We start from the raw sequence: 269,940 nt of genomic DNA, 5'->3' as shown, positions 1-269,940 counted from the left end.
ATCTATGTCCCATCCTGTCCCATGTCCCATTCCCACATTCCACTGGTGTTTCCCAGCCTGCCCCATGTCCCATCCTCATGTCCCCATCCCCATATACCGCTGGTGTTTCCCATCCTGTCCCGCATTCCACCCTCTTGTCCCCATTCCTCTCCCATCCCCATGTCCCCATTCCTGTATCCCACTGGTGTTTCCCATCTGTGTCCCATGTCCCACCCCTGTGTTTCCATCCCTGTCCCACCCCCGTGTCCCTGTCCCCGTATCCCACTGGTGTTTTCCATCTGTGTCCCATCCTGTCCCACCCCCATGTCCCCATACCCCACTGGTGTGTGCCATCTGTGCCCCATCTTGTCCCACCCCCGTCTTTCCATCCCTGTCCCATTCCCATGTCCCCATTCCCACATCCCGCTGGTGTTTTCCATCTGTGTCCCATGTCCCACCCCCGTGCCCCCATCCCTGTCCCATCCCTGTCCCATCCCCATGTCCCCATACCTGTCCCGTCCCCATGTCCCCATCCCCATATCCCACTGGTATTTCTGTGTCCCATCCTCTCCCATGTCCCATTCCCATGTCCCCTTCCCTGTCCCATCCCCGTGTCCCCATCCCCATATCCCACTGGTATTTCTGTGTCCCATCCGTGTCCCATGTCCCATTCCCATGTCCCCATCCCTGTCCCATCCCTGTGTCCTCACCCCAGTATCCCACTAGTGTTTCCCATTCTGTCCCATCCGTGTCCCATGTCCCTGTCCCCATATCCTGCTGGTGTTTCCCATCTGTGTCCCATGTCCCACCCTCGTGTTCCCATCCCTGTATCCCACTGGCATTTCCTATCTGTGTCCCATCCATGTCTAGTGTCCCATCCCCGTGTCCCCCATCCCTACATCCCACTGGTGTTTCCCATCCTCTCCCATGTCCCATTCCCGTGTCCCTGTCCCCACATCCCACTGGTGTTTCCCATCCTGTCACATGTCCCATTCCCACATCCCACTGGTGTTTCCCATCTGTGTCCCATCCTGTCCCATGTCCCACCCCCGTGTCCCACCCCGTGTCCCCATCCCCATATCCCACTGTTTCCCATCCTGTCCCGTGTCCCACCCCCATGCGCCCCCTGTGTCCCACTCGTATCCCACCCCCCTGTCCCCCTCCATGTCTCACCCGATGTCCCACCCCCGTGTCCCACTCCGTGTCCCCCCCGTGTCCCCTCGGTGACGCCCCGGTGCGGCCCCCAGGCAGGAGCAGGCGCGGCTGGACGCGGAGGAGCGCAGGAAGGAGCAGGAGCGATGGGTGAGCGGGAAGGGGGCGGGAATGGGGGGCTCGGGGGATCGGGGGGATCGGGGGGGTCTCAGGGGGATCGGGAGGGTCTCGGGGGGATCGGGGGGGTCTGTCCGGGGGTTCCATCCCAGCAGGATCCAGGGCGTTCATCCCGGGCAGTCTGGGCTTCATCCCGGGGGGTTTCAGGGGGTGCATCCCGGGGGGGCAATCCCGGGGGGTTCAGGGAGTTCTGGACGTCTGTCCTGGGGGATCAGGGGGGTCCATCCCGGGGGATCAGGGGGGTCCATCCCGGGGGATCCGGGGTATCCATCCCGGGGGATCAGGGGGGTCCATCCCAGGGGATCTGAAGGGGTTCATCCAAGGGGTCTGGGGGCTTCATCCTGGGGAAACCGGGGGGTTCATCCTGGGGGGTCCGGAGTGCCCATCCTGTGGGATCTGAAGGGGTTCATCCCAGGGGATCCTGGGCGACCATCCTGGAAGATCTGGGGGGTCCATCCTGGGGGATCGGGGGGGTCCATCCTGGAGGATCTGGGGGGTCCATCCTGGGGGATCCGGGGGGTCCATCTTGGGGGATCTGAAGAGGTTCATGCTGGTGGATCCAGGGGGCTCATCCCAGGGGTCCGAGAGGTCCATCCTGGAGGATCTGGGGGCTCCATCCTGGATGATCTGAACATGGAGGATCTCGGGGGTTCATCCCAGGGGATCAGGGGGGTCCATCCTGTGGGATCTGAAGGGGTTCATCCCAGGGGATCAGGATCATCCTGGGGGATCTGAAGGGATTCATCCCAGGAGATCCGGGGTGTCCATCCCGGGGGATCTGAAGAGGTTCATGCTGGGGGGCTCATCCTGGGGGATCCCTCACCCCAGGGAATCTGGGGTTCATCCCAGGGGATCTGAGGGGTCCATCCCGGTGGATCTGAAGGGGTTCATCCGGCGGGATCCAGGGTTTATCCCGGAAGGTTCGGGGGCTCCATCCTGCGGGATCGGGCGGGTCCATCCCAAGGGATTCGGGAGATTTTTTGCACGGGGATGCAGGGTGGGGCTCTGACCTGGGGAGGTGTGAGGGCTCTGACCTGGGGAGGTGTGAGGGCTCTGCCCAGGGCACCCAGGGCTCCATCCCGAGGGATCCGGGCTCCATCCCGAGGGATCCGGGCTCCATCCCGGGGGATCCGGGCTCCATCCCGAGGGATCCGGGCTCCATCCCGGGGGATCCGGGCTCCATCCCGAGGGATCCCTCAGCGTCCCCATCGCCCCCGCAGGAGCAGCAGCAGCGGGAGCAGGAGGCGGCCGAGCGGGAGCGCGGGGGTCGCACCGGGCTCAGCGGGACGGCGGCCGTGAGTGCCGGGACCGGGTCCCTCCCATCCCCGGGGGTCACGGGGGCTCTGGCAGTGCCGTGGTGCCCCACGGTGCCCCGTGGCCGCCCCGCTGAGCCCCGGTCCCGCAGGAAGCCGCCATCCTGGTGTCCCAGCGCACCCAGAACCCCCGGGAATTCTTCCGCCAGCGGGAGCGCTCGGGGTCCACATCCACATCGCCGTCCCCGCTGGCCGGCAGCGGCCCCGGTAGGTGCCGCGGGGGGCACGGGGGGCACGGGGGGCTCCGGGGGTCCCCGCTGAGCCCTCGCCCCCGCCAGGTGCCCGCCGGCCGTTCCTGCGGTACCAGCGCAGCCTGACGGAATCCGCCTTCATCTTCCGCCGGCCGGAGCCCCCCCAGAGCCCCCCTGGCCGGGGGGCACCGCCCGCCAGCCCCCGCCGGCCGCCGCCGCCTCTGCCCCCCGCCAGCCCCGCGGGGACAGCGACAGCCCAGGGTGCCACCGGCGGGACCCCCGCCAGCCCCATGGGGACAGCGACAGCCCAGAGTGCCACCGGCGGGACCCCCGCCAGCCCCATGGGGAGGGGCACTCTGGGGACGCCCCCCAGCCCAGCCCGAGCAGGGTCCCCCCATGCCACCAGTCCTGTGGGGACAGGGACTCCCCAATGTGGCACCCTGGGGACCCCCGTCAGCCCCGTGGGGACAGGGACCCCCCAATGTGCCACCAGTGCCACCCCCGTCAGCCCTGTGGGGACAGGGACCCCCCATGCCACCAGTCCTGTGGGGACAGGGACCCCCCAATGTGGCACCCTGGGGACGCCCCCCAGCCCAGCCCGAGCAGGGTCCCCCCATGCCACCAGCCCCTTGGGGACAGGGACCCCCCAAAGTGCCACCACCGGGACCCTCCACACCCCCCTGGGCACAGGGACCCCTCCCTCTGCCCCCCCAGGGAGCCCCCCCAGCCCTGTGGTGACGGCCACCCCCCAAAGCGCCACCCCAGGGACCCCCTCCAGCCCCATGGGGACGGGGACCCCTCCCTCCGACACCCTGGGGACCCCCGATTTTGTCACCACCAGCTCAGGGTCCCCCCAGGCCATGTCTGGGTCCCCTCCCAGCCCCCCCCGCTCGGGGGTCCCCCCTGGGCCGGGGTCTCCTGACAGCGCTTGTGGGGTGCAGCCCCTCCCTCCTTGCAGCACTCCGGGTTTGGGGTGTTCCCCCAGCCCCCCCCGGGGTGTGCAGGGCCCCCCCCCGGACAGCCCCCCCCTGCCCAGCCCCCCAGCATGGGAATCCCTGGGGCCGCTGCTCGAGGGGGTCCCCAGCCCGCGGGAGGGGTCCCCAAAACCCCCAGAACCCCCGGCCGGGCCCCCCCGCCCGCTGCAGGACCCGCAGGATTTGGGGCGCAATGGAACCGGGGGGCACGAGTGGGGGGGGCGCTGGGAAGCCCCCTGGGAGCCGGGACCCCCCCCGGGACAGGTACGGGGAGAGGCTGGGGGAGATGGGGGGCTCAGATGGGGGCTGGGGGTGATGGGGGGCTGGGGAAAAGTGGGGGACCGAGATGGGGGTCTGGGGGTGATGGAGGGCTGGGGGTGAAGGGGAGCTGGGGAAATGTGGGGGCCGAGATGGGGGTCTTGGTTCTGTGGGGCTGGGGGTGATGGGGGGCCGAGATGGGTGTCTGGGTGGGGATGTGGGGCTGGAGGAAATGGGGGGGCTCAGATGGGGGTCTGAGGGAAAAGTGCGGGGCTGAGATGGGGGGCTGGGGGTCCTGTGGGGCTGGGGAAATGTGGGGGGCTGGGAGTGATGTGGGGCTGGGGAAATGTGGGGGGCTGAGATGGAGGTGCTGAGGTTCTGTGGGACTGGGGGTGAAGGGAGTCTGGGGGAAATGTGGGGGCAGAGAGGGGGGGCTGGGGGTGATGAGGGGCTGGGGGCAATGTGTGGGGCTGGGGGAATGTGGGGGGGCCGAGATGTGGGGCTGGGGTTCTGTGGGGCTGAGGCTGATGGGGATTTGGGTTTCTGGGAGGTTGGGGGTGATGGGGTGGCTGAAATGGAGGCTGGAGTTCTGTGGGTCTGGGGGTGATGGGGGTCTGGGGGAAATGTGGGGGGCTGAGATAGGGGACTAGAGTATTGTGGGGATGGGGGTGATGGGGGTTTGGGGTTCTGTGGGGCTGGGGGTGTTGGGGGGCTGGGGAAATGTGTGGGAGCCGAGACGGAGTCTTGGTTTCTGTGGGGCTGGGGGCGATGGGGGGCGCGAGGGTGCAGGTTTTGGGGTTGGGGGAGCTCTGGCTGGGGGTCGGGGGGGGAACCCCGGATCCTGGGGGATGTTCTGGGGGCTGGGATGGGACAGGAGCGGGAATGGGGTGGGGGGGGCAGGATGGGGTGCAGGGTGGGGGGGGGGGCAGGATGGGGGGTGGGGGGGCAGGTTGGGGGGCAGGGTGGGGTCTCCTGGTGTGGGGGGCAGGGTGGGGTGCAGGGTGTGGGGGGCAGGTTGGGGTGCAGGAGGGGGTCCCTGGTGTGGGGGGCAGGATGGGGGATGGGGTGGGGTCCCTGGTGTGGGGGGCAGGGTGGGGTGCAGGGTGTGGGGGGCAGGTTGGGGTGCAGGAGGGGGTCCCTGGTGTGGGGGGCGGGCCCATGGGGGGGTGCAGAGCCCCCTCAGCCCCTCCCGCTCCGCGCAGGGGGAGGAGCCCGGCGAGAGCCTCGTCCTGCACAAAGCCACGCCAGGTACCCCGAAACCCCCCCGGACACCCCCCAAATTTACCCCAAACCCCCCAAATCCATCTCACCGCCACCCTCCCCGCAGGCTTCGCGCTGCTGCTGGCCCGGGACGCCCCCCACCCACCGCTTTTGGGGGGCTCCAACCCCCCCAACGAGGATGAGGACCTCTCCCCCCACGCTGTGTAATTGAGGGGGGCTCAGCACCTCCTTTTGGGGTGGGGGGGTCCCCCCTATGGCACCACAGCACACCACCCCCCTCTCACCCCCCAGCACAGCCTCCACCCCCCATTGCACCCCAAAAGAGCAGCTTGGGGAGGGGGCAGCACCCCAAACCCCCTCCCCCCCACATGGGCACAGGGACCCCCACGCCCCCTCCCCACCCAAAATCACACACAGCAGCTGTTAAATAAATTTTAATGCAAATTATTAGTGAATATTATTAATTGTGGGGGGCCCTGCTGGGGGGGCTCTGTGTCCCCCCCACACCCCGAGTTAGAGGTGAGGAAAGCAGAGCTGGGGGGGGCTCTATGTCCCCCACCCCGGGTTAGACCCTGAGCACCCACCCTGCGGTGGGGGGGGTCCCCAGCACCCACCTTTGTGTAGGGGAGGGGGGGAAGGAAACCACCCCCCCCCCGTCCCCTTTTTGGAGTTTAGCCCTGAGCCCCCCCAGCATGGGGAGGGCAGAAATTCCAGTTTCTCCCCAAAAACAGAAGCAGGGAGCCCTCAACACCCCCAACCCAAGTCCATCCCTCTGTGCCCCCCCCAAAAGTGCTTGGGGGGGGGGTCACACCCGGGACTGGAGGGCTCTGGGGGGGTCGCGCTGGGGGGGCCCCGGGCTGCTGCTGCCGCTGCTGGAGGAGCTGGAGTGGGGCGGTTTTGGGGGGCCCCCCTGGCCCTTGAGGGTGCTGAGCCGGGCGTCCAGGGACAGGGTTCGGGGGCGGCCCCTGCGGGGGGGGCTGGGGCTGCGCAGGGGGGGCCCCTCGAACAGCGAGAGCCACGGGGGGGGGCCCGGAGCGCGGGGAGCCCCCCCGTGCCCCGCCAGGATCTCGGTGACGGCCGCGATGTCATCCGAGGGGTCAATAGCTGGGGGGGGACGGGGAAAAGGGGGGGTCACGGGCAGCCCTGGACCCCACACACACACTGAATGACCCCCCCCCAATACCCCCATACTCCCCCGTGGGGCTGTGGGGGGGTTTGGGGGTCCCTTTTTGCCACCCCCTGTCCCCAGGGCTGTGCTGGGGGGGCTGTCAGGTGTCTCCCCGTTGTAGTGTCCCCTTTATCATGGCAGTGTTAATAAACTCCACCCTCTATCCCATTCCTATATCCCATCCTACATCCCATTCCCCTATGTCCCATTTCCCTATGTCCCATTTCTCTATTCCATCCTTATATCCAATTTCTCTATCCCATCCCTATATTCCATTTCCTTATGTCCCATTTCCTTATATCCCATTTCCCTGTATCCCATTTCTCTATCCCATCCCTATATCCCATCCCTATATCCCATTTCTCTATATCCCATTTCTCTATCCCATCCCAATATGCCATTTCCCTGTATCCCATTTCTCTATCCCATCCCTATATCCCATGTCTCTATGTCCCATTTCCCTACATCCCATTTCCCTATATCCCATTCCTCTATTCAATTTCCCTATATCCCATTTCTCGATCTCATCCTTATATCCCATTTCCCTCTATCCCATCCCTATATCCCATCCCTATATCCCATTTCCCTCTATCCCATTTCCCTATATCCCGTTTCCCTATATCCCATTTCCCTCTGTCCCATTTCCCTCTGTCCCATTTCCCTGTCCCATTTCCCTATCCCATCCCTATATCCCATTTCCCTCTATCCCATTTCCCTCTATCCCATTTCCCTATATCCCATTTCCCTCTGTCCCATTTCCCTATATCCCATCCCTATATCCCCTTTCCCTCTGTCCCATTTCCCTCTATCCCATTTCCCTCTATCCCGTTTCCCTATATCCCATTTCCCTCTGTCCCATTTCCCTCTGTCCCATTTCCCTGTCCCATTTCCCTATCCCATCCCTATATCCCATTTCCCTCTATCCCATTTCCCTCTATCCCATTTCCCTATATCCCATTTCCCTCTGTCCCATTTCCCTATATCCCATCCCTATATCCCCTTTCCCTCTGTCCCATTTCCCTCTATCCCATTTCCCTCTATCCCGTTTCCCTATCCTGTTTCCCTCTGTCCCCTCTCTGTGGCATTGCGGGGGGGCTGTCGGGGGTCCCCCCGTGTCCCCCCCCGTCACCTGTCGCTGTAGTAGGAGCTGAGCAGAGCCCGGATCTCGGCTGACACATTCTCCTGCAGCAGCAGCCCCTCGGCCGGGGGGGGCCCGGGGGGGCCCGGCGGGGCTGGGGGCGCCCCAGGGAGGGGGGACAGCGGCAGAAAGGGGGGACAGAAACAAGAGGGGGACAGAAAAGGGGGGACAGCGAGAAGAGCAGCGTTAGGGAGCGAGCAGAGAGCAGAGAGGGGAGACAGAGCAGAGCCCCCGGCCCGGATGGGCCCCACTCACCCGTCTGGTGGTACAGGGAGCCCTGGGGGGGCAGCGGGGCCGGGGGGCGGCGCGGGGGCGGCTCCTCGATCCGCATCAGCTCCTCACAGCACTGCTTCCACTGGGCTGGGGACAGCGGGGACAACGGGACAATGGGCAGGGACAGAGAGCCCCGGGAGCCAGGAGGTTCGGGATGGGGGCTGCAGGGGGGGGGGATTGAAGGGGATGGGGATGGGGTCTGCGGGTCCCATTGGGTGGGGTCAGCCTGGGATGGGGTCTGCAGGGCATGGGGGTCCTGTTGAATGGGGTCTGCAGGGGATGGGGTCAGCCTGGTGTGGGGCCAGCTTGGGATGGGGTCTGTAGGGCATGGGGACTGCAGGGGCATGGGAATTGCAGGGGGATGGGAATTGCAGGGGGATGGGAATTGCAGGGGATGGGTCAGCCTGGTGTGGGGTCTGCAGGGCATGGGGGTCTTGTTGGATGGGGTCTGCAGGGGATGGGAATTGCAGGAGATGGGAATTGCAAGGGATGGGAATTACAGGGGATGGGGTCTGCAGGGGATGGGAATTGCAGGGGATGGGAATTGCAGGAGATGGGAATTGCAAGGGATGGGAATTGCAGGGGATGGGGTCTGCAGGGGATGGGGGTCCCATTGGATTGGGGTTCCATTGGATTAGGGTCCCATTGGATGGGGTCTGCATGGGATAGGGTCCCACTGGGATGGGATCTGCAGGGGATGGGGTCTGCAGGGGATGGGGTCTGCAGGGGATGGGGGTCCCATTGGATTGGGGTTCCATTGGATTAGGGTCCCGTTGGATGGGGTCTGCATGGGATAGGGTCCCACTGGGATGGGGTCTGCAGGGGGATGGGGTCCCACTGGAATGGGGACTGCCTGGGATGGGGGTCCCATTGGATGGGGTCAGCCTGGGATGGGGTCTGCAGGGGGATGGGGATTGAAGGGGTGGGGTCTGCAGAGAAATGGGGGTCCTGTTGAATGGGGTCTGCAGGGGAATGGGGATTGCAGGGGAAGGGGGATTGCAGGGGTGGGGTCTGCAGAGGCATGGGGGTCCTGTTGAATGGGGTCTGCCTGGGATGGGGGTCCCATTGGAAGGGGTCTGCCTGGGATGGGGGCTGCAGGGGAGGGAGATTGCAGGGGAGTGGGGTCTGCAGGGGATAGGGATGGGGTCTGCAGGGTGATGGGGGTCCCATTGGATGGTAGAGGTCCCACTGGATAGGGGTTCCATTGGATGGAGTCTGCCTAGGATGGGGTCTACAGAGAAATGGGGACAGCCTGGGATGGGGGTCTTATGGGAATGGGGATTGCAGGGGGCTGGGGGTCCCATTGGATGGGGGTCCTATTGGATGGGGTCAGCCTGGGATGGGGTCTGCAGGGAAATGGGGGTCCCATTGGATGTTAGGGTCCTGTTGGATGGGGGTCCCACTGTATGGAGTCAGTCTGGGATGGGGTCTCACAGGAATGGGGGTGCTCTCAGGACTGGTGTCCCACTGGGTTGGGGGTTTTGGGGTGATGGGGCTCGCACAGCAATGGTCTGGGAAGGGGGTCCCCAAGGGGATCCTGTTCTTGTCCCTCCCATCTGTGTCCCACCCCATTGTTGTTGCCGTCCCTGTCACTGTCCCCATCCCGTGCCCATCTCTGTCCCTGTCCCTGTCCTGTTCCCAGCCTTGTCCTTGTCCCCATTGCTCTGGGGTCCCACCGAGCTGGGGGTCCTGGGGTGATGGAGCCCTCACAGGGATGGTCTGGGGTCCTGCCAGGGTGGGGGTCCCACAGGGATCAGGGGGTCCCACTATGTTTGGGGTCCTTTAACAACACTGGGACAGGGTCCCACCAGCACAGAGGGTCCCACAAGGGTTTTTAGGGTCCCACAGTGATGTGCGGGGTCCCACATGGATGGGAGGGTCCCAGAGGGAATGTGTGGGGTCCTACAGGGTTGTGTAGGGTCCTACAGGATGTGGAGGGCCCTCAGGGATCTGTAGCATCCCACAGTGATGTGGAGGGTCCTACAGGGGTTTTGTAGGGTCCCACAGTGATGTGGAGGGTCCCACAGGGGTTTTGTAGGGTCCCACAGTGATGTGGAGGGTCCCACAGGGGATGTTTCAGGGTCCCATAGGGATATTTAGGGTCCCACAGGGCTGGGAGGGTCCCACAGAGATTGTGTAGGGTCCCAGAGGGCTGGGAGGGTCCCAGAGGGAATGTGGAGGGTCCCACAGGGCTGTGTAGGGTCCCACTGGGATGTGTGGGGTCCTACAGGGATGTTTAGGGTCCCACAGGGTTGGGAGGGTCCCACAGGGATGTTTAGGGTCTCACAGAGATGTGGAAGGTCCCAGAGGGATGTGGAGGATCTCACAGTGATGTGTGGGGTCCCACAGGGATGTGCAGGATCCCACAGTGATGTGTGGGGTCCCACAGGTCAGGGGTGTCCCAGGGGTGCCGGGGTCTCACCCAGGTCGCAGAGGTGCTGTCCCCAGGCCTGCAGCCAGCGCTGAGCCTCGGCCGTGCTCTCGGCCAGCAGCCCGTGTGTCACCTCCTCCCCGCCCAGGCGGTTGGTGACGGCCACCCCGGGGGGCTGCCCCCGAGCCCCCGCCTGCAGCGCCCGCACCCGCGTGTCCTGGGGCACACACAGGGCTGGGGGGCACGGAGACCAGGGACACCCAGAGACCCCACCCAGAGACACCAGAGACACTCCAGAGAGCCCCAGAGACACCCCAGAGACCCCCAGAACATCCCAGAGAGCCCAGAGATACCCAGAGACACCCCAGAGACCCCTAGAGACACCCAGAGACACCCAGAGACACCCCAGAGACACCCAGAGAGCCCAGAGACACCCAGAGACCCCCCAGAGACACCCAGAGACCCCCAGAGACCCTCAGAGACCCCCAGAGACACCCCAGAGACCCCCAGAGAGCCCCAGAGACCCCCAGAGACACCCAGAGACCCCCAGAGACCCCCAGAGACCCCCAGAGACACCCCAGCCCACAGAGATCCCAGAACATCCCAGAGACCTCCGAGCTCCCCATAAACTCCAAAGCTCCCATAGATCCCAGAACATCCCACAGACCCCACAGCTCCCATAGATCCCACAGCCCCCATAGATCCCACAGCCCCCATAAACCCCAGAGCTCCCCATAGACCCAGAATGCCCCAGAACACCCCATAGACCCTACAGACCCCATAGACCCCACAGTCCCCCACAGCCCCCAGAACACCCCACAGCCCCCATAGACACCACAACACCCCACAGCCCCCACAGACCCCAGAGCTCCCCATAAACCTCAAACCACCCTGACCCCCTCCACTCCCCCTTTCTCCCCGTACCCCCCACCCCTCCATGACCCCTCCATCCCCCCCAACCCCCATAACCCCACACCCCCCACACTCCCCGTGCCCCCCAGACCCCCCAAGTGTCCCCTGTGTTCCCAGAGTGTCCCCTGTGTACCTTGGTGACAGCGATGGTCAGCGTGGGCTCCTGCCCCGCCTCAGCCTCGCTGGCGCTGCCGTAGCAGAGCAGCCCCGGGCCCCGCAGCACACAGAACAGGGGGGTCCCGCCCGGGCCCTCGGCCCCTGGAGCCTGCCCGAGACCCCCGGGGACGTGAGTGCACACGGGGGGCACCACAGCACCAGTGTGACCCCATACAGCAGCCACGGGGGGCACCACAGCTCCAGTGTCCCCCTCATTCAGCACCCATGGGTGGCACATTCCCTATATCCCATTTTTCTATCCCATTTCTCGATTCTATTCCTATATCTCATTTCCCTATATCCCAGTTCTCTGTCCCATCCCTATATCCCATCCCTATATCCCATTCCTCTAATTTCTCTATTTCCTTATGTCCCATTTCCCTATATCCCATTTCTCTATTCCACCCCTATATCCCATTTTTCTATACCATTTCTCTATCCCAATTCCCATCCCCACGTCCCATTTCCCTATATCCCAATTCTCTATCCCATTTCCCTATATCCCATTTCTCTATCCCACCCCTCTATCCCATTTCCCTATATCCCATTTCCCTATATCCCATTTTTCTATCCCATCTCTCTATCCCAATTCTCTATCCCATTTCTCGATCCCATTTCTCAATCCCATCCCTATGTCCTATTTCCCTATATCCCATTTCTCTATCACATCTCTCTATCCAATTTCCCTATATCCCATTTATCCCATTCCCTCCCCTGCAGTTGCAGTGTCCCCTTTATTATGGCTGTGTTAACAAACCCCACCCCTCTATCCCATTCCTATATCACATCCCTATATCTAATTTCTCTATCCCATCCCTATATCCCACTTCTCTACCTCATTTCCCTTTATCCCATTTTTCTATCCCATCCTTATATCCCATTTCCCTCAATCCCATTTCTTGATCCCATCCCTATATCCCACTTCTCTATATCCCATTTCTCTATCCCATTTCCTTCTATCCCATTTCTCCTATATCTCATTTCCTTCTATCCCATTCCTACATCCCATTTTTCTATCCCCTTTCCCTCAATCCCATTTCTCTGTATCCCATTCCCTCCCCTGCAGTGGCAATGTCCCCTTTATCATGGCAGCGTTAATAAACCCCACCCCTCTATCCCATTCCTGATTCCATCCCTCTATCCCATTCCCGGTGCCATTCCCGGTGCATTCCCGGTGCCCCTCCCGGTGCACTCCTGGTGCCACTTCCACTCCCAATGCCCCTCCCGGTGCCATTCCCGGTGCCCCTCCCGGTGCATTCCCGGTGCCATTCCCGGTGCACTCCCGGTGCCATTCCCGGTGGGGCCGCTGTCACTGTCGCTGACCTGCAGCCGCAGTGTCCCTGTCGCCGCGGGGGTGTCCATGCAGCTGGGCCGGGCCGCCAGGCGGCAACACACGCGGCCATAGAGGGGCACCCAGCAGGGGCTCTGCTCTGCGGGGACACGGGGACAGCGGGGACATGGGGGGACATGGAGGGACAGGGGGGACATGGAGGGACCCCCACACCCACCCAGCAGGGGCTTTGCTCTGGGGGGACAGGGGGGACATGGAGGGACCCCCACACTGTCCTCAAACCCCCACAGCAGGGGCTCTGCTCTGAGGGGACGCGGGGGGAACAGGGGGGACATGGAGGGACCCCCACACCGACCCCAAATCCCCCTTGGCAGGGCTCTGCTCTGTGGGGGACACTGAGGGGACATGGAGGGACCCACACACCCACCCAGCAGGGGCTTTACTCTGGGGGGACACGGGGACACAGGGGACACCGACCCCAAACCCTCCAGCAGGACTCTGCTCTGGGGGGACACAGAGGGGACATGAAGGGACCCTCACACTGTCCCCAAACCCCCCAGCAGGGCTCAGCTCTGAGGGGACATGGGGACATGGAGGGACATGGAGGGACCCCACACTGTCCCCAAACCCCCCAGCAGGGCTCTGCTCTGGGGGGACACTGAGGGGACATGGAGGGACCCACACATGCACCCAGCAGGGGCTCTGCTCTGGGGGGACACGGGGACAGCGGGGACATGGGGGGACATGGAGGGGGACACGGGGACAGGAGGGACATGGAGGGACATGGAGAGACCCCCAAACCCACCCAGCAGGGGCTTTGCTCTGGGGGAACACAGTGGGGACATGGAGGGACACAGAGGGACCCCACACTGTCCCCAAACCCCCCAGCAGGGCTCTGCTCTGCTCTGGGGACTCCTGAGGCTCTTGGGGGCTGACAGGGACCCCCAAACCCCAAAAGGATCTCAGACCCCCCCTCCTCGTGCCAGATTCCCCTGTCCCCATGTACTGACACCCCAAATCCACCCTCACCCCTGCAGGACCCCAAAATCCCAGACCCCCCAACTCCTCCCCATCTGCTCCAGCCCCATTGCCCTGGTTTGGGGTTTGGGGCGTGGGGGGAATTTTGGGGTGTTTTGGGGTGTCCCAGGGTATTATGGGGTGCTACAGGGTGCCATGGGGTGTTATGGGGTGTCACGAGGTGCCATGGGGTTTTTAATGGGGTGTTTTGGGGTGCCATGGGGTTTTTAATGGGGTGTCATGAGGTGCCATGGGGTATTATGGGGTGTTTCAGGGTGCCATGGGGTGTTCATGGGGTGTTTATGGGGTGTTTAGCGGTGCCCCGGGGTGTTTTGGGGTGCCATGTGGTGTTTTGGGGTGCCCCAGGGTGTCTAGGGATGTTATGGGGTGTTTATGGGGTGTTACAGGGTATTTAGGGGTGCTCTGGGCTGTTTTGAGGTGTTTATGAGGTGTTTTGGGGTGTTATAGGGTGCCCTGAGCTGTTTGAGGTGTTTAGGGGTGTTTATGGGGTGCCATGGGCTGTTCTGGGGTGTCCTGGGCTGTTTTGGGGTGTTATAGGGTGCTATTGGGTGTTTATGAGGTGTCTAGGAGCGCCCCGGGCTGTTTTGGGATGTTTGGGGGTGATATGGTCTGTTTTGGGGTGCCCTGGGCTGTTTGGGGTGTTTAGGGGTGTTTATGGGATGCCCTGGGCTGTTTTGGGGTGCTCCGGGCTGCTTGGGGGGTGATATGGTCTGTTTTGGGGTGTTTATGGGGTATTTTGGGGTGCCCCAGGCTGTTTGAGGTGCCATGGGATGTTCTGGGGTGCCCCGAGCTGTTTTGGGGTGCCCCGGGCTGTTTTGGGGTGTTTATGGGTTATTTATGGTCTGTTTTGGGGTGTCCTGGGCTGTTTTGGGGTGTTTATGGATTGTTTATGGGGTATTTAGGGGTGCCCTGGGCTGTTTGAGGTGCCATGGGATGTTCTGGGGTGCCCCGAGCTGTTTTGGGGTGCCCTGGGCTGTTCTGGGGTGTTTATGCGGTATTTAGGGGTGCCCTGAGCTGTTTTGGGGTGTTTATGGGTTATTTTTGGTCTGTTTTGGGGTGCCCCGAGCAGTTTCGGGGTGCGCTGACCCCACTGACCGTCAGCAGCGATGACGAGGTCGTGCGTGCGGAAGCCGTCGTGCACCTGGGCCAAGGACAGCGTGGTGTGAGCCAGCAGCTGGAACCGGGGACACCTGGGGACATTGGGGACATTGGGGACACCTGGGGACATTGGGGACATTGGGGACGCCTGGGGACATTGGGAACATTGAGGACACTGGGGACATTGGGGACATTGGGGTCACTGGGGACATTGGGGACGCCTGGGGACATTGGGGACATTGAGGACACTGGGGACATTGGGGACACCTGGGGACATTGGGGACATTGGGGTCACTGGGGACATTGGGGACGCCTGGGGACATTGGGGACATTGAGGACACTGGGGACATTGGGGACACCTGGGGACATTGGGGACATTGGGGTCACTGGGGACATTGGGGACACCTGGGGACATTGGGGACATTGGGGACACTGGGGACATTGGGGACACCTGGGGACATTGGGGACATTGAGGACACTGGGGACATTGGGGACACCTGGGGACATTGGGGACATTGGGGTCACTGGGGACATTGGGGACACCTGGGGACATTGGGGACATTGAGGACACTGGGGACATTGGGGACACCTGGGGACATTGGGGACATTGGGGTCACTGGGGACATTGGGGACACCTGGGGACATTGGGGACATTGGGGACACTGGGGACATTGGGGACACCTGGGGACATTGGGGACATTGGGGTCACTGGGGACATTGGAGACACCTGGGGACATTGGGGACATTGGGGACATTGGGGATACCTGGGGACATTGGGGACACGGGGGTACAAGGGACATTGTGGGGCTAGGGGGATATTGGGGGGCTGGGTGACAGCGGGGGGGCAGGGGACACCAAGGACACCTGGGGACACTGGGGGGGTCAGGGGACATTGGGGACATCTGGGGATAATGGGGGGTCAGGGGGACACTGAGGGACAGGGGACATTGGGGTGTCAGGGGACACTGGGAGGGGCAGAGGGACACCAGGGGGCAGGGGACATTGTGGGGTCAGGGGCACATCAGGGGTCAGGGGACATTGGGGATACCTGGGGACACTGGGGGGTCAGGGGACATTGTGGGGTTAGGGGGACATTAGGGGTCAAGGGACATCAGGGACAGCTGGGGACACCGTGGGGACGTTGAGGGGTTGGGGAGGATCAGGGAGTCTGAGGGCACAGGGGGACACAGGTGGGGACATGAGGGGACATGAAGGGACATGGAGGGACAGGGGACATGTGGCACATGGAGTGGCACACAGAGGGCACACAGGGGGACATGGGCAGGACACAGGGACACAGGGGGGCGTGTGGCACACAGAGGGACATGGGGCACACAGGGAGCACAGAAAGGGGCACAAGGGGCACGGACGTGATGCACAGGGGGCATTTGTTACACGCAGGTGGCACACAGAGGGACATGTGGCACACAGGTGGCACACAGTGACACACAGGTGACACACAGTGACACACAGTGACACACAGTGACACACAGTGGCACACAGAGGGACATGTGGCACACAGAGGGCACAGAAAGGGGCACACACGGGGACATGTGGAACACACGGGGGGCAGAGGAGAACATGTGGCACATAGGGGGGACAGGAGGCACACAGAGGGGACATTGGCACACAGAGGGTGCAGAGGGCACAGGGGGACACAGGGGAGTACATGGGAGGACATGTGACACACAGAGGGACATGTGACACACAGTGACACACAGTGGCACACAGTGACACACAGGTGGCACACAAATGACACACAGTGACACACAGGTGGCACACAGTGACACACAGTGACACACAGTGGCACACAGGTGACACACAGGTGACACACAGTGGCACACAGTGACACACAGTACCACACACAGGTGACACACAGTGACACACAGGTGGCACACAGGTGACACACAGTGACACACAGTGACACAGGTGACACACAGTGACACACAGTGACACACAATGACACAGGTGGCACACAGTGACACACAGTGGCACACAGGTGACACACAGGTGACACACAAATGACACACAGTGACACACAGGTGACACACAGGTGACACACGGGTGACACACAGTGGCACACAGTGACACACAGTACCACACACAGGTGACACACAGTGACACACAGGTGGCACACAGGTGGCACACAGGTGGCACACAGTGGCACACAGGTGGCACACAAATGACACACAGTGACACACAGGTGACACACAGTGGCACACAGTAACACACAGTGACACACAGGTGACACACAGGTGACACACAGTGGCACACAGTGACACACAGTGACACAGGTGGCACACAGTGACACACAGTGGCACACAGGTGACACACAGGTGACACACAAATGACACACAGTGACACACAGGTGACACACAGTGGCACAGGTGACACACAGTGACACACAGTGGCACACAGGTGACACACAGGTGACACACAGTGGCACACAGTGACACACAGTACCACACACAGGTGACACACAGTGACACACAGGTGGCACACAGGTGGCACACAGGTGACACACAGTGACACACAGGTGGCACACAAATGACACACAGTGACACACAGGTGGCACACAGTGACACACAGTGACACACAGTGACACACAGTGGCACACAGGTGACACACAGGTGACACACAGTGGCACACAGTGGCACACAGTACCACACACAGGTGACACACAGTGACACACAGGTGACACACAGTGGCACACAGTGGCACACAGTAACACACAGTGACACACAGGTGGCACACAGTGACACACAGTGGCACACACTGGCACACAGTGACACACAGGTGGCACACAGGTGACACACAGTGACACACAGTGACACACAGGTGGCACACAGGTGGCACACAGTGACACACAGGTGACACAGGTGACACACAGTGGCACACAGTGACACACAGTACCACACACAGGTGACACACAGTGACACACAGGTGGCACACAGGTGACACACAGTGACACACAGTGACACAGGTGGCACACAGTGACACACAGTGGCACACAGGTGACACACAGGTGACACACAAATGACACACAGTGACACACAGGTGACACACAGTGGCACAGGTGACACACAGTGACACACAGTGGCACACAGGTGACACACAGGTGACACACAGTGGCACACAGTGACACACAGTACCACACACAGGTGACACACGGTGACACACAGGTGGCACACAGGTGGCACACAGGTGGCACACAAATGACACACAGTGACACACAGGTGACACACAGTGGCACACAGTAACACACAGTGACACACAGGTGACACACAGGTGACACACAGTGGCACACAGTGACACACAGTGACACAGGTGGCACACAGTGACACACAGTGGCACACAGGTGACACACAGGTGGCACACAAATGACACACAGTGACACACAGGTGGCACACAGTGACACACAGTGACACACAGTGGCACACAGGTGACACACAGTGACACACAGGTGACACACAGTGGCACACAGTGGCACACAGTAACACACAGTGACACACAGGTGACACACAGGTGACACACAGTGGCACACAGTGACACACAGTGGCACACAGTGACACAGTGACACACAGTACCACACCCAGGGTACTCACGGCACGCCGGGTGGCGGCAGCAGCAGTGCCCCGGTGGCGGTGCCCGCGGTGCCCGGGGGGCTGGCAGGGCCCCCGTCCATGGCAGCCCGTGCCCGGCGGCCCGAGGAGCGGCCCAGGGAGGTGCTGAGGCGCGATGCCAGCTTGCGGGGGGCACTGCCCTGCGCCCCTGGCCCGGGCAGCCCCGCGCTGTACAGCTCCAACCGCAGCTCGAAATCCGGGCCCGCCTCGGGGCTGGGGACACGGGGACAGCCCGGGGTCAGGGACAGGGACAGCATGGGGACAGGGACAGCCGGGGGGAGAGTGACAGCCTGGGGACCCCCCCACGGGCAGCCCCGCGCTGTACAGCTCCAACCGCGGCTCAAAATCCGGGCCCGCCTCGGGGCTGGGGACACAGGGGACAGCCCGGGGTCAGGGACAGCATGAGGACACAGGGGACAGGGACAGCATGGGGGCAGTGACAGCATGGATGCAGTGACAGCATGGGGGGCACAGGGGACAGTGACAGCAGGGGGTCAGGGACAGTCCAGGGGGCACAGGGGACAAGGACAGCATGGGGGCAGGGACAGTCCAGGGGGCACAGGGGACAGGGACAGTCTAGAGGACAGGGACAGTCTAGGGGTCAGTGATAGCCCAGAGGGCATAGGGGGACAGTGACAGAATGGGAGGCAGTGCCAGCCCAGGGGGCACAGAGGGGTCAGTGCCAGCATGGGGAGCACAGGGGGGTCAGTGCCACTGAGGGGGAACAGGGGTCAGTGCCAGCCCTGGGGCACAGGGGACAGTGACAGCCCAGGAGGCAGTGCCAGCATGAGGCGGCACAGAGGTCAGTGACAGGGGGGCACAGGGGTCAGTGCCAGCGGGGTCAGTGACAACCCAGGGGGCTCAGGGGGGGCACAGTGAGGTCAGTGACAGCCCAGGGGGCACAGAAGTGTCAGCGCCAGCATGGGGAGACAGAGGGGTCAGTGCCAGCTGGGAGGGCACAGGGGGTCAGTGCCAGCAGGGTCAGTGCCAGGGGGGCACAGGGGTCAGTGCCAGCAGGGTCAGTGTCAGGCGGCACAGAGGGGTCAGTGCCAGCTGGGAGGGCACAGGGGGTCAGTGCCAGCAGGGTCCGTGCCAGGGGGGCACAGGGGTCAGTGCCAGCTGGGAGGGCACAGGGGTCAGTGCCAGCAGGGTCAGTGCCAGGGGGCACAGAGGGGTCAGTGCCAGCTGGGAGGGCACAGGGGCTCAGTGACAGTGGGATCAGAGCCAGGGGGCACGGAGGGGTCAGTGCCAGCAGGGTCAGTGCCAGGGGGGCACAGAGGGGTCAGTGCCAGCCCAAGGGACACAGAGGGGTCAAGGCCAGGACAGGCACTGGGAGGTCAATGTCAGGGAGGGCACAGGGGTCAGTGCTGATCCAAGGGGCACAAAGGGGTCAGTGCCAGCATTGAGGGTACAGAGGAGTCAGTGCCAGCAGGGTCAGTGCCAGCAGGGTCAGTGCCACCAGGGGACACCCCCAGGGCCACCCCACGGACTGTGGGGACACTGCAGGGACAGGGAAAGGGGAGTTTGGGGCAGGGGTCCCTCCCAGGGTGGGCAGAGGAGGGCAGAGGTCACCCCCAGAAGGGATCAAAGGCCCCCAGGTGGGGGTTGGTGGTGGCAGGGGTCCCATGGGGGGTGGCAGTGTCCCATAGAGGGGTCCCATAGGGGGTGGCAGGGTCCCAGGGAGGGGCGTGGGGATGCTCAGGGGTCTCTGAGGGGGATCAAGGGTCCCATGGAGTGGGGGGGGATCTCAGTGTCCCTGGGGATGTATGGGGGTGATCAGGAATCCTATAGGGGGGTGCCAGGGTCCCTGGGGCTGTGTGGGGGTCCCGGGGATCCCTCCCCCCATCCCTTCCCCCCTCACAAGAGCACGGCTCCCTCGAAGCAGATGTCGGTCAGGGTCCTGTCCACCAGCACGGTGGGGGTGTCGTGGATCTCGGCCCCCACCTGCAGCAGCAGGAACACGGCACAGCGGTGCAGCTCTGGGGGGCACGGCGGGTCAGGGGGTCACGGGGGGCACCGCGGGGCCAGGGGGGACCCCCGGCACCCCAACACTCACCCCCCTTGTTCCTGAAGTACTCCGTGTCCTTCCACATCAGCGGGATGCGCAAATCTGGGGAGGGGAGGGGAGGGCAGGAGGGGGGTGAGACCCTCTGAGACACCCCCAAACCCCGCACCCCAAATGCAGGCGGTGCCGCGGGGGGGGCAGGCAGAGGGGAGGGGGTTCCCCCTGCCCAGAACCCCCCCGGGACCCCCCGTACCTGAGATGCAGACGGTGCCCCGGCACGGCACCGGCTCCGCCCCGGGCCCGCCCTCCGAGGGGCTGCAGGGGATGGGAGGGTCAGCAAAGCTCCTCGCACATTTTGGGGGGCTCCCCTCCCCAGGTTTGGGGTGTCCCCTGTCACCACACCCCCACTGTGTGCCCCTCTGCATTGCCCCGTTCCACACAAATTTCGGGGGGTCCCTCATTGCCACAACCCCCCCACAAGGGTCTCCCATCCCATCCCTGGGTTTTGGGGTTTTCCTTCATCGTTGTGTCCCCTCAGGTTCTGGGGTGTCCCTCCCTGCCCTGTCACCCATGTCCCCCCAGGTTCTGGGGTGGCCCTCACTACTGTGTCCCCCATGTCCCCACAGGTTTTGGGGTGTCCCTCATGTTCCCTCAGGTTTTGAAGTGTCCTTCACTGCCGTGTCCCCCATGTTCCCCAAAATTTCGAGGTGTCCCTCACTGCCAAGGGTGTCCCATCCCATAATCCAGATTTTGGGATGTCCCTCACTGCCCTGTCCCCCACGTCCCCCTAGGTTTTGGGGTGTCGCTCACTGCCCTGTCCCCCCAGGATCTGGGGTGTACCTCACTGCCGTGTCCCCAATGTCCCCCCAAATTTCGGGGTGTCCCTCCCAGCCACAACCCCCCCCAAGAGTCTCTCATCCCACTCCCCTGGTTTTGGGGTATCCCTCACTGCCATGTTCCCCATATCCCCCCAGGATTTGGGATGTCCCTCACTGCCCTGTCCCCTATGCCCCCCCCGGTTTTGGGGTGTCTCTCCCTGCCGTGTCCCCCCCAGGCTTTGAGGTTTTCCCTCACTGTCCCCGATGTCCCTCCAGATTTTGGGGTGCCCCCCCCCCCCACCACACCCCCTATGGGATCCCCAAACCCCTCCCTCATTTTTAGGGACCCCCCGCCCAACTTTTAGGATCCCCTGTAGTGTTCCCCATCCCCCCTCCCCTTTGGGGGTCCCATAGGGTGCCCTCCCCACTTGGGGCATCCCTTGGGGTCCCCCGTTCCCTCGGGGCTGATTTTTGGGGTGTCTCACCGGCGGGCCCCCCTCAGCCGGGCCTCCTGGCGCCGCTGGAGCTCCCCCCCGGCCGCGACCACCCTGGCCTCGCACAGCACCAGGGTCTTGGTGGTCTCCAGCGCCTGCTCGGGCCGGCTGCAGGCGGGGAGGAGGCGCCGGGCGCCCTCACGGACCCGCAGGGCTCGCTCCAAGGCCCGCTGCAGCTCCGGCTCCTGGGAATGGGAAAATTTGGGGTTAGGGGACCCCAAAACACATCCCAAACCCCAGAATCCCTCCCAGACCCGCAGGGATCGCTCCAGGGCCCGCTGCAGCTCCGGCTCCTGGGGATAGAGCATTGGGGGTTAGGGGGACCCCAAAACACATCCCAAACCACAAAATCCCTCCCAGACCCGCAGGGCTCGCTCCAGGGCCCGCTGCAGCTCCGGCTCCTGGGCATAGAACATTTGGGGTTAGGGGGACCCCAAAACACATCCCAAACCACAAAATCCCTCCCGGACCCGCAGGGCTCGCTCCAGGGCCTGCTGCAGCTCCGGCTCCTGGGAATGGGAAAATTTGGGGTTAGGGGGACCCCAAAACACATCCCAAACCCCAGAATCCCTCCCAGACCCGCAGGGATCGCTCCAGGGCCCGCTGCAGCTCCGGCTCCTGGGCATAGAACATTTGGGGTTAGGGGGACCCCAAAACACATCCCCAAAACACATCCCAAACGCACAGCACCCGCAGGGCTCACTCCAGGGCCCTGGAGCGTTCACTGAGGGTGAATGCTGCAGCTCTGGCTCCTGGGGATGGGAACAGAACATTGGGGGGTCAGGGGGTCCCCAAAACCCTTCTGAAATCCCAAAATCCCTCCCGGACCCGCAGGACCCGCTCCAGGGCCTGCTGCAGCTCCGGCTCCTGGGAATAGAACATTTGGGGTTAGGGGCGGACCCCAAAACACATCCCAAACCCACAGTGACCGCGGCAGCTCTGCCTCCTGGGAAAGGGAACAGAACATTGGGGGGTCAGGGGGACCCCAAAATCCCTCCCTGACCTGCAGAGCCCACTCCAGGGCCCACTGCAGCTCCGGCTCCTGGGGACAGAACACTGGGGGGTCACGAGCTCCCCAAAACACATCCCAAACCCCAAAACCCTTCCCACACCCATAGAACACACTGCAGGGCCCTCTGCAGCTCCAGCTCCTGAGGACGGAACATTGTGGGGTCAGGGGCTCCCCAAAACATATCCCAAACCCACAGCAACCTCAGTGCCCACTTCAGGGCCCACTGCAGCTCTGGTTCCTGGGAATGGGAACATTTCGGGGGTCAGGGAGTCCCTAAAATCCCTCCCACACCCCAAAATCCCTCCCAAGCTCACAGCACACACTGCAGCTCCAGCTCCTGGGAACGGCACATTTAGGGGGGTCCCCAAAATCCCTCCCTGTCCTGCTCCAGGGCCCTCAGCAGCTCTGGGCCCTGGGAATGGAACATTGAGGCGTCAGGGGCACCCCAAAACCCTTCCCACACCCACAGCACTTTCAGTGCCTGCTCCAGGGCCTGCTGCAGCCCCAGTTCCTGGCAATGGGCACATTTTGGGGGTCAGGGGTTCTCCAAAACCCCTCTACACTCTCAGTGAATGCTCCAGGGCCCGCTGCAGCTCCGGCTCCTGGGAATGGGAACACTGGGGGACAGGGGCACCCCAAATGTGTCATTCCCAGTACCCCAAAACCCCTCTGCACACACTGTACCCCCGGCTCCTGGGAATGGGAATATTTCAGGGGTCAGGGACACTCCAAAACCCTCCCCACACCCCAAAACCCTTCCGTACCCACAGGGCCCGCTCCAGGACCCGCTGCAGCTCTGGCTCCTGGGAATGAGGACAGAACATTGGGGGGTCAGGGGGACCCCAAAACACATCCCAAACCCCAAAATCCCTCCTGGACCTGCAGGGCCCACTCCAGTGCCCACTGCAGCTCCGACTCCTGAGGATGGAAGACTGTGGGGTCAGGGGGACCCCAAAACCCTTCCTACAACACCAGGGCTCATTCCAGGGCCCGCTGCAGCTCTGGCTCCTGGGAATGGGAACATTGGGGGTTAAGGAGGACCCCAAAACTCTTCCCACACACCAAAACCCTTCCCACAACACAAGTACCCGCTCCAGGGCCCGCTGCAGCTCCAGCTCCTGGGAACGGAACATAGGGGGGATCAGGGGGACCCCAAAATCCCTCTCAGACCCTCAGTGAATGCCCCAGGGCCCACTGCAGCTCCGGCTCCTGGGGATGGAAATATTTGGGGGGTCAGGGACACCCCAAAACCCTTCCCAAACCCCAAAATCCCTCCCTGACCCGCAGGGTTCGCTCCAGGGCCCGCTGCAGCTCTGGATGCTGGGGACAGAACATTGGGGGGTCAAGGGGACCCCAAAATCCCTCGCACACCCATAGAACATACTGCAGAGCCCGCTGCAGCTCCGGCTCCTAGAAATGGGAACAGTGGGGGGTCAGGGGTACCCCAAAACCCTTCCCAAAACACCAGGGCCTGCTCCAGGGCCCACTGCAACTCCGGCTCCTGGGAATGGGAATATCTGGGGTTAGGGGGACCCCAAAATCCCTCCCTGACCCGCAGGGCCCGCTCCAGGGCCTGCTGCAGCTCCGGCTCCTGGGGACGGAATATTGAGGGGTGAGGGGTCCCCAAAACACATCCCAAACCCCAAAACCCTTCTCTGACCCACAGGGCCTGCTCCAGGCCCGCTGCAGCTCCAGCTCCTGGATTGAGGGGTCAGGGGATCCCCAAACCCTTCCCACAACACCAATGGGGGATCCATGCACCCCAAAAACACACTGTGCACCCCACAAGGGCACCGTGTGTCCCACAGATCCACCATGCACCCTAAGGGGGGGCTGTGCACCCCAAAGGCAGGGCAAGCACCCCAAAAACTCATCCAGCCCCCTCTAGGGGAACCATGCACCCCATAGATTTACCCTGCACCCCAAAGCCACATCCTGCACCATACAGATCCATCCTGCACCCCAAAAACACATTCAGCACCCCACAGATCCACCGTGCACCCCAAGGAGGGGCTGTGCACCCCAAAGGGAGGACAAGCACCCCAAAAACTCATCCAGCGTCCCCTAGGGGAACCATGCACGCCACAGACCCATCCTGCACCCCAGAAACACATCCTGCACCTCATAGATTTACCCTGCACCCCAAAAACACAACCTACACTCCCCAGATCTATCCTGCACCCCAAAAACACATCCTGCAACCCACAGATTTACCCTGCACCCCAAAATCACATCCTGCACCCCACAGATCCATCCTGCACCCCACACCCGAGCCATGCACCACCCCAAACTCATCCTGCACCCCACAAACCCCCCCAGAATCACCAAACATCCCAAAAACCCCCCAAAACCCCAAGTTTCCCAGCACCCCCCCCACCACCGACCACCCCCAGCCCCCCCAAGTCCTTCCCGGTACCTCCGGTTCCTCCATCCCGATCCCGATCCCGATCCCGCCCCTGTCCCCCCCTCCAGTGACGTCATCACCTATAAATAACCCCCCGCTGCCAACAGGGGGGGAGCGGGACCCCCCCAAAATCGCCCCTCTGGTGATTTGGGGGTGCAGGATGAGTTTGGGGTGGTGCATGGATCCCTTTGGGATGAGGAGCCCGTTCCACCTTCCCGCGACCCCCCCCCAACAGCCCCCCCAGGAAAATCGGGGTCTGGGGGCTCCGGGGGGATCCAAATCTCCCCGGATTTGGATTTGGGGTGAGGGGGGGGGATCCCCAAAATTCGCACCTGGATGCTGGCGGCGATCTGGCGGATGTAGAGCATGTTGAGATCCTCCAGGATCCGCAGCCGGCGGCCCCCCCCCACCTCCATCGGGACCCCCGGGACCCCCCCAGCTATTTTGGGGGGTTCCCCCAAAGCCCCCCAAGGGGGTCCCGCCGCATCCAGCGCTGGGGGTGCAGTGGGGGACACCCCCCCCTCTCTACCGAGATGGCTGCGGGGAGAAAATGGGGTTTGGACGGCGAACCCCTCCACCCCAACGGGAATTTGGGGGGTGCTTGGGGCCCTCTCTGGAATTTGGGGGTGCTTGGGGCCCTCTCTGGAATTTGGGGGGGCTCCAGCGTCGTTTGGCCGCCCCCCGGCAGGGAACAAGGGGGGATCTGTGCGGGAAAGGGCAGCGGGGGCGGCGCGGAGGGGGCGGGGACGGGGGGAGGAATTTGGGGGGCGGGAGGGGCGAGATTTGGGGTGAGGGGAGAGATGGGGGGCAGGGAAGGGTGGAGGAATTTGGGGGGCGGGAGGGGCGAGATTTGGGGTGAGGGGAGAGGGAAATGGGGGGCGGGGGAGGGGAGAGATGGGGGCAGGGTTTGGGGGGCAGGAATGGGGTGTAGGGTTTGGGGTGCAGGAGTGGGGTGCAGGAATGGGTTGTAGGGTTTAGGATGCAGGGTTTGGGGTGCAGGAATGGAGTGCAGGGTTTGGGGTGCAGGGTTTGGGGTGCAGGAATGGGGTGTAGGGTTTGGGGTGCAGGGAGGGGATCAGGGGCAGGGAGAGGATGCAGGGATTGGGGTGCAGGAATGGGGTGCAGGGTTTTGGGGACGTGATGGGGCAGGGTTTGGGGTGCAGGGAGGAAATGCAGGATTTGGGGTGCAGGGTTTGGGGTGCAGGGTTTGGGGTGCAGGAATGGGGTGCAGGGTTTTGAGAATGTGATGGGGCAAGGTTTGGGGTGCAGGGAGGGGATTAAGGGATTGGGGTGCAGGGTTTGGGGTGCAGGGTTTTGGGGACGTGATGGGGCAGGGTTTGGGGTGCAGGGATTGGGGATCGGGGCAGGGAGGGAATGCAGGGATTGGGGTGCAGGGTTTGGGGTGCAGGGATTGGGGTTTGGGGCAGGGAGGGAATGCAGGGTTTGGGGTGCAGGGTTTGGGGATTGGGGCAGGGAGGGAATGCAGGGTTTGGGGTGCAGGGTTTGGGGTGCAGGGCACAAGAAAAGACGAGGAGAAAATGGGGTGAAGGAGACAAGATGGAGTGTGGGGATGGAAAAAGGGGGGGCAGGGTTTTGGGGGCAGGGCAGGGATTTGGGGGCGCAGGAGAGGGTGCAGGGGAACAGATGGGGTGTAGGAATGGGGTGTAGGATTTGGGGTGCAGCGAGGGGATGAGGGGGGCGAGGGAGGGGAAACCAGCTGGGGGGCGGGGAGGGGGTGCAGGGGAAGCAGTTCCAGGGTTTGGGGTGCTGGGGACAGGATGGGGTGCTGGGTTTGGGATGCAGGTTTGGGGTGCTGGGGACAGAACGGGGTGCAGGGTTTGGGGTGCAGGGATTGGGGTGCAGGGGAGTGGGAACAGGGCAAAGGGTGTGGGCACAGGACGGGGTGCAGGGTTTGGGGTGCAGGGTTTGGGGTGCGGGGAGGGAATTAGGGGCAGGGAGGGAATGCAGGATTTGGGGTGCAGGGTTTGGGGTGCGGGCACAGAACAAGGTGGAGGGTTTGGGGTGCGGGGTTTGGGGTGCAGGCACAAGACGAGGTGCAGGGTTTGGGGTGCGGGGTTTGGGGTGCGGGGTTTGGGGTGCAGGCACAAGACGGGGTGCAGGGTTTGGGGTGCAGGGTTTGGGGTGCAGGCACAAGACGGGGTGCGGGGTTTGGGGTGCGGGGTTTGGGGTGCAGGCACAAGACGGGGTGCAGGGTTCGCGGTGCGGGGGCGGAACGAGGGTGCAGAGTTTGGGGGTGCCGGGAACGGGAAAAGGGGCGCGGGGAGGGGGGGACCCCGTGCCCGGGGGTGCCGAACGGAGAACCGGGAACGGCACCGGAGGAGGGGGTGGGGGAGGCGTGGGAGGAGCGGACGGGGCCCCGTGCGGGGGAGGCGCGGAACGGAGCCCCGGTAGGGACGGACACCGGGACCCCCTGTGCCCCCACCCCCCGTTCCCGGTACCTCCGGCCGCTCCCGCTCCGCCGCGATCGCGCACAGGAAGCGGCGGCCGCCCCCGCCCCACGGCCCGCCCCGCGCCCCCGTGCCCGGGTCCCCCCTCCCGCTCCCTCCCTTCTCCCTGGAGCCGCCTCCGTGTCCCCCCCGCCCCCCCCGCGGGGCGCCGGGACACCGGGAACGGGCGGGGGGCGCCCCCTGCTGGGGGAAATCCGCGGTGCGGGGGGGGCGAGAAACCCCCGGGGCACCGGGACCGAACCGACAGAACCGGAGCCCCTGTGAGGAGCCGGTACCGGGGCACCGAGACCGAACGAAGCGAACCGCAGCCCCTGTGAGGAGCCGGTACCGGGGCACCGAGACCGAACGAAGCGAACCGGAGCCCCCGTGAGGAGCCGGTACCGGGGGACTGGGACCGAACCGACAGAACCGCAGCCCCTGTGAGGAGCCGGTACCGGGGGACTGGGACCGAACAGAGAGAACCGGAGCCCCCGAGAAGAGTCGGTACCGGGGCACCGAGACCGAACGGAGCGAACCGGAGCCCCCGTACGGAGCCGGTACCGGGGGATTGGGACCCCCTCCACGGGTACCGAGTGAACCAAGACTCCTCGTGATGCACCGGGAGCTCCCCAAAGGGCACCGGGATGCCCCCGAATGCACCGGGACGGTCCCCAAGTGCACCGAGACCTCTCAGAGTGTGCCCAGACACCCCCGAACGAAGCGGGATTCCCCCGAGCGAACCGGGACCGGCGCTGAAAGGCGGGGACCCCCCCTCCTGTACGCACCGGGATCCCCGCAAGTGAACCAGGAGCCCTTAAAATGCACCGGATCCACCCCAGGGTGCACCGACCCCCCCCTCAAAATCCACCGGGACCCCCGAGTGTGGCTGTACCGGGGTCCCGGGACCCCCCAGACCCACCGGGATTCCCCAAATGTCCCGGTGTGCCCCGGGCCCGGCACCGCCGCGTGCGGGACGCCCCGATCCTCCCGTCCCCTCCCAGTTCCCCCCTCCCCGCCGGGTGCCGGGGGCGCGGGCGATTCCCGTTGTGCCGGATCCCACCGGAATTCCCGGCTGGGCCGGGGCAGCGGGACCGGACCGGCCGGGGGGGGCCCGGGGGGCAGGGAGGGGCTGGGACCGCCCCCGTGGGCTCGTGCCCGGGCTGCTCCCGGTGCTCCTCCCGCTGCTCCCGGGGCTCTCAGTGCTCCCGCTGCTCCCGGGGCTCTCAGTGCTCCCGGTGCTCCCGGTGCTGCTCCCGGTGCTGCTCCCGGTGCTCTCAGTGCTCCCGAGATTCCCGGTGCTCCCGGGGCTCTCAGTGCTCCCGGTACTCCCGGTGCTCCCGGTGCTCCCGGTATTCCCGTACCTGCGGGGCCGGGGCCGGGGGGCAGCAGCAGCCCCGGCGCTGCTCCATGTCCAGCGCTGACCCCTCCGCCACCGCGGCGCGGCTCCGTTCGTCCCTCCGGTACATGCCCGGTGCTCCCGGTGATCCCGGTGATCGCGGTACTGTGGAGCCTTCCCGGTGCCCGGAGCTTTCCAGGGGTTCCCGGTGCCGCGGCAATCCCGGCAGTTTTGGGGCTCCCGGTGCCCGGAGCTTTCCGGTGCCCGGTGGGGGACACCGGGACGGACCCGGTGCAGATGCCGGGGCGGCTCCTCCCGGTCCCGTTCAGCCCCGGGATGGCGCGGGGGGGGCAGCGGGCGGCGATCGGTGCCGGCGGCTCCTGGCACGGGCGGGACAATGGCCCGGGGACACACGGGGGGGACAATGGGTGACATCTGTGCCCGGGTGACATCGCTGTGCCACGCGTGTGCCCGCAGGGAATCCCAAAATCCCCACAGGGAATTCCAAAATCCCACAGAAAATCCCAAAATCCCACAGAGAATTCCAAAATTCTGCAGGGAATCCCAAAATCCCCACAGGGAATTCCAAAATCCCACAGAAAATCCCAAAATCCCACAGAGAATTCCAAAATTCTGCAGAGAATCCCAAAATCCCGCAGGGAATCCCAAAATCCCACAGAGAATTCCAAAATCCTGCAGAGAATCTCAAAATCCCTCAGGGAATACCAAAACCCCCCAGGGAATCCCAAAATCCCCTCAGGAAATCCCAAAATCCCCCAGGGAATCCCAAAATCCCTCAGGGAATCCCAAAATCCCACAGAAAATATTGTGGATATTTGGGATATTTGGGTGGGTATCTGAGGGGTTTATGTCAATATTTGGGGTTTTGGTGGGTATTTGAGAGATTTTTGCGGATATTTGGGATTTTGGGGTGAATATCTGAGGGGTTTGTGTGGATATTTGAGATATTTGGGGGTGTTTAGGAGTTTTTTGTGGATATTTGGGGTATTTGGGTGGGTATTTGAGGGGTTTATGTGGATATTTGGGTGAGAATTTGAGGGGCTTATGTGGATATTATTGATATTTGGGTGAGAATTTGAGGGATTTATGTGGATATTTGAGATATTTGGGGGTATTTAAGAGGTTTTTTTGTGGATATTTGAGACATTTGAGTGGGTATTTGAGGAGTTTATGTGATTATATGAGATATTTGGGTGGGTATCTGAGGGGTTTGTGCGGATATTTGGGTGAGAATTTCAGGGGTTTGTGCGAATATTTGAGATATTTGGGGGTATTTAAGAGTTTTTGGTGGATATTTGGGCTATTTGGGAGGGTATTTGAGGGGTTTGTGTGGATATTTGGGTGAGAATCTGAGGAGTTTGTGTGGATATTTGAGATATTTGGGTGGGTATCTGAGGGGTTTGTGTGGATATTTGGGCGAGTATTTGAGGGGTTTTTGTGGATATTTGGGATATTTGGGTGAGAATCTGAGGGGATTTTGTGGATATTTGAGATATTTGGGTGAGAATCTGGGGGGTTTATGTGGATATCTGAGATATTTGGGGGTACTTGAGAGTTTTTGGTGGATATTTTGGTATTGGCTGAGTATTTGAGGGATTTATGAAGATATTTGTGTGGGTGTTTAAGAGTTTTGTGTGGATATTTGGGATATTTGTGTGGATTGATGAAGTCAAAACTCCTCATCCTGCCCTGGGGACCATCCTGGCACCCTGGGGCGGGATTTTTTGGGGCTGGATGGGGATTTTGTGTGGATACATGGGATCCATGCTCAGATGGGAGATTTGGGTGAATATTTGAGATATTTGGGTGGGTATTTGAGGGGTTTGTGTGGATATTTAGATGGGTATTTGAGAGGTTTATTTGGATATTTTAGATATTGGGTGAGTGTCTGAGGGGTTTCTGTGGATATTTGGGTGAGTATTTGAGGGATTTGTGTGGATATTTGGGATATTTCAGTGGGTATCTGAGGGGTTAGGGTGGATATTTGGCATATTTGTGTGAGTATCTGGGGGGTTTATGTGATTATATGAGATATTTGGGTGGGTATTTGAGGGGTTTGTGTGGAAATTTCTGTGGGTATTTGAGAGTTTTGTGTGGATATTTGGGTGAGTATTTGAGGGGTTTATGTGGGTATTTGAGATATTTCTGTGGGTATTTGAGAGTTTTGTGTGAATATTTGGGATATTTGGGTGGATTGATGAAGCCAAATCTCCTCACCCTGCCCTGACCTCACCTGAACTCACACACCTGCCCGGCCGGCCCAAAAATATCCATGGCACCAGTTTCCCCCCGGACAGCACACACAGTGCCCATTTCAAAGATGGCGGCGGCAGCGCCACCCGCCCCACACAACAGGCGGGAGCCAGACCGGGCGGAAGTGTGTTTAGACCGGAAGTGCGTCCGTCCCGAATTGGGTCCCCCGCGGGCGGATGCGCAGGGCCTGGCGGCGGGGAGCGATGGAGGCCGGCGGGCACGGTGAGAGGCCGCGGGGCTGGGCAGGGCCCGGGGGGGTTGCGGGATCGCTCCCCGGTGCGGCAGAGCCCGCGGGGAGCCCTCGCTGAGCCCGCGTTCCCCCTCACAGGGCAGGAGGCCGAGGCGGGCGGCCATGGCGGCCACAAGAAGAAGCACAAGAAGCACAAGAAAAAGCACAAGAAACGGCACCACCACGAGGCCGGGCCGGCCCCGGGGCCCGAACCGCCTCGGCAGCCACGGCTGCGGCTCCGGATTAAGCTGGGAGGGCAAATCCTGGGCACCAAGAGGTGAGGAGGGAGCGGGGGGCACAGCCTGGGCACCAAAATGGGCGAGGAGGAGGAGGAGGATGAGGGGAGGCAGGGCCGGGCCTGTCCCGTGTGTCCCCCCAAACTCCTCTCTGCTCCCCCGCAGTGTCCCCACGTTCACGGTGGTCCCCGAAGGGACGCACTCGCCGTCCCCGCTGCTGGCGGGGGATGAGGAGGAGCCCAGCGTGCCCATCGAGCAGTACCGGGCATGGCTGGGTGAGCACCGGGGGTACATGGGGGGGGGCACAGCGAGGGCAGGGGGGACGTGGGGGGGAAACGGAGGGCTCAGAGTGAGGAGTGGGTGGGCTGGGGGGAAATGGGGAGGACAGAGGGAGGGGTGGGGGGAAATGGAGGGCTCAGAGTGAGGGGTGGGTGGGCTGGGGGGGTCAGAGTGAGGGCTGGGGGGAAATGGGGGGACTCAGAGTGAGGGCTGGGTGGGCTGGGGATGGTCTGGGGGGGCTCAGAGTGAGGACTGGGTGGGTTTTGGGGGCTCACAGTGAGGGCTGGGTGCTCTGGGGGGCCTCAGGGTGAGGGCTGGGGGAGCCCTGGGTGGACATGGAGGGGCTCATAGTGAGGGCTGGGTGGGCAAGGGGAGTCCTGGGGGGCCTCAGGGTGAGGGCTGGGTGGGCTATGGGGGTTCACAGTGAGGGCTGGGTGGGCAGGGGGGGCTCATAGTGAGGCCTGGGTGCTCTGAGGGGCTCACAGTGGGTTCTGTGGGGGCTCACAGTGAGGGCTGGGTGGGCTGTGGGGGCTCACAGTGAGGGCTGGGTGGGTTTTTGGGGGCTCAGAGTGAGGGTTGGGTGGGCTGTGGGAGCTCTGGGGTGCTCACAGTGAGGACTGGGTGGGTTGTGGGGGCTCACAGTGAGGGCTGGGTGCTCTGGAGGGCTCACAGTGGGTTCTGGGGGGGCTCACAGTGAGGGCTGGGTGAGCAGGGGGAGCTCTGGGGGGCTCACAGTGAGGACTGGGTGGGTTTTGGGGGTTCACAGTGAGGGATGGGTGCTCTGAGGAGCTCACAGTGGGTTCTGGGGGGGCTCACAGTGAGGGCTGGGTGGGCTGTGGGGGCTCACAGTGAGGGTTGGGTGGGCAGGGGGTGCTCAGGACCCCCCCGGGGCAGTGTGACCCCCACTTTGTGGCTGTTCTCCTCAGATGAGGACAGCAACCTGGCCCCTTCCCCACTGCCTGAGCTGGACCCTGAGAGCTGCTTCCCTGCCCGTGAGGAGGGCGAGGAGGAGGAGGAGGAAGAGGAGGAGGAAGAGGAGGAGGAGGAGCGGCGCTGGCTGGCGGCCCTGGAGAGGGGGGAGCTGGATGACAACGGGGGACATCAAGAGGGAGGTGGACGAGTCCCTCCTGACGGCCCGGCAGGTCTGGGGAGCTGGGGAGGCTCAGGGCTGGGCTGAGGGGGTACTGGGACCCTCATAACCCCTGGGGCATGACTGGGAGGATCTTGGGAGGGGACTGGGGGGCTCAGGGAGCTCCAGACCCAGAGGGGAGCTGGGCTCAGGAGGGACTGGGGAACCTCATAACCCCTGGGGCATGACTGGAAGGATCTGGAAGGGCTGCAGGGCAGGGCTGGGGGTGCTCAGGGAGCTCCAGACCCACAAGGGAGCTGGGCTGAGGAGGGGCTGAGGAGCCCCTGGGGCATGACTGAGGGGGCCTGGGGAGCGCTGGGGGTGCTCAGGGAGCTCCAGACCCCCCAGGGGAGCTGAACTGACGGGGACTGGGGACCCTCAAAACCCCTGGGCCATGACTGGGAGGATCTGGAAGGGCTGCAGGAAGCCCAGAACCTCTGTGGGGCTGAGCTGGAACCGGGGGTACCTCCCAGATCCCCCTCTGACCCCCTCCTCACCCCACAGCGCGCGTTGCTGCACAAGCAGCAGAGCCAGCCCCTGCTGCAGCTGCCCATGGGCGCCAAGGCCAAGGAGGTGACGGAGGAGATGCGGGAGAAGCGCGAGGAGCGGGCGCGGCGCCGGCGGCTGCAGGCGGCCCGCAAGGCCGAGGAGAGCAAGAACCAGACCATCGAGCGCCTGACGCGCACGCACAAGGCCAAGGTGCGGGCCCTGCGCGAGCGCCGCGCCCGCCCCGCCCCGTGCCCCGTGGTTCATTACCGCAGCGCCGCCGACGGCGTCACCGTCTCCTTCCCCGCCGGCTTCCCGGCGCCCGCGGCCGCCGCCGCGCCGCCCGCACCGCCCGCCCAGCCCTGCGCCGTGCCGGCTGCGGCAACGCCAAGCGCTACAGCTGCGCCCAAACCGGGCGGCCCTCTGCAGCCTGGGCTGCTACCGGCGCAACCTGCAGCTGCTGCAGAGCGCGGGCTGAGAGAGCTGGGGGGGTACAGGAACTCTCCAGGGGCTACGGGACTTCTCTGGGGGTGTACGGGACCTCTCTGAGGGGGTACAGGAACTCTCCAGGGGCTACGGGACCTCTCTGAGGGGCTATGGGACCTCTGAGGGGGGGTACGGGACCTCTGAGGGGCATATGGGACCTCTGAGGGGGATATGGGACCTCACCAAGGGGCTACGAGCCCTCTGTGGGGGGCTATGGATCCTCGCTGGGGAGCTACGGGTCCTCACCAGGGGCTACAGACACTCTCCAGGAGGTTATGGATCCTCTGAGGGGCCCCTACAGACACTCTGAGGGGAGCTACAGATCCTCTGCATGGGGCTATGGAGCTTCTATGGAGGGCTATGGATCCTCTGAGGGGCATACAGACACTCTGAGGGGAGCTGTGGGTCTTCTCTGTGGGGCTATGGACCCTCTAGGGAGAGCTACAGACTCTTACTAGGGGGCTACAGACACTCTCCAGATCCTCTTGGGGGCTATGGAACCTCAGAGAGGAGCCGCAGGCCTTCTCTGGTGGGTTATGGATCCTCTGAGGGGAGCTATGGGCCCTCACTGGGGGCAACAGACCCTCACCAGGGGGATACGGGACCTCTGTAGGGGCTACAGATCCTCCCTGGGGGGCTACAGGCCCTCACTAGGGGCTACAGGCCCTCACCAAGGGGCTATGGATCCTCTGAGGGGGCTATGGATTCTCTATGGGGGTCCAGACCCTCACCAGGGAGTCAAAGATCCTCTGTGGGAGGCTATGGAACCTCTGTGGGGGGCTACAGACACTCTGAGGAGAGCTCTGGGCCCTCTATGGGGGCTACAGGCCTTCTGTGGTGGGCTACGGGACCTCTGAGGGGGCCACAGGACCTCACCAAGGGGCTACAGACACTCTGTGAGGGCTATGGATCCTCTCTGAGGGGGCTATAGATCCTCTGTGGGGTTACGGACCCTCACCAGGGGCTATGCATCCACTCTGGGGGGCTACAGACCCTCTGTGTGGGCTGCAGACCTTCACCAGGGGGCTATGGACCCTCCCTGGAGGGCTACGAACCATCTGTGGGCTCTACAGACCCTCTGCGGGGGGTACAGAACCTCTTTGGGGGTCTATGGATCCTCTCTGGGGGGCTGTGGATCTTCTCTGGGGCTGTGGATGCTTTGCCATGGATCCAAAGGGCCAGACCACCCGGCCATATGGAGTTCCTGCGTTGTCCACACGGACACAGAGAGCTGGAAGAGGAACCTGTGGGTCTGCACTGTGGGGAGCTCCAGACCTTCCACGTGGGGCCAGAACAAGGAGATTCAGAATGTCCGTCATGGACACAGAGGCTCTGGCCAGGCCACCCAGAGAGCTGCAGTTCCTCATGGACACCTGGAGCTCCTCCAAACGGAGGAGGACACCTGGGATGTGGAGCTCCAGAGGGCTCCGGGCTCTCCACCGTGGACACGGAGGGTTGGGGACCCCGGCAGGGACAGAGGGTGGTCCTGAGGTGGCAGAGCTGATTAAAAGCTGTTGTTGAAGGAGCCGTGTGTGGGTCTGCTGGGATGGGGAAGCAGCCCGACCCCCCGGGAACGCTGTGGTACAGTCTTACGCCCCCCGGGAGCGCTGTGGTACAGTCTGACACCCCTGTGGTACAGTCTGACACCCCCCGGGAGCGCTGTGGTACAGACCCGTCCTCCCCCAGCTATGGAATAGCCCAACTCTTCCCCCCCCTCCCCCGATGCGTTATGGTCCGTCCCGAGTAGGCGGGGCGCTCTCCGGCAGTGCCCCTTGGTTGTGGCCCTGCCCAGCGGAGAGCGGTGACGCTGATTGGTCGGACGCTTTGCCAATCAGACCGACGGAGGGCGGTTTGCTCGCCAATTGGTTGCGCTGTACCGAGTGCCCGCCCCGAGGCGGGCCGGGAGGCCGCGCCCTTCGCCGAGCTTAGAACTGGGTCGCCATTGGCGAGTATCGCTGTCAGTCAGAGCCTGGGGGCGGTGCTCTGTCTTCGGTTGGTCCCCATAGCCGCCAATCATGGAGGGGGCGGGGCTCGGCTTCTTTGTCTCTGTTGTTGGGCGTGAGACTCAGGCAGACGGCGAGCGATTGGCTGCAGCCGGGCGGCGGCGGGGGCGCCGATTGGCTTCCGGCTGCGGAGCGTCCGCTGATTGGCCGACGGTGGCCGCGGGGGCGGGATTTCGGGCCGGGCGTGATGGCGGCGGCGACGGCCCCGGCCCGGGCGGCGGCGGCCGCGGGGGCCGCGATGGCGGCGGCGGCGGCCACGGGGCGGCGGCGGCTGCTGCGGGCGGCGGGGGCCGCGGCCGGGCGGGCGCGGGGCCGCGGCGGGCTTTAGGCGGCGGCGCCATGGAGCGGCCCGGGAGCGCCGAGGGGGCCTGGGCCGCGCTGCTGGGCCGGCAGCACCCGCAGGTACCGGGCGGGTCGGGGCTGGGGGGGCCGCGCGCGGGGCTGCGGTGACGGTGCGGCCGTGCCCGCAGGCCCGGGAGTTCTGCCCGGGGGTGAACAACCGGCCCTACGTGTGCGAGACCGGGCACTGCTGCGGGGAGAGCGGCTGCTGCACCTACTACTACGAGCTGTGGTGTGAGTGCGGGGAGATCCCGGGAGAACCGAGGGGAACGGGGGCTCCGGGCGGGCTGAGGGCTCGGGGAGGAGCCGGGACTCCGGGGAGCTCGGGGGCTGTGTCGGGGCGGAGGGCTCCGGAGGAGCTGGGGGGGACTGAGGGCTGTGGGAGGATCTGCGGGATCCCCCGTGTGAACGGGGGGTCCGGCGGTTCGGTGGGCACGGGGGTTCGGTGGGCATGGCGGCTCCGTGTGAACCGGCTCCGCCGCCCCGTTCCCGCAGGGTTCTGGCTGCTCTGGACCATCCTGATCCTGCTGAGCTGCTGCTGCGCCTTCCGGCACCGGCGGGCCAAGCTGCGCCTGCAGCAGCAGCAGCGGCAGCGTGAGATCAACCTCATCGCCTACCACGGTGCCTGCCACTACCCGCCCTCCTCGGGGGACCTCCGTGAGTGACCGGCTGCTCAATTTACCCCGAACCCCCAAAACCCACGGGGGGCGGAGACCTCAGTGAATCGGGACCCCCAGCCCCTCATACCCCACATCTTCACGGGGGATCTCAGTGAGTCAGGACCCCCTGTGCCACCCCCATTATCCTGGGTCCCCATGTACACCCCCAGCCCCTGTGCCCTCCATCTCCATCCCCTTGGGGCCGTTTCCCGGTGTCCCCCCGGTGTCCCCTGACCCCGCCTCTCCCCCCCCCAGGGCTGCTGGCCTCCTTCAAGCTGCCGGCGTACGAGGAGGTGGCACAGCGCCCCGGGACGCCGCCGCCGCCCTACAGCCCCGGGAGCCCCTCGCTGTCGCCGGGCTCCTCCGGGGGCTGCAGCTCCTGCTCCTGCGGCTGCTCCTGCGCCTCCTCCCCCAGCAGCTCCTCGCTCTCGGCGCCGGGCACCGACGAGACGGACCCGGAGCCGGGCCCGGGCACGGGGGGTGGCAGTACCGGCCGTGATTACGGCTCCAGCAGCACCGGCACCGGTGCCAGCTGGGACCTGCCCCTGCCCGAGGAGCTGCCGGCCCGCGGGGGCCCCCCCAAACAAGCGCCCCCGGACTTGTGTGAGGCCGAGGGACACCGCTGCTCCAACACCGAGGGGGGTGAGGGTGGGGCGGGTAGAGCTGTGCCGGGGGGGTGCCCTGGGCGGCACCGGCGGCTCACGGGGGATTCGGGCATCGAGGTGGGCCGGGGTGCGGAGGAGGAGGAGGGAGAGCCTGAGGGCTGTGGGGGAGCAGGGGGTGGTGGGGGGCCCGACTCACCTGTGCTGCCCGTCTGAGCCTCCCCACAGGACCCCCGAGTGGGGTCTGGACTCATCCCTGGGGGCCCCTCGCCCCGAGTGATGCCCACTTTGCAGTGTGGTAGGGTCCTGCTGGAGCCCCCTCCCCTCCAAACTGCTCCTGGGGCCTCCCCTGTGATCCCGGTGCTGCTGCCCGGGGGGGCCCCATCGCCCGGGGGGTGCCCGAGGCCATGGGGGTGGGTGGGAGGTCCCGGCGCGTTCTCTCACCATTAAAGAGATGTGAAGTACCACTGACATTTGTGGTGAGGGCACTGGGCTGGGTGGTGACCCCTAACTCCACAGGAAGGGGCAGAACATCCCTTCCTGGCACAGGGGGCCAGCAAAGGTGACACTGTGACACCTGACACAAGTGGCGAGAGGCCACAGTCATGGAGGTTTATTGCAGGGGAGGCAGGGGGGCTCTGGCGCTGCCCCCCAACACCTCCCCTGGCCCTGAGCACTCCAGGCAGGCAGGCAGGGGGCACAGGAACCCCCCACATCAATAGTCCTCAGCCATGGCCAGCACCACGAGCGCCGACCAGCCAGCGAAGGGGTGACACCCCTGCCCGGTGCCATCGCTGTCCCGGTAGTGCTCCCACAGGAACCCGGTGGCCTCGTACTGCCGGAACACGTTGGCCACGAGGTTTTGCCGCAGCTCCCGGTAGAGCTTTGCCGCTCGCTCCCGGTGCGGCCCCTCCGCCCGCGCGTACCCGTGCAGCGCCCGCAGCGCCAGGAAGTTGATGTTGACCCAGACCGAGCCGCGCCAGTAGGGGGGGTCGTGCTCGGTGTTGCGTCGCAGGTACAAGGCGCTGTCGCGGGCCAGCGAGCGCAGCCCGAACGGCGTCCACAGCTGCTGCTCGCTGCTCATGGAGCCCAGCAGCGCCGGCAGCCGCGGCGAGTCCGCCCGCAGCAGCTGCAGCAGCAGCGGGAACAGGCTGACGTAGCCCAAAGCTGCCACGAATTGCAGCCGCGGCGCCTCCCGCACCTCCCGCCGCAGCTGCGGGGCCGCCGGGGGCCGGCCGGGCACCGGGGCCGGGCGGTGCCAGCGCAGAGCCACGGCCGAGCTGTGGTTGCCAAAGTCGGCGAAGGCGCCCAGCTCCGGGGCCCAGTGCAGCCGCTCCAGCAGGGCGTTGTCGCTGAGGGCGGCGGCCATGTCGCGATAGGGCGCGTGGGGCTCGCCCAGGCGCTCGGCCAGCGCCGCCAGCACGCGGGCGCCCAGTGCCATCCAGCAGCGCAGGTCCAGGTGCCGCTCCTGGGCGGACGGGTGCGAGGCGCGGGGGTAATCGTCCAGCCCCGACGACAGAGTCTTGGGGTTCAGGAAGCGCTCGGGGTCGGGGTCGCGGCCGCGCCAGCGGAAGGTGAAGGGCTCGGGGCCGGCCTGCGTGCGGTTGAGCCACTCGAACCAGGAGCGGAGGCGCGGGAAGAGGCGGCGCAGGTAGGGCAGGGGCGCGTCAGGCAGCAGCCGCTCCAGCGCCAGCAGCAGCGTCGGGGGGTTCGCCGTCTCGCTGTGCTGCAGCACGAACTCGGGGGGCACACGGGAGCGCGCCTCCTCCCCCAGGATCTGCTCCCGCGGGATCCAGCCGTCGGCGTTGAGCAGGTCGAGCCAGTGGGCCAGGATGTCGCGGGCCAGCGCGGGGTCCCAGCGGGCCAGCAGCAGCAGGTGGAAGCCCTCGTCCCACAGGAAGCCCCGCGGGAAGCAGGAGCGCGAGGGCACGGCCGTGAACAACACGGACTCCATGCCGGGCAGCGGCTCCTCGCGGTGCTCCGAGCGCAGCAGCGAGCGGCCGTGGAAGAAGCCGATGCCGCCCAGCATCTCGCTGAGTGCGGCCTGGGCGAAGCGGCGCTGCGGGAGAGACACCCCGCGCGTCCCCAGCCCAAAAGTGTCCTCGAAGCGTCGCTCGAAGGCGGCTGCGTGCCGGGCCAGCGCCGCGCTCAGCGCCGGCCCCGCCAGCCGGCCCTGCCGCGCCCCCGCCGCGCTGCCCGACTCCAGCGTCACCTCCAGCACCGCCGGCGGCTCCAGCGTCACCTGGTGCAGCAGCAGCTGCCCCCGAGGGGGCTCCCCGGGCAGCCCCCCGGTGCTGGACACCCCGAAAAAGCGGCGGCGGGGTCGGCCCGGCGGGGAGAACACGGAGCTCTCACGGAGGTTGTGCCGGACCAGGTCGGTGAGGCGGTGCAGCCCCGGCACCCCCGCGGCCAGGAAGTTGTAGCTGGGGGGGAGAGGAGAATCAGGGATGGGGGACACGGTGGGGACATGGGGGCAGATGGAGGGGACACAGCCCAGACACTCACCTGGCGTACTTGGGCCCCTTCCCACCCTCGCCGGTGGGCGGCAGGAAGGTGAGGGTGAAGTCCCCGAGCTCATCTGCCGTCCCTGCCACAGCCGCCAGCCGTGTCCCGTTCTCCAGCACCGGCCGCAGCGTCCCTTGCCCGTCTGTGGCCACGTAGAAGAAGAGGGACAGGAGAGGGGCCGGGCCCTTGCCCTGGGGAGGAGGAAGAGGAGGATGATAAAAGCTCCCCAGCATACCAACCCCTCTCCCACTGTCACCCCCTCACCTCCATCTTCGCCGTGACCCGCCAGCTCCAGTCGCCGCCGTGGTCTCCCCCCGGCTGCTTCACGAACTCGGTTCTCAGCAACAGCCCCTCATCGCGGATCTCCTGCACTCCGAAATTCTCCCCGTCGTGCATCAGCCACCCGTATCGCGACACGCCGTCGTTCTGCTCGCTCGTGTGCCGCAAGTTGCCGCCGTGTTGGAGCCACATCAGTCCTGGAGGGGCGGGGAGGTGTCAGGGGCGGCCTCGCGGTGCGAACGGGGCCGGGCGAGCCCCGGGCCGGGGCAGAGCCCCCCGCGCCCCTCACCGGTCACCACAGCGCGCGGGCTCCGCGTCTTCATCCCGAAGTAAACGTGGGGCCGGTACGTGCCCCAGAAATAGGTGGGCGACGCGAGAGGCCCGGTGGAACCGGGGGGGACGGCGGGGGGCGCGGGGTGCGGGGTGACCAGGCGGGAGGCTTCGCTCCACCGCTTCCACCCGGCAGCCGCCGCCGCCAGACACAGCGCCAGCGCTGCCGCTGCCGCTGTGAGCGCCAGCGCCGTCCGGCCCCGCCCGGAGCCTCGCTGCGGCTTTTGCTGTTGCCGCAGTTTCGGGTCCCGGTCCCGTAGCCGCTCCCGGGGCCGTTCCCGGGGTCCATCCCCGCCGCGCCGCCGCCGCTCGCCCGCCATCAGGGCAGTCGCGCTGGTGACGGCAGCGCTGCGCCAGCTGCGGCCAAGCCCGTTCTGCGAGCGCCCCCTGGCGGGCGGGAGGACCAGGAGCAGGCTCAGTCCCCCCTCTGGCACAAAGCGGCCCCGAGGCGACAACGACACCGCACGGTGTCCCCGAGCTGCCCTGCCACCCAGGCCACCTCCTCATGTCCGGTTTGTTATGCCCGTTGATCTCTCCGGGGATACCCAAAGGACCCCCAGCTTTCCCTAGGATCACCATGGAACCCCAGCTATGCACCCGCAGTGCCCCCCAGGACCCCAAGGGAATCCCACTCTGCACCCCCAGTCCCCACCAGTCTCCCCACAAAAGTCCCAGTTAGATCCTGCCCACCCACCAGCAACTGGTCCCAGCTGGAATCCCAGGATCACAGCCCAGGGATACCAGATCCCCAGACCCCACTGTCCCAGCCGCAGACACAGCCACGGTGGTGTTTGCAGGTTTATTGCAGCTCAGCCCTCGGGGCTGTTCCCCACGCACGGCAGCCCTGGCACGCGCCAGCGGCGGGCACGGTGCAGCCGCAGGGACAGCCACTGCTGCTGGCTGCCCGGGAATGGGGACTCGGGCCGGGCCGGGACATCGGCCTCTGGAGACACAGGGGGGGTCCCTGGCACTGGGCCCAGCCCCTCCAGAGGGTCCAGGCCAGGGAGAGGGTCCATGGATGGTTCCAGGGGGTGGGCGCCTTCGTCTGAGCCTGGCAAGGGATGGATGGGTTTGGGAGAGGTTGGATAGATGGATAGGCTGGGTCTTGCTTCTGATGGCGGTTCCTGTCCCCATCCCCATTCCAATCCCATCCAGATCCTTGTCCCTCTTTCTTTCCCCATCCATCCTTGTCCCAGTCTCCCAGTCCTTATCCCACCCTGTCCCATTCCCACCCCATCTCCATCCTTGTCCCTCTCCCTGTCCCCATCCATCCTAGTCCCAATCCTCCCTCCTGTCCCATCCCATCTCCACCCCATTTCATCTGAATCCCACTCCACCTCATCCCATCCGATTCCCATTTTATCACCACCCCAACTCATCTTCATCCCAATCCCACCCCATCCCATCGCGTCCCCATCCCCACCCCATCCCCATTCCAATCCCATCCAGATCCTTGTCCCTCTTCCTGTCCCCATCAGTCCTTGTCCCATCCCACACCCATCCCCGTTCCAATCCCATCCCCATCCTTGTCCCACTCTCCCTATCCCCATTCATCCTTGTCCCAATTCTCCACCTAGTCCCATCCCATCTCCACTCCATTTCATCCCAATCCCACTCCACCTCATCCCATCCGATTCCCATTTTATCACCACCCCATCTCATCTTCATCCCAATCCCACTCCATCCCACACCATCTCATTTCCATCCCCATCCCATCCAGATCCTTGTCCCTCTCCTTGTCCCCATCCATTCTTGTCCCAATCTCCTGATCCCTATCCCACCTGTCCTGTCCCATTCCATCCCCAGCCCATTCCAATCCCATCCCCATCCTTGTCCCTCTCCTTGTCCCCATCCATCCTTGTCCCAGTCCTCCCCGTCCCATCCCCTTTCATCGCAATCCCGCTCCACCTCATCCCATCCAACTCCCATTTTATCACCACGCCATCTCATCTTCATCCCACCCCATTCCCACCCCATCCCCACTCCAATCCCATCCCCATCCTGGTCCCTCTCCCTGTCCCCATCCATTCTTGTCCCAATCTCCCCATCCCCATTCCAATCCCATCCCCATCCTGGTCCCCATCAGTCCTTGTCCCATTCTCCCTATCCCCATCCATCCTAGTCCCTAGTCCTCCACCCTGGGCCATCCCATCTCCCCCCCATTTCATCCCAATCCCACCCCACCCCTACTCCATCCCCATTCCAATCCCATCCAGATCCTGGTCCCTCTCTCTGTTCCCATCCACCCTTGTCCCAATCTCCCGATCCCTATCCCACCCTGTCCCATTCCATCTCCACCCCATCCCATCCCCATCCTACCCCATCCCCGCCTGTCTCATCCCCTCCCACCCCATGCCCCACCCCATTCCCCACCCTTCCCAGCCCATTTCCCACCCCACCTCATCCCAATCCCACCCTCTCTGATCCCCACCCCTCCCATCCCATTCCCCACCCCATGCCCCACCCCATTCCCCATGCCCCACCCCATTCCCCACCCTCCCAGCCCATTTCCCACCCCACCTCATCCCAATCCCACCACATCTCAGCCCCATCTCCTCCCAGCCCATTCCCCATCCCCTCCCACCGCATTCCCCACCCCTCCCACCCCATTCCCCACCCCATTCCCCATTCCCCAGCCCATTCCCGGTCGGTCTGGCTCTCACAGCAGCGCCGGAGGCTGCCCCAGGCGCGGGGGTGCCCCCCGAGCCCCCCGGGCTGCTGCAGGAGGCAGCGCACGGCCGTGTCCGTGTGCCGGAACACGCAGAGGGCCCGCAGCGCCTGCCGCGCCTCGGGGGCCAGCCCGGAGCGCTCCGAGCACACCAGCTCCCGCACGGCCTCGAAGTCCCGCCGCAGCTGCAGGGCACCCTGCAGGCTGGCACGGGGGTCAGCGGGGGGGTGCGACCCCGAACCCCCAGCAGGACCCCACAGAACCCCCCGGCACCGCCACCACACGCTGTGACCAGCACCGAGATCCTGGCACTGCCAGCAGACCCCCATGACCACCAGCGGGACCCCACAGAGCCTCTGGCACTGTCACCAGAGCCCCCAGGAGCCCCCTGGGACCCCCACAGAGCCTCTGGCACTGTCACCAGAGCTCCCAGGACCCCCCTGGGACAGGGGACCCCAGTGGGACCCCAACAGTGGGACCCCAACCTGCCACTGAGCCCCCTGCCCTGGTCTGGCATTGGACATTGGACCCCCAGCACTGCCACTGGGACCCTGGGACTGGCATTGGACACCCAGCACTGCCACTGGGACCCCTGGAACTGCCACTGGGACCCCCAGAACCCCAGTAGGACCCCTGGAACTGCCACTGGGACCTCCAGGACACAACTGGGACCTCTGAAACTGCCACTGGGACCCCCTGAACCCCACTGGGACCCCTGGAACGGGCACTGGGACCCCCAGCACTGCCACTGGGACCTCTGAAACTGCCACTGGGACCCTCAGGATCCCACTGGGACCCCTGGAACTGCCACTGGGACTTCCAAAACTCCTCTGTGACCCATGGAACTGCCACTGGGACCCCTGTATTGCCACTGGGACCCCCAGAACCCCACTGGGACCTCTGAAACTGCCACTGGGACCCCCACAACCTCTGGAACTGCCACTGCGACCCCCAAAACTCCTCTGGGACCCATGGAACTGCCACTGGGATCCCTGTATTGCCACTGGGACCTCCAGGACCCCACTGGGACCTCTGAAGCTGCCACTGGGACCCCCAGCACTGCCCAGAGGCCATGCCCCCCCATTCCCAGTACCTGAACTTGATCCGTCGGGTCAGGATGTGATCCATCCAGGCCTCCAGGAAGGCCGTGGTGACCCGTGCCAGGGTGGGCACCTGGGCATCGTGGGGCAGGGCCTGGGCACCCTGCAGCACCTGCCCCAGCACCGCCTGCACCGCGGCCGCCGCGTAGGCGCTGGGGGAGCTGGGCAGCTCTGGGGGACACAGGGACACAGGGACACTGGTCAGTGAGCCCCCAAATCCCCTCCCAGCCCCCCAGCCCCAGCACCCACCAGCGCGGGGCCCGAGCCGCCAGTGCCGGCCCAGAGGCATCGTCTGGTCAAAGATCTCGGCTGAGAGCCGCTTGCAGCTGGTGGAGAACATCCAGAGCACGTCCCCGGAGAACAGCTGGGATACAGGGTGACACAAGGTGACACAGGGTGACACAGGCATCTTCATGCTCAGACCACCCGCCCGCAGTCCCACCATACCTGGATGCTGTTGGCCACGTCACGGATCTGCCGGCACAGCTGGAGCTCCCACGGGGATCCCAGGCTGGGGGGTGGCTCAGGGGGGCTGTCCCCAGGAATGTCCCCTGGCTCTGGGAAGGTCCTGCTCACGTGCAGCATCAGCTGCTCTGCCTCTGCCTTCAGCACCTGGAGGGGAGCAGGGGGAGTGAGCCCAGCCCTGCCGTGTCCCCCCAGCCCCCTGTACCCCCCATGCCCCCCGTACCTGCAGGTCTCCCTGGGTGAGCAGCAGGAACTGAGGCAGTGCCCAGGCCGCCAGGTACCGCCCGGCCCGGCCCGTCAGCCACGCGTGGGCGGCCGCCACCGCCGCCAGGCACCGGCCCAGCACCTGCAGCCGCAGGCAGAGACCCCCAGGGGGGGCTGCGGGCGGGGGTCAGCACAGGGAGGACCCCCAGAGCCGCTGCCCCCCTTCCCAGACCCCTCTCACCGTGCGGGCGGGCGGGCAGCAGGCGCAGACAGCGCAGGGCCAGCGCCAGGGCTGGGAAGAGGCACCGGAGCTGCTGGGCTGTGCGGCTGCACCCGGGCCCTGGGGACCCCCCTGGGGACTCCAAGCACTTGTCTGAGAGCCCTGAGCCCAGAGCACGGGTAAAATCTGGAGGAGGAACAGTCAGAATGCCCCAACATCCCCCACTTGCACCCCACACCCTACCCCATATCGCATATCTAACCCTTCAGAGCATAACCCACTCCCTCACCCCATATCCACTGAGTGCCCCACATCCTGCCCCACACCTTGTACCCCAGACCCCATGCCCCACCCCACACCCTGCCCCCCTCCCTGTGGCCCCCTAGTCCCCATACCCGTGTCCCAGCTGCAGAGAACACCCCGGCACAGCAGCTGCAGGCAGAGCCGTCCCAGCTCCTCCCGGCACTCAGCGGGCACACGGGCTGTGGGGACACAGCGGGGACACAGCGGGGCTCAGCGTGGCACAGGGACACCCCGAGGGACCCCGCACCCCCCGCACCCCCACACGTACCAACAGCCAGCGCACGGCTCAGCTCCCACGCCGTGGTGACGGTGGCACTGGGGGAGGCAGGAGGGGTGCCCGGGCTGTCCCCCAGCACAGCTCCCACATTCTCCCAGAGCAGCAGGCGGTACCGGGCGCTCAGGGTGGCGGCCACGGGGCCGCGGGCAGCGTCCAGCCACCGCACGGCCTTCCAGCCCCCGGCACTGCCCGGCCGCAGCCCCGCAGGCTCGGGGCTCTCTGACAGCACCGGCTGCCACAGGCTGTCAGCTGAGGCCACCAGCGCCCCAAAAACGTGTCCCATCAGCTCCTCGTCCTCCTGGCACAGTGCCTGCAGCTCAGCCGCCAGCACCGCTGCTGCTCCAGAAGGTTCTGTGTCCATCTCAGCCGTAGGTGGCCACGGCACCCCCACATTCTCCCAGCGGACGTGTCTATCCCTGACGTCCCCACTTTGGGGCCACAGGAGGGGCCGGAGCCTCTGGGCCACGGCCCGGCCGCGCTCGGCCGCCAGCAGCCGCAGCACCGCGCCCACCGTGAAGGCACCGGGCGCCCTCACCTCGGGGCCCAGCTCCTCGGCCAGCCCCGTCACCGCGCGGTTGTAGATCTCCAGCCCCTGGAACAGCTCAGCCAGGCCCTCAGCAGCCAGGGCGGGATTACCGGGGCGGCCCAGCTGCCTCAGCCGTGCCTCGATGTGCCGCCCGGTGAGGCGTGCGGCCGTCACGGCGGGCAGCAGCAGCGCCCAGCGCACGTGCAGCACGGCCTGGCCCCGGCGCTGCGGCAGCGCCCGCAGCCACGCGTCCGCCCGCAGCCGCCGCAGCAGCGCGGCCCAGTGCCCCGCGTGCGCCCGCAGCTCCGCGCACAGCTCCCGCAGCGCCGGCAGCGCCGCCTCACCGGGCTCCGGTAACGCCTGCAGCCGCCGCAGGAAGTCGGAGGAGGCCTTGAGGCGTCGAGTGAAGTCGCGGGCCAGGCGGAGCTGGTGGCGGTGCTGCAGCAGCGCATGCAGGGTCGCTCCCCGCTCCGCCACGCGCCGCCGCACGGCGTCCTCGGAAAAGTCACCGGCACCACCACTGCCACCGGGAGGGGGCCGCACGTAGCCCAGGAAGGTCTCGGTGCGAGGGTCCTCCCAGACGCACAGGCAGCGGCGCAGAGCTGGGAAGGTCTGCTCCAGCGGGACCACGATAGACGCTGCTTCGTCCTCGTCCTCGTCGTCGTCCTCGTCGGTGTCACCGCGCCGGCTCGACCGCGGGGACAGCAGGCGGCGCAGTCCCGGGGTGACGCTGCGCAGCATGGCCTCTGCCCGCTGCAAGGAGCGCGCCAGGGGCCCCCGCGACCCGCCTGGGGGCACGGCACCCTCAGGATGGGGCGGGGACCACGGTGTAGGGTGGGCAACCCCAGTTTGAAAAACCTTGTTGTGGGACAGCACCCGCCCATCACTGTCTCACTGCCATCCTAACCCTGAGACACTCAGGATCCCACTGCCCATTGGGGCCCCCACATGGCATTAATGCCCCCCCCAGGGACCCCGGACCCTCCACATTCCCCCCAGGACCACGCACCCCATCAGGATCCCCGCCCCCTTGTGCTCCCCGCAGTCCCTTGGAGTCTCACCGGGCTCGGGGGGGTCCCCGCGGGCAGCCCCATCGCCCGGTCCCGGCCGGGCCGTCAGCAGCAGCAGGATGAGACCGCCCAGGCCGGCGTCGCCCACCTGGAGGGGAACGGGGGGCTCAGGACCCCCGGGCCCGGGCGAAGGGCGGGGCCACGCATTACCACGCCCATTACCGCACAGACCGCGCCCACGCCACGCCCCCAACCGGCTCCCGCTGTGGCCACGCCCCCTCAGTGCTCGCCACGGTTGGCCACTCCCCCGCCCCGCCCCCTGCGCCGTTGCCATGGAGACGCAGCACCACCTAGGCCCGGTGCCCCCCCGCCCACCGCGGTACCGGCCCGGCCCCGCCGCTGTCCCGGGAGGGGTGTCCGAGCCCCCCCTGCCCCGAGCGGCCTCACCTGCAGGCAAAGCTCTCCGCCGCGCCGCTCAGCGCCGCCGGCGTCCATGCCGGGCCATGCCGGGGGCGGTGGCAGCAAAGAGGCTTAGGCCGCGCCCTCGCTAATCCGGGGGGCTGGGCCAAGGTGGCCGCCAGGAGGGGCCCGGCGTGAGGGGCGGGACGAGCAGCGGAGGGCGGCCGAGCCCAAGGCCTTGCGGCAGGCGGGGACGGCGGGAGAGGATGAGGAGCGCCGGTCCCGCTCCGTGAGGGCCCTGCGGGCCGCCGTCCTGCCCGCACCCAACATGGCGGCGGGGCGGCCTCGACCGGAGCCGTGACGTTGTTCCGGTAGGGCCGTGATGCAATCCCGAGGCGCGGCGGCGGCGGCGGCTCGTGGCGATGCGGGGCTCGGGCGGGCCGCGGGAGCGGGACGGGCCCGGTCTGGGCGGTTTCGGGCCGGCTGCCGCTGCCTGCCCCTGGGGCTGCACGCCGGGCCCCGCTGGCTGGAGCGGCGGTACGGACCGGGCGCGGGGGAGCCCAGAGCGCGGCCCGGTTTCGGTTCTGCCTCCGCCGGCTCACGGCTGTTTGTGCTCCCCACAGCGCCCTTCTGCCCCCGGCACCGCATGTCCAGCCTCGACGACCTGCCGGTGCCGTCCCAGCCGGTGATTAGGTATGAGGAGAGTGAGGTGTGTCTGCTCTGGGATGACGGTGAGTGCGGCGGGGGCTACCGGGGGTCCCCGTGCTCGGGAATTGCCATGGGAGGGGGAACGGCGTGGGGACAGCCGGGATCCGGTGCCCGGGACTGCTCCTCACGCACCCCGCTCTCTTGCCAGGCCCCACGGCGGATTACTATCCCCGGGGTATTGATGATGATGATGAGGACGGCAATTACGATTACGATGAGGACGAGTTCGCCGCGGGTTTGCAGTTCCTGGGCGTTCCGGTGGCGGAGGGAACCGTTCCTTACAGCTACTGCGGCTTCCGCAAGTCCTTCCTGTGCTCGGAGCCGCCCCGGACCCCTCCCACCGCCCTGGACGCGCGGCTGGACCGGCTGCCCACGCCTCAGCGGGCCTGGCCCACGGCTGAGGTGGGCAAAATCCCCTCGGTGTCCCCCAGGGTCACCAGAGGGTCCCCGGAGCTGTCCTGACTCAGGTAACTCCTGCAGGAGGCTGACAAGAATGCTCAGGAGCTGATGGAAGAGGAGGAGAGAGCCAAGAGGAAAGCAGAGAAGAAGAAGCTGAAGAAGAAGGTGAGTGAGCCCTGGGAGGGATCACTGCCAGCTCCTGGGGATTGGGGTCGCTGCCTCTTGTTGGGGTGCTGCCAGCCAGTCCCTGAGCTGAAAGCTGAGGCTGCATTTCTCTGCTCGTGGGTTCATGTTCCTCCTTTTCAGAAACAAAAGGACCGAAAGAAACGGGAGAAACTGGGTCAAGAGCAGAAGAACAAAGAGAACACTGACCCAGTGAGTGACCAGGCCAGCCTGCTCGTGCTGTTCTAGGGGTGCCCAGAGGTGATGGGGCCAGCCAGCACCCCTTAAGCCTGTCACCTCACCCCCTCCCTGTCCTTGCAGAGCCCCCCAAGTGGCCCTGCAGGCGCTGGGCCTCCCTCAGAGGCTGCTGAGGATGAGGGGTGCTGCCCAGAGCCCTCCCCGTGCCCTGGGGACTCCACTGTGCCCTCAGAGGAGTCTGGCCCAGAGGACACAGCCATGGCAGAGGTGAGGGACAGTCTCCCCATGGGGGCTGTGTGGGGCTGGGGGTCCCAGGGGTCTGCCTGCCCATCCCTCATCCCTCCCTGCTTCCCCAGGAGGAGCTGGACCTAAGCTGCACTTTTGTCTGCAAAGCCCGGGAGAAGGCAGGGGTCAGGCTGCCCCCCCCGGGCACTGACCGCTCCCCTGGGCCACAGAACGTGGTGGAACCAAGCAGGAAGGTGCCAGAAAAGGGAAGTGGGGACCCTGTGGGGACACCTGTGTCCCCTCAGCCCCCCCAGGCCAGCCCCCCCAGCCCCAGCACGCTGGCACAGAGCCTGGCGCTTGCAGGTCAGTGCAGGGACCTCCAGCGAGGCCAGGGGAGGGCATTGAGGGCTCTCCCTGCTTCTCCCCAGCTCAGAGGGGCTGTGCTAGGGGCACTGTCCCTCCCTGTGTCCCCTCCCCAGGCCACGGCATCGAGGCAGCCCAGATGGGCCAACACTCTGAGGCCGTGTGGGCTTTCACCATGGCCCTGGAGCTGAACCCCCGGGAGCACCGGTGAGCAGAGGGGCTGGGGGTGACCTGGGGGTGCTGGGCTGGCAGGGCCCGGCCTCAGTGACACCCCCACACCCCCTCAGGCTCCTGGGGAACCGCTCCTACTGCCTGGAGAAGCTGGGGCGCTATGAGGAGGCGCTGGCGGACGCGGAGGCGGCGCTGGAGCTGCAGCCGGGCTGGCCCAAGGGCTCCTTCCGCAAGGGCAAAGCCCTCAGGGGGCTCCAGGTACCTGGGGGGGCTCCAGGGGCTGGGGTCTTGGGGGGGGCATGGCTGGGTGAGGGGCTGTGGGGTTCTGGGAGTGAGTTGTTGGAGACAAACTGGGGGATTTGGGGTGCCAGTGGGTGTGGGGAACTGGAGGGGCTGTAGGGTGCTGGGGATGAGGGATGCAGTAGGTGTGAGTTGGGGCTGGGAGGACTGGGCAGGGCATTGGGTGTTGGCGGGGTGGGGTAGGGCTGCACTGTGGGGGTGTCAGTGAGGCTCTGAGTTGCCATTTGGGGCTGGATGGGGGCTGTAGGGTGCTGTGGATGTGGGGTGGGCTGGTGCAGTAGGTGTGAGTTGGGGCTGGGAGCACTGGGCAGGGCATTGGGTGTGCTGCTGGAGTGTTGGTGGGGTGGGGTAGAGCTGCATTTGGGGGTGTCAGTGACACTTTGAGGTGCCATTTGGGCTGGGTGGGGGCTGTGGATTGGGGGGTGGGCTGGTGCATTTGGTGTGAGTTGGGGCTGGGAGCACGCAGGGCACAGGGTGCTGCTGGGGTGGGGTAGGGCTGCACTGGGGGATGTCAGTGACACTTTGAGGTGCCGTTTAGGCTGGGAGGGGGCTGTGGGGAACTGGAGGAGCTGCAGGGTGTTGTGGATGAGGGGTGGGGCTGGTGCATTAGATGCGGATTTGGGCTGGGAGGACTGGGCAGAGCACGGGGGGATGCTACAAGGTGTTGGTGGGGTAGGGTCGGGCTGTACTGGGGGGTGTCAGTGAGGCTTTGAGGTGCCATTTGGGCTGGGTGGGGGCTGTAGGGTGCTGTGGGTGAGGGGTGGGGCTGGTGCATTAGGTGTGAGTTGGGGCTGCGGGGACTGGGTCAGGCACTGGAGGTGTTGCAGGGTGTTGGTGGGGTGGGTTAGAGCTGCGTTTGGGGGTGTCAGTGAGGCTTTGAGGTGCATTTGGGCTGGGGGGGGCTGTGGGGAACTGTAGGGTGCTGTGGATGAGGGGTGGGCTGGCTGCACTCGGTGTGAGTTGGGGCTCGAGGGACTGGGCAGGGCACAGGATGTGGGCTGCACTGGGAGATGTCAATGAGGCTTTGAGGTGCATTTGGGCTGGGTGGGGGGCGTGGGGTGCCTGTGGGGGCAGGCAGGGGCTGTAGGTTCCCCCTGGCCCCCAGCGCTACGCCGAGGCCGCTCGCGCCTTCGAGGAGCTGCTGCTGCAGGACGGGGCCTACGCTGAGGCAGCCACGCAGCTGGAGGCCTGCAGGGCCCTGCTGCAGGTGAGACCCCCCTTTCCCCACCCCCTGCCCCCGCCCCCTGCCCTGCTGTGCCCCCCACGCCTCACCCCTGTGCCCTCACAGCAGTGCAGCCGCCCCGGCGGTGTGCCCGTGTCCCCCTTCCTGCTCAAGGCCAAGGAGCCGCTGTTCCTCCCTGGTAAGGGACAGGGGTGGGTGGGCTTGGGGGGACCTCCGGGGCTGTCCCTGTGTCCCCAGTGGTGCTGAAGCCCTTTGGCTCCTCGGCAGCAGGATGGACAACCAGGAGCTGCCAGGACACAGGTGACAAAACTGTGACGGGAAGCAGTGGCAAGACCCCAACAAAAGACCCAGAACGGGCACCTGCTGTGGCCAGTGGCTGCCCAACACTGCCACCGAGCCACCCTGCCAGGTATGGGGGTCTGGTGGTGTGGGAAGGGGCTCAGAGTGGGGCAGTGCTGGCTGTGGTGACACCAGGATGGCTCTTGGCAGGGACTGCTTCCCGCTCTGGGTGGGCAATGTCACCTCCTACATCACTGAGAAGGTGCTGCGTCGTGCCTTTGGCCGGTGAGTGACCCCGGGGCTGCTCCTTCTGCAGGACCCCAAACCCCTGGCACCCCCCTGGTGACCCCCACGCTCTGTTCCTGTCCTTGTGCTCTGCTGGTTCTGACATGCAGGGAATCCTTGGGGAGTAGTGTCTGACTTAGACACTGCTCCCAGGTTTGGGGGGTCTGACCCACAGCTTGGGGTGTCTTTAACTGTTCCCCCTCAGCTTTGGGAGTTTCTGTTCCCCCTCAGCTTTGGGAATTTGTTCCCCCATCCTGGAGATTTGGGGGTGTCTCGCTCTCTCCATGCTTGGGAGTCTTTCACCCTTCTTCAGCTTTTGGGGGTTGCTAAAGTTGCTTTACACACTTAAGAGTCTCTGACCCGCCAACCCTGCAGGTTTGGGGGGTCTCTAACCCTCCAGCTCCCCATTTAGGAATCTCTAACTGTTGTCCCTCCCCAAATTTGGGGGTCTGTGTGTGCCCCCCAGGTTTGGGGAGATCCGCTCCGTGCGGCTGCTCCCGGGGCGCCGCTGTGCCTTCATCAACTTCCGTGGCAAAGCAGAGGCCGAGGAGGCCTTCAGGGCCATGCAGGTGAGCTGGGGGGGACTTGTGGGACCCCCCTGCACCCCTCAGGGACACACCTGTGCCAGCTGCCAGCTCCTTGTGTCCCTAGGGTGCCACCGTGGAGGGCAGCAAGCTGCTGCTGCAGCTCAAGCACCCGGCCCACGCCACGCCGGCCCCCGTGCCCCGTGCCAAGGGCAAGGCCACCCCCGGGGGGCTGCTCAGCTGACCCTGCTCTGCTGGGGGCACCCTGGCAGCCCCCCCTCACCTGCCTGTGCCTTGTCCCCCACTGCCAGGGGTGGGGATGTCTCCCCGTCCTGCCTTTGGGGGTGCTGGGGGGGTCGGGGCCCACCCTGCAGCCCCTTGTGCTGGGGGGGTGGGCCTGGGCTGTTCCCAGGGCCCCTCAGGGATTTGTAGCAATTTGGGTTTTTTAATAAAGCTGAGATTTGTTTTTCTCTCCGGCCTTTCTTTGGGCTGGTGTCACTCAGCCTCTCTGCCATCTCTGTGTCCACCCCGTGTCCCCCTCTGTCCCTTGTCGCTCCCCATGTCACTCCAGCCCCAGGGGACAACAAGAGGGGGGGGGGTCTCCACTCCCCTTTATGTCACTGTTTGGTGACAGGCGTGAGATCAAATACAATTTGATTAATATGCAAATTGAGGGGGGCAGGGGCGGCCGCAGCCGGTAATTAATCACCGGTTAAAACAAATTAATGCCCGCGGTGGGAGGTGCTCGCCTGGAAAAAAGTGTGGGGGAGGTGGGTGGGGGGCTCTGGGGTCCATATTAAGGTGTTGCCTTTATTGCAAATATTTACATCGGGGCCGATAGAAAATAAAATTTAAAAAAGAAAAGAAAAAAACAATGGAAAGACAAAAAAAAAAATTTAAAAGCCGCAAAAGGGTGCACGGAGGGGGCGGGGCTGGGCTCGGATTCTTTCGGAACCGATGTGGTGGGGCCGAGTAAGTCGGAACGGAGCCGAGTGCACCCGAACTGAGCCGAAAGGAGCCGAGTGCACCCGAACTGAGCCGAACGAAGCCGAACGGAGCAGTCTCGGCCTGACCCGACCCGAGTGAATCCGAACTCAGCCGAACCGACCCGAGTGAATTCGAACTCAGCCGAACCGACCCGAGTGAATCCGAACTCAGCCGAGCCGGCCCGAGTGAATCCGAACGGAGCCGAGCGCTCTCGGCTCAGTCCGCCACGTCGATCTCCTCCTCCGAGAGCTCGGCGGGCTCTGTGGTCCCGGTGCCGGTGCCGGGAGCCCCCGGGGGCTCGGGCAGCCCCGCCAGCTGCTGCAGGGCGGCGGGCGGCAGCGCTTGCAGCGAGGCCACGTCCGCCCGCAGCTCCTCCAGGTCCCGCTTGAGCTTGGCGCGGCGGTTCTGGAACCAGGTGATGACCTGGGCGGCGGAGAGCGCCAGGCGCGCCGCCAGCGCGTCCCGGTCCACCGGGGAGAGGTAGCGCTGCCGCCGGAATCGCTGCTCCAGCTCCCGCAGCTGCTGCGCCGTGAACGCGGTCCGGGACTTGCGACGCTTCCTGCAGGGAGGGCGCGGGCCCGAGGCGCCCGGCGGGGATGGACCTGCGGAGACAGCGGGGTTAGGGCACGGGAACCGGGGAGCAGCACCGGGGAACGAACCCGGGGGCCCGGCTGGGGAGCGCCTGCGAGGGCAGGGCATCGCACCGGGAACGGCACCGGGATGTCCGGCGGGGAAGGGCTTGTGGGGCAGGGACCGGCACGGGGACCCGAACAGCACCGGCACCGCGGGCCTCGAGCTGCGGGGGCAGCGGCATCGGGTCAAAGACACCGGTACATGCACCGGGCACGGCGGGGCCCGGCCTGAGGGCACGGCAGTGCCGGGACACCGGTAAATGCAGCCGCACCGGCCCCGCCGAGCCCTGCGGGTGCGTCCCGGCCCCGCCGCCTCCCGGTGGAAGGGAGCCGAACCGGCCCACATGGAACCGAAGGCAGACGAGCCAAAACGAGTGGTGCCCAACCGAACCGAGCAAACCGAACCGCGGCCGGTGCCGGCAGCCGGGACTCATCGTTCCACAGCGGCCGCGGCCGTGTCGGAGTCGCCCCCGTTGCGACCGGGGCTGAGACACCCGCGTCCCCTCGGCGGCTGCTCCGGGAGCCCGGAACGAAGCCGGGAGCCTCGGCAGAGAACCGGGATCCTCCTTCTCTGCGATTCCAGGAGAACCGAGGCCGTGCTGGTCCCCGGTTCGATCCCGCCGCCTCTCCCGGCCCCGGTGCTGTCCCTGCTGCCCAAGCCACCTCGAGAACCGCGGCGAGACGCCATCGCCGCCCCGGGCACGGCTGCTCGCCGCCGGCGGATCCCGATCGCTGTCCCGGTCTCTTTCCCGCTGCGGCCCCCGGTCCGTGCCAGCCCCGCCGCTGCCGGTGGCGCCGGTAACGCGGCTCGCTCGGGCCGTGCGTCCCCCAGTACCGGCGGAGGCTCCCGGGGTCTCTCGCAGCGCGGGCTCCGCTCCTCGTTCGTTCGGTAGAGGAGCCCCGGGCGGTCCCGGCCGAGTCCGTGGGTCCGTGCCGGTAGCACGGCTTTACCGCGGTCACGGAACCCCGATCGGTGCCGTGTTCGTCCATCGGTCCAGTAACGGGGCTTCCCCTCCGCTCTCGGAGCCCCGATCAGCCCCGTTTCTGTCTGTCCGTCCATCCCGGTAACGGGGATTTACCGCCGCTCAGGGAGCCCTGATCGCTCCGTTGTCAGTCCGTCCTTCCGTCGTTTTCGTTCATAACGGGAAGCCGGGGTTGTCCCGGTACCGAGCTTTTACCTGAATTACCGGCACCTCCATCTGCCCGCCTCTCCCGGCTAGTTCCGCCGTTACCCGCGGCCGGTTCGCCACCGGGTTTTGTTCATTGCGAGATCCCCGCTCGGCCGTGTCCGTCTGTCCGGCCGGTACCGGAGCTTCACGGCCACTCCGGAGCCCCGATCACTCCCGTGTTTGTCCGGTCCCAGCGAGATTTTTTCGTTTATTTTTATGAGTCCCGTGTCTGTCCTTCCGTCCGGCCGGTAACGGGGATTTACCCCCGCCCGGGAGCCGCTATCGTTCCGGTTTTTATCTGTCTGATCACCCGGTAATGATTTATTTCGTTTTTCTTTTTTTCGATTATTTTTCTGTCGATCTGTCCGTCCGGTAACGAACCTTTTACCTTAATTCCGGGAGCCCCGATCGGCCCCGTTTTTGTCCGTCTGTCCGTCCCGGAAAAAGGAAATTTTCGCCCCCGTTCCTGTCCGTCTGTCCACCCGGTAATATTTTCGGTCAATTATTTCGTTCCTTGCCGTGTCCGTCTGTCAGATAACGAGGGTTTTTACCTTCAAACCGGGAGCCCGAGGCGTCCCCGTTCTGTTCGTCTGTCCGCCCGTTAACGGGTTGGTTTATTTGTTAATCACAGGATCGCTGCTCTGTCTGTCTGTCTGTCCGCTATGGTGGATTCCTTAATTACCGGAGCGCCGTAATTAGGGATTTTTTTCCCCCGTTAATTACCGGAGTCTGGCTCCATCCTCGTCTGTCTGTCCGGCCGGTAACGGAGGTTCGGTTACTCACGGGAGGGCTGATCCAGCGGTCCGTGTCCGTCTGTCCGGAGGTTTTTCGTTACCGGCGTGAGTCCGGTTGTGCCCAACCGTATCCGTTAAATACCGGCATTGCCGTGCTGCTCTGCCGTGACTGTCGGTCTGTCCGTCCCGGTAATTTTTTTTTTCCACGTTAATCACGGAGACTGTCTCGGTAAGGAACGGTAATTATTTTTCAGCGTTAATTATCGGAGCATTTTTCTGTCTGTCCGACCCGGTAACGGTTTTATTCATCCCCGTGCTTTTCCTGTCCATGTGTCCCTCGGTGTGAGGGATTTTCCGTTAATCCCGGAGACACGATCTGTCCGTCCGTGTCTGTCTCTCCAACCTAGGAACGGATTGTTTCGTTCCCGGAGGCGCCGTGCTGTCTGTCTGTCGGTGTCCGCCCGTCCTCCCGGTTCTTCCGAGCCCGTGAGATGTGGGGCCGGCCCATGAGCGGCTGTCGGACCCCGCCGGTACCGGGCGGCTCGGGCAGGCCGAGCCCCGGACGGAGGCTCGGGGCCGGTACCGGTTTCCGTTACCGGCGGCCCCGCGCTCGGTCACGGTCACGGTCACGACTCGGCGGCGCCGATCCGCCGCCCGGTCCCGCGGCTCCCGGTAAAGCTGCCGGTTCTCCCGGAGCTCCTCGGTGCCCGTGGCGGCTCACCGAGGCCGGGGCTCGCTCCGGTTCGCCGTGTCCGGCCCCGGGATTCTCCGTCCCTTCGGGCCGAGGCTGCCGCGTGTCCCCGGTGTCCCGGCCGAGCACCGGAGGCTTCTGAGGCCTCGCAGCCCCGCTGGCCCCTCTGGGACAAGGAGGAAACTTCCCGGAACGGGGGACGAGGGGCGTCCCTGGCCTCGCCACGGACTCCCCGCCGCCCTCCAGCCCCGCCACCTGCCCGGTGCCCGGTTCCCGTTTCCCGGTGCCCGCCCCGCTCCCGGCCGAGCCCCCCGGCCCCGGTACCTCCGGCCGCCTGCAGCATTCCCAGCTCCAGCCCCTGGAAGGTTTTACTGGCGAGTTCCTCCAGCGCCCAGAGCGGCGAGGCCGGGGCGCAGCCGCCGCCGCCGCCGCCGCGGGGCCCTGTCGGGGCGGGGGGGGCGGCGGGACCGGTGCCGGTGCCGGGGGGGCTCCCGCCGCGGGGACGCCCGAGGATGTCCTCGATGCCGAAGGGGGTCAGCGGTTTTGTGGTGTTGGCGGGGGGCGGGAGCCGGTCCAGGGGGCTCCGCCGGTGGCCGCCGACCGCAGCGGGCAGCGGGGGGGAACCGGCCGCCTCCCCCGCCGAGGTCATGCCGGGACCGGGACCCGCGCCGGGAGCGGGACCCGCCGCCGCCGCCCCCCCCCCCCCCCAGCCCCGCGATTCCCGTTCCAGCGCCTTAAAGCCCCGGGATACCGGGAGGAGGAGGAGCCACCGACGCCCCCCCTGTCGGGGGGGGGGGGGGGGGGGGACCGACCCCTCTCCGCCACTACCGGGGCGCTGCCCCGCGCCTCCCCCCTGTTGTCTCCCCCATTTTAACCCACCCCAGCGCGTCCCCCCTCCTCCTCTGCTCCCTCCTCATCCTCACCGCGGCTCTTACCCTCACCCAAAAATTTATTGGCTCTTTTGCTCTAAAATGCCCCATAAAAGCATCGGGGCCGCGGCTGGGAGTGATTAAGCCCTTTTGGGTGGGTTTTGGGTTTCAGAGCCATAAATCCCCCCCCCCCCCCACCCCCCACCTCCGCCCCCCATCCCACCCCGCCACATTCCCGCTGCTCTTTCCCGGTACAAATAGCTCCGGGATTTCGGCCGCTCGTAAAAATCCCGGGATGCCGCACACGCAGGTGAGGCCCGGCTGGCGACGCCGCGTCCGGATTATCCGGCGGCTTTGGGGCTGGGGGATGCGGAATCTCCCCCTCCGGAGGGGTGACTCGGTACCCCTCAGGCCCAATCCCGCCGGGTGTCCCCATGGATGTGTCGCCGGGAGCGGGGACACGGCGGGGTCACGGGGGTCACGGCGGTAATGAACCTGCGGCCGGTGCCGGGGCCGGTGCGAGCTCACGGAGCCGCCTTGGGGGAGCAGGTGCAGGGGGATCGGGCAGCGCCGATCCGGGATTATGGAAGTGGGGAGGGGGCGGGAGGGAATGGAGAGGGTGGTGGTGGGGGGGGGATGGATTTTTCCAATCTTGCTGACAAAGGCAGAACGCGATCTCCCGGCTGGAAATCGGAGTTTGACAAATTCAACCTTGAAATTTCCCAGCAGCCGGAGCAATTAAAGGCCGGCGGGTGCGGGGGGAGTGGGGTGGGGAAGGGGGGGCTCGTTTTGGGAGAGGGACACGGGGCCCCTCGCACGGCGGCGTTTGCACGGATTCCTCGCACGCGGCTTTTGTCCTCTCCGCAGGGCGCGGGGAGATGGCGGAGCTGCCGCGGCCGCGCGTGCCGCCGGTGCTCACCGGGACACGGAGCCCAGGCCGAGCTGGGACCCCCCATTCCCACCCCCACAGCGGGCCCGCACTCGCTGGGATGGACCCGAGTGAGCCCGGTCCCTTCCAGCAGCACCGCTGCAATGAGGCCACCATTGTGGCCTGGGGGCCCGGTGAGCGAGGAATGGGGGTCGCAGCCCTTCCCGGGGGTCCCCAACCCTTCCCGAGGGTCCCCAACCCTTCCCGGGGGTCCCCAACCCTTCCCGGGGGTCCCAGCCCTGTGGGGAGGCCGCGGTCTCAGTGCCGGGGCACACACACAGAGGGAAATCGCAGCTCGGGGTGATTCCATGTTCTGGTGCTGATGGGAATCGCGGCCGCCCGCCCGCTGAGCAAACCCCTCTGGAACGCTCCGGTTCCTGCGGGATCTCGGGAATCCCGGGCTGGGAATGCGGGAGCCGATGTCCCGCTCCTCCACCCCTGGGGGTTTCTGGGGGTCCTGGAGGTCTGGCACCTCGGGATCTGCGGGAACGCCGCAGTGCTGCTCGCCCTGATGGATGGGGTGTCACCCCCCTCACCCCCTTTCATCAGCCCCCCATTATCGCCACCCTGCTCTGCAGCTTTGGGGTGAATCCCTGCCCCCAGGGGCGCGCCCAGCTCATGGTGCCGGCACCTCCTTCCCTCCCCGAGCCCCCCTCGTGCCCCAAAGCGGCCGCTGAGGCGTTTTTGGGGTGTGCTGAGCCCCCCAGCCCTGCCCGACCCCTGCGGCTTCCCCGCGCTGTGGGAAGCGCTGGCTCCGGCTGGCGGGAACACAGGATGGGAAACGCTTTTCACCCCAAACCAGGCCACGGGGTGGGAGCCAAACGAGCCCTCGGGGGTTTCGCAGGAACACGGGAGCTTCCTGCGGAGCCGGGACAGTGCCCGGGGCTGGCCCGAGGCCCGAGGGGACGGGGACGGGCACGTCCACGGCGTGGGGCTGAGGGCACCCCAGGGTGGCACTGACAACCTCTGCCTTTGTCCCGCTCCTCCACCCCGGGGGTGTCCCTGGGGGTCTCTGGGAGGGTCCTGGAGGTCTGGGACCACGTTCCATCCCCGCCATGAGCAGCACCGGGGCACACGCGTGTCTCTGTGTCTGTGTGTCTGTGTGTGTGTGTTCGCGAGTGTGCACACGTGAGGGAGGTTTGGTGCCCCCCACGTTTGAGGGGGCACCGTGGTGATGTTTGTGCTGGAGCTGGAGCTGCTGCCGTGTTCCCCCACCCCTCACGCCCCATCTCGGGGGCTGCCGTGGGTCCGGGCACCGGGAGCTCCCAGTATTCCACCACCCGGGGCCGGGAGCGGGGTGCTGGGGGTGCCAAGGCTCCGGGGTGCCAGGATCAGGGTGCTGGGGGTGCCAGGGCTCCGGGGTCTCAGGAGCTGGGTGTTGAGGTGCCAGGGCTCCGAGGTGTCAGGATCAGGGTGCTGGGGGTGCCAGAGATTCGGGAGTGGGGTGTCAGGGCTCCGGTAGCGGGGTGCTGGGAGTGCCAGGAGCAAGATGTCAGGAGCAGGGTTCTGGGGGTGCCAGGGCTCCGGGAACGGGGTGCCAGGGCTCTGGGGTGTCAGGAGCGGGGTGCTGGGGGTGCCAGGGCTCTGGGGTGTCAGGAGCAGGGTGCTGCGGGTGCCAGCGCAGCACCGGGGGCGACACAATTCGGGGTGCGGCGCCCCCGGAACGCGCCTCCCCCGCTCCGCGCCGCCCTGATCCATTATTTATCGGCTCCATCCCAATATTGCGCCGCAGCGCTCCGTAACGCGATTAGGGCCCCGGCCCCGCGCGGCCCCGGCACATGGAAATCGCTGGCAAATGAATTTTCCTTTAATAAGGGAACAGCTCGGTGCGGAATTAAAGCGTGAGCAGCGGCGGCAGCGGCGGGGGGGTGCCCCGAGCCCCCCCGCGCCGGGGGACGGGACCCCGGCAATTACCGGCAATAAATCCTGACCCTGCGCCGGGCTGGGAGCTCCGAGGAGCCGGGAATAATGGGATTACACCTGGCTCCGGTGAATGGGGGTGGATGTGCCGGGAGTGCCAGGGGAGACGGGGATCCCTCCCTGGGGCTGTTGGCAAATCATCGATTCATTAACGGGAGCGAGCGGCATCGCCCCCGAGCCCCGCGGGTCTGAGCACAAGCGGGGAATGGGGGGAGAGACGGGGAATGGGGTGGGGTGGGATCGATGGGGTGGGGATGGGATCCATGGGATGGGATCCATGGGGTGGGATGGCATCCATGGGGTGGGATGGGATGGGATGGGAATGGGGTTGGGATGGCATGGCATGGGATGGGATGGCATGGGATCCATGGGATGGGATGGGATGGGATGGGGATGGGGAGGGGATGGGGAGGGGATGGGATGGGATCCATGGGATGGGGATGGGATGGGATGGGATCCATGGGATGGCATGGGATCCATGGGATGGGATGGGGATGGGAAGGGGATGGGGAGGGGATGGGATGGGATGGGATAGGATAGGATAGGATAGGATGGAATAGGATAGGATAGGATAGGATAGGATAGGATAGGATGGAATAGGATAGGATGGGATAGGATAGGATGGGATAGGATAGGATGGGATGGGATGGGATGGGATGGGATAGGATAGGATAGGATAGGATAGGATAGGGATGTGGACATGGGGACAGCGCAGGATTAGGGACACACAGGGCCCTGCACACGCCTCCACCCGTGTGTCTGTGTGGCCCCAGCCACTCCAGCGGGCTTCTCGCAGCCGTGTGTGCGGGCACAGCTGTGTGCAGGTGTGTGTACAGATGTGTGCAGCTGTGTCCAGGTGTGCGTGGAGCGCTCACGGACACACCAGAGCCGCCACACGCGTGGGCAGGGCACACACACACACGTGGGGCCATCAGTGCCAGAGCCAGGGACCGGCCCCAGCTGCCGCACCCCCCCGGCATCCCCTGCTCGCTCCGGGGCCTCCGTTTGTGCCTGGGCCAAACTCCGGCCAAATGGGCCGTGGGCGGGGGGGGGGGGGGGGGGGGTTTGCATTTCAAAGCTCCGGCTGCAGCAAACGCCGCTGTCCCCCCGCCGCGCTGCCGCCCCCACGGCCCCTGATCCCCGCACGGCACGGCACGGCACGGCACGGCCCGCATGGGGTGCGCTCCCATCCCTGCCCCGGCACAGGGACCCGCTGCGACCCCCGTGGGGTGGGGTCCGCTCAGGATTGACCTGCGGCTCTGTGGGGGCGCGTGGGATCCCAGAGCTGCTCACCGGTCTCTGTACCGGGGGAGGGGGGGCAGCAACCGGGGAGAGTGAGGGGCTCCTCCGGTCGGTGCCTCCGTGGCACCGGGACCCTCAGAGCCCTGCGGCGGGCAGCGGGACGGTGGCGGGTGCCGCGGCGGGGCCGGGGCGGCGGCGGGGCCATGAGGATTCAATTAGGGCCGAGCGCGGGGGACTCGGCTCGGAAATGGCCCGTCTGGGCGTTGACAGCCCGGCCCCCGCCCAAGATGAACGAGCCCCGGATTAAAGCGCGGAGGGGTGACAGGGGCACCTGAGCTGGGAGGGGGCTGCAGGAGGGGGGGGACCCCGCTTTTGGCACGGCCACGGGGCCAAGAATAACCGGGAGGGGGTCCCCAATTAGGACGTGGCACCGGGGAGCACCCCTAAAGCTGGCTGGGGACACCTGGAGCAATGCGTGGCAGCAGAGCGGGGGCACCCTGCGGGACTCTGCCATGCGTGGCATTGAAGGGGAGGGGGGGACACACGCCCCTGTCATCCCGCAGGACCCCGAGGGGGCCCGAACGTGGCTGCGAGCGGGGCTCGGGGGATCGATGGCCGCGCGGGTCACCGCCGCCATTAACCCCGGCGAGGCAGCGCCCCGAGGTTAATTAAAAAGCGAAGTGCAACGAAACGCGGCGGCGGCGGCGGGGGGGTGACAGCGGTGATGGGGCCTGACAGCGGCGGGGGACGGCGGGGGTGGCACTCGCAGGGGCCGCGGGCACGGTGGGTGCTGCAGGGGACACCGCCAGCACAGGGGCCGTCACACTGGGACAGCGCACGGGGGGGGGCAGGTGGCACTCGGAGTGTCCCCGTGTCACACGTGCCGGGTAGGAGGAAGAAGAGGCGTCGCAGAGGAAGCCCCATCCTTCCTCCTCCTCCCACCCCAGGGCTATTCTTAGCCCCGGTCTGTCGGTCTGTCCTGCATCCTCCCCGCCTGGCGGGTTCGGCCCTGCGCCCCGCGGGACACTCGGGGTGGGACAACAGGGGGACCCCGAGCGAGGACACCCCCGCGGGGACCCTGTCCCCGTCCGGGCCCCGCTCCCCGCCCCCAGCCGCCACCGTAACTTTAGACCCGACAGCTGCTCCGCGCCCGCCGCCTGCAGCCCCCGCATGTCCCGCGACAGCACCGGGTGTCCCCATTCCCGGGAGGCTGGAGAGGGGTCCCTGCTCCCCCGAGGATGGACCGAGAAGAGGGACAAGGAGCCCCTGGTGCCCATCTTGCTGTGGGCAGGGAGGTGGCGTGTGGCATCCTCTGGATGTGGCACATGGCGCCCATCCCGTGATGGCCGTGTCACCCCATCCCAGAGACCTCGGCGCCTGTCCCTGTGTCCCCAGGCCGTGTCTCTGTGTTTGGGGATGCGGGGACAGAGCCCCAGCGGGTTTGGGGACAGCGCGATGTCCCCTGCGCGGTGCCCGCGGTGACCCTCGCAGCGGGGCGGGCACGGCGGGGTCAGCGGCGGCGCATTCCGGCTCCCGCGGGGCGATCCGGTTACCGGCCGGCCCGGCCCCGGCCCCGGCCCCGGCCCCGCCATTAATCTTCCCGGGTGCCCTTTGGAATTTGCCGCCCGAGGCCCCGGGGGGGGTCCGGGGGGTGCGGGAAGAGCGGGAGGATGGATGAGGATGAGGATGGGATGAGGTGGGGATGGGGATGGGGATGGGGACGGGGATGGGGATGGGGATGGAGATGGGGATGGGATGAGATGGGGATGGGGAGGGAGCACAGCCCGCCCGGTTCACCCCTCCAGGGGCACCCCCTTGTCCTGCCGGGCTCCCCCGCTCCTCTCCATCCCGGTGCCGCCGCCGGAGCCGCGGGATGATGGCGGCACGGCCCCTCCCTGCCCGGATCGCATGCCATTATCCGGCAGACGGAGACGCGGCCTTGCAATAACGCGCCCAAATTGTTTTAGGGATCGGGGGACTGCTGGGCGACAGCCGTGGCAGAACACGCCCCGCCAGGCTCTGGGGATAGTCCCCAGCCCCTTCTCCGCTGTGAGACCCCAATATCGACACCGGCACGGCCGTGATGGAGGCTCAGACCTGCGTGGGACCCCCGGTTCCGGGATGTGAGCAGGGTTTGGGGCTCCGGTTGTATCCCGGCCCGTGGGGAGAGGGCCGGGAGCGCCGTCCTGCTGGTAACGGAGTCGCCGGCCCCGTGGGACCAAGGGTTTCCTGCGAGGAAGGTGGGACAGGGAGGGGAAGACAATAAACCCCAGGAAATGCTGGGAATAGCGGAGGGAACGGCCGTGCCGGCAGCGCTGGGCCCGGACGGAAACCTCGGGGCGCTGGGGGCAGCCAGGCAGGAGCGGAGGGACTGTCCCAGACCCTGGCACATGGGCTGGGCTGTCCTGGGCACTTCCAATCTTGCTGTGATTTGCCCCAAATCCTAAACTCGGGGCTGTCCACATCCCGTTATACCATGGGGAGCCAGGGGAGATGGGGACAGAGATGTCCGTGCTGATGGTACCATGAGGCCCCAGTGAGCCCTTGCCTGCCCTGGCAGGTCCCAAGTGAAGGTGGAGCCCCTTGCCAGGCTGTGGCCGTGGGCACACGGGCACCAAACCCCTGTGCTGGGTGATTTAGGGCTGGGAAGCACCGGCACAGACGGGCCGAGACAAACCCGCCAGGAAAGACCGACTTCAAAGGGTGGAACAATGCAGGGATGGTGAGTGCCACCTCACTGGGACACACGGGGCACTGGGGACCCCACGGTGGCACTGGAATGCACACTGTGGCTCTGACACCCACACCGTGGCATTGGCACCAACACCATGGCATTGGAACCCACACTGTGGCACTGGCACCCACACTGTGACACTGACACCCAAACCATGGCTCTGACACCCACACCGTGGCACTGTCACCCACACCGTGACACTGTCACCCAAGCCATGGCTCTGACACCAACACCGTGGCACTGGCACTCATGCCATGGCATTGGAACCCGCACTGTGGCACTGACACCCAAACCATGGCTCTGACACCCACACCATGGCACTGTCACCCACACCGTGACACTGTCACCCAAGCCATGGCTCTGACACCAACACCGTGGCACTGGCACCCACGCCATGGCATTAGAACTCACCATGGTAGCGACGCCCACACTGTGGCACTGGCACCCACTTTGTGGCACCAGGACCCACATCATGGCATTGGGATCCACGGGATGGCACTGACACCCACATGGCATTGGGACACACGTTGTGGCTTCAGGACCCACACCACAGCACTGGGACCCACACCAGGGGGTGGCACTGGCGCCGTGGCACCCTTGCCATGGCACCCACACCACAGCACAGGCACCCACGTCAGGGCAGCAGCATCCAAAGCACGGACCCTTGGGAGCAGGCTGGCACCCCCCGAGGGCACCCACACCTGCCCTCTGTGCCCGCCTGTACCCCATGTGTGCGTCCCCTGTGCGCTCCATGCCACATCCCATGTCCCATGTCCCATATCCCATCCCATGTCCCATCCCATATCCCATCCCATGTCCCGTCCCATATCTCATATCCCATATACTATCCCATGTCCCTTATCCCATATTTCATCCATATCCCATCCCATGTCCCATCCCATGTCCCACATCCCATATCCCATATCCCATATCCCATATCCCATATCCCATATCCCATATCCCATCCCCTATCCCATCCCATATCCCATATCCCATCCTATGCCACATCCCATGTCCCATATCCCATCCAATGTCCCATCCCTTATCTTATCCCATATCCCGTCCCCTATCCCATCCCAGTCCCATATCCCACATCCCATATCCCATATCCCACATCCCACATCCCACATCCCATATCCCGCATCCCATATCCCAACCCATATCCCATATCCCATATCCTGTCCCCTATCCCATCCCATATCCCATCCAATGTCCCATCCCAGTCCCATATACCACATCCCACATCCCATATCCCCTATCCCATCCCACATCCCACATTCCACATCCCACATCCCATCCCTGTCCCACCCAGCCCGTGGCAGACCCCCCGGTACCGGCACTCCCTCCCGCTCTCCCCCGCCGGTCCGGTCCGATCCGGGCCGTGCCGTACCGGGGGTCGCTCCCGCCCGCGCGGGCAGCCCGGGGGGCGCGGGGGGGCTGCGGCCGCCGCACAAAGGCTCGGAGGAAACTGCGGCGGCCAAAACAACCCGGGAGACGCGGAGAGAGGTGCCTTGAAAATAACCCGGTGCCAAAACAACCCGGGAGACGCGGAGAGAGGTGCCTTGAAAACAACCCGGTGCCAAAATAACCCGGGAGACGCGGAGAGAGGTGCCTCGAGCCCGCTCCCACGGCCCCACCCGGTGCCAACCGGGGCTGCCGGTGCCCCTTTCACCGGTGACACTCGCCCTGCCATCCCCGGGACTGCGCCTCCAGGCTCCCGGGGATGCCGGTGCCACGGCTCGGTGCCAGCGGCGCACCATCCCCATGGCGGCTGCCCCGAGCAGTCCCGGGGATGCCCCGGGAGGCTGCGGGGGTGTTGGGGTCCCGGGGGCGGCGCTTTCCCAGGCCCCGCCGTGACCCCTCTGTCCGCAGGAAGGTGCTCCCCCTTCCCAGGCCGGCGGGCATCCCGGTGCCAGTGCCGGTGCCCACATCCTCAGGAAACGGCACCTCAGGAAACGGGGGGGGGGCAGCGGGGGTGGGCTGGGCTTGGGGGGCTCAGCGTGGGCCCCTCAGAGCCCCCCGGCGTCATTTGGAGCCGCTCAGGCAGTGACAGGAATTAAATTGAGTTTGGGTTTTTCTCATCAGCCTCATCCCGGGCGCTTCGTTACGGGGAACGTCCCCGCGCTGGGGCTGCGGCTCATTCCTGTCGTGACAGCTCATTTCTGTCGTGACAGCTCATTCCTATCGTGACAGCCGCGTGCCCGTGCCGCTGGGCACGGAGGGGATGGCATGGGATGGGATGGGCACCACAGGGATGAGTGGCTGTGTGCTGCCCTGCGGTGGGAGGTCAGGATGCGGGACAGCACCGTGTCACACGTGTCCCCACGGTGCCCACCCGGCTCATGGCAGTGCCCACCCCGTTCCAGGGACCGGGCATGGCCCCTCACCCAGCCATGGAGTGTGAGGGTGCCAGGGCTCGTATGTCGCTGTCACGGCTGCGCGGAGCAGGGGCTGGCGGGGCACGGCGGGCACGGTGCAGCCGAGGGGGGCACAGCAGCCCGGGGTCCCCTGTCTGTGCCCATCCCCAGGGCAGGGGGTCAGAGGGACCCCCAGAGTGAGAGCTCATGGGGCTGGTGGGTTTTGGGGGCTTTGGAGGGGGTGGGGGGTGTGGAGTTGGAGGGGGCAATGCTTGGGGACACTGGCACAGGAGGGAGGGATGATGCTCTGCCCCCCTCCCCGGGCTGTGCTGCTCCCCCAGTGCCCCCCACAAAGCACAGGAGGGCTCCCAGATCCCCAGAACTGCTCCTGCAGCCCGCTGGCACACCCCCGCGACATCATGGATGGGTGCCTTCACCCCTCACCCCCATCTGTGTCCTGGGACCCTCCAGGCTGGGGGTGCCACCATCCCCAGAGGGACTCCTGGGGGTCCCGTCCCCCTGGTCACATGAATCCATCCATGCCCAAATCCTGTCTGGCAGAGCTGGGGACCCCCGCCAGCCCCCCAGGTTCAGGACAGGGGGCTGGGGGCTCAGGTTTCCCCTCTCTGCCGGGCTGGAGCCGGGGGCCATTAACCCCCTCGGAGCATGACGGGCGGGGGGGACATCAAAGTGCTGTCAGCTGCACCGCGCCCCGGGGTACGGGAACATCCCCCGGTACCTGCCCCTGCCCCGCCGGCTCCCCCGGCCCCCGTGTGGCCCCCTCCCTCCCCGGGGCAGCCCCCGTGGGCGCTGGGGCCAGGCCGTGGGCGGGGGGCTCATTTACCAACGTCAGCCCCGCAGTTGGTTTGAATTAGGCTCCTCCGGGGCCGCCGCTGATAAGGGAGGGGGTGCAGGGCTGGTGGGGGGCTCCGGGGGGCTCCCTGCTCTGCCGTCTGTAACTCGCTGCTGACAGACACAGGGACAGCCCCCGACATCCGTCCGTCCATCCATCTGTCCCTCCGTCCGTCCATCCACCTACACGCCCACTCCCCCACAGGCAGCCCCCGTTTGGATCCCCGTCCTGCACCCCCAGCCCTGTTTGGGATCCCCATCCTGCTCCTCCACTCCTCCAGCCCTGGCTGGCACTCCCATACTGAACCCCCAGTCCTTTGATGCCGTTTGGGATCTCTGTCCCACACCTCCAGCCCTGCATCCCGGTTTAGGATCTCCCACCCATCCTTCCGATCCTATTTGGGACCCTCATCCTGCACCCCCAGCCCTCCAGCCCTGTTTGGGATCTCCATCCTGCTCCTCCACTCCTCCATACAGCACCCCGAGCCCTCTGGTGCCAGTTGGGATCTCTGTCCCACACCTCCAGCCCTCCATCCCGATTTAGGATCCCCCCCCCATCCTTCTGACCCCATTAGGGACCCCCATCCTGCATCCCCACCCTTCCAGCCTCGGCTGGGACCCCAGTCTTGCACCCCAATCCCTGTGGCCCCGTTCAGAACACCCATCCTGCTGCCCCACACCTCCAGCCTTTTTGGGGACCCTCATCCTGTACCCCAAACCCTTTATCCCTGCTCTGGACTCCCACCTTGTGCCCCAAGCCCTACTGAGCCCCCCATCCCGCTCCTCCAGTCCTATTTGGGACCCCCATTCCAAACTATGCTCCCTTCTCTCCGGGTGGGACCCCAATCCTGCACCCACCGCCTCATTTGGAGTCCCCGTTCCGCCCAGCCCCATTTGGGATCCCCGTGCCCGGATGAACTCGCAGCCCCCGCGTTTCCCCTCGTCCTTGGGGGGCTTTGGGCAGGCGAGCCCGGCCGCCCCCCGCCCGGTGAGCGATGGCCGACAGCTGGGCCGGGCCGGGCCGTAACCGGATCCCCCGGCGGCGGCGGCGGCGGCAGCGCGGGGGTTCCGGCGCGGGGCGGGGATGAAGGACGGGCCACGGCGCACCCGGTGCCACATCCATCCCGGTGGGCCCGGGACCGTGCCCAGCACAGCATGGGACACCCGGTTCAGGGGGAGAGGATGGAGGGGAGATCCCCGAGAGCCGCCCGGCACAGCCCGGCACCGGCACCGCCGTACCGGGGGCAGCACCGGCGGGCTCTGAGCCCTCCGGAGCCGCGTTCCCGGGATTACCGGGATCACCGGGATCCGGCACCTGTTCCGCCCGCGGCCCTGGGTCCCGGCCGCTCCCCAGGGACCCCCCGCCCGCAGCTGCGCCCCCGGTGCCGCGGGAGGATCCAGATGGCGGAATATCGGCCCGGGCTAATTAGGGCGGCGCGGGCTCCCCCGGCAATCAAAGCGCCGATGGCTTTATTAAACTCATTATGTGGGGCCGGACACGCGGCCGGCAGCCGTGACGGGACCGGGATGTGACGGGATCGGTGTCGGGATCCCCGCGCGGGGCTGGGGGGCTGCGAGACCCCCCCGGCACGGCGGGGAATGGGGATGGGGGGGCTGCACAGCCCCACTGCCCTCAGTGCACCCCCAGAACCCCAAGACTCAGCCCCCCATGGGTGCAGCCTATCTGGGGTCACTGAGTCCCCAGTGCAGCCCCCAGAGCTGCTGGAGCAGAGGGGACCCTCCTGAGACCCCCCAGTTCCCCCCAGACAAAGCAGGGACTCAAGGGGGCTTTTCCACAGTTTTATTCCAAAAATAAATTCGAAGAGGGGTATAAGTTATGGGGGTGGGGGCAGGAGCAGGGCTGCACTGGGGGGCAGTGCCCACCCCCTGCCCCTACCTCCTCTTGTCCTTGATGCTGTAGTGCAGCAGGAGGGGTGCAGGCTGTGGGACGAGGGGGGGTCAGGGCTGGGGGATTCCAGCTAAGGACCCCCCGTGGGGCAGAGACCCCAGATCCCAGCCCAGGGACTGCCCACAGGGCAGGGCCCCCCAACCTCAGCCCAGGGAATCCCCCCAGACAGGGCTCCCCCATCCCAGCCCATGACCCCAAACCCCAGCCCAGGACTCCCTCCAAGAGCAGGGATCCCAAATCTCAACCCAGGGACTCCCCAATCCGGGGTCTGGGGTCCCTGACCCCAAATTTGGGGTCCCTGACCCCAAACCCCAGCCCAAGATCCCCTTGAGGCAGAGACCCCAGACCCCAGCCCAGATGTCCCCTGGTACAGGAACCACAATCCCAGCCCAGGGACTCCCCTGGGGCTGCACCCCAAACTTGGCCAACCCTTTTGGGGACCCTCCAGATCACCACTGCAGCCACTGACAGTAAAAATCCTCAATCCCCCAACCCCACACTGCCCCAAAGCACCCCCAGAGGATCACCCCACCACCCTCCCACGGGGTGAACCCCAAAATCAGAGGTTGCCATCCCTTATGAGGGGTGCGCACCTTGCCAAACCAGCGTGAGAGCCAGAGCTGCTTCATTGTCATGTGGTCGGGGAGGGGCTCGTTGTCAAACAGGATCTGCACCTGCACAGGGGGGGCTGCATCAGGGGGGCCAGGACACCCCTGGGGGCTGGGACCCCCCCCAGGACCCCCACTCACGTGCTGCAGGGACAGCCCCAGGCGGTGGCACAGGACCCTCCGCAGGTGTCGGATCTGTGCCCTCACCGAGCACCTCACATATTTCTGCTGTGGGGGGCAGAGAGGGTTGGGGGCTGTGGGGGTCTCCAGGGACCCCACACACCCCTGGCAGTGACAGGGTGACAGGGCTGGGGTCTGCAGGGATCCCCACTCACCTGCAGCATGGCCTTGCTCTTGTCCTTGCTGGAGCTGTGGCAGGGAGAGAAAGGGACACGTGTCCAGGGTCTCACGGGTTGGGGGCCATGCCCAGTGTCCTCTGTGTCCCTTCCCCACCCCACTGAAGGGCTGCAGCCCCCCAGACTCACCTCAGTTTCTCCAGGCAGAGCGAGACGTGCTCGTCGTAGCGGAAATAGTGAGCGCGCGAGTGGTCAAAGGTGCTGTAGGGGAGCCCCATGGGGTCACCCCCCACCGTGTCTGGGGACACAGGTGGCACCGTCAGCCCCCTGTGTCCCTGACACCCCCAGCACTGCAGCTGGCTGCCCCCTGTGCCCCCCCCCGTGCCCCCCTGTCCCACCGTCACCGCTGGGCTGTGTCACTCGGTCGAGGCCTCGGGACTGGTAGAACTCGCGGATCCGCTTCTCCTCACCTGCAGGGGACAAGTGGCTCAGGGACACACCTGGGCCCAGCTGGCCCTGAGGGCACTCCCTGCCTGTCCTCCCTCCCTCCCACCATGTCCCCATCGCTTTTTCTCTCCCTGTCCATACCCCATTCCTGTCCCTGTCCCCATGTCCCCCATACTGCGCTGCATGCCACGACCCCTGAGCCCCCCCGTGTCCCCCATACTGTGCTGCATGCCATGTCCCCTGAGCCCCCCCATGTCCCCTGTGTCCCCTTACTGTGCTGCATGCCATGTCCCCTGAGCCCCCCTGTGTCCCCTTACTGCGCTGCATGCCATGTCCCCTGAGCCCCTCCGTGTCCCCCATACTGCGCTGCATGCCACGACCCCTGAGCCCCCCCGTGTCCCCCATACTGTGCTGCATGCCATGTCCCCTGAGCCCCCCTGTGTCCCCCAGGCCATGTCCCCTGAGCCCCCCCATGTCCCCTGTGTCCGCTTACTGTGCTGCAGGCCTGGCACCAGCTTGTAGACGATGTCCTGCATGACCCTGTCCAGTTTGAGGTTGAGCAGCGGCTGCGTCTCGTGGATCTTGGTGTTGCACATGGGGCAGTACTTGCTGGTCTGCAGGTACTTCACGATGCAGCTCTTGCAGACTGGGGACAAGGACAGGTGTGGGGGGGACGAGGACAGGTGGCACTGCCCCCCCAGAGCCCCCCCAGGCAGGTGGGGACACTCACAGGTGTGCAGGCACTCGGTGATGGTGGTGGCGTCGATGAAGTAGCCAGCGCACAGGAAACACACGATGTGCTCGTTCAGCTCCTTCATCTTCACCTTCACCTCCTCCTGAGGGTGGGGACACAGCATTGTCACCTGGAGCATGCCAAGACCACCCTCATCTGTCACCTGGAGACCCCTGAGACCCCTCTCATTCTTCACCTGGAACCCCTTAGAGAAACAAGCTTCTGCCATTCCCCTAATATGCTAAAAAATCAGATTTTGGGGAATTGCACCTCTTGTTTTGCTTTAATATGCCAGAAAACACATTCTGAAGGGCTGGACACCCTCGTCTTCCTAAAATATATCAGAAAACGGGATTTTGTAGGGATTGCCCCCTGTCTTCCATTATTACACCAGAAAATGTATTTTGAGAGGCTGGCTTCATTATCTTAACTTAATACGCCAAAAAATGGGATCCTGGGGGAGAATGCCTCCTGTTTTCTCTTATTATGCTAGAAAACAGGACCTGGGTGGGGCTGTACCTCCTGTCTTCCATTATTATGGCAAAACACGGGATTTTGGGGTGCTGCACCCCCTGTATTGCCTTAAAATGCCAGAACACAGGACTGACCACTCCATTTCATTATTACGCTAGAAAACGGGATTTGAAGGAGGTTGGATACCCTGCTTTGCCTTATTATATCAGAAAATGAGATTTTGGGGGTCCGGGGACACCCCCAGCTCAGTGCCTGCCCCGATCATTTGACCACGCCCCCTTCTCCAGGCCCCGCCCCTTCCACTAGACCCCGCCTCCCCGCACCGCCCCTCGGTCTCACAGCGCCCCCCAGCGGCGCTAACGCGGCACCTCCCGTCCCTTCCCGAGCTGGCCCCCGGTGTCGCCGCCACCGCCTCCTCCCGATGCCTCCTGCCCTCCCGGCACGGCCGCTCGCCTCATTCCGCAGCGGGTCCATCTTGTAGACGGCCTGGAGCTGGTTCCGCAGCCGCATGGCGATGGCCATCGGGCCCCCCTGAGGAGGCGACGCCATCTTAGAGCCGCCTCCGCCTGTGGCCTCGCGCACTTCCGTGTTCGGGGCGGGGCCGCGGCGAGCGGCGGGACTACAACTCCTAGCGTGCCCCGCGAGTCTCGAGTCGAGGCGAGCAGCGCAAGCTCGGCCCTGTGCTGATCCTTCCCCGAGACCCACGGGGAGAGCCCCGGGATCCCGAGACTCTCCGACCTCGTCCGTGAGGGGGACCCGCCGCGAGCCGCCGCCACCGGACCCGCCGTGTTTAGGGGAGGGCGTTCCCGGCACTGGCCAATAGCGAGAGGGCGCGCTCTTGACGGACAGCAGCGGCCGCCAATCAGAGAGGGCTCTGCGTGCGCGTGGTGCTGCGGAACGCCGCCAGAGGGCAGCAGAGCAACGCGGGGGAACGGGAGGGGCGGGGGGGGGGCAGCGGGAGTGCGGGGGGCACGGGAGGGAACCGGGGCTTGAGGGGATCTGAGAGGGCCTGAGGGGGTTTGAGGGGGTCTGAGGGGATCTGAGGAGGCCTGAGAGGATTTGAGGGGGTCTGAGGGGATCTGAGGGCGTTTGAGGGGATCTGAGGGGGTTTGAGGGGATATGAGGGGGCCTGAGGGGATCTGAGAGGACCTGAGGGGATTTGAGGGGATCTGAGAGGATCTGAGGGGGTCTGAGGGGATCTGAGGGGATCTGTGGGGTCTGGAGGCTGCGAGGGGGCACGAAGGGAACGAGGAGTCCGTGTGGGGCGCGGGGTACACGCGGGGCACTCGGGGTGGGTGGTTTAGGGGGGTCCTTGAGGTGCGGGAGATCTCGGGGCGCTCAGGGGGTCTGGGAGGATTCGGGAGGGACACCGGGGTGTCCTGACGGGAGCACAGCGTGAACGGCGGCGGCGAGGGCAGGGCTGGGCTCAGGGATGCCGCGGCACCGGCAGGGTCGGGGTGTTTGCCCCGGCAGTTCGGGACACCGGGACAATTCGGGGTGCCGGGGTTCAGGAAGGGTTGGGGTGCTGGGGTGTCGCTGGGGTTCCAGCGTGGTACAGTTTGGGGTGTCGTGCTACTGATATTTGGGGTGTCCGGTGCTGGCAGGGTTGAAGTGCTGGCAGTTGGGGGTGTCGGGGTGCTGCAGTCTGGGGTGCTGCAGTTCGGGTTGCCGGGGCGCTGCAGTTTGGGGTGGTGGCAGTTTGGGATGCCGAGGTGTTGACAGTTTGGGGTGCTGGTAGTTTGGGGTGCCGAGCGGCTGGCACTTTGGGGTGCCAGCGGAGCAGCCCGCGGCCCCACCCGGCTCAGCCGGAGCCACGTTAATGCAGGTTTGGCTCAGGGGAAGCAGCGGCCGCGCTAATGCGGAGCCGAGCCGAGTTCCCCACGGCCCCTCAGAGCCCCCCACGGCTCCTCACGGACTGTGCCACCCCCCCGGAGCTCAGACCGGACGGCGGGGAAGGCTGGTCCATGCCAGGGAGTGGGAGCGGGCAGAGGAGCACGGCGGGATCCCCGAGCAGGGGCTGGCACCCACCATGGCAGCATGGAGCTCCTGGCACACAGCCGCGCTGCCAGCCCTGCTCCGGCACAGGCTCCGCACGGGCTGCCACGGCCGGGGCGGGTTTGGGGCTCCTGGATGGGTCCCGGTATTGTCCTGGTCCTGATCATGATCCCGGTCCGGAACAGGGGTCACAGCGCTTACTGCACCCCTCAGCTCCCTCAGTGTTCCCAGCCCAGCCGCGCTGTCCCCGCTGCCCCACCGGAGCGTCTCAGCACCGAGCCCCGGTGACCCCGGTGCCAGCCCCTCGTCCCGGAGTGTGGCCGAGCCCCGGGACCAACACGAGCCCCTCCCGGTGCCGGCGGGCAGAGGCTCCGGGCCGGCCCCCGCCTCTCCGCCCGCCCATTCCCTGCCCGCGCCTCCGGAGAGGCGAGAGCGCGGCGGGGCCGGTGACCCCCGGCTGGGGAGTGTCCGGTCCCACCTGTACCTGCCAGGAGCCATCCGGGGAGGGGCGGGGGTCACAGCGGGGCCAGCGCGGCCCCACGGCGGGGCAGCATCGCTTTCTGAGAACCGGCACCGGACCCGGCAACGGCACCGCGAGTCCCGGCTCTGCGGGTGGCTCTGGCGTGGGCCCCGCGGGACCGAGGGCGGAGAGCCCGTCCCAGGGCTGGGGTCCTGGGCAGCCGGTACTCCCGGAGCCGCCCCCGCCAGGCGAGGCCGCGGATCCATCTCGCCGTTAATAATTGATGGCGGGAGCCGCCGGGGCTGCGCGGGGCTGCGGGGCCGAGGCTTTTAGCTCAGCCCTGCTCAGTTATTCAGCTCCATTTCCGCGGCACGGCCGGGGCGGCTCCTTCTGGGAAGCGCTGCCGCGAGCTTTCCCGGCCGGAGCCCTCGCTGGGGCTGAGGCTGGACACACTCATGGCCGCAGTGGTGCAGGGCAGCAGCGTTAGCTCCCCCTCCATCCCATCAGGTGTATAGGGACCCTCCAGGGAAGCCAGGGGACTCCCAGGGTGGACAGAGGTCCCTGTTAGATCGGGCAGAAGAGATAGGGGTCCCCTATTAATCCCTCTGAGGTGGGCAGGGGTCCCTGTAGGGCAGCGAGGGCTTGGTGCTCATGGACTGAGCTCCTGCCTAATGCACCGAGTGCATCTGCAAAATCCAATTAACCTTTGATAACGAGGCACTGAGCGACGTGGCTGTCAGCGGCCACCAGCCACACGGCACGCTGTGGCCCCCGACGGGCACCAGCCCACCAGGACGGCCCCCAGGCCAGGCAGACCCCCAGAAAAACCCCCGGCTGGTGTTGGACCGTGGGGAGGTGAGGGTGGGCTACCCTGAGGGCACCCGGGGTGCCCAGCCATGTGTCCTGTGGCTCCTGGGCACTGCTCCCGCTGACCATTGGAGCTGTACCTGCCTGTCCTGCAGCCCGATCGGGTGGTGCTGTGTGTGCCCCCCACTCCCCAGCACCCCCTCTGCTCCATCCCTCACCCCCCTCCGAAAGCCCGGGGGGCTCTCAGCTCCCGCTCCGCGTCCATCCCCTCTGCACCCCCAGGCCACACTGTGTCCCCCAGCCCTTCTGCCCCACGGCGCTGGGGTCCCCAGAGGGTTTGAGGGGGTGGCCCGTGCCACACCCCGAGTCCGGACCCGCAGTCCCCCCTGTCCCCCGCCGCAGGGACGGCAGTGCCCGGGGGGAGCAGCGCCCCAGCAGCCGCTGTTGGCGTCACCGTGCAGCCGCCTACGCACCCATGTGGCACCCGGCTCCTCCCCGAGGACACGGCGCAGACGCCGAGGGCCACCACCGTGACGTCCGAGCGGGCGACTCGGCCGTCGGGTCCATCCGCGGCCACGGTGACCCCATCCCAACCCCACAGCGGTCCCATCCCGGCCCCATCCCATCCCCATCCATCCTCATGCCAGCGCTCCCGGCGTGCCAGCCGGGTCGGGGTGGGCACCGCGCCCACCGGCTGCTGCCGCCTCACCCCGCGCACCCCGTCCGGGTGCCGGCGCCCGCGGCGGGCGGGCGGCGGGGGGCACCGGGAGTGTTTCATGCGGTTAAGAAGTGTCTGATTGAGGCAGGAGGCGCCAGCAGCTCCCCCGGGAGCCGCAAGCCAAGGACTGGAGGACCAAATGCAGGCTAAAGTAATCCAATCTGGGCTGGTTCATCTAATTAGCCCAGAATTAACCCAGCAGCCAGAGAGGAGCTGACTGTCCCTCCAGTTTGCCAGCGGGTTTGGGGGGAAGCGGGAGGAAGAAGGGGACGTCCAGCGGTAATGAGATTACGGGGGGGAGCGGGCGGGAGCGGGCGCGCGGCAGCCTCTGGCCGGTGGCAGCGTGGGGCCCCGCCAGGTCCCCGCCGCGCCACCGCCGTGATGGCCGCGGCACCGGGGACAGGCACCGGGGACAGGCACGGACCCGTCCCAGCGACCCTCGCCCCGCAGCAGCTTCCGAGCCCTCGGCGTCCCCGTGAGGGACGGAAGCACCGGCACGGGCGGCACCGGGGATGCGGCACCACGGAGCCGCGCAGCTGCACCGGCAGCCCCGGGGCCACGGCGGGGGACGGGGCGAGGAGCCCCGGCAGCTTCGGGCAGCGCCTCCGTGGTGGGGCGGGCAGGGCCGGACCGCACAGACCCCATGTGTGACCCCCTGCTCCGGGGCACAGGGGCGCGGAGGGCGCGGGGCGGGGAGGTGCTGGTGCAGCCATGGCGGTGGCAGGGCCCGGTGCTGCTGAAGGCTGATTCCCTGCTGGAAACGGGCAAATGCCTTTTTTCTGTCGCATCCCGTTCAGCTGTCCCTGACACCCACCCTGGGTGGTAGATCTGCCAGAACCTTGGGGTGGGAGAGGGGACACAGAGGACACGCAGGTCCCTGCTGTGGCCGAGAAATGAGGAAGGGCCTGCACTGGCCCACTGGGGGTTTCTGGGTGCAGGACCTGCCTGGTCCCCACGGTGGCTCAGGGGACCCTGGAGCAGGGACACGGCCTCCTTCCAGGTGGCCCAAGGGTCACTGGGAAGGCAGAGCCAGCGAGCGGCACAAGGTGGTGACACCTTCGTTAATGGGGTCTCTGGCAGGGAAACACCCGACACCCACAGCCAAGGTCGGAAGGGGCTCAGAACTCCTTGAGCACCCTCAGTTCTTCCCCTCCCTCCCAGGGCAGCCCCGGCCGTGCTGCTGGAGGGTGTCGGGCAGGGGGGGCTGCTCCGGCCGGGGGTGCCGCCTGCAGCCCCCCGTGGGCGTGGGGCGGGCCCTGGCGCCGGGAGAGCCCGCACTGCCCCGGGCCCCGTCCCAGCCCCCCGATCCATCTCCCAGCCCGGCAGATTCCAGCCCCTGGGCACGGCAACATCTGCCTCCTGCTCCGGGTTCAATTAACCTGCTGCCGCCTCCTCCTCCGGCACCGGCCATTTCCTCCCACTGCCACTGTCACCGCTGTCACCGCTGCCACTGCCACTGCCGCCGCCATGGCTGCACCCCACGGGGTCACAGCGGGTCCCTTTGCCGCAGCAGACCCGGAGCCGGTGACTCTTTCCAGGTGGAAAAGCCACACTGGGAACACCGGGATTTGTCCCAGCACCTGCCGGGCCGCGAGCAGGGAACGCCAGAAATCCGCGGCGCCGGCAGGGCAGGGTCCCGGTGCTGTGTCCCCCTCCCCTCCTGGGCACACGAGGCTCCGTCGGTGCCCCTGGTGTGGAGAGGAGCAGCTCGGCCGCTCCCGGTGCCGGGGTGGGCTGTGGGCATGGCCGAGGGTGGCACAGCCGTGTGCCCCTGCAGCCCCACACCCCGGCAGAGCTGCGGCCGCAGGGACGGACACCCCACACTGCAGCGAGTCAGGGACCACCCGGTGCCCCCCGGTGCCCTTGGGATGCCAGGTGCCCCGGGCTGTGCAGTGCCCCCGGTGCGGCAGCTGCAGCCCCCGGTGCCGCCGTGATTTACAGGCGCAGGCCCCGGTAATGTCATTTGCCCCAGACCGGTGGCGCCAGGGTGCCCGGGAAGCCGCCGCCGCCTCCGCCCCGCCAGCCCCTGTCCCGGGGCCGTGACCCTCCCGGGAGCCGCCGGGAACCCACCCGCGGGGCCGCCGCTGTCGCGATAGTCGTCGGAAAACCCGACCGAACCAGTGCCGCTCTCCGCTGCCGTAACCGACGGGCCCGGGCTGGGCTCTGTGACCGGGAAAGGCGGGCGGGGAACGGGGGTTCATCCCAGGGAACGGCGGGTCGGGAACCGGGGTCTATCTCCGGGAATGGCTGGGCCAGGGGTGTCGGACTCCATCCCCGTGGAAAACGGGGTCCGTGATACCGGGAACGGCAGGTCCCGGGAAGGGGGGATTCATGGCCCGGGAACTGACGGTCTGCGTGGGATCGGTGCCCCGGGAAAGGCGGAGCCCTGGGAACTGAGACCCCAGCGACCGGAAACGGCGACTCGAGGAGATTGGGATCCGTGTCCCGGGACGTGTCGGTGTTCTGGGCACGGCGGGTCGGAACAACCCCTGAGTCCCCGCACTGGGGCCGCCAGATCCATTCGCTCCCGTACGGACGGGCTCGGTGCGAAGCCTGCGCACCGCGGGCACCGGTCCGTGCGCCCCGCGGTAACGGCGCTGGGGCAGGGGGGCTTCGTGCACACCGGGAGGTGCAGCTGGAAGCGCCGACGGGGCTGCGAATGGAGCGGGGACGCGAAAAGGCGCCGCGCTGCTGCCCGGTGCGACAGCGGCTCCGGTGCACCGGCTAGGCGGTCCGGCGGACGCCCCGGCGAGGCGACCGGGTACGGAAACCGTCAGTGCATGGGCGGCATTCGGGACCCGACGGGCCCGTCCGCTTGTCCCGGAGCCGGGGCGAGGGCCCGGAGCGGCGGGGGCGGGGGGGTCCCGGGGCGGGGGCGGGGCCCCGAGCTGTCAATCACGGGGCGCGGCCGCCAATCAGGGCGCGGGCGGTGGGAGTTCGGCCGGTCCGGATGGAGCGGGGCAGAAAAGCGCGTCCCGCCAGGGCCCGCAGCCCACCCGCGCTCCCGTCCCGGGGCCGCCAGCGGCTGCGAGCCATGCCCCGCACCCTGCCCCGGGCCCGCACCCGCCACCTGCCCCGCACCTTGCTCCGGGCCCGCGCCTCGCACCGCGTCCTGCCCCGCACCGGCCGCTCCGTGCCCGCCGCCGCCGCCGCCCCCCGCCGCCCCCCGGCCATGCCCGTGCCCCGCCGGCTCTGAGCGCGGCCGGGATGGAGCGGGAGGGCGGCGGCCCGGGGCCCCCCGCGCCCCACGAGCCCATCAGCTTCGGTATCGATCAGATCCTGGGCGGCCCCGAGCCCACGGGGCCGCACCGGGCGGCGGCAGAGCCCGATTACGGGCTCTACGGCAGCGGCTACGGCCCCACCGGTCCGCTCGGCTCCTACAACCTCAACATGAGCATGAACGTGAGCGTGAACGTGACCCCCGCGCCCGCCGCGCCGCCCGCCGGAGTCATCCGCGTCCCGGCGCACCGGCCCGCGCCCGCCGCGCCGCCCGCCGCGCCCGCCGCGCCGCCGCCGGGGCCCGCGCTGCCGGGGCTCACCTTCCCGTGGATGGAGACCACGCGGCGCATCGCCAAGGACCGGCTCTCAGGTGAGCGGGCGGGACGGCAACCGGCGGCTACCGGCGGCTATTGACGGCTCCGGGCACTCCCGCGGCACCGGGCACTCCCGCGGCACCGGCTGCTCCCGTGGTGCCGTCGGGGCAGCGCGGTCCGGCCGGCGCGGCGCGGGTCGGGGCGTACGCGGGGACCGGGCGGGGATGGCGGGCACCGTGCTCTCCACAGGTTCCCGCAGTGCCCGGTGCTCGCCCGCCGCCGTCGGGGCCCGCGGGAGCGGCTCGGGGTAGACGCGGCTACCGGCGGCTCCACCGCGGCACCGGGCAGGGACCGGCGGCTCCAGGTGGAGCTTGGGGGTCCCAGCGGGCTCCGGTCTCGAGCTCTACTCCGTGTCTGGTCTCTTCCCGGTTTGGGGGTGCCGGTGGTGACGCTGTGACACCGTAACGGGGAGGCTGCGGGAGCCGGGGTGTGCGGTGGGCGCTCTGCGGGTATCAGATGTGGTGTGGGGGCTCTGAAGGGACACTGTGCAAGGTGGGGGACCTTCCGTGGGACTGAGGACAAAGCCCATCCACGCACAGAGCAATGTCCCATGCCTTGTGAACTCCGAGAATGGGGGTGCAGGGGTACCTGGGGGTGTCTGGGGATGGGATCCCGGGTCTGAACGTGCCGGGATCGGTGTGGAACTCACAGTGCCAGCGCTGCGGGAGAGCCCAGGGCGGCCATGCGGGGTTGTGGAGGCAGCGAGGGGTTGAGGTGCTGCTGGTGTGGCTGGGGCTGAGCTCCGTGCTGGGGCTGAGCCGCAGTGCTGGGGCGGGGGTGCTGCTTGCTGCACCCCAGGAGCAGGAGGGGTGCTGAGGTTGGGGTCCCGGGCACTGGGACCGTGTGTGGCTGCTGGGGACCCCGGCCTGGCTCGGCTCCGCTCCCGCCCAAGATGGCGGCACTGCCACGTCCACAGCCTGTGGCCGCATGCGGGGACAAGGCTGGAGGCCATGAGGGGCTGGGGGCTGAGTCCCGGCCGTGTGGGCCATGGGGGGGGTCTGGGGCAGCACACTGAGGACTGTGGGGGTCCCACCCGGGCGCCAGCAGAACCGTCTTCACCTCCGGGCCCACCCCGCCATGGCAGCGGTGACGAAGCACGGTCCCCGCGCAGGGGTGGCGGGTGGCGGGTGACGTCCTCGTCTCCTGCCTGGCGCCAGCCTTGGGTGGATGGGGCAGCCCCTCCCCAGCGCGGGGTCTCTCAGCCGCAGCCATCACTCAGCACCTTGGCCTTGGGGTGGGCTGCGGGCAGGAGGCAGCTGGTCCCGCTGAGAGGCCGCCCATGCGGGGAGGGGACTCGGGGGCCTCTGTTCCCCCGGCTCCACCTGCCCCAACCGTGCCCTGCACGGCTCCACCTGCCCCAACCGTGCCCGTCCCCCGGCTCCACGGCTCCACCTGCCTCAACCGTGCCCTGCACGGCTCCACCTGCCCCAACCGTGCCCGTCCCCTGGCTGCACTGCTCCTCCAGCCCAGGCAGCCTCCTGGGCACAGATGGGAGGGAGGATCTGTGGGTGCCAGGGGTCCCTGGGGTGCTGTGGGCTGTGCCCCATGTCCCTGTGCCATGGCCACCCCATGGTCCCGGCCATGTGCAGCCCTGCCCATGCGGTGTGGCCCTGGTGGCGGCTGTGGTGCCGTGGTGCCACGGGGATGTGGTGCTGTAGGGTCATGGCTTGGCCAAGGTTGCTGCCAGAGCAGGAGGGGTGCGGGTGTTAGGGGCTGAGCCTGCCAAACCTTTGCTGTCCTCCCTGCTGCTCTGATGCTCCGTGCTGCTCTGGCAGCTTCTGGGTTTGGGATGTGGCACGTTGGCCTCACCAGGGCTGGCTCACACCTCAGCTGGGCAGGGACATCCCCTTCCCCAGCCCATGGAAAGAGACACTGTCTGCCTCCCAACAGTTTCTGTGGTCCCGTACCCTCACGGGCAGGGCTGGGCAGTCCCTGCAGTGCCCCGGAGGCTCCTCAGGCTCGGTGTGAGGGGAGGGTGGGTTTGTGCAGCCGGGCTCGATGATCCTGCATCAGTGCTGTGACGGAGCCAGCCCATCCACCCCAACATTCCAGTGCCCATCGCAGGGCTGGGGGAGTGGCTGTGCCGTGGGGTAGGAAAGGGGACAGATCCTCCCTCATGCCATGCCTTGAGCTGCCCCTATGTCCCCAAAGTGGGGAAAACTCTGGGCGTCCCCCTCCCATACTCTCCCAGGCAGCACTAGTGGCTCCCCTGGCACTCCCCACCCCCGTGTGCCCCCGAGCTCCCCGCCATCCCCCAGGGTCCTGCCCTGCTGTGCTTTGCTGGGTGACCCCAGCGCCCCCTGACGCCGCTGTCCCCGCAGCCGCGCTGTCGCCCTTCGCGGTGACGCGGCGCATCGGGCACCCGTACCAGAACCGGACGCCGCCCAAGCGCAAGAAGCCGCGCACGTCCTTCTCCCGGGTGCAGATCTGCGAGCTGGAGAAGCGCTTCCACCGCCAGAAGTACCTGGCCTCGGCCGAGCGCGCCACCCTGGCCAAGGCCCTCAAGATGACGGACGCCCAGGTCAAGACCTGGTTCCAGAACCGCCGCACCAAGTGGAGGTAACAGGGACAGCCCTGGGACAGCTGCCACAACTGTAATGCTCACAGCCCTCTGTGAGCACCCAATATCTGACAGCCCAATATCCCTCTAACAGCCACCCCTATGTGTCCCTCTGGCAGACACCCCAATATATTCCTCTGACAGACACCTCAATATCCTTCCGACAGCCACCCCAATATCCCTGACAGCCACCCCAATAAATCCCTCAGGCAGCCACGCCATATCTCTCTGGCCAACACCTCAATATCCCTCTGAAAGTCACCCCAATATCCCCATGACCCCAATATCCCTCTTGCAGACACCTCAATAGATACCCTCTGACAGCCATCCCAATATCCCTCTGACAGCCACCCTAATATCCCTATGACAGACACTCCAATATATCTCTCTGGCAGATACCCCAATATCCCTCTGGCAGCCACCCCAATGTCCCTATGACCCCAATATCCCTCTGGCAGACACCCCAATATCCCTATGACAGCCACCCCTCTGTGTCCCTCTGACAGCCACTTCAAATCCCTATGACAGCCACCCCATATCCCTCTGGCAAACACACCAATATCCCTCTGGCAGCCACCCCAATATCCCTATGACCCAAATATCCCTGTTGCAGACACCTCAATAGACACCCTCTGACAGCCACCCCAATATATCCCTCAGCAGCCACCCAAATATCCCTATGACAGCCACCCCAATATATTCCTCTGACAGCCACCTCAACATCCCTCTGGCAGCCACCCCAATATCCCTCTGGCAGCCACACCAATGTCCCTATGACCCCAATATCCCTCTGGCAGACACCCCAGTATCCCTATGACAGCCACCCCAATATATCCCTCGGCAGCCACCCTAATATCCCCATGACAGCCACCCCAATATAGTCCTATGGCAGCCACTCCAATATCCCTCTGGCAAACACCCCAATATCCCTCTGGCAGACACCCCTATGTGAATCTCTGACAGACATCCCGATATATCCCTCTGGCAGAGACCCCAATACTCCTCTGAAAGCCACCCCAATATCCCTCTGACAACCACACCTGTGTGTCCCTCTGGCAGCAACACCAATATACCCGTGACAGCCACCCTATATCCTTCTGGCAAACACACCAATATATCCCTCTGGCAGCCACTCCAAAATATCCTTATGACAATCATCCCAATAGATCTCTCTGACAGACACCCCAATATCCCTGTTGCAGCCACCACAATATCCCTATGATAGCCGCTCCTGTGTGTCCCTCTGGCAGACACCCCATAATCCCTCTGACAGCCACCCCAATATATCCCTCTGGCATACACCCCTATGTGTCCCTCTGGCAGCCCCATCAATGTCCCCATGATAGCCACCCCAATATCCCTATGACAGCCACCCCAATATCCCTATGACAGCCACACCAATATCCCCATGACAGTCACCCCAATATATCCCTCTGACAGCCACCCCAATATCCCTATGACAGCCACACCAATATCCCCATGACAGCCACCCCAATATCCCTCTGACAGCCACCCCTATGTGTCCCTCTGGCAGCAACCCCAATATCCCTATGACCCCAGAATCCCTCTGGAAGCCACCCCAATATCCCTATGACCCCGGAATCCCTCTGGCAGCCACCCCAATATCCCTATGACCCCAATATTCCTCTGGCAGCCCCAAACCCCACATCCCTCCAGCAGCGAGCCCCACATTCCGGGAGAGGCTGGGACTGGGATGGACTGGGGATGGACGGCACCACCATGGCCTCTCCTGTGCCTTGCTGTGCCCTCTCTGGTGGCGCTGCGGCACGTGTCCCATGGCAGTACCAAGGGGACAAGGGACAGTGCCATCTGCGGCCGGTGCCAGCGCCGTGTGCGTGTGTGCAGGCGGCAGACGGCGGAGGAGCGCGAGGCCGAGCGGCAGCAGGCCAACCGGCTGATGCTGCACCTGCAGCAGGAGGCCTTCCAGAAGAGCCTGGCCCAGCCGCTGCCCCAGGACCCGCTCTGCATGCACAACTCCTCCCTCTACGCCCTGCAGAACCTCCAGCCCTGGGCCGAGGACAACAAGGTGACGTCGGTCTCCGGGGTGGCCTCTGTGGTGTGAGGGCGCTGCCGATGTGCCGGGAGGTGGCACCGGGAGCCCCGTGGGCTCTGAGCCTGGAGCGTGGCAGGGAAGGGGCTGCAGCTTCCTGAGAGAGAGCCCCGCACTGGCAGCCCCCTCCCTGCCATGGGGAGCCCCCCAGGAGTGAGGCCGTGCCCCTGTGGTTGGACTCAAAGCTTCAGCAAACCCCACCTGGAGCACTGCTGTGGGCAGCCCCCTGCCTGCTCCCCAAGAGCCCAGGGATGGGCCCTCATGCCCTATGGACCCCCAGGAGCCCAGGGATGGACCCCCAATGCCCTGTGGACCCCCAGGAGCCCAGGGATGGACCCCCATGTCCTATGGACCCTCAGGAGCCCAGGGATGGTCCCTCATGCCCTATGGAACCCCAGGAGCCCAGGGCTGAACCCCCATGCCCTATGGACCTCTGCAGCCTCTGCCTGGACCCCAGGAGCCCAGGGATGGACCCCCAATGCCCTGTGGACCCCCAGGAGCCCAGGGATGGACCCCCAATGCCCTATGGACCTCTGCAGCCCCTGTCTGCTCCTCAGGAGCTCAGGGATGAACCCCCATGCCCCATGGACCTCTGCAGCCCCTGCCTGGACCCCCAGGAGCCCAGGGATGAACCCCTGCACCCCAAAAATGTCTGTAGCCCTCTGCTCAGCCCCGTGGGAGCCAAGGGCTGGGCCTCTGCCCCCCCTGCACACCTGCTGCTCCCTGCTCGGAGCCCTGGGAGCGCAGGGATGGGCCCCCACACCTGGCAGGGTTCTGCAGCTCCCCCACCAGCAGCTCCATGGGCTCCACAGCCTCCAGCCCACCTGGAGCTCCCATTCCTGGTGCTGGGAGCCCCCCACCCTGGCAGCGGGGTCTGCCCCACCCGCACCATTTGCCTTATCCCGGTCGGAGTTTGCCGCCTCCGCCTTCCATCTGTGCACCAAGGGCTTGGGGCCCCACCCTGTGGTGGGACAGACTGACAGACTGAGCCCCCGGGCCTCCCTCCATGGTCTGTCAGCTCCCAGGGGCTGGACATGCCCGTGCAGCCCCCGCCATGGGCTCGGGGTGCCCCCCATCCCAATCCCTAACTGCCCCCGGGTGTCACCTCCCACACACTGAGCCCGGGTGCGACCCACGGGACACTCGTGGGGTGCAGAGGGGCTGAACCCCCCCTTCTTCTGGCAAATCTCTGCACCCCCTCCCCAGTGACCCCCTCCAGGACCATCCAGCCCGACTCCGGCCTCTGTTGATGATGATGGGGGGATGAAGGGCCTGGGGAGGGGGGATGACAGCGGTGACCTTGACCCTGAACTCGACCTTGCCCGCCACCCGCGATGCTGCAGCCCTTCACCCCACTTTTGGGGGACAGGCTTCTCCCCTCACCCCACTTTCGGGGGACAGCCTTCTGCGGGCTCCCCCTCTCCGCCGCTACCGGGAGGAGCCGTTCCCCCGGTACCGGCGGGATTGGCTGCGGTTCCGTGACGCGGAGGGGTGGGACCGCATTACCACCGGCATGAGCGCGGCCGAGGGCCGGCCCCGGTGCCGCTGGGGCGGCGGCGAGGCTGTGCTCCGTGCCCGTGCCGAGGCCGCCGGTTACCGGAGGCTGCTGCGAGCCCGAGCCGCCGAGGTGGAGGCGTTGCGGGGCGCGGTGGGCGCGTTACACCGGCAGCTGGAGGGGCTGCGGGACCGGCGGAGCGGGGAGCTGGCCAAGTACCAGGTGCGGGGCTGGGGGGGCGCCCGGGGGGCTGGGAGGGAGCGGGGGATGGGAGGAGGAGGAGGAGGAGGAGGAGGGTGGATGTTTTTGGGAGGGTGGATGTTTGGAGCTGGATGCCCGGAGGGATGGGGAGAAGGAGGGTGGGGATGGGGAGGGGCGGGGGTCAGGGGTCCGGATGGAAGTGGGGGGCCCCGGGAGGGAAGGGGGAGTTCAGGTGGGACCGGGAGCGGGGCTTTGTGTGGGTCGGGCCCCCGGGTGTCGGGGCGGGCTTGGGGGTCCCGTGGGTCCGTGTGGGGCGGGGGGCGGTGCGGAGTTCCAGGGGCCGGGAGTCCGTGCGGATCGGGGGTCGGGCCGGGGGTCCTGTGGGGGTCGCTGTGAGCGGGGGATCCCGTGGGTCCGTGTAGGGCGGGGGCCGTGTAGGGGCGCCGCGAGTCCGTGTAGGTGGGATTCGGGCCGGGACTTGGGATACCTGCGGATCGGGGGTCGGGCCGGGGGTCTGGAGGGGGTTCGGGGATCCTCGTGGGGGTCACTGTGAGCGGGGGTCCCTGCGTGGGTCCGTGTAGGGCGGGGGCCGTGTAGGTGAGGTTTGGGCCGGGACTGGGGATCCATCCGTGCGGATCGGGGGTCTGGAGGGGGTTCGGGGGGTCCCTGTGGGGGTCTCTGTGTGCGGGGCATCCCGGGGGTCGCCCCGCGGCCCCGGCGCTGCTGACGGCCCGGCTCAGGAGCGGGTGGCGGAGCTGGAGCGGGAGATCGGGGCAGCGGAGGCGGAGATGGCCCGGTGCCTGCGGGAGTACCCGGCGCTGCTGCGGCTGCGGATGGCGCTGGAGGCGGAGATCGCCGCGTACCGGTACGCGAGGGGGGCGCGGGGGGCACGGGGGGCGAGGGGCTTAGCCCGGCCCTTCTTTTCCAGGGAGATGCTGGAGAGCGAGGAGCTCCGCCTGGGCGGCTCGGTCCCGCCGTGAGCCCCGATGCCACCAACGGAGCCCGGCCCTGCCGTTACCACCGGAGCCACGGTGCCGGGACCGGATCCTCAGCCCCACCACCGGCCCCCGGTTCCTCCGCCGGACCCCAGACCCCCGATTCCTGCACCCCGGTTCCCTGGGACCCTCGGCGTCTCTCTGGACTGACGGAGCCCCGGTCCCTCTGTCCCCCCGTTCCACGGGTGCCCCGGACTGGTGCCCGCCTGGCCCGGGAGCCCAGGGAAGGCGGCACCCGTGGGGTCTCACACTCACCAGCCTCTCCGGGCCGGGGGTCCCGGCCCAGACCCCTGTGGAAGCACCTCAATAAAGCCCCGTGGCATCACCCGGAGGCGGCGCGGCTGGAGGGGGGTGGGCAGCACCCCCGGCTGTGCTCCGGGGGGCTCTGTGGGGTGGGGGGCTCAGGGAGGGGTCTGGGTTCCCTCCTGGTGCAGCCCCTCTCCCCCGAGATGGGCACGGCACGGGGACACTGAGGGGGCGCATTGTGGGGCCACAGCTTCGGGAGGAACTGAGCCCCCCCAGTGGTGATGGGGAGTCCCTGATCCCCCCACAGTCAGCGGTGCTTTGGGGTCAGGATGGGAGATCCTGCTCCCCGGGATGTGGGGATGGACGGGGTCAGGATGGGATCCTGCTCCCCGGGATGTGGGGACGGGGTCGGGATGGGGGATCCTGCTCCCCGGGATATGGAGTCAGGATGGGATCCTGTTCCCCAGGATTTGGGGACGAGGTCAGGATGGGATCCTGCTCCTGGGATGTGGGGACGGGGTCAGGATGGGATCCTGCTCCTCGGGATGTGTGGTCGGGGTCGGGATGGGGGATCCTGCTCCCCGCGATTTGGGACGGGGTCAGGATGGATCCTGCTCCCCGCGATTTGGGACGGGATTGGGATGGGATCTTGCTCCCCAGGATTTCGGGCTGGGAGCTGCTCCTGTGCCTGGGCACGTTGTCCCACCGCAGTCCTCAGAAAGGAGGCAGAGCTGGGAGGGTTTTTGAGGGTTGGGGAAATTCAGGAAAGCCACGTGTAGCTGCACAGGGTGTGGGGACCCTCTACCCCACCTGTCCCCGAGCTGGGCTGGGGCACGGGTGGAGCATGTCCCAGCCATGCAGAGTTCTGTGCAGCACCTCCCTTCCCACACACACAGAGCAGAGTTTGTGGTGGCAAAGCCAATCCCTGAGTTTTATTAGGGGGAAAAATCCTTTTCCGACCTGTAAAGGGATGGGGGTTCTGGGGACAGGAGGTGCCCGGCTGTGGGGTCGGCACCCTCCCAGCCGCAGTTATTGGAGTGCACCGAGGCCCATCCAGGCGCTCCAGGGGCTCCAGGCCGGGGGCGTGTAGGGGTCCCGGCAGCTGATCCGCACCCGCCCCGCTCCCGCCGGCACCGGCGCCTCCTCCGCGCCCTCCACGAACTGCTCAACCTGCAAAGGGACAGGGCATGGTCTGGGGAGACCCTCGGGGAGGGGGCACAGCACCCCCTGAGCCCGGCAGCGCTGGGGAGAGCAGCGGTGACAGCCTGGGTGACAATTCATCACCCCAGGAGGGGAAGCAGCAGAGTGAGGAGGAGCCGTGGCTGAGCATCTCCCCAGGCACAGCGAGGAGTCAGGGCTGGGGCAGGGTGGGCATAGGGAAGAATCAGGGATGGGGCACAGCGCAGGGTGGGCACAGAGCAGGGTGGGCACATGGGGCAGCCTGTGTTGGTCCCCCCCGGGGCAGAGACCCCCCATCCCCGTTACCTGGGTGCCGTTGTGGAGCTCGTACTGCAGATGGTAGAGCAGCGCAAAGTAAGACTTGGGGAGCGGCCAGGAGGCCGGGGGGGCCCAGGCCAGGTGGAGCTGCTCCCCCCGCTGCTGCAGCATCAGCTTCTGGGGCGGCTCAGGACGCACTGCGGACAGAGCGGGCTCAGAGCAGGGGCTGACACCCTCCCCACGGAGCTTCCCGTGCTTCTTGGACGCCCCCACCCCGCTGCTCCCGCCCTGAGCTCACCGATATCGCGGAGGAAGAAGTGCCGGGAGAGGTTGAGGTAGGAGGTGTCCGAGAGCCCCTCCAGGTGGAGCTGGAGCGGGCGCAGCTCCTCGCCGAAGGGGCAGAACAGGGGATCTGCCAGGCTGGCGTTGAAGCGGCCCTGCTCACCGGCCACGGGCACCCAGGGCCCCACGGAGCCGTCGCTGTGGGGAGGGAGGGGTGGGCAGCGCTCAGGGCGGGGTGCCCGTGGTGCTGTCGTGGGTGTGGGGGGTCCCGAGGGGCACCCACCTGCGGATGAGGCGGGCACGGAAGATGGCAGAGGTGGGCCCGGGCCAGGAGCAGTGGAAGGAGCCGTTGTAGGACTCAGCCTGGCAGGACACGTTGATCTCCTCCTCGCCTGAGGGGTTCAGGGGTGGCTGGTCAGGGGTGGTGCCCCCTCCCTGCAAGGGGCTCCCCACAGCCCTCATGCCCACGGGCTGGGCACCAGGATCCCCTGCTCCTCATCCCTCCACCCCATCACCCCAGCCATGCCCTGCTTACGGTTGTTGCTGAGCACCACGTAGGTGCTGTCCAGCAGGACAGGGCCAGCCCAGCAGCTGTAGTTGCCCGTGGCTGGCAGGTCCAAGCCCAGGATGGTGAGCTTCTGGCCCTCAGGCACCAGCTCAGCCATGGGCTCCTCGTCCCCGTTCAGTGTCCAGGAGATGTGCTGCTCTGAGGTGTCGGTGTCACATCGCACCACCACGTCCTGGCTCAGCTTCCCCACCTGGACTGGAGGCGAGAGGCAGATTGTCCATGGTGGGCTGTGGTGAGGGCAGATTGTTCCCCAAACCACCACGGGTGGTGGCCTCACAAGCCTCACCCTGCTCCTGCACTCCACATCCTCCCCCAGCTCCTTCACCGCACATCACCCCAATGCCCACCCTCCAATCTCCCAGCAGAGCTGTCCCAGCCCCTATCAGAGGGTTTGGGATGCCCCCCACTCCCTCTGCAGTCCCTGTCCCAGCCAGGTTCCCTCTCCAAGGCCTCCCTGTGCCCCACAGCAGCACTCACACTTTGGGGGGAAGGCAGTCAGGGCTTGTGCAGGCACCAGGAACAGCAGCAGCCCCAGCAGCGCCAGCATCTGGGAAGGGAAAGGGTGGGAAAGGGCAGCCCCAGCTGGGCATAACCCAGGAGAGGGGCACAGCCAGGGCAGAGCCCCCAGCCCTGAGAGCAGCAGGATCCCCCCCAAGACCCCCCATTCTGTGCTTACCTCTGCGTTGTCTCCGGTGGGCTCAGCAGAGCCGGGGGCTGCGCTCTTATACCGGGCTGGGCTGTGTGGGGCTGCCCCAAGGTGCAGTCACTGCAGCATCACACTTCTGGGAACTGCAGGATGGGACCCACGCTCAGCCCCCTCCCTGCCTCCCACCCACAGCACTGCTGGTGCTTCCCGGGGGGGCAGGGGGCACAGAAACCCCCTGCCCTGCCCTGCCATGCCAGGGGATGGGTCACGCTGGGAACACCCAGAGAAGGGGCAGCACTGGGTATCTGGGGTGGTGTTGGGGTTTTGGGTGGTCCCAGCTCTCTCAGAGGGGTCCTGCAGCACCAGAGGGTCTGCACATCATCACTGTGTGCTGCAGAGTCCCCCCAGTGCTGCACAGAGCCCCCCAGTGCCCTGCTGTGGGGTGGGGGGGCCTGTGGGGTCTCTCAGTACCCATGCTGGGGGTCTGGAGAGGGGCAGCTCAGGGCTGGGCCCCTCTGGGTGGGTTGAGGAGAGGGGAAGGTTGCCACAGGGGCTCAGGGTGATGTCCCCAGCCTGGCACAGGTTGGCACACCCCTTCCATCCCCTCCTCATGCCAGCGTGTCCCATGGGGTGCTGTGCAGAGATGAGGACGTAGGGACAGAGATCATCATGGTCACCAGCTGCCCCTTTGCCACCCCACTGGTGCCAGCCTGTGCTGAGGGCATATAGCAGAGCCCATCCTGGGGAAGGCAGTGCTGTACCCTTTCACGTACTTTCTGCAGTTCCTAGAAAGCAAAGAGGGAACTGGGGCTGTGGGAGGCTGGGGCAGCCCAGCTCTCACCTTTTGAGGCCAGGACAGGCCAGTGGGACCTCCAAGGCCCCTCCCTGAGCTGAGCCAAACCCCAGTGCGTGGGCTGAGGGGTGGGGACGGGGAGCCAGGACCCCCAGGGCCCATGGAGCAGCTCAGCCCTTGGCTGTAGCACTGTAGGGAACCCCAAGAGGAGAGGGAAGGGGTGCCCTGTCCTGGGGTGCCCCCGTGCCCTGCCCTGTCTGGGGGAAGCAGGCACTGGCAGCAGGTTGGGGGCCCCGCTCGCCCCCATCTCACAAACCACAGCTTCCCCTTGGCTTCTGCAGAACAACCACAACCACAGAGGGGAAGTCCTGAGGCAAAGGCCCGGGATGCCCTCAGAGCCTCAGCGTGGCTGGAACCCCAGCCTGGCACCCGAAACACGGGTGGGAGGGAGAGAGGCCTCACGGACAGAAACCATTCCTGCGAGACGGGAGGAGCAGGGACAGAGCCCACCCAGGGTGGATCACTCTCTGGTGATGTCCCTGGGCAGGGACAGAGCCCACCCCAGCCAGACCCCTCTGTCGTGATGTCCCTGGGCAGGATGGAACACACCCCAGCCAGACCCCTCTGTCGTGATGTCCCTCAGTGGGATGGACCCCTCTGTGGTCATGTCCCTTGGCAGGACAGAGCCCACCATGGCAGGACCCCTCTGTGGTGATGTCCCTTGATGAGATGGATCCCACTCTGGCTGGATCACTCTGTGGTGATGTCCTTGGGCAGGATGGACTGCACCCTTGCTGGACCCCGCTGTGGTGATGTCCCTGGGCAGGGACAGAGCCCACCCTGACTGGATCCCTCTGTGGTGATGTCCTTGGGTAGGACAGAGCCCACCATGACTGGATCACTCTCTGGTGATGTCCCTGGGCAGGACAGAGCCCATTCTGGCTGCACCCCTCTGTGGTGATGCCCCTCGGTGGGATGGACCCCACCATGGCTGGACCCCTGTGTGGTGATGTCCCTGGACAGGATGGACCCCACCCTGGCTGGATCACTTGATGGTGATATCCCTTGGCTGGATACACCCTACCCTGTGGTGATGGGTCCCTCTGTGGTAATGTCCCTGGGCAGGATAGACCCCACCCTGGCTGCACCCCTGTGATGTCCCTCAGTGGGATGGATCCCTCTGTGGTCATGTCCTTTGGCAGGACAGAACCCACTCTGGCTGGATCACTCTCTGGCGATGTCCCTGGGCAGGAAGGACCCCACCCTCACTGCAGTCACGGACACGAAGCCAGGAGCAAAGGTCACAAAACTTTATACAGGAGGAGGGACCCGTGCGTGGCCCCTCGGCCCCGGGCGTGGGGGGAGTGGGACAGGCGATGCCTCCAGCCCCGCAGCACCCCCAGGAAACATGGGGTGAAGGAGCCCAGCGGGGAGGGCCCACAACACTCCCCCGGCCGGGGCCAGCGCTCCCCAATCCACGCTCCGAGGTGCCGGGGCGGTCCCACGGCCGCCGGCCCACGACTGACCGCGGCGCAGAGCCGAGGCAGTGCCAGGCCGTGCCCGCGCCTCCCTGCGAGCCGGGACAGCCCCTGCGGGCACGCAGCCCCCCTGGGGCCTCCCCGGGGCTCCCCTGTCCCCAGGGTCACGGCCAAGCCCAGGCAGCCCCACCGCGGGGCTCCGCCGCTCCGGCTCACTGCAGGACGCACACGTCCCCGGGCTCATCCTCCTCGCGTCCGGCACCCTCCGCCAGCTCCGCCTCCGCCGGCGCCGCCTCCTCGGCCGCCACCACCTTCTCCCGCAGCTCCATCAGCAGGTCCCGGCCCTCGCTGGGCGGCAGGTTGCTCAGGTAGTACTGCGGGGCCAACTCCACCAGCCTGCGAGGAGGACAGCGTGGGCTCAGCCAGCTACAGGGACACCCTGTAGGGAAGGGGCTTCCCCTCCCCGTCCCCTCACATTTGGGGCTGGATCTCCGAGACCACTTGCAGGCAGTTGTCCTGAGAGATGGTAAACTCGTGGTACAGCACCCAGGGGGGCAGGCGGCGCGGGGGTGCCCTCAGCAGGTACCCAGAGGTGGGGGCCAGGTGTGCCACGTGCTTGTGTGTCAGCATCACGTAGTTACCGGAGCCGTCGATGTCCCGGGCGACCTGCGAGGGACCAGCAAGTGTCAGAACTCAGTGCATCCCTCTGGGTGTCCAGAGTTGCTGAGGACCCCGTTGGGGGGCTCAGAGACCCTGGCATGCTGCCCAGAACACCTGGGGATTTGATTGTGACCCTCGGAGCAAGTTACCAGATTTGTATGAGGATGTGGAAGTCACACAGGTTTGAACAGTGTAATAAAATGATCACAGGGTGAAAATGTAGATTTTAGGATTTTTGGTATGGGGGTTATGGGGACAAGATGGAGGAATCTGGGCGTGTCTAGCCTTTCTTTCTTCTTCTTGTTCTCCATCTTCTGCAGTGATGTTGGCACTTTGGGATTGGTTTACAGTAGAAGCGCACTGTCTACCATAGGTGATAGGTATTGGCAATTAAGTGTAAGTATGATATACATAGTTTGTAGTATAAAAGGACAACACAGAGTGCCTGTGGCTGCCTTGCTGAGCAAACCTTGGCTGGGCAGAAAGAAAATTTTATAGATAAGAGTTAATAAACAACTTCAAGACTGAAAAGTGAAGAGTCCAGACTCGTTCTTCAGCTGTGTGGGCTGAAGCAGAGACATCCTGCACATCTCGGGCAGCAACAACATCTGGTGCACCCCAACATCTCCCCCACAACTCCCCACAGCCCCTGGGCTCACCTTGAGGAAGTAGCCGGAGATGAGGGCGCGCTGGATGTTGAGGGCGTTGGCGTCGGAGCCGAAGGCGGGCGGGGACACCGGGAGCTCGATGCGGCGCATGGCCTCCAGCAGCTCGGCGCGCACCGTGCCCGCCAGGCGCAGCGCCTCGGCACTCAGCCCCTGCTTCCGGCACCAGCCCTCGTCCCCCGCGTCTGTGGGGGCACAGCGGGGTCACAAATGGGGGACAGGAGTGGGACAGTGGGGGCTGGGATGTGGGGATAGGGGTGGGATAATGGAGGCTGTGATGTGGGGACAGGGGTGGAATAGTGGGGTCAGCAATGTGGGGACAGGGGTGGGACAGTGGGGTCAGAAATGGGGGGACAGGGGTGGCACAGTAGGGGCTGTGGTGTGGAGACAGGGGTGGGACAGTGGGGTCAGCAATGTGGGGACAGGGGTGGGACAGTGGGGTCAGAAATGGGGGGACAGGGGTGGCACAGTAGGGGCTGTGATGTGGAGACAGGGGTGGGACAGTGGGGTCAGCAATGTGGGGACAGGGGTGGGATAATGGGGTCAGCAATGTGGGGACAGAGGTGGGATAGTGGGGGCTGTGACGTGGCAAAGGGGTGGCACAGTGGGGGCTGTGATGTGGGGACAGAGGTGGCACAGTGGGGTTGGCAATGGGGGGACAGGGCTGGCACAGTGGGAGCTGTGATGTGGGGACAGGGGTGGCACAGTGTGGGCTGTGTTGTGGGGACAGGGGTGTGATAGTGGGGTTGGCAATGTGGGGACAGGAGTGGGACAGCGGGGTCAGCAATGTGGGGACAGGGGTGGGACAGTGGGGTTGGCAATGTGGGGACAGGGAGGGCTGTGATGTGGAGACAGGGGTGGCACAGTGGGGGCTGTGATGTGGGGACAGGACAGTGGTGCCATGGGGTGGGGACAGGTGAGCAGGGAGCCCGCTGGGGGCTTGGGGAACACAAAACCACTGCTGTTCCCTTGTCTGTGACCCCTTCATACAGTGGTGACAATGACTGAGCCCCCAGGCTAGAGCCGGGACCCCCAAATCCTTCCCCAGCCAAGCTGGGCACTAGGATGGGGTCAGGAATGTAGCTCCAGGGCAAGGGACACATGAGGGGACACAACAGGGGACACAACGGGTCTGTGGGATGCCCACAGGGGTGAAGCCCCCCAGCCCCTGCCCCACTCACGCTGCTGGAAGGCATTGAAGATGTTGATGAGGGTGAAGTGGTCCCCGCTGGGGTGCAGCAGCGCCCGCCGGCGCAGCGCCACGGCCTCCTCCAGGTGCGTGGACAGGGGCACGAAGCAGGGCGATGCTGGGGGTGGGCAGGGGGTCACTGTGTGCCCCCAGCACCCCCCTGGCACTGCTGGCTGCCCCCCAAGTCCCCACAGGGTACCTGTGAGCATGGCAGCCAGGCTGACCATCTCCTCCACGCAGTCGAACTCGCAGGAGGCGATGAGGGCCTTGGCCAGCTGCGGGTCCAGGGGGAACTCTGACATGATGATCCCAACCTCCGACAGATTCCCGTCATCATCCAGGGCTGCCAGGTAGTCCAGGTCCTCCAGAGCTTGCATCAGCGACTCAGGGGCTGGGGTGGGACATCAGGCAGCTTTGCCCACTCTGTCCAGTCCCTCCCCAGAGACAATCCAGGCCGCAGTGATGGCCACAGCCATGGCTGCCCCTTCGTGTCCCTCTGCTCCCCATGCCATGCCTGGCCCCCCTGGGCTCTACCTGGGCGGTCAAGGAAGTCACACTGGCCCATGTCAGCGATGTCCAGGCGCTTCAGCAGCAGCACCAGGCGGCTCAGGCTGGTCTCACTGACCTGGGGCGCGGGGCTGGGGGGCATGCGCTGCTCAAAGGCCTCCGAGTACAGGCGCAAGCAGGTGCCTGCAGGAGAGAGCACAGGGACAGCGTGGGGACAGGTGCTGCTGGCCCAGGGGCTGCTGGCAGTGCTGAGGAGAGGACACTGGAGCAGGGGCTTACCTGGGGGGCTGCCAGCAGCTCTCTGCATGCGTGACTCCGCCTGGCTCCTGCTGATGGGCCGCAGCACCTGGGACTCGGCACGGATGCGGGGGTTGTACACCTGCAGGGGAGGCTCTGAGTGGGACCCCTGCCATCCCCCAAACCCCTCATCTGCCACTGCAGGGCCACCACTGTCACCTCCCTGGGGCACACACCTCCTCCCAGCCTGGAATATCAAAACCCACTGCACCCAGGGCAGACCTAGACTCCCGTGTGTCCCCTGTCCCACTCACGCTGCGCAGCTCCAGCCCCGAGTCGATGACGAAGCGCACGGTGGCCAGCGAGAAGGACGAGTCACCGAGCCAGTGGGTGACAATGACACGGCGCTCCCGGCCCTCCTCGGGTGTCTCATAGAGTCTCTGTGCAGCCCTGCCCACCCCGGGGTGCAGCGGCAGCACCAGCAGCGGGCCCAGCGCCGGGCTCAGCGCCACGGCCTCCGTCTGGATGGCAGCACAGCACTCCGAGATCTCCTGAGCAAGGACCAGGGGGGACAGGTGACACTTGCTGACACTGCAGTGTCCCCATTCCCATGTTGTGCCATGCCCTGTGCCCACCTCCACCACAGAGGAGCTGCAGCTGCCCCTCCATCCCACTGAGAGGAACCCCCTGCCCTGTTCCCCCACCTGCTCGCTGGCCAGGAAGACGAGGATGTTGCCGGGCTCCTGGCGCCGGTGGATGTCCAGCACGGCCTGGCAGGCGGCGGCCACGCTCCTGTGGGCCGGCGGCTCCCGGTAGAGCAGCTGCGGCGGGGAGCCGTGCCCGGGCACCCTGACCACGGGCGGGTCCCCGCAGAAGGCGCGCAGGCGCGGCTCCAGGGCGGGCGAGGTGACGATGACGAGGCGCAGGGCCGGGCGCTGGCGCAGCACGTCCTTGAGCAGCCCCAGCAGCGCGTCCGTGGGCACCGTGCGCTCCTGCGCCTCGTCCAGCACCACCACCCCGTACTGCCGCAGCAGCGGCTCCGACGTCATCTCCCGCAGCAGCATCTCGTCCGAGCAGAACCTGAGACAGCCCCCACCCATCAGCATGGACCCCTGCCTGGGGGAACACCTCATCCCTCCCCAGAGCAGCCCCCTCCCCACGTCCCAGATTGCCAAGCAATGTGTATCCTATTTTGTCTGAACTCAGTCCATCCCTCCGGGTGTCCAGAGTTGCCCAGGATCCTGCTGGGGGGCTCAGAGACCCTGGCATGCTGCCCAGAGCACCTGCGGGTTTGATTATGACCCTTGGAGCAAGTTGCCAGCTTTGTATGAGGACCTGAAAGTCACACAGGTTTGAATAGTGTAATAACAAAATGATCACAGGGTGAAAATGTAGATTTTAGGATTTTTGGTATGGGGGTTATGGGGACAAGATGGAGGAATCTGGGTGAGTCTAGCCTTTCTTTCTTCTTCTTGTTCTCCATTTTCTACTGTGATGCTGGCACTTTGGGATTGGTTTAGAGTAGAAGTGCACTGTCTACCATAGGTGATAGGTATTAGCAATTAAGTGTAAATACGTTATATGGAGTTTGTAGTATAAAAAGACAACACCGCCCTGGGGACAGTCAGAGTGCCTTTGGCTGCCCTGCTGAGCAGATCTCAGCTGGGCAGAAAGAAAATCTTACAGATAAGAATTAATAAACAACTTCAAGACCGAAAACTGAAGAGCTCTGACTCTTTCTTCAGACGCGCGGGCTGAAACCGAGACCTTTTGCACATCTCGGGGCAGAAATTAACAACCAACAACTCAAGACTATTTGCTCCTCCCGCTGTGGTGTACTGTCACCACACTGTCACCATGCCACACACCTTCCCTGGCATTTCTCCTAGATTGCCAAGCAATGTGTGTATCCTATTTGCTCCTCCTGCTGTGGTCACCAAGTCTCGGTTTGGAGAGCCAGGTGTGTGCTAAGGAAGGCAGGAGCCTCCCCTGAAATGGAGAATTTCTCTGAATTGCTAAGAATTTTAAATTAAGGGGCTCTCAGGCAAAAAGATATGGTAGCAGGAAATAACAGTTCTTTAATAGGGAAGAAAATAAAAGGATAAAATAAACAATGCAGTAAAACCAGAACAACACTGACAGAGTCAGAACCCAACCTGACACCCTGTGGGTCGGGGTGGTGGTAGCAGTCCCATTGGAATTGTGGCTGCAGCCCTCCTGCCGTGTCAGGGGTGGTTCTGTTGGAGCAGGGATCCTGTAGAAGGGATTCAGTGGAAGAGGCAGCTGCTGTTCCTCTGGGTAATCCAGTGGAGAAGCTGTGCTGATGTTGCAGAATCTCCAGATTATACCCAGGTAGGAATGCTTGGCTCCTCCCCCTGGGCTCACATCTCCCAGTGGGATGCTGCAGTTCTTATCAGCCATGCAGTGACATTCAATAGCTGTTATCAGCAGGTGTCCCCTCCTGAGGGAGGAGTGAGTGTGGAAGAGATAAGGAAAACTGCCCACTGTGACAAAAGACAGCTGCCATACAGATGGTGACAGAATTCATCTTGCCTTGCAATCTAGGACACAGCACATTGCCACCATGCCACCCACCTTCCCTGGCATCTATCCTACATTGCAAGGCAATGCGTGTGTTCTACTTGCCATGTGTCAGAGGTGGGGCAGTTGTCTTCTGTTCACTGGGCAGTTTGCTTTATCTCTTCCACAGCCAATCCTCCCTCCAGGACATATCTTCTGCTAATGGGCCATTAATCATTAATTATCTTCTGTTAATGGGCTATTGAATGTCACTGCATGGCTGATAAAATTCCATCATCCCATTGTGAGATGCTCCACCCAGAAGGAGGAGCCAAGCATTCCTACCTGGATAGGATCTGAGATTCTGGGACAACAGAACAACCTTTCCACTGCATTCCCAGCTGCCTCTTCCACCGGATTCCCAGAGGAAAACTCCCTCCTTGTGCAGGATCCCTGCTCCAGCAGAACCACAGCTGGCACTGCAGGAGGGCTGAGCCACCATGGGATGGGGCTGTGCCACCACCCTGACACACAGAGGGGCAGGTTGTGTTCTGACTCTATCAGTGTTATTTTGATTTACTGCATTATTAATTTTATTTTCATTTTCTTCCCTAATAAAAACCTCTTATTCCTACTCCCACATCTTCGCCTGAGAGCCCCTTAATTTCAAATTTATAGCAATTCAGAGGGAAGGGGTTTACATTCCCCATTTTAGGGGACGCTCCTGCCTTCCTTAGCACACCCCTTTGTCTTTCCAAACCGAGACACCCCAGATCAGCCCCTCCCCAGATCAGCCCCTCTCCAGATCAGAGCAGCCCGTGCCTCTCCCCAGCCAGGCCAGCCTGGATTAAGGGATTAGGCAGGGTTTAGTGGGATTAGGGCGCCGTGCTCCCGTTCCCAGCATGGGCCCTGCTGTCCCTGCCCTACCTGAGGATGGTGTCAGCAGTGCAGCAGTCCTCGTGGGGCACACAGTAGCCCACCTCGTGGCCCAGGTTCAGGTCCATCTCGTCGGCCACGCGCAGGGAGAGGCTGAGGGCGGCCAGGCTGTGGGGCTGGGTGCAGGCCACCAGCCCGTGGGCAAACGACATGGACAGGGCGTACTCGGCGCACCACTGAGGGATCTGTGGGGACAGGGCATGGGTAGTGTGGCTTCAGGACTGTCCCCTCCCCGCTGTGCCACTCCAAAGGGCACAAAGACCCTCCCCATGGATTTGGCTGCAGGATCTCCAGGGTCAGGGGCTGTCCAGAGGCACTCAATTTTCATTTTGTGTGAAAAATGCCTATTTTATAATTGGCTTTTTGCAAACATTAAAATGAATATTGTGTGTTATGTTAGAAAGTGATGCTCTATTAGTTTTCTTAAGTGGTGTGTTAAATATAGCTTTAGGTTATAACAAAATGTTAAAATAGAAACTATGCTATGTAAGATACTTTTTTAAAGACAGGACTTGCACTGAGATAGCAGCCACAGGACACCTGAATCTTTCAGAGAAAGAGAATTTATTGCTCCATTATCAGGGGAAATGAACTTCTTCCCACCTCACTCAGCCACGAAGACTCTGGTTAGGATCAATACGAAGAAGTTGACACTGACCAGACAGAATCCTTTGTTTGAATGGAATTGATGCATCATGTATGAGGTGTATGAATATGCAACAGGTTATTGTTTTTAAGGGTTAATCCTCTGTTAATGTGGGTCCTTTTTTGGGCTTATTTTGCCCAGAAAGAGGTACCTGGACTGTCCATAACTCTTTGTTTCTATTGTCTCATATTGTCCTAATCCAAATTGTCCAAAATTTTTATTACTCTAATTAAATTGCTGTATTTATTACCATTTTATTACTATTAAACTTTTAAGATTTTTAAAAACAAGTGATTGGCGTTTTTCACAGGCAAGATCTTCCCTCTGCGCTCCTGTCACCTCTGAGCCCCACAGTCTGTGACAGGAGCCCCTTGGCCCCACACCTGCAGCTTCCTGCCCTGGTGTGGGACACCACGACCCTGCTCTCACATGAGGGACATGGGACAAACCCCACAGAGGGACAGGGAAGGGATCACCAGGGAGCAGCTGCTGGCCAAGTGCCTGGCCTGACAGCGTGGGACAGTGCCAAGGCCACGCAGATGTCCCTTTGGCACCAGGGACCTGAGTCCTGCTCCCTCCTGTCCCCTCTGAGGCCCCCACGAGCACTGCCTGTGCCTCAGTGTCCCCAGGGCCCTGCAGGGACTAACAGCAGGGAGCTGCACCCCAAAACACCGACCCTGGGGCCCACACAGGAGCTTTGATCTCCAAATCCGGCAGTGCCAGCCCAGCCCAGGAACTCAGCAGGTCACACCCAGGGAGCTGATTTGCTTGAGCACCTGGAGCCCAGGGACAACACCCTGATAGCCTGGGGGACCCAGCCCGACAGCCCGGGGGACCCAGGCCATTCCAACACCCCGACAGCCTGGGGGACTCAGCCCGATATTCTGGGGGGACCCAGCCCATTCCAACACCCCGACAGCCCGGGGGACCCAGTCCATTCCAACACCCCAATATCCTGGGAGATCCAGCCCATTCCAACACCTCGATATCCTGGGCGACCCAGCCCGATATCCTGGGGGACCCAGCGCAATAGCCTGGGGGGACCCAGCCCCTTCCAACACCCCAACAGCCTGAGGGATCCAGACCATTCCAACACCCTGATATCCTGGAGGACCCAGCCCGATATCTTAGGGGATCCATCCCATTCCAACACCCTGACAGCCCGGGGGACCCAGCCCACTCCAACACCCTCATATCCTGGGGGACCCAGCCCATTCCAACACCCCAAAATCCTGACCCAGCCCATTCCAACACCCCGACAGCCTCAGGCGACCCAGCCCATTCCAGCCCTGCAGCTCCGCCACCACAATCCCCTCCCCGGTCAAAGTCTGCCCCGTGCTGTCCCCGAGCGTCACCAGCAGCTGGGACCGGTTCCCCGGGGCCACCCCGCGGGGATCTGCAGGCCCAACTCCGGGAGGGGCCGTTCCTCCCTCCGGTGCCAGCGATCCCCGGTTCGTGCCCAGCTTTGCCCATCCCCAGCACATCCCGGTGCCCGCCCACCCCGCCGGGCTCCGTGCAGCGTTCCCGGGCACCCTGTCCGTGTGTCCCTCTCCACCCGCTCTGGGGGGATCAGACACCACAGCCCAGCTGCCCTCGGGCTCACCTGCGTGCTCTTGCCGGTACCGGGGGGCCCGGACACCAGCACGATGCCGCTGCTGCCCTCCAGGTGCTCCATGAAGCTGTACTTGGCCGTCCACACCGGCAGCTCCCGCCGCTGCCGCAGCAGCTCGTAGTACCGGGAGGAGAAGGGCAGCCCGTCGTAGGGATTCACCTCCAGGTCGCCGTCGCAGCCCAGGGACGGCTCTTCATCCTCCTCCTCCTCTTCCTCCAGCGCGGAGCCGGGGCCGCTCGGCCCGGGTAGGGGAGCCGGGGCCCCGGAGCCGGCCATGGCGGGGACACCGGAGCTGCGAGGGCGGGCGGGGGTGGAGCGGCACCGGCGCTGACCCACCCCCGCCTACGTACCGGGAGGGCGCCCGGTGCTGCCCAGTGCCACGTCCCGGCCGGCGGGGAGGGGGGACCCGCGGGCACCGGGGACGGCCGGGGGATGCGGGCACGGGGGTGACACGGCCGCGGAAATCAGGGACAGAACCGGAGTGTGGGGGACCGGGAGAACGGGCGGGGAACCGGGAAAGGGGATGGGGCACCGGGAGAGCCCCGCAGGACCGAGCGGAGTGCGGACACCGGACAGGTGTGCTGTTCCCCGCCGTGCGTGGGGACCGGACCGGAGGCGGGGTACGGGGGTTGCGGGACAGGGCGGACACCTTGAGAGGGTCGGTCCCGAACGGCACGGGCCGGACGGGATCGGCGGAGCACCTGTACGGGACGGTCCGGACCGGGCACCTGAGCACCGGCACCGGGCCGGAGCGGAGCGGGCGGGCGGGTCGGGGGCGGGTTCCCCGCACCCCCTCAGGGCCGCGGCCCCGGTTCCGGCCCCGGTTCCGGTTCCGGTCCCGCCGCTCACCTGCGCGCGCCACCGCGGGCTCTGCCGGGGGACACGGCCACGTGACCCGCGGCAGCCAATCAGCGCCCGCGCCGGGCGGGGCCCGGATGTGGCGGCGGGACCGGAGCGGACGGAGCGCCCCGGGACCCCCCCCTCAGCACCGCTCCCGCCTCCGCTGCCAGCTCCGCCCTGCGCCCCCGAGCCGGGCACGGCTGCGGCCTCAGCCCCCGAGCAGCCCCTGTTCGGACCGGGCTTCCCGGTACCGGCCATCTCGGTGCTGATGTGGGGTATCCCGTACTGGATCTGGGCATCCCGGTGCGGGACCGGGCGTACCACAGCCGGGCATCTTGCACCGGCGTATCTTGTAGCAGTGTTGAGCATTTCCATACAGAACATCTTATAGTGCTGTGGGATGTACCGGAACCGGGTATCCTGTACCGGTGTCGGTCCTTCCGTACCGGAGCATCCCGTAACGGTGCTGCTCATACCGGAGCTGGCATCCCGCTGCTGTACGGGGCATCCCGTACCAACACGGGGTGTATCGGGGCTGGGCATCCCGCTGCAGGACATCCCGTACCGGCTCCTCGCACGCGAAGCGGCTCCCGGTGGGACCGGCAGGTGGAGCTCCGTGACCGGCGAACGGCCCGGCCTGAGCTCCCGCCGGGACCGGGCACGGACCGGGGACCCAGCGGTGCCTGCTGGCCCCGGGACTGCGGAGATCGGGAACCGGGAGGGTTTGGGGACATACACGGGGGGTTCAAAAATAATAATTAAAATAATATAATAATTAATATTATTAGTTAATAATATTTGATTATTAATTGAATAATATTAAATCTTAAAGAATAAATAAAATATTGTATTAAAGGATTCTACAGTAAAGTATACTAAAGAATACAGAAAGCATACTTACACAATGGTAAATGGTAATAATGGTAATAATAATAATAATGATAATAATTAATAATTGTAAAAATAAATAATAATAACAGTAATAATAATTAAATTGTAATAATTAATAATCAATAATGTTAGGAATATTTAATTTAATATTAATTAAATAATATTAAATATTAAATAACGAATAAAATCTTGTATTAAAGAATTCTATAGTAAACTATACTAAAGAATACAGAAAGGATACTTACACAATAGTAAATGGTATTAATGGTAATAATAATGGTAATAATTAATAATGTTAATAAATAATAATAATGCTAATAATAATTAATGATAATAATTAATACTAATTAAGAATAATTAATTGATTATTAATTAAATAATATTAAGTAATAAATAAAATATTGTATTAAAGAATTCTATAGTAAACTATACTAAAGAATACAGAAAGGACACCTACTGAATGCTAAAAAGATAGTAATGAAAACTCGTGACTCTCTCCAGAGTCCCCACACACCTTGGCCTGATTGGCCAAAGAGTGAAAACAACTCACAGCAGAATCCAATGGAACAATCACCTGAGGGTAAACAATCTCCAAACACATTCCACATGAGCACAACACAGGAGAAGCAAATGAGACAAGAATTGTTTTCCTTTTTCTCTGAGGTTTCTCAGCTTCCCAGGAGAACAATCCCGGGTGAGGGGATTTTTTCAGAGAATGTGAGTGCCACAGGGCACGATGGCAGAAACCTTGTGCCAGCAAGGAGCCTCACAGCTCCTCAAGGCTCTTGGTGCTGTGGTGTGGCTGGAGCACTCTGTGCTCCCAGCTCCATCCCCATGTCCTGCTCTTGGTCACTCAAAAGTGTCACCATGCCACCAGAACCCACCCAGTGACCAGACTGAGCCCAGACCCTTGGCCGGTGCCGTGGGGGTCCCGGGGGCTCCATCCCCACCCCGGCAGGGACAGCACAGTGGGGTGGGCCCTGCTGAGGAAGCAGAGGTTTCACAAGCTGGGGGGGTACACGTGACACGGGACGGTGGCAGGAGGAACCACCCGTGGCTCGGCAGCGCCCCGGTCCCCCGGCAGCGCCCCGGTCCCCCGGTAGGGCCCCGGTGCTGCCCCGGTGGCCATGGCGCCCTGGCTGCCCACCAAGGACAAGCTTGGCGTGGGTGAGTGGGGACTCTGGGGCTTTGCGGGGGTCCCCACTGGGCTGGAGGGATGGGGTGCTCAGGGTGAGGTGACATCCGTGGTGACACCCCCGTGGTGGCACAAGCAGGGCTGGTGACAGCAGGCTCAGGGACAGTGGCCAAGCAGGACAGGAGCCAGCAGCACCCACGCACCAGGAGGTGCAGGGCTGGTGCTGCTGGAGGTGGGGAGCACTGGGCTGGGGGCTTGGCTTCCCTCCAGCCTCTGGGGGAGCCTTGAGACACCCCAGGAATTTTCCTCAGGGGGAAATTGCAGCTGCCTTGCAAAGCCTTGGGCACCCCCAGTTTGGGCTCCCCGTGCCTTGCACCAGCTCTGAGCACCCCCACTCCCTGCAGCACCCCCAGCTTCTGCTGGCTCCTGCAGCCCTGTGCTTCTTCCCTTTTCTTGTGGGGCCGTTTCCTGCGCCCTTCCCTTGCACTCTCTGCAATGCCTGAGCTGCTGCAGGGTTCTGGGGAGCATCTGAGCTGCTGCAGGGTCCTGGGGAGCACCTGAGCTGCTGCAGGGTTCTGGGCAGTGCCTGAGTGAGGGCTGAGCTGCTGCTGCTCCCAGCATGGGGAGCTCAGGGTGATGGGAAGGGTCCTGTGGGACCTCGGTGTTCCTGGTGCCAGGTGGGTCTGGGGGTGCTGCAGTATGAGCTGGCCATGCCTGGAGCTCAGGGTGGGCACAGGTGCTGACAGAGACCCCCCGGTGCAGGGGGCTGTCCCCAAATCTGGGGACCAAACCAGGCCTGCTGGCCCTGGTGCCAGAAATAGCGACAGGGACAACCACAGCACAGCCGGGCAGGAAGCTGCTGGTCACCGAGAGCACCGCCCCCTCCCCTGCCGCCGGCTCTGCTGTCCCCAAACAGGCCTGTCCCTGTGTCACCAGACTGTCCCTGCGCCACCAGAGCTGTCATTGGGCCACCAGCCCTGTCCCTGAGCCACCAGACCTGTCTCTGGGTCACCAAACTGTTCCTGTGCCACCAGCCCTGTCCCTGTGCCACTAGCCCTGTCCCTGCACCACCAAACTGTCCCTGTGTCCCGCTGCCACCATCCCCGGGCAGGGGCTCAGCTGGCACTTCCCTCCCCACACTTTTTGTGCCAGGAGCAGGACCACCGGCACCCAGGGTGTGGGTGGAGGCAGAGGGGACCCATAAGGGACCCTGAATGCCAAAAAGGGGCTGGGGGATTCTGTGTGGGGTGTGTGGGCCTGGGGGATTCTGTGTGGGGTCAGGATGCTTGGGGGTCTCATCCCTGAGCTGTTTGTGGGGCCGGGGCTCTGCCCCATCTCTCAGGGCTGGACAGGGCCTGTTTTGGGGGGCACCATGGGGGGCTTGGTGTGGGGTGCAGGTGCCTGGGGGCTGCTGAGGGGCTCCTGGCAGGGATCCCAACCCCCATCCCCTCTTCCCACAGCCGTGTGGAACTTCCCGCGCACCAAGGAGCATCACCTGCCGCTGCAGATTGGGGAGATGGTGCACATCCTGCAGGCCTCCGAGGGTAAGGGGGACCCCCAGTGAGGGTTCCTGCCCCCTCCTTTGTCCCTGAGCCAGGCCCAGGCCCCCCAGCCCGGCTGACAGTGTCCCCTCCCCTGGCAGGCTGGTACTGCGGGTACTCGCTCCGGAACAGGGCTGCCCGGGTAGGTGACAGGCTGCTGGGGTTTGGTGGCAGCAGGGACACTGCTGGTGGCTCTCTGTCCCTGCTGGGTGTCTGGGGGGGCAGGCTGGGCACCCTGTGGCATTGGCAGCCCCCAGCTGTGCCCCCCTGAGGGAGATCTCCATGGCTCTGGCTCCCTCAGGGCATCTTCCCTGCCTCGCTGATCCGGCTGAAGGGCACCACGGTGGAGCAGAGGGGGTAGGTCTGGGGGGCACAGGCAGGGTGTGTGGGGGGCTCCACTTTCTGCTCCCTGTGGTCCTGGGGTGCTCCAGGGCTCCCTGTGCCTCCCCCAGGCTGGAGGAGAGCGCGGTGCCCTCCGACATGCCCATGGTGCAGGAGATCACCACCACGCTGCGCGAGTGGGCCACCATCTGGAAGCAGCTCTACATGGTGAGGGATGAGGCTCTGGGTGTTGGGGACACCTGGGGACAGGCTGGGGGAGCCCCGGTGACCCCGTGGTGGTGCTGCAGGCCGGGCAGACGGAGCGCTATGGGCAGGTGAAGAGGATGATGCAGGAACTGATGGAGCAGCGCTCGCAGCTGCTCTCGGGGACGCTGCCCAAGGACCAGCTCCTGAGGCTCAGGAAGGAGGTCACCGGCAGGATGGACTATGGCAACAAGTGAGGCTGGGGACAGGGACCTCAGATCTGCCTTGGGGACAGGGACCTCAAATCTGCCTCTGGGACAGGGACCTCAGATCTGCCTCTGGGACAGGGACCTCAAATCTGCCTCTGGCAGGGACCCCAAATCTGCCTCTGGGACAGGGACCTCAGATCTGCCTCGGGGACAGGGACCTCAAATCTGCCTCTGGCACAGGCTGTGCAGAGCCCAGGTGTCCTCCTGGTGTCCTGGCTGGCTGTCCCAGTGTCCCCATTGTCCCAGCTGGCTGTCCCGTGCTGGCTGGGGACAGTAATTGTGCCACCAGCTGCTCAAGCCACCTGGCCAAGGGCTATGGCTGGGACAGGAATGCTCCTGGTGCTGTCAGCTCCTGTCCCCTTTCCCAGTGGGATCTGTCCTGTCCTCTCACACCCTGTGCAAGGACAAGTGAGTCCTGGTGGGACACACAGGCCTGTGATGCCAGCTGCTGTCCCCTTTCCCAGTAGGATCTGTGCTGTCCCCTCACACCCTGTGCAAGGACAAGTGAGTCCTGGTGGGACACACAGCCCCAGGCGCCCCCAGTCCTGTCTCACCCCACCCTGACCCCTGCAGGATCCTCGCCCTGGACCTGGTGGTGCGGGATGAGGACGAGAACATCCTGGACCCCGACAGGACCAGCGTCATCAGCCTCTTCCAGGCTCACAGGAGGGCGGCACAGACCCTCAGCCAGCGCCTCCAGGAGGAGACGGTGAGGCTGCTGCCAGCCTGATGGGTGTCCCAGAGCCTGATGTCCCCTGTGCCAGGGGAGGTGACAAGGCTGAGCCACCTCGTGTCCCCCAGAGCTCGCAGCAGAGGGCACCGGGCCACGGCGCCCACGGGGCTGCTTCGCCCTCCCACAACCTCTACCTGTGCGTGCGGAACTTCGTGTGCCACATCGGGGAGGAGGCGCAGCTCTTCATGGCGCTGTATGACCCCGGCGAGCAGCGCATCATCAGGTGGGGGCTCAGGACAGACCCCTGCCCCTGTCCCTGCTGTGCTGGGTGTTTGTCCTGCTGCCCCCTGAGGCGTTCCCCTCATGCTGCCCGTCCTGCCCAGCCCTGAGAACCCAGCGGTGTCGCAGGGGGAAGGGACACATCCCTTTATTGTCATGGCGCCATATCCCATGGGACAGCCCATCCTGTCCTGCCCCAGGCACTGCTGAGGTGACCAGGGGACAGCCAGGCTGGGCCAGTGCCTGTGCCGCGACTGGGGACCCTGGTGGGATGGACGGTCCGTGGGATGGGAGCTGTTGGGGTCTCTGCCACCCCCGTGCCCACCTCAACCCTCCCCCGCCCCGCAGCGAGAACTACGTGATCCGCTGGGCCAGCACCGGCGTCCCGCAGGACATCGAGCTGCTCAACAACCTCAGGGTGGTGTTCACGGTGAGCGCAGAGCCTGGGGGAACCGCGCTGCTGCCCCTCCTGCAGATCTGCCCCCACCCGCAGCTTTTCGGTGCTCCGTGTGCCACCCCTGTACCCCCAGCCCCTTCACAGATCCCTGACCTGCACCCGCCGTGGAGCTGCCCCTCGGGGTCCCCTCCCAGTGCTGAGGGTCCTGGGGTCCCCTCCCGGTGCTGGGGGTCCCCTTGCAGTGCTGGGGGTCTCGGGGTGCTCTCCCGGTGCTGGGGTCCCGGGTTCCCTTCGGTGCTGGGGGTCCGGGGCTCCCCTCCCGGTGCTGGGGGTCCCCTTGCAGTGCTGGGGGTCCCGGGGTCCCCTCTCGGTGCTGAAGATCTCGAAGTCCCCTCCCGGTGCTGGGGGTCCCTCGTCCCCTCTCGGTGCCTGGGGTCCCGGTGTGTCCCGTCCCCGCTCGTCCCACGCCCCCGTTGCTGACTCAGCGCTTTGGCTGCAGCGCAGCGCTGACCCCGGGGACGCCGCGGAGCCATCGATATGCAAATGAGGCGGGAAAATCAATGTTAATTAATGAGCAGCATCAGCACTTGGGCTGCGCTGCCGCCCCCGGTTCTCGCCTATCTCCGCGCTCTGCTCTGCTCTGCTCTGCTCGGCTCTGCTCGCTGCTGATGTCCCTAAGCGCTGTGGCTTGTCCCCATCCCTTGTCCTTAGCGCCGCTGGGAGTTTTTGGCGCAGGGGCAGACCCCGAGGGACCCGGTCCCCTCCCCAGCTGGGGTACAGGGCCCCCCCACATCCTCACACCCTGCCAGGTTCCCCCCGCTGCCAAACTGCCTGGTCTGGGGTGACCCGCTGGGTCCGTCAATCCTGGCATTGTGCCCACCGCGGGCATTTGGGGCTGGCATTTTCCCCACCGCGGGGATTTGGGGCTGGCATTGTCCCCACCGCGGGGACTGGGGACTCCTGGGGTGCACGGGAGCCCCCAGAACAGCAGGGCTGTGTCCCCACTGTCCCCACAGTGCAGGGCAGCAGGGACGCTCTATGCCCACCGCCACCCCCTGGGCACTCGGCACTGTCACTGTCCCATCCTCTGCGGTGCTGCCAGGGTGACACGGCCCCTGTGTGTCCCCCAGGACCTGGGCAGCGCGGACCTGAAGCGGGAGCGGCTGTTCCTGGTGTGCCAGATCATCCGCGTGGGGCGCATGGACCTGCGCGACAGCCACAGCCGCAAGCTCAGCACGGGGCTGCGCCGGCCCTTCGGCATCTCAGGTGGGGCTGGGGACACCGGGGACCCCCAGGGACCCCCGTGCCACCACCCTGGCACTCCCCCAGAGCCACCACACCGGGATCTGTGATGTCCCTGGGCTGTCCCTTTTCCCTGCTGGCTCCAACCCCATGGTTGTCCCCACACTGTCCCTGCCCAAGGGACACAAAGCCCACCCTGTCCTGGCACAGGGGACCCCCTGAGCAGCCCTGGGGAGCTCCCCTGCCTTCACCTCCCTCCATGACCCCATTCTGGGCTGGGAGTGCCACCCCTGGCACGGCGCCACCTGTGTGTCACTGCAGTGATGGACATCACCGACATCGCCAGGGGGACGTGTGACAGCGACGAGGACAAGCAGCACTTCATCCCTGTCCACCTGTGAGCCCCGAGGGGAGGCTGGGAGGGCAGGGAGGAGCACCCCAGGGCCTGGCTGGCATGGGGACAGCACCTGGTGGCATGGGGACACCACCTGGCTGGCATGGGGACATCCCCTGGCTGGCATGGGGACATCCCCTGGCTGCCAGGGGACAAGAGGTGCAAGGACCCAAGAGAAAAGGTTTTTGCCCCAAATGTGGCTTTCCCAGGGTGGCAGCTGATGGCGATTTCCTTCACACCATGATCCGGAAAGCGGTGGAGGGCAAGGACATCAACCACAAGGGACAAGGTAGAGAGCCTGTGTCCCCTGGGCCATCTGCTTGTCACATGAGGGATCGAGGGATTGTGTGTCACCCTGTCACCCCCTGAAAAATCCCTGTGGTCCCTGCAGGGCTCTGGGTGTCCCTGAAGGTGCTCTGGGGTGACCTGAGCCAGGTGAGGAAGGATCACCCGCACCTGGTGGACCGCAGCACGGCCGTGGCTCGCAAGCTGGGCTACCCGGAGGTCATAATGCCAGGCAAGCGTGCTGGGGACAATCCTGGGCGTCCCTGGGGGTGGCAGCGTGGTGGCAGGGCCTGGCTGACGGGGCTGTCCCCACAGGTGATGTCAGGAACGACATCTACCTGACCCTGGTGCAGGGTGAGTTCGACAAGGGCAGCAAGAAGACGCAGAAGAACGTGGAGGTGACAGTGTGTGTGTGTGACGAGGCAGGAAACATGGTGCAGGTATGGCAGGTGTCCCCTGTGTCACACTGAGTATGGCAGGTGTCCCCTGTGTCACCTCGGGTATGGCGGGTGTCCCTTGTGTCACCTTGGGTATGGCAGGTGTCCCCTGTGTCACACTGAGTATGGCAGGTGTCCCCTGTGTCACCTCGGGTATGGCGGGTGTCCCCTGTGTCACACTGAGTATGGCAGGTGTCCCTTGTGTCACCTCACATTGAGTATGGCAGGTGTCCCCCTTGTCACCTTGGGTATGGCAGGTGTTCCCTGTGTCACATTGACTATGGCAGGTGTCCCCTGTGTCATCTCGGGTATGGCAGGTGTCCCTTGTGTAACATTGAGTATGGCAGGTGTCTCTTGTGTAACCTTGGGTATGGCAGGTGTCCCCCTGTGTCACCTCACATTGAGTATAGCAGGTGTCCCCTGTGTCACATTGACTATGGCAGGTGTCCCTTGTGTCACCTCACATTGAGTATAGCAGGTGTCCCCTGTGTCACCTCAGGTATGGCAGGTGTCCCCTGTGTCATCTCGGGTATGGCAGGTGTCCCCTGTGTCACCTTGGGTATGGCAGGTGTCCCCCCTGTCACCTCACCTCGGGTAGAGCCAGCAGCTCCTCCAGGCTGGGGGAGCCTTTCAGGCCACTGGAGCTGCCCAAACCAGAGATCTGGGAATGGAATAAAGAAATGGGAAAGTGACAATAAAGAAATGGGACAGAGAGAAAATTGTCCTGCCTTGGGGACAGCCAGACCCCCTGGCCACCCTCAGTGTCCCCAGGACAGGAAGGAGCTGCGGGCAGGGGGGTCAGACCCAGGTGTCACCTCCCCAGGGTGGCACTTGTCACCCTCCAAGTGTTCTGTCCCCAGTTCTCACCTGGCTCCTGAGGGACGGGCTGCAATTCTCCATCCCCATCCCCAGGGCCATGCCCCGATGTGCCCTGGGAGGGCCGTGTGTCCCCTCGGAGGTGTCACTGGGCAGTTTAGGGGGGTGTGGGCAGGGGGTTTGGGACAGGAATTGTCCCCTCCCTGCGAGGTCATTGAGCTGATCCCCAGGTGTCTCCTCCTGCAGAACGTGATCCACGCGGGAGCAGGGGACAGCCCCAGCAGCCTCTACCGCTCTGTTGTCTACTACCAGCAGCGGCACCAGCGCTGGATGGAGACCCTCAAGGTGTGGGGACACCGGGGCTGGGGTGGGACAGCCCTGCAGCCCCTCCTGGATGTGCCACTCGCTCCTCCTGCTGCTGTGGGGGTCCCTTTCAGGCCAGGCGTTTTGGGGCCAGTCCTTGGTCCCATCTCGGGGACAATGGAGGTGCTGGCAGGGTCACAGTGTGACCCCTGGGTGGTCACCCGGTCCTGGGGATGTGTGACTGTGTTCACAGGGGTCTGAGGATGAGGGAAGAGACGAGGATCTGACTCCATGTTTCAGAAGGCTCGATTTATTATTTTGTGATATATATTATATTAAAACTGTACTAAAAGAATAGAAGAAAGGATTTCATCAGAAGGCCAGCTAAGAATAGAATAGAAGGAATGAATAACAAAGGTTTGTGTCTTGGGCAGAGAGTCCGAGCCAGCTGACTGTGATTGGCCATTAATTAGAAACAACCACATGAAACCAATCACAGATGCACCTGTTGCATTCCACAGCAGCAGATAATCAATGTTTACATTTTGTTCCTGAGGCCTCTCAGCTTCTCAGGAGGAAAAATCCTAAAGAAAAGATTCTTCATAAAACATGTCTGTGACAGGGATGGGCCCTGCAGCCCTGTCCCCATCCCAGTGCTCCCAGTTCAGCCTCACTGGTTCACTGGGGAGGACATGAGGTTGGTTTGCAGCAGTGGAGGGTCTGGCACAGCCCCTGCCTGGGCACAGAGGGACATCATTGGGGGCACAGAGGGACATTGGCCAGGTGGGGCACAGAGGGACATTGGCCAGGTGTGGGCAGTGAGGGACATTGGCCAGATGGGGGACAGAGGGACATCATTGGCCAGGTGGGGGACAGAGGGACATTGGCCAGAGGGACATTGGCCAGGTGTGGGCACAGAGGGACATTGGCTAGGTGGGGGACAGAGGGACAGTGGCCAGGTGAGGCACACAGGGACATTGGCCAGGTGTGGGCAGTGAGGGACATTGGCCAGATGGGGGGACAGAGGGACAGTGGCCAGGTTGGGGACAGAGGGACAGTGGCCAGAGGGACATTGGCCAGGCGTAGGCACACAGGAACATTGGCCAGGTGGGAGCGCAGAGGGACATCATTGGCCAGGTGGGGGACAGAGGGACATTGGCCAGAGGGACAGTGGCCAGGTGAGGCACACAGGGACATTGGCCAGGTGTGGGACAGAGGGACAGTGGCCAGGTGGGGGGACAGAGGGACAGTGGCCAGGTGTGGGACAGAGGGACAGTGGCCAGAGGGACATTGGCCAGGCGTAGGCACACAGGGACATTGGCCAGGTGGGGGACAGAGGGACAGTGGCCAGGTGGGGGACAGAGGGACATTGGCCAGAGGGACATTGGCCAGGTGTGGGCACAGAGGGACATTGGCCAGGTGGGGCACAGAGGGACATTGGCCAGAGGGGCATTACTCAGGTGTGGGCACACAGGGACATTGGCCAGGTGTGGGACAGAGGGACATTGGCCAGGTGGGGGCACACAGGGACATTGCCCAGCTGGTGGCACAGCCCCTGCCCTCACCTTGGCCCCTCTCCCCCCAGATCGCTGTCCCCATCGAGGACGTGCACAGGACCCACCTGAGGTTCACCTTCCGCCACCGCTCCTCCAGCGACTGTGAGTGTCCCCTCTCATGTCCCCTGGTGCCACACTGCCTGTCCCTGCCTGGGGCCGTGTCCCTGGTCCCCTGCAGCTCCCCCTCACGCTGTGTCCCCCCAGCCAAGGACCGGAGCGAGCGGATTTTCTCCATGGCCTTTGTGAGGCTGATGCGCCCCGATGGCACCACGCTGCGGGATGGGGAGCACGACCTGGTGCTCTACAAGGTATGGGGGGCCCCAGAACCCCCTAAAGTGGGGAGAGCTGTGGGGCAGCAGCAACTTCTGGGGCCAGGATCCCAGTCCCTGCCTGAGCCACGGCGCTGGTGGCACGTACCCAAAGTCCCCGAGGGTTTGTGGTGTCCCCGAGGGTTTGTGGTGCCTCCCTGCTGTCCCTGCTGTCCTTGGTGACAGGGTCTCTCTGCACACACATCTCCAATCCCTGTGCTGCTCCTCTGGAACGCCAAGTTTGCTTTTGGAGAAGGTGATTTAAGCCTTTGTGACGGGCAGGGAACGTCCCCGTGCTGTGGCTGCGCTTCACCTGATTTCACCAGCCCTGCACTGCTGGGGTTTGCTCTGAGACAGTGGGGGGGAGGCAAAAATCGCTGCTCATTTGGGAAAAAACGCTGTCAGCTTTAATGTGAAGGTGCTGCTCCCTTACCTGGTGTCCCCTCACCACACTGGGACTGCTGTGACAAGAGGAGTGGGTGGTGCAAGCTGGTCCCCACTGCCAGGGTGAGCTCTGGGCTCTTCCCTGCGTGTTGACACCTTCTGGGTCCCTTTTGGGGTCCCTTTTGAGGTCCCTGTTGTGGTCCCTTCTGGGGTCCCTTTTGAGGTCCCTGTTGTGGTCCCTTCTGGGGTCTCTTTTGGGGTCCCTTTTGGGGTCCCTCCTGGGCTCATGGAGTTCCAGTGTCCCTGGGCTGCTGCACGAGGGTTGTCTCTGATTTTGGCAACGTGACACAGTTTCTCCAGGCAGATCCACGTCCCTCCCTGAGTTCTGCCTTATTTTGGGATGGCTCCTGCCTGCTGTGGCAGCCCAGGACAGGGACAGACCACGCTGTTCCTCCCTGAGGCTCCTGCACATTTGAAATCATTATGTCCCTCCCTCCCTCCCTGCTTTATTTTTGGGTGAAAGACCCAAATTCTTGAACTGCTGCCGTGGCCCTCGGCGCTGGCTCTGCTCCCTGGCTCTTTGGGGACTGTCCCCTCCACAGCAGCAGCATTGGGCACCTTTGGGATGTGGCAGGGAGATCAAACCTCCCACACCTCCTTGCTAGGAGAACAAGCCCTGCACTGTTCCCCTCAGAGAGCTGTCCCTGCCCTGCTGAGCCCCACATCCTGAGCTGCTCCATCCTCTCCCTGCCTGGCTCTGGCTCTTCCTGGCAGGCTGGGAAGTCAGAAAATATTTCTGACTCTGAGAGTCAGAAAATATTTCATCTTTTTGTCTCTGCTTGCCAGAGGAATGTGAATGAAGGGCTTTTAGCTGCTCGGAGCTCTTGATCTCCAGCTGCTCTGAGCTCCAGATAGAGCTCAGAAAATCCCTTCCCTGGTGCTATTCCCACCTGCTGGACCGTAATTCTGATATTTGGGTCTCCAGTGTCCATCACACTGGGACAGAGAGCTGGGGACAGTGAGGGCTCAGTTTGGCCATGCTCAGGATGCTTTTGGGGAGATCAGCAGGATCTGGGGATTTTGGGGGGCTGCCATCCACTGGGGAAGAGCAGCAACAGTGTAGCAGAGTGTAATTCCCACTTGGGTGTGGCTGCTGGAGGCTCCATGACCTTCTCTCCAAATGGAGGTGGGAATTGGAGCTCTGGGGTTTCACCCCCATCCCTGGGTCAGCTCAGGGGAGTTTCCAGTTTCCCTTCCCTGCATGGGCTCAGTCCTGGGAAGGAGCACAAGCTCCAGATGTGTCTTGGAGGGGAAAAGCCACCAGCAAACAGCTCTGTCACCTCCCTGCCACCTTCATCTGTGGGGGTTTCACCCTGCCAGGCTGCAGGCAGGGAGGGATGGGTGTCTGTGAGCTGCAGCATGGCTGGCTCTGGTTATCCCTCACATCCCAGGCTGGCCAAGAGCAGGGAAGGTCACTCAGAGTGACCCCAGTGAGTCCTCCTGGGTGGAACATTGAATTTGACCCTCATTCATGGAGAAAGTTTCCCAGACTTCAAGATAGACTGGAATCCACAAAAGTGTGAAATAGATTATAGAGAGTAGTGCAGGTGTATCACTGGGTGAGAAATTGAGGTTTTGAGATTTTTAGTGTGTTGCGGATGGAAGCAACATGGTGGGCACAGGGTGATGTCCTGAGTTTCTTCTTCATGCTTCTTCTTCCTCCTTCTCCATTGGTTTGGGTGGCATTTTGTAATTGGGCAGAAAAGTCCCCATTGCAGTTCTGTGGGATCAGTTATTGGGTTAAAAGGGAAAATAATCTAGGTGTCAGTTCTTAATTATAGTTTAGTCTTAAAAGACCTTGGAACAAGAGATTGTTGGCCATTTTGTGCCTTGCTGCAGAACTCATAGCAGTGAGGCTGTTTTACTGATAAGAAATAATAAACACCTGAGTCCCAACACAAAATACTGTCTCAAGTGTATTGGGAAGGATGAAAGTTTGACAAGAAAGTCTCACAGATGCTTAGCAGAAAGATTTTTGAATGTAGAATCTGATGAAGGAATAGAGATGGAAGCAAGTTTTGATATAGAAGAAAAGAATTGCTGAGCCAGTCTCACTGGATAACCAAGGAGGCAAAGGGTGTGTTAGTTAGAAGGGTTTTTATGGCTTAGAGCAAAAGATAAACCCACCCCAAACAAGAAGATGTTTTTACCAAGCAGAAAGAGAGCACAGGCAAACAAGTCAGCAAATGTTGCAAGTAGAAAAAAGGTCTCAGAAATTTCCACTGCAAGAAAACTGAAAAACATCTTTGAGCTTAAACTGTAATGCACTGACTTTTAGTGACTGGAGAACAGTAACATGAATATGGTAATTACAGTGGTTATGACAGGCTAGAGATAAAAGTTAAGGTGTAGATTGGTTCTACTGTATGAAGATGCTCAGCAAAGAAAAGTATAGTATGCATTGTGACCAAAAGAAAAGTATATAATATATTGTGACCAAAAGAAAAGAATATTATATATTGTGACCAAAAGAAAAGTATAGAATGCATTGTAACCAAAAGAAAAGTATATAATGCATTTATAACCTAAACTCAGGGTCTCCAGGCCTGCCTGCAGCTGGAGCTGACAGCTGTAGGCACAGCTCTGTCACCCATAACCCTGGATGGAATAAACTGCATTTTGGGGAGCTGCCTGGAGTCCCACATCCCTCATCTCGGCTCTTACACAAGTGCCTTCAATCCAGACCCATAAAACCCCACAGCTGGAGCCCCCACACCCCGGGGATGGCTCAGCTGTCGCTGTGCTGTGCCCTGCAGGGTGACAGCAAGAAGCTGGAGGATGCCAGCGCGTACCTGTCGCTGCCCTGGGAGCGGAACGCGCCCGAGCCGCGGCTCCTCTCGGGCTCCTCCTTGCGAGTGAGCGGGGCCGCGGCCGCCCTGGCCCCGTCCGGCCGGGACAGCTTCCAAATCTCCACGCTGGTCTGCTCCACCAAGCTGACCCAGAACGGTGAGTGCTGGGTCCCCACAGAGCGGGGGGAGCTGCGGCTGTGTCCCCTCACCGGTGGCGCTCCCACCTGCTGGACCATAATTCTGATATTTGGGTCTCCGGTGTCCATCACACTGGGACAGAGAGCCGGGGACAGTGAGGGCTCAGTTTGGCCATGCTCAGGATGTTTTTGGGGAGATCAGCAGGATCTGGGGATTTTTGGGGCTGCCATCCACTGGAGAGGAGCAACAATGAGTGGAATTCCCACTTGAGTGTGGCTGTTGGAGGCTCCATCACCTTCCCTCCAAACTGAGGTTGGAATTGAAGCTCTGTGGTTTCACCCCCATCCCTGGATTAGCTCCTGCTGGACCATAATTCTGATATTTGGGTCTGCAGTGTCCATCATGCTGGGAGAGAGATGGGGACAGTGAGGGCTCAGTTTTTCCATGCTCAGGATGTGGGAATATTCAATTTGGCCATGCTCAGGAGGTTTTTGGAGAGATCAGCAGGATCTGGGGATTTTTGGGGCTGCCATCCAATGGAGAGGAGCAACAACGAGTGTAATTCCCACTTGGATGTGGCTGCTGGAGGCTCCATGACCTTCCCTCCAAACTGAGGTGGGAATTGGAGCTCTGTGGTTTCTCACCCCCATCCCTGGGTTAGCTCAGGGTCCCACCTGCTGGACCATAATTCTGGTATTTGGGTCTCCAGTGTCCATCACGCTGGGACAGAGAGCTGGGGACAGTGAGGGCTCAGTTTGGCCATGCTCAGGATGGTCAAGGCTGTTTTTGGGGGGATCAGCTCCATCTGGGGATTTTGGGGGGCTGCCATCCACTGGAGAGGAGCAACAATGAGTGGAATTCCCATTTGGGTGTAGCTGCTGGAGGCTCCATGACCTTCCTTCCAAATTGGGGTGGGAATTGGAGCTCTGCGGTTTGACCCCCATGCCTGGGTCAGCTCAGGGTCCCACCTGCTGGACCGTAACTCTGGTATTTGGGTCTCCAGTGTCCATCACACTGGGCTGAGATTTGGGGACAGTGAGGGCTCAGTTTGGCCATGCTCAGGCTGGTTTTGGGGATATCAGCAGGATCTGGGGATTTTGGGCGGCTGCCATCCACTGGGGAGGAGCAACAACGAGTGGAATTCCCATTTGGATGTGGCTGTTGGAGGCTCCATGACCTTCCTTCAAATTGGGGTGGGAATTGGAGCTCTGGGGTTTCACCCCCATCCCTGGGTCAGCTCAGGGGAGTTTCCAGCATCCCTGGGCTGCTCTGGTGCCCCCTCAGCCAGGGGAAGGGCCCAGGGGATGGGCTGGGCTCTCCTCCCACCCTGCTGCAAGGCTGGAGGGTGGGAATGGCTGATCCTGCTCTGGCTGAGTGCAGGGGCTCAGGGGACATGGCCTGGTGGCCTGGGGATGTGACACACAGTGACAGCAAGATGCAGAGCACTGTGGTTCAGTGTGGAGGGCTCAGGGATGAGGCTGCTCCATTCATTCCCTTCCTGTAGCACAGTTTTGTCCACCACAACCTATTTAAGGTTTGTGCTTTATGGGCTTGGCTTCAGGGGCTCTCAGTGGTTGTGGGAGGGGTCCTGGCTGCTCCTGATGGGGGAGCAGGGGGTTGGTGACACTGGGGTGTGACAGGGAGTCCTCAGTGCTCTGTTCCTCCTGCCCAGTGAACCTGCTGGGGCTGCTCAAGTGGCGCTCCAAGCCCAGCCTGCTCTGTGGGAACCTCCAGAAGCTGATGAACGTGGATGGAGGAGAGGTCATCAAGGTACAGCCAGCATTTCCTCCCTCCCTGGCTCCTGCCCCCCACTCCCCATGCCCAGAGCTGGGTTTTGGGCAGTGCTGGGGCCATCCCTCGAGCCCTGGTGTCCCTCAGTTCCTGCAGGACACGCTGGACGCCCTGTTCTCCATCATGATGGAGCACTCAGACACCGATGTCTATGACACCCTCGTGTTTGACGCCCTGGTGAGCACAACCTGGATGGGTCTGAGCCCTCCCCAGTGCAGGTGGGCACTGGTGGGACTGGGACAATGGGGTTTGAGTGACCCAGCACAGGGCAGGGCTGTTCTGGGGGACATTGTCCCTTTGGGGGACAATCCCAGCAGCATTTAAAGGTGTTTTACCACAAGAGTGATCCCAGTGATGGCTCAGGGTGGGCTCAGGGTGGCAGAGGTGTCCCTCTGCCCACGCCAAGCCGTGCCCCTGCCTGCTGCCCTCAGGTTTTCATTGTCAGGCTGGTGGCTGACAGAAAGTTCCAGCATTTCAACACAGTCCTGGAGGCCTACATCAGGCAGCACTTCAGTGCCACGCTGGCCTACAAGTGAGGGGCTGGGGCTGGGGCACAGAGGGGACGGGGCTGGGACAGCTGGAGTGGGGTGGGGGACTGGAATGGGACAGCTGGAGTGGGGCTGGGACAGAGGGGACAGGGAGGGACCGGGATGGGACAGCTGGAATGGTGGCAGACAGCTGGAGTGGGATGGGGCTGGTGGGACAGGGCTGGGACAGGGCTGGGACAGGGCTGGAACAGCCAGGATGGGGCTGGGACAGCTGGAGTGGGGCTGGGACAGGGTTGGGACAGGGAGGAACAGGGCTGGGACAGCTGGAATGGGGCTGGGACAGCTGGAATGGGGCTGGAACAGCTGGAGGGGTGGGGGACAAGGCTGGGACAGGCAGGATGGGGCTGGGACAATGGGGACAGGGTGGGATAGGGGTGGGACAGCTGGAATGGGGCTGAGACAGGGATGGGACAGCTGGAAGGGTAGGGGACAGGGATGGGACGTCCAGGATGGGACTATGACAGTGGGAACAGGGAAGGACAGGGCTGGGATAGCTGGAATGGGGCTGGGACAGAGCGGGACAGGGCTGGGACAGCCAGGATGGGGCTGGGACAGGGTTGGGACAGGGAGGGACAGGGCTGGGACAGTTGGAATGGACTGGAACAGCTGGAGGGGTGGGGGACAAGGCTGGGACAGCCAGGATGGGATGGGACAGTGGGGATAGGGAGGGATAGGGCTGGAACAGCTGGAATGAGGCTGGGACAGGGCTGGGACAGCTGGAATGGTGGGAGACAGCTGGAGTGGGACAGGGCTGGGACAGCCAGGATGGGGCTGGGACAGTGGTTACAGGGAGGAACAGGGCCGGGACACCTGGAATGGACTGGAACAGGTGGAATGGGGCTGGGACAGCTGGAATAGGGCTGGGACAGCGGGTACAGGAGGGACAGGGCTGGGATAGCCAGGATGAAGCTGTGACAGTGGGCACAGGGGACGGACAGGGCAGGGGCACCCAGGACACCCCTCCCGCAGGAAGCTGCTGGCGGTGCTCACTCAGTACGTGGAGCAGGCGGGCCGGGGCGAGCCCTGCGAGTCCCTCCCGCGCACCTTCAAAGCCCTGGAGTACATCTTCAAATTCATCGTGCGCTCCCGCCGCCTCTTCGCGCAGTGAGTGCTGCTGGGCTGTGCCTCCCAGTGCTCCCAGTGCTTCCCAGTGCTGCCTGTGCCTCCCAGTGCTACCAGTGTGTCCCAGTGCCTCTCAGTGCTCCCAGTGCCTCCCTGTCCCTCCCCTTGCTCCCAGTGCTGGCAGAGCCTCCCAGTACGTCCCAGTGTCTTCCAGTGTTTCCCAGTGCTGCTGTGCCTCCCAGTGCTCCCAGTGCCTCCCAGTGTGTCCAGTGTTCCCAGAGCCTCTGAATGCCCACCAGTGCTTCCAATGTCTTCCAGTCAGTTCCAGCGCCTCCCAGTACTGGCAATGTCTCCCAGTGTCTCCCAGTGTCTTCCAGTGTCTCCCAGTGCTCCCAGTGCCACCCAGTGCCTCTCAGTACTCCCAGTTCCTCCCAGTCCCTCTGAGTGCTTCCAGTGCTGGCAGTGGCTCCCAGTGCTCCCAGTGCTTCCAGAGCCTCCCAGTGATCCCAGTGGTCCCAGTGCTGCCTGTGCTGTGCCTTCCAGTGCTTCCCAGTGCCACCTATGCTGGCGCCTCCCAGTGCCTCGCAGTGCTGCCTGTGCTGGCGCCTCCCAGTGCTCCCAGTGCCTCCCAGTGCTGCTTGTGCCTCCCAGTGCGTCCCAATGCTTCCAGAGCCTCCTAGTGCCCCCCAGTGCTCCCAGCGCTGACCCTGCCTCACAGTGACCCTGTCCCACAGTGACCCTGACAGGGGCTTTCCAATGAGCTCTCCAAATCCTCCCACGATGGAAATGGCGAAATGCCGTGGGCATTCTGTGCCCCTGCAGGGCTGCTGCTGTGCTGGGAAGGTTTCCTGGAGCCTGGTGGGAGTGAGGTTGGTGGCGCCCCCCAAGCCCAACCCTGCTGTGATGAGCAGAGGAACAGGGTGGGGGCCTCCTCAGCTCAAAGGTCAAGGTGCCCCCCGGGCTGGTGTCACTTTTTCCCCGTGGGCATAGGGCTCACATCCAGCCTGGGTGATGCACAAACACCTTCCTGGCGTGGGAGAGGGGGAAATCAGGAAATCTGGCATCTCCAGATGTTCCTCTTTCGTTCCACGTAGGCAGCACTGAAAGCTGAAGTGTCCTGAGGGGGCAGTGAGGGACCCCCACACCCACACAGGGCACGGGGTGGGCACTGCTGGCACTGAAAGCTGTGGGGTCACCCCATTCCCAGGCACCCTGGTTCAGCAGGAAGCTGTTTTGGGGCTGAATGAGGGCTTTGCCTCCTGCACCCCAAGCTCAGAATGTGCTGGGATCCCTGTGTGTTGTATTTATTTGGAATGCCCTGATGAAGGCAGGAATGATGAATCTGACTCCATGTTCTCAGAAGGCTAATTCATTATATATATATAAAATGAATTATTTATAATTATACACTTATATACACTTATATATAATTGATATTTATATTATTTTTATTATTTTTTATTATCTTATTATCATCACTATTATATTATATTATATTATATTATATTATATCATATCATATCATGTCATGTCATGTCATGTCGTCATATTATGTCATATTATAGTATTATATCATATTATATTATACAATACTCTACTAAAGAATACAGAAAGGACACTTACTGAATGCCAAAAAGATAATAATGAAAACTTGTGACTCTCTCCAGAGTCCCGACACAGCTTGGCCCTGGTTGTCCAAAGAATCGAAACAACCACAGCAGAATCCAATGGAACAATCACCTTTTGGACAAACAATCTCCAAACACATTCCCCATGAGCACAACACAGGAGAAGCAAATGAGATAAGAATTGTTTTTCTTTTCTCTGAGGCTTTTCAGCTTCCCAGGAGAACAATCCCAGGTGAAGGGATTTTTCAGAGAATGTGAATGCCACACCTGCGTCCCCTCCCAGTGGCACTGGGGAGCTGTGCTGGTGTCCCTGTCCCCCTCAGGGACTGTCACACTCACTTTGCCCCACTCTGGATTAACCAGAGTTAATTAACCATGGGGTTTGATCCCTGTCTGTCCTCACCACTTCTATCTCCTCCCAGGTGCTCCAGAACCTCACACCCAGCACCTGCCTCTCCCTCCTGTGTGAGCATATTCTCAGCTCAGAGCGCTCCTGGCAGCAGAAATTAATTACCCAGCTTGTTTGCAAACAGCCCCCTGAATGAGTTTGCCTGGAGCAGAGGCATCCCTGAGGACATTTAGTGATTTTATAGAGCTTCCCTTTATCTCAACATGCACTAACACGGGCTCCTCACATCCTCTAAGTGCTCTGAGCGTGCTGCAATTTGTACAGGCTGTAATCGACAGGAATTGGGTTGTAATTAGAGTCAGTTGCTGCAGATTGCTGCCTGTGGGATTGCCTGTGCTGCTGCTGGAGCTGGACAAGCAGAGCCTGCAGCTCCTCTGAGGAGCCCAGGTAGCTGCAAGGATGATTGAGCCCTGTTCCCCACCTTGGGACACCTCCCTGTGTCCCCTCAGTGCCCCAATGGCACCGTGGTGACGTCTGTCCCTCGCTGCTTCCTCCTTGCTGCTTCCTCTGCCTGCTTCTCTTTTTCAGCCACCACTGAGAGTGGCAAAACTTTCTCTGCCGGTTGCTCATTGTCCCCAGATTTTGAGGTCAAATTTTGGACCAACCCATGTGTCTTGGTTTGGAAAGACAGGAGTCTGCTAAGGAAGGCAGGAGCCTCTCCTGAAATGGAGAATGTAAACCCTCCCCACCCCTCCGAATTGCAATAAATTTTAAATTAAGGGGCTCTCAGGCAAAAATATGGGAGCGGGAATGACAGTTCTCTAATAGGGAAAGGAAAAAAAGGAAAGGATAAAATAAACAATGCAGTACACCAGAACAACACTGACAGAGTCAGAACCCAACCTGACACCCTGTGGGTCAGGGTGTTAGTGGCAGTCCCATTGGAATTGTGGCTCAGCCCTCCTGCAGTGCCAGCTGTGGCTCTGCTGCAGCAGGGATCCTGCACAAGGGGGGAGTTTTCCTCTGCAGCTCCAGGGCTGCTGCAGATGGGCCTGGGCTCCCTCTGGCCATGCAGGGCAGCAGAAAGCTGCTCCTCTGGGAATGCAGGGGGCAAAGGCTGCTGGGGTGTCCCAAACCTCAGATTGGATCCAGATAGGAATGCTTGGCTCCTCCCCTGGGCGGAGCATCTCCCCATGGGATGATGGAATTTGATCAGCCATGCAGGGACACTCACTGGCCATTAACAGAAGATAATTAATGATTAATGGCCGATGAACAGCAGAGATCTCCCCGGAGGGAGGATTGGCTGTCGAAGAGATAAAGAAAACTGCCCAATGAACAGAAGATAACTGCTCCACCTGACAGATAATGATAGAACACACACATTGCCTTGCAATCTAGGATAGATGCCAGGGAAGGTGTGTGGTGAGGCATTCACATTCTCTGAAAAAATCCCTTCACCCAGGATTTCTCTCCTGAGAAGCTAAGAAGCCTCAGAGAAAAGGAAAACATTTCTTATCTCATTTGCTTCTCCTGTGTTGTGCTCATGTAGAATGTGTTTGGAGATTGTTCACCCACAGGTGATTGTTCCATTGGATTCTGCTGTGAGTTGTTTTCACTCTTTGGCCAATCGGGGCCAAGATGTGTCAGGACTCTGGAGAGAGTCACGAGTTTTCATTATTATCGTTTTAGCATTCAGTAAGTGTCGTTTCGGTATTCTTTAGTATAATATAATATAATATAATATAATATAATATAATATAATGTAATATAATATAACTACAAATTATATATACAAATCATACAAATTCTATAAATATATAAATTATATATAAATAATAAATAAGCCTTCTGAGAACATGGAGTCAGATTGATCATTCCTGCCTTCGTGGGGCATTCCCAGCAAGTACAGCAGTGTGGCATGGTGGCAGTGTGGTGACAGCACGGTGACTCTGGCCCTTGCAGGCTCTACGAGGGGAAGGAGGTGGCCGAGTTCCAGCGCTCCCTGCAGCGCTTCTTCCTCGCCCTCAACCAGCTGATGCAGTCCCCGCTGGAGGGTCCCACCCTGCTCTCCCAGGTATGGGGACATGGAGGCCCTGGAGGGCTCAGCTGGGCTCTGGGGTGCCAGGGAGGGTGCCCAGGCCAGGCCTGGAGTCCCCATGCTGGGGTGACACTGTGTCACTGTGTCTGTGTTCATTTTAGGGGTGTCACTGTGTTACTGTGTCTGTGTTTGTTTTTGGGGTGACACTGTGTTACTGTGTCTGTGTTCATTTTGGGGGTGTCACTGTGTTACTGTGTCTGTGTTTGTTTTTGAGGTGTCACTGTGTCTGTGTTTGTTTTGGGGTGTCACTGTGTCTGTGTTTGTTTTTGGGGTGACACTGAGTCACTGTCTCTGTTTTTGGGGTGACACTGTGTCACTCAGTGTTCATTTTTGGGGTGACACTGTGTCTCTGTGTTTGTTTTTGGGGTGACACTGTGTCAGTGTGTCTGTGGTTTCTTTGGGGTGACACTGTGTCAGTGTGTCTGTGTTTGTTTTGGGGTGACACTGTGTCTCTGTGTTTGTTTTTGGGGTGACACTGTGTCACTCAGTGTTTGTTTTGGGGTGTCACTGTGTCTGTGTTTGTTTTTGGGGTGACACTGTGTCTCTGTGTTTGTTTTTGGGGTGACACTGAGTCACTGTGTCTCTTTGTGGGGTGACACTGTGTCGCTGTCTCTGTGTTTGTTTTTGGGGTGACACTGTGTCTCTGTGTTTGTTTTTGGGGTGACACTGTGTCAGTGTGTCTGTGTTGGTTTTGGGGTGACACTGTGTCTGTGTTTGTTTTTGGGGTGACACTGTGTTGTTGTGTTTGTTTTTGGGGTGTCACTGTGTCTGTGTTTGTTTTTGGGGTGACACTGTGTCAGTGTGTCTGTGTTTGTTTTTGGGGTGACACTGTGCCGCTGTGTCTGTGTTAGTTTTTGGGGTGACACTGTGTCTCTGGGATCCTGTCTGAAGGCAGCTCTGTGGTGTCTCTGCAGGGAGCAGCTCTGAAGTACCTGCCCTCCATCCTCGAGGACGTGTTTGGGATCTTTGACTCCTCCACGCTGGGGTAGGGTCCCTGTGTCCCCACCAACCCCCTGTCCTGCTCAGCACCTGCCACAGCCACCTCTGTCCCTGCATCCAGCACAGAGCAGGGGGGTCTGGGATCACCTCCTGATCCCCTTCCCAGTGCAAAAATGGGAGAGTTCTGCTCAGTTTTAGCCTGGGAACTCAGCCCCAGCTGGGTTCACTTTGGGAATTCAGGCAGGGTTTGCCCGCTGGGTGCCGGTGGTGGGCACAGCTGCCCTGTGGGACCATCCTGCCCCATCCAGGGGGTCTCCCCACCCATCAGCCCCATCCTGAGCAGAACCTGGAGCTCCTGCTTTAACCCCTCTCCTGCTGGCAGGGCCGTGCTGAGGGACTTTGTGGGGAACCTGCAGCCCCAGCGCCTGCTGAAGCAGAAGCTGCAGTGCCTGACTGACATTGCCAGCAGCAAAGCCTTCCAGTGCCACGGTGAGAAGGGTCCTGGGGGCACTGCCCTTGCTGAGCCCACCCAGAGGCCATGCACAGGCTGGGGAGGAGTTCCTGAGCAGGGATTCCTCCTCTGCCTCATCCCAGGATGGCTCCATAACTGGGGACAATTCCCTCATGGCTGAGGTGGCTCCATAACTGGGGACAATTCCCTCATGGCTGGGGTGGCTCCATAACTGGGGACAATTCCCTCATGGCTGAGGTGGCTCCATAACTGGGGACAATTCCCTCATGGCTGGGGTGGCTCCATAACTGGGGACAATTCCCTCATGGCTGAGGTGGCTCCGCAGCTGGGGACAATTCCCTCATGCCCGTGTCCCCTTGTCCCCCCAGAGTGCAGGGAGCTGGTGCTGCAGGCAGCCCTGCCCATCCTGCAGGAGCTGATCCAGGCAGGGGAGGAGGAGGACGCCTGCATCGAGCTGCTCAGCAGCATCCTGGAAGTTCTCTACCAGGCCCAGAAGGTAAAGCAGGAATCAGCTGGGCAGTGACCTGGACAAACCCCTCTGAGTGAGGTTAATCACCAGTTCCTGGCCAGGATATTGTTGGAGTTCACTCACTGTGGGTGTCACCATCCCAGTAGGACATGCCCAAGGTGGGACACAAACTTTGTGTTTTCCACCTCAGTGAGCTTCTGCTGGGTTGCCCAACATCCACATGAGTGGGGAAGGGGCTTCCAAGCTCAGGGATGACATTAACCTGAGGGTAGTGGGGACATCAGCAGCTCTGCAGAGCTGGGAGGAAGAAAATGAGGGAAGGGAGTAAAGTGAGATCACATTGATAATGAATCATGAAAGATCTGGAGAGACATTCTGTGGTATTGGCCAACCAGACCAAGCAGGTTGAGAATGGCTTTTCTGAATTTGAATAAGTCAAACAAATGGTATCCAAGCCTGATGCATTGGCCAAGGTCACCCAAACATTGGTTTTTGGTTGACTCACAGGCAGGATCATGTTACTTAAGGCAAACAACAAAGTAATAAGGCATGAGTATGATTTCTGATTTAGTTTCCTATTTTCCTTTGGTTTCCTTTCTGATTCAAGGCACTTTTACTTTTTGTCTTTTCCCAATTCTATTTTGGGACAGGCCAAATATAACTAAAATTTCAATGGGCTTATACCTGGTATGAAATTCTGCTGGTCAGCGATTGCCAGTCACCCCCTGGGCAATATCACACTCCAAAATGAAGAGTGATGGCCCCAAACATGAGGCAGGGACATGGTGGGCACCCACCCACCCAAATGTGGCCTGTCTGGGGTGGACTGGGGCCATTCCTGGGGGGTCTCATCTCTGTTTCTGGTGATTGCAGAGTGCAGAGAAGCTGCGAGCACGGCACAAGGACCGTGGGGATGCGGAGCTGGTGAGTGTCCCTGCAACAGCACAGGGAATGGTTTGGGAATGTACAGGGCTCTGTTCCTGCCCTTCCTGGCTGCTCTGGGGTCTCTTTTGGAGGCCCTTGGGGGAGTTCAGGTGTTCCACCTGCAGTGTAGTGACCGTGGGAGCTGAGTTGGATGCTGTGTCCTGGGAGGGTGAGGTGGTTCATTAATCCCCACAGCACCAGGAAGCCAGGAATGGGATGGAAAGCTCAAAAATTGTGGTGAAAAATCTCATTTTGGGCTTAACTTTTAAACCTGAAATAGCCTTTATGGAGAGTGTGGTGGAACACTCTGAGGGAAGACTCTTCTTTTGCTTCAACCCCATGAGAGTTGACCCCACCTTTACCTGCCCAGCGCCATCCCCATCATCCTCAGCCATCCTTGGCTGTCCCCATTGTCCCCACCAGGTGGCCACAGTGCCAGGAAGGTGGACAGAGCTGTGCACCTCTCTGTGCAGGGCTGAGCTGTACAGAGATCCCAAATCCCATATTTTTGCTGGAGCACATTGCCTCGCTCTGACTCCAGCTCCGGATCAGGCTCCATTCCCGTGTCACCACCCCGATGCCACCAGCCCTTGAAGGAGCCATGCTGGGACACCTCCCACAGCTGGGACGTGCCCTGCCATGGCCCTGCCACCTCTCACCTTGCAGGCACAGGTGAAGAAACACATCCAGGTGATCCTGGAGCGGCTGCTCCACACGGTCAATCGCAGGGTGATCGTCCTGGACCGGGAGAACCCGCTGAGGGTGAGTCCCACTGTGCCACACGGGAGAGGTGACACTACTTTGGGGGCCTGACTGGGTGTGACTGGCTCTGCTCCTCGCTGGCCCTGCTGCCAGCACCCAGCAGGATGGGGGTGGATGGCAGGGATGTGCCCAGTGGGATGCAGGGGGAAGCAGCAGCAGGAGCATCTGGAGAGCTGCTGTGTCCTGGGAGGGTGAGGTGGTTCCTTAATCCCCACAGCACCAGGAAGCCCAGGAATGGGATGGAAAGCTCAGAAACTGTGGCAAAATGTCTCATTAAGTTTGAAACCTGAAATAGCCTTCATGGAGAGCATGGTGGGATGCTCTGGGGGAAGATTCTGCTCTTGCTTCAAGCCCATGAGAGTTGATCCCACCTTTATCTGCCCACGGGGCAGGAAAAGCTGTTTTGGGAGCAGTGAAGGGTTTGGGCTGCATTATCTGGAAATATCAGCTGAACCCGGAGAACCGTCGCGGTTTTACTGCCAAAAACGCGTGAGGAGCACGCTGGACACGCGGGAAGGGAGGCGGGACAGTGGAGCAGCGATGGGAGGGGACAGAGCCGGGGCTAGCGGGACTCGGGATCTTTCTGGGGACAAACCCAGGAATTGCACTGCGTCTTTGGGTGGGCGATGAGCTGTGTTGGTGTGCGTTCTGGAAGCTCGGAGCAGGGAATTGCCGTGCCATGCCGTACCGTGCTGTACCGTGCTGTACCGTGCCCTGCTGTACCGTGCCGTACCGTACCGTGCCGTGCCCGGGGCGCTGCGGGCAGCCGGAGCGGAGGCTCCGCCGTCGGGGCCGTGCGGCGATGCCAGCGCTGGGCTGTGATTCAGCGGTGACTCAGGCAGGAGATGCATGCGGGGTCGCGCTGGGCTCCATCCCTGCTTCTACCCCTCGTTCCCAGGCTCTGTGAGTGAGAGCCCAAAGCGCTGGGCAGCGATGGAGGCGAGGGGGGATGAGGGTGAAATGCAGTGATGGAAACAAGGGGGGATGAGGGATGAGGGTGCAGCACAGCCCAGGGCAGCACAGAGCGATCCTCGGCTGTGACGCGCTCCTGCTGCTCACTCGTGGCTCCACAGGCGCCCTCTGGCAGCTCTCCCTGCACAACCCCTGATGCTGCCATAGCCCCTGCCTCTGTCGGGATTCCCAGACCCTCCAGCTCCAGCTGCTGGGAAGGGCTGAGGGGACCAAAAATCCCTGTGCCTGCAGCAGGACAGTGCCCATCCATCCGTCCATCCATCCATCATCCATCCATCCATCCATCCATCCATCCATCATCCATCCATCCATCATCTATCCATCCATCATCTATCCGTCCATCCATCCATCCGTCCACCCATCCATCCATCCATCATCCATCACTCCATCCATCCATCCATCCATCCATCCATCCATCATCCATCACTCCATCCATCCATCCATCATCCATCACTCCATCCATCCATCCATCCATCCATCCATCCATCCATCCATCATCCATCACTCCATCCATCATCCATCCATCATCCATCCATCCATCATCCATCCATCCATCATCTATCCATCCATCCATCCATCCGTCCATCCATCCATCCATCCATCCATCCATCCTCCATCCGTCCATCCATCCATCCATCCATCCATCCATCATCCATCTATCATCCATCCATCCATCCATCCCTCCATCATCCATCCATCATCCATCCATCCATCATCCATCCATCCATCCATCCATCCATCCATCCATCCATCCATCATCCATCCATCCGTCATCCATCCATCATCCATCCATCCATCATCCATCCATCCATCCATCATCCATCCATCCCGTGGCTGCTGGGATATTTGAGCTCCTCATTCCCGTCACCAGCCAGTGAATCTTCCCCACCCATGAGGTCCCTGCCCACCCCACCCTTCCACCCGGGGATTTTGGCGACAGATCTCCTCTCTCCAGGCCCGAGTCTCACAGAGACCATTCCCCACTGTCCCTGCCCAGTGCAAACCCTCGGTGCTCCCAGTTAACCTGCAGGAAGCAATGGGAGGGATGGCTGAGCAGCCCCTGCTGGGCACTGATTTGAGTCTGGAGCACCTCAGGGAACCCCAAACAGAGGGAAATCCAGGGAAAACAGCCGCTGCCCCCTCCTCATCCTCATCCTCCTCCAGAACAGAAGCGCACAGGCGGGAGAGGATGTAACAAAAATAGCGTCTCCTTGGAATTTATTGAATTCTCCTCAAATACAGCCGCTGCCCCCCTCGCCGTTCCCACACCCCCGAGCTCCCCGCGTTCAACGGAATGGTTAAAAATAGAAAAGCTGGTGCTGCCCAAACCCTACCGAGGGAGGGAGGGAGGGAGGAGAGGTGGGCAGGGGCTCAGTGCTGGGCCGGCGCCCCCACGCTCCGGGCTCACAGGAACCAGAAGCATTTGCGCCGCGATTTCTTCACGTCCAGCTTTGCCGGCAGCCTCGACACGGGCGACGGCTCCTGCCTGGGCGGGGAGGGGGTCCCCGACACCCCCAGCGCCACCCCCGCCGCCCCCAGCGCCGTCGGGGGGGAGCTCGGCCCCGCGTCGCCCTCGATGTGGCTCAGCACCCGCTGGAAGCGACCTTCCTGCTGGCGGAAATCGTGCTCCACGCTGCGACACGTGGGGACCGTGTCAGGGGGCAGCGTGGCATCCCCTTGTCGCAGCCCCCCTCACCTGCCACAGCCCCCCGTTTGTCACAGCCCCTGGAACCCCAAAAACCGTCCCCGGGCAGCTCAGTGTCCCCAACACAGCCTTTGGGTAGCTCAGTGTCCCCAACACAGCCCCCGTGTCCCCAACACAGGCCCCGGGGAGCTCAGTGTCCCCAGAACAGCTTTTGGGCAGCTCAGTGTCCCCAACACAGCCATCAGAGAGCTCAGTGTCCCCCAGCCTCTGGTGTCCCCGCAGCCCCAGTGTCCCTGCAGCCCCCGCAGCCCCCTGTGTCCCCTCAACTCCCGGTGTCCCTGCAGCCTCTGGTGTCCCTGCAGGCCCCGGTGTCCCCTCAAATCCCGGTGTCCCCGCAGCCCCCACAGCCCCCGGTGTCCTCGCACTCCCCGGTGTCCCCGGTGTCCCCGCAGCCCCCGGTGTCCCACAGCCCTCAGTGTCCCCGCACTCCCCGGTGTCCCCGCACTCCCCGGTGTCCCCGGTGTCCCACAGCCCCCGGTGTCCCCGGTGTCGCCGGTGTCCCCGCGCACCCTGCGGTGCGGGCTGGCTGCCGGCAGCCTCGTGCTGCGCTGTCCCCTCTGGCGGAACGCGCGTCAATCCCCTCGGCCCGGCCCCGTCCCATCGCATCAGCGAGGTGACACCGAGTGTGCCGGGAACGGCCACGTGGCGCTGCCACCCCGCACACGGGCAGCACCCCACGAGCCCCCCCGGCGGGCTGGCACCTCGTGTCACTTCCTGTCACCTCGTGTCACCTCCCCTGGCGAGGACAAGGAGTGTCCCCGGCATTTCTAGAGATCGGGGTGAGGGGTGCAGAGCAGGGAGCAGCCTCAGCTCCCTGCAGTGACACAGGGAGAGGATGGCACTGCTGTGGGACCCCAGGGTGGGACACAGGCAGGTCTGATCCCCTCCATGGGCCATCCCTGGGGTGCTGCCCCTGCTCCCTCACCCTGTGTCCCCACAGAGCCTCTCCTCATCTCATGGGTGGCAGTGAAAGCCACAGCGAGTCCCCAAGGGGAGCCTGGCCATTCTGGGGAGCCACCTCCCCCAGCTGTGACATCTGTGCCGCTGCCATGCCGCCTGGGGACAGGCTCGTCAGGCCTAATTAGCCTGAAGTTCCCCAAGAGCTACAGCTCCAAACTCCGCTTGGAGCAAGTGTGGGGAGCAGGAGCGCTGAGGCAGCGCTGCCACTGAGCACAGGGACACGAGGGGACCCCAGCCGGGTGCACCCCCAGCCTGAGGTGCCCCAAGGAGGGGGCACAGTGCTCACAGAGCATGGCAGGGCAGTGGCACAGGTGCACCACAGAGCATGGCTTGGGACCAGCTCACCATGTCCTACACATCCCAGTGCTAACAGCATCAGCATCCCCGAATTAACAGCAAATGGGAACACACCTGGCCAGCCACCTGCACTGGCCAGAGGGACAGAAGGACACCCAGGGGTGCCTGGAAGGGCAGAAAGCTTTAGCAAAACTGCAACCCTGCCAATTCCCCCAAAGACAATGCTGGGGGGGGCATGAGATGCCTTTTCCCACAGCCCAAACGGGATCTGAGGAGAGAGCGCAGCAGAGGGAGGGGAATCCACACCCTGGCCCAGAGCCAGCGCTGGGGAGCAGAGCCCAGGCCCTGTGTTCCCAAACCACAGTGAGGGGCAGGAGCCCATCTGCAGCATCTGTGCAGAGCTGGCACAGGGACAACAGGATGCAGGCTGCATTTGGAGCGAGCCCACGCAGCAGCCGCCAGCGAGGCTTCCCCCATAGATTGCTGCTACAGGAGGGAAATGCTCTGCCACGGTGCCAGAGCAGCCCCTTCCAGGTGCTGCTCCTTCATGGAGATCACCCTGGCTGATCTGATCTTCAGGGACAGCCCAGACACCCAAATTTGTTCTGTGTGTGGTGTCCCCAACACGGGGACAGGAGGTGCGGGCTTGGCTGTCACCCTCCCTGCTGCCTCCCAGCCAGGGGAGAGCTCTGGGAGTGCAGGGGAGCAGAGCCCAGGGGTGCTGGAGCCAGGGCTGGCCCTCACCTGTAGATGATGCAGGCACAGTCCCGGCAGGTCCCGCAGTTGGCGATGTCCTGCCCGGTCCGGTACGAGTGGCGCCTGTGACAGAGATGTGCCGTGAGCCTGGGGACCTGCTCTGGGTCTGCCCGAGTCCTCTGCTGGCCCTGTCCCACCCCAGCAGCCAGGACTCTGCTCCCTGCAGGCCAGCTCCTTTTCTCCCTGGCATTCAGACCCTCTTCTCCCTGTATCTCCTGAATCCCAGCTCCTCTTCCTCTCTAGGATCCATCTCCTGTCCTCCCTGGATCCTAGCTCCTTTTCTCCTTGGGATTCAGACCCTCTTTTCCCTGTATTTCCTCCTGAATCCCAGCTCCTCTTCCTCTCTGGGATCCATCTCCCTGGATGCCACCCCCTTTCCCCTCTAGGATCCATCTCCTTTCCTGCTGAATCCCAGCTCCTCTTCCTCTCTGGGATCCATCTCTCTGGATCCCACCTCCTCTCCTCTCTGGGATTCATCCCCTTTTCTCCCTGGATCCCAGCTCCTTTTCTCCCTGGCATTCAGACCCTCTTTTCCCTGTATTTCCTCCTGAATCCCAGCTCCTCTTCCTCTCTGGGATCCATCTCTTCTCCTCCCATGTGATCCCAATCAATACCAAGCCAGGTGTTTCTCTGATGGGATCACACCAGTGCTGGGCACTGTGGCACCCCCAAACCCTTCCTGCTGTGTCCTCCCCTCCCATCCCCACCCCAATCCTCATCCCAGGGCTCCCCACACCTCTCCCCACACGTGGTGCCACGGAGGGAGCGCAAGGCACGTGGTGCTGCCCTGGCACAGCCGTGCCCTGGCAGATGGGCACAGGGAGACGCTCCAGACTCATCTCCAGCCCACGCCAGGCTCGGAATTTATCTTTTTGATGTTTTTGTACCCAGAGCATCCTTCTCCTCCTCCAGGAAGGTGCACAGGGCTTGGATTAAGCTGATTCCTGCCCAGGCTCAGCTCATGCTGTCCACAGAAGGAGTCATCATCCCACATCTCTCTGCTGCTGCTGCCAGACCCCAAACCTGAGACACCCCAATCCCAAGGGCTGTACTGGGGCCCTCCTGCCCCCCAGCACTGCTGGTCCCTGCTCATTCTGCTCTGCCCAAAAGGAGCCCTGTGAATGCTGTTGGTCCCCTTGGGGCCCCTTTGGGGCTGTGGATTTGGGGGCAGAGCTGACAGAACATGTCCCACATCCACGTCACATTTCCTCATTGAAACCTTCCTCCTGTTACTCGACCTTGACCACAGTTGTTCTCAGCCCTCAGAAACTCGGTCTGCTAATGCACCAAATTACACATTGCAATGGGGATTTATTCTGCCAGCACCTGAATTAGATCATGAGGCCCTTTATACACACACATATATATGTGTGGTACGCAAATGTGTGTGTGCCTGCAGCTCTGGCCTTGTACAACAGCCCCCCTCTGCTGGGAGAGCTCATCCTGGGATACTCTTCCATGTTTTATATGGATAATTTTTTGTGGGATGTTGCTGGTGGTCGGTGCCAGGGTGTCTCAGGGCTGGTGGCCCTGCTCTGGTGTGCAGTGGGCACCTGGGATCTGACCTGTGGCAAACGAGGCTCTGCTGTTCTGCAGCACAAGGACACCAGGATAATGTTTGGTGTGATTTCCTATCCCTGGGTGTCTTGTTTGCTTGTTTGACTCTAACAGTAAATGGAGCTGAGGTCTTAATTAAGGGGTTTGGGACAACCCTGAGGGGTCTCTCCCCACTGCCAGCGCTCCAGGGGTGGCACAGGGGCAATGGGGACAATGTTCCCTGTGCTCCACTTACAGCCAAAACCATCTGATGTAATGGTTAATCATGGCAATACTGGGCATCAGGAAGAAGCCCCAGAGATTTTACAGGAGGATGCCAGGCCTGGCACCTCTTGGAGGTTTGTTGGTCGCTCTTGTGGGAGATGAGTTTGGAGCATTTCAGCTTCAGGCCACGTTGGGCTGACCTAGAACACCTTTCTCACCTTCCTCCATCTGGCAAATCAGCCTGGGAGCCCAAGGAATGCTGGCCTGGGGAACTCCCTGCCCCTGGGAGCAGGCCCTGGGCAGGGCAGGATGGGGGTCCTGGATGCAGCCCAACCCATCACAGGGGCAGCAGCCATGGATTTGTGCCAAAGGTACCTCCAAGGATGGGGCAGGGATGGGGTGCCTGGGATGTGACATTCTAGATCCCTGCTCCCAGTGTCCAAGGGACAAATCAGCTGCAGTAGAGCCAGGCAGGAACCCAGCACCCCCTCATCTCCCATCCCTGGGCACGTGAGACCTCTCACCAAAACGTGGAGCCACACGGACAGCAGCTCTGAGTTTCTCAGTCCTTCAGGAGGCAGCACATCCAAATCTCTGTCAGGGTCCCCCATCCTCCATCCCCAGCCCCCAGGGCATTGTCCCCACAGCCCCCCACACTCTGCCCCCTCCTACTCACCCATCCCTCTGCGCCTCCTTCTTCTCCAGGTCCTGGATGACGTCCAGCAGCACCCGGATGGTTTGCTGGCTGGTCTCCAGCACCCCTTCCAGGGACTGCAGCTGGGAATGCAGGTCCCCCTGCTCCCCGGGCCCCCGGGGGCCCTCTCCCTGAGATGTCCGGGCGTCCTCAGCCCTCGCTGGTGGTCCCACCGGCCCCTTGGCCACCACCACCAGCTGCAGAAGGTCCTGGACGTGGTGCAGCGTGTCGGGCTGCTCGGCGGCAGGGCGGGGCTGCCCGTGCCGGGGGGGCTCCGCTCGTGTCCCCACGCCGGGGCCCTGCGTGGCCGTGGGCGGCGGCGGCTCCCCGGTCCCCTCGGGTCCTGCCCAGCCGTGCCCGGCTTGGGCGGCGCGGAGCCGGCTGCAGGTGCCGGGGGTGGCTGGTGTCGCGTCCGAGCCGTGCCAGCCCGGTACCCGTGGGACGGGGGCTGGCGAGGCGCAGCAGGGTCCCCCCCAGATGGCGGCGCAGAGCTGGTGCTGGGGGCCCGGGGGGTCCCGCGGGGGGGTGCCCTGAGGTGGCTGCCGGAGGGGGCCGTGGGTGTCCGTGGCGGGGACGGGCTGCCGCCGCTGCGGCGAGGGCGGGCACGGGGCGCGCCCGCAGGGCAGGCTCCGCTCCGAGTCGCTGCGGCCGAGCCCCCGGTGCTCGGCGGGCGGCCGGGGCTGGCCGCAGGGCACGGAGGCCGGCCGGGGGGTGACGCCGTGGTTGCCCCGGGGGCTCCCGCGGAGCTGGGCACAGGCTGGGGGCGGCGGGCAGGGCTCGGGGGCGCAGCTTGGCACCGGCGGGGCGCAGCGGGCAGCGCCCTGGTAAGGGGGTGGGGGGTCCCTGGGTGGTGGCGGCGGCGGGGTGCGGCGCGCCTTGGCGTGCTGGGCGAGGGCAGCGCTGCGATCGTGGCCGGGGAGGCCGCCGGGGGCCCGCGGGGGCGCGGCCCAGCCGGGCACTGTGGGCACGGCCGCTCCCGGGCACCGGGCGCTCGCCGCGGCGGGCGGCACCGCGTCCTCCGCCACATCGCAGACGCTTTTACTGCGGGGCTGGGGGGCCGGGAAGGGCTTCTGGAGGCTGGGGGAGGTCTGGATGGCGGTGCTCATGCACGCCTTCCTGGGCATGGGCAGCGTCAGCGAGCCGGGCTGCGCCTGGGGCCAGCTGCGCCGCGAGGCACGGAGAGCCGCCGGCTCAGGGGGGTCCCTGGGGGGCGGCGAGGCACGTGGGGTGTTGTGGCCGGGGCCGGCCGGGGGCCCGGGGCTGTCCGCCCGCCCCGCGCCGGCCTCCACCAGGTCCTTGAAGCGGACCTGCTGCGTGCGGTTGCGCCGGCGCTTGAGGCGGCTCTCGATGTCGGGCGAGTCGCGGTTGAGCAGCACCGAGCGCACCGTCATGGCTTTCTCCTGGCTGCCCTCGCCGGCGGGGGCCGGGCCGGGCACGGGCTCACGGCTGACCATGGCTCAGCGCCGCGAGGCCGGAGCCCTGGGCTGCCGCCGTTCCCCGGAGCTGCTGGGCCGGCGGGCAGCCTCATCCCGCGGATGCTGGGCGGGAGGTGGGCTCGGGGCCGCAGGGCATTGCTGCCCGCCGCCCTGCCCTACAGCCCCCGGAGCGCCGCCCCGACGGCCGAGCCCGGTTCCGCCGCTCCCCGCCGGCGCCCGCAGCCGCTCATGGTCCCGCCGCTCGGGCTCGGGGCCGCCCGGGCTCAGCGCCGCCCGCTCGGGGCCGCCCGGTGCCCGCCGTGCCCGCCCATGGCTCCCGGACCTGCGGGGACAAAGAGAGGTGCGTCAGAGCCGGCCACGCCACCGCGGCCCCCCAGGACACGAGTGTCCCCGTGGAAGTGCCGGCCTCTCCCGGCTCGGCTCGCTCCCAGCCCGGCATCAGCAAACGCGAAGAGACAGGCTTTGATCTGCGGCGCTGCCTCCTCAGCACAAAGGGAGAAGGGAAAAGAAAGCCCTTTAGCATAAACACGTTCCGAGTTCACAGCTCAAATCAAGCAGAAGCGGCTGTTAAAAATAGCTCTGCCTCGCCGGGGCTGGTGCCTCGTGTGTGCGGGGCGCGGGCAGCGGGAGGGCAGGGCCGGGGCCAGGGCAAGGGGCGGCTGTCCGTGAGGGACAGACAGACGGACGGACACGGGGCACCCGCCGGGCACAGCTCCAGCTCTGCGGGCATGGGCAAGGCACGGGGCACCCATCCAGCACGGGATATGGCGGGATGGGCATGGGGCACGGCCAGGGTGACACAGGGGACGTGTCACGTGTGGTTGTGGCCAGACTGGGCATGAGGTCCATCCTGCCAGGGGCACGGCCAGGGTGACACAGGGGACATGTCGCGTGTGGCTGTGGCCGGATTGGGCATCAGAGGTGCTGCAGGCATGGGGGACCAGCTCTGTGAGCAGTGGTGACACAGTGGCTTGGGGACATTTCAGACATATGGGAACGAGCAAGAAGGAAAACCTTCTGTAAGGCCCGGGGGTGTCACTGACACCGGCAGCACTTCCCAGGCGGCACAGGGGCAGGACCCGGGGTCACAGGGGGAATTGCACTGAGAGATTGCATCCCTGTCATTGTCCCCATCCCTGCCATTGTCCCCGCACGGCCCTGCAGGGCTCTCACTCCCCACAGCCGCAAGGGGAACCCCTCCACTGCCCTGTCCCAGACGTACCCCCAGCACCCACCCCTGCCAGCCCATCACTCTGCCCGGGCACCGGGAGCACGGGGCGCACCGGCTGCAGGGGAGGCCGTCAGCTCCTTCTGGGCCGCGGCCAGACCCAGAGATTCCATCCGCAGCGAGCAGCGGTTCAGCTTTGTCGCACCCCACCATGTCCCGTGTCCCCCATCCCCAGAGCACAGCCCGGTGCCCCCGCAGCGTCCCCGCACGCCGAGGCGGGACCCTCAGTGCGGACGGACTCACGGCTCAGACACCCCCGGACCCCTCCCTGCCTTGCCTCGCTCCCGCTGGCACGAAGCGCTGACTCAGCAGAGCAGCCCGGAGTCCCCAGCGCCGGCACAGCCAAACTCGCAGCGCTGCCCCAGCGGAGACGGGGGGCTCTCAGAGCCCTCCCCCGCCCAGCCCGGCCCCGCACGCCCCGCTCCCGGTTCGTCGGGATGCTGCTCCACGCGCCGCTCCCGAGCTTGGAGCCGTGCCCAGACACCCGGAGATGTCTGCGAGGCAGGACGAGACAGACGGGACGGGGCTACTCGTTAGTATGGGCAGCAACAGGCGGAGCAGCGAGCTGAGCTGGCTGGGGCTGGAGCCAGAGCCGCCCGTCCTCGCTTCATCCCTGCTGACCCACGCTGGCCTGGGCACGGCCTGTCGCGATATCCGCGATATATGAGCCACCCTTGATGCCCCGTCACGGACGTGGGGTCACCCACGTGCTTGGCGTGCCCGGCAGCAAGAGGGCAACGAGGGAGGGCACAGGGCCCTGCTGGGCCCATCTGGAGCCCAGAGGAGCCCGAGTGTGCCAGCCTGCTCCGGAGCATCCTCGATGGGTGCTGGAACGGCTCCGAGCGCCGGGCACGGGGCAGGAGCGCGGCTGGCACGGTTTGAAAGCAGAACCGGCCCCGCGATGCTGTACCGGGCCCGGGGCGAGGCGCGGCTGCCGCAGCGTGGGACGGGGCCGCTCCCCTGCCGACGCAGCAAACGCGGCGCTGTCACTCAGCGGGGCCTCGCCGGAGCACCCTCGGCCTTCCCGAGATCAGAGACGAGCCACAAGGACAAAGGGAAGCCTATAAATTATACATGGAGCAACTCCGTTTGGGAACACTTGCGAGGATGTCAAAGAGCCGCGCCAGGACCCTCCCACGCATCCCTGCGTTTTCTCTCTGCTCCGTGCTGTGCTTGGGTTTAGTGCTCGGGCGCTGCTTGCAGCACACCGGCATCTCCGAGCGTGGATAATGAGTGGGGGGGATCGGGATGGTCCAATTTAGGGTCTGATGGGCTCTCCTGGGCTGTCCCTGAACCCGAGGAACTCACTCCAAAGGACATCTCAGATGCACCTGGCACGCAGCACTTCCCAGTCACTCTTCAAGCTCATTTACTGGGCAATGGTGCTCAGCACCTCAATCCTGGGGCTGCTCCAAGGTGCTGAGCCCACCACAGCCCCTTCTGTGGTCTACTCCAACAGGACCCCAGGGCTGTGGTCACTCCTCCCTCCAGAACAGACCTGAAGCCAAAGCTGGAGCGCTGGTGCTCCACTCTGCTGGACACCAGCATCCTCCTTGGAGTGATCACTGCACAGCGACATCAGGAGAGCCCAGAGGGTGGGACAGGGACCCACCGAGCCCTGCACGGTGATCTGGGGGTGCAGGTGGGCTGGAACCACCCCGGGGATGGGTTTGGTGCCTGATTAATCCCCTCTGAAAGAGGGCAGCATGAGGCACCACGCCAGTCAGCGCGGGGCTGGGCAGAGCACGGCTCATCAAACCCATTCGCTGCTGCCGGGCTTGATGAGGTTCCAAGTTTGGTCAGGGGAGGTAAAAGCCTCGGCAGAGCACACTTGGATTTCTGTGAGGCATTTGACATTTCGATGAAGAAAGCAGGATGATCCCAAAAGCAAAGTGGCACGCTTGAAGTGGGTTAAAAGCAGCTAAAGCAGCAACGTCTCTGCTTGTAAGCATCCCACGGCCCTGAGCACGGAGGGAAACTGAGGAAAGGGAGAAAATGAAGAGCAAGGAAGGAAAAAGGCCAGTCCAGAGGCAGGCAGGGGGCATGGAGCAGAGAATGTGCAGGATGGGGCTCTGAGTGGCAGCTCCAAGCTCCGTTCATGGCAGCTGGAAATGCGTGTTGGCATGTCAGAGAAGCAACTTCCTTAAAAAGTGAGGCCAGCTGGCACAGGAACAGCTTGGGAAGGTTTTGCACAATGGTGGACCCTCCATCTCAGTAATTTTTTAAGATCTGAGTGGTTTTCTTCTCTGGTTCTTATGGGAATTCCAGGCACATGTATGAAGTGAGACAGCGAGTCACATGGGGGATGTACAGGTGAAAGCAGGTGATGCCACTGTGACATGCCATGAGTTCTGCTGGATGCTCACACAGCTGGGAATGACCTCTCCTCTGCTGAGTGACCCCAGGAGCTGAGGAAACACCAGGAATCTCATGGACACCCCTCAGAGAGCCCCAGCACTGAGTTTCTCTGGCCACCACGGGTGGTGGATTTTGTGAATCAGAGGCACTAAACCTGCTGGGTTTGCAGAGGACACATCATGGGACACATCTGTGATGGTGCAGGGCTGCCCTCAGAGGTCAGAGCCCTGCTTCTCACTGCTCTGACTGTTACCTGCCAGCTTCAGCCCTTTCTCCACCTATCCTCTCCTTCACCCTTGCTGGTAACGCCGTGGAAGAGGGAAAAACGAGGCAGACACATAAATCTTCTCCTCAGGACACAGGACGCCAGGAGATGAGATTTATGAGGGAGGAAGTCAGGTTCTCCTGGAACCACAGAGGAGAGGAGTGAATGGCCCAGCTCTGCTCGCAGGGTAGTGCCTTTGTGGGGCAACACTTCTGATTTTCCTGATCTGCAGAGGAGAGAGAGGCGCTGCTGGCTGTGGGCTGGGGCAGCACTGGAGCATGAGCTCTGGAGGGGCAGGAACCAGGCTCATGACACATCACAGCAGAGCCTAATCCTGCCTTGGCTCTGGGAGGACTCGAGGCGTTTGTTCTCAGATCAGAGCATGTGTGGGACTCGAGGATGGAGGACTTGGAGCAGCTCCTGGGGCAGCTTGCACACCCCAAATCTGCTTCCTCGCTGAGGAAGCTCCACCACGAAGCCAGCTCATGCCCTGCCCTCACGCTTCTCTTCTTGGAGGCTCTTCCAGAACCCGGCTGCTGGGAGCCTCACAGCCCTCCTCATTTCCTGCAGGCTCTTAATCACACCCGCTTCCATCCCACTGTGCTCGTGCCAACCGAGCGCTTCCGCCCAAGCCGCTCCTCTCCCTCCTGTGCTCAGCCCTCGCAGCCCCCAGCAAGGAGAAACCCCTTCTCCAGCCACATTCCCAGCACTCCCTGAGTCCAGCTCGGCTCCTGTCCCCAAGGCCAGCTCCCCATGTCCCTGAAGGACCTCGCAGTGCTGATCCTGTCGCCCTCAGCAGCGCTCCAGGCTCTGCTTGAGCGCTGCTGTGCCTCCCTCAGGAGCCCTGGGCTGGCCTGGCCGAGGGCACAGGAGCTGTCCCTGCCACCAGGGCCGTGCCAGGGGTGGCTGTGCCCCTCAGCCCCACACTGAGCATCACCCAGGGGTGCTGGGAGCAGCACGGGCACACAGCTCAGAGGAGCGAGGGATCCGCACTCATCCCTATGTAGGTCACTGGCTGGAGTGCTCCGAGGGAACATCAGTCACTCTCCCAGCCACGGGGACCAGGAGGAGGCTCTGGTGACACCCAGCCTGGGCCGGGAGCCCCCAGCACCCACAGCCACCCCACAGGCTCCTCTTGGGGCTCCCGGCTGGCCTGGCCACACGTGCCATGGCTCATGCCCCTGGTGTCATGGAAGGGATCCCGTGGGCTGGGGAAGGAGCAGTGACACCCTCCCGGCACGCTGAGGCCACCAGCCTCGCTGGGATCGCTGCCCTCTGATGTGGAAGTGCTGCTGCTGCAGATGGAGCCGCGCACGGCCGGGGATTCGGGAGTACAAAGGCTCTGCACGAGCCTTCAGAAGCTGCAGAAGCCAAATGATTCCCGTGTCTCCCGTGGATGCTAATAGGGCTGTCATGGCAGTGGTGGCTCTGTTCGCTGTGCTACCTGCTGGCGTCCCCACCTCTCTGCCAGGCACAGCAGCTTTGGGAGCGCTGCTTTGATGAGACGTGAAGAGAGAGAGTGACCTGCCTGAGGGAGCAGCTCAGGAGGAGTTTGTTCTGTGTCCCGAGGCTTCCCTGCGCTCATCCAGGCAAGGAGGAGCATCCCTGGAGCTGCTGTGGTTCAGTGCCACCCCCGGGGCTGCAGGAGAGACCACCCCGGCAGGAAGAACACCCTGCTCGCCTGCTTCCTTCCCGCTCAATGGGGTTTGGGCAGCACCATCCTCCTCCTCCCCCTCACCCTGGGGATGCCCTGTGTGGCTACACAGCTCCTTGTGATGGAGATCCAGCCCAGAGAGCTCGGCTGGTGCCCAGCACCAAACCCCAGGGCTCCTGTGGCATCTCCAGCACAGGCTGATCCTGCAGCAGGGACAGCACGAGGGAAGTGGGACACGGCCCAGAGAGCCTTGGCCACAGGAGACCCAGCTCATCTGCAGACCCTGTGCTCTGCAGGGAGGATGTGTCAGCTCTGGAGAAGGGGTTGGGCACCCATCTCGTGAAAAGCAATCCCTGGGCCAGGGGATCGTGGGTGACAAAGGCTCTGTGGGCTCCCTCACAGGCCAGAAATGGCATCAGAAAGCCACCAACTGTCCCCAGAACTCACTTCTGGAAATAGCTGGAAAGGCTTCACCGCCCAGCAGCTCCTGCACTGCCCCAGGTGCCCCTGCACAGCCCGGTCCAGGCTCGGGGGGGTCGGTCCTGGGTGCAGCAGGGACCCCCTGGGACATCCCCCATGGTGGCAGCAGCCATCAGCACGGCCTCTGCAGCTGCAGCTCCCGGCACCGGGAATGTCCTTCCAGAATACAAATTCCTGCCTTTAAGTGCATTCTCAATGCCATGGAGCAGCCTGCCCCCCTTTATCTCCGTCCGCTTTAGACAACGCTGGCTACCGCGGGAATTTGGGATTTTGCGAGCGTTTTCCTCCGCCTCGTGCCTCAGTTTCCTCACCACCGAACAGTCCGGAGCACACGGAGGCGAGGCTGGGCAGGACCGGAGCAGAGTCGTTAGCAGGGACGGGAATAGACCCGCTCATTATCTGTGGCCTCTGGATGCCACCATGCTATTAAGCAATTACAGTAATTATCATTTGTAAAGAAGACAACCTCAGTCCAAAGGAGCTTCTGCGACCAAACCCACTCCGCTCCGGAAGGACGGACGCTCCCTGCGGGCAGGGGACACGGGGAAGGGCCGGAGGTGCCATCCCCACCTGAGGGTCCCCCTGTCGCCGCGGCTGTGCCAAGGGGTTCATTCCCGAGCCCGGAGATCGCCGCTGGCCCTGGGCACGCCGTGCCCCTCGGAGCGAGCAGCTGACACCGATGTCCTCGTATGTCCCCGTGCTGGCACAGCCGGGCCCGCTGGTTACTCATTCGTGTCCACCTCGTGTTCCCGGCACCGAAGCGGCTCCGCGGGGACCTCGGCCCCGCTCCCGCACCGCCCTCGGCAGCCGCAGCTCCCGCGGGCGGGATCGGGACCGGAGCAGCCCGGGAGGGACCGGAGCACCCCCATTCGCCGGGACTCGCTCCGGCGGACACCAGGCCTTGGGAGCAACGTGGGCTGAATCCCTCCAGCCCCGGCCGGCGTCACGGCGGCGCGCGGTACCGAAAGTGACATCCCTGGATGTGCGTGTGCGTGTGTGTCACCCGGCACAGCCCCGGCTGACGGACGCCTTCCTAACGAGGGGGAGCGGGGATGAGCCCAGAGCGGCTCCAGCAGCAGCGGGGGCACCACGGGCCGGGGCGGACAGGGCGAGGCTGCGGCACCGCGGAGCAACGTGGGGGTCTTCGGCCCCTCTAGCACAGCACCTCCCACCACTGATGCTCCTCCATAGGCTGCGCACCGTGCCACCGTTCCGGCACGGCTGTGCCCCCCAGAGACCCCCGCCACGGCCGCCGGTGGTCGCCTCGGTGCGGGGTGCCCAGCGTAGGGGGCTCGGTGCGGGGTGCTCGGCGCACGGTGCCCGCCGTGGGGATGCTCGGTGCGCGGTGCCTCCCGCAGTTCCCCGGGCAGCTCCTGCTCGCCGGGAGCAAAGAGGGGAGGACAGGGAGGTGCCGCGACCCGCGGGGACACCGAGGATCCCCCTGGCCAGCCCAGCTCGGCCCCCGCGCATCCCGCGGGCCGAGGGTCCCCGCACCGCTCCCGCGCCCCCGGCGTCCCCGCACGGCCGCGCAGTCCCGGTTCCGGGGCTCCCCGCACCGTGTCGCCGCTGCTGGCCCCGGGGTTCGCACGCCCCTGCCGCGGGGCCGCCCGGGGTCCCGGTACCGGCGGGCGCCGCAGGGCCGATGCCCGCAGCCCCCGGTGCGGCCGCCGCCCCGCTCCCGGGCCGAGCCTCCTCCCCATCCCGCCCGGTACCTGGTGCTCCGAGGCGGCGGCGGCAGCGCGGGTCCGGCAGCGGCGGGCGCGGGGCTCGGCGGGGCGGGGCGGGGCGGCGCGCGCTCGCCGGTACCGGGGCGGAGCCGGCGGGGGCGGAGTGGGGCGGGGGGCGGAGCCCCGGCACGGGGTGCGCGCCCGGGAGCCGAGCCCCGGAGCCCGGGAGGAGCCGCGGTCCCGGTACCGGGAGGGCGCTGCCCGTGCGGGGCGGTGCCGGCGCGTCCCGGTCCCGCGGGCCCCCGGTGTGCCGGTGCTGGGGCACCACATGGATTCCCGGAGCAGCGGGAGATTTTGGGGTTTGCTTTGCACGAGAGAATTCCCTGGAATTCCCTCCTAGAGACAGAAAACCCCTCGCAGCCAGGGCTGGCCGTGGGCGCTCGCTGCTCGCCCGCTGCAGCTCTTGGTGGGCTGTGCCCCATCCCGGGATGCTGCCGGGGCTGCCCCCGGGCTGGCGGTGCCAGGCTGGAGCCCTCGGTCACCGGCAGCGGTCACATCCATCCCCGAACAGCCCGCTTGGGTCCGCGTGTGCTTGGCCTGGCGCCGCAATGGGGAAATGGCAGGGCGGGAATGCTCCGCTGGAATCCGAGCGGGAGCTCCGGCTGTGCCCGACCTGCAGGGATGGAAGGAGGGCTGGAAGGGCAGCAGAGGTGCCCAGAGCCCGGTGCTGCCCTTGCAGGGCTCGGGCACGGCAGTCTCTGGGCATGGGCTGGCACCCGAAGCCACCCACAAAGCTCCATCAGTGGCACCGGGGCACGGCAGGGCCGTCACTCCCCCTGAGCAAGCCAGACCATGCTCTTAGCCCAGGAACTGCTGCCCTTTCCCGCAGTTTCCAGCCTTGGAAGTGTCTCTGGGACAGCTTTTGGGCAGCATCCCGCTCATGCACACTCCACTTGTCCTGATACAAACCTGGGAGCCCCCTGGAGTGGAGCCAAGGGCTCGGTTTGGGACCCTGCACTGGAGGCACTCCTGCTTGCCATTTTCAAAATGCCCTGACACCCACAGATGGCCTTAAATGGCCTCAGAAGTGACAGAGGTGCTTCAGCACCACTCTGTAATGACTCCTGCATCCCCCTGGCATCATGGTGGGTGCAGGAGCCATCCCATCCTTGCAGTGGGATGCACATGAAGGGGCCAGGAGAAGGGAGCTGGGGAAGAGGGGACCAGGGAGGGAGGGGGTGAACTGGGGCTCTGGGTTATGAACCGACTGGAGCTGCAGGACCCAGCAGGGCCTGAGCAGCTCCTGTCCCCCAGAGCCACTACGTGGCCTGCATGGCCACCATCCTGAGCCAGATGGACAAGGACCACTACAGCACCTACATCCAGGGGTTCCCCTCCCGGCCCGAGCTGATGGTGAGTGCAACACGGAGCCCTCCGGCACCAGCGCCTCCCTCACAGCCTCCTCCGGAGGGCACTGCAGCCCAGCACGGCCCTGACATCTCTCCCTCCCTTGCAGGACTTCCTCATGGAGACTTTTATCCTCTTCAAGGACCTGATCGGGAAGACGGTGTACCCTGGTGACTGGGTGGTGATGAACATGGTGCAGAACCGGTGAGAGGCTGGGGAGGAGCACAGGGAGGGGCTGGGGTGGCTGTGAGCACCTGGGGTGCTGTGGGGTGTGGTGTTTGTGAGGGCCCCAGGATGAGGTGAGAGATGAGAATTTGGGTCCGTGTTCTAAAAAGGCAATATAATATGATATAATATGATATGATATGATATAATATAATATAATATAATATAATCTATATTATATTATATTATATAACTATTTATAACAGTTATATTGTATTATAACGTCCATATTATATTATATAACTATTTATAACAGTCATATTACATTATAACGTCTATATTATACTATATAACATTTATAACAGTTGTATTGTATTATAACGTCTATATTGTATTATATAACATTTATAACAGTTGTATTATAACGTCTATATTATATTATATAACATTTATAACAGTTATATTATATTATATAACATTTATAACAGTTATATTATATTATATTATATTATATTATATTATATTATATATACCAAAACTATGCTAAAGAAAGAGAAAGGATACATCAAAAGGCTTAACAAGAATGAAGAATAAAAACCTGTGACTTACTCTCGGTGTCAACCCCACACAGCTGGCTGTGATTGGCCATTAATTAAAAACAATTCACACAGAACCAATCAAACATTCACCTGTTGGTGTAAACAATGTCCAAGCCACATTCCAAAGCAGCAAACACGAGAACAGCAATCAGATAATTCTTGTTTTCATTCCTCTCTGAGGCTTCTCAGCCTCCCAGGAGAAAATCCTGGGGAAAAAAAGATTTTTCAGAAAATGTCACGGTAACAGCGGGGCAGGTGGACTCTGGACAGAGGTTGGGGGGCAGAAAGGACCTCACCCCTCTGTGTGATGCTGGTGGGCACACCAGGCTGGGCACTGGGCACGCTGGTGCTGCCCTCACTCCGTGCCCACTGTCCACAGGGAGTTCCTGCGTGCCATCAACCACTTTGCCACCACCTTGACCGAGATGTTCCTGAGCGACAGCGACTTCGAGCTGCAGGTGGGTGGGTGGCACTGCCTCAGCCCTGCTTGGGGTCAGGAGCAGACCCCGCTGTGCCCCCCAGCCTGGCACTCATCCCTCTGCTTCCTTCCACCGCAGCTTTGGAACAATTATTTCCACCTGGCCGTGGCTTTCCTCACGCAGGACTCGCTGCAGCTGGAGAATTTCTCCCCGGGCAAACGCAACAGTATCCTGGCCAAGTGAGTCCCTGCCCCGGGGACAGGGGTTTTGGGATGAGCCAGCTGGGCTGGGCACACCCGGGGCTGCAGAGCGATGCTGTCCCTCTGTCCCCGCAGGTACGGGGACATGAGAGCCACCATCGGAGCATCCATCCGGGACATGTGGTACAGCCTCGGTGAGCCGCGCTGTGCAGGGATGGATTTTGGCTCTCCGCGCCCACAGTGGGTGTGGCGAGCGGCTTTTTGCTGTTTTGGGCGTGGATCCCAGCCCTCTCTGTCCTCCCAGGGCAGCGCAAGATCGAGTTCATCCCGGGCATGGTGGGTCCCATCCTGGAGATGACGCTGGTGCCGGAGCTGGAGCTGCGCAAATCCACCATCCCCATCTTCTTCGACATGATGCTGTGCGAGCACCGCCTCAGGGGCAGCTTCACCAGGGTGAGGCCCGGGATGGGCTGGGAACCACCCACGGCAGGGGAGGGCGTGCCCTGGAACCTTCTCTCTGGGATGGTCACGGGTGAGGGGCTGCTCCAAGGTCAGCCCATCTTTGTCCGCTTTCCAGTTTGAGGATGAGATCCTGCGCAGGCTGGACAGCGAGGTGGAGGGCGGCCGCGGGGACGAGCAGTACATGCAGCTTTTCAAGAGCATGTGAGTGTGCAGTGACATCCCTGCCACCTTCTCCGCTTTGCTGTCACTGTTCCTGCTGCCGTCCCACTGCTCCTCACGCTGTGCCCTGGCCCGGAGTGTGCCAGGGGAAAGGGAGCAGCGAGGAGGGAGCCTGAGCACCACCGTGTGCCCGAGCACCACCGTGTGCCCCCTGCACACCTCTGCTGGCCCAGCCACCCTGCCCCAGGTGTTATCTTTGCCCCAGGTGTTACCCCTGCTGCAGGTGATGCTCCTGTCCCTGGTGACACCCCTGCCCCAGGAATTACCCTATGCCTTAAGTGATGCCCCTGCCCCAGGAATTACCCTCGCCTGAGGTGTTATCTCTGCCCCACATGTTATCTCAGACCAGGAGTCACCCCTGCTTGAGGTGATGCCCCTGCCCCCGGTGTTATCTCAGACCAGGAATTACCCCAGCTCCAGGTGTTATCTCTGCCCCAGGAGTTACTCCTGCTTCAGGTCTTATCTCTGCCCTGAGAGTCACCTCTGCCTGAGGTGATGCCATTTCCCCAGGTGTTATCTTTGCCCCAGGAATTGCCCCTGCCTGATGTGATGCCTCTGCCCCAGGTGTTATCTAAGCCCCAGGTATTATCTCAGACCAGGAGTTACTCCTGCCTCAGGTGTTATCTCTGCCCCAGGTGTTATCTCTGCCCCAGGAATTACCCCTGCCTGAGGTAATGCCCTTGCCCCAGGTGTTATCTCTGCCCCAGGTGATGCCCCTGCCCCAGGAGTCCCCCCTGCCCCAGGTGATGCCCCTGCTCTGCCCAGGCTTTGTCCCTGCCCTTGCTGCCGGGCAGGGCAGTGGTGGGAGCACAGCAGAGCTGGCTGTGCAGTGGGACCCGTGTGCCTCTCTCTGTTCCCCAGCCTGCTGAGCTGCTGCCAGAGCCACCCCGAGCTGGCCAAGCCTGGAGAGGACTTTGTGAGGCTGGTGAGCGAGCTCCTGGAGCGGCTCCTGGACTACAGGGCTGTCATGAATGACGAGAACAAGACCTACAGCATGAGCTGCACCGTCAACCTGCTGGTGAGCACCTTGCCCTGCTCCAGCTCCTCAGGCTGCCAGGGCTCATCCCGTGTCCCAGCTCCCTGGGGCAACCTGGGCTTGTTCCTGTGCTCCCCCAGGTCCCCAGGGCTGGCAGGGCTTGTCCCCAAGTCACCACGGTGCCACTGGCACAGCAGAGAGGGGGTGCCAGAGCTGGCATCGCTTGGGATGTGCAGCTGTGTGGGCCACGGCCATCCCTGTGTGGGGACAGTCCTGGCAGCACCGTGACCCAGAGGGTGGCACTGTGAGGGGCTGTGGCATGTGCCACCCCTAGGGCCACTCAAACAACCTCATCTGCCTTTCCACAGAACTTCTACAAGGAGATTGACCGCCAGGCCATGTACATCAGGTGAGCCCAGCCCTGGGATCCCCAGCAGCGCCTGGGCTGGGGGCTCCTGGGCATTCCCAGAGGGATGGGCTGGGCAGGGCGGCCTGAGGGGCAGGTGATGGTGCTCTCACCCCCCACACGTGACTGTGTCACCCCCAGGTACCTGTACAAGCTGAAGGACCTGCACATCAGCTATGAGAACTACACGGAGGGAGCCTACACGCTGCTGCTGCACGCCCGGCTGCTCACGGTGGGCACGGGGGGCTGGGGGGGCTGTGAGGAGGGGGCAGCTCCATGGCCCAGGGTGTGACAGTCCCCAATCCCTTGTGCAGTGGTCAGAGGAGTCCAATGCAGCCCCTGTGCCAGGCCCACACGGGCTCCAGCTGCACACTCAGCGCCAGCTGAAGGAGGCTCTGTACAACCAGATCATCGAGTACTTCGACCAGGGCAAGGTGAGCGTGGCCCCTACAGGCCCTGCAGCCTCTGAAACCCCAAAACTGGAGGGAGCTGGGCTGGCTCAGGGCAAGCCTGGCCCCTTTGCCACCAACTCCCCCATGTTTCATGCTCCCACATCCCATTCTCAGCACAGCCCCTCACTCCCCACTGCCGCAGAAGGGCTGGAGCTGCCCCAGTGAATCTGGGCTGGATGGGTCACCCCACAGCCACTGTCCCTCATCCCATCCCTGTCCCATCCCAGCCCAGGTCAGAAGCTTGGATAGCTCTGGACAAAGGCTTGATGGGGTCAGCTGGGGGCTTGGTGGGAAGCCAAGTTCCTCTGCTGCCCACCAGTCCCCACAGGAGAGCCCTCTCCCGCTCCTCACAGGGGCAGGGGTGCAGCTGGTCCCTGCTGGAAGCCCCTGGTGCCCCTTCCCCAGTTCACCCTGCCCTGGGGGGCCTTGTCCTGGCCCCTCTCTCTCTCCAGATGTGGGAGGAAGCCATCCACATCTGCAAGGAGCTGGCGGAGCAGTACGAGAGCCACGTGTTCGACTACGAGATGCTGAGTGACATCCTGGTGGGTGCCTGGCTGGGCAGGGGGCATGGGGGGTCTGCAGAGCCCCCTCCTGCCCTCATCCTGCCCCTCTCCTCTGCAGCAGCGAGAGGCAAAGTTCTATGAGAAGATCCTGAAGGTGCTGCGACCCAGCCCGGATTACTTTGCTGTGGGGTACTATGGGCAGGGCTTCCCCACCTTCCTCAGGGTAAGCAGAACCAGGAGCAGCCCCAGAGCTGCCTCCTCCACAGCCAAGGACCCTCCAGAGATGTCACCTCCATAGCCAGGGACCCTCCAGAGCTGCCACCTCCATAGCCAGGGACCCTCCAGAGATGTCACCTCCATAGCCAGGGACCCTCCAGAGCTGCCACCTCCACAGCCAGGGACCCCCACTCCTCACTGGTGTCCACCTGTGCACCACAACTCTCTGAGTGTCACCATCCAGCCTGTTCCTCACCCAGCATCTGTCCCATCCAGGGGACATCCCAGGCTCAGATGGTTTGCACAAGTCCAGTCACTCTCCCCTCATCCCCCCCATGCTGCCACACCCTCATAGAAGCCACCAAATTTGTCACAGAGGATTTGTCCTCAGTGACATTGCTTGGCTGGCACAATCCTGATTCTCCGTGTGCCGCCTTTCATTTTTCTTCTAGTTCCTGGGTTTGGGGAGATATTTTTTCCTAGATAGGGAGATGTCTCCTGTTTGGCAGGAGAGCCTTATCAGCACAGCATCCCAGTGCTCTGGGACCTGCTGGCCCTGCTGTGTGGCACAGGGATGAGCTGTCACCTTCCTGCCCTGCAGAACAAGGTCTTCATCTACCGGGGCAAGGAGTACGAGCGGCGTGAGGACTTTGAGATGCAGCTGCTGAGCCCCTTCCCCAACGCTGAGAAGCTGAAGAGCACATCTCCCCCTGGCCAGGACATCACTGACTCCCCAGGGCAGTGTATCCTCTGTGTGCACGGGGACAGGGATGGGTGTGGGGGTGTTTGAGGGTCCCCAGGGCGAGGGAAGAGATGAGAATTTGACTCCATGTTTCAGAAGGCTGATATAATATAATATAATATAATGTAATATAATGTAATATAATGTAATATAATATAATATAATATAATATAATATAATATAATATATAACATAATACATTAACATAATATAAATGTTATATTTATATATTATGTATATAATATATATATTTAACATATAACATAATATAAAATATATAATATATAATATATATACTATATACTGTATACTATATAATATATAATATAATATATATACTATAATATATATAAATGTTATATGTTGTATAAATGTTATATTATGCTATATTATAAATATAATATAAATTCTATTCTATTCTATTCTATTCTATTCTATTCTATTCTATTCTATTCTATTCTATTCTATTTACTATACTAAAAGAAAGGGAAAGGAGAAATCAGAAATCCAGAAAAGAATGAATAATGAAATCTTGTGGCTGACCAGAGTCCTGACACAGCTAGACCATTATTAGTCATCAAGTAAAAACAATTCACATGAGACCAATCCAAGATTCACCTGTTGGTAAAGCATCTCCAGCACACATCCCACAGCCATCAGATAGTTATTGTTTACATTTCTTTTCTGAGGCTTCTCAGCAGAAAAATCCCAGCAAAGATATTTTTCAGAAAACATGTCAGTGACAGCTGGGAGCGTGGCTTGGTCTCTGTGCATCCCTGTGCATGTGGGAATCCCATAAATGCCTCTGTGTCCCCCTGGGGCTCACCCCTGAGGCTCTGGAGCCCTGTGCCCAGCAGCCCTGCCCTGCAGGGTGTTCCTGTGCTCCTTCACTCCCTCAGACATCCAGTGCTTCACCGTGCAGCCGGCAGAGGAGTCCAAGGTGCGGCTCAGGGGCCGCAGCATCCCGGAGCAAATCACCAAGTGAGTGTCCCCACAGAACCCTGTGGGTGGTGGGACACACTGGGGCTCCTCTCTCATTTCCATCCCTTCCCTCCCCACAGCTTCTACAAAGCCAACCACATCCAGAGGTTCAGCTACTCCCGGCCTTTCAAGAGGGGCCCGAGTGATCCCGACAATGAATTTGCTGTGAGTACCAGGGTCCTCAGCTGGGGGGTCCCTGGTGCTGTGCCCATGGAGGTGGGAGCCCCCCAGGCCATGGGGCAGCCAGGGGTGATGGGAGGAGGGTGGGCAGTGACTGCTGCTCTTGCCACAGAACATGTGGATTGAGAGGACGACCTTCAGGACAGCCTATCCCCTGCCGGGCATCCTGCGCTGGTTCGTTGTCACCTCCACTGACACGGTGAGGAGGGGGCTGGGGGCTCTCCCAGGAGCTTGGGGGATGCTCCAGCCCTGCCAGGAGCTCAGGCTGGGGATGGGGAGCGTGTCCTGCCTGTGCCATGCTCTGTGGGCAGCAGGGACAGTGTGTGGGCTTTGCTCCTCTGTCAGGGATGAGTGCTTGGTCAGCATCCAGGGAGTCTCAGCAGCCACAGCTGTGGAGATGTGATGTGCCCTGGCTGGGCTGTCACAGGATGCCCTGATGGCTGTCACAGGGAGTCCTGGTGGCTGTCACAGGGTGTCCTGGCTGGGCTGTCACACAGTGTCCTGACTGGGCTGTCACAGAGTGTCCTGGTGCATCCCCAAAGTGACACCAGAGGTTACCCAGGTCTCCTGCAGCCTCGCTGCTGCCCCGTGCCCATGGGGGTGATTCTGTGCAGGGACCAGCATGGCCAGCACAGCCCCAGGAGCTCTCACTGAGCCCCAGGCTGTGCCAGGGATCTGAGGGGATTCCTGGGGTGGGATGTGCAGCCCCAGGGGTCTGAGGGGATTCCTGGGGTGGGATGTGCAGCCCCAGGGGTCCCTCTGGGCTGGGGAGAGCCCACCCTGCCAGCACTGACCCCTCCCTGTGCACAGATCATCATCTCCCCCCTGGAAAACGCTATTGAGACCATGATGAAAACCAACGAGAAGATCATGAGTGAGATCAACAGGCACCAGAACGACCCCAGCCTGCCCATCAACCCTCTGTCCATGCTGCTCAACGGCATCGTGGACCCTGCAGTCATGGGGGGCTTCACCAACTATGAGAAGGTGAGGGGTGCACAGGCTGGACTGGCACTGTGGGGAGCCTTGGGATGGGGATTGGGATGGGAATGGGAGGGGAGGACACAGCAGGAAGGGTTTGGAGGTGCCACAGTGCCCAGCACTGGTGTGACCCCATTAGAGAAACACCTGGCTTGGTATTAATTGGGATCCAGGGAGGAGAGGGGATGGGATCCAGAGAGGAGTGGAGATGGATCCCAGAGAGCAAAGGAGGTGGCATTCAGAGAGGAGAGGAGATGGATCTCAGAGAGGAAGAGGAGATGCACCCCAGAGAGGAGAGGGGGTGGCATTCAGGGAGGAGAGGAGATGGATCCCAGAAAGGAAAGGGGCTGGGACCCCAGACAGGAGAAGGGCTGGGATCCAGGGAGGAGAGGAGATGGATCCCAGAGCAAAGGGGGTGCCATCCCCAGCCTGTGTGAGCTGGGCCAGCCTGGCAGTGGCACTCAGGAGGGTTTTTCAGGCTTTTTTCCAGGAGCTGTACATGCAGGAGCACCCTGAGGACGCAGGCAAGATCGAGAAGCTGAAGGACCTGATCGCCTGGCAGGTACCAGGTGCAGCATCCCCCTGGCAGGGCCAGCTGGCGGCGGTGCCAGGGAGCCCCACGAGTCCCCGCTGTCCCACAGATCCCCCTGCTGGCTGAGGGCATCCGGATGCACGGGCAGAAGGTGCCGGAGGACCTGCGGCCGTTCCACGAGCGCATGGAGCAGTGCTTCGAGCAGCTGCGCGCCAAGGTGGAGGCTCAGTACGGGGTGCGAGAGATGGTGAGTGCCACCGTGGGTATGGGCACTGCCCTGGACATGCCAGTGCAGATGTGGGGCAGCAGGGAACAGCTGGCTGAGGGCACAGATTGGGCAGGAACAGGGTGAGGAGCACCGGGCCCTGCACCTCAAGGTGCTTCCTATTGAGAGCCAAGATTACATTTAAAGGGAAGTGGAAACCTAAAGTAAATAACATTTTATTAACCAATAAGTGACCCCAAGGGATGGATATTGGGGGATAGACATTTAGGACAGGGTATGGAGAAACACTTGGGGGGCTGACCCCAGGCCTCTGGCTAATTACTTAATGTCCTGGACTGAAACTTCTAGAAGAAGGGGATGGGATGCTGAGGATTGGGGTGGCGATGGGAGGGGAGGACACAGCAGGAAGGGTTTGGGGGTGCCACAGTGCCCAGCACTGGTGTGATCCCATCAGAGAAACGCCTGGCTTGGTATTAATTGGGATCCAGGGAGGAGAGGGACTGGGATCCCAGAGAGGAGAGGAGATGGATCCCAGAGAGGAGAGGGGGTGGGATCCAGACAGGAGAGGAGATGGATCCCAGAGAGGAGAGGGGGTGGGATCCAGACAGGAGAGCCAGGGTGGGGATTTGGGGATGATCTCAGCAAAGGAAAGGGATTACACAGGTAAAGGGAGGGGGTACAATCTGGGGTAAACAATTTGGGAAAAATACAGTGATACAAACCCAAAACTATTACAAAGTATAAAAACACAACACAACATCTCCACCGGGCATGGGGGATCTCAGGGTCCCTGCCTGCCCAGGAGCAGGGCTGGTCAGAGAGGGCACTGATGGTCCTGGCTGAGCCCAGGGAAGGCTGGGGAGGCTCTGCCCTCTCATCCCTCCTGGCTGTGTCCCTCAGATGTTCTTTGAGGAGCGGCGGAGCGGCCGACCCCGCTCCATAGCCTGGGTGCCTGACTGGGACCGCCTGAGCCACGCTGGAGCCAGGCAAGTGCTGCACTGGGGAGTGTGCTGGTCATCCTCCCTCATCCCCCTCAGCTGAGCCTTCCTCACTCTGGCCCTGGTGCTTTTCTTCCCCCTTCCCTTTATGCCAAGTGCATCTCAGGGGTCTGTCCTGCCAGGTCACCACGGTGGCCTTGTCCCTATGGGCGGCATGGAGGAGAGACACCCCATGTGCTCACCTGGACAATTGTCACCTGAGCCATCCATTCCTGTCCCCCACACCTGCCCTGCTGAGCTCTGCTGTGGCTGGTGCTGATGCCCGAGTGCAGCCGCTCCCAGTGATGCTCCAGCCCCGCTCCTCCCTCCCCGGCTGCCCCTCACCTGTCCCGGTCACCCCACAGCCCGGAGGCACCACCGACCCCAAAGGCTGCCCACCGCCCCTCTGAGAGCGAGGAGCACAGGAGCGAGCGCCGGGAGAGCCGCGCCAGCGCCATCTTCGGGTCCCGGCGGCAGGATGCTCGCCAGTCCATCTCGGAGCTGCCAGAGCACAAGGTGATGCTCAGCTCAGCCCTGGGGCCACCCTGGGGCTCTGCTCGCACCCCTCTGGGTGTTCCTGCTGCACCCAGAGCTCCTGGTTCTGCCCCCAGCCTGGATGGGAGCCCTGGAGGGGCTGGTGGCAGCCCCTGCTGCAGGGAGGGCAGGAAAAGAGAGTCGGGGGCTGCCATCCAGCCTGGCCCTCCGAGGTGCTGATCCTTCCCTCTGTGCCCCAGGACGAGAAAAGGAGACTCTCCTGCACCCTGAGCGAGAGCAGCCTGAGCGCTGATAGGAAACAGCCCCCGCCAAGCCAAGCTGCTGCTGGGGCTCAGCCCAGCCCTGCAGGTACAGCCTGCCAGGCCACCTTCCTGAGAGTCCCCACAGCACCCCAGCACCTTCCTGAGCATCCCCACAGCACCCCAACACCTTCTTGAGTGTCCCCACAGCACCCCAACACCTTCCTGAGAGTCCCTGCAGCCCCACAGCACCCCAACACCTTCCTGAGCATCCCCACAGCACCCCAACACCTTCTTGAGTGTCCCCACAGCACCCCAACACCTTCCTGAGAGTCCCTGCAGCCCCACAGCACCCCAACACCTTCCTGAGTCCCCACAGCACCCCAGCACCTTCCTGAGAGTCCCCACAGCCCCACAGCACCCCAACACCTTCCTGAGAGTCCCCACAGCACCCCAACACCTTCCTGAGAGTCTCCACAGCACCCCAACACCTTCCTGAGCGTCCCTGCAGCCCCACAGCACCCCAACACCTTCCTGAGAGTCCCTGCAGCCCCACGAGCAGGGCTGTGCCCTCCCACACCACGCTCAGCACAGGTCCCCTCACCCCCTTGTGATGGCACAGCGTTGGAGCACAGGCACGTCCCTTGTTGAACACTCCCTGTGGGGCTGCAGCCATTGATCCTGGACCTTGTGCCACTGGGTCTCGGTGCCAAGAGCTGCTCCTGGTGGGAGCCAGCCCTCTGCTCCTGGCTGGGCTCACATCCCCTGGCACCTCTGTCCCCTGTGCCCAGCAGTGCCACACTCCCATAGTGTTGGGGCAGAAGCGCTGGCCCTGACAGCTCTGGAGACACTGATGGGCCCTGTGTCCCCCCAGGCTGGCTGAGCCTCCATGTCTCCTCTCCTGCCTGCACAGGCTCGTCCCTGTCCCCCACTGGCTTTGGTGGCCGTGTGAAGAGTGCCAGCAAGCTGCCCCCGCTGCCCCGCAAGTTCAGCCCCGCGGTGTACGAGACATTCCTGGAGCAGAGCGATGCTGCAGCACCAGGGAAGGTACCGGGGACAGGGACTGCAGGGGAGGCACTCAGGGCTGGCCCTGGCCCTGCTCCCACCACCCTCACGTCCCTCTCTGCTCTCAGGTGTCCCCGACAGTGGATGGGACCAGAAGCCTCAAGTCCCCGCCGCTGCCACCACCCAAATCCAAGCGTCTGTCACAGCTCTGACCTGATGCCACCCCCTGTCTGTCCCCATCCCTGCCCAGAGTGCCCCTGTGCCCAGCCAGCTGCTGGAGCCACAGCCCTGCTTGATTCTCACCTGCTGGAGCAGCTCTGACACCCAGAGCAGAGTCCCTGTGGCACCAGGCACTGCCACCCTGTGTCCCACCAGCTCTGGACACCCCCAGGTGTCCCCTGGGGCTGGGACATCTGGCCCTGGGTGCTTGCTGTGCCTCTGGAGCCACGCTGAGCTCCCACCCTGCAGCCCCTCCCAGCCATGAGGATGTCCCTCCCTCCCTCCCTCCACCCCACAGACTGTGCCAGTGGCAGCAGCAGTGACTTCCCCAGTGCCATTTCTGTGTGATTCCTGCTCCCCACCCGTGGGACAGCTCCCACCTCATCCTGCAGGACACATTCCTGGCCCACAGTGCACAGGTGTGCACACAGCCTCACTCTGCAGTGCCACCTCTCCTGCCCACCCCTGTCACCTGCACCAGGCAGGTGTCACTGCCCTGACTGCCATGCCACGCTCAGCTCCCACCTCTGCACTGCAGCCATGGATAATAAAGGGCAAAGACATCAGCCAGGCACCTGTGTGGGGCTGAACACCCACCCAGGGGCTCACCCCCAGCTGGCAGCACCCCAAAGCACAGGGGTCACCCTCCTGCAGCAGGGAAGGGCTCCGTGGTCACTTCCCAAGCCACACACAGGGAGGGGACTCGCTGCTCAACCCCTGAGCTGGCACAGGGCTCTTTATTGAGGTGGGCTCAGTATTTACAGTCTGTTTCAGGGGTTGGGGAGGGCAGGGGCTGCCTGCAGCTGGGTTCCATTCTACGGGGACAGTGGGATCAGCTCCCAGGCAGGGCTGAGGGACAGACAGACAGACAGAGGGGCCTGGGAGCGGTCAGGCTGTGCTGGTGCCAGGCTCTCCCTGCATTCCCAGCGGAGCAGAAGGTGCTGCCTGCCCAGCTCCTCACAGAGGGTTGGCTGAGGAGGCTGCCAGGCGCTTCCCAATGTAGATCCTGGATTGGAGAGAGTGACTGTGAGGCACTGGAATGGGGTGCTGGGCCCCAGCAGGCCAGGAGCAAGGGGAGATGGCAGCAGAGCACTGCAGCAGCCAAGGATGAGCAGCCCAAATCCAGGAGTGTTCCCTCCTCCCCCAGCCCCATGGTAGGAGCCCCAGACACTCACCCCAGCCCCAGGGTCAGCAGGTGGCTGAGCAGGAGCGAGGGGATGAAGAGCAGCAGCAGCTCTGAACTGAAAAGTCTCTTCTTCCTCCCCACTGCACCTCCCTGCAGGGTCCACAGCACCGGCTGGGGGGAGCACACAAAGGCAAATTCCCTGGGGAAAGCTCATGGTTAACAGGGCCAGCAGGATGGGGGGCAGCAGCAGGATGTGCTGGGGGGGACACAGGACTCACTCTGCAGACAGGTACCGAGGGCAGCGGGCACAGGCCCAGCCCAGGGACGCTCTCAGGCGTCGCTGCCTCCACTTGGCTTCCTGTGGCACATCCCGCTGGAAGGGACACAGGGCAGGTCAGAGAAGGCCTGGGGCACAGCAGGGCGTGCCAGGGTCAAGGAGCAGCTCCCTCACCTGCCAGGGATGGGGGCAGCCGGGCTGGGGCTGGCTGTGGGCAGGCAGTGCCTCACTCTCTGCTGGCTGATCGCTGCCATGGCTGGCTCTGTCCTCATCCCAGGCTGGGGAGCCCAGCACGAGCAGGGCCCTGCAAAGAGAAACCCTCAGTCACTGAGCCCAGCCTGTGACACAGCCCAGCAGGGCTCTGGAGCCCAGCTCCCCCTCAGGACTCACCCCTCACTGCTCTCTGTCTCCAGCTGGGCTTCCAGCAGCATTCGCTCCACGTCGGCGTGGCAGGAGAAGGGCGAGGGCGCCGCCTCGGGCTCGGGGCAGCCTGGGCCACAGCGCAGCTCCACCCAGGAGCCTGGGGGGGCTGTCAGCCCCTGCGCTGCTCCAGGACCACCCCTGCACCCCAGCCCTCCCCAGCACACCCCTGCCCCGGGATGCCCTGTGCACCCCAGGCTGCTCTCCCGGGACCGGCATCTGCCCCCGCCCCGCGGTGCTCATCAGCCCCGTGGTGCCCCCACCGACCCAGCCCTGCCGGGACCCCCGGCGCACCTCAGCCCCCCAGAAACCCGCCTGAGCTCCCCACGGAGCCGCCCCCCATCCACAGCGCGCATCAACCACCCGGGGCTCCCAGTGACCCAGACGCCCACGTGTGCACATCAACCACCCGGGGCTCCCGGTGACCCAGACCCCCACGTGTGCACGTCAACCCCTCCACCCCCGGGGGCTCCCCACTGTCCCGAACCCCCGGTTCCCCGGATGTCCCATTGTCCCGAACCCCTCGGTGCCCCTTCACCGCCGGTTCCCCGGGTGTCCCATTGTCCCGAACCCCTCGGTGCCCCTTCACCGCCGGTTCCCCGGGTGTCCCATTGTCCCGAACCCCTCGGTGCCCCTTCACCGCCGGTTCCCCGTCCCGCCCGGCTCCCCCGTGGCCCCGATCCCACCCCGGTGCCCCGGTTCCCCCCGGACCGTCGTCGCCGGCTCCCGCCATGGCCCCGCGGCTGCTCCGCGCGCAGCCCCCGCCGCTGACAGTCACGTGACGCCCGCGAGCCCCCATGTAAATAAAACCACCGGCACCCGCAGCCGGATTCTTAAAGGGGCTCTGGCTCCTCCCGCTGGGGCCCGCGAGCCGTAGCTCGCCCGGCAGCGGCGGACCCGCCGCGTTGCCTCTTTAAGCGGCGCCTACGTGCGGCGCGCGAGCAGGCGTCGGCTGCGGCGCGTGCAGACCCGCACGGAGCCGGCCCGGGCCCGCCCCCTTTCCCGTTGACCACGCCCCCTTTCCCGATGGCCCCGCCCCGGTGCTCGCACAGCCCGAGCCGCGCCGGACGCTGCCGCCATTTATTTCCGCCGCCAGGGGGCGCCCTCGCCCCGCCCGTCCCGCCCGCGCGGGGCCCGCGCGCTCCCGGTGCCACCGGCCCGGCCCGGAGCTCCGGTCAGGGGTTGCCACCGGCCTGGTCCGGCCCGCTTAGGGGCTGCCACCGGCCCTTGCCGCGCCGTGCTTCTCAGCGAACCGCCTGCGGGAGAGAGCGCCCTCCCTCAGACACCGGAGGGGCCTCCCCCGAACCCACCCGGGGATCCTGGCCAGGAAGCAGCCCCGGGGGACCGGGGACACCGCGGGGACACTGCAGCAGCCCAGGGCCGGGCTGGCTCTGCTTGGACCGTTCAATCCCGGTGGATTGTGAGGGCAGGGAGGAGCTGCCAGGGCTGCCCACAGAGCTCTCGGTACCCCAAGGCCACCCACAGGATCCCAGCCAGGTGTCCCAGTCAGGGATTCCCAACAGGATGGTTCCCTCAGCACCACCCCAGCCATCCAGTACCCAACAAGCCCAGGCACACTCAAATTCCCCCTCAAACACATCCTCAATTTTCTGTGTGTTCCTAAACCACGACCCACACACCAGAACTGGCCTATTGTGCCAGGATTTGCCTCATAAAAAGCCTGCACAGAGATCAAATCACTCCCAGTGCCCTCATACCAAGGAGCATTAATGGAGCTGTCCCTGGTGCCAAACAGGAACGTCCTGCCCACACTGAGGGTGCCAGGGTGGCACCTCGGGTCCTGCTGGGGGCTTGGGCAGGGGGACATTTTGTGTCATGGGGAGCTGTGGGGGGCTCTCACCTCCTGGCATAGTCGTACAAGGCTCGTTTCCTCTCCTGCAGGGACAGGTGACGCTCCACGGGGGACTTTGCAAACTGCTTTGTAGCCGGCTGGAAGGGAAAGCACAGGAGCCATCAGGACACAGGTGAAGCCTCCTTGGTGGCTCTGCAAGGACCTGGCTGGTGCTCCATGCCTCTGGCCAGCAGAGCAGGGAGACACAAGCCCAAAGTACCTTGGAAGAAGGCGCAGGCACAGAGCCCTGGATGCCAGAAGCAGCTGCAGCCTGGGAGGTAGATGGGGCAGGCAGGTCTTCAGACTCTTTACTCTCAGGCAAGAAGGGAACTCTCCCCTCCAGCAAGTTGGCAATGGTGGTGTCCACACAGTTGGTCTGGACTGTGGGGACGAAGGGAACCATTAGAGATCAGGACACTCCAGGCATCATGGCTGCCAGTGTGTACCAGTGCAGCGGGGACGAGATTTCTTCTTTTGGACCCACATCCCTGCTTGGCAGCCCTGCTCACCCAGGTCTGTCCTGATGACCTCCAAGGGCACGTGAGGCAGCACCTCCTTGACCTGCTGTGCCATGGCCACCACCCTCAGGTCCTCAGGAGCACCCCTGGGCAGGCTGGGGGGCACCCTGGGCCGGGCTGCCGGGCGCTGGCTCGAGGCTGCAGGACAAAGCACAGCGGGCACAGGGTGAGTTTGTCACTGAAAACACACAGAGAACCCCCAAAATCAGAGCCCAGGCTGAGGTTCCACAGCCAGGATCCCCACCTGGGGCAAAGGAAAGCCTTTGTGCCGTGTGCCTCAGCCTCTTCATGTGCTCTGTCCTGTCAGCAGCGGTGATCCGTGTGGATACCACACCCAGCTCCATGGCCAAGAGCTGGGAACACAGAGCAGCCACACTAAAATCACACAGCACACTAAAATCACACAGCACACACAGCACAAACAGCCCCTCCAGGCTGGGGAGCATGCCAGGGCCACATGGAACCACGCTGAGGGCAAGAGGGTTGGGAAATGATTTCTCCAGGGCCTCAGGGATGCATTGCAGTGTGGCAGAGGGCATAAAAAGGATCAGGAATTGCAATATCATCCTGCCAAAACAGGCTGACAAGGAGGTATGAGATGTCTGGAGCTGTCAAATACCCAGCATATACGGGCAGGGTGAAGAAACCACTGATTTGTGTGATTTGTGGTGTTATAAAAAGGGGGTGAAAGGTTTGAACTTGATGGGAAAAGCCCTGACAACTGCAGAAAGGCTCAGTGCTGGGGGGCAAACAGGCCATGAAATAACTGAGCTCTTGCAAGGGGCAATAACCATGTTCTGTTGGAGTCCTGGATGCTGAGAATTTTAGATTTTCTGTGCTGACAGACTTCAGCCCCCAAGAGAACACTGCACTTGACCTGAGGCCATAGAGAAAGCTCCTAAAATTAAATAATAGAACTAAGATTATGAGTGTGCAGTTTGATCAGAAGTGTGTAATATCATGTAGTAAAAAAGTAGAGTTTAGAATATAATGTGATATTATATGAAATAATATAATATGAAATAATATGAAATAATATGAAATAATATAATATAATATGAAATAATGTAATGTAATGTAATGTAATGTAATGTAATGTAATGTAATATAATATAATATAATATAATATAATGCTTTAGAATATAATAATATATATAAGAAAATAAAAGTTTTAAAACAAACACTAGTCCTTCTTCATAAGTTTAAGTAGTATTTTATAACTAAACAAAAAATCCACATTACAGAACACAAGTAGTTAATTATTAAGTTAAAAATAATAATTTAAGTATAGTTTCTTAATTAAATAGATTTTAGTTAAAAAACTTATACAAATAAACACATAACCATTTTATGACTTATTAATAAAATACTACAAATCTCACTACTTATAAAAGTATAAATAAACTTAAAAAATTAAACATCTAAGTCTAAACACAAAATACCATCTACAGCTCCCTCAGCACCCTCCATGCACCCCCAAAAGTGCCCACTCAGTCCTGGGGGAAACCCCACAAGCAGCCCTGCCCCTTATCCCCAAGGCCAGAGAAGGAAGCAGCTGCTGGGATCTGCCCAAAATCCCCACTGGAACAGCTCCTGCTGCTCCTCACCCTGATCCACTTTTTCATGCAGAGCCCAAAAGTGACACTGAGTCACAGAAACACCTCAAGATTAACACCCTGAGTTAATAAATCAGATCTACACCCTGAGTTAATAAATCAGATCTGGAGATGAAACTTTGCAGGATCTGAAAGAGCCTTGAGGGAACACCTTCAATCCCAACCTTCACCAAAAAAACCCCAAAAACCAACAATGTGCCAGAGCTCCCATCACACACACACATCCAGAAATGCCCCCTGCACCTCTGCCTGCAGCCTGTGCCCACCCCAAAGTGCAGCAATGCCACAGATCCCTGTCCCAGCCCCCCTCCTACCTCCTGAACTCGGAGCGCAAAGTCCTCACTCCGCTCGTCCGCTCGTCTGGGGACAGACGGCATCCACCTGAGAGGGGACAGACAGACAGACAGCACGTGGAGCCACCCTGCCGGGAGAGCCCCTGGGGACACCCTGCCATGCCATCCCCACCCCCAGGCTCCCTCTCAGCCCACAGCCTTCCCCAGAGGAGCAGCAAAGGCCAGCAGCCACTCTCAAATACAGGATGTGGTAGGAGACAGAAGTGGCTCACTGGCCTTAATGAGAGAAAGGCCTTAATGAGAGAAAAGCCTTAATGAGAGAAAGGCCTTAATGAGGATCTGGGGTCATTTACATGGAAGGAGGAAACAGGTCACCCAGAATTCAGGCAGCTAGAAGCAGGGAAAGGCTTTCCTTTGCTGAAATACACCAAGCCCTACATTTGATTCCCAGTCCTTTCCACTGCCCTCATTACAGCAGAGCTACTCAAGGCCTGGGCAGGGCTCTGGGCCACCCCACTCCCAAGGGACTGTAGGGACAGACAGACACTGGGGGCTCAGCAGCTTCAAAAATACCCCTGGAAACTTGGACTGAACACCTGGAGAGACTGAGACTGTTCTCCTTCCCCAAGAGGAACCAGGAGCCCTCTCCACATCAAGAGCTGGACATGGCCATGCCCAGATGGTGCCATGGGATGGAGCTCTCAGTGCCAGGGTGACACCACAGCCCTGCCCACCCCCAACCCTGCCCCAAACAGAAGAGAGAGACGTAGTACCTTACTTGATAAACTGTGAAGGGAACGAAGAAGGTCCAGAGCAGCTCCGTGATCCAGGAGGAGTCGGCCACGCTCTGGGGAAGAAGAGAGCACAGTGAGATCCCACCCGTGGGACAGCAGCAGTGGGCAGGGAGCTGGGCACAGCACATCTGGCTGGAGGACTGGGAAAGGGGCAACAGCAAACCAGTGCAAGCCCCAGGGCAGCTTCACCCTCATTGTCATCACCAGTTTTCACTTTCCTCCCACTAAGACAGCAGCAAGGCTTTCCCTGAGCATCCCCCCATTCCTTACCAGTCTGTCCCTTCAGAAAGTTACAAAAATGTCAGAAAAACTATGAACAATCCTCAGAACCATGAGCAATCTACCCTCATTCTGGTGGCAACAGCCTCTCTGTGATGTCCCAGCTGCTGTAAGCTCTCCAGGGAACAGCACAAGAGGAAACAGCACAAGAGCTTGGATATTGGGAAAATTCCCCCTTGAAAAGGTTGTCCAACCCTGGCACAGCTGCCCAGGGCAGGGGGAAGTCCCCATCTCTGGGGGATTTAACAGCCCTGTGGATGTGGCACTTGGGGACATGGCCAGTGCTGGCCTTGGCATTGCTGTGGAATGGTGGGATTTGATTTTCCAAACAATTCTGTGATTCTCAGACAGGCTTGTGCCTGGGAAGGGGAGCTGTAAATGAGAAAAGCCCTGAAAGCCCAGGCACAAAATGAACAGAGAAGCCTCACCTGGATAAACAGAACCTCAGAACCCTAAACCCAAATGCCTGGAGTGATGCCCACAGCCAGACTTCAGCGACACTGCCTGTGCCACAGAAAAACACCCACAACACCCTCCTGCAACACTCCAGGCAACTGGAACTGCAGAAAATTCTCTCTTAATTCCAAATCTGGTGTTTGGCCCAACCCAGTGCCTAATACACATTAACAATTCTATAAGAAAACTTTCTATAAAACACCAATCAATCCATTCAAAATATCACATCTCCAACCCTTCCAGTTTCTGATGGTTTAAAATCACCAGGATTTACTCAGCCTATGAAGCACCAAGTCCCGCTCAGACTCTGAAGGTAAAATTTGAGCCAAGAACCAGCACCTCTACACAGACCTGCTGTTCTCCCTGACATGCAGGAGGGAAGGGATGCACAGACAGACACAGAGCTTGTCACATCTCAGAATTTCTCAAAGGAACCAACCCCATCAAAGCATAAGATATTCCTTATAAACTGTCCAGAAGAGAAAAACTCTCCCACTTTTCTAGAGGAGTCATTCAAAATGTAACTTATTGCTGGAAAACTGCATCTTCACCCACCTTGTGACCTGTCTCAACTCTGTCTCAGCTCTGCCAAATATTCCTGCAGTTCCCATCCCTGCACACATCCAGGTGACTCCTCACCCTTGCCAGGGGTTCCTTTGCCACAGGAACACCACACCCATGACTGGCAGCTCTCTGTGGTCACCAGACCATAAATAATAAATATAAAAAATAAGAAATTCAATGAGAGCAGTTTCCCTGCAATGCCTTTGGCAGTGCTGCCATTGTCCCCATGGACTTTATCCCTCGTGTGGGGCTGCTCCTGCTCCATGTCCTGTGTCTGTGCCAGGGGCTCCAGCTCAGGAGCCTCCAGAGCCCTGATGACCTTTGGCATGAGGGCTGCCTGCAGCTGGGTCATTCACACCTGGGAACTCAGCAAAGCAGAGTGGCCATGGAAGCCAGAGGCACAGTGACAGCCAGCTGGGCCACCAAACATCTGTCACACTGGCCAGTGCAACCAGGGCTCCTGGGAAAGGCACTGGAACAGAGCAGCTAGTTCCAGGCTGCCAGGACACGAGGCCAGGCCACAGCATAGGCTCCAAAGCAGAAAGAAAAGCTGTTCCCACCCCAAGCCTGTCCCTGTGCCCAGCACTCACCACAGCCACCAACGGCCTCCGGACCTGCAGGGCAACGGGCTGGACCTCATCCAGGATGGAGAAGGGCCAGGAGCTGGAAGGGAGGAAATTCTGCAGTGAGTGACCCAGGAGCCACCTGAAGCCATTTTGTCACCATACAGCAGAGCCATTCCCAGCCACCCTATTGAATTTGCAGGGGCAGAGAGAATGATGCATCTGACTCCAGCTTATCAGAAGGCTAATTAATTACTTTATGATACTACATTATTCTATAATATATTACACTATATCTAAACTGAATCTGCTAAGCACTCAACCCTGCACACAACTACACTGAATTTTGTGACTGTTAGCTGACAGTCACAACACACACACTTGGCCCTGATAAGCCAAGGAAATAAAACACCATCACTTTGGATAAAAAATCTTTATATTGCATTCTACTTTTGCACAAACACAGGCACAACAAACGCTAAGAATATTCTTGGGAAGAATTGCGCCTTGCTTTTCTCTGTGAAGAGAAACGTAGCTACACATTTGTAGCCATATATTTGTAGCCACATTTCCCACCCTGCTGCAGGAATTGCCATTCCCTGCTGGGGGAAGTCACCTGAAGCGCAGCAGCCCGGCCCTGCCGTTGGTGGCAGCCTCCTCTGGGAACAGCAGCAGGGGGGGATTCCCTTGCTGGGCCGAGTATTCCTTCAGGGAATCCACCAGCTCGGCCCTGCTGCCTGTCACTCCCAGCTCCATGAAGCCCCGGGACCAGCAGATGAACCCTGGGGCACCGCTCAGGGCAGGCTGCAGGGAGAACAGCAATGAGGAAAGAGGAGGAAACCCCGCCCTGCCCACCCTGCCACGCCCTCCCGGGTGACAGAGGTGACAAATTTGCTGCTCGTTAGCAATATCCCCTCTGGGACTGAGTGATCTGTGTTGACAGTGGGTGAGAAGATGTTACAGCCAGGCCTCGGCCCCTGCTCCACGGGAAATGGATTCCAAATCATCAGTTCAGACTGCGCCCTGCACTCCCAGCTGCTGCGTCCCCAGGGCTCTCTGCAGCAGGCCCTGACACACTTGGCAGGACACACTCTGCTCCCAGAGTCCCCCCTGTCCAGGCCAGGGGTAAATCAATGGCTGTGCAGGACACAGGACCCACCCAGAGCCTGCTGACTCAGGAACTCCACACACAAAGGGTTTTACAGGGGAGCAGGGACAGCCCAGAACTACCCAAGCACCACTGGCACACAGCTCCCTCCATGCACCCCCAAAAGTGCCCACCCAGTGCTGGGAGAAGCCCCACAAGCAGCCCTGCCCCTTATCCCCAAGGCCAGAGAAGGAAGCAGCTGCTGGGGTCTGCCCAAAATCCCCACTGGAACAGCTCCTGCTGCTCCTCACCCTGCCCCACTTCTTCATGCAGAGCCCAAGACTGACACTGAGCCACAGAAACATCTCAAGATTAACACCCTGAGTTAATAAATCAGATCTGGAGATGAAACTTTGCAGGATCTCAGAGAGCCTAGAGGGAATCTGTGCCAGAAACTGGAGTGACAGGACAAGGATTAATGAGTACACTGAAAGAGGAGAAATTTAGGTTGGATATTAGGAGGAAATTTATGGGTGTCAGAGTGGTGAGGTTGCCCAGAGAAGCTGTGGATCCCTGGAAGTGTCCAAGGCCAGGCTGGACAGAGCTTGGAGCCACTTGGGCAGGTAAAAGGTGACCCAAAGGGTGGCACTGAATGGGCTTTAAGCTGTTTTCCACTGATCCCACTGCAGCACCAAAAGGGGCAGAGCTGCCCGTGCCCCGCCCTCGGGGAGGAGCCCGGCCGCGCCCTCACCGTGTTGCAGGAGGTGAGCAGGCTGACGACGTTGTGGTCGAAGGGGGTGACATGGTTGGCAATGAAGACCCTGGCGCCCGCCCCGCGCAGCCGGGGGTCGCTCTGACGCACCAGCAGCCCCAGCACGGAGCACATCACACGGACAATGAACCTGCCAGGGGAACACGGATCCTCCTCGAGTCCTGCCCTCCAAAAAACACTGCTAGGTGATGTGTCCAACAGGCAAAGACCCGGGAATTCTGGTGGCTGGACAAAGGACACTGGCACCAGATGGAAATGACACGTCTGGTGCAGGAATTGGTGTGGGGCTGGGACTGGGATGAGGGCAGCAAGTGCCCACAGAGCTCCTGAACATCGCAGCAAGCTGATCCACACCAGCCCCTGAGCACTCCAGAGGTGGCTGCCAGCTCCAGGCTTGGCAGAGGCAGCACCTCCAAGGCTCCCGAAGACACAGACGCTTCCCTGAGCCGAGTCCCCGGGGCAGCCCTGCCACCACCCCACACCCACCCGGGCAGCAGCAGCACCCGGAGCCTCCCGAGGTCACCCACCGGCGCACGAGGCTGTCGGGCAGGGCGCAGCTGACCAGGAACACGTGGACGCCGATGAAGACGCGCAGGACGAGCAGGCAGAGCCCCACGGGGGCGTAGAGCAGCAGGGCCAGGAGCAGGAACCCATCGGTCGGGAGCCTGCAGGGGCACAGAGCGGCCGGGACGGCCTCAGCGCGGCCGGGACGATCCCCAGGACCCGCGCTGCGGCCGCCGCTGCGCGTGATCCCCCCGGCAAATCTCTCAAACCACCCCGGAGCCTCCCCGGTCTCCCCACGGGTCACCCCGACCTTCCTCACGGGGCTTTGCTGAGACACCCCCGCCCTCCGCTGGCCCCGCCACCCCCGCCCAGGGTTCTCGCGGTTCCCGCGCGGCTCCCGCAGGAGTCCCCGCCGCGCTGGCCCCGGGCGGGCGCTCACCGGTGCGAGTCAAAGAGCCGCTCGGGGCCCGGCGCCGCGGGCGGTTCCATCCCCGCCGTGCCGGCGCCTCACGGCCGCCCCGCACCCGCCGCCATCTTGCCCGCGGCCGCGCGCCTGGCCCGCGCGGGGCACGCTGGGAACGCGCCGTCTTCCTGGTCCGCACGGCGCCGCCGCAGCACTCTGATCCCGATCGCGGCCCTCGGCGGCTCCGGTTGACTCGGTGAGCGGCTCTGCCAATGGGGCTGCCCTGCTCCGCTGTTACGCCGGTTGTCGGTGCATCTCGCTGATGGCAAAACAGTAGCTCCCAGCGGGACTACAACTCCCGGCGTGCCCCGCGGCAGAACGCGCTTCCGGCAGGCCCAGTCTCGGAACTACAGCTCCCGGCGCGCTCCGCGACGGAGGACAGCTTCGTGTGGACCCCACCTCAGGACTACAACTCCCGCAGTGCCCCGCGGCTCGGGCCCGCCCCGGCGGGGCGCGGTTTCCGTTCGGCAGCATGGCGGCAGCGGTGCGGAGGGTGCGGATCCGGTGCGTCCCGGTGCCACCGGGTGTACAGCGCTGGTGCCGAGCGCTGACCGGGACCGCTGAGCCACCAGCACCCCCTCCACCCCCTCCTCCTTCCCATCCCCCGCCGCCATCCGCCTGGGGCCGGTCTCTGGCGGCGGCGGTGGGCGCCGGGGCGGCGGCGCTGGTGCTGCTGTGGGCCCGGGAGCGCCGCCGGTCCCCGCTGAGCGCCGCCGTGCCCGCCCCGCCGCCTACCTCACCCCGCGCCGCCTTCAACTTCATCGCTGACGTGGTGGAGAAAACGGCGCCCGCGCTGGTCTACGTGGAGATCGTGGGCAGGTACCGGCACCGGGGGATTCCCGGGAGGGATTTCCCTCCTCCCGGTGCAATGCAGCCCCGGCCGCTCCTGAACCGTCCCGGAGGGATCCCGCCAGTGCGACACGCGGCTGCCACACGCCGCTGCCGCTTCCATGTCCTGCGGGGCCGTGTGGCGGAGCTGCGTTCCAGGCTGCCTCGTTGTTCTGCCTGCGAGCAGCACTTGGTGTTTATTTCCCTTTGTGGTCTCTAATTTTCTCACCATCCAGTGCCTGCGGTCTCTTGGAGCATCTCTGCCCCCCAGCTGGGTGGCTGCTGCTTCCAGCTTGGTGTCACCTGTGTGCAGTGTCACCCTCTCTGTCTCACAGTGCGAGAGACATCAGCTGGTGCTGCTCCTTCTCTGGGTTCCTGACCCGCTGGGCTTTTCTTGCTGCTCCATCCCATTTTCCATTCATTTCAGAAATTTGCATTTTTCCTATGCCCTTTGTACTGTGGCAGAGGTTTCTTAAGTAAAAAGCTTTAAAATTCCACACATAATTCTACAGGCTAAACTTTAAATGCTTAATTCATATTGCTAACTCAAGTGAACTCCAAAAGTCTCTATTTCAACTTCACCTGACTACCAGCAGAGGTTGGGGTGATTAACCAGGGCCCTGAGTTGTGAGTCCATTCCTGCTATCAGGTGTTGCCTCTCAGGTGTTTGTTACCTGTTACAAGGCTCTGTGTGTCCCTGCACAGGTCACAGCCCCTCCTGCTCCCACATTCTTCTATTTCTGGTAGGATTGAACCTTTGTGGCTGTTCATGAGCTCTGCATTCCTGCTACATTCATGCACATTCCCCCGTTTCTGCAGACTGTTGGGACAGGGAAGAATTCCCCATTTTGCTGCTCCCTGCTGCCTCCCAGCCCTGTCCCTGCCACTCCTGACCGCGCCCTCCTTACAGAAACCCCTTCCTGCTGCCTCCCAGCCCTGTCCCTGCCACTTCTGACCGTGCCCTCCTTACAGAAACCCCTTCCTGCTGCCTCCCAGCCCTGTCCCTGCCACTCCTGACCGTGCCCTCCTTGCAGGCACCCCTTCCTGGGCCGGGAGGTGCCCATCTCCAACGGTTCAGGCTTTGTGGTGTCCCCGGACGGGCTGATTGTCACCAATGCGCACGTGGTGGCCAACCGGCGGCGCGTGCGGGTGAAGCTGGCCAGCGGTGACATGTACGACGCCGTGGTGCAGGACGTGGACCAGGTGGCCGACATTGCCACCATCAAGATCAAGCCCAAGGTGTGTGTGGTGTCCTGGTGGCCGTGGGGACACCGGGAAGAGGGGATGTTCCATCTGTCCTGCTTTATTGGTAGTGCCAATATTGTGTCTCAGAATTTGTGTTGGTCAGAGTGACTCTGAAATGGGTACAAGCTTCTTTTCCCAGCCTGGTAGTTGAAGACAGAGTCAGAATTCTTCTGTTTTCATTCTCAAGGTTGTTTATTATTTCTGATCTATAACATTCTTTCTCTGACCTGCTGAGGTCTGTCTGGCAGGTCAGATTGAGGCACACTGGTGTTATCTTTTTATACTAAAAACTACCTGTACATTATTTACCATAACTTCCCAATACCTATCACCTATGTTAGACAATGAGCTTCTACTCTAAGCCAATCCAAAAGTGCCACCATCACAGCAGAAGATGGAGGCCAAGTAGAAGAAGGAGAAAGGCTGGACATGCCCAGATTCCTCCTGAACCCCATGCTAAAAACTCCAAAAATCTGTTTTTCACCCTGTGACAAACTGTTATTCTACTTAGACTTTCTTGATTTGTAATACTTCATATTGAGTTTGGTAATTTGCCCCATGGGTCAAAACCAAAAGCACAGGGGTCTTGGGCTCTGCGCCAAGGTCTCTGAGCCCCCTGGGCAGGGCCTGGAGCCCTCCAAGGATTCAGAGGAATTTTCTTGGTTCCAACAGGGACGTACCTTGGCTCGTCTGGCCCCTGCTGCTGAACCAAATGGTGGCAACTGTGGTGTTTCACGCCAGAGCCACTTTTGGCCGGCTGGATGTGTGGTGTTTCACCCCAGAGATACTTTTGGCTGGCTGGATGTTGCAGCTGAGCACATGGATACAAGTCCAGACATGCCAGGGCTCTGGTGGTGGTGGGATGGAGCTTCCTCTCATAGAGGATCTGCTCCTCAGGTTTCTCTCTGCCAGAGAAGCTTTTAGGTGATAGTGAAGGAAAGGAGTCGGTTCTGATGGAGGGTTTGGATCCAGAGCTTTATTGTGGCCCACAGGCCTCTGAATCCAACAACTCCTCCAACAGAACTCCTGGAGTGCGTGGTTGCCCTTTTACCCGAGGGAGGGGAGGAGGGAAGGGGTAGGGAGCCACCAACCAGGTACACAGAAGGAGGTCTCAAGGGACAAAGGACACTTGCATGGCCCAATGCCCCTCAGGGGTAGAGGGCATCCTTTGAATCTGCCCAATCACTCCATGCCCTTCTGGAATGCCAGGACTGACGGACAGTGCTCGGCAGAGGTCAGGGTGGGAAAAGGAGGGATGATTGACACACCTGGGAGGGAATCTTTGGGGGAGACACCGGGGTTCTGGGCCAAACCATGAAATCACACAACACCGCTCTGTCCTTCTGACCATCTCCCTGCCCACAGCACCCGCTGCCCACGCTGCCCCTGGGCCGCTCGGCCGAGGTGAGGCAGGGCGAGTTCGTGGTGGCCATGGGCAGCCCCTTTGCCCTGCAGAACACCATCACCTCGGGCATCGTCAGCTCGGCGCAGCGCGGCAGCCGTGAGCTGGGCCTGGCCGCCTCCGACATGGAGTACATCCAGACCGACGCTGCCATCGACGTAAGGGACGTGGGGACATCGTGGGGACGTGGGGGGTCTGGCTGGTCACCCTGGGATCGGCCTCAGGATGGGGCTTTCATGGTCTGCTCACACTCTGTCTCTCTCCTCTGCTGCAGTTTGGGAACTCTGGGGGCCCCCTCGTCAACCTGGTGAGTGCTGCTGCTTGTCACCTTGCTGGCTGGGGCAGGGATGTGCTGTGTGCCCCTTGCTCTGTGCTCCTCTGTGGGTGCTGGGAGGCTTACTGGAGGGAGGAGGGAGAGCATGAGAGCCCTGTGCAGTGTCTGAGGCAGCTGGAGCTGATGGGGCTTTGGTGGAGATCCCGTAGATCCTGTAGCCTCGGCCCCTGGGTTGTGCTCAGCCTGGGCAGGGATGGGCACAGAGGCAGGACCCCAGGCTGGTGCAATAGTTCCCCTGCTCCCCACAGTGATCCAGGCTGGGTCACTGCTGGCATCCCTGGGATCCCAAAGCCCTTTCCCTGCAGGATGGCGAGGTGATTGGTGTGAACACCATGAAGGTGACGTCGGGCATCTCCTTTGCCATCCCCTCGGACCGGCTGCGGAAGTTCCTGCAGAAGGAGGAGCAGCGCAAGAGTGAGTGGGGCCCTCCCTGCTCGGGCTCTGGGGGAGGAGGGTGAGAGAGGGAAACTTTGGGCTCTGCACTCTTCTTCCTGAGAAGAGTAGGAGAAGTTTTTGGGGCCTCATCTGGTGCCACAGGAAAGCTGTGCTGCTGTTGCCTTGCCTGGTTCTCCTGTGGCACTGGGGAGGGACATTCTCTGTCAAAAATCTGACAAACCACAGTGCAAAATGCAACACCTGGAATGCTGCTGGTGGTTGGAACTGGACTGAGCTGTTGCAGGGGTTTGGAACAGCTCTGGATGCTGCATGCCCTGAGGGCTCAGCCCAGCACTGTTGTGAGCAGATCTCTGTTTCCAGCCATGCCATTCCACGTCCTTTCCCTCCACAGGCTCTTGGTTTGGCAATGCAGAGTCCAAGCGCCGGTACATCGGGGTGATGATGCTGACCCTCACTCCCAGGTACCTGTCCTGAGCTCAGGGGTCAGTCCTATTGTGGCAGGGATGGGATGGGATCTTCCCAACTAACTGAGGATGCCTGGTTTTGGGAGGATTGTCTCCACAGCTTAAGCTTTCACTCTCAAATCTCTTTGTGCTTGCGTTGTGGTTAGAATGTTGGCTGGCTCGTGGGTAAATTGGAAACTTGCAAGTTTCTTCACTGGTAGCAGACTCTGTGAGCAGATAAAAAATGCTCTCCCTCTCCACAGGAGGGTGGAACCAGGTGGGGGTCAGGCTGTGCTCCCAGGGAACAAGGGACAGGACTAGAGGAAACGGCCTCAGGTTGTGCCAGGGGAGGTTGAGGTTGGATATTTGGAAAATCCCTCCTTGAAAGGGCTGTCCAGCCTTGGAATATCTGCCTAGGGCAATGGTGAATCTCCATCCCTGGGGAGATTTAACAGCTGTGTGGATGTGGCACTTGGGGACACGGCCAGTGCTGGCCTTGGCAGAGCTGGGGGAGTGGTTGGACTTGATCTTAAAAGTCTTTTCCAACCCAAACAATTCTGTGAAGTGCCCATTCCAGCAAGCAGGACCTGTGCTCTCACCTCTGGGAGAAGGTCAACACCTGCTCTGGTTCTTTGGCTCTTACAGCCACATTTAAGAGACCTTTAGCTGCCTCATGGGGCTGGAGCTGTGCCATGCTGGGCATACAAACACCTTTTGGGGCTGTGCTCTGCCTTCAGCTGCCTCATGGGGCTGGAGCTGTGCCATGCTGGGCATACAAACACCTTTTGGGGCTGTGCTCTGCCCTCCGAAAGCTCCGGTGAGTTCCTCGTTGCCCAGCAGAGGGTGCTGGTAGCCGGCAGAACCCGAGGGCTGTGGGAGGCCAGCCCAGCCTCCTCCCGTTCCCTGGCCACGCTTGCAGGGCCGGCTCTGTGAGGAAGCAGCGTGAAATTCCTCGGACACGGCTCCGGGCGCGCGGCTCCAGCTTCCACAGAGCCCCCGAGCCGATCCAGGGAGAGCAGCTGACTGCCAGCCTTGTTTGTGCCCAGCAGGAAGGGCTCCCAACAAGGCACTGCTGGCTTTGGAATCGTGTGACTGCCCTGAACACCCTGAGCCTTTCCATCTGGAAGCCTTTCCCTGGCTCAGGAAGGAGAAGCTCTGTGTTAGGCTCAGACCCTGTTGTTCTGTTTGTGGTGGCCAGGCCAGGTCAGAGGCAGTGGGCACAGAGATGTGTGAGAGTCCACAAAAAAATCTGTTTTTTTACTGTGAGGAGGGTGCTCAGAGCCTGGCACACATTGCCTGAGGGTCCTTGGAGATCCTCAAATCCCAGCTGGACACAGTGCAGAGCAGCCTGCCCTGACTGAGCCTGCTGGGGTTGGGTGAGATGAGCTTGAGAGGCCTCTTCCCACCTTTGCTGTGTGAATTGGGAAGGGATGGCAACTTGCCCTGGGCTGTGGGAAAGCACAGCAGAGTTCAGCACAGACCACAGGCACGTGGGGAGCCCTGAGTGGCTGAGCAGGGAGCTGAGAGGAGCAGAGCTGGGCAGGGACTGAGTGTGTGGGTCTGCAGGGACTGGAGCTGATGCAGTGTTTGAGGGAAGAATGCTGTCACTGGAGACATCCAGCTGGAGTGTTGCATCCACTTCTGGATTTCATTCAAGACGGGTGAGGAGCAGCTGGGGAGAGTCCAAAGAGGAGCTGTGAGAGATTAAGTGTTTAAATTTGGTTTAGAAATCCAAAAATCTGTGGGAAAGTGTGAGAAACTGGGATTGTTTAGTCTCTAGGCTCAGGAGGAGGGCTCTGTTGACATGTCTGGCAGGAAGAGGGGCACAGCTTGTGCTGTGTATCCTGCCCAGCTAGGGCAGAGAAGTGAAACTGCAGCAGAGGAGGGGCAGGTCTGACCCCAGAGAGGGTGATGTGACATGAGGATGTGCATCACCACAGCTCTGATCCAGCTGGCAGCTGCTCCAGGGGTTTCCAGCTCTCCCTGGTGCCATTTGGATCCTCATCCTCTCGTTTGGACAGGAGGATGGTGATGTTTGGGGCTGGCAGCTGTGGCTTAGCAGGCTGCAGGGACACAGGAAGGGAGCTTCTGTGCCTGTCCCTAACCCTGTGCAGCTGCAGGGACACAGGAGGGGAGGTTCTGTGCCTGTCCCTATCCCTGTGCAGCTGCAGGGAGTGGGGTGGGAGCCCTCCTCTCCCTCCAGCTCCATCCCTGATGCTGCTGTTCTCTCTGCAGCATCCTGGCAGAGCTGAAGCTGCGTGACCCCACCTTCCCTGACATCTCCTACGGCGTGCTGATCCACAAGGTGATCATCGGCTCCCCAGCACACCAGTAAGTGCTGCCCTGTGCCTTAGGGCTGCCTGGGGGAGCAGCTGAGGGATGGGTTTTGTTCCAGAGCAGCAGGGCTTGGGCTCTACAGCTGAGAGGGGGACCTTCCCCCAGGCTGGCTGTCTTGATGTAGAACCTCTGCTGCACCTGGAGGATGATGATGCCGAGTGTCTGCCTCACTCTGTGTGTGCTTGTCCCCTCAGGGCAGGGCTGAAGGCCGGGGACGTGGTGCTGGAGATCAATGGGACAGTGTCACGGCGTGCTGAGGACGTGTACGAGGCCGTGAGGACGCAGCAGAGCCTGGCCCTGCTGGTGCGGCGTGGCTATGACACCCTGCTGCTGAGCGTCGTCCCCGAGGTCACCGAGTAGCAGAGACCACCCAGCTGGAGCTGAGGGCAGGACTGAGATGTGGCTGTGCTGGCCAGGCAGAGACAGAGCTCGTGCAAGGCTGGAAGGGGCCAGGAGAGGGGCCTGCGCTTGGGTGACTTGTGGTGCAGTCATTCCTCTCTGTACTCAAATAAAGCACTTTTCTAGCGGCCCCCAGGGCCGTGTCATCTCCTTCCCTGGTGGAGGCTGGGCTGTGTGGGACCTTCATCCTCCTGTCAGTCCCCTCGAGGCAGCTGGGGAGGAGCTTGCTGTGCCTCCAGGGTCCTTATCAGTGTTCAAGGTGTTCTGCCACCTGCTTGGAACCCACCTGGGCTGAGATCTGACTCCTCTGCAGGCAGCTGGATTGTGTGATCCCTCTGTGGGTGAGAGCAGCCCTGCAGCAGGTCTGGGACCAGCATTACCTCCCTGGAGTGCAGCAGTGCTGGTATGCCACAGCCATCTGGTCACATCCCTTCTGCTGGGAGCTCTGCATCTGCTCCAAGCCCTGTGTCCACATCCTCTCACATCTGTGCAGCAGCCTTCCAGGCTGTGGTAAATTGGTATCTGTTGTAGTGTGCTTGTGACGGCTGAGGTGGCATCTCCTGGCCCTGATACCTAGGAGGGCTGAAGATGGCCCTGATGTGCAGGAGGTCTAAGCACGGCCCTCAGGTCCAGGGGGGCTGAGTTTGGGAGCCACAGCCGGGGCCGGGGCTCTGTCTGTCCCGCCCCCAGCTCGCTGTCAGTGCTGGAGCTCTGCTCCCACACACACCCGGCCCCTGGGGACAGCTGGCGGCCATCGGGGAAGGAGCAGCCCCGGCTGTTCCTCGCCTTCCTGGAAGAGCAGCGGCCAGGGCAGCCCGGAGCAGCGGAGGAATGCGGCTGTGGGGCCAGGCCCTGCCCGTGACGGCGCTCCCGAGCCCCGGCTCGCTGCTTTGGGGCCATGAAAGAAGCACAGTTCCTCGGGGTACTGCGGCAAGGGGCGGCTCTGCCCTGAGAACAGCGCTCCTTTCAGCAGCCCCGGCCCCGCCGGAGGAATTCGCTGCCCCGGCCAGCGCCGCCGGCCCGGGGGAAATGGCGGCGTGTCTGGCATAGCTGCTCGGCTGGGCTGACCGCAGCGTTCCGGGGCCGGGCCAAGGCCTGCCCCCTCCTCCTCCCGGCTGAGGGCAGTGGGGCAGGGCCGGTGGGGTCAGAGCAGCCAGCTGAGGGGGGAGAGCTGGGCTGGAGCTCCCTGGCCCTCGTGTCACATCCCAGTGTCTCCAAAGGCCCGGTGGGCTGTGCTCCCACACGAGTCGAGGCAGCCCCGCTCTGCTGTGGGACCTTGTTCTTGTGGCTCACGGTCCTGTGGACCTCAATCCCCAAGGGTCACACCCCCAGGGATTCCCTGTGGACCTCAATCCCCAAGGGTCACAGCCTCAGGGATTTCCTGGGGACCCCAATCTCCATGGGTCACAGCCCCAGGGATTCCCTGTGGACCCCAATCCTCAGGGGTCACAGCCCCAGGATGGGATTTCTGCTCGGTAACATTCACCATGGATCTGGTGAGGTGGAACCAGCTCTTCCCCACATCCCTGCTCCTCAGTTCCTCCCCACACGCTGCTGTGGTGCTGCTGCTGGTCCCTTCCTCTCGCCCACCTGGGCTTCCCTCAGAGGACCAGCCCTGGCTGAGGAGGGTGCTGGGGGCTGCTGTGGGGCCAGGGCTGTGTGGATGAGGCATTACAGGGACCAGGGGACGCTCCCACACTGTGCCAGGGTGACCAGCCCTGCAGAATGAACTGTGCCACCTGCTCCTAATCCCAGCCCAGAGACGTGCCAGCAACCATTGGGAAATAGAACTTACAACTTTATAGAGGAAATAAAATTACAACTGAGGGACGGGGTAGGAGCCACCCCTGGGCAGCACTGTGGGCAGAGACACCTGCACCATCCCCGGGGGGACCAGGGGCTCCTGGGGCCCTGTGTGGATGGTGGGCTCTGAGGCCAGCTGAGGGGATGAGCTGGAGGAATCAGGGCTGAAGGGAGTTGGGGTGCAGCTGGTTTGGGAGGGATGCAGGACCTCCCGGACTGTACCCATGTGCCGCAGCCCAGGGGATGTGGGCACGCTCTTCTGGCCAGTGGTTGGGGTGGCAGCCCCAGGCTGGGAGGTGCAGGTGTTGATGCCTCCAGCACCAGCCCCACCAAGGTGGGCAAGGGCAGCTGGTGGCGAGTCCTGGGCAGTCCCCGGCAGGACACAGTGGCAGCAGCACTGGGCATCAGGCCTCCCTGCCGGTCTTCCAGCAGCTTCCTCCCAGCAGTATGGGGTGAGGGAGGGAGATGCCTGTCTCCCCAGGCCCGGGGCTCTATGAGATCTGGTTGTTGAGCTGACCTGGGTACTGCTCAAACCGCTTGTTGGCCTCCTCGCTGAGTGCATCTCCTGTGGGCAGAGGGTGTCAGCTCTGGTGCAGTGCATCCCCTGCCAGCACCTTCCACTGTAGGTGCCCCCCCCAGCAGCACCATCCTCATGGCTTCCTGCAGCCCTGTCACTGCCCTCCACCCTCACCCCCATGCCATGCTCCAGGCCATTACCAATGTGGCAGCTGTGCACCCAGATGCGGTGCCCGTCGTACTTGCAGTTGCATTTCATGGCATTGTTGGTGAAGTCACTTTCTGCCACCTCGAAGTTGGGGTTGATCACGACCTGTGGGGCAGTGACAGTGAGACCCCAGCCCCACAGGATGTGTCTCCCCAGCTGTGGTGGGTGTGCTGGAGAGCTCCAAGGAGCCAGTGGCTGCTGATGTGGTGGGGTGGCCCTGTCCTTGTGCACCATGAGCAGTGCTGCTCAGAGTTGGAAAACCCATGTGGCAGCGTGTCTGAGTGTGTGGGCACAAGGACAGGCAGTGCCAGCACACCCACTGAGCTCCAGTGGGAGAGAGGGGTGGGTGGCTGGAGCGTGTGAAGGGCTGAGGTGCAGGGAGGGTGGCAGGCAGGGCTGGGCAGGGTCAGGTGCAGCACCTGCAGGATGTAGTTGCCTGGCTTGACGTCAGTGATGTCGATCCACTGGCAGTCGATGTCATGCCGGTACAGGTCCCAGCAGCCCACGGTGATGCCCTGCTCCCCAAAGTTGGCACACTCGTACCTCTTGGCCACGTCTGCAGGCAGGAGGAGACACAGCTGGTCCCTGCTGAGACCCCCAGCCTGGCCCCACCATGGGGACACAGGCAGGGACAGTGCTGCAGGGCCCCATGTCACCCACCTTCCTCGCACTCGGTGTCCTCCAGGCAGAAGCTGGCCTTGTGTCCCTCGGCCACCTTGGTGCCATTGGGGGTCAGGATGTCGTAGTGGGTGAAGATGTCCATGCTGTGGTAGTGCCTGTGGGAGGGAGCCTGCTGCAGACTGCCCTGCCCTGCATCAGCCCCCGGCTGCCAGCAATGTCCCCACAGCCCCTGCTCTGAGGTGGCAGCACTGTGAGGTTGGGCAGAGCTGTGTCCTGCCCTGGAAGGGGACACAGCTGTCCCCAGCCAGCTGGCCCATGCAAGCAGAGGGCTCAGCTGCAGGGCACAGCCTGCATTCCTGTCCCTGCTCTCTGGAGACCCCAGCCCCAACACTGCTCATCCAGGATCAGCCCCTAAGCCAAACCAGACAAAACTGGATGCTGAGCACCAGATTTGGGCGATGCAGCATCACCCTCACCCGGTGTGGAGGGATAGAATGTAAGAGAATAGTGCAGAAGGTAATCTCACGCCTGGGGAGTTGCAGCTGTACTAATCACCAAAGATTAGGAACAGGCCTGCCCTTAAATAGGCCACAGCTGTGTCCAATAAGAAGATGAGTGCTACAAAAGAGTGGGTTAGCTGGGTGAAGAGAGAGATGGAGTTTGTTGGTTTTGCTGTGAGGAGAGTTGGAGTTTTTTAGTTGTGCTGTGAAGAAGAGTTGGAGTTTGCTGGTCGTGCTGTGAGGAAGAAGGAGTGAGTGCTGCAAGGAGATGCCCATGAGAAATCACCAAGAAGGTATGGGACGTTTGAAATAAAATGACAACAACCCAGTGTCACCCTCATCCAGCATCACCCTCTCTCAGTGTCATACTTGCACAGTGTCGCTCTCCTTCAGCGTCACCCCTGCCCAGCACCCTCCTCACCCGGCCCATTGCAGCAGCACCACCCTCTCCCCTCCCTGACCCCCAGCCCTGTCTGTCCCCTCCCTGCCATGCCCCACACGCACCGGTGGCACTCGTGCCAGACCCAGGAGTGGCGGCCGGCCTTGGGGCGGAAGTCGGCGCGGCCGCGGTTGTGGATCTGCGAGGAGAAGCGGAGCAGGCGGCGGTGGCCGTAGGGCCAGTTGGCCAGGCGGGCCGAGCTGGCCAGGCAGTTCTCCTCAGCAGCACAGTACAGCATGTGCAGCGGCCTGTCCTCGATGTACGCCGTCTCCTGCACCAGCGGCGCGTGCAGCAGCAGGTCCGAGGCGGCTGGGGACAGGCGGCTGCTCAGGGACGGGCCCTGCTCTCGGCAGGGATGGGGCAGTGCCCAGGGCTGAGCCAGCCAGGGGGCAAATGTGCCCTCTGCATTGGCTGGGCATTGGCTGACCCCTGACCTTCAGCTGCAAACCCCACTGAGCACAGCTCCTGGCCAGCAACACTGGTGTCTACAGAGCCCACTGCCCACAGAGCCCAGTGCTCAGAGTCTATACCTGCAGACCCTACTGCCTGCAGACCCCAGTGCTCAGAGTCTATACCTGCAGACCCTACTGCCTGCAGACCCCACTGCCTGCAGACCCCAGTGCTCAGAGTCTATACCTGCAGACCCCACTGCCTGCAGACCCCAGTGCTCAGAGTCCATACCTACAGATGCCATTGCCCACAAACCCCACAGCCCACAGAGCCCAGTTCAGAGTCCATGCCTGCAGACTGCACTTCCCGTAGACCCCACTTCCTGCAGACTCCACTGCCCACAGATCCCAGTGCTCAGAGTCTATATCTGCAGACCCCACTGCCCACAGACCCCAGTGATCAGAGTCCATGCCTACAGATCCCACTGCCTGCAGACCCCACCACCCACAGACCCCAGTGCTCAGAGTCCATATCTGCAGACCCCACTGCCCAGACCCCAGTGTTCAGAATCTATACCTGCAGACCCCACTGTCTACAGAGCCCACTGCCCACAGAGCTCGCTGCCCACAAACTCCACCACCCACAGACCCCACTGCCCACAGACCCCAGTGCTCAGAGTCCATGCCCACAGATCCCATTGCCTGCAGACCCCACAGCTCAGAATCCATACCTCCAGATCCCACTGCCCACAGCCCCTCTCTTCAGACCCCCCAGCACAGACAGGCCCCCCTGCAGCCCCCATTCTCTCAGCTCACTCTCAGAGCAGATGACGCCCGCAGCGAAGCGCGTGCCCGTGTTCCTGCAGCTCAGGCTGGCGCTGTGGTGCTGGCAGTGGCTCAGGGACATCTCGTGGCCGGCGCACTTCACCCCGCTCATGACCATCTCTGTCACGTTGCTGGCGTCCCAGTACCACGTCTCCTGGCGAGGGGGTGAGGCAGGGTGGGTGCCAGGGCTGGTGGCTGGATTGCCCAGGATCACTTATACCCGGGCTGCAGCCAAGCCCCCCACCACAGCTGCCCACAGGGGTCCGTGTCCCTCTGTCCCCATCTGTCCCCATGCAGCCCCAAAGTCGTTTGGGAAGTGCTGGCCTCAACAGGGCGTCACCAGGGCCCTCCTCTTTGGCACCTACCGTCACAGCATGCAGGGAATAGCCCAGGCCGAGCTGACGACAGGCCACCATGGCCTCCTTGGTGGTCCAGCCATCGCTGCAGACCGTGCCCCACTTACTGCCTCGCTTCACCTCCACGCGGCCCTCAAACTCTGTCCTCCCGCCGGCCAGGCGGATCTGCAGGGAAACCCTGGGGCCGTGAGCGGGCACCCCACGCTGTGCCACCTCCTGTGTCCCCTCCATCCCCATCCATCCTTGTCCCCAGCCCCGTGAGCAGTGGTGGTGGCTGCTGCTGCCCTGGCCAAGCTGGTGCTGGCACCTACTTGTAAGCCGTGGTTAGCGAATCCCAGCCCCAGCTGGCGACAGGCCACCATCGCCTCGAGGGTGCCCCAGCCTTCTCCGCACACCAGACCCCAGCGGGGCTGGTCCCCGTCGCCAGCCCCCACCGCCACCTCGACCCGCCCCTCGAAGCGGCTCCGGCCCCCGCTCAGCCGAATCTGCGGAGAAAAGCGGTGGCAGCGACATCACCGTCACAGGCGATGCTCCCCCTGCATGCAGGGCTGTCCCCAGCCCCTGTCCCAGGCTGTGCTGCAGTGCCTGCACTCAGGGGACTGAGCAGAGCCAAGCACAGCTTAAGTTGCCAGCTTGGTGGATTTGGGGACAACAAATGGCTTGTGAGTTCGGGAATTGTCTCACCAGCTCAGGGAAAACAGTTCATTTTGAAATGGCACCATTTCAGAAATGACACGTGTGAGAGAATTAAAGATCATTAAAAAAAGCTCAAAGTGGATGAAACAATGGGCCAGGGCAAACAGGAACAAGTGGCTCTATTTGCTTGTTTCATCGCAGGTAAAAAAAAAAAAAATCTCTCTTGGTTATCCCATAGTGATTTTTTTTTTCTGGTGTTTCTGCTGGGGAGTGGGCACAGGCTGGCAGCAGGAAAAGCAGCAGGGAGCAGCACCCACAGAGCACCCATAGCCTCCCCTCCACCCTCTTCCCCACAGGGATTCCCACCCACAAAACCAAAACCCCTGAGCTCCCAGGACAGGGTGAGAAGTGTGGGGTGCAGAGGAGGAGAGATGGGGTTCCCATGGGTCTGTGGGCCTTTCCCAGCCCCCCACTCTGAGACTCCACTGCTGGGAGCCCCCCAGAGCCAGCAGCCCCCCGTGGTGCACACCAGGTTCTCGTAGCCCATGTAGGGGATGTTGCAGCGAACAGCAGCATCCTCCGTGTGCTTGCAGTCCTCCTGGGTGATGTTCCTGAAGGGACAGTTCCACAGGGACTTCTCGGTGCCCCGGCACTGCACCTCATTCAGGTGGATGGGGCCTGTCCCTGCAGGAGGACAGCAGAAATCAGGGCCCTGTCACACAGGGATGCTCAGGGCTGTTGGCACATTTCTCTTCCCAAAGAGTTTTGAGATTCACATTCTCTGAACCTCAGAGAAAGGGAAAACACAATTCTTAGCACTTGCTGTGCTTGTGTTGTGCCAAAGTAGAAGGCAATCTGGAGATTGTTTACCCAAAGTGATGATGTTTTATTTCCTTGGCCTATCAGGGCCAGCTCTGTGTGTGTGTGTGTGTGTGTGTGTGTGTGTGTGTGTGTGTGTTGGGACTGTCGGGTGACAGCCATGAGACTCTGTGCAGTGTGAGCAGGTGTGTTCAGAGTGAGTGCTTGGCAGATTCAGTTTATATGTATATGTATATAATATAGTATAATAAAGTAATTCATTAGCCTTCTTATATCTGTGGAGTCAGATGCCTCATTCTCTCTCCCCTTTGATTTCCAATACAGGGCCACCCATGTCCCCAACACTGCCCTCTCTTTTTGGCAGGTCTGAGGGGGTTGGACACTCCAGCTTGAGGCAGTGTGGTTGAGTGGCTGTGGTCCCACTGGGATGCTCCATATGCATCCCAGTGCTCACAGGACACCCCAGCCAAGCAAAGCCTGGATAAATGCCTCATCCTCAGCTCCAGGAGGAGATGCCTGGTGCTGCAGCAGCCACAGGGCCTGCAAGGCCTCCCTGGCAGTCAGCTGCCTAAGATAAGAAATGCCTAGTCATGGTGACTGGACCAAAAGAAGCCCCTCTTCGACCTTCAGACCCTTGTTATCTCTCTGTAAGACAACAGGTCACTTTCACCTCGACCCTTACTATTGGACTGTTTCCCAAAACCCTACACCCTATAGAAACCCTCATTTCTGCACTGTTCAGCAGAAAAGCTGTCACTGTCACCCTTCACAGAAGCTGCTAATAAAGACACCTCTGTGGAACCCTGTCACATTCACATTTCCTGAAAAATCCCTTCACCCTGGATTGTTCTCCTGGGAAGCCTCAGAGAAAATGAAAACAATTCTTATCTCATTTGCTTCTCCTGTGTTGTGCTCATGTGGAATGTGTTTGGAGATTGTTCACCCACAGGTGATTGTTTCATTGGATTCTGCTGGGAGTTGTTTTCACTCTTTGGCCAATTGGGGCCAAGCTGTGTCAGGGCTGTGGAAAGAGTCAGGAGTTTTCATTATTATCTTTTTAGCCTTCTGTAAGTGTCCTATCTGTATTCTTTAGTGTAGTTTAGTTTAGTATTCTTTAATATAATATAGTATCATAAAATAATAAATTAACCTTTTGAGAACATGGAGTCAGATTCATCATTCCTCCCCGTTACCTTGATTTTTTAAGATTTTCTAAGCCTTCTGATGTTTACATTCTTGTAACGAACTTTCTCACACACTTTCTGTAAATAACTTATTGTTTTGCATTCTTTTATAGAAGAAATTTAATAAACTGTTAGTTTGTCCAGTGCCATTGGAGAGGTGGCACTTTCACCCTCCAATGCACTGTGACTTTTAGAATTTTATAAATGTTAGAGTCAGAAAATAAACTTCCCTTTTTTACCTTAAAAACAAGTGTATGCACATCATGAAATAACACAAGCACTGTCTGTCAATCCTGGAATTCCAGAAGGGCACTGAGTGATTGGCAGAATTCAAAAGATGCCCTCCACCCTGGAGGACATTGGGTCATCCAGGTGTCCTCTGTCCCTTAAGACTACCCCCCTTACCTGGTTGGTGGCTCCCTACCCCTTCCCTCCCCTTCTCCCTGGGGTTCAAAGGAACAGCAGCTACGTGGTTCAGGGAGCTCTGCTGGAGTTGTTGCTGAGTTCAGAGGCCTGTGGGCCAGGAATAAAGTTCTGGATCCAAACCCTCCATCAGAGCCGACTCCTTTCCTTCACCATTGCCTTAAAGCTTCTCCACCAGAGGTAAACCTGAGGACCACCAGAGCTCCTGCATGCCTGGACTTGTCTCCATGCACCCAGCTGCAGCATCCAGCTAGCCAAAAGTGTCTCTGAGGTGAAATCACCACACTTGCTGCCTTTTGGTCAAGCAGCAAGGGCCAGACAAGCTCAGGCACGTCCCATTCTGGCTCTATTGGTAATTATTCCAATAGTGGAGCTTAGCAAGTGTCAGGACCCAGGACATCCCTCTGGTTGTCCTGAGCAGCCAAAACCCCTGCCAGGGTTCTCAGGGACCCTGGCACAGAGCCCAAAACACATATGGTTTTGATTATGACCCCTGGAGCAAATTACCAACCTTGTATGAAGATCAGCAAGCCACAACAGTTTAAGTAGAATATTAGTGAAGTTATCACGGGGTGGAAAAGTAGATTTTAGGGTTTTTGGTATGGGGGTTCAGGAGGGAAGATGGAGGGAAATGGGTGTGTCCAGCCTTTCTCCTTCTTCTTCTTAGCCTCCATCTTCTGCTGTGATGGTGGCACTTACAGATTGGTTTAGAGTAGAAGCTCACTGTCTAACATAGGTGATAGGTATTGGGAAGTAATTGTAAACATTGTATACGTAGTTTTTAGTATTAAAAAACCCCACTGGCTCTGGGGGCAGGCAGAGTGTCTGGAACTGTCTTGCTGAGCTGACCTCGGCAGGGCAGGAGAAAATTTTTTATAAATAAGATAAAATAAACAACCGTGAGACTGAGAAATGAAGAACCCTGACTCCTTCTTCAAGTGCCAGGCTGGGAAAAGAGACTTTCCAACTTTTCTCGTGGTCACTCTGACCAGCTAGAGATCCCAACAAGAAAGACACCTACAGCAGCTGGGGTTGGAGAGACCCCCAAGAACGCCATGCTGTAATAAATCAACCCCTGTACCCTGCCCAGCAGGCTCACCTTGTCCCATGCGTGCCCCGGTGAGGGCCTCCTTGGCGCTGCCGAAGCCCAGCTCGCGGCACACCACGCTGGCCGACTGCAGGTTCCAGCGGTCGTCGCAGATGGTGCCCCACTCGCTGCTCCTGAGCACCTCCACGCGGCCCTCGCCCACCCTGGCGCCGCCCTTCAGCCGGATCCGGGGCTGTGGGAGCAGGGACAGGGCTGGGACAGTGTGGGGTGGCACACACAGCGCTGCGATGTGCAGGGACAGGACACCGTCCCCACCTCCCGCTCCGGAGCTGGTCACCTGTCAGCACCCAGGACATCCCTCTGGCTGTCCTGAGCAGCCAAGACCCCTGCTAAGGATCTCAGAGACTGTGGGTTTGATTATGACCCATGAAGCAAATTACCAACCTTAGATGAAGAGCTGCAAATCATGACAAATTAAGTAGAATGATAGTGAATTTATCACAAGGTGAAAAAGTAGATTTTGGGGGTTTTAGAACGGGGATTCAGGGGAGCAAGATGGAGGGATCTGGGCGTGTCCTGCCTTTCTCCTTCTTCTTGGCCTCCATCTTCTGCTGTGATGTTGGCACTTACAGGTTGGTTTAGAATAGAAGCTCACTGTCTAACATAGGTGATAGGTATTGGGAAGTAATTGTAAACATTATATGTAGTTTTTAGTATAAAGACATAACGCTGCCCTGGGGGCAGAATGCCTTGGACTGTCTTGCTGAGTGGACCTCGGCAGGACAGGAGAAAGAATTTTATAGATAAGAAACAATAAACAACCTTGAGACCGAGAAATTAAGAGCCCTGACTCCTTCTTCAAGAGCCAGGCTGGGAAAAGAGACTTTCTAACTTTTCTTGGGGTCACTCTGACAAGCTAAAGAACCCAACAGTCATCCAGCAATCTGCACACCTGCAGAGCCCAGAGGACAGAACCTGGCCCAGGGTGGGACACTGTCCTGCTGTGGGCCACCACACACAGAACTCATCCCCATCCCTGCAGGGCTCACCTGGCCCTGCTGCTGCTGCTGCTGGCGCTGTTTCTTCTTGTGGGCACTGCCAGTGTTGAAGAGGGGCCCTGGCACGCAGCTGACCACGGCGGGCATGCCCGAGCTGCAGGCTGCTGAGGAGTTGCCCCGGTAGAACTCGAAGGAGCACATGGACAGGTGCACCTCTGTCCCCGTGCAGGACACCGAGTGCAGGCGGTAGTTGAGCTGCTGCCGCTCTGTGAAGAGCCTGTGAGGGGAGAGCAGCCCTGAGGCACGGCCAGAGTGACCAGTGGCAGTGGAGGTGTCACCAGCCACCCTGCCTGCAGCTGTATGCGCTGGCTGTGCCCCTTGCCGTGTCCCCAGGGTGACACACGGTGCCTGCCAGGCAGCCACCCCTGGCCAGGTGCCTGTGCCACACCCCCAGCAGCACGGGGACACACGTGGGGACACTCCTGCCTCTGGCTCTCCATGGAGCCATTTACCTCTTCTTGGGCCCTACGTCCTCCCTGCACTTTTGTTTAGGCTGAGATTTGGAGGCCAGCCTGGAAAATAGAAAACAACCATCACAAAGCCTGGGATCTCAGGCTGTCACCTCTGCCCTCAGCAGTGACACAGGGAGCACAGCCGGCCCTGGCTTCACTGGAGGCTGAACTGGGCACCTAGGCACCCAGGAAAACTCATGTGCATCCCCTTTGTGTCACACAGGGGTGCAACAGCATCATCTGCTGCCAGCAGTGTGACACAGCCACACTCCACAGCAAAGATGCAGTTTCCTGCATGCATCCCACCAGGAAACTGCTGGATGCAGCCACATCCTGCTCTGCCTTGTCACAGACCAAAAGATCAAACACCAGCAGCCACATTTGATCAGTGGTTGTGTCTGTGTCCTCATCCAGACACCATGCCACCACTGTGCCATGTCCCCAAGGTGCAGGACACTCAGCAAGCAGCACAGGCAGCCCCAGGGTGCTTGCCCTGGGCCCATGGGGCATGGTGGGACTTGCTGCAGGCTGGCAAGGACTGCTGCCAGCGAGGGAAGCAGCCCTGGCACAGGCTGAGCCATGAGGGGAAGCTGCTCAGCACACACAAGGTGCAATCCCAACATCCTCAAATGCTTGTTTCCCTCGGGGAGGAAGGTGCTGAGCAGAGCCAAAACCCCAGAGCCCACAAGGAGTGAAGAGCAGAGTGACCCAAAGGAGGGCAGGGGACTGCCAGCCCCAGGGACCAGGCAGAGCCAAGCCTGGCCACTGTCCCTGCAGGCCAGCACAGGTTGGTGTCAGCTGCACAGGACACAGCACAGGGCTGAGATTCAGACAGCCAGAGGGCATCAGTGCCCACTCACACTCAGGAAACCACATCTGGATCCTGCACCTGGATCTGGGCTCCCAGGACAAGAAGATGCCACGTGTGTGGTGTGAGCCCCAGGGAGAGCAGCCAGACAGAGGCCTGGGAGGAGATGGGGGTGTGGGACTGTTCCAGTCCCTGAGCTGGGAGCTGTGAGGATCCTGGCTCCTCCAGCAGGAAGAGGAAAGAGGCATGACTGACAACAAAAGGTTCAGGCTCAGGGTAAGGAAAACCTTTTGCCCATGAGGGCTGTTCCATACTGGAGCAGAGACCGCAGGGCTGCAGAATTTCCATTCTTGGAAGGTTTCAAAAGCCAGCTGGATGAAATCCTGGGTTTAACCCACAGCTGGCTCTGCTCCACACAGGGAGTTGGACCACGACTCCCAGAGGTCCCTTCCAGCCTGGATTAGCCTTGTGCTTTCATATGACTGTGGCTGTGCAGCCCCAAATTGATCAGCCCCTACAAAAGTGTGGCTCTCAGGGGCCAGTTCCTGCTCAGGGCAGAGGGACAGGACTGCAGCCTCATGGAGACACAAAACATTTCTCCCAGAGCTGCAGGGGAAGGGGCAGTCAGCACCAAAGCAGCCAGGAAACAGCACATTGGAGCAACCAGGACCTTTGGGTGACAGTTGAGGAAACCCATGGGATGACCTTGAATTCCCATCAACAGCTGCAGGAGCTGGCAAGGATGACTGCAGGGGACACAGACCTGGGAGTGTCACGGCAGAGCTCACAGTGGGTGTAGGGCACATTCAGCACCAGGGAAGGTGGTGGGACTGGGGCTCAGGAAAGAAGTGCCATGCCCCAGCCCAGAAAGGATGGGCTCTGGCTCACTGTATCCACCAACAGATCCAGCAGCAGGGTTCAGGGATGGAGGGAAAAGGCAGCCAGACCATCCCCTGGGCCTGGCAGGAAGGCAGCAAGGATGAGGAGGCAGAGGATGAGTGGGCAGACCCCAAGCAGATGTGGCACTGAGGGCAGGAGCTGCCACACTGTGCCCATCAGCACTGCTGAGCACAGGCTCTGGTGCCCATCCTGCAGGGAATGGAGGGTGCACAGCCTTTCCAGCATCCCCAGCGCTGCTTTCTGCAGAAAGCAGCCCATTTCCACAGCCCTTCCTTCCCATCCACCAGGAGAGACAGCTCTGCTCCGAGGCCTCCTGCTGCCCTCCCAGGGTGCCAGGACTCCAGCCTGGTGTGCAGGACAGGGCTGCTCTGCCTGGAGCATGACCAGCCTGGAGAGAGATTGTCTTTTGTGGGGAATGGGGGACCCCAGCACGCCCAGGCAGGTGCTCTGGGGTGGGGATTGTTCCACAAACAACCCAAGCCTTCAGTCTGCTCCGTCCGGATCTGTTTGTGCCCAGATCCATTCTGACAGCAGAGACTGGTGGGGCTGGACAGCCCAGCTCTGCCATGGCTCAGCAGATGGGGCCCTGGCCCCTTACCTGCTGCCCAGCCTCGGGCCCTTGGTCCTGGCTGCTCTCCTCAGCCTCCTGTGGAGCAACACCAGCTCAGGGCACACACAGTGCCAGGCACAGCATGTCCCTGCCCCTTGTCAACCCACGGTGTGGCTGGAGCATCCCCTGATGGCTGCAAACCTCCCCTTGGGCTGGGGACAGCACTGCCAGGGAGAAAAAGCACTCCCCTTTGCTGTAGGGTGTGTGGTGGCCACCCCACGGCCCCCCAGCTTGGTTAGCAAGTGCCCAGATGTCCAGATGGGGCTTGGACTGGCGAGCAGCAGGGTGGGAGGGATTTTAGGAGCCACAACACCCAACAGCACAACCTGTGCTGTCCCCCCCGCATTACCCCATGCCCTTGGCACCATCCCCATCCCTGCTTGGACACCCCAGCCCTGTGTGCTCCCTGCCGGCCTCACTCACTCACCTGTAGAAGTTCCTGTTGACTTTTTTCTCTGCCGGGAAGCCCATCATGCCGCAGACCACGCGGCTGTTGTGGCTGTCCCAGCCCTGGTCGCAGATCTGTGCCCAGCCGTCCTTGTAGCGCACCTCCACGATGCCCTCTGTCACCGGCAGCTGCCGCCGCCCCCCGGACACCACCGGCCGCAGCCGCACCTCCTCCAGGTGGCTCTGCTCGGTCTGCAGGGATGCGGTCAGCCCCGGGTCACCTCCCATCCCATCGCTCCTTCTACTGCCAGCCCACTCCCAGCGAATCTCCAAGGATGGAGGAGAGGGGTCCCCAAGCATAGATGGGGCACAGGCACAGCCAGTCCTGCACTCCTGCTGGCCACATCTGATGGCCCTGGGCAGCCAAGGATGGAACCTCATGCAGAGAGGAGCTCATTGCCTCTTGTCCCCTTGGGTCCCCAGGTGCATCTCCAGGGACCACAACCAGGAGAGCCAGTTGTGCTTTCCTGCAGCCCCAGGGAGAGTTCCCAGACTGCCCCACACACACCCAGGGTGCTCTGTGGCATCCCAGAGAGAGTTCTCAGACTGCCCCACAGACACCCAGGGTGCTCTGTGGCATCCCAGAGGGAGATCCCACACTGCCTCAGACCCAGGGTGCTCTGTGGCATCCTGGATGTCACCAGCTGCTCTGGCCAGCTCAGCAGCCCCCTCACCTCGATGACATTGGAGTCCTTGAAGCCTGGGATGCGTTCATCCTTGCAGACCACACCTGCATCCTCCTCGTGGCTGCAGTCGCTGTTCCCCCAGCCCCGGTGTTTGCAGTCCCCGATGCTCTTCTCGTTTCCAACACAGTTCACATTGTCCAGCCAGATCCGCCCTGTCAGACACAGCCTGGGGGTGAGGGGGAGCCAAGCATCCCCTGGGAGCAGGGAATGAGCCCTAGAGAATGGCCAGGGATCACACAGGTTACAGCAGCAGCTGTAGCACAAAGCTGAGGCCAGTGAAATGCCAGGAGTGAAATTCTGTGTGACATTCACATTCCCTGAACGTGATTCCTTCACCCAGGGTTTTTCTCCTGGGAAGCTGAAAGGCAGCGAGAAGCCTCAGAGAAAAAGGAAAACAATTCTTATCACATGTGCTTCTCCTGTGTTGTGTTCATGTGGAGATTTTTGTTTACCCACAGGTGATTGTTTCATTGGATTCTGCTGTGAATTCTTTTGACTCATTGGCCAATTGGGGCCAAGCTGTGTCAGGACTCTGGAAAGAGTCAGGAGTTTTCATTATTATCTTTTTAGCATTTTGTAAGTATCCTTTCTGTATAGTGTAGTACAGTATTCTTTAATATAATATAGTATAATATAGTAATAAATCAGCTTTCTGATAATATGGAGTCAGATGCATCATCTCTCTCTTTGTCAGGCTTGCCTGAATTTGCCCCAAACAATAGTTCTGGGTGGGGGTCTGCAGATGTGGAGCATCCACCTCCCCAAGGAGCTTCTCTGCCACACAGAAATCTCCCACACGTGCACACCTGAGCACACAATCACTGCTGGTCACTCTGCAAACACAGACCCTGCCCCTTGCAGAGATGCCAGGGCTGTGCCAGGAGGGTGCTGTGCCCACCACCCCTCTCTTACCATGCACACCTGAGCACACAAACACTGCCAGGCACTCTGCAAAGACAGAACCTTCCCCTTGCAGAGATGCCAGGGCTGTGCCAGGGGGATGCTGTGCCCACCACCCCTCTCTTACCGTGCACACCTGAGCACACAGTCACTGCTGGGCACTCTGCAAACACAGAACCTGCCCCTTGTAGAGATGCCAGGGGGATGCTGTGCCCACCACCCCTCTCACCATGCACACCTGATCACACAATCACTGCTGAGCGCTCTGCAAACAGAGAACCTGCCCCTTTTAGAGATGCCAGGGTTTCTGTGCCCGCCACCCCTCTCTTACCGACTCCTTTGCCGTACTTGGCGCTGTGTGCCCAGCCGGTGGCAGCCACGAAGCCGAGCTGCCGGCACAGCACGTGCGCGTTGCCCAGCGTGAAGTCGTCGTCGCAGATGGTGCCCCACTCGTCGTTGTAGAAGACCTCCACGCGGCCCTCGTTGTGCTTGCGGGGGTACCCGGCCAGGCGGAACCTCAGCTGGGGCCCGGGGGGGTGTGTGGGGCCCGGGGGGGTGGGCTGGGCACTGCCCACCCACAGCCAGGCACTGCCCAGCAGCACCAGCAGCTCCGGCCATGCCCATCTGCCGCAGCCCCCCATGGCTGTGTGGCCCTGCGGGGACAGACAGGGTCAGGGATGTGCTGTGTGAAAAATGCGTGTATTTTATGATTGGCTTTTCGCAAATATTGAAATGAATATTATATGTGTTGTGTTAGAAAGTTATGCTGTGTTAATTCTCTGAAGTACTGTGTTAAATATAGTTTTAGGTTATAAAAATTGTTAAAATAGAAACTATGCTATGTAGGATACTTTTTTTAAAGAGAGGACTCGCAGCGAGATAGCAGCCACAGGACACCTGAATCTTTCAGAGAAAAAGAATTTATTGCCCTCTTATCAGAAGAAATGAACTTCCCACCTCGAAGGCGCTGTTAAGATTCAGAGGAAGAAGCTGACACTGACCAGATAGAATCCTGTATTTGAGTGGAATTTATGCATCATGTATGAGGTGTATGAATATGCAACAGGCTGTTGATTTTAAGGGTTAATCCTCTGTTAACGTGGGTCCTTTTTCGGGCTTGTGCTGCCCAGAAAAAGGTACCAGGACATCCATAACTCTTTGTATTTGTTGTGTCATATTGTCCTAATTCAAATTGTCCAAATTATTATGACTCTAATTGTATTACTATTTGTATAACCATTTTATTACTATTAAACTTCTAAAATTTTAAAAACAAGTGATTGGCGTTTTTCACAGCTGGAACACCAGCCCCCCCATCCATTCCCCCCATCCATCCCCTCCATCCAGCCCCCCTGCCCAGTTCTGTGCTGGTTAAACCCCCTCCCCACCACCAGCACAGCCACGTGTGTAGGAGGGTCGGGGGTAGGATGGTCAGGATGGATGGAGACGAGAGATCTCTGCAGCCAGGTCAGGAACTTGGGGTTTATTGCAAAGGGCCTGGGAGCAGGGCCCTGCTGGGAGCTGCCAGCCACAGCTCAGAGCAGGCTGAGAGGAGAGAGGGGTAGGGAGGATGAGAGGGTGAGAGAGTAAGGGAGTAAAAAAGGTAATAGCGTAAAAGGGTAAGAGAGCAAAAGCCTAAGAAAGTGACATTCCCATTACAATACAATAAATCTTCTTCTGTGTTGAATATTCTAATTCTAAGTAATTTAGTACAATATACAAATCCTATAGCATTTACATACAGCTTATAAGAATCATTACATTACCATACTGTGTTACATTTTAAACCCTAAAAACTCCTCTTTGGACCCCTTCTGCAAAGCTGGCAGGGTCTGCTCTGCCCCTTGGACCTGTCTGCAAGCAGAGGGTGTTGTTCCATCAATAGGGGATTACCTTCAGTCTGCCACACCATTGTTTTCCAGTTGTTCAGTAACTGAGGGATCTCAAAGCTTGCTTTCATTTCAATCTCACTTATAGTTTCCATATTCTCAAAATCTTTTGCCAGGCAATCATATTTATAAGGCTTTCCTGTTTCATCTTCCTCAACACACGTGCCTGGCCAGAGTGCCCCTGACACACAGCCCCTGCACCCCTGGGCCTGTCAGGGACCTGCCCTGTGCCCTGTCCCCCTCTGCCACCACGCTGTCTGGTCACATCTGAGGGGCAGTGAGGGCAGATGGGCACAGGGGTGTGCCCAGGAGAGGTGAATGGAAGGAGGGGATGAGCTGCCAGAGCTGAGGGAGCTGGAACAGGCTCAGGGCACAGGGAAAGCCCGGCTGGACGGGCCAGGAGCTCGATCCAGCAGGAGCAGGGAATGGCTGCTGGCTGAGGGGATTCCAGCCCACGCTCCTGCCCTCCCTTCCATGACGAGCGAGGCAGCCGGAGCATTCGCATTCCTCTGACAATATTTGTGGCTCCCCAAATACCTGAGGGAGATGTGGTATTCCTGCACCAGTCCCACGGCAAACAATAGTGAAAACCCTTCTCTGTGAGCTGCCCTCCCTTCCCAGCGTGCTATTCCCATGGATCCTGTAGCTCAGGAGCAGCATTTCTGCATGGGGGGTGTTGACAAGCTCTGACCGTGCCACCATCCCTGCCAGTCCCTGCCATGATGGGAAAGCATTCCCCTAAAACACCCCAAGGGAAGCCCCCCAGAAGGATATTTCTGTCTCCAAGTCTCCCTGAGCACAGATCCTGCCTGCTGCACTCACACAGACCGTGCTTGCCATTAGAAAACATTAAAAAAACCAAGTTTGGGCTTTCCTGGGGTGATTTAAAATTCCCGTATTTAGCTGCAGTGTCACAGAGAAAGGGAAACAAATTCAAACCCCACACAGAGCTGGAGGCTGGCACAGCTGCTCCACCTCCCCACCAGGCTCCAGGGCAGGGTTTTCACAGAGCAATCAGCCCCATTCCTGCTTGGTTCACTTTTCCAGGTGATGAGGACCTGCACCACACTCCAGCCTCTTCAGAATGCCTCCTGGGCCAAGGCAGGGATGGACCAGGATGGTGCCCAGTGCCAGCTCCTCTGCCACACCCAAAACACCAACACAAGCCTCCACAGGGCCCAGCCCTGCTGCCTGCTGCCCCTTTGGGCACATGTGACATTGGAGGTGCCACCAGGAGCAGTGAGAACCTCGGGATGAGCCTGCAGAGATGCTCAGGAAGAGTGAGGAGTAACAAGGACCAGCAGTGTTGGTCCAGTCCCACAGCAGACACAGCGGTGGCAATGACTGGATGTGGCACTCAGCACTCTGGTCTGGCTGACAAGGTGGGCATTGGTCACAGGTTGGACTTGGTGACCCTGGAGGCCTTTTCCAACTAATTCTGTGATAAATATGATAAAACACATCACCTCCCTTGGAGTAACCACATCAGCGTGGGTCTGGCTCTCTCCTCTGTCACATCTGGGGGACAGGAGACACCACAGAGCTGCTGGTGACATTGCCCAGACAGCTGGGAGTCAGCTCTGGGCTCCTGGTGCCTCACTGCCTGCTCTGGCACTGCCAGAGCTCAGCAGGACGTGTGTTTGTGGGCAGACAGCAGGGAAATGCTCTGCTGAACCTTTTACCCAGCCATCAGGAAAGGAGGGAGGGTGCAAAGGGCCACCCCAGCCCTGCCAGTGGCTCAGGAAAGGGAATTTCTGGGCTTGGAATGGGAATTGTCCATCCTCATCTCCACACTGCCTGGGAAGCAGAGAAGGGATGAGTTTGCCATTCACAGCAGGAACAAAACTTCTTATTCCAGCCCTGGGTCATTGAGGGGACACTGCCCTGCCCAGAGGAAGGGCTGGAAACCCTCAGAGCTGTCCTGACACACAATGTGGGTCCCTCAGTGCTAACCACAGCACACCTTGGGGTGTGTTTCCTTAGGAATTGGAGCTTCCCCAGCGCTCCTGAGCGAGCAGGATGCTCTGCTGTGGAACTGGGCACTTTCACAACGGGGTCAGTACAACCCTGAAGGACACAATTAATGCCAATCTCCACGGTCTGGCAGAAATAGCCCGTGTCAGGAAGTGGGAATGGCCTTTTATGAGATCACAGGTCCTGGTAATTGGAGTAACTGTGTTGATATAACAGCCTGAGACTGGAAGGCATTCGATTCATCTTGCACCACCTTTTAATGAATAATTAGCACTCAACAAAACCAGTGCACCTTCTGCTAAGTGGATTAAAACTGGTCACCTGCTGGAACTAAAATGTGGTTACATGGGGAACTCACCACTCTGGGGCTTTCTGGTGAGCATCACATGCTTTTCAAAGCAAAACTGAGCCAGGAGGAGGAAAAAAGCACCTTCCTGGTGCAGACTGCAGAGACAGAAATGGGGGAATCAGAGATGGGGATAGGGACAGCCTGGTAAATCAGCGTGGTGCAGCCTACATCCTTGGCTACAAGGAAAATTTTAATCTGTGCATTGAGAAACAAAACACAGAGGATCAGAACATGGCACCTGAAAAGTGCTTGGGCTTTGTGCAGCAAATCAGAGGTAAATACCTCTGAGCCTCAGCAGTGTGACCTCAGGGTCTGTAATCCCTGCTCCAGCATCTCTCATCCCACTGTGCTTCCTCAGCCCTGGCTCCTCAGCTCTGCCACTCACCTCAGAGTTTCCCAGTGGCATTCCAGCTGTGCTCTGTGGCTCCAAATCCTTTTCCATGGCCAGCCCAGCCCTGCCCTGTGAGCTCCCTGCAGCCCAGCACGGCTCCCTGCCCGTTCCTGCAGCACCTCCCTCCCTCTCCGAACACGCTCCGTGCCCGTGTCCATGTCCTGGGCAGCCAGGCTAACAGGGCTCTCATTGTCCACAGCACTTTTTCCACCTCTGAGGCACAAGCTGTGAGTTTGCTCCTCTCCTGCTGCCCTGCTGCTCGTTAGCTTTGCTCTGAATGGGCAGCTCAACCCAGCATCCCAACCAACCACTCTGCTGTCAGCTCCAGCTTGGGACAGTGTCCTCTTGGACCACTCTGGATGTGGTTGTGCCAACCTGGATGTGTTTGTGGCACTCTGGATGGGGTTGTGGCACTCTGGACGTGCTGCCCCAGGCACAGATGCTCAGCAGAACTCCACAGTGAGGGTAAAGGGCCCTGGAGGACGGGCTGGCTGGGCGTGGGAGCTGGGAAGCAGCCCAGGTCCTTGCCACTGCCCAGGAAACCTCAGGAATGTCCCAGCCGGGTGTGCTTGAGGCCCTGAGCCACATCCCAGCCTGCAGCACAGCTGGTGGGGTGTTTGAGAGTGCTGCAGAGTCAAAATCCTGGGGTTCTCTCCAGTCCTCAGCCTCAGCCCTGCTCTGGTGAGGCTGGCATGGGTGAGAGGACCCAGCCAGGGTCCTCTCAGGGCAGGGGACAGCCCCACATGGCAGCAGGAGCTGTGACACTGCTCAAACTGCTCCCATGCCAGCCCACTGGTGCTGCTTGTGCCAGTGGGTGATGGATCAGAGGACAGAGTGACCCTGACAGTGACTTACAGCCAGGCACTGTCCCCATCACTGCCCTGCATCCTGCACAGGGGCTGCCCCTTCCAGGACTGTCCAAATCATGTGTGTCCTTCAGCACTCACTGGGCACACAGCAGGACAATCAGTCTGCCCCACCAAAACCCCAGTGAACAGCCAGCAGAGCTGGGAAGGGGCAGTCCCTGCTGAGGCAGATCCATGGGTTTGATCAGCACAGGGCATCCCTGCACACAGGGATGACATCCCAAGCCACAGCAGCAGGAAAAGGCCAGGCCATGGAGGGATGTGCTCGGCAGCAGCAGCCTTGGACACACCCACGGGGGCCATGGAGCATCCCAGGCACTGACAACTGGGAGGACTCAGAGAAGAGCAGCACTGGGAAAGCCGCCAGCACAAGGCAGAGGAAGCTCGCTCTGTTTATCCTTCCTTGAGAAGGTTAAGGGGTGACACAGCCACTCTCTGTTGATGTCCCATGCCGGGACATCCCTGAGAGCATGGGGTCAGGAGAAGGTCTGGTGAGTCCCATGCCTTCAGGGCTCCATCCCTCCCGTTGTCCCCAGGGCCCCTCACACACACACACGGCCCTTTCGCAATCCCGCTTTTCCCCTTTTCCCGCTTCCCGGCAGCCCTGGAGAGCCCGGAGCAAACATGCACAGAGCAGGGGAGCCCTGACACCCCCACCCTGCTCAGGAGGGGACCTGACATGGGTCAGAGCTCCGGGGTCTGACAGGGCACATGGTGCCACAAACTGGTCACAGAAGCAGCCCAGGGTCACCATAGGAATCTGGATTTCCTGGCAGGATTGGTGTCACTCCCAAAACTACAACCTCCTGTGCCTGGGAGCTCACTGCCCCTCTCTGCCCACCCACCGTGTGTCCTCATCCCAGGCAAGGACAGGGATCCTGCTGCAGAACGGGACAAAACAGCGTGCGGGGCTGGGGCTGCACTTCTCTGACAACCCAGGTCCAGCTCCTTTGGGCTACCTGATGTCCCCATGTCCTGCTGTCACCCCCTATTTCAGGACAGGTCCCAGCACAGCTCGTACCCTCTCCCAGCCCCCCAGGACACAGCAGGGCCCTCAGCAGAGCTCTGCCCGCCCTGCTCTGAGCTGCCCGGGCTCGGGAGAGGCAGCCCGGGGAGGAACCGGCTGCCGGCAGGAGGGAAAGCCCCGGGAGGAATGCGCAAACATCGCCCATCCCCAGGGGCAGAGGGGCGGGCGGGGGGCCGGGGGCAGTGGGATTGGTGTCCCAGATACCCTGGAGCAGGGCACCAACCTTCCCGAACCTGCTGGGGACGGGACCGGCTCAGCTGCGGGCTCCTGAGAGCGGCAGGGAAGGCGAAACGCCAGCCGAGACGAATCATCCCTTCCAGCCTCCCGCCCCACATCCTCCATCCATCCATCCTCTCCTTCCATGAGCTACAGCATGTCCGCTCCTCATGGAAACCCTGACACTCAGGACTTCCATGTGTAACCCGCTGCTCTGCCCGCAGCCCGCACGCTTTGGGGTGCGGTACAGCCCCAAAACCCGCCCGGCACGGACCGGCATCGCCGCCCTCAGCCCCGCACCCGGGACACCCTCAAGGCGCCCCGGCCCCTCGAGGCGCAGCCCCCGCCGCTCCCGGGACAGCCGGGCCCCGCGCGGTACCTCCGGGGTGCCGAGCCGAGCCGAGCCGTGCCGAACCGAGCCGTACGAAGTCCTGCAGTGCCGTACCGAGCTGAGCCGTGCAATGCCGTATCGTGTCCTGCCGTGCCGAGCCGTGCCGAGCAATTTCGGTTGGTGCCGCCGCGCTCCGCCCCGGCCCGCCCCGCGCCGTGCCCGTGTCCGGGGCCGCCCCGGCCCGCTCCGAGCGGCCCCGGCCCCGCCGCCGGCACGGCCCGGACGGGCCCGGCCCGCCGCCCCGCCATGGGGCCGGCTCCAGCCCCCGCCCCGGCCGGGCTCGGCTCCAGGCCCGGCCCCGGCCCCCCAGCACGGAGCTGCCCGGCTGCTCCTGGGGTTTTGGCCGTCCCGTCCCCACCCAGCCCTCTCCTCACACTAGGCTGGAGAGGGAAGCAGCCAGGAATGGTTCGCCCTGGGTGCCCTTTTCCAGAGGCTGCAGTGGGGTGGATGGACAGATCTCCCCCTTTGGTCATCGTGCCTGTCCAGGGCAGGCTGTGGCCCCCAGACCCCCCGAAAAAACCAGGAAAGCCCTGCAGGGTTGGGGCTGTGAGCTCACATTGCCGGTGGCTGGAGGCTGGAGAGCAGCTGGGATGTGTGGGGAGCTACTTTGTTTGAGGGGACACAGCAACAGCCAGTGTGAGATGTGTGAGAGTGTTTGAGGTTTGAGGGTGTGACAGGGATGTGCTGGCACCCCAACACCTTCCCCCAAGAAACGAGCCATGGTGAGAGCCCAGCAAACGCTTTATTGCCAAGGACAGCGCTTCCCTCAGGCCCCAGGGACAAAAATAGAGGCTGCCCCACCACAGCCCATACCAGATCAGTCCATACAGACCAGCAGGTCCTCATCAGTGCTGAGAGCCAGCCCCAGCACCAGCTGCCCAGTCTAAGGCCCACAGGGCATGGAGAGAGCTGGGCAGCCCAGCCTGCATGACAGGGACACTCCTGTGGCACTAAGGCACCGTGCTGTGCCCCAGGACCACAAACCCAAACACTGCTCAGGAGCTCCTGCAGGCCTGAGGATGCCCAGCAAAGGTGCAGGGTACCCAGCAAACAGTTGGGGTGGCACAGAGGTGACCAAATCCCTTGAGCAGCAGAAATAGCTCTCTGCTACCCAGGCACCTCACAGCCCTGCACACACCCCAGTGACATCCTGCTCACCCCCATGTCCCCTCCCATGTGTACCTGGCCTGCTCCAGGTGCCCCTCTGCTCCCGCTTGCTCAGGCCGATGCTATGTGGGATGGGGGGCTCAGCCTGGCCTGGGGCACTGCCTCCCTGTGCCCTGTCATCAGAGGAGTCGTCCCAGGAGCTGAGAGCCAGGAGAGCTGCCCCAGGCCACGGGCAGGGCCACAAAGCCCAGCTTGCTGTAGAAGCTCAGCTGCTGCCTGTCGGAGTCACTGACCTGGCAGAACACTCCCCGCGAGCCTGGAAGGGAGGTGAGAGTCAGGGCACTGGGGCTGGGGACACAGTGACAGGGAATCAGTCTCTCCCCTGCCCCTTTGTCACAGAGTGATGCCCTGAGACACAGCCCTGCATGTCCCCAGTGCAAGGGGAGGGGACAGTGCCCGGGAGCACTGGCAGGGGACAGCTCCCAGCACTCGGATGAAGGGCAGCACTCAGAGGTCATGCTCACCATTGGCCCTGAGTGCACTCAGCAGGCAGAGGGCCAGGCTGCGACTGGCCCCAACATCCAACACACGGGGGGCCGTGCCCAGCTGTACCAGGGAGGGGAAACGCCTCAGCACGGGCTGGGGCACTGCCAGGGGCTCTGTGTGGAAGAAGAGCACTGCTTCCTCCAGGGCATCCTGCGGGAGACAAGCACAATGAGGGAACCCCCTCCACCTCTCCTATCCCCGCTCCAGATGTCCCCTCACCTGTCCCAGAGCTGCCCCCCCTGTGCCCAGCTCTGGGGGGTACTTGTGCCTGATGGCTGGCAGCCAGCTGCTGTCTCGCTGCTGCAGGAAGCCTTCGGCGTGGAGTGCTCCGGCTGCATAGCCACAGGGGCCATCCTCATCCTCCAGCACAAAGGTATACTCAGGGCTCAGGCTGAGGAAACTGCCCAGGAGTCTGCCAGGGAGAGGGGGAGCATGGCTGAGCTGAGCCTGGAGTTCCTGGGAAGCTTCAGAGCAGCCTTCCTCTTCATTTCCCAGCTGGACAGCACACCCAGCACCCACTGACCACCCCTCTGAGACCCCTCAGCCAAGGGGGGCCATTGCAGCCTCCAACACCTCAGAGCAGCCTCCCTCTTCATTCCCCAGCTGGACAGCACACCCAGCACTCACTGACTGAGACCCCTCACCAAGGGGAACCATTGCAGCCTCCAGCATCCAGGACATCCACAGTGGTGGCTGCCATGTCCCTGGTTGACATCAGCATGGGGATGTCCCTCCCTGTCCCTCCCAGTGAGGCCACTGCCAGCCATGGGGCACTGCTGGTTCCCACAGGGACACCAAGAGAGGCCATCCCCTCACTCCCCAGCCCTGCAGCATGTCCAGGAGGGAGCCTCAGAGGGGCCACATCTCACCTGTCACCGAGGAGATCCGGGTGGGCCACGAGGATCTCTGCCACTTTGGGATCGCAGTCCAGGCTCTCGCGGCACATGCGGTAAAGCTCTCCCTGGAAGAGCCAGATCCGTGTCAGCCCTGGCTGTACCTGCCATGCCACAGTGCCACCACCACCTTCTGCTGGCCTTGGGCTCGTGGCCACAGCACAGGCAGCCTTCAAACCAGAAATTGCCATTCCGGTCAGGCAATCCTGAGAGCAGCTGGTGGAGCACCAAAAACAACCCTGAAACTCAGGGCTCCAGAGAGCCTGAGCACAGCAGGACACCCCCAAATGTCCTGGTCACAGTTGAGTTTGCTGCTGCAAACATTCTGATAAAAGCCTTGCTCCTGAAAGGGGAGGCTGCCCTGATCACCTAAAAACAGAGGCAGGGCCGTGCCCTGCTGTGCCTGTTCCTGCCACGGGCTGATGGGCTCAGCTGGCTCTTCCTCTCAACATTGTTGTTGTCAAAGTTCAGCCTGAACAAACAAGCTGCACTCGTGTCTGTGCTGGCTGGATTTGTGGTGCTAGCCTTTCCTTGAGCTGGAGAGGAGCAGGGTGAGGGACAGGGGTGCTCACTGCAGGTACATGGGAAAACTTTGAACATTTTGTCTCTCCATATCCAGCTTCTCCCTTTGCCTCCCTGTCCCATCAAGAGCTGGCACCAAGCAGGTCACAGCTGACAGAAACTGCTGCTCTCCAGCAGGGAATCACCCCATAACCTGGATGGGTGTTTGAAAAACGGATTTGGAGATGGATCCCCACATGCTCTGGCAGTGCCCAGAGCTGCAGACTGGGGAAGGCTGCAGGAAGTTGCCATCCACACTTGTCCTATTCTGGATTTTGCCTGACATCTGCTCACAGCCAGTGCTGGAGATCAGCACTGGGGCTGCTCTGCAGATCATCCACAACCTGGCAACCCTGCCCTGTGCTGGTTTATCCATGGCTGAGGGGGCTCCCTCTCCTGCTCTGCCCAGGCCCCTGTCACAGAGAGGTGGGTTTGCTGAGGCCACAGCACATTCTCCAAGCCAGTCTCTGACATGCTGCTGACCACAGCCCCAAAATCTGCCCCAAAATCTGCCCTGGAGCAGCTGGCTCTGAGCAGAGCTGGACAGAGGGACCCACCCCACACTGGGAGCTCAGCAGCAGATGAGCCTGTAACTCATTATTTTATGGGCAGAACAAGCCACACAAAGGCTCTGGTAGGATCCCCCTCCATGCCACAGCTCCCACCTTGTCCAGGGGCAGCAGCGGGCGCAGCAGGTACAGCTGGCTGGACGGGAACAGTGGGGGTGGATGGTAGAAGAGGTCACAGCTGTTCCCCACGGGCAGCAGTGCCTGGAAGAGATACAGCCCATCAGTTCATCCTGGCTCCAAACCTCATCCTGGATGCAGCAGGAGAACGGCTCTGAGACTCCTGAAACCCCAGGAACCACAGCTGAGGCGCAGAGGCAGCTCTGTTTGCAGCAGCTCAGCAGTAGGGTTGGGATGGTGACTTCCCAAAAGCCCCTCAGCCCCAGAGGGAGGGAGGGAGAGCCCCACTCTCACCTGCAGCTCTCCAAAGAGGGCCCCACTCTCACCTGCAGCTCTCCAAAGAGGCCCCCACGGCGCGCCCAGGGCTCGGCGTCCCTCCCCAGCAGCATCGGGGCGCTGATGCTCTGGCACCCTGGAAGCAGCAGGACACAGACACACCTGAGGTGAGCAAAAAGCTGCTGGGCAGGGGGAGATCAGCCTCTGCTGATCTCCAAGGAGCTGCTCCCCAGCTGTGCAGCCCAGGGTGGTGAGAATGTGCCCTGCGTGCTGCTTCCCTAAGGAAGGGGCTCAAGGTACACAGATTCCTCTCACACTGAACTTGGGGAGCTGCTCAGGTCATCACCTGGTGAAAGTTCTTGCTTTGTAAGAGGTCACAAGGCCCCCAGAGCAACCAGGGAGCCCCAAACTAGAGGAAAATTGTGCAAAGTGATGCACAGGCATTCAAAAAACAGCCCCACCTCTCACCCAGGGCATTGCTGCTCCCAGACCCCTTTTTCCACACAAGCTAAGGGGTCTTTGGGATAAAAGGGCTGAGGAACCATATCCTAGAAATAGCTGTGGGATATGGTGAAGATCTGCTCCCTCCCTGGCAGCATTCCCAGGGCCATTCCTGCAGGCAGAGTGTGGGGAAGGGCAGCCTGATGGCTGTGGCATTCACATTCTCTGAACATGGAGAGAGATAATTCTCTCTCACAGGTTTTTTCCTGGAGAAGCACAGAAAGAAGAGAAAATAATTATTAGCAGAATCCAATTACCAAATCCCTTCAGGTTAATAATCTCCCTAACACATTCCACATGTGCAAAAACAGCAGGAGCAGCAAGTAGAGCTAAGAATTGTTTTCTCTTCATCTCTCTCTCTGTTCAGAGAATGTGAATGCCACAGATGGCGAGTGGGGCTGGGGGTGATGAGGGGCACAGCCAGACCCCCAGGCAGGTGGGTGAGCCAGGGCAGTGCCCATACTTACAGCCAAAGCAGCTCCCCCAGGTGCCCTTGGGGTCAGGGTCGCACAGGAGGTGACCATCTGCAAAGGAGGTGAGCACGGGACAAGGGTCAGCAACAGAAAATACCAAATATCAATATAAGGGGAGGTGAGCTCCAGTGGGGACGCTGGCACTACCAGAACCCCAAATCTCTGTGCTGGGTCCCAGACACCTTCACCTCCTTCTTGGGGAAGAGAGCAAGCACCAGGTGTGCCCTCAGTGCTTCAGGGTACTGGCACTCTGATGGAGCCCCACATTTCTCCTCACAGAGAAAAGCAAGGCACAATTCTTCCCAAGAATATTCTTATCACATTTGCTGTGCCTATGTTTGTACCAAAGTAGAATGCAACATGGAGATTTTTTAGGCAAAGTGATGGTGTTTTGTTTCCTTGGCCTATCACAGCCAGGTGTGTGTGTGTTGGGACTGTTGGGTGACAGTCATGAGATTCTGGACAGGGTTGAGTGCTGGGCAGATTCAGTTTAGATGCAGTATAATATAATATAGAATAATATAGTATAATAATTATGTAGCCTTCTGATAAGATGGAGTCAGATGCATCATTCCACTCCCCTCACTGGGGGTTGCCTGAAAATACTCTACTCAGACAGGGCCAGGTTTGGATAGATGTGATGGGGCTAGCAGGGCTGGCAGGAATGGCAGGGCTGGCATCAGCCGTGTGTAGGGGGATAGAATATAAGAAAATAAAGATAGTGTAGAAAGTAATCTCACTCCTAAGGAGTTGCAGCTGGGCCAATTATCAAAGATTAGGAGCAGGCCTGACTTTAAAAGGCCACAGCTGTAACCAATGAGAAGAAGAGTGCTATAAAAGAGTGGAGTGGCTGGTTGACAAGGGAATTGGAGTCAGTTGGTGATTTTGTGAAGAGTCAGTGCTCTGAGGAACTACCCATGAGAAACACCAAGAAGATATGAAACTTTTTTGGGTGACAGTCATGAGATGCTGGGCAGATTCAGTTTAGATATAATGTAATATACTATAAAATAATATAGTATAATAAAGTAATTAATTAGCCTTCTGATAAGGTGGAGTCCTCCTCATCAATTGTTGGGGATTACCTACAAATACTATACTCCGACACAGCTGGGTTTGGATAGGTGCGATGGGGCTGGCAGGAATGGCAAGGATGGCAGGGAATGGTAGGAATGGCAGGGGCTGGCATCAGGCACGTACCCAGCCAGAGGACGAAGGCACTGGCAGCCAGCAGCAGGTTCCGGATGTCCCACAGGTAGGGGTGCAGGTCGTAGAGCAGCGCCCTGCCGGCCGTGCTGACCAGGCGGCTGTGCAGGCGGCACGTCCGGGCGCAGAGCCGCTGGAAGGAGCGAGCCCGGCCCCGCCACTGCGTGACCTGGGGACACACAGAGCCTGTCAGACACCTGGGGGACACCTGTTTCACACTGCAATGCGAGATGTTTTCTATTACCATCTGTATGGCAGATTATCTTTTGTCAAGTGGGCAGTTTGCCTTATCTCTCTCTTTGAGTGACCACATTCACACCTCCCTTGGGAGGGGACAGCTGCTGATAACAGCTATTGAATATCACTGCATGACTGATAAGAACTACAGCATCCCATTGGGAGACGTGAGCCCAGAGGGAGGAGCCAAGCATTCCTACCCAGATATAGTCCAAAGGTTTTTGAGACACCAGCACGGCTTTCTCAACGGGATTGCCCAGAGCAACAGCAGCTGTCTCTCCTTCCACTGGATCTTCAGAGGAAGAATACATCCTTCTCTACAGGACCCCCTTGCTCCAACAGAACCACCCCTGACACTGCAGGAGGGCTGAGCCACAATTCCAATGGGACTGCCACCAACACCCTGACACACAGGGTGTCAGGTTGGATTCTGACTTTGTCAATGTTGTTCTAGTGTACTGCATTATTTTATCTTTTTTTTTTTCTTCCCTATTAAAGAACTGTTATTTCCTGCTCCCATATTTTTTGCCTGAGAGTCCCTTAGTTTAACATTTATAGCAATTCAGAGGTCTGGAAAGAGTTTACATTCTCCATTTCAGGGGAAGCTCCTGCCTTCCTTAGCAGACTCCTGTCTTTCCAAACCAACACAACACCCCAGCCATGGCAGACACTTCCCAGGAGCAGCCTTACCCCACAGGCATCAGGAGCTGTGTCCGGGACCCCCACGCTGAGGCTGTTGGCTCGCAGCCACCGAAAGTGCTCCAGGAGCTGCTGTGCCAGAGCTCCGTGCTGGTAGGGCAGGTAAAAGAGCTCCACCAGCATCCGCATCTCCTCCAGGGTCAGGGGTGATGTGGGGCTGGGCACGGCCTCCTCTGGGGTCAGTGGTGCTGTAGGGTGGGGTCTGGCCTCCTTTGAGGTCAGTGGTGCTGTAGGGTGGGGTCTGGCCTCCTTTGGGGTCATTGGTGCCATAGGGTCAGGCTCGGCCTCTTCTGGGGTCGTCAGGGCTGTGAGGGTGGTCCTGGGCTCCTCTGGGGTCACCTGGGATGTGGGGCTGGTCCTGGCTTCCTCTGGGGTCCCCTGGGATGTGGGGCTCGTCCTGGCCTTCTCTGGGGTGACCTGGGATGTGGGGCTGGTCCTGGCCTCCTTGGGGGTTGTGGGGCCAGACTCAGCCTTCTTTGGGGTTACCTGTGATGTGGAGCTTGTCCTGGCCTCGTTAGGGGTCATGGGGCCAGATTCAGCCTCCTCTGGGGTCACCTGGGATGTGGAGCTGGTCCTGGCCTCCTTGGCAGTCATGGGGCTGGTCCTGGCCTTCTCTGGGGCCACCTGGGATGTGGGGCTGGTCCTGACCTCCTTGGGAGTCATGGGGCCAGATTCAGCCTCCTCTGGGGTCACCTGGGATGTGGGGCTGGTCCTGACCTCCTTGGAAGTCATGGGGCCAGACCCAGCCTCTTTTGGGGTCACTGATGCCATGGGGCTGGTCCTGGGCTCCTCTGGGGTCATCTTTGCTGTGGGGCTGGTTCTGGCATCTTTGGGGCTCATGGGGCCAGGCCCAGCCTCCTCTGGGGTCACTGGTGCCCTGGGGCCAGGCCCAGCACCAACCTCATCAGCCAGTGGGGCTGTGGCACCAGGGCTGGCACCATCCCCAGGTCCTGGGGGTGTCTGGGGCACATCAGTCCTGATGGCCTCAGGCTGGGTGCTGCTGGGAGAGTGGATGGGGCTGCCATCCCCTGTCCTGGCATCACTGGTGGGCAGGGAGATGTTCTGACTGGTGTTGGCCCCACTGCTGGAGCTTGTGATAGGGCTGGGGAGGGTCTTGGTGGCCTCTGTGGTTCCTGCAGACTGGGCACTCCCATCCATGCTGGGCACAGCAGAGGGGGGCTCACAGCTCCCTGGGGTGGTGAGCTGGTGGCCAGGGGGTGTCCTGGCTGAGGTCACCTCCCTGCACCCCTCCTCTGGTGCCTCTCCGCAGGGCTCAGGGCTGTGCTGGTCTGCCCCACCAGGAGCAGAGCTGTGGGGCTGAGGGTCAGGGGTGCCCTCCTGTCCTCCTGCTGTGCCAGGCTGCAGCTTTGGTCCTCCCTTGAGGCTGACACTGGGCTGTGCTGGGGTCCTTCCTCCTGCCAGAAAGGAACAAGAGGGGGGAAGCTCCTTTGGCACCTGCATGGAAATGGGGCAGGACAGTGTCAGGGACCTCCACCCCTGATCTGCCAGGACCCTGGGCTGGGCTGAGGCTGTGGCTTTGCAGAGGCAAACATTGCAAAACACCAAGCTCACCCCTGGCTGACCTCCTCCTCCAGAGCTGGCCCAGGCTCTGTTTGTGCCAGCCAGGGAAACCCTCTGCAGGCTGTGGCCATGGCAGGAGCACCCATGGGGCAGCACAGCACAGCTGCCCACCATGGCCTGCATGGCCCTGCTGCCACACCAGTCCCAGACCCTCCAGATGGGCAGGGTCGGGCTCCTCACCCCCCTCTCCAGGGGTTGAGGGATGCTGCTCATGCAAATCCATTTACCTGACTCCAAGGCCTGCTGGTTTATCTCAGCCACCCAGTCATGCAGAGCCAGCTCCAAGGCTTCCTGCGGGCTGTAACTTCCATCCTGAGCTCCTTGGCTGTCCCCCAGGGCTCCCTCCATTCCTGAGGAACTGCAGCTCATCAGCCTGGGCAGCCCTGCAGGGCTGGGCATGCACAGAGCTGCCTTAGGCACGGTGCCAGGTACCTGTGTGCTCAGGGTGGGCACAGCTCCCCAGCTCGCTCCCAAACCAGGCGCCCAGCGTGTGGATGGGGATGAAGTTGGCCTGGAGCTCACAGTTGGGGTTGAGGAGCAGCCCTTGGAGCCTGGCCATGAGGCCAGGAGCTCGGCCCATGTAGGGGCCCAGGAAAACTCGTCTGCAGTCGTAGTCGTTGGCGTAGAGGTTGTCCCAGATGACGGGAGGGCGCCTCAGGACGGCCTCCACCTCCTCCAGCAGCTCTGCTGACAGCTCCTGGGACACCACCTTGGGGCCTGGGAAACACAGGGGACACGGGGTCCAGCACAGACACACAGCAGGGACACAGCCACCGAGATGAGGTTGTGGTCACCATAGTGAGGAGAGCAGAGCCCCAGCTCAAAGCCCTGTACACCCCAGTGAGAGGCACCACAGCGGGGTCACTGTCACTGCTGGTGGCTCTCCCAGGACAGCCTGTGGCCACATGGAGCCACATTTCTCCTCACAGAGAAAAGCAAGGCACAGTTCTTCCCAAGAATATTTCTAGGTTTCACATTCTCTGAAGCTCAGAGAAAGGAAAAACAATTCTTATCTCATTTGCTGTACCTGTGTTGGTACAAAAGTAGAATGAAATATGAAGATTATTTACCCAAAGTGATCGGGTTTTGTTTCCTTGGCCTAGCAGGGCCAGGTGTGTGTGTGTTGGGTCTGAAGGCTGAGATTCTGGGCAGTTGAGCGGTTGGCAGATTCAGTTTAGATGTAATGTAACATAGTCTAATATATATCATAATAAAGTAATATATAGTATTATATATTACTATGACTACTACTAATAATTATATTATTATATTATAATTATCATATTATTATTTTTATGTAATTGTATTCATATAATATATAATGTTTATATATTTATAATAATATAATATATATTATATTATATATAATATATTATATATTATATATAATATAATTATATAATTTATAATTTTATGTTTATATTTAAATGAGATTTAAATATCTATAAAATATATTAATATATTTAATCTATATTTAATAGTAATATATTTATATTTATAAGTATATATCATAATAATTATTATAAAAATACATAATACTTATAGAAATATAATATATAAGAATATAAGTTTTCTATATAGTATATAAATATATACTATATAGAAAACTTATATTCTTATATATTATATTTCTATAAGTATTGTGTATTTTTATAATTATTATGATGATAATTATAATAATTATAATATTATTATATTAATTAAATAGTATATATTATATATTACTACTAATAATATACATTACTAATCATATATAGTATTATAGAATATATATATAATAGTGTATAATAAAGTAATTAATTAGCCTTCTAATAAGGTGGAGTCCTCCTCCTCATCACCTGCCATGGGCTCAGCCTGTTTTTATGGCCACACCCCCAGAGCTGGTCCTGGCTCACCTGTCCAGATGACAGCGATCCCTGGGAGCAGCTCCTGCCCAATGGTCTGCAGGTAGCAGGACTGGCTGGGGCTGGGAGAGCACAGTGAGCTGCAATATTCTGGAGAGAGAGCACAGAGCATCCCCTGGGGGCTGGGGAACAGGAGGGGAGGGACTGCCAAGATCCTGGACTAGTCCTGACACCTCAGAGCTCCCCTGGGAGGGTGAGGAGGCTGGGAGGGGCTGCCAGGATCATGGGCTAGCCCTGAGGTGGCCAGAGCTGCCCTGGAAGGCTGAGGAGCCCAGGCAGAGCTGTGGGAGCTGCCAGGATCATGGGCTAGTCCTAGCCTAGTCCTGAGGTGGCCAGAGCTCCACTAGGAGGATGAGGAGGCTGGGATGGGCTGCTGGGATCATGGGTAGTCCCAGTCTAGCCCTGAGGTGGCCAGAGCTCCCCTGGGAGGGTGAGGAGCCCAGGGAGAGCTGTGGGGGCTTCCCGGGCACTCAGCTCTCAGCAGGGTCAGGGGTGCTGCCCAAGGGCACCCCAGTGTGAGGGGGCTCCCCACTTTGGGCACTGGGGCTGCAGGCAGTACCTGTAGGGCAGAAGAGGAAGACTGAGGGCTGGCCCAGCTCCTGGTACACCTGGTTAGCCACAGAGGCCTGAGCCTGTGCCAGGGAGGGGAAGACATCTCTGTCAGCCTGGCACATGCAGGGGTCGATGTCGTCGAAGAGCAGCGCGAAGGAGCGGCACCCCAGGGCGGCCACCTGTGGGCACAGACAGGGGCTGCTGGGACCCCCGGGCAGCAGAGACCGCCAGGGAGCTCCACAGGGGCATCTGGGCATGGCACAGCACGGGGCAGCTCCTGCCAAGGGAGTGGCAGCTGCACATGGAGCAACCCCACCATGCCAGCAGCTCTGTGCCCTCCCTGGGGAGCCAGGGCTCTGTGCCACCCTCAGCACTGCCCAGCAGCTTCTGGGGCTTGGCTGTTCCTTCTCCTGCACCCATGGAGCCCTCAGCTCTCTGTCACAGTGACAGGGACAGCACATTGGCCACTGGGCAGCCCAGAGCAGCAGGAGGGGTTCACACCCCCATAGCAGCCCACGGGGTGGGCACAGGGGGCACACATGGGGACCCATAAACACGTCTGAGTGGGCACAGGGGGTATCACAGACATCTTTTATGAAAAATCCTTTCCTTAGTATTTTTCCTCCTGAGAAGCTGTGAGGCCTCAGGAACAAAATGTAAACATTGATTATCTGCTGCTGTGGAATGCAACAGGGGCATCTCTGATTGGCTCATGTTGGTTGTTTCCAATTAATGGCCAATCACAGTCAGCTGTCTTGGACAAAGAGTCTGAGACAGAAGCCTTTATCACTCTTTCCTGTTCTATTCTTAGCTAGCCTTCTGATGAAATACTTTCTTCTATTCTTTTAGTATAGTTTTAATGTAATATATATCATAAAATAATAAATTAAGCCTTCTGAAACATGGAGTCAGATCCTCGTCTCTTCCCTCATCCTAAGACCCCTGTGAACACCGTCACACAGGGGGCACACATGGGCACACATGGGCACACATAGCACATGTGCCCCTGGCCTGGGAGCAGTGGGATGAAGGAATGGCCCACGGTACCTGCCTGAGTTTTTGCTGCAGCAGGAGGCGATCCCCAGCGCTGGAAAACACCATGTCCTGGCCGGCAGAAATAGCGAAAATAAACTCCACCCCCCGTTCGTGGGCAGCCCCGATGAGAGACCGCATGCGGGCTGGGGACAGAGCACAGGGGAACTGTGAGAGCTGGGAGGGACAGGGGACGGGGATGGGGTGACGAGGGATGGAGGGGGACGAGGGATGGAGGAGAGTAAGGGATGGAAGGGGATGAAGGACAGAGCAGGACAAGGAGTGGAGGGGGACAAGGAATGGAGAGAGAAAAGGGATGGACAAAGGATGGAGGGGGATAAGGGGTGGAGGGGAAAGAATGATGGAGCAGGACCGAGGAATGTAATGGAACAAGAGATGGAGGGGAATAAGGGGTGGAGGAGGACAAAGGATGGAGAAGGACAAGGGATGGAGGGGAGTGAAGGATGGAATGGGACAAGGGATGAAGGGGAATAAGGGATGGAATAGGACAAGGGATGGAGGGGGATAAGGGTTGGAGAGGGAAAAGGGATGGAAGGGAATAAGGGATGGAAGGGGAAAAAGGATGGAGCAGGACCAAGGGATGGAATAGGAAAAGGAATAGGTGGTACAAGGGATGGAGGAGGAAAAGGTATGGAGGGGAAAAAAGGATGGAGCAGGACCAAGGGATGGAATAGGACAAGGAATGAAGGGGAATAAGGGATGGAGGGGGACAAAGGATGGAAGGGGAGAAGGGATGGAGGGGGAAAAGAGATAGAAGGGAAAAAGGATGAAGCAGGACCAGGGGATGGAATGGAACAAGAAATGGAGGGGAATAAGGGGTGGAGGGGGACAAGGGATGGAGGAGGACAAGGGGTAGAGGGAGAAAAAGGATCAAGCAGGAAAGGGATGAAGGGGGACAGGGGATGGAGCGAGACAAAGGATGCAGCAGGACCAAGGGATGAAACTGAACAAGGAATGGAGGAGAATAAGGGGTGGAAAGGGACAAAGGATGAAGGGGAATAAGGGATGGAATAGGACAAGAAATGCAGGGGAATAAGGAATGGAGGGGGAAAAGAGATGGAAGGGAATAGGGGATGGAGAGGGACAAAGGATGGAACAGGAGCAAGGGATGGAATAGGACAAGGGATGGAGGGAAATAAGGGACGGAAAGAGAAAAAGGACTGAGCAGGACAAGGGATGGAAGGGGCAGGGGGTAGGGGGAGAGTGAACCCCAGGATTGTGAAAGGAAGGAGCTGAGGTCACTGGGAGGGGAGAGGCTCCAGGAGGTCCATTCCCACTCTCTTATGACACAGAGGACTTTTGGCAAGGGTCTGTGGGCCTGGCTATACTCAAGCACATTGCCTGAGACCCACATGGGAAGCTGGGTTGTCCCTTAGGCAATTCCCCATGATGGGCACACTCTGGGAATCTTCTTGCCCTTGGCAAGGTCTGGGGGCCTCCCTGCAATGGGCAAGGTCCTGGCAGGATGGAAACAGCTGTGACACAGCCCATGCTTTCCCCTGAGGGGCCCAGCAGAGCCGGTACCTGCCTCATGCTCTGTGTAGGGCTCTCTCCAGAGCAGACGGTGCTTCAGCTCATCCTTGGGTGCGTACATGTAGCAGTTCAGCCCCCGCTGCTGCAGCCTGGGCAGGGAGAGAAAGGAGTCAGCCAGGCTCCCCACGGGCTCTTTGCACAGCCACAGGGAGGCAGAGAGCTCAGGCAGTGCTCCAGCGCTGAGCTCTGATGTTGGAACCCAGGAAATTCCTCTGGCTGCCCTGGAGGGCTCCAGCCCCTGCCCAGGGGGCTCAGAGACCTTGGCACAGAGCCCAGGACCCCTGTGCCTTTGATTTAGCCCTTGGAAAAAACAATTACCAACGTTATATGAAGAATTACAAGCCATGAAAGGTTAAGTAGAATGATAGTGAATTTATCACCGGCTGAAAAATAGATTTTTGGGGTTTTTAGAATGGGGTTCAAGAGGCAAGATGGAGAGATCTGGGCATGTCCAGCCTTTCTCCTTCTTCTTCTTGGCCTCCATCTTCTGCTGTGATGGTGGCACTTTTGGATTGGTTTAGAGTAGAAGCTCACTGTCTAACATGGGTGATAGGTATTGGGAAGTTATGGTAAATAATGTATAGGTAGTTTTTAGTATAAAAAGATAACACTGCCTCTGAGGTGGGGAGAGTGCCTCTGACCTGCTGAACAGACCTCAGCAGGACAAGAAAAATAATTTTATAGATAAGAAACAATAAACAACCTTGAGACCAAGAAATTAAGAGTTTTGACTGCTTCTTTGACCACCAGGCTGGGAAAAGAGACTTTCTAACTCATCTTGGGGTCACTCTGAGCAGCAAAAGTCCTGAGACTAAGGTTGGTGTCAGACACCAGCAGGACGTGCCCCCTGGGAGGGCAGACCCCTCCCTCTTTTGGCACTTCTGCATGGAAGCCATCTGATATATTAATTTGATTTTATTTGTCCTCCTCAGCAAACAATGTTTTACATTTCCCCACAGTGAACAGAGTAGAAAGCATTGGAGGTATCTCATTATAAAAGTTCCTTATTTTGTTTCTTTCTAGATAAGATACCAATGGGCATGTCACCCTCATGTGCCACATGCCAGTGCAGCACCAGGCAGGAACTTTTCATTCCTGAAGTATTTAGAATATCCCAGCTTGTTTTCCTTCCATTTTCTGTATCTCAGGGAGCTGGGGGTGCTCAGGCTGAAGAAAAGGAGACTCAGGGGTGCCCCCATCACTCTGCACAGCTCCTGAAAGCTGCCTGTGCTCAGCTGGGGCTGGGCTCTTTCTCCAGCAGCACTGACACAACCAGAGCACACAGCCTCAAGCTGTGCCAAGGGAAATACAAGTTGGATATCAGGGAAAAGTTTTTCACAGAAAGGTGATAAAGTTCTGGAATGTTCTGCCCAGGGAGGTGGTGGAGTCCCCATCCCTGGGTGTGTTTAACAAAGCCTGGGTGTGGCACTGGGTGCCAGGGGTGAGTTGAGGGGTTGGGGCTGGGTTGGAATCAATGATCTTGGAGGTCCCTTCCAACCTGGTCATTCTGTGAATTCTGTGAATTCTGTCCCTGCACTCTGCTCCTTAATTACATTGTCACTGCCCACACTGTCACCTCCTTTTTATTAATTTCCCAGCCATATTTCCCTCTCCCTTTCCCTATTGGTTGAGGTGTTTGAGAGGTGCAGAGTTCCTGAATCACCTAATACAGACCCCTTGCTTGCAATGTGCATTCCCCCCTCTCCTCTTTTTCTTTGTCTCTGCTCTTTTTCACCAAATCCAGGAATTTAGCACAGCCTTGGGTGAGCAACAGTCTGTGTCAATTAGTGGAATTCCTATGGAATTTTGTTTACTCCTATTGCTTTTTACTGATGGTTTTTTTCAAATATCAGTATCTGGGTTTACCTACCTGCAGGCATTCCCCCCTCCCTTCTTTTTCTTTGTGTCTCTGTTCTTTTTCTCCAAATCCAGTAATTTAGCATGGCCTTGGGTGAGCAACAGTCTGTGTCAATTAGTGGAATTCCTATGGAATTTATGGTTACTCCTATTACTTTTTACTGATATTTTTTTCAAATATCAATATGTGGGTTTATCTACCTGCAGCCCCACAGTTTGTTTGTAAAGCCACCTCTCTCTCATTCCTTTCATTAGTACAGACCAGCTCTGAATCCTAACTGCATCATCAGATGGCAGAATAATTAATAATTTCCACGAAGAAACTGTCTTTTAACCCTGGAGAAATGCGACTCTAGCCTGTGTTTTGTCTATTTCTGGTCTTCTCATCTGCATCATGTCTCATGCACCGGGATGTGCAGAGCCCCAGCACCACCTGCCGGCCCCTTGTCCGTCTGTCCGTCCGAGAGCGCCGGGACAGGGGGACACTGCAATAATGAGGGCCCTTGGCTGCCACGCCACCTTCAGAGAGGAACATTCAGGGTACTTGCCATTGAAAGAGAAGTTTCCTCTGATCCATTGACCAGGGTCTGCCATAGAAACCTGGAAAAGGGAGGGGAAAAAAGGCAAAATACAGTAAGAGCCGAAATGAGAGATGTGGGACTCCAGGCAGCTCTCTAAAATGCAGTTTATTCCATCCGGGGTCATGGGTGACAGAGCTGTGCCTACAGCTGTCAGCTCCAGCTGCAGGCAGGCCTGGAGACCCTGAGTTTAGGTTACAATGCATTCTATACTTTTCTTTTGGTTACAATGCATTCTATACTTTGCTTTGCTGAGCATCTTCATTCAGTAGAACCAATCTATGCCTTAACTTTTATCTCTAGCCTATCATAACTACTGTAATTACCATATTCATGTTACTGTTCTCCAATCACTAAAAGTTAGTGGATTACAGTTTAAGCCAGAAGATGTTTTTCAGTTTTCTTGCAGTGGAAAATTCTGAGACCTTTTTTCTACTTGCAACATTTGCTGACTTGTTTGCCTGTGCTCTCTTTGTGCTTGGTAAAAACATCTTCTTGTTTGGGGTGGGTTTATCCTTTAAGCCATAAAAACCCTTCTAACTAACACAGCCTTTGCCTCCTTGGTTATCCAGTGAGACTGGCTCAGCAATTCTTTTCTTCTATATCAAAACTTGCTTCCATCTCTATTCCTTCATCAGATTCTTCATTCAAAAATCTTTCTGCTAAGCATCTGTGAGACTTTCTTGTCAAACTTTCAACAATGCAGTTTTTGGAAAGTGCCTCAGAAGTTTCTCTGGTCTATCCCTGAATTCCAGACTTGCAGCACCCATTCTGCCTTTGGGATCACTTCCAGGGAAGGCCCCTTCCTGTTCCTGCATGTAGGAAGGTGCAGAGCTGTCTGCAAAGCCAGGGAGAGAGGACATCCAGAGGAACACAAACCCCTTCCCCTGGGACAGGCTGATAAATTTGTTTGGAGAAATGCAGATTTGACAGCTCCTCAAAGTGGAGGTTAAAGGGAACCTGTCAGAGTCCCAGCACAGAGCTGAGATTCAGCAAGAGAAGAACCTTCAGCCACTTAAATTCTCTTCAAGACCTGGCAGATGCAAGGTGAAGTCTCACAGAAAATCCATTATGTCTTGGACAGTGATGAGAATTGGCCATCAAGGTATCTCCCTGCTTTCTCTCTGCATTGTGGGCAACTTCTGAATCAATCACTGCAATTTCCAGCAGTCAGGGCCAAGGGCAGCAGATGCTGGGAAGTGACAGCATTCCCAAAAGTGGGTGGTGCGCAGGGGCAGGCTGCACTGACCCCATCAAGCTGGGAGGAAGGACCAGCTCTCCATGAGGCCAGTGTCACCTGCATTTTCCAAATCAGTGTCCCAGAGCTCACCTGCCCTCGTTCCCTTGGCTGCCTTGGGCAGGAGCCCACCCTGCAGCAGCCCTGGGCAATGCTGAGGGGGTTGGCACCACAGCAACACCCACTCTCCATCTGTCTCCTCTCTGCTGACACATTTCCTACCTGCCTGAACACCTACATGGTTATTCCATATATTTTGAAATAATATAAAATCACTTTGCTATCCATCCCCCACCCTGCATGAGGCCAAATTTGTGGCAACTCAAGAATCCCTGCAAACATTTCACCCAAAAAATGTTATTTCTGTGGTAAATAATTTGCTATTTTGAGATCCCAGCGAGGTCCCCAGAGTCCCTGTATGGCCCCTGCAAGTGACACTTCCACAGCACGTGGGCTGCCAAGGAGGCCACTCAGCAGAGTTCTCCTGGAATGGATTTGCCAGCATCATCCCTGTCCTCCTTCCCAGGTCAGCTCTACTACACCAATGATTCACGTCTGAATCATGCCAGCCTCCCCACGCCTGCATTTCCTGTTTGTTTTCCATCCATTTGCACGGTGCTGCTGCTCCCTCAGGTGGGGCAGAGGGCAGTGCCCGTCCCGGGGGTGCTGCGCTGCCAGCAGGAGGGCAGAGGGATCTGCCAGCTGCACGGGGAGCTGGGCATGTGGGCAGGGAGAACACAGAGCTCTCCCTGGCCAGCTCTGGGCACGGCTGCCCCATGGGCAGGGCGGGCACACAGGGAAGCGCCCCTGGCTCCAGGGCAGCCAAGAGCCCCGTGTGGAGCTCTGGGGCCGAGCAGAGGCTCCCTGAGTCCCTCTGGCTCTGCTGGGGTGGCTGCAGGGTGAGCTGGGGAGTGCTGGTCCAGCCCCCTGGCAGAGATGGGGGTCAGTGCAAGGACCCCACTCCCACCTCCCCCCCAGCCTGGGGCCCTTCCCGACCCCGCTTCCCTTCGGGGGAACGCCCTGGGGGGGCCGGGCAGCGGCCCCGCAGGGACAGACCTACCTTCCACCACGCCGCAGAGGAAACGCGGCCGCTCCGCCATCCCCCGCAGGAGCGGCACCGGCGGCCGGGGATGGGCGCAGGGTGCGGGGACGGATGGAGGGATGGAGGAGGGATGGAGGAGCGAGCAGAGGGATGGAGGAGGGACGGGGGAGGGATGGAGGAGTGAGCAGAGAGACGGAGGAGGGATGGAGGAGTGCGCGAGAGGATGGAGGAGTGAGCGGGGGGACGGAGGAGTGCACGGAGGAGTGCGCGGAGAGTGGAGGGGAGTGCGCCGGGGGATGCTCGGAGAGATGCGCGGAGGAACGGAGGAGTGCTTGGGGGATGGATGGAGGGGGAGCGGGGGTTGAAGGAGTGCGCGGAAGGATGCGCGGGGGGGATGGCAGGTGCGCAGGGGGATGGAAGGATGCCCAGAGGGAAGGAATGTTCGCTGGGGGATGCGGGAGGGATGGAATGTTTGCTGGGGGATGCAGCGCTGACGGGAGGGGACGGAAGGATGCGCGCAGAGCTCCGCGCAGGGGCGGCTCCACCGCCCGCCCCCCCCGGGCCGCGCTCGCCGCAGCGCAGGGGGCGGCTCCGCGGGTGGGGCTGGGGGGCGGAGCCGGGGGGATCCCCAAAATCCCTGCGGAGCGCCTGGGAGGCGATGCTTGGGCCGCAGTCGCTCCCGGTTACCGGGGCCCCGCCCGGTGCCCACGGCAGCCCCGGTGCCCAATGTCCCCAACCGCGGTGTCCTCCTGGTGCAACAATTCCTTCTCCCTCCTCTGAGGCTCCCCGGGAGCCCACACCCCAGAGCTGATCCCGAGGGGTGGATGTCATCATCTCGCTGTGCTCACCACCGAGCTGGCACCTGCCCTGGCACACCCTGATGCCAGGTCCGTGCCACCGGGCCGGCCCGTGTGCCCTGCAGGTGGCTCAGCTGTGCCAGGCTGTTTGCCCTGTGCCCCCTGAGCTCCTCTGGCCCGCGGTTGTGTCTGTCCCACGGGCAGATGAGCTCCCTGTAGAGCCCAGCCTGCACACGGGCCGGGCTGTCTGACACCACCACGTCATTCTGTTCCTTCTCAGAGCACTGGGTCTGTTCTGTTCCAGACCACTGACATCAGTTTCAGAGCACTGATGTCATTATTCTGCCCGGGTTTGTGGTCTGATCTTTCATCTGCCTTGCACACTCTGGTTTTGGTATTGCTGTGGTTACACCCCACGGCTGTTTCTGACACATTGATCTCATCTCAGCCTGGGTGATCTTTACTTTTCGTGCCTCCAATTCTCCTCTCCGTCCTGCCTCGGGGAGGGTGGGGCTGTGAGCAATTGCTCTGGGATGTTTCAATGTGAGCACTTAATTGGGGAATGTCATTCCTAAACCAGGGCACCAGCACAATTCTGTCACCGTGCAAATGTGAGGGGTGAAGCCAGGACAGAGCAGAGCACTGCATCCATCCAGGCACTGCAAATCTCCACACCTGCAGCCATTTCATCAAAACCACAGGTGCAGAAATGGGCATCAGAGCCTGGGAAACCAGGATCTGTGGCTTCTCCCTCCTCCCTTTGCAGGTTTACGTTGTGTTAGGAAATCAAGTCATGGTTGATTTGATGGCTGAGCCATCAAAGCAGCAAGAAGCCCAAGAGTGCCTGACTGACCTGGCAGGGTCCCAGTGCCATCAGAGTGCCACCAGGCTGGCTCATCCATGCTGGGATGTGCTGGGCACAAGGTTTGTCCCCTGTCCTTTGCCTCACAGCCTCACCTGGCTCAGCTGCAGCTGGCAATGCTGGACTCAGGCCTGGCCCTGCAGGAGGCTCCTGGGGCAGCCTGGAGTGGGCAGCAGTGACAGGGACAGTACTGGGAGCAGCCCAGGGCCCCTGGAGGGACATGGCATGAGATATGGATGGCGTTGATCTGTCCACAAAGACAGTCAGAGAATGACATCCTGCAGGGCTGTGCATACACAGCTGTTTGCTGTGATTCTCTGCCTTTTCTGCTCTCTCTGTGAGCACCTGGCTATTCCATGATTTTCTTGGACCATGAGCCTGAGGTAAGCAGCCTCTAGTCCTCCACTTCATTTTTTCTCCTTTTGCCTGTCCTGTGAAACCTCACCTATCCCCTTGTCCACTCCCCATATTGCCCTCTGTGAAAAATGCGTATTTTATGATTTGCTTTTTGCAAATATTAAAATGAATATTATATGTGTTATGTTAGAAAGTTATGCTGTGTTAGTTTGCTTAAGTAGTGTGTTAAATATAGTTTTAGGTTATAACATAGTGTTAAAAGAGAGACTATGCTATGTAAGATACTTTTTTTAAAGAGAGGAATGAGGAACTTGCACCGAGATAGCAGCCACAGGACACCTGAATCTTTCAGAGAAAGAGAATTTATTACTCCATTATCAGAAGAAAAGAACTTCTTCCTGCCTCACTCAGCCCTGACGAGCCGTCAGGATTCAGAGGAAGAAGTTGACACTGACCAGACAGAATCCTGTGTTGGAATGGAATTGATGTCAAGAGGTACCTGGACTGTCTGTAACTCTTTGTTTTTTATTGTCTTATATTGTCCTAATCCTAACTGTCCAAATTATTATTACTCTAATTATATTCCTATTTTCATAACAATTTTACTACTATTAAACTTATAAAATTTTATAACCAAGCGATTGGCGTTTTTCACACCTCGCTCACCCTCAGCCCGCCCGAGCGCGTTTTCCCGTCCCCACGGAGAGCACAGGCCTGTGTCACACGCGCGTGCACGAGCCCAGGTGTGCACACATCTGTCCACGTGCACGCGCGCACACGCGAGCACGCCCCGCCCCTGACACGCGCGTCCCGGTCCCGGTCCCCGCACCATCCTCGTCTCGGTGCCCGTCCCATCCCTGTCCTGGTCCCCGTCCGGTTCCCGTTCCGATTCCCGCCCCATCCCCGTCTCGGTCCCCGCCTGGTCCCGTCCTGGTCCCCGCCCGGTCCCCGCCCCGTTCCCGCCCCATCCCCTTCTCGGTTCCCGCCCGGTCCCGTCCAGGACCCCGGTTCCCGGTCCCCGCCTCATTCCCCGTCCTGGTCCCCTCCCGGTCCCCGCCCCGTTCCCGCCCCATCCCTGTCCCGGTCCCCGCCCCAACCCCGTCCCTCTCTCCGCCACATCCCCGCCTGGTTCTCGCCCCATCCCCGCCCGGTCTCCGTCCCCGCCCCGTTCCCCGCCTCATTCCCCGTCCTGGTCCCCGCCCTATCCCCGCCCATCCCCGTCGCCATCCCCGCCCGGTCCCGTCCCGTTCCCGCCCCAGCGGCGCGGGCGGAAGGGCGCGGGGATGGAGCCGCCGGCCATGGAGGGGCCGCTGCTGGTGCAGCAGAACCCCAAATTCGGCACCAAGGTGAGTCCGGGCATCCCTTCCTCCCTTTCCCTCTCCCTCCCCTCCTTCCCTCCCTCCCTCCCTCCCTCCCTCCCTGCCTCGGGCCGGCTCCCGGTGCCGCTCCCGGTGCCCGGTGTGACCCCGCTGCCCGCAGCGCTGGAAGCGCGGCTGGTCCGCGCTCTACCCCGCCAGCCAGCACGGCGTGGCCCGGCTCGAGGTGTTCGACTGCAAGGAGCCGTCGGCGGCCGGGCGGGCGGGCACCCGGCGGCTCGCCCGCACCGTGGTGCGCCTCAGCGACTGCACCAGCGTGGCCCCGGTGGGCGAGGGCGGCCCCCGCGCCGGCACCGCCGCCTTCCGCCTGGAGACCCGCGAGCGCAGCTTCCTCTTCGCCGCCGAGAAGCAGCAGAGCGAGGAGTGGGTGGCGAAGCTGTGCCAGATCGCCTTCCCGGTGAGCCCCGGGCTGGGGGCGGGACACGGACATCAGCGCGTGGGGGTGGCCCGTTCGCACCTGGCAGCTCGGGGAGGACACCCCGAGGTTTGAACCGCCCGGCCCTGGCGCTCCGGTGCCCTCTCGATGGCTCCCGCTGTGGTTTGCGGGACTCCTCAGCGTGCTGGCAATAATTCGAGGTTGTGGCTCCAAATTTCGAGTCGGGCTCTTCTTGCCCGGTGAGGAGCCCCTGCAGAGGGCTGGCAGGAGGCCAAGCTGATGGCCAGGAGCGTTTCCTCTTGGCCCAACCATTGCTGCCTTTCCTGCCACAGCAGCGACAGAGGAAGCACAGCCTCAGAGCCTTGCAGGACCTGTCTGGTTCCAGGAGCTGGAACCTCCTTTCCCAACCTTGGGGCTCAATCCTGGCTGCCGCTGCTGTGGGCACCCAGCTTTGGAGCACTGTCCAGCTCCATCCTCTGCAGCCCCTGGAGCTGCTGGTCCTGGGGAGCCTTGTAGGACCTGTCTGGTTCCAGGAGCTGAAACCCTCTTTCCCAACCTTGGGGCTTATTCCTGGCTGCTGCTGTGGGCATCGCATCTGTGCTGGGGCTCTGGAACGCTGCCCAGCCCCATCCTTTGTAGCTCCTGGAGCTGCTGGTCAGCCAGGGTGCCCAGCCAAGGCTCTCTGGGCAGTGGGTGCCCTGGCACTGAGGTTTCTGTGCCCTCTGGGACACAGCCCATGCCTGCCCAGCTCCTCAGCGCTGCCTCTCCCTCCTGGCAGGGTTTGCAGAGCCCTGGGTTGGGCTGCAGCTCATTCCAGCCTTGGAGTGCTGGGCAGAGCTGGGTGCACAGCTGGTGGTGCCAGGATGTCCCCTGAGTGTGATTTACCTTTGTCCCTCCCTGCAGTCTCCTGGCAGGCCAGGTGTGTCTGTGCTGGGAGGCACTGGTGGCAATGTCTCTGTGGCTCCTGGTGCAGCCAGGGTTGCAGTCTTTGCCCTCAAAGTGGCTTGTGGGGCTGAGCTGGGGACACAGCACGCCCTGGGAGTGGGGCAGGGTGGTGGCCAGGCCAGGGAGCACCTGCTTGGAGCTTCCATCCCCACATGGGAGCCATCATTTGTGTGCCTGAGGTCCAGAAGCAAGCTGAAGGTTTGGGAGGATGTGAGCAAAAGGTTACAAGGCTGGCATGTGTTTTGGAAAGGCCTGACCTGGAGCAGGAGGCACAAGAGCTGCACGTGGCTGGAGATCCTCAGCTGGGATTGCTGATCATCTGCATGGAGAATGTGATTTTGTGTCATGTTCCTGCCCAGAGGGGATGCAGGGTCCAGCAGATTGGAGCTGGGGCCAGAGATCATTCGGAGTTCAGAAGAGATTTTTTTTTTTTAATTTCCTTTTGAAGATGAGGAGAAGTGCAGTCAAATGGAGCCTCAGAGGCTCTGGCAGATTTGGTGGCCCTTGGCTTTCCAGGTTGGAGCTCTGCTGTGCTGGATGCTTCAGCTGAGGAGGAGCTGCTGCTGTCAGCTCTCAGGACATGAGGTTTTAGGACCCAAACACAGAGACTGGATGGCCCTTTTTTGGGCTTCTTGTTAAGAAGCTCATGTGTGTGTGTTTAAAACTGAAACTGCAAGATGCACCCTCTGCTGCAACCCCAGGAACAGCTCCACACACTGAACGTCCCTTGTGTCATCTGTAGAGAGCCTGTAACTGTGAGGGGCTTTTCTGCAGGAGGATCTGTGAAAGCACCACGGGTCTGTGTCCCCCCCCCAGGCCCTCTGGGGGCCCTGCTGCTGGGACACAGTGGTGACAGCCTGTGTGTTGCATTTTCAGTTCTGCATGTGCTAAAATAGAAACGCTCGCTTCCCCTCTGCAGGCTGCCCCTCCTCCTGAGCAGGGCAGGACACAGGACACCCTGTGTCACCAGGCCACCAGCCCCCTGTCCTTGGGGTGCTGTGGCCAGGAGGGTGTGTTTGGGTTGTGCCATGCTTTGGGGGCAGCTCTGTGGGTGCAGAGCCCAGAGCTGGGGACAAGGTGCTGCCAGGAGCTCAGGGAGGTCCCCCCAGTGCTGCCTGGCCCTGTTGATCTGTGTTCATGTGGTCTCAAGGGATCCTGTGCCAGCTCTGGGGTGGGCAGGGTGCAGGACAGCCAGGCTGTGTGGGGCCATGGAGGGCAGCAGGGCCATGCAAGGGGGGCTGGGGGCTGCTGTGGGAAGAGTGCTCTGGGTCTGATCTGCTCTCCTTTGTCCCTTGCCAGGGCAATGGCCCCAGCGATGGCCTGGGGTCACAGCATGGCCGAGAGGGCAGCGGGGAGTCACCAGCCCTGGAGATGGCCGTGAACTCCATCTACTACACCAGAGATGAAGGTGGGACCTGCTCTGCCCTGACCTGGGGACACCTCCCACAGAGCCTTGTCCCATCACTGGGGCCGTGCTGGGCATTGCCTGTGTCCCCTGAGCAGCCCTGTCCCCACAGTGGAGCCATGTGTGTCCCCTGAGCAGCCCTGTCCCCACTGTGGGGTTGGCTGTCCCCTGAGCAGCCCTGTCCCCACAATGGAGCCATGTGTGTCCCTGAGCAGCCCTGTCCCCACAGTGGAGCTGACTGTCCCCTGCCCTGCCCTGAGCAGCCCTGTCCCCACAGTGGAGCTGGCTGTCTCCTGAGCAGCCCTGTCCCCACAGTGGAGCCATGTGTGTCACCTGAGCAGCCCTGTCCCCACAGTGGAGCTGGCTGTCCCCTGAGCAGCCCTGTCCCTGCAGTGTGTGTCCCTGAGCAGCCCTGTCCCCACAATGGAGCCATGTGTGTCCTCTGAGCAGCCCTGTCCCCACAGTGAACGCCTTCTGGGTGACAGTGCAGAGGACAGAGGCTGCAGAGCGCTGTGAGCTGCGTGGCACCTACGTGCTGAAGGCTGAGAGGGACAGCCTGGTGCTGAAGGACCCACGGACAGACAGGATCCTCTTCGTGTGGCCCTACCGGCTGCTGCGCAGATATGGCCGGGACAAGGTGGGCAAGGGGGGACCCCACTGTGCTGTGCTGCAGCTGCTCCCCTGTGCAAGGCTGGGCTGATGTCCTGCAGCCAGCATTGCTGCAGCCCCTGGTGGCCCTGGCTGTCCCCAGGTCCTGCCTGTGTCACCGTGCTGGAGCGTGGGATGGTGGGACACTCGTCCCCTCTGTGGCTGTCCCACTGCTCTCCTTCTCCATCCCAGCAATTCCCAGCTTGTGGCAGGAGCAGGGACGTCCCTTAGTGCTGCACATACGCTGTCCCCAGGCTCCAGGAACTGCTCCTGACAGTCCTGTCTCTGCCCTGGGTTCAGTCCCTCCCTCCTAAGCATGGTGGCCGGAGCAGAGGGGCTTTGGGACACCAGTTGCTCTGGATTTGTTCACTCTGTGGGGGGAACTGCTCCTATTCTCACTGACCTTTGAAGGTCTCACCCTCTCCAGAGTCTTCTTGCAGTGAGTCCCCAATCTGCCTTGCTGCCACCCTGGGTGCAAGGGCCATGCTGGACAGGGAGAAGTGGTGTCCAGGGGGGGCTGTTCAGTGGTGTCCAGAGGTTCTTCAGTGATGTCCAGGGGTTGTTCAGTGGTGTCCTGTGGCTCTTTATAGCAGGGACCATGTTGGCCACACTCTGCTTATGGTGCAGCACATTCCCAAAGCATGGGTAGAAACCGAGCTGCCCTTGTGGGGGTGTCCAGCTCATCTGCAGAGCTGTGCTGGGGACAGGAGGAGAGTTGCAGGGTGTGGGGGAGCTGCACCCACAGTGACCTGAGCAGAGAGGGTCTGATTGTGCTTCTGTTCAGCAGCACTGACCCATAAAAAGGAGTTTGTCCCCAGAGAGCTTTGTGGCAACCACAGGAGCTGCTGCTGCCTGTGAGAGAGGCAGAAAATCCCGAGGCTCAGGAAGGGTGTGGGCGTCAGCTGGTGGGAACCTGCTCACCAGAGAGTGTTCAGGCCAGAGGAAGCAGAGCCCTGGTGCAAGACTTCTCTTTAAAGGACCTTTTACCATGAACAGATTAATGCTGGTAGGTCAATGCTTTGCTAACTCTTGGTAACTGAGCTGCTGCTGAGCTTTCTCCTGTGGAAAGCTGTGTTCTTCCTTGTGTTTCTCTTGCTTCCAGAGCACTCCCTTCTTTCCTAAGATTCCATACTAGTTTCCCCTGCTGAACTGTCACCTTCTCACCCTACTCCTGCCTCAGTGTTGTTTCCTAGACCATCTGGTGCCAGTGGTAGAAACTGCTGGAAACTGCTCGGGTAAGGCAGCAGGGCTCCAGCAGGTGCTGCAGCTCTGGGGCACTCACAGTGATGTCCCCTTAGGTGTGCTCCAGCTCTACAGCTTGTAGTGTGGCCTGTCCCTGCCCAGCTGCTCTGGCCCTTGCTGTAGAAGTGGAAGGAGCAGGATTTCAGGGCAGGATTTCAGAGCAGGATTTCAGGGCGTGCAGGATCAGTGCTGCAGCCACACGCCCTTTGGTGGCAAGCACAGCTTTGGGTGCTGAGCAGGACGTGCCCCTTCTGCTTCCCCTCCAGGTGATGTTCTCCTTCGAGGCTGGCAGGCGCTGTGACTCAGGACCTGGCAACTTCACCTTTGAGACCAAGCAGGGCAACGAGATCTTCCGGCTGGTGGAAGCCTCCATCCAGGAGCAGAAGGCTCAGGTGGAGGAGAACCGGCAGAGCTGTGACTCGCTGGAAGCCGAGAGCCCCGGCATGGTGCAGATCCGCCAGGCCCTGGCTGACAGCCTCAACCTGGAGCTGCCTGCTGAGGTGGATGACCCCAAAGCAGGGCTGGCACCCAGGGCTGGTGCAGCAGCAGAGGAGAGAGATGCCACAGCCCTGCTGAAGAGCCGGACTCTGCCAGAGCTGCCCGTGCCACCGGCCAAGCCCACGGTATCCAGCACCCCTCCACGCTCCCCTCTGCCCAAGGTGCTCCGTGCTGTGCCACCCTCTGAGGACCCTTCCAGCGTGTACTCAGAGCCCCTGGACTCGGTGAAGGGCCTGCAGCTGTGGCCAGACCCGCTGTACTCGGACCCTGTGGACAGCAAGGCCCTGAGCGTGGCCAAGGCGCCCGGCGGGGCCGTGGAGGAGCCGAAGCCGCGGCTGCCGGTGCTGCCATACTCAGGCCCGTACGAGCAGGTCCGGGCCGAGGGGCAGGGCCAGGGCAGGGCTGAGGGCCAGGGCAGGGCTGAGGGCCATGGCCAGGCTGCCCCTGGGCACAAGGAGCACATCTATGACGAGCCCGAGGGCCGTGCCCCCCGCTCGCTGCATCCCTTCACCTACATCTACGACGAGGCGCGGCCCACGAGCGAGGCCTGGCGCACGCAGGGCCACGATGGCAGGGGGGGCTATGAGTACCCCTACAACCCCAGCACTGACGATTACTCGGTCCCCAACTTCCCTGCCAAGGCCAAGAACCCCAAGCCAGTGCCAGCCCCCAAGCCCCAGGCAGCCTTTATCCCCAAAGGGGCAGAAAGGCTGGAGGAGCCTGGCAGGCGATGGGGCAGCGCTGCCCCCGAGAAGGTGCTGACCAAACCCAGCCTCAACAGCAGCAACAACAACAACGTGGAGGTGCTCTACAGCCAGGTGGTGAAGCCCCAGCAGCTGCAGAAGAAGGAGCAGTGTGTGGATGAGTACAGTTTGTCGCCTCTCTATGAGGATTTAGGGGAGATATAAGTGCTGCTGCTCTGTCTGTATCCCAGCAGGGACTGGGCATCCCAGTGCCAGCTGGGCTTCTCCTCCCCAGGATGACCTGGGACTGTTTGGGCTCTTTTCTCACCAGTGCTGAGGGACTGTGTTTTTCTGGAGGGAAACAGCAAGAGAGCTGTAGCTGGAGCAAGCCCCAGTGTGTTTCTCCAGCTCTGGAGCTGGCTCCACTGTGCCTTCTGATCTGCAGGAGGGTTGGTGTTTTCCTGTACCTGCTGCTCTGGCTCTGCTCTGGCTTCCTGTCTGACCAGGCTGCAGGGCTCTGGTGCCTTTTGTGGTGTGTGGAAGGCTGCTTGCCATCAGTCTCCAAAAGTATTTTTATACAAAGTTATTTTAATATTAAAGTCTTTATGTCTCAGAAGGACACGTTTGCCTGTGGCATGGATGGGGAGGTGCAGGTGCACGTTTGTGCCTGTGCCAGAGCTCCTGAGCTCAAAGAAAAGTGCCTGCCAGGCTGAGCTGTGGCTGGATGCCCTGATGGCAGGGGATGAAGGGAAATGAGAGTCAGGCTCAGATATGTGATGGCCTCCAGGCACAGGGCTGGGCAGGGACAGTGCCAGCTCTGCTGCAGCTCTGTGGCTCTTGGTGAGTCACAGGATCTCCTTCTCCAGCTGATCCCACTGCTGATCCCCCCCCACTCCCAGCTGCTTTGGGAGGCCTGGAAGGGCCCAGCCTGGATCCCATTTGGTTTAATGGCCAAATCTGTGATGCCAAATCTGTGTGGTTTGTGGCATTTCTGTGTGGCCAGCCTTGGCCAGGAGCAAACCCAGGGTCAATACAGGTTGTGCTTTCTGTGTGGGACCACACCAGGCACGCTGGCATTGGCTGTCCCCACATCTGCTGGTGACTTCTGCAGGTCTGGCAGCCTGTTGGTATCTAAAGAACAGGCAGGTGACAGGCAGCACTGTGCTACACCTGTGAGAGGGCTAAGCTCAGCTTCTGCAGCCCCAGCTCAGCCAAACTGGGGAAATCTGCAGGTTCAGGTCCCCAGGCTGGTGATGAGGTGATGAAGTAATGAACTCTTTATCTGGAGCCCAGGTTGCAGGGGGATGCCTCAGTGCTGTAAAACCACAGCTCAGCTGTGGCCAGGACCAATTTGTGGCTGTTCCCTCTGCTGGGTCCTCTTCTCCACTGGGGTTTTGCTGCAGGAGAAGGGGAAAAGTCTGTTGGGTTTTGGGAAATCGGAGGTAGTTCCAAAAACTTTGTTGCCTCCCTGCTGCCTCCTCCCTAAACCTGATTTTCTAATTTTTATGTTGTTGACTGGTTTGCAGGCCCCAGGCTGGGCCATTTTGTGTGTTCATTCCTGCTCCCAACCATCCCTGTGCCTGCAGGGGTGTCTGCTCTCTCTTCCATGGTACCTGCCCTTGATGTCTTGCCCCAGCAGCTGCCTGATGAGATGCCAGGGCATGGGAAGAGCCAGCCCTGGGCCTGTCAGAGCTGGGATCCCAGGGAGAAGAGATGGGATTGTGGTGCTTGCCCCATGCCCTTGCTCTCCTGCAGCTGTTTCCCAGGAAGCACAGGTCAGTGGTGGGAGAGCAGTGCTGGACATGTCAGAAACCACAGGCAGAGAGTGGGGTCCATGGAGGAGAACTTTATTTTGGAACAGCTTTTCAGAACCAGGTAAGTAGAACACAAACTCTGCTGGTGCTTGGATTGGTCAAGCTGCCCCTGGCTCACACCTGCTCTGCACTGAAAAACAGGCTGGCATCTGGGCAGGAATTCTCTGCAATTGCTCTGGCTTGGCATTTGCTCCAACCCCCTTTATGAGCTGGGGGGTTGGACAGCAAGGCCAGTCTTGAAAGCAACCAAATCATCTGGAGAGCAGAACTCCAGGCTTTAAGATTAAATCCAAGCACTGTTTCATTCCTGTTTAACCTCCCCACTGAACCTGCTGCTGTGGGGTGAGGGCAGCTCAGCATGACTGCCTGCCTTGTCTGATTTCCTCCCTGCCCTGCCTGCAGCTCCTCTGCTCCCACTGACAGCACTCTGTGATTTGTGGCCTGTGCTGGCCCAGTCTCACAAACCCAAATTGGAGGCAGGCTGGTGACGTGTGCTGGCAAGAGCAGGAAATACGTGGTGCTGGTGCTGCTGCTGCTGCAGGGGACAGCTGGAGCTCTGGACAGAGGGTCCCTGAGCAGCAAACTTCCTGCAGAACTGGCTGGGTGACGAACACAACGTGAAACAACAACAAGGAGGAACAAACGATGGGAAGTGCCTGCCTGCCCAAGGCCAAGCTCGGTGTCTTGCCTGACCACATCCGGCCAGCTGCTGAGCCAGGAGCTGTGGCTGCCCAGGGGCAGCTCCTGTGCTCACTGCAGGAACTCCTCATACTCCTTGGGCAGCAGGGAGCCCTCACAGGACCCTCTCCTGGCTGCTGCTGCTGCCGGTCTGAATGTCTGAAGTGGAGAGGGAGCCATCAGCAGGGGAGCCACTGCAGCTTTGGCTCTGCTCTGAGGCTGCAAGACAGGGACAAAACACAAATCCTTGTGGGGAGAGGTGCTGGCTGTGCCTCATCTTGCTGGAATTCCTGCAGGAATCTGGCCAGCAGGGCACAATCTGCTGGAATGTGGCCAGGAGGGGACATCAGAGCCCCTCCAGGCTGCTCACACACGGGACTCACCTGCCTGGGCTGGTGGCGCTCCGGGCGCTGCTCCCTGGGCTGGGGCTGCTGCCGGTGGGGAGGTTTGTACAAGGAGCTCTTCAGGTATTTGTACAGGTTGCTCTTCAGGTGCAAGGGGTTGTAAGCAACTTCCACTTCCAAGTTGTTCAAGGTACTCTGCTTGGAAGAGAGAGCTTGAGTTTGCTACAGGATGTGACAGGTGGAAGCTGTGGGGTTTGCACGTTTGTGGTTTTTTTGGTTTCTTTTTCGGGGACAGGGTTGTAGACACTCCAAACCACCCACCCTGCAGTGAAAGGTGAAGGGATTTTTGGCTGTGCTGCAAACCATAAGGAGCACTCTTAACTGTGTATAGAACAAGAGGCATCTCCAGACAGATCTTAATGGATTTAAACATCTTCTTGCAGGATGAAGTCCTATTATTTCCCATGCCCAGGATCCAACAAGCTGGAACTCCCTTTCTGGGCACTGTCACCCCTAATTCTGCTTCACAAGGCCTCTTCCCCCCCAGCAAACACCAACATTGCTCCCAAGGACAGGCATTTGCTGTCCATGGAGAAAGCTGTGTGCTGGGAAGGAGTTCTGGAGTGCAGCATCACACAGTGTCACTAGACATTGTCACAGCCATTTCCTTCTCTCGTTATCTGCAGAGGTGATAAGGAGAGCTGATAATGAGTGACTCACCTCGATGGGGCCCCTGACTCGCTCGGGGTGCTCAGCCAGGAGGGCTGGGAAGGCTGATGGCAGCAGGAGCTCTCTGATGGCCACTGCTTTCACCAGGAGAGTGGCAGAGTCAGAGGGGACAATGACATAATAGGAGTGCACCACCATGTTCCAGTTTGGTCCCGTGTTCTGGGGCTCCTGCCTGGCCAAGAGCATCCACTTCCTTTTCTAGAGGGTAAAATCCAGGTGTGAACAACAGCAACAGCAACAGCAACAGCCACTTCCTTCAGCACTGCCACCGTGGGCTCAGGGCAGGCACACTCACACATAGGAAGGGAAACTATTCTGCAGCAGGGCTGAGGACAATATGGCATTTAAGTTTTTTTTTTTAGCAAGTCAGTTCTTAAAAACACTCAATTTTGGTTTGCAGCTTGTCAGTAACAGCCAGTTCTCCACAGTCAAAGCCTTGGTAAATTATTTTTGCTGTTAAAGTCTCAAATCTAACTCCTACCCTGGCATTTGCACTTCACACCTCTAAACACTCATTTCTGGTAGGTTTGAGGGTCTTCCCTAAGCTCTGATGAGCTGTAGCATCTTCCCAGCAGATATACAAGCCCAACTCTGGCCCATGGGATGATGTTGGAGCTTTTAAAATGTTTCCAGACAGATGTTATAAGGTGTGCACTCACTGTTGCCTTCCCTGGCCATCCCTCCCCATCACAGTTCCATTTTCACACACTCACCAGGAGGCTGTGACACAAAGCATGGAAGCTGTGCTGGTTTGTCTCCAGTTCATCCCAGTCCAGCTGCCAGCAGCTTGTGGGCTTGATGATGAAGGGCAGCCCATAGAGCACAGACTCACAGACCCCTTCAGACTTCAGAGCCCTGCCAGGACACAGCTCATGGTAGTGCTCAGCATTGTAAGAACAGCTTAGAAATTATCCTGGTTTTCCTATAAAGACACTGGAGAGCATCTCTGTGCCCTGAACTGCTGCCAGGAAAGTGAATTCTTGGTGAAATCACAGCACTGTGAGGCTTTGCTTAGTTTCTGATATCCAATTAATTGCTGTGGGCTCATTAGGTGATGAGAGAGGAGAATTATTGCAATTAAACATTTCACTGGGGTGAAAGAACTTTAGCAGCAATGGCATCTGTGGTGTAACCCTTAGAGTGCTGTGGTGACCCCAGATGTGACTGTGGTCTGCACGTGGGCTGTGCTGTTCCATGAAAAATTATCCTGTTTTTTCTTATAAAGACACTGGAGAGCATCTCTGTGCTCTGCCCTGAACTGCTGCCAGGAAAGTGAATTCTTGGGTGAAATCACAGCACTGTGAGGCTTTGCTTAGTTTCTGACATCCAATTAATTGCTGAGGCCTCATTAGGTGATGAGAGAGCAGAATTATTGCAATTAAACATTTCACTGGGGTGAAAGAACTTTAGCAGCAATGGCATCTGTGGTGTAACCCTTAGAGTGCTGTGGTGACCCCAGGTGTGACTGTGGTCTGCACGTGGGCTGTGCTGTTCCATGAGGGGAAGAGTGATGGAACTGAGGGTTTTTCACAGCAGAATTTGGCTCACCAGCACCCCAAAGCCTCCTGGTGATGTCAGCAGGCCCCAGGAAAGTGAAGCTTTTCCCCCAGTGGAAGACAAGGAGCACCACTCACTTCAGCACCCGGAGTTTGTGCAGAGCTGGGGAGGGCCAGGCTGTCACATGCCAGGGACAGGTGGCATCTGCTGCTCTCCCAGGGCCATCAGATGTCCCCAAAAGCAGGGCTGGGTCCAGCAGCCTCTCCTGCAAATCACACTTCAGGCACACTGGGAAAGGAGAATGGGTTAGGTCGCTGGGATGGGCAATGTTTAGCACATGACATGCTCAAAGCATTTAAAAATAAATGTTTTCTAGCAACTATTGGGGGAAGGAAAATACTAAAGCCTGGCACAAGGCATCAACCTGTCCCCAAGTCCCTTTATAGGGGCAACACAGCCTTTATTTAAGCGGAGCTCTGTGTAAGAGCCTTTATTTAAGTGCAGCTCTGGCACAGACTCTGTTTTGAACACAATTTTTAGGGCTATTCAGCTCTCAAGGCTCCTTTTTACCTTGCCCACGTGGCTGTAAATTCACTTTGCCCTCCAGGCACATGGAAACAACTGCAGCCTCAGCAGCTGAGGCAGCAAAAAGCAGCTTTGTAAGCTTGATGATTTTCCAAATTATCCACAGACCTCACCTGGGTCTCTAAATGGGAGGGAAGGTGCCCATAGCACAATCCTGGGTAACTTTTAAGGCTGAGGGATTCAGGAACTCCTTGAAGGGGAGCAGAAGGGAGAGAAAATGAAATACTTAAGGTGTTCTTGGGTGCAGCAGCGTGGCCAAAAGCTCCTGAGGGAAGGAGGAGATGGAGCTGTTCCCTCTCTGTGCCATGGTCATGGAGCCAGGTTTTGAACAGCATCTCCAGGCTGATGACATTGTCCTCTACAGTTTGCACCTCGATGTCCATTCCCAGGATTGCCATATCTGCAGGAAAAAAGAAAAAAATAGGTGAAAAAGCACCAATATTTCAATTCCAATTGTTAAACTCCTTTGTTGGAGGTGCAGACAAATGTGGTTTGACGTAGCAACAACTTTTAAGCGTGGAGAAATGTCGGCTGGACAGCAGAGTTAGGCAGGATGTAAACAAGATAAACTCAAAAAAAACCCCAAACCACCCACAAATATTATCTCAAAGGTGCATCCACATGAGAAGCTACTTGAAGTCCATCAGATAAAAATAAAATGGGATAAATAAAATAAAGGGAAGGAAAAAAAAATCCAATTGCAAATTGCATAAGAGGTACAATATAACCACTGGTAAACCCAGAAGGTGCAGCGTGGTAGCACTAATAGCTTCACCATAGCCAGGATGTGGAAAGGCTTTCTCAGAAGAGGAATAAATAGCAGAAATAGCATTTTTCCACCCCTTGTGCTTACCAGGCCAGCAAGGGGATTAAAAATCAATACTTCTACACTGAGAAATCTTTTCATTTCTAATGCCATTTGGCAAAAATGCCACTTAGGCAGTAAAAAAACCCCCAAACCCCAAAAAAATCCCCAGAAATGAAATAATTTCTAGCTGGTAAATAATCCAGGACTCCTGTAATGGCTGTAATTCTTCAGATGCTCTGCAGGACACACTTTCTGACTGTCCCCACACTTTCTGACTGTCCCCACCTCCCAGCCTTGAGGCAGAGATTATGATGGTTGTTTGTCTGCAGCAAAGCAGACTCAGCTCCCACGCACAACAGGAGATCTTCCACACTGCCCTTGCTACTAAAAACCTTTCCTTGTCCTCTCTGAATGTCCCTGGCTGCCAGGATATTTAATAATTTTAATTTTTTTTAATTCTTTACTTCTTTTTTTTTTTGTTCTTTATTTTTTTAAGTTGGAAGCTGCTCTTCATGAACTGAGCTGTTCCCACCTCCAACCCCTTGACCTGAGTGTTGTTCCCATTTCCCTGCAGAATTCACTGCTGCAGGATGATCCTGTTTTGGGTGCATTCCCTACAGATTTTAGACTTGGGATTCTCTCAGGGATGTGCACTGAAGAGGGCATTAACAGCTCAAAAGACAAAGCACCAGGAAATCCATGTAATTAACTTTTACAAACAGCAAAACACAGCTGACAAAGGGAAATATTTGTGTTTTGGGGCTGGTACATGCTTTAGTTCCTCCCTCAGTAAATATTTTCCTGGTTTTATTTTCTTAATTTTTTTCTCTGTAATAGATATTTAATCACTTACACATCTGCAGTTGCACAAGACATGACAATTTAAAAAGAAATTCACTGCATTCATTAGGAAAAGCAGGTAGGGGTGCCAAAATCTCCTGTGCAGGGGTCCCAAAGTTCCTGGAGAGCAGAGCTGGGTGGAGAAAGGAGCCCTGGGATTACAAAACATGGGCTGGGGTCATAAAAAAGGTATTACTGCTTTATCTGCAGGACTGGTTGTTTGTTTTTATCAAAGAGAAAGAGCAGGGAGCTGTTATCTCCAGCACATGCAAATATTCACCTTTGTTAGCAAAGGGTCTGGCAAGGCTCAGCTGCTCTCAGGGAGTGGAATGGGCAGGGGAAGAGAAATAATAACAGCAGCAATAATAATAATAATAATAATAATAATAATAATAATAATAATAATAATTTCACAATACAATATAATTATGACATTATTATAATACATTATTGTATCTAATTATTTATTATTATGAATAAGAATTATAGTAATAGTAATAATAATAATATATAGATTGTATAAAATTAATATTATCTGATTATGAAAATAGTATAATTCTCTTGATAATATATTACATAATTACAATATAATATAATGTAATATAATATAATATAATTGCAATATATAATAAATTATTAATAATAATTATGATTATGATAATTATGATAATATATTAATTGTATACAATTAATATGATATCATTATAATAATAGTCTAATTATATTTATAATCTATAATATAATCTAATTGTAATATAGATAATAAATTATTAATAAGAATGATAATAGTGGTTATTATTATGATTATAATACTTATATTGATTGTATAAAATTAATATTATATCATTATAATAATATCACAATTATATTTATTATATAATAACACCATTATAATGCAATATTATTTTGATATATAATAAATTATTAATGATAATCATAATAGTGGTGATGATGATAATGATGATAATAATAATAATAACATATTGATTGTATAAAATTAATATTATATAATTATAATAATAGTATAACTATTTGTAATATATAATACAATGAAAATATTATTATAATCCAACAGAATTGTAATATAGATAATAAATTATTAATAATAATGATAATAGTGGTTATTATTATCATTATCATTATCAATTAGAGACCAGTCCATGCAAAGGCCAGGCATCCTCTTGATTATTTCCCCAGATTTTTCCCACCTCAAATGTCCTGCTCTCTATGGGGTTCAGTTAAATCACTTTGCTCTGACTCTGAGACCTCAGCATGTTCAAAGCTGCTCTAAGATTTGCCCATGTGAGGTTTTCAAACTCCTGAAGCCTCTTCCAGCTGCACTGACCTGGGAATGAGCCTGTGGAGGGGATATCCTGATCTGCTCTGGACATTAAAAATGTGAGTAGGTTCAAATAACCCCTAAATAAACTAATGGAAGAAATATCCTCAGTGAAATGAAGCTCTTGATGAAGTGCTGCATCACAATATTTATTTTCTAATTCAACACAGCACCAATCCTGCCCTTCCTGTACACTGGATCTTGCAAATTCAATGCTGTTTACTGTAATTTTTTAACAGGAGAATGGATTTTTATTTTTCTGAAACAGAAGGAGGGAGCTCCAATGGGTGTCATAAACCAGTTGGGCTCATCTTCCCAATTATCTGACTTATTCTTCCCCTGCTGCTTTCCTTAGAGAGCAAATAGTTCATCCACTCAGAAAATGAGAATTTCATCCCTTGACATTTCAGTGGCCTTTATGTCCACATTTATATTTTTATTCCATTTACTGGATGAAAGGGCTACTCAAAAATGCACATTTAGAAATAATTTGGGTGGGGTTTTGCATTCCCTGAAGCAGCCCTGAGACAGAGAGGCACAAAGCATCTCCTCCTCTGTGAGCTGGGGCTTCCAAGGCTTCCCTGCAGGATTCCCAGCCCCTGCTGGGACAACTGAACAGAAATTTGCTGCAACCATGAAAGAACATAAACAGCAAAAAACAAATAACTCTGTGTGCCCCTCAGTAAAAACCAGAAATAACCCTTTTAATCCTGCTGGAATCTGAAATACAAAGAATTGTCAGAATTTTGGGGCTGTAAGCCAAAGCTTAGAATTAAACACAAGATTTGATCTGAGACTTTAGAAAAGGCTTCCAAGCTTAGAATTAAACACAAGATTTGATCTGAGACTTTAGAAAAGGCTTCCAAACTTAAGTGCTAGGAGCAATAATGTAGATTTATAGTTTAAAGCAAAGACATGTTAAGCTAAGCAAAAGAAAGTTGAGAGTTTTAGAGTTTAAGATATAGAAAAAATTAAAGTAGCCACAAAGGAAAACAAAGAAATTAGAATGCAGTACTGTGAGTTTGTGTGTCATAAATGATTAGCTGAGAAAACTTACACTGTAGCATGGGTTTATAAGATAAAATATTTAAGGATTGGGTCAAAACCATAAATATCCTTTATTAGTGCAGTGTTTTATTAGTCAATAAGTCCTTAAAAAATGTTGTGATTAAAGGTCTTATGGCCTTCTAAACCTTGCTGTAAGGATGTGAGCTGAACTCATCCTTCCTGCCTATGTAGAAGATAACAAAAATAAACCACACCATCTAAAAAGCTCAGAAATCCTGTCTCTAACTCATTCAGAACTTCAAAAATCCCCACATAGTCCTCTCTCCCAGGCTGCACTTTGCTGGGAAGAGTTACTGTCACTGACCAAGCCTCTTCATTAGCTGTTTTTTTGTCTTTGATGCAGTTCCTGCCTCCTGCTGCTGCTTTCCTCCATGCTCAGAGGTGTTACCCCCAAAACTCGATGCCTTTTTCCCTTTAACCCCCACAGTGAAGCTGTGTCACACATGAATTTTAAATAACACCAAGAGCTGAAGGAACACACTGCCAGTTCTTGGCTTCTTTTCTCTGTCAAGGTTGGGATGGAAGCACTTGAGAGACTATTTCATGTTCAGACTCAGATGTTTATTATTTCTTATCTGTGTTACAGTCTCACAGCAGTGAGTTCTGCAGCATTTCACTAACAAGGCACAAAATGGCCCCATATCTTGCTCTACAAGGTCTTTTAAGGCTAAGAAATGACATCTAAAATATTTTCACTTTTAACCCAATAACTAATCACTTAAAGTCCTCAATGTGGACTTTTTTGTCCAATGACACAAAACCATCCAAACCCATGGAGAAGAAGGTGAAGAAGAACCAGTGTCCACCTTAAAACTTCCATCTTGCTTTATATTTATTGATATATTCTAAACCCTTAAACTCTAAGTTTCCCACCCTGTGATATTACACATTTCTGTTCAAACTCCACACCCACAATAGAACAATCACAGTTCTATAATTTAATTTTGGAAGCTTTCTCTATGCCCTCAGGTTAAATTCAGTGTTCTCCTGGGGGTCAGAGCCTGTCAGCACAGAAAATCTAAAATTCTCAGCATCCAGGACTCCAACAATGCAGGAGCTCTGTAAGTTCTACAAGCTGTGGTACAAATTTCCTCCAGCCACAGCAGTCCCCACTGACCCAAGGGACATTAAATGGGCCAAAGGAAGTGGCAGATATTGGATTGTCGTGCTGCCCAAAGCCATAACTTCCCTAAAAATGCCCTCCACTCACCACTGCTGGGCTCCTCTGCTGGCACACACTGCTCCACATCCTCAGGCTGCAGGAAATCTCTCTTCACCACCTCAATGACCTGTATTCTTCTCAGGCTCACCAGGTCTATGTCTTGTAACTTCTTTTCCAGCTGCTTTACCATGTCTCTGCTGGGCTGGCTGGTCAGAATTGTGATCTGAAACACAAATCAGAGCTTGAAGAAGCTGCCTCTGCCCCAATTCTCTCTTGGGAGGTGAAGATGTTGGGTAGCACTGGTCTCATTTATGAGAGAGGAGAAATCTTGCTGAAATATCAAAAGAAGATTTATAAGCATTTTTTTTAAGCTTTGGCTCACATTTAAGCCAATATGAAATGGATTGAGAGGTTCACTGGTTTTGTGCTCTGTGCTTTGCTCTTGTGATCACTGAGTTTCTGTGTGTAAGAAGGGAATTGTACATTAATTATAGTTCAAATAGATTAAACTTGGCCTTCTCCCTTGAAAGCTGAATGGGAATTCCAATTTTTTTTTTTAATGTATCCAGTCTATCCTAAAGATATTTCCAAAGAGAGCAGCAGTAGGTGGGATTCCCACTACCAAATTTTCGCCTGATATTGAGAAAAGGAAACAAAACTTTAACTGACTCTGCATAAAAAAATGCTTGTGATGGGGAGAGAAGAGAAATTGCAATCACTTAAGTATCTGGAGCAGAAAGAGGCCTTTTTTGAAACTTTTTTTTGGCCTTTTGTTAGGGTAAAACTCCCTCCTGCCTGTCAGTGAGCAGAGCCTGTCCCTGCAGCATTTCTTACATCCCCTTGCAAAGAGAAGTACAATAAAATTGCATAATCTAGAAGAACTAGAAGAATAATTGCATAATCTAGAAGGACTGCTTAGGGGAGTAAAAACTCCCTGTATCTATGGGTTAACTGAATTTTTAATGTAGCTTGTTCCTTTAAGTGTACTAGAAAATGTCCTGGATTTTGTTGTGTGTCAAAAAATGTCTTGTGTCCAAAGCATGTTCTGTTTGTTCCAACTCCCAGCTTTAAAGCACAAATCACCTTTCAAATGATCAGGAAAAATACCTTAAAGCCCCAAGAAAGGCAGAAAAGTTTCCTGGGCAGACACTGGGAGCGAGTCTCAATTGCAGCCTGATCACAGAGTGACTCTGTGAGATTCTGGAAGGGTTTAAAGACCTAAGCAAAGCAGAAAAACTTGGCAAATTTCAATTTCAATTTCAATTTCAATTTGTTTTTTATGACTGGCAGGAGGACCCTGAGCCTGGGCAGTCTGAAATGCAGGATTGTTTGGAGCTGGTTGTCCAGAGGAAAACACCATTCCTGTGTGAGTCCTTTCCCCTCCATAACTCTTTGTCCTTTCATGTCAGTTGCTATTTAAAAAAATACTTCCTCCTGTGAACCTTGCTCTGCTTTCTGCATTCACACATCTGTTCTCATGTGTTATTGGCAGCTTCCCTCCCCTTTATCCAAAATCACACATTCAGAGCTGAAAACACAGCCACCAAAATCCACCAAAAGTGTGTCCACCAAAACCTATCAGATCCTGGACCAGGGCAGCTTTTCCTAGATGTGTCCCCTTTTCCACAGGAATCTGTCCAGAGGGATTTGAAGACTTGATATCTTCCTTCAGGATGTCTGTGGATCTCTGTAACATCCAGAGTGCTGAATACCTAAATTTTTCTGCATGTTCACTGCACATTAAATACACATTTATAAATCTCAATGATGTGGGATGGTTCCCACTCCCCTCCCAGCATTTTCTTACCTCAATAGAACTATTTGTGGAGCCTCCTGCTGCTGTGTGCCTGCTGTACTGCTTGAACTGCTGCAATCCATCCTGCACAGCCTGCAGCACTCCATTCACCCCCTGGGGGAAGCAGCCTTCAGCTGGCAGTGAGCGGAGCTCAGAAATGCAGGCTTGAACTCGGGCAAAGTTTTCTTTCACTTGCTGCAAAACAGGGTTCAGGGGGCAGGAAAGGATGGGGTCACCATCTGTTATCTTCCGTTCATTGGGCAGTTTTCTGTATCTGTTCCACAGCCAATCCTCCCTCCAGGAGATATTTTCTGTTAATAGGCCATTAATTATTAATTATCTTCTGTTCATGGCCAGTGAGTGTCCCTGCATGGCTGATCCAATTCCATCATCCCATGGGGAGATGCTCCGCCCAGGGGAGGAGCCAAGCATTCCTACCTGGATCCAATCTGAGCTTTGGGACACCCCAGCAGCCTTTGCCCCCTGCATTCCCAGAGGAGCAGCTTTCTGCTGCCCTGCAGTGCCAGAGGGAGCCCAGGCCCATCTGCAGCAGCCCTGGAGCTGCAGAGGAAAACTCCCCCCTTGTGCAGGATCCCTGCTGCAGCAGAGCCACAGCTGGCACTGCAGGAGGGCTGAGCCCCCATGGGATGGGGCTGGGACACCCCCTGACACACAGGGGGCAGGGCATGGTCTGACTCTGGCAGTGTTGTTTTGTATCACTGCATTTTTATTTTACTTTTATTTTTTCCCTAATAAAGAACTAGTATTCCTGCTCCCGTATCTTTGCCTGAGAGCCCCTTAATTTCAAAATTATAATAATTCAGAGGGAAGGGGTTTACATTTTTCCATTTCAAGGGAGGCCCCTGCCTTCCTTAGCAAACACCTGGCTTTTCAAACCAAGACACCTGGTGTCAACAACATAAAATGTTGCAACAACATAAAAATAAACATAAAATAAAACAACATAAAATACCTCTATAAATAATAAAACAACATGAAATACCTCTGTGTAATGTGGAGGAAGGCTGGTGGTCACAGAGAAGTCAGCTCACCTGAGCCTCACCAAGAACCCATCAGCTAAACTGGTGCAATGTGGCCACAGGAAAGATTCACAGAAAGTGAATTCTACCAAATTTATTTAAAGCAGTACAAGACACTGCTGCCAGAGGTCACCTTCCCCACTGAAGAGGCAGCAGGTGAACATTTGACTCATTTTGCTTCAGGTGTGAGGAGCTCTGGGTCACTGAAGCAGCCCTGAGCCCTGGTTTGCAGGGTGGGCTGTCAGTGGGACTGAGTGGGAAGCTGCAAAGGCTCTGCTCAGTCCTTACTCAGTGCCACATTCAATTTTTTGATGCTTCAATGCTGATTTCTTATCTTGCCACCATTTATTCTTCCCCAGTTATGCACTTTCATTCTGGCTTCTCTTTCTTTGCCCTCCCTGCCCTTTCCAGGGAGGCTTTATGGACTCTGCTACAGTGGGAACAGAGACCAGAAACAAGCACAGAGGAAAGGTTAAACCCAGGGTAAGTGTGTGTGACACTTCCCCATGTACTCTCCCCATCTCTATTTTCAGTTCTGGGGCTTTCCTGACTTCATGATTTGTCTAACACAGCTCTGAGAAACAGCTTCAGTACAGCAGCTGATGTCTGCTCTTGGAATGTAGCACCCAAAAATCAGCAGAGTGAATACAAAGAATGGCTTGGAAATTATTAAAATCATTGTAAAAATGTTTTGCAGTTAAACTTATAATTTGTTTTTGATTTACCAGCCAGAACAGAGAAGGGACCTACTCCTATTTAGAGGAAGAAAGGATAAAATACAAGCATGCTCTTCAATATTAAGAAATCCCTGGAGGATAAAGCAAATAAATGCAAATTAGGAACCAGGTACAGGTTTCACAATGACAGTTATTAACCACTGGATGAAATTCTCAAGAGAAGTACTTGATTACCCATCTTGTCTTCAGATCAAAACTAGATGGCTTTCTGGAAGGAAGTTTTAATGAAACAGGGGTACTTTAGGGAAATATAATAATCTGTGATGTGAACATACAAAACAGTGATCTAAGGGCTCCTCTGCCTTTAAAAACTGTGACTATCAAAATGAGGAATTGTTGTTTAAATAAAAAAGACAGCTGATAGGAGCAGCAGTCACAAGATTATCCTTGTCACATTATCTATAACCTTTCCTGCCAAACAAACACCACCATTAGCCAGAGTCCTCTTGCAGGTCACATTTGCTAATTTACTCTTGACCTCTGGCTTTTTATTTTCCTCAAGATGTGAAGACTTGACAAAAGTCTTCAGAATGTTTCCACCATAAAATGGAAGGGTCAATCCTGTGTGTTTACACTGATGCTGTGTAAATGGCAGTGCTCAGTGTGATTATTTCTAACAGGATGACTTCAAAAACTCTTGTGAACTTTAAGATGCATATTTGTATTCCCAAACTATTACTGCAGAGCTGCTGCTCACTCTCCATCTACATTTATTCCTGTGCAGAGCCCTAAATGAGAGCAATGTTTGTTCTTAGATCTCTGTATTTAAAATCTGTGTGATTGTGGCACTTAGGAACATGGATAAGTGGTGGATTTGGCAGTGCTGGGTTTAGAATTGGATTTAGTCTTAGAGGACTTTTCTTGAAATCACAGAATCATCTGGGAGTTTCTCAAATTCAGCACAGATATATTATACATATATGTATATTTTATATATTTTTATATATATATTTTATATATATATATAAATTAATTTATTTAGATAGATATTCAGAACAGATATAAATAAATAAATAAATAAATAAATATTATGCCCCTTTCCATTTCAATGTCTAGAACCTCTCACATACTGGTAATATATTCAGCACAGATTGGATATAATTATATTATTATATTATATTATATTATATTACATTACATTACAATACATTATATTACATTATATTTATAAATATAATAATATATATATAATGTTTTTTTTATTCTGCCCCTTTTCCCCTTCAATATCTAGAACTTCTTACTTACTGGCAATATATTCAGCACAGGTATATATATTTTTTTAAAATTTTTTTTAAATTTTGCACATTTCCCCTTCAATATCTAGAACCTCTTACATACTGGTAATATATTCAGCATAGATATATAGATATATATATTTTATTTTTTTTACATTCTGTACCTTTCCCCTTCAATATCTAGAACCTTTCACATACTGGTAATATATTCAGCATAGATATATAGATATATATATTTTATTTTTTTTTTTAATTCTGTACCTTTCCCCTTCAATATCTAGAACCTCTCACTTACTGGTAATATATTCAGCACAGATATATATATATTTTTTTAAATTTTTTTTTAAATTCTGCACATTTCCCCTTCAATATCTAGAACCTCTCACACATTGGTAATATATTCAGCACAGATATATATATATATTTTTTTTTTTTTATTTTTTTTTTAAATTCTGTACCTTTCCTCTTCAATATCTAGAACCTCTCACACATTGGTAATATTTGTCCAGCTCGAGCTGTGTGTGATAATTCTGACAGAGAAGCAGCGCAGCACAAAGCAGCACACAAAAGGTGCAACAGATGCTCCAAACCAGATGTTTTTGGAAGGAAGAGCACAAAACTTAATTGATCAAGTCGACAGATCAAAAATGACCCTCCTCCTTTTCAACTTTATGAAATGTATAAAATTTCATGAAATTCACCTCACGGCGAAGCGATCGTTCCGAGAACGGCCGATGTTTAAGATGTGAATTTCTATACAGATTTTTAGATATCAATTTAGAGATAAAGAATTAATTATTTTTTCCCCCTGAGCAGCAGCATACCGTGAAGGGCAGCAGACACTCCTGCTGGGGCTGCACCACGTAGAGGCTGAGCAGGGGCACCCTGCAGGGCCCTGCCAGGCCGCAGGCCAGGCACAGGACGTTCTCCAGAGCCTCGGCGAGCACGGGGCAGGTGCTGGCCCAGCCAGGGCAGGTGGCATCCACCACCAGGACGTGGGATGGCTGCTGGCTGGGGGGCTTGGCAGCAGGGAAAGCTCTCCGTGCTTCTGAGGGGAATTTTCTGGAATTCATGGCTTCTGCACGTGGCTGTTGTGGGCACGGTGATGCAGCTGAATGGGAGAAATCAATAAAGAACAGCAATGAGTGAGGCTCTCTCTTAGAAATCTGATAAAATCGCTGAGAATTTCAGACTTTCTGTGCTAACAACACTGACCCCCAAGAGAACACTGCATTTGACCTGAAGCCACAGAGAAAGCTTCCAAAATTAAATGAGAGAACTGAAATGATGAGTGTATAGTTTAAATAAAAGCGTGTAATATAACATGGTTGAAAACCTGAAGTTTAAAGGTTTAGAATAATATAATATAATATAATATAATATAATATAATATATTAGAATGTAATATTAGAATATTATATTAGAATATAACATTAGAATATAACATTAGAATATATATATTTCAAAATAAAAATTTTAAGGCAGAAGCTGATCCTTCTTCATAGATTTAAATATATTGTGTAATTAGATAAAAAAATTCACATTGCAAATCTTCATAGATTTAAGTAGTATTGTGTAATTAGATAAAAAGTTCATATTCTAATATTAGAATGTAATATTAGAATATTATATTAGAATATTATATTACAATATAACATTAGAATATATTTATATTTCAAAATAAAAATTTTAAGGCAGAAGCTGATCCTTCTTCATAGATTTAAGTAGTATTGTGTAATTAGATAAAAAAGTTCACATTGCAAGCCACAAGTAGTTAGATATTAAGTTAAAAATTAAAATTTTTAGCATGTAATTCAAATAAAAGCATAAAATATCACTTCAGATACTTAAGTTATTGCAATTTCTCTCCCCCCCCATCACAAGCAATTTTATTACAAAGTTGAATTTTTGTTTCCTTTTCTCACTCTCAGACCAAAACTGGGTGGTGGGAATCCCACCTACTGCTGCTCTCTTTGGAAATATCTTTAGGATAGTCTTGATACATTAAAAAAAAATACATAAAATTCCCATTCAGCTTTCAAGGGAGAAAGCCAAGTTTAGTCTATTTGAACTATAATTAATGTACAAGTCCCTTCTTACACACAGATTCAGTGATCATAAGTGCAAAGCACACAGCACAAAACCTGTAGATGTTCCTCCAGTGAACCTCTCAATCCACTTCACATAGTAAAAAACCTGAAGTTTAAAATCTTAAAATATAATATACATATATAAAACAAAATAGAAGTTTTAGAAAAAAACCTAGTCCTTCCTCTTCACCTTCTTCTTCCTCTTCTTCTTCATGAATTGAAACAATACTGTGTAATTAGATTTTAAAAATCCACATTACAAACCACAAGTAGTTATTAAGTCAAAAGTAAAAATTATTTAAGTGTCATTTCTTAATTAAGCAGTTTCTCCTTAAAAAACCTTATGGAATACAAATACAGCTCCATTTTTAATTTGTTAACATAAAGTACTATAAAACACAATTTGTAAAATTGTAATAGAAATAAAAACTAACAAATATCTAAATCCAAATTCTGGACAGGAGGTTACACCCAAACCCTGGGGAGATCAGTCCCTGTTCCTCCACCCCCAGCAGCACGAGACAAGGAGCTGGAAAAGCCAAAGAGGCCAGCAGGATGCAGCAAGAAAATCCTGCACATCCATGAATTTTACTTTGTGACTTTTTTAGGTAAAATTAATATTTTTGTTCTTTTTATTTATTTTTACTGTGTGGGTGTGAAGAACCAACTTTTGTCCTTCAGAGTGTCAAACACCTGGGATGAGCTCCTCCACAGATCTTGAATTTGATTTTTGTTCCCCACTCCATCTCCCTTCAACCTTAAGCACAAGAGAATATTTCTGTTAAAATTTTTCTTTTTTACTTCATGAGCACAAAGCCTTTCTAAAAATCCTCTCTTCACTAAATCCATGCAAATCATTCAGTCTGTTTGTAAAAATACAGGAAATTCTTCAAAACTTATAAGTGTTGGTATAACTGCACACATCTTGTTATGAACTGGGATAATTTTTTTCTCCCCACAGTTTTGTTCCCAGCAGAATTAGTAAAAGTTTTTGGAAGGATTTACACAGTTGGGCTCTGGCCTGTCATTTGTGGGGTGTGTTCTGCTCTCACAAACAGCTCTTTTATGGTCTCCAAGGAGACAAGATACTGCATTTCCTAGAGCCTCCAGCACTTTGGAGTAAGAATTTCTGTAAGGCTTGGGAAGAGCAAGAAATGAGTTTTTATCTGGCTGAAGAATCATCAGAAAAAAATAAAATATCTGAATTTCTAGGATTCCTTAGGACGCCTGTCAGTGCAGGCAAAACAAGAGTGATCACAGCCTGAATTTCAAAACTGGGATTAACATTTCAGAGCTGATGAAAATGTTATAAATACAGATATAGATCATGGAGGTATCTTGTTTTGATTCGTCCTCTGGTATAACTTGATTGTCAAATGCAAAACTGCCAGATATCACTTCAATCAGTGTCTCTCCTGAAGCTTTTCAATTTCCAGCAGAGTTTACTCAATTATTTCACTGAATCTGAAAATGGGCTTGTCTGTCTGAATTTTTTCTGATGAGGTTTCAGTGCTACTGAACCCTGCAGGCCCCCAGAGCTTCCTCAAACAAGGAAACAAAACCCATCCTGTCAGAAATCCACAAGAGCTGGGCCTTAGCATTGGTTTGAAGAGAAAAATTAGTTTTGATGCTGAAGCAGAGAGAGTTTTCCTAATTTTGAATGAATTCTCTCATTCTTGGCTCTCTACTTATTTGTATTTCCAAACTATTACTGCAGAGCTGCTGCTCATTCTCCATCTACATTTATTCCTGTGCAGAGCCCTAAATGAGAACAATATTTGTTCTTACTGACTTAGAGCTCTGTATTTAAAATCTGTGTGGATGTGGCACTGAGGAAGATGCTTAATGGTGGATGATTAAGGACTATGCTTATTTTAAAGTGGTTTTGTTAAGACAAATCCCTCATCAGGTCCTTACCACTAAATTTCATTTCTTCATAATTGTGGTGTCTTAATTAATGTCTGCTTAGCAATATTTAAATGCATCTCTCTACAATATTTGATAATATTTGACCTCTTTTATAGGTCTAGAGAGGCTGGAGAAATTCTGTGGTAAAAAAAATTCTGTGGTAAAATGACATTTTCATTTAGGCATTGGGTGGACTGACAGAGCCCATCCCAAGGGATCCTCCACAATTCCATGAGAATTGGGTAAACTCTGAGCTCTGGCAGCTGGTTTGACATGAAGTTATTGCTCAATAAAGCAGAACTCTCCAGGTGTCAGGGCTGGTGATGTGCATTTTGCTCAATGCAAGGAGACACAAATTGTGCAGAACTAGAAAGAGGCAGAAAGGAAATTTCTTTATAGTGAGTGATTTGTGACTGCTGAGGACATTCTGCAGTTGTGCATCATCCTATGTGCTTGGTTTGTTATAAAAAAAAAAAAATTATTAAATAATATCCAGGTAGCACCAAAGCCACTGGTTAAAGAGGATTGAGGATGATTGGTTCTAAAAGGTGCCATTTTCAGAGTTAGCTTCAAATCCCTGAGAAACAGGAATATTCTCATGTGGAAAAGAAATCAGGCTGCATAAATGAGGGTTTACTAAAGAATAAACTGGCTGTGCAGTGTGGGTGGCGTCTGGTGTGAACAGTTTTTTCCACCTAGCCTAGAAAGGAAGGTATTTATTTAAAAAGGTCAGCATGAACAGAAGAATAAAGAGTTCTCAGAAAATCAATCTATTGAAAACAAAATTATTCCAGAAGATATTATGTGTTACTCTATTCATCAGTGCTATAATCAATCATAAATAAATGGCTTTAGGCTTGTGCTTTTATTGACATAAAATCATCAAGCCTTTGCAAGAATTGTCACTTCATATTAGTGTTAAAATCACTCATTATAACCTTTAGAGGTTCTTGTTTTTTTTTCTCAAAAGAAGAGGAACTATAACACTGTAGGAGTTTAGAAAAAAGTCATTTTTAAATCCTGAATCACTAAAAATGAGAATGAAATCTTAAGAGAGCAGCAGAGCAAGGACAAACTGCTGCAGAATTCCCAGGTGGAATTTTGTGGAAAAGGAGCCACCTCAAACCCCACCAGGAGAGCTGGGCTATGAGGGTGCTTGAGTGACAGGCTGGAATTGCCAGAATTCAATTTCTAGGAACTGTAATAACTCAGTGATCAGATTATGGACAGGATAACAAATCCTCATGGGGCAGCTGCTCCATCTTCCCTGGCATCTTGATTAGGAATCCAGGATGACACCTTGTCAACGCACACCCTGTAACCCAGAAAAACCTGCATCATCCATGGGCAGGGTAAAAACCTGCATAATCCATGGGCAGGATAAAAACCTGAATAATCCATGGGCAGGGTAAAAACCTGCATCATCCATGGGCAGGGTAAAAACCTGCATCATCCACGGGCAGGATAAAAATCTGCATCATTCATGGCCAGGATAAAACCTGCATCCATCATGGGCAGGATAAAAACCTGCATCATCCATGGGCAGCATAAAAACCTGAATCATCCATGGGTAGGATAAAAACCTGCATCATCCATGGGCAGGGTAAAAACCTGCATCATTCATGGCCAGGATAAAACCTGCATCATTCATGGGCAGGATAAAAACCTGAATCATCCATGGGAAGGATAAAAACCTGCATCATCCATGGGCAGGATAAAAACCTGAATCATCCACGGGCAGGATAAAAATCTGCATCATTCATGGCCAGGATAAAAACCTGAATAATCCATGGGAAGGATAAAAACCTGCATCATCCATGGGCAGGATAAAAACCTGAATCATCCATGGGCAGGATAAAAACCTGCATCATCCATGGGCAGGATAAAAACCTGAATCATCCACGGGCAGGATAAAAATCTGCATCATTCATGGCCAGGATAAAACCTGCATCATTCATGGGCAGGGTAAAAACCTGAATAATCCATGGGCAGGATAAAAACCTGCATCATCCATGGGCAGGATAAAAACCTGAATAATCCATGGGCAAGATAAAAACCTGCATCATTCATGAGCAGGATAAAAACCTGCATCATCCATGGGCAGGATAAAAACCTGCATCATCCATGGGCAGGATAAAAACCTGCATCATCCATGGCCAGGATAAAAACCTGCATAATCCATGGGCAGGGTAAAAACCTGAATAATCCATGGGCAGGATAAAAACCTGCATCATTCATCAGCAGGATAAAAACCTGCATCATCCATGGGCAGGATAAAAACCTGCATCATTCATGAGCAGGATAAAAACCTGCATCATCCATGGGCAGGATAAAAACCTGCATCATTCATGAGCAGGATAAAAACCTGCATCATCCATGGGCAGGGCGTGCTGCAGGCAGGGAATCACCACTGAGGCTGCAGGGAAAATCCTGGGATACACCCAGGGCTGGAATTGTCCTCCATGGCTCCTACAACCTCAACTCTTCTACCCTGATGTGACCTCAGAGTGTAAAGTTTCAGTCTTACTGTGACATTTTCGTATTCCTGTACTGTTTTGGGGTTGTTTTGTTAAAGCTTTAGGCAGCAACACTCCCTCAGTGCTGGCTGGATCCTGGGAGCAAGGGAAGGCAGGATTTGTCCCACAGGAAATCCTGTGGCATGTCCCACCTGGAACAGCAGGGTGTGCTGAGGTGGCTCTGGCTGTTGAGGTCTCTGCAGGGACTGGGAGAGCTCTGCTGGGATGGACTGGGACTGGGAGAGATGTACTGGGCTGTACTGGGATTGGGAAAACTGTACTGGGCTGTACTGGGATTGGGACAGGTGGACAGGGACAGGGACAGCTGTACTGGGCTGTACTGGGATTGGGAAAGCTTGACAGGGACTGGGAAAGTTGTACTGGGTTGTACTGGGATTGGGACAACTGGACAGGGATAGGGACACCACCACTGGGCTGTATTGGGATTAGGACAGCTGTACTGGGATTAGAAAAGCTGGACAGGGACTGGGAAAGCTGTACTGGGCTGTACAGGGATTGGGACAACTGGACAGGAACAGGGACTGTTGTACTGGGCTGTACTGGGATTGGGAAAGTTTGACAGGGACAGCTGTACTGGGACTGGAACATTTGGACAGGGATTGGGACACCTGTACTGGGCTATACTGGGATTGGTACACCTGTACCAGGCTGTACTGGGGTTGGAACACCTGTACTGGGATTAGGACACCTATACTGGGTTGAACTGGGATTAGGGCACCTGTACTGGGTTGTACTGGGATTGGAACACCTGTACCAGGCTGTACAGAAATTGGGAAAGCTAGACAGGGATTGGGACACCTGTACTGGGATTGGGATTCCTGTACTGGGATTAGACACCTGTACTGGGCTGTACTGCGATTAGGATACCTGTATTGGGTTGTACTGGGATTAGGACACCTGTACTGGGATGCACTGGGATTATGACACCTGTACTGGGCTGTACTGGGATTAGGACACTTCTACTGGGCTGCACTGGGATTAGGACACCTGTAATGGGATTAGGGCACCTGTACTGGGTTGTACTGGGATTAGGACACCTGTACTGGGCTGTACTGGTCTTGGGAAAGCTTTACAGGGGTCAGGAAGCTGTACTGGCCTCTACAGGTACTGAGACACCTGTACTGGTCTGTACTGGGATTAGGAGAGCTGTACTGGGATTAGGACACCTGTACTGGGCTGTACTGGGATTAGGACACCTGTACTGGGATTAGGACACCTGTACTGGGCTGTACTGGGATTAGGACACCTGTACTGGGATTAGGACACCTGTACTGGGATTAGGACACCTGTACTGGTCTGTACTGGGATTAGGACAGCCGTGTGTGCCTGAAGGGTGGCCAAGTCCCCAGGGAGTGTCAGAGTAAACCAGCAGCTCTGCTGGGCTCCCTCACACCCCATCCTGTGTTTCCCAGACACATTTCTCCTTGCTGCCATCCACTCCTCCCTGCACTGGACACTGTGGGAAGGATGGATGGAGAGGGAAGCACCAGGTCCAGCTTTTGCCCCCAGCCTGGGGCCTTGATGGAGCATTTTGGTGTTGCAATTAAAGCAAAACCAGGAATAAACTCCTCTGCCTGGTCTCTGTTTTGTAAGGTGCACCTTTCATCCCTGAACTGGGTTTTCCCCCACACTTTCATTCAAGTTTGCTCCACACCAACAGCGCCCGAGGCTGCTGCCCTTGGATGCCTTAATTGCATTTACAGAGGAAATGAGCACTAATTATTAACTTCCCACGGAGCAACTCCCACGGGAGGGTGATGTTTTTCACTTCCCAGCTCCCAAATACCCTCACAAGGGTTTCCCTGAGGGATTTGGGGCAGAATTTCCCTAAGGGATTTGGGACAGAATTTCCCTGAGGAATTTGGGACCAAATTTCCCTGAGAATTTGGGATAGAATTTCCCTGACGGATTTGGGGTGGAATTTCCCAAGGGATTCAGGACCGAATTTCCCTGAGGGATTTGGGGCATATTTCCCTGAGGAATCCAGGACTGAATTTCCCTGAGGGATCTGGGGTGGATTTTCCCTGAGAGATTTGGGACAGAATTTCCCCAAGGAATTTGGGACATATTTCCCCGAGGAATTTGGGACATATTTCCCTGAGGGATTTGGGACAGAATTTCCCTGAGGGATTTAGGGTGGAATTTTCCTGCGGGATTTGGGACCAAACTTTCCTGAGAGATTGGGGCTGGATTTTCCCTGAGGGAATTGGGATGGGATTTCCCTGAGGGACCGAATTTCCCTGAAGGAATTCAGGACCAAATTTCTTTGAGGAATTTGTGATGGAATTTCCCTGAGGAATTTGGGGACTGAATTTGCCTGAAGGATTTGGGATGGAATTTCCCTTAAGGAATTGGCACAGAATTCCTTAAGGAATTCAGGACCGAATTTCCCTGAGGAATTCAGGACAGAATTCCCCTGGGGAATTTGAGGCAGAATTTTCCTGAGGAATTTGGGACAGAATTTCCCTGAGGGATTTGGAACAGAATTTCCCTGAGGAATTTGGGATGGAATTTCCCTGATGGGTTTGGGACCAAATTTTCCTGAGGGATTTGGGACCAAACTTTCCTGAGAGATTGGGGCTGGATTTTCCCTGAGGGATTTGGGGTGGGATTTCCCTGAGGGACCGAATTTCCTTGAGGAATTTGTGATGGAATTTCCCTGAGGAATTTGGGACGGATTTTCCCTGAGGGATTTGGGGACCGAATTTGCCTGAAGGATTTGGGACGGAATTTCCCTGAGGGATTTGGGATGCAATTTCCCTGAAGGAATTCAGGACGGAATTTCCCTGAGGGATCTGGGATTGATTTTCCCTGAGGGACTCGGGGCCGAGGCTCCTTCCCCGCTGCCGTGTCCGCGGCCGGACCGGGCCCTGCCCGGGGCCGCCGCCGCCGGCGCTTCCCGATCCCGGCTCCTCCCGGGGCTGTTCCCGTGGGATTGCCGCCATCCGGGCTCGGACCCACCTGGGCGGGGCCGTTTTCCCGCTCCTGGCCCAAATCCCGGGTGAATCCCGGGTAAATCCCGGGTGGATTCCGGCCGGGCGGGGCCTCCGCGCATGCGCAGGGAGCGCTTCCCGCAATCCCCAATTTGGGATGCTCGGGAGAACCGGGATCGCTCTATTTCCCAAAAATCTCATTTTGAGACCTTCCCAGCGCACCCAGCACTGGTTTAATTGTTTTTACTTTCACCATCCTATCAGCCAAACGTTAATTTTGACAAAATTAACCCCGCGAGCCTCAATTAAAACTAAAGGGAGATGGAATTTTGGACATCTAGGATCGGAAATTTGTGGCTCTTCAAGGAGTCTGGAGGGATCAGGAGATGCAGAAGCGATTAAGGGATGGAAAGTTGGAAAATTCCCTTTTGACAAAAAATTATTAAATATTGGAACCCTATTTACTGAGAATTTTAGACTTTCTGTGTTGACAGGCACTGACCCCCAAAAGAACACTGCATTAAACTTAAAGCCATAGAGAAACCTTCCAAACTACATGATAGAACTAAGATTATGAGTGCATTGTTTAAATAAAAGTGTGTAATAGCACATAGTAGAAAACCTAAAGTTTAAAGTCTTAGAATATAGTAATATATATAAAAAAAATAAAAATTTTTAAGGCCGAAGCAAGTCTTTATTCTTCATAGATTTAAGTGGTGTTGTCTAATTAGATTAAAAAGCCCACATTGAGAGCCATAAGTAGTTAGTTATTAAGTTAAAAATAAAAATAATTTAAATGACATTTTAAAATGTCTTTAAAATCCTTCCTTGAAGGGTAACTGTGTATTTTCGAGATAAAAATTTAATGGCATCAGTTTGCAGCTGTGCCAGCTCAGTGACTGCAAAAGGAAATCCAGATTTCTCTAGGGGGAATATTTTTGCTGGATTTATGTAAACAAATTTTTACTGTAAATAGAATTATTGATATTTGGGTTGTTTTTCCTGTTTACTCTTTGCATCTTCGTCTTGACTTCCATCTCCATTGTGGCATGAGGGAAAGGATGGGTAGAGAATCAAGAGGGGCAGGTCGACGTTCAAAAAAAGAAGTTTACAGCCCCAAAAATGCCTGAAAACTCACTGGGAGAGAGTGTGTGTGTGTAAATACAAAAACTTTTAAAGTTCCTCATCTTTATACATTTATATATATTTTATATATTGACAAAATAGATATATTTATAAAATAAATATATAAAAATACAAATTTTATGTATTGAGAAATATATAATTATATATATGATATATATCTCATATAAATGGTATGGAAAATATAATTATGTCTATATCTGTTATATAGATCATAGGTATAATTATATACATAATAAAATATAATAGATGTAATTGTACATATCATATAAATAATTATATAATATATAATATATATTTACAGATATTATAGATATAATTATATATAATATATAATATTTATGTATTATATATATATTGACAAATACATATATATTTTAAAATATTTAAAAATATAAATAAAAATCAATAAATATATATATACATATACACAGACACACACACATACATATATATATTTACATATTGACAAAATTAATATAGGTAAAAAGTGTTTTTAAAACAAAAATCGTGTCTGCTGTCTGATATACAGGATTTTAGCACATAAGAAAGATCTCTGTATAAACCGTAGGGTTTGAAGGGGCAAATATAACTTCAGTATTTATAAATTAAAATAATAAAAAGTAAGAAAAATAAGTCCGGGACGACGTCTTTACTTCAGTCGCTGCTGCCACCACGTGGTGAATGTGAGGAACTGCAGCCCCCCTTGACTCAGTGGTACTGCAACCAAAAAAAAACCCATAAAACCCCACAAAACCCCTCCGAACCGAACAAAAAACGAACAAAAAACGAGCAAAAAACCCCGTAAATCCACCAAAATCCCCCCAAAAGCCGAATCCCCGTTCCACTCGTAATTAAATGTGGGATGGAACAGAGGGAAGCGGCGCATGCGCAGTGGCTTTCTTTGATCAGTGCTGCCAACCTGTGGCGAAACCTTGGTACTGCAAGTGGGCGTGGTGTCCCGTTTATTGCCGATTTTAGGGGATATAATGAACATTTTGGGGATAAAATGAACATTTTTGGGGATAAAATCCGAGTCATCTGAGCTGGAGAAAATGAAAACTTTGATGTGAAATTGAGGAGATTAATAGGAGATATTTTGGGGGGTAAAATTGAGGTTGTTATTAGGGGACAGGTAAGGAAAGTTTGAGCGATAAAACCTGTAAGGGATGGAATGAACATTTTTTTGGGGGGAGGATGTGAGGTAAACTACAGGGGACAGAATTTTAAAATGTTTAAAAAAGTGTTTGTTTAAAAATGTTCAAAACTAAAACATTTTGTTTTTAAAATGAGAGGTAATGTATAGGGACAGGCATCAGTGAATTGGTCAGGGAGGCAGGGGTGATACTTTGGACAGAGACTGAAATCTAGAAATATGCTGAAATTAATTTTTTATATATGTATATATATAAATCTAGCATCTGGAAACACTCCACAGAAGGCTGCAAAATCTGGAAGTCAGGATAAATTGTGACTTCAGTTCCTCATTCTGTAATTAGGAAATTGCTCAGGTGTACACAGAATAATTTTTTATATCTTTCAACTCTCCTGATTGAGGTAGAATCATCATTGTCCTCCCTCCCTTCCATAATTCCACAGTCAGTATTTATTATTTTATGGCTGGAATTTGCAGAGGGAATTCTGCTTGGAGTGTGGTATCAGAACATATTTGAGCTTGTGGTTTCTGCTGCCTGACAAAAATCCTGAGCTGCTTTTGGGATTTTGGGGGAGAAATTCAACAGGAAAGGTTCAATGCTGGCAGAAATGGGACAGGGTGGAACAGCCCTGTGGAGCTTTAGCCTTGGAAATGGAAATAGTCCTTGGATATTCCAAATATTTACTATAATGTTAGAAAAAACCAGAAATAATCACAGCGAATTGGAGCCCTCGACTCCTGCAGTTCTGTCTCAGGCCGCGAGCAAGGAAATTTCTGCAATTTTCAGTTTTTCCAGCCGGCGTCACTGCTGGGTCAGGCAGAGCCCTCCCAGCCATGAGGGGATCCAGGCGGTGTTTCTGGATCTGTGGAAGGGCAGCAGGTCTTAGTTTTTATAACTAAGGATTTTGTTTTTTTAAATATATGCATATATATATATAAATTATGTGTATAATTATATAATATATATTAGAAAGAACTATAATATTTTTACTTATTTTATTTGTTTATTAAATTTTTAAATTTTTAATTTTTATTTTCATTTTAATTCATTTATTTTCTTATATTTTTTATTTATACATATATTACATTCATTTTTACTTATATGTTTTATATAGCTATTTTCTAATAACATGATATGATATGATATATATAATATAATGTAATGTAATGTAATATAATATAATTAATATAATATAATATCTATTGTATTACGTCTAATATATGGTTATTATATATAACATATAACATATAACTTATAACATATAATGTATAATATATAATACATTAAATTATATTTAGTGTTTAATAGATATAATATTTTTATTATATATTACAATATATATGCAATATATTACATATATAATGTATATATATACATTATATATGTAATGTAATATGTAATATGTAATATGTAATATATATTAGATAACATAATACATTATACATCATATATATTACATATTATACTATATAAAAATATTATAAATTGATATAATATACTAATATATATTTTTATATTTAATATTTATTTTTAAAATAACTGAGTTTTATAACCAATTTCATAATCTTATAACCTTTTATAATCCAAAATATTTTCAGGGTAATTTCCCCCCTTTGTTTCCTTCCCCTGATGCTCTGAGGTGCCTCTGTGATATCCTGAATTCCCTGCTCTGCTCCTGTGCCCTGTCCTTGTCATGTCAGATCCCACATGTGACTTCTTGAAGCACTCAGCAAAGGGCAAAATTGTTTTTATACTTCAGAAAAAGCAAATTTGGTCTCCATCTGTAACAAGTTCCCACAGCAAACTTGCTAAATTAAATTTAATATTGTTTATTTGTAATTGTCCAAAAGCATTCTATGAAAAAATGGTTTGGAAAATGTTCCCTGTCTTGGATGTCCGGCTGAACTCTGAGCTCTGTTACCTCTGGAAAAACAAATTTCTGCTCCTAATCCCACCCATCCAGTCAGAACAGCTGAAATTGAGCAGAGCCAAATCTGATTTTCAGGTCCTAAAAGACCCACACAGGGCTGGCACTGAGAAACGTGTTTGTTTTACAAAAATAAAGAATTAATTAAATTCACTCTGCATCACAAGATCCCTGTGAGCACGTGGGCTGAAATTATTCATAATATTTTTGCTTTTTAAATTAGCCACTTTGTGAATTATGGAAAAGGAAATGATTTCTATTGGCAGCTGATTCTTAAAACGCAGTGTAAAAAAAAATTACTAAAAACGCACCTGAAATTCACCATTCCACAGAGCTGACTCTGCTCAAGGTTTGAAATGCTGTTAGCAATTGGTTTTGCCCAAAATTCCTCATTTTCCAGGTATTTCCCAGTCTTATTCAGAATTATTTATGGTTCCTGGGCACTTGCAGATGTTTTGAAGATAATTTTAAAATAAAGATTTTAAACTTCATGCTTTAAATGAGGCATCCTTGAAACCTGACCCCATGAAGAGCTGGGGACAGGGTTTGACAATCCAGGACAAGGAAGCACAAATTGTTCATGAACAATTTGGTTTTAAAACTAAATATTGAAAAAAAACCCCACAAAAATCACCTTTATTTTTAAGAGAAATCTTTGAATTTCTGCTGGAAAGTGCTTGAGGGCTTGGTCACTCCTGGATTTGGTGATGAGAACTTTTGGAGAATTCCTCCACCGTTCCTTTTTCTTGAAATTTGTGTGGGTGTTGTTCAAGGAACAGTGTTGGAGGTCACAAGAAATTTCATGGAATGGAACAAAACAAATTAAAATAAAATTTCATGGAATGATATGAAATAAATTTTTGTGCAATCCAATGAAATAAAATGAAATTTCATTTCATGAAAGGAAATTTCACTTCACTTCTTGGAATGAAATGAAATGCAAGGAAATTTTGTGGAATGACATGAAATGGAATTTCCAAATTTCATTTCCTGACAGGAATTTTCATTTCGTTTCACGGAATTAAATGAAATGAAAAGCAATTTCATGAAATGAAATGAAATTTTGGGGAGTGAAAGAAAATAAAATTTTGGTGCCATTCTATTTCATGAAATGGAATGAAACCGCACAGAATGAAGTGAAACGAAATTTCTTGGAATTAAATGAAATTTTCTGGAATTAAGTGAGTGAAATGAAGTGAAATGAAATTGTATGCAATGGAATGGAATGAAATTTTTTGAAACTAAATGAAGTGAAATGAAGTGAAATGAAATTTTATGCAATGAAATGAAATTTTGAAATGGGACTGCACTGCTTCTGCCTGAAGGGGAGGGCTGAGTCTGAAACTTTCAGTTTAAAGCTGGGTTTTGTCACTTTAGGACACAAACCAGAAAAACACAGACATAGAATTTTCTAAGGCAAAAAAGAGGGAAGTTTAATTCTGACTCCAATATTTACAGATTTCCAAAAGTGACAGTGGATTGCAGGGTGACAGCGCCACCTCTCCAATGACACGGCACAAACCAAATTTCTCCTCCTCCATAAAAGAATGCAAACCAATGAGTTATTTACATCAAGTGTGTGAGAAAGTTCCTTACAAGAATGTAAACATCAGAAGGTTAGAAAAATTTAAAAAATCAGGGTGACAGGGTTTAGAGGAGGAGAAATTCCTCCCAGTGAGGGTGGGCAGGCCCTGGCACAGGGTGCCCAGAGCAGCTGTGGCTGCCCCTGCATCCATGGAAGTGCCCAAGGCCAAACTTGGAGCCACCTGGACCAGTGAAGGTGTCCCTGCCATGGATGGGGTGGAACTGGGTGGGATTTGAGGTTTCTTCCATCCCAAACCATTCCCAAATTTTCTGCTGTGTCTGTGCTTCCTTGCCCAAGTGATTTCATTATCCCTGTAGCTAATTAAGAGGCTGTTTGTGTCACTTTTATGCTCAGCCACAGCCAATTCACCTTTTTAGTTGATTTTCCCCTCATTTTTGTGCCTGGCTGAGCCAGAACAGCTCTGATCCCATGAACTTCATGCTCTGAAGCACCCTGGGCCAGTGAAGGTGTCCCTGCCATGGATGGGGTGGGACTGGGTGGGATTTGAGATCATTTCCATCACAAAAATTCCCAGATTTGCACATGTCCGTGCTTCCCTGCCCAAGTGATTTCATTATCCCTGTGGCTAATTAAGAGGCTGTTTGTGTCACTTTTGTGCTCAGCTACAGCCAATTCACCTTTTTAGTTGATTTTCCCCTCATTTTTGTGCCTGGCTAAGCCAGAACAGCTCTGAGCCCATGAACTTCATGTTCTGGAGCCACCTGGGCCAGTGAAGGTGTCCCTGCCATGGATGGGGTGGGACTGGGTGGGATTTGAGGTTTCTTCCATCCCAAACCATTCCCAAATTCTCTGCTGTGTCCATGCTTCCCTGCCCAAGTGATTTCATTATCCCTGTGGCTAATTAAGAGGCTGTTTGTGTCACTTTTGTGCTCAGCTACAGCCAATTCACCTTTTTAGTTGATTTTCCCCTCATTTTTGTGCCTGGCTAAGCCAGAACAGCTCTGAGCCCATGAACTTCATGTTCTGGAGCCACCTGGGCCAGTGAAGGTGTCCCTGCCATGGATGGGGTGGGACTGGGTGGGATTTGAGGTTTCTTCCATCCCAAACCATTCCCAAATTCTCTGCTGTGTCCATGCTTCCCTGCCCAAGTGATTTCATTATCCCTGTGTCTAATTAAGAAGCTGTTTGCGCCACTTTTGTGCTCAGCCATAGCCAATTCACCTTTTTAGTTGATTTTCCCCTCATTTTTGTGCCTGGCTAAGCCAGAACAGCTCTGATCCCATTAACTCCATGCTCCACGTACCTGGGGAAGATAATGAAATTACACCAAAGGGATTTAACCTGCCTGGAATTAAATACTGGGAACTGCAGCTCTTCCTGTTGGAGGAAGCAGGAAATGAACAAGAAAACAAACAGGAAAATAAAGATATTAAGATATTAAAGATATTTATTGATTTTCTGTTAAAATTTATTTATACATATATTACATTTATTTTTATTTATATATTTTATATAAATATTTATAGGCAGGCAGCAGGTTCCTGATTCTGATGTAGCCCATGGAGCCTGGCTTAAGGGGCACCCTGTGCACCAATATAATCAGAATTTCCTCAGTGGTTTGTGCAAATCACATATTTCCTTATCACATAAATCACATATTCCCTTTTCCACTGGGACATCAACATCCAGGGCTGTCCTAGGATGAGCCTGGTGCCCAAGCTCTGCCTTCCAAGGGGTGACATCCTGTGGTGGTGTTCACAGGACGGGGGAAGAGATGAGAATCTTGACTCCATGTTTCAGGAGGCTGATTTATTATTTTATTTTATGTATTATATTAAAAGAAAATGATATATTAAAATTATACTAAAAGAATAGAAGAAAGGATTTCATCAGAAGGCCAGCAAGGAATAGAAAAGAATGGAATGATAATAAAATCTTGTGACTGCTCACAGCCTCGACACAGGTGGCTGTCACTGGTCATCAAGTAAAAACCAATTTCACATGCTGGGTAAACAATTCTCCAAATCACATTCCAAAGCAGCAAAACATGGAGAAGCTAAAACTTCTCAGGAGAAAAGATCCTGGCAAAAGGATTTTTCATAAAATATGTCTGTGACAACATTCATGGACGTGTTTGGAGAAGCAGTGACTTCTTTTCTGCCTCCCCTAGAGACAGAATTCCAGGTGAGAGCAGAATCCCTAAAAGACCAGGAGGAATTTTGTTCATCCTCTGAGACAAGGGCTTTGCACATTCCAGTAATTTATAATTTGCCATGGAGAGAAATTCTGGCTCTCCTCCCACGGTCCTGGGCACCGCTTTGCGCAGCACGTGCAGCCTCTGACCCTAATCAGGATCCTGATTTATGGGATCATGTGAGTCCCCTGATTTACTGAGCATCTGTCTGGGATCTCCTTACAATCCCTGCTGCTCAGGGCTGCCTTCACACTGAATTTACCAGCCTGGGGCGAGCTGGCCTCTAATAAATTGGCACAGGGTCTTGAAATCACAGTCAGATGTGATAGATGGATGGATGGATGGATGGATGGATGGATGGATGGATGGATGGATGGATGGATGGATGGATAACTGGATGGATAACTGGATGGATAAATGGATTCACTCACTGCCTCTCTTTTTTTGTCCTTATCCCAAATTCATGCCTTGAAGAGCAACGCTCGTAAAATAACAAATGCTGTCTCCACGTGGATGTAATTAAAACCCAAGCATGAACACACAATTATGTGAAACTCCTTTCTTCAGCTTCCAAGCCCCACGAGGGCAGCCTTTAGGTCTGAGTTTCACTGCTGATTCACTGTGTCTTGAGTGCCTGGCAGGTTGTTATTAATTTTAATGACTTGTGTTTTCCTGCACTGGTGTTGGCAGGGGTGAGCACGGCCTGCAGCAGTCTGGGTGTAATTGCTGTGCAGAGCTTGGCAGCAGAGGAGGAGGGAAATACACGGACAGATGACAAAAACCAAGCAGAAAAGCTGATTGAGCCTGGAGGAGGAAGCAGCAGCTCTGTGAATCCTTTCTCTGTGAGTCCAAACCTTCCTTCCTAAATCACTCCAAGCCACATCCAACCCAGCCTTGAGTGCTTCCAGGGGCATCCCTGTAATTTCTGTGCTCATTTCAGAGAAGGGACTTGAGCAAGGGCCCCCAGCAGCTGAAATAACCCCTCAGGTTGATTTTTTTTTTTTGGATCATCAGTGTTGGTTTTTATCCCTTCCTGTTGGTCCTGGCAGCTGGCAATGTCTCCTTGTCACCACACACTGCACTTAAAGCTTCTCCTCCAGGTTTGTGGCTCCCCATTTTGGCCAGAAATGCCATTTCTCCTGCAGTTTTCAAGCAGCTGGGGATGACTCTTGTCACAAATGTCATGGTCAGAGACAGAGATCCTGAGATAATACCTGGGATAATCTGGGAATTCCTGTTGCAGGCATGGAACATCCCTGAGTGGCCCTTCCAGGACAGAGAACCTCCAAAAAGGATAAAAACCTCTTTTGCTCTGGTCTCAGGGCTCCTTTCTGCCTCTGGCTGCATTTCCTGCTGCAGCTGAAAGGAAATTCCAGGTTTTGCCTGGATGTAGAGGAGAGGGACAGCAGGAGCAGCAAAAATCAGCAGATCCAGAGGAAGAACCTGCTGCAATTAAAACCAGGACCATGTGGTGATATTTGCTTCTTCCCCAGCTCAGCAACAGCCACAGAAGGTGTGAAAAATGCCAATAACTTGTTTTTAGAATTTTAAAAGTTTAATAGTAATGAAATGGTTATAAAAATAGGAATATAATTAGAGTAAAAAAATATGAACAATTAGGATTATGACAATGTGAGACAATAGAAACAAAGAGTTATGGATGGTCCGGGTGCCTCTTTCTGGGCAATATAAGCCCGAAAAAGGACCCACATTAACAGAGGATTCACCCTTAAAAGCAACAGCCTGTTGCATATTCATACACCTCATTAGTGATGCATAAATTCCATTCAAACACAGGATTCTGTCTGGTCAGTGTCAACTTCTTCCTATTAATCCTGATGGCATCGTCCTGCCTGAACAAGGCAGGAAGAAGTACATTTTTTCTGATAATGGAGCAATAAATTCTCTTTCTCTGAAAGATTCAGGTGTCCTGTGGCTGCTATCTCACTGCAAGTCTCTCATTCCTCTCTTTTAAAAAAAGTATCTTACACAGCATAGTTTCTATTTTAACATTTTGTTATAGCCTAAAACTATATTTAACACACTACTTAAGCAAATTAACACAGCATAACTGTCACCATCATATTTTCTGAAAAATCCCTTTGTCAGGATTTCTTCTGGGATGCTGAGAAGCCTCAGAGAAAAGGAAAACAATTCTTATCTCATTTGCTTCTCCTGTGTTTTGCTGCTTTGGAATGTGGTTGGAGATTGTTTATCCAACATGTAAATTGTTTTCTCTTAGTGACCAATCACAGCCAGCTTTGTCGGGACTCTGGAAGGAGTCACGAGTTTTCATTATCATCCTTTGTAGCCTTCTGTCTGTGTCCTTTCTCTATTCTTTAGTATAGTGTTTTTTAATAGAATATAATAAAATAAAATAATAAATTAGCCTTCTAAGAACATGGAGTCAGATTCATCATTCCTTCCTTTGTCCAGGCTCCCTGCAAATACAATAAACTACCTCTTGTTACAACGTCTTTTAAGACTAAACTCTCCATTTAACAACTGGCACCTAGATTATTTTCCCTTTTAACCCAATAACTGGTTCCTCAAAGCCCTCAGTGTGGACTTTTCTGTCCAATTACAAAATACCACATGTACAATAATACCAAATGTATTATGTTAGAAAGTTATGCTGTATTAATTTTCTTAAGTAGCATGTTAAATATAGTTTTAGGTTATAACATAGTGTTAAAATAGAAACTATGCTATGTAAGATACTTTTAAAAGAAAGGAGTTGCAGTGAGATAGCAGCCACAGGACACCTGAATCTTTCAGAAAAGAGAATTTATTAATCTCTTATCAGAATAAGCGAACTTCTTCCTGCCTTGCTCAGCCCTAAAGATGCTGTCAGGATTCAGAGGACGAAGTTGACACTGACCAGACAGAATCCTGTGTTTGAATGGAATTTATGCATCATGTATGAGGTGTATAAATATGTAACAGGCTGTTGTTTTTAAGGGTTAATCCTCTGTTAATGTGGGTCCTTTTTCGAGCTTATTTTGCCCAGAAAGAGGTACCCGCACTGTCTGTAACTCTTTGTTCCTATTGTCTCACATTGTCTTAATCCAAATTGTCCAAATTATGATTACTCTAATTATATTGCTATTTTTATAGCAATTTTATTATCATTAAACTTTAAAAATTGTTTTAAAAACCCAAGTGATCGGCGTTTTTCACATTTCCCGTATTTCCTCTCCCAGGATTCGCATCCTCCTCCTTGAGAGGCAGGACGGGCGGGCCGTGCCCGGGGAGCGCTCGCTAATGAGATCAGTGGTTTGTTTTCATTTAATGGGCTGCCCGAGGCCGTGCCGGAGCTGGAAAACCCCGGGCCCCTTTGTTTCAGCTGTAAATTGCCATTTAACTCGACAGCTCCGCTCCCATTGTTGGCCGTGTAAGGATGGAGCGAGGTAAAGGAGAGGATGAAAAGCTGGGGTGACACCAGGGAGAAAGGGAGACGGGGTCAAAGCCAAGGGCAGGGACGGGAGATCCCCCACGCCCTTCCCCTGACAATAGAGCAATTTATTTCTGTTGGAAGACACTTTTATGTCCTAATTTTAGCTTCCTTTTAGCTGGTAAACAGGGAGTATTATCGCGCTGGCAAGAATAGGAATCACGGTCACACAACCCCCGCTTGCAGATAATTTCAATCCGATGTTCAGCCCTTCTTGCTCACCTTGTTATTTACAGTTAGCAAAAGCAGCAGCAATCAAATCTCATTTTGTGTGAAAAATGCATATTTTATGATTGGCTTTTCGCAAATATTAAAATGACTAGTATATGTGTTATGTTAGAAAGTGATGCTGTGTTAATTTTCTTAAGTAGTGTGTTAAATATAGTTTTAGGTTATAACAAAATGTTAAAATAGAAACTGTGCTATGTAAGATACTTTTTAAAGAAAGGACTCACACTGAGATAGCAGCCACAGGACACCTGAATCTTTCAGAAAAGAGAATTTATTAATCCATTATCAGAATAAGCGAACTTCTTCCTGCCTTGCTCAGCCATGAAGATGCTGTCAGGATTCAGAGGAAGAAGTTGACACTGATCAGAGAGAATCCTGTGTTTGAATGGAATTTATGCATCGTGTACGAGGTGTATGAATATGCAACAGGCTGTTGTTTTTAAGGGTTAATCCTCTGTTAAAGGGTGTCCTTTTCTGGGCTTATATTGCCCAGAAAAAGGTGTCTCGACTGTCCCTAACTCTTTGTTTCTATTGTCTCATATTGTCCTAATCCAAATTTTTATTACTCTAATTATATTACTATTTTTATAACCATTCTATTATCATTAAACTTTTAAATATTAAAAACAAGAGAATGGCATTTTTCACATTTTTCATCCCCTGCTCTTCCCTTGTTTTGTTGTGTTGCCAGCACAACACAGAGGAGTAGGAAAAAAATGAAGAGAGCATCAACACGAGGGGCTTTGTGGAGTTCTGCAGATGCTCTCCGGGGCAGCTTCACCCCTCCTCCTTTTTTAGCTCTTGTCTCGCTTTTTCTCAGTGCCCTCCTCTCTGCACAAAGCCCTGCTCGGCTCCAAACCTCTCCCAGCTGGTGGGGAAAGGAGAGTTTGTCACCATTGTCATCATTGTCCCCAGCTCTGTCCGTGTCGCTGCCGTGCCAGGCGAGCCCAGCGCTCTTCAGACAACAAAGAATATTTCACAGATATTTTTTGCAGGCAGCAATTTGGCGTTTTCTTGACTCTGACACAAGACTGGATCATTTCTAATTATCTGGGATTGTGAATTGTGTCTATTTTTGTGCAGGGAGATGGCAGATTTCCCTATTTATTATTATTTATTTTTTTTTAATCTTGGAAAATAGCTTTTCCTTTGTCTCCCCCAGAACAAAGAAACGTGAACACACGATTTAAACAGCGCTGGGCTGAGCCCATCCCCAGGGGGAAGGCGCTGCCTTTAATGGGGTTACACGCAGCAGAAATAAATTTGGCCAGGAGTCTGCAATCACTGCCTGAATTAATGGAAAAAAGGGGGTTCTTTGGAGCAGGCTGAATAGCCCAGCTGCAGCAATTATCTCCTCACTCAGCAGAATGACGACAAAATTAGTTCCAGATATAAAAATCCAGGCAGCAGAGGGGAGACACCCACCGGGGATTTATTTCCCAGTTAAGGACACTGGAAGTTCCCTTTGCATCCATGTCTCCCATTAGGGATTTATTTCCCAGTTAAGTCACCCACCCAGGATTTGTTTCCCAGTTTAAGGAAAATGGAGGTTCCCTTTCCATCCATGTCTCCCACTGGGGATTTATTTCCCAGTTAAGGACACTGGAAGTTCCGTTCCCTTTCCATCCATGTGTCCCCTCCAGGATTTATTTCCCAGTTAAGGACACTGGAGGTTCCCTTTCCATCTGTATCACCCACTGGGGATTTATTTCCCAGTAAAGGATTCTGGAGTTTCCCTTTCCATCCATGTCACCCATCAGGGATTCACTTCCCAGTTAAGGACACGGGAGGTTCCCGTTCCACCTGTATCACCCATCAGGGATTTATTTCCCAGTTAAGGACACTGGAGGTTCCCTTTCCATGTGTATCATCCACCTGGGATTTATTTCCCAGTTAAGGATTCTGGAGTTTGCCTTTCCATCCATGTCTCCCACTGGAGATTTATTTCCCAGTTAAGGACACTGGAGATTCCCTTTCCATCCATGTCACCCAGTGTGGATTTATTTCCCAGTTAAGGATTCTGGAGTTTGCCTTTCCATCCATGTCTCCCACTGGGGATTTATTTCCCAGTTAAGGACACTGGAGTTTCCCTTTCCATCCATGTTGCCCATCAGGGATTTATTTCCCAATTAAGGATACTGGAGGTTCCCATTCCACCTGTATCACCCATCAGGGATTTATTTCCCAGTTAAGAACACTGGAGGTTCCCTTTCCGTCTGTATCATCCATCAGGGATTTATTTCCCAGTTAAGGACACTGGAGGTTGCCTTTCCACCCCTCATGGCTCTCCTGGGTTTCACGAGAAGCTGCACATCAGTTTGTGCAATTTCATTCCTTTTTTTCAAGGATTTGGCAAAGTTTTGTCCCAAATCACCTCCCTGTTCTCCAATTCCTGCCTTTAGAACTTCCCAGTGTGGCTGAGCCTTGTTGTGGTCGTAGCTGGGGGTGCAGGGAGCAGCTCCTCACACCTACAGTGATTGACACAGACATTTATCCATCTTTTGGGATAATTATCCATTCTAGGTGGGCTATTTGGTTCTGGGGAATGCCACATATGAGACTTTTTGGCTGGACATGTCCCAGCCATGCTGAGCCCCAGAATCTCCCTGTGCTGAGCTGATTCCTCAGTGTGGGCAGCAGGGGAAGGGGGTGATTCTGTTCCTCTGCCCTGCTCAGGTGGGACCCCACCTGCAGAGCTGCCCCAGCCCCAGGTACAGCATCAGGAGGACCTGGAACTGCTGGAACCAGTCCAGAGGAGGCCACAGAGCTGCTCCAGGGCTGGAGCATTGGATGGTGGGCAAAAAGAGACTGGCACATTAATTTTGTGGTTTTATTTTAAATATCTACAGGAAGGATATTTAAAAAAAAATATGACAGTCTCAGTAATATATAACAAAATTATATATAAAAATAATATAATATAAATATATAAAATATATAATATAAATATATAAAATAAAAGCCTATTAAATAATTAAATATGAAATATAAATTTAAAATATAAATATAAATAATATATATAATATAATATAATATAATATAATATAATATAATATAATTAATGTAATTCTATATATTATATATATAATGTATATATAGTATATAATATATATAATATACATTATATATAATATATAAATATCTATACTATATTATAGTTAAAACAAAATTATAATTAAAATTATCAGATATATTAATAATATATATAAATAAATATTATATATAAATAAAAATGTAATATAATTTAAAATTATTATTGCTGGAGCCAGTCCAGAGGAGGCCGCAGAGCTGCTCCAGGGCTGGAGCCCCTCTGCTCTGGATTCAGGCTGGGAGAGCTGGGGGTGCTCACCTGGAGAAGGGAAAATTCCACGAAAACCTCAGAGTCCCTAAAGGGGCTCCAGGAAAGCTGGAGAGGGACTGGGGACAAGGGATGGAGGGAGAGGACACAGGGAATGACTTCCCACTGCCAGAGGGCAGGGTTAGATTGATAGTAGGGAGAAATTCTTCCCTGTGAGAAGAATTTTATATATATAATAGATAAAATATCCATAATTATAATTTAAATAAAATTATCATTAATATTATAAGACATATTAAGAATATATATATATTACATAGAAATAAAAATTATAATATAATTAAAATTATAATCGCCTCCAGTGAAGGAGGTTCAGAAGACGCTGGGAAGAAAAGGCTGCGATTTATTTAAAGAGGGTTTTTTCCCCCCTCTCCTCCTGGTACTCCGAGGCACGCAGAGCTTTGACAGGGATGAAAGCCTCGATCGCAGTTTGCCTTGCGAGCTCTGCACCCCTCTGTGAGCAGCTCCCAGCAGCACTTTGTGCATTGTGCTCCTGCAAATAACCCAGCTGCTGCCACCGGGTGTCACCCGGGGCTGCAGGACAGGGCTGGCACGGCCCCCTGCCCGGGGAAAGCTGGAGAGGGAGAGCCTCAGGGGTGGGAAAAGCCCTTGGGAAGGGATTGCCCAGCTGGCTCAGCGCTGAGTTACTCTGGTGTGAAAAACGCCAACCGCTTGTTTTTAAAATTTTATAAAGTTTAATGGTAATAAAATGGTTATAAAATAGTAATATAATTAGAGTAATAAAAATTTGGACAAACAGGATTAGGACAATATGAGACAATAAAAACCAAGAGTTATGGACAGTCTTGGTAGCTCTTTCTGGGCAAAATAAGCCCAAAAAGGACCCACCTTAACAGAGGATTAACCCTTAAAAACAACAGCCTGTTGCATATTCATACACCTCATACATGATGCATAAATTCCATTCAAACACAGGATTCTGTCTGGTCAGTGTCAACTTCTTCCTCTGAATCCTGACGGCTCTTCAGGGCTGAGCAAGGCAGGAAGAAGTTCGTTTCTCCTGATAATGGAGCAATAAATTCTCTTTCTCTGAAAGATTCAGGTGTCCTGTGGCTGCTATCTCACTGCAAGTCCTTTCTTTAAAAAAGTATCTTACATAGCATAGTTTCTATTTTAACATTTTGTTATAACCTAAAACTATATTTAACACGCTACTTAAGAGAATTAATACAGCGTAACTTTCGAACATAACACATATAATATTCATTTTAATAATTGCAAAAAGCCAATCATAAAATATGCATTTTTCACATCAGGGAACAGGAAAATTGGCTGCCTCCATCCCACACTGCCCATCATAGCCACAGGGAGTGGCATCAGGTGATGGCCACAAACATGTGACTCTGGGGGATTTCAGGAGGTGGATGATGTCCTTGGGGTGAAATACAAAAAGTCATCACTTCCTGTTGAGTCTTAACTTCTTTTTGCCAGGGTTGGGATTAAGTGTATGAGATGATATTTCTTGTTCGCACTCAGATGTTTGTTAGTTCTTATCTATGTACAGTCTCACAAACCCTGAGTTCTACAGCACTTCAACAAACTAAAAATGGAACCCCAGCTCTCTCTCTACAAGGCCTTTTAGGGATAAACTGTTCAATTAAAGAAGTGACACCTGAATTATTTTTACTTTTAACCCAATAATCAACCACACATGGTCCACAATGTGGACTTTTTATCCAGTGACACAAAACCACCCAAATCCATGGAGAAGAAGATGAAAAAGAAGGACCAGTCTCCACCCTACAACCTCCATCTTGCTTTATATATATTGCTATATTCTAAAACCTTAAAATCCGAGTTTTGCACCCTATGATATTACACATTTCTATTCAAACTTCACACCCACAATCCCAGTTCTATTATTTAATTTTGGAAGCCTTCTCCAAGGCCTCAGGTCAAATTCAGTGTTCTCCTGGGGATAAGGAGTTTGTCAGCATAGAAAGTCTGAAATTCTCAGCATCCAGGGTTCCAACCACCTCCCAGCAAGTCCCCTCAGCCTTTTCCCAGCTGGCAGAGCTCTGGGAATCTCTCTGTGCCTGTGCAGAGAATATTTTAATCTCAGCTGCTGTTATTAGTATTATCACAGCTAATGGTAATCGATAAATTAAGGGCAATGGGATTCCCCGCTGAGACATTGCTCTGCTGAGCCTCAGCACTTTGCAAACACCTGCTGGGAGAGCCATTCCTGCTGGAATCGCTCTGGAGCCGCCTGGGACAGCCCTGGGGGAGATAGAGAGCTGTAAATCACCTTCTTGTAGAGGCTGGTGTTGGTTTAGTGCGAGGATAAAGAGCCCACAAAGGCTTTTGTGCTGAGGGTTAGAGCGCCACAATTCCTGCCTATGCTCGAGGGGTGAGAAGTCACGGATGCTGTCTTTATCAAATCAGTTTTTTTTTTTTTCTTATGAAGAGCCCAAGATCTTTGAATTTGGCCCATAGGGTGTGCCACAACATGGTGAGGTTGGCAAAGATGAAATAATCTGAAATATTCTGCATAACAAGGGAGAGGATAAGAGGAAACAGCCTCAGGTTGCTCCAGGGTGGGTAAGATTGGATATTAGGGAAAATTTCTTCATGGAAAGGGTTGTCCAGCCCTGGCACAGGCTGACCAGGGGTGGAATCACATTCTTGAGGGGATTCAAAAACCAAAGGAATGTGGTATTTGAGGACATGGCTTGGTGCTGAACATGGTGCTGAGTTAATTCTTGTACATGGTGATTTTAGAGGTCTTTCCCAACCTCAGTGATTCTATGATTTGATTCATCCCCTGCCCAAGTGCTTCCTGCTTGTCCCACAGCACCGACCAGTGGCTCTCCCTGCAGTAATCTGGGGAGAAAACTGATGGGAGCCACCAAAAGGGGCTGGGATGATTCTTGAGTCATGGAGAAGTAGCTCCAGCAAAGCCTGACCCCTCCAACACTCAGCACTCAGTCCCACAGCAGAGAGCAGACAAAAAGCAGATTTTGGGCTCTCATTTCCTAAGACATGGAGCCAAAACAGAGCTCAAAGGAGCCTCTGCAGTTGTCCATGTCCCTGCTGTGGCTTCCCAGAAAGCTCTTACTTCTACATCCCCCCTAAGTTCTCTGAGGATTAAGTTAAGTTCTACATCTCCCTACACAGTCTTACTTCTACATCTCACTTAAGTTCTCTGAAGATTTTTTAGCTCATGAAACACAGCAAAGGCTGCTGGCCAATGCTGGAATGGATTTCTCTTGGATCCTCTCTTTTTCAGTAGTGATTTCCCCAGCATGTTTAGCAACAGGTTGGAACATTTCCCTTTCCAGCTGTCCTAGTTGGGGAGAGGTGATTTTATTACTAACCCCAGATTTACAGCTCATTGTGCCTGTGTGCTTTCCCAAGCTGGATGTTTCACAAGAATAATCGGGAAGGGGGAAGTTCTCCACTTGGGGATCTTTCCTTCCCAAGGCTTCATTAAATGAGCTGCTCTGTTTTCCTTGCCTGAAGCTGCGAAAGTGCTGTGTGCCGAGAGGCAGAGAATTGACCAAATCCAATGTTTTTCTGTGTTCATTCCCTCCCAAATCTCTATAATCCATATCTGATCTGCAGAGGGTCCTTTTGTGATGGCCTCCAGGCTGACCTGCTTGGAGCAAGCCATAAAATTAGCCATGTTCCTCTAATTTGTCTTGGTAGCGGAGGAACGCAGCATCT

General features: G+C 58.3%; 23 protein-coding genes across 25 annotated transcripts in view; 11 read left to right on the top strand and 12 right to left on the bottom strand.

Moving 5' to 3' along the window:
- LOC128948531 (drebrin-like) overlaps positions 1-5,472 on the top strand; it is a 9,045-nt gene extending 3,573 nt beyond the window's left edge. Inside the window, exons 8-14 of the mRNA XM_054293282.1 lie at positions 1,227-1,281; positions 2,529-2,603; positions 2,714-2,828; positions 2,900-3,295; positions 3,368-4,050; positions 5,247-5,292; positions 5,372-5,472. Coding sequence (XP_054149257.1) covers positions 1,227-1,281; positions 2,529-2,603; positions 2,714-2,828; positions 2,900-3,295; positions 3,368-4,050; positions 5,247-5,292; positions 5,372-5,472 — 1,471 coding nt within the window. The remainder of the gene's footprint in view (positions 1-1,226; positions 1,282-2,528; positions 2,604-2,713; positions 2,829-2,899; positions 3,296-3,367; positions 4,051-5,246; positions 5,293-5,371) is intronic.
- An 808-nt stretch (positions 5,473-6,280) lies between these two features.
- RTKN (rhotekin) lies at positions 6,281-25,103 on the bottom strand. The gene is made up of 13 exons (XM_054293219.1): positions 25,079-25,103; positions 21,642-21,835; positions 20,592-20,653; positions 20,390-20,443; positions 20,195-20,312; positions 18,316-18,546; positions 14,708-14,802; positions 12,607-12,713; positions 11,261-11,392; positions 10,267-10,432; positions 7,827-7,931; positions 7,563-7,665; positions 6,281-6,369 (listed from the first exon to the last, which is right to left on the bottom strand). Exons 1-13 carry the CDS (start codon positions 25,091-25,093, stop codon positions 6,363-6,365), a joined length of 1,389 nt encoding a protein of 462 aa, XP_054149194.1. The 5' UTR covers positions 25,094-25,103; the 3' UTR covers positions 6,281-6,362.
- A 6,087-nt stretch (positions 25,104-31,190) lies between these two features.
- INO80B (INO80 complex subunit B) lies at positions 31,191-33,960 on the top strand. The gene is given in 9 exon segments (XM_054293247.1): positions 31,191-31,259; positions 31,261-31,345; positions 31,452-31,629; positions 31,754-31,863; positions 32,794-32,960; positions 32,962-33,009; positions 33,501-33,855; positions 33,858-33,902; positions 33,905-33,960. Coding segments are annotated over 9 exon segments (1,113 nt in total).
- A 2,328-nt stretch (positions 33,961-36,288) lies between these two features.
- On the top strand, positions 36,289-37,955 carry WBP1 (WW domain binding protein 1). The gene is made up of 4 exons (XM_054293273.1): positions 36,289-36,373; positions 36,442-36,544; positions 36,806-36,967; positions 37,225-37,955. Exons 1-4 carry the CDS (start codon positions 36,311-36,313, stop codon positions 37,785-37,787), a joined length of 891 nt encoding a protein of 296 aa, XP_054149248.1. The 5' UTR covers positions 36,289-36,310; the 3' UTR covers positions 37,788-37,955.
- A 194-nt stretch (positions 37,956-38,149) lies between these two features.
- Positions 38,150-41,005, bottom strand: MOGS (mannosyl-oligosaccharide glucosidase). The gene is made up of 4 exons (XM_054293250.1): positions 40,645-41,005; positions 40,341-40,552; positions 40,077-40,267; positions 38,150-39,994 (listed from the first exon to the last, which is right to left on the bottom strand). Exons 1-4 carry the CDS (start codon positions 41,003-41,005, stop codon positions 38,287-38,289), a joined length of 2,472 nt encoding a protein of 823 aa, XP_054149225.1. The 3' UTR covers positions 38,150-38,286.
- Positions 41,006-41,476: 471 nt separating this feature from the next.
- CCDC142 (coiled-coil domain containing 142) lies at positions 41,477-48,217 on the bottom strand. Its single transcript, XM_054293218.1, has 11 exons — positions 47,906-48,217; positions 47,510-47,606; positions 45,914-47,236; positions 45,738-45,824; positions 45,364-45,528; positions 45,142-45,296; positions 44,901-45,065; positions 44,703-44,817; positions 44,447-44,624; positions 43,349-43,557; positions 41,477-41,736 (listed from the first exon to the last, which is right to left on the bottom strand). The coding sequence occupies exons 1-11, from the start codon at positions 47,951-47,953 to the stop codon at positions 41,495-41,497; spliced, it is 2,784 nt and encodes a 927-aa protein (XP_054149193.1). The 5' UTR covers positions 47,954-48,217; the 3' UTR covers positions 41,477-41,494.
- Positions 48,218-48,279: 62 nt separating this feature from the next.
- Positions 48,280-53,105, top strand: TTC31 (tetratricopeptide repeat domain 31). The gene is made up of 15 exons (XM_054293212.1): positions 48,280-48,394; positions 48,481-48,588; positions 48,714-48,967; positions 49,046-49,129; positions 49,271-49,339; positions 49,448-49,591; positions 49,681-49,912; positions 50,029-50,119; positions 50,200-50,341; positions 51,489-51,590; positions 51,672-51,744; positions 51,834-51,975; positions 52,056-52,130; positions 52,597-52,699; positions 52,782-53,105. The coding sequence occupies exons 1-15, from the start codon at positions 48,280-48,282 to the stop codon at positions 52,896-52,898; spliced, it is 1,851 nt and encodes a 616-aa protein (XP_054149187.1). The 3' UTR covers positions 52,899-53,105.
- A 752-nt stretch (positions 53,106-53,857) lies between these two features.
- LBX2 (ladybird homeobox 2) lies at positions 53,858-57,516 on the bottom strand. Its single transcript, XM_054293289.1, has 2 exons — positions 57,192-57,516; positions 53,858-54,243 (listed from the first exon to the last, which is right to left on the bottom strand). The coding sequence occupies exons 1-2, from the start codon at positions 57,514-57,516 to the stop codon at positions 53,858-53,860; spliced, it is 711 nt and encodes a 236-aa protein (XP_054149264.1).
- Positions 57,517-69,563: 12,047 nt separating this feature from the next.
- PCGF1 (polycomb group ring finger 1) lies at positions 69,564-72,850 on the bottom strand. Its single transcript, XM_054293270.1, has 9 exons — positions 72,690-72,850; positions 71,760-71,865; positions 71,523-71,675; positions 70,981-71,052; positions 70,772-70,880; positions 70,622-70,655; positions 70,428-70,514; positions 70,272-70,352; positions 69,564-69,710 (listed from the first exon to the last, which is right to left on the bottom strand). The coding sequence occupies exons 1-9, from the start codon at positions 72,783-72,785 to the stop codon at positions 69,663-69,665; spliced, it is 786 nt and encodes a 261-aa protein (XP_054149245.1). The 5' UTR covers positions 72,786-72,850; the 3' UTR covers positions 69,564-69,662.
- A 3,747-nt stretch (positions 72,851-76,597) lies between these two features.
- LOC128948474 (collagen alpha-1(II) chain-like) lies at positions 76,598-79,412 on the top strand. The gene is made up of 4 exons (XM_054293211.1): positions 76,598-76,826; positions 77,378-77,556; positions 78,189-78,314; positions 78,945-79,412. Exons 1-4 carry the CDS (start codon positions 76,598-76,600, stop codon positions 79,410-79,412), a joined length of 1,002 nt encoding a protein of 333 aa, XP_054149186.1.
- Positions 79,413-79,423: 11 nt separating this feature from the next.
- TLX2 (T cell leukemia homeobox 2) lies at positions 79,424-84,452 on the top strand. Its single transcript, XM_054293259.1, has 3 exons — positions 79,424-79,805; positions 82,131-82,368; positions 84,236-84,452. The coding sequence occupies exons 1-3, from the start codon at positions 79,424-79,426 to the stop codon at positions 84,450-84,452; spliced, it is 837 nt and encodes a 278-aa protein (XP_054149234.1).
- A 1,273-nt stretch (positions 84,453-85,725) lies between these two features.
- On the top strand, positions 85,726-87,456 carry LOC128948473 (alpha-internexin-like). Its single transcript, XM_054293210.1, has 3 exons — positions 85,726-86,157; positions 86,877-87,001; positions 87,065-87,456. Exons 1-3 carry the CDS (start codon positions 85,726-85,728, stop codon positions 87,114-87,116), a joined length of 609 nt encoding a protein of 202 aa, XP_054149185.1. The 3' UTR covers positions 87,117-87,456.
- Positions 87,457-88,383: 927 nt separating this feature from the next.
- On the bottom strand, positions 88,384-90,473 carry LOC128948538 (interleukin-12 subunit beta-like). Its single transcript, XM_054293290.1, has 6 exons — positions 90,142-90,473; positions 89,632-89,859; positions 89,380-89,488; positions 89,113-89,294; positions 88,863-89,011; positions 88,384-88,547 (listed from the first exon to the last, which is right to left on the bottom strand). The coding sequence occupies exons 1-6, from the start codon at positions 90,209-90,211 to the stop codon at positions 88,407-88,409; spliced, it is 879 nt and encodes a 292-aa protein (XP_054149265.1). The 5' UTR covers positions 90,212-90,473; the 3' UTR covers positions 88,384-88,406.
- A 1,855-nt stretch (positions 90,474-92,328) lies between these two features.
- DQX1 (DEAQ-box RNA dependent ATPase 1) lies at positions 92,329-102,414 on the bottom strand. Its single transcript, XM_054293221.1, has 12 exons — positions 102,403-102,414; positions 101,545-101,845; positions 99,287-99,480; positions 96,544-96,919; positions 96,154-96,390; positions 95,882-95,981; positions 95,630-95,785; positions 95,295-95,486; positions 95,088-95,213; positions 93,901-94,091; positions 93,057-93,247; positions 92,329-92,977 (listed from the first exon to the last, which is right to left on the bottom strand). Exons 2-12 carry the CDS (start codon positions 101,827-101,829, stop codon positions 92,794-92,796), a joined length of 2,232 nt encoding a protein of 743 aa, XP_054149196.1. The 5' UTR covers positions 101,830-101,845; positions 102,403-102,414; the 3' UTR covers positions 92,329-92,793.
- Positions 102,415-104,371: 1,957 nt separating this feature from the next.
- On the top strand, positions 104,372-155,047 carry LOC128948483 (dedicator of cytokinesis protein 2-like). Its single transcript, XM_054293220.1, has 48 exons — positions 104,372-104,451; positions 105,880-105,963; positions 106,062-106,102; positions 106,262-106,317; positions 106,413-106,509; positions 106,590-106,738; positions 107,328-107,463; positions 107,556-107,710; positions 108,055-108,136; positions 109,234-109,369; positions 109,667-109,742; positions 109,949-110,028; positions 110,131-110,256; positions 110,340-110,464; positions 111,524-111,622; positions 113,166-113,238; positions 113,341-113,444; positions 116,645-116,834; positions 118,488-118,585; positions 118,694-118,783; positions 119,038-119,138; positions 120,124-120,258; positions 124,159-124,270; positions 125,209-125,279; positions 125,616-125,722; positions 126,074-126,201; positions 127,765-127,860; positions 145,408-145,506; positions 145,610-145,704; positions 146,644-146,722; positions 146,822-146,922; positions 147,019-147,077; positions 147,188-147,336; positions 147,461-147,546; positions 148,426-148,582; positions 148,909-148,949; positions 149,088-149,178; positions 149,261-149,380; positions 149,851-149,940; positions 150,020-150,124; positions 150,719-150,860; positions 151,759-151,840; positions 151,921-152,005; positions 152,133-152,219; positions 152,831-153,007; positions 153,480-153,563; positions 153,643-153,780; positions 154,660-155,047. The coding sequence occupies exons 1-48, from the start codon at positions 104,412-104,414 to the stop codon at positions 154,798-154,800; spliced, it is 4,995 nt and encodes a 1,664-aa protein (XP_054149195.1). The 5' UTR covers positions 104,372-104,411; the 3' UTR covers positions 154,801-155,047.
- On the top strand, positions 154,912-156,930 carry LOC128948472 (serine/arginine repetitive matrix protein 1-like). Its single transcript, XM_054293209.1, has 4 exons — positions 154,912-154,931; positions 155,102-155,252; positions 155,471-155,579; positions 156,384-156,930. The coding sequence occupies exons 1-4, from the start codon at positions 154,912-154,914 to the stop codon at positions 156,794-156,796; spliced, it is 693 nt and encodes a 230-aa protein (XP_054149184.1). The 3' UTR covers positions 156,797-156,930.
- Positions 156,931-157,396: 466 nt separating this feature from the next.
- LOC128948521 (BCL2/adenovirus E1B 19 kDa protein-interacting protein 3-like) lies at positions 157,397-159,474 on the bottom strand. Of its 2 annotated transcripts, none has more exons than XM_054293272.1 (6): positions 159,229-159,474; positions 158,488-158,617; positions 158,272-158,401; positions 158,099-158,193; positions 157,870-157,991; positions 157,397-157,700 (listed from the first exon to the last, which is right to left on the bottom strand). In XM_054293272.1, the coding sequence occupies exons 1-5, from the start codon at positions 159,314-159,316 to the stop codon at positions 157,883-157,885; spliced, it is 552 nt and encodes a 183-aa protein (XP_054149247.1). In that variant the 5' UTR covers positions 159,317-159,474; the 3' UTR covers positions 157,397-157,700; positions 157,870-157,882. The 2 variants fall into 2 exon arrangements, with proteins under 2 accessions (XP_054149247.1, XP_054149246.1); XM_054293271.1 differs by having other exon boundaries at positions 157,870-158,019; positions 159,229-159,469.
- Positions 159,475-159,676: 202 nt separating this feature from the next.
- AUP1 (AUP1 lipid droplet regulating VLDL assembly factor) lies at positions 159,677-168,334 on the bottom strand. Its single transcript, XM_054293313.1, has 12 exons — positions 168,255-168,334; positions 167,839-167,976; positions 167,291-167,441; positions 166,069-166,256; positions 165,480-165,552; positions 163,570-163,643; positions 162,818-162,884; positions 161,132-161,240; positions 160,879-161,025; positions 160,590-160,750; positions 160,379-160,467; positions 159,677-159,773 (listed from the first exon to the last, which is right to left on the bottom strand). Exons 1-12 carry the CDS (start codon positions 168,302-168,304, stop codon positions 159,725-159,727), a joined length of 1,296 nt encoding a protein of 431 aa, XP_054149288.1. The 5' UTR covers positions 168,305-168,334; the 3' UTR covers positions 159,677-159,724.
- Positions 168,335-168,448: 114 nt separating this feature from the next.
- On the top strand, positions 168,449-175,788 carry HTRA2 (HtrA serine peptidase 2). Its single transcript, XM_054293315.1, has 8 exons — positions 168,449-169,097; positions 170,141-170,345; positions 171,717-171,911; positions 172,028-172,060; positions 172,393-172,501; positions 172,875-172,944; positions 175,162-175,257; positions 175,458-175,788. Exons 1-8 carry the CDS (start codon positions 168,751-168,753, stop codon positions 175,621-175,623), a joined length of 1,221 nt encoding a protein of 406 aa, XP_054149290.1. The 5' UTR covers positions 168,449-168,750; the 3' UTR covers positions 175,624-175,788.
- A 1,753-nt stretch (positions 175,789-177,541) lies between these two features.
- LOXL3 (lysyl oxidase like 3) lies at positions 177,542-191,931 on the bottom strand. 2 transcript variants are annotated; one of them, XM_054293308.1, is made up of 13 exons: positions 191,622-191,931; positions 190,379-190,542; positions 189,685-189,896; positions 186,479-186,704; positions 185,481-185,661; positions 182,485-182,639; positions 181,631-181,804; positions 180,955-181,117; positions 179,815-180,058; positions 178,850-178,965; positions 178,609-178,745; positions 178,183-178,294; positions 177,542-178,030 (listed from the first exon to the last, which is right to left on the bottom strand). In XM_054293308.1, exons 1-13 carry the CDS (start codon positions 191,929-191,931, stop codon positions 177,957-177,959), a joined length of 2,268 nt encoding a protein of 755 aa, XP_054149283.1. In that variant the 3' UTR covers positions 177,542-177,956. The 2 variants fall into 2 exon arrangements, with proteins under 2 accessions (XP_054149283.1, XP_054149284.1); XM_054293309.1 differs by lacking the exons at positions 181,631-181,804; positions 182,485-182,639; positions 185,481-185,661; ... (2 more) ...; positions 190,379-190,542; positions 191,622-191,931 and adding an exon at positions 181,329-181,479.
- Positions 191,932-199,127: 7,196 nt separating this feature from the next.
- On the bottom strand, positions 199,128-217,463 carry LOC128948556 (protein O-GlcNAcase-like). The gene is made up of 19 exons (XM_054293317.1): positions 216,934-217,463; positions 214,607-214,658; positions 212,193-212,290; positions 210,663-210,793; positions 209,623-209,794; positions 209,055-209,153; positions 207,592-207,876; positions 207,387-207,509; positions 206,321-206,993; positions 205,942-206,221; positions 205,570-205,824; positions 204,637-204,811; positions 203,431-203,487; positions 202,513-202,598; positions 202,166-202,270; positions 200,916-201,007; positions 200,266-200,458; positions 200,025-200,196; positions 199,128-199,816 (listed from the first exon to the last, which is right to left on the bottom strand). Exons 1-19 carry the CDS (start codon positions 216,971-216,973, stop codon positions 199,680-199,682), a joined length of 3,225 nt encoding a protein of 1,074 aa, XP_054149292.1. The 5' UTR covers positions 216,974-217,463; the 3' UTR covers positions 199,128-199,679.
- A 2,717-nt stretch (positions 217,464-220,180) lies between these two features.
- DOK1 (docking protein 1) lies at positions 220,181-226,652 on the top strand. The gene is made up of 5 exons (XM_054293311.1): positions 220,181-220,277; positions 220,411-220,704; positions 222,928-223,036; positions 223,498-223,670; positions 225,190-226,652. Exons 1-5 carry the CDS (start codon positions 220,215-220,217, stop codon positions 226,327-226,329), a joined length of 1,779 nt encoding a protein of 592 aa, XP_054149286.1. The 5' UTR covers positions 220,181-220,214; the 3' UTR covers positions 226,330-226,652.
- Positions 226,653-228,668: 2,016 nt separating this feature from the next.
- Positions 228,669-251,365, bottom strand: M1AP (meiosis 1 associated protein). The gene is given in 11 exon segments (XM_054293208.1): positions 228,669-228,815; positions 228,980-229,135; positions 229,661-229,867; positions 230,383-230,524; positions 231,304-231,454; positions 231,978-232,151; positions 237,017-237,191; positions 238,776-238,958; positions 242,600-242,863; positions 251,175-251,342; positions 251,345-251,365. Coding segments are annotated over 11 exon segments (1,788 nt in total).
- Positions 251,366-269,940: the final 18,575 nt, after the last annotated feature.

Source organism: Melozone crissalis, unplaced genomic scaffold (genome assembly GCF_028551555.1).
Source record: "Melozone crissalis strain CALT ecotype California unplaced genomic scaffold, PUWL_Pcris_2 ptg000132l_1, whole genome shotgun sequence".
Lineage (NCBI taxonomy): Eukaryota > Metazoa > Chordata > Aves > Passeriformes > Passerellidae > Melozone > Melozone crissalis.
The sequence above is the reverse complement of the archived record's forward strand: the minus strand, read 5'-3'. Positions and strand labels throughout refer to the sequence as shown.

Excerpts from the sequence above, each read along its gene's own strand:
- DQX1 (XM_054293221.1), bottom strand. The coding sequence starts at position 101,829 with ATGGCCGGCTCCGGGGCCCCGGCTCCCCTACCCGGGCCGAGCGGCCCC. Across the intron at positions 93,248-93,900 it reads TCTCCGGCTACTTCCTCAAG|GTCGCCCGGGACATCGACGG; the intron begins GTGAGCCCAGGG and ends GGTCCCTCGCAG. Across the intron at positions 92,978-93,056 it reads TCGGAGATCCAGCCCCAAAT|GCTGGTGGAGTTGGCCCCGC; the intron begins GTGAGGGGACGG and ends TCCTCCTCGCAG.
- RTKN (XM_054293219.1), bottom strand. Across the intron at positions 20,444-20,591 it reads GGGCACCGTCTGCATCTCAG|ATTTGCGCATCCCGCTGATG; the intron begins GTACGGGGGGTC and ends TCCCCTCCCCAG. Across the intron at positions 14,803-18,315 it reads CTGCCGCCACCCGGCGTGCC|GTGTCCCCGGTTCCAGCTGC; the intron begins GTGAGTACCCTG and ends CAATGTCCCCAG.
- LBX2 (XM_054293289.1), bottom strand. The coding sequence starts at position 57,516 with ATGACCTCGGCGGGGGAGGCGGCCGGTTCCCCCCCGCTGCCCGCTGCG. Across the intron at positions 54,244-57,191 it reads AATGCTGCAGGCGGCCGGAG|GTCCATCCCCGCCGGGCGCC; the intron begins GTACCGGGGCCG and ends CTGTCTCCGCAG.
- AUP1 (XM_054293313.1), bottom strand. The coding sequence starts at position 168,304 with ATGGAACCGCCCGCGGCGCCGGGCCCCGAGCGGCTCTTTGACTCGCAC. Across the intron at positions 166,257-167,290 it reads TGCTCACCTCCTGCAACACG|CCTGCCCTGAGCGGTGCCCC; the intron begins GTGAGGGCGCGG and ends TTCTCCCTGCAG. Across the intron at positions 163,644-165,479 it reads GGAGGCCGTTGGTGGCTGTG|AGCGTGGCCGACTCCTCCTG; the intron begins GTGAGTGCTGGG and ends CTTCTTCCCCAG.
- LOC128948474 (XM_054293211.1), top strand. The coding sequence starts at position 76,598 with ATGGCCGCGGCACCGGGGACAGGCACCGGGGACAGGCACGGACCCGTC. Across the intron at positions 77,557-78,188 it reads CGGCAGATTCCAGCCCCTGG|ACCGGTGGCGCCAGGGTGCC; the intron begins GCACGGCAACAT and ends CATTTGCCCCAG. Across the intron at positions 78,315-78,944 it reads CCGCCGCTGTCGCGATAGTC|GCGGTCCGGCGGACGCCCCG; the intron begins GTCGGAAAACCC and ends TGCACCGGCTAG.
- LOXL3 (XM_054293308.1), bottom strand. The coding sequence starts at position 191,931 with ATGGGGGGCTGCGGCAGATGGGCATGGCCGGAGCTGCTGGTGCTGCTG. Across the intron at positions 186,705-189,684 it reads GTCAACAGGAACTTCTACAG|GCTCTTCACAGAGCGGCAGC; the intron begins GTGAGTGAGTGA and ends CTCCCCTCACAG. Across the intron at positions 178,966-179,814 it reads GTCTGGCACGAGTGCCACCG|GCACTACCACAGCATGGACA; the intron begins GTGCGTGTGGGG and ends TCCCTCCCACAG.
- LOC128948472 (XM_054293209.1), top strand. The coding sequence starts at position 154,912 with ATGGAGGAGAGACACCCCAT. Across the intron at positions 154,932-155,101 it reads ATGGAGGAGAGACACCCCAT|CCCGGAGGCACCACCGACCC; the intron begins GTGCTCACCTGG and ends GTCACCCCACAG. Across the intron at positions 155,580-156,383 it reads GGCTCAGCCCAGCCCTGCAG|GCTCGTCCCTGTCCCCCACT; the intron begins GTACAGCCTGCC and ends CTGCCTGCACAG.
- LOC128948483 (XM_054293220.1), top strand. The coding sequence starts at position 104,412 with ATGGCGCCCTGGCTGCCCACCAAGGACAAGCTTGGCGTGG. Across the intron at positions 110,029-110,130 it reads CATCAACCACAAGGGACAAG|GGCTCTGGGTGTCCCTGAAG; the intron begins GTAGAGAGCCTG and ends TGGTCCCTGCAG. Across the intron at positions 151,841-151,920 it reads ATCCCGGAGCAAATCACCAA|CTTCTACAAAGCCAACCACA; the intron begins GTGAGTGTCCCC and ends CCCTCCCCACAG.
- PCGF1 (XM_054293270.1), bottom strand. The coding sequence starts at position 72,785 with ATGGCGTCGCCTCCTCAGGGGGGCCCGATGGCCATCGCCATGCGGCTG. Across the intron at positions 71,053-71,522 it reads GGTGCCAGGCCTGCAGCACA|GTGAGGAGAAGCGGATCCGC; the intron begins GTAAGCGGACAC and ends TGTCCCCTGCAG. Across the intron at positions 70,353-70,427 it reads TGGGGCTGTCCCTGCAGCAC|GTGCAGATCCTGTTTGACAA; the intron begins GTGAGTGGGGGT and ends CCCCCTGTGCAG.
- MOGS (XM_054293250.1), bottom strand. The coding sequence starts at position 41,005 with ATGGCGGGCGAGCGGCGGCGGCGCGGCGGGGATGGACCCCGGGAACGG. Across the intron at positions 40,553-40,644 it reads CCCGCGCGCTGTGGTGACCG|GACTGATGTGGCTCCAACAC; the intron begins GTGAGGGGCGCG and ends CCGCCCCTCCAG. Across the intron at positions 40,268-40,340 it reads GGGTCACGGCGAAGATGGAG|GGCAAGGGCCCGGCCCCTCT; the intron begins GTGAGGGGGTGA and ends CCTCCTCCCCAG.
- HTRA2 (XM_054293315.1), top strand. The coding sequence starts at position 168,751 with ATGGCGGCAGCGGTGCGGAGGGTGCGGATCCGGTGCGTCCCGGTGCCA. Across the intron at positions 172,061-172,392 it reads GGGGCCCCCTCGTCAACCTG|GATGGCGAGGTGATTGGTGT; the intron begins GTGAGTGCTGCT and ends CTTTCCCTGCAG. Across the intron at positions 172,945-175,161 it reads ATGCTGACCCTCACTCCCAG|CATCCTGGCAGAGCTGAAGC; the intron begins GTACCTGTCCTG and ends TTCTCTCTGCAG.
- WBP1 (XM_054293273.1), top strand. The coding sequence starts at position 36,311 with ATGGAGCGGCCCGGGAGCGCCGAGGGGGCCTGGGCCGCGCTGCTGGGC. Across the intron at positions 36,374-36,441 it reads TGGGCCGGCAGCACCCGCAG|GCCCGGGAGTTCTGCCCGGG; the intron begins GTACCGGGCGGG and ends CCGTGCCCGCAG. Across the intron at positions 36,545-36,805 it reads CTACTACTACGAGCTGTGGT|GGTTCTGGCTGCTCTGGACC; the intron begins GTGAGTGCGGGG and ends CCGTTCCCGCAG.
- LOC128948473 (XM_054293210.1), top strand. The coding sequence starts at position 85,726 with ATGACAGCGGTGACCTTGACCCTGAACTCGACCTTGCCCGCCACCCGC. Across the intron at positions 86,158-86,876 it reads GGGAGCTGGCCAAGTACCAG|GAGCGGGTGGCGGAGCTGGA; the intron begins GTGCGGGGCTGG and ends GGCCCGGCTCAG. Across the intron at positions 87,002-87,064 it reads GCGGAGATCGCCGCGTACCG|GGAGATGCTGGAGAGCGAGG; the intron begins GTACGCGAGGGG and ends CTTCTTTTCCAG.
- TTC31 (XM_054293212.1), top strand. The coding sequence starts at position 48,280 with ATGCGGGGCTCGGGCGGGCCGCGGGAGCGGGACGGGCCCGGTCTGGGC. Across the intron at positions 49,340-49,447 it reads ACAAAGAGAACACTGACCCA|AGCCCCCCAAGTGGCCCTGC; the intron begins GTGAGTGACCAG and ends CTGTCCTTGCAG. Across the intron at positions 49,592-49,680 it reads AGGACACAGCCATGGCAGAG|GAGGAGCTGGACCTAAGCTG; the intron begins GTGAGGGACAGT and ends CTGCTTCCCCAG.
- LOC128948521 (XM_054293271.1), bottom strand. The coding sequence starts at position 159,316 with ATGGGGGCTCGCGGGCGTCACGTGACTGTCAGCGGCGGGGGCTGCGCG. Across the intron at positions 158,618-159,228 it reads GGCGGGAGCCGGCGACGACG|GCTCCTGGGTGGAGCTGCGC; the intron begins GTCCGGGGGGAA and ends CAGCCCCCCCAG. Across the intron at positions 158,402-158,487 it reads GAGACAGAGAGCAGTGAGGG|GGCCCTGCTCGTGCTGGGCT; the intron begins GTGAGTCCTGAG and ends TTCTCTTTGCAG.
- LOC128948556 (XM_054293317.1), bottom strand. The coding sequence starts at position 216,973 with ATGGCGGAGCGGCCGCGTTTCCTCTGCGGCGTGGTGGAAG. Across the intron at positions 214,659-216,933 it reads CCTCTGCGGCGTGGTGGAAG|GTTTCTATGGCAGACCCTGG; the intron begins GTAGGTCTGTCC and ends TCCCTTTTCCAG. Across the intron at positions 205,825-205,941 it reads CCCAGGGGACCCCAGAGGAA|GCCAGACCCCACCCTACAGC; the intron begins GCCAGGACCAGC and ends ACCCCAAAGGAG.
- LOC128948538 (XM_054293290.1), bottom strand. The coding sequence starts at position 90,211 with ATGCTGGCGCTGCTGGGGCTGCTGCTGTTCCTGGTGCCTGCACAAGCC. Across the intron at positions 89,489-89,631 it reads CGTGGTGCTCAGCAACAACC|GCGAGGAGGAGATCAACGTG; the intron begins GTAAGCAGGGCA and ends TGAACCCCTCAG. Across the intron at positions 89,012-89,112 it reads CTTCTTCCTCCGCGATATCG|TGCGTCCTGAGCCGCCCCAG; the intron begins GTGAGCTCAGGG and ends CTCTGTCCGCAG.
- DOK1 (XM_054293311.1), top strand. The coding sequence starts at position 220,215 with ATGGAGCCGCCGGCCATGGAGGGGCCGCTGCTGGTGCAGCAGAACCCC. Across the intron at positions 220,278-220,410 it reads ACCCCAAATTCGGCACCAAG|CGCTGGAAGCGCGGCTGGTC; the intron begins GTGAGTCCGGGC and ends CGCTGCCCGCAG. Across the intron at positions 223,671-225,189 it reads GCAGATATGGCCGGGACAAG|GTGATGTTCTCCTTCGAGGC; the intron begins GTGGGCAAGGGG and ends CTTCCCCTCCAG.
- CCDC142 (XM_054293218.1), bottom strand. The coding sequence starts at position 47,953 with ATGGACGCCGGCGGCGCTGAGCGGCGCGGCGGAGAGCTTTGCCTGCAG. Across the intron at positions 47,607-47,905 it reads GCGGAGAGCTTTGCCTGCAG|GTGGGCGACGCCGGCCTGGG; the intron begins GTGAGGCCGCTC and ends GTTCCCCTCCAG. Across the intron at positions 44,625-44,702 it reads GCGGCTCGGGCCCCGCGCTG|AGCTGCCCAGCTCCCCCAGC; the intron begins GTGGGTGCTGGG and ends TGTGTCCCCCAG.
- TLX2 (XM_054293259.1), top strand. The coding sequence starts at position 79,424 with ATGGAGCGGGAGGGCGGCGGCCCGGGGCCCCCCGCGCCCCACGAGCCC. Across the intron at positions 79,806-82,130 it reads CGCCAAGGACCGGCTCTCAG|CCGCGCTGTCGCCCTTCGCG; the intron begins GTGAGCGGGCGG and ends CTGTCCCCGCAG. Across the intron at positions 82,369-84,235 it reads AACCGCCGCACCAAGTGGAG|GCGGCAGACGGCGGAGGAGC; the intron begins GTAACAGGGACA and ends GCGTGTGTGCAG.